Below are 244,117 nucleotides of genomic sequence, written 5' to 3'. Positions count from 1 at the left end.
AGAGCAGTGGTTGCGGGAACTGCTTCATGCAGAGCAAGAGGGAAGGCAAAGCAAATCACCTTCCCCAGCTCCACTCAGTGGCAACGTGCTTTTGTTGAGCAAGACGAGGGAAGGATGATGGTTTCAGCTTCGAAAGGGGTTACTGAAGCGACGACCCAGCATGAAGTGATGAGCACAAATCGATGTGTGCTCCCGCACCTTCGGTTGTTGTGCCTTGCTCGTAGTAAGCTAGGGCTTGGAGAGCTGCTGTGAGCTGAGCCTGCAAGGGAAAAGGTGTCTTTTCCCCCACAAACGCTCACTAGCCATGTTTTATGGTAATGGAGGAGGGCTGCTCACCACCTCCAGGTGGAATAAGGAGCAGGTTAATGTTAATGCAGCCCACCAGACCTCGGTGTTACCAGCTGTGCTTGGAAATGCTCGAGGTGCCCCAGCAGCAGCACATAATTACAGGGTGGGCAGGCAGAGCAGGTCCATGGCCACTTCCCGCCCTCAAAGGTGAAAAAACATAAGGAAACTGGTATGCATTGAAGTCATGCTTTAATAGGTGACATTAACGTAACACTGCCATACAGCTCCGAATGCTGGAGAACACAGCCCGGGAACTCGCTGCAAACACCTACAGCCAAAACTCAACTGGCCACAGCAGGGAACAGCTCGTTTTGAGCACTCCAGCCTAGAGCTCACAGTGAAACCCCATTAAACACAAAAACTGCACATCACCACACCAGATTTATGAGCTATGCCCCGACTGAGCATACGTTCACACTGAAAACTTCATTAAATAACAAAGTTACTATAAATCTGTACAAAAGCCATAATTAACAATTTTTTTTTTACTTATCTTTTATTAAAGAATTCTCACTCAACATCTTCAAGTATTTATACCTGTAGGTAAGTGTATTCTTATTGGCAATTTAACACCATCTTTTCATAAGAAAGTCATTTAAAAAACATTAAAGCCTTTTTCCAGCATGTGTGTGACCATGAGCATTAAATAAAAAGCCTGCAGACTTTTTTTTTTTTTATCCCCACACGCATGGATGTGGCATGCTGCACAAGGGCCTACAGTCTGGGAAGGCCAATCATAGATCAAATTCCTTGAAAGATGAACTTCTGAAGAGCTGTAGCAGAGAGAGGAGACACTGACGTTGCGCAGGCTACTGCATCTGCTCTCTGATGAGGCAAGCAAGCCTTTAGCCATCCCCTACACAAAACAAACAGCACCTGAAAAGCCCAAAACTAAAACAAACAATCTGAGCAAACCGTGAGTCCAGACCTTCTGGCTGTTGAAAATGTTTCCTCTGCTTCATGAAACACGTCCTCTGTTGTAAATCTCCAGGAGCAAAAGTGCTAAATTGTTCAGTGCTCCTTCAGACTCGGTTGGATCCTGCACAGGTCAGGCAGAACAGCTAGCAGAGAGGTCAGTAACATTAAGGCAGGCAAGGAGCTGGCAAGGGCTGAAAGTAAATTCTTAAGGGCTGTAAATGAATAAACCAGACAAGCATACCCCCACCAATTTAAGCTTCAATTAACCGGCCCACAACAAAGCCCCAAGTGGTTAGCAGACATGCTACACTCGAACGTGCCCTCGCCCTCTGACACGCTGATCATTAATGGTAGAATGATCCTGCCACAGCTAGGAAGCGGGTGAGATTTGAGACAGCTAGCTGCATGCAGCAAGCCTGCAGGAAGGATAGCCCCAGAGGTCATCTCAAAGCAACACCAAAATCTGAAGAGATGCAATGACAAAATATTTATTCCGTTTCAGCAATCGAGGAAGAAAGACCTTTGAACTAGCAGCGGGCATAAATAGCTGTGGAAGACTATCAAGCTCCTGAAGGTGGTGGAAAAAGATGGGGAAGAGCAGCTCCAGCCAGCTTTACACAAAGCCTGAAGGTTTCTCTTAGAAACCAGTAGACAATTTGTATTTTTAACAAATCTAACAAGCACTAAAAAGCCAACTCCTGCTGAGGATCAAGGGAAGAGTTACCCAATGTTTCTGCACCTTGGAGGACAGTATCTGGACACAAAAGTTAATACTGGTCAGAGACACATTATGGCCTTACGTTTTATCCCAGTCTAAACTCAAACCTATTTTCTTACACGAGGAAAGGCAACTACACTCCCATGTGATGCAAAATGATAAAGAAGTTCCACGGTAATAGAAAGGTCTGGCAAATCAGGCATGCTATCTTACAGTAAAGTTTGTGTATTTAATAAATACTTTCCTAGTTCAAACAAGGAAACTGATTAATTTCCCTCTTCTTTAAAAAGGGACATACCAGAACCAAAGCAAAGTGCAAAAATCCCTGTTGCTCCATGGTAGTTCTGAACATCAGATATAAAACAGGAACAGGACACAGCCTGTTTAGGATGACAAATCATTTAAAGTTTTCCTGTTTAGGGTAACCGAGAGCTCGTTCTCAATGAAATCACTACAGATGACTTAAAAAAAAAAAAAAAAAGTGTGGAAGGGTGAAAGTGACACAGGGTCTAGCCTGGATCAGTCCAAACAAAGTTTATTTTTCCATGTGTCTGTGGTGTACAAATCAGTAAAGCTGGCTCCCAGCAGTTAGGGCAACATCATCTCTGCTTGCTCAAGTGTTTGCTGTGCCGGTCTCACTCCGCTACCTGTTCTTCATCAGGTTCTGCTGCATGCAGCTCAGAGCTATCGGTTTCCTGTATTGCAAGCTCAGCACTGTCTTGTTCAGGACAAGTAGATGTCATATTCTGTTCAAGACTCCCTGGAACTTGTTTCTTGCTCGTTGCTTTTGCTTCTTCTTCACATGCATTTGCTGCCTTTTTATGCTGTTCTATCCCATCTGCCTCACTTTTCCTTCCCAGGAGCACGCTATCACAGTGGTGCTGGTCACTCTTTGCTGTGACTTGATCTGCACCTAACTCCAAGCCATCACTTGGCGGAGACGTCCAGCTAGTCTTAGGAAGCATGGAAGCAGCTGGGCAGCTCAGAACCCCACCATTAGCGTCACCCCTATCCTTCTTACTAACCTCCTCCTCAGTCATTTTTTTCTCAGCAGCTTTTTCCTCCTCAGCCTCTGCGTTTGAAACAGGTGGATGCAACTGGGCACTGCGGGCTGGCAGCCCCATGCTCAGGTTTATGGCCAAGTTGAATGTTTTGTTTCTTTGCGTTCTTTTATCCACTTTCCTCCGTTTTACCATGGCATCAGCAGTCTCTGGCACTGTTAAGTCTTTGGCGTTTACATTGTCTTCTTTCAGTGTTTCCTGGCCCTCTTCTGTTTGCAGGAGGGAGCTTGAGGGGGAGATTTCTGCATCGAGTGCACACTCACCAAGATTACGGGAAATTTTCTCAATATCAGGAGGGCTTTTCAATGGTCCACTCTTTATATCAACTGCCACATTTGCATCCAGTTTTCTCTTCTTGCTCTCCTTTGCACAATCATTCTCTGCCGTACCCTGTGCTTCAGCCTTACTGCTGAAATCATTCTCTTCCTGCTGGGTAAACAAAGCTTCCTTCTCATCTTCACCATCTCCTCCCTCTGAAACACTCTCACTTAACCTCTCTCTCGTGTCCTCTTCATTCGCTTTAATCAACACTTCCTGGTCTTCCTCTAGAGATGGGTTCTGACTCTTTTCCACAGAATCATCACATTTTCTACCAGGTTCTTCCTCTTTACTTCCAACTGTTTGGTGCACCTGTGACTTGGCAGAGCGGGGTCTGTACTTTGAGAGTTTGTCATGTGGCCCCCATACAAAGCTGTCTTGAGGTTTGTAGTGCTGCCAAGCATAGTGGACTAGTTCCCTTCTCTTCTGCTTGCTTCTGACAGTGAATAGAAAGTAATCCAAGGCACTTCTCTTGACATTTGGTAACGTCTCCTTAACAAGAGTTTCAGTTAGGAAAAACTTTACCAAGTGCACTTGATAGTGTTCATATCCCATCTCCCCCAGGCACTTCAGAATGCGAGTGATCCGCAAATTGTTGTGGCTAAACCTGAGACAAACAGATGAGCAAAGTTAAGTGACAGCCTTACAAGCCTCGAGTCATAACGAACCTCTGGGGTACCTGCAGAATGCTTTGTGTGCTGTTGACAGGGATCTGTAAGAGGGCTACTTCACAGCACAGATGGGAGTACAGGCTGGCTTAATTTTAATGCATCTGTTGCAGCTGTCTACCTTCAACAGTACCTTCTTAGCCCTTCTGGGACTGCTTGGAATAAAAGCCTCAACTGCTTGGAAACGATTTGACATTCTGCATCATCCACCAGTAAATAAATCCCCCATATTGGGTCAGACAGACAAGCCCATGCAGCCCAATATCCTGCCCCTGACGGTGATCTACAGGGTAAGACTGTACAAAAGTTTAAGAACACAGCCATGTAAAGATGCTGCCAGAGATTCACGACTTCAGGACTTAAGCCAGACACAACAGCTTTTTTTTTTTTTTTTTTTAAATACCTGACACACTTAAAATTGATTTTTCTTCTGAGTATACCCAGTCCTTTTAGACTTTAACACCACTAAAGATACTGGAATATTAAAGGTTAACACTACCTCTATGATAAGCCCTGCAATAATATAATGTTACCAAGTGGACAGAATGTTATCAATGATTTGCAGGGCACTTTTCAACCAAGAATTCAAAGCTTTTCACACAGCTTAAGGCAGCTTTATAAACAATCAGGGAAGCACATAGTTACACTCCTATTTTGTAGCTTAAATGCTTAACACAAAGGCATCTTTGCTACCTTTAAAATTCTTCCAGTAGTTTCTGCTTAAAATATAGATTTTATAGTACACAAGTACTTGCAGAGCAAATATCAGCATCTCCAAACCTGTATTTCATCCTTTAGGAAGCCAACAAGAAAAACGCCTGCTGTTAACAGTTGCACTGAATACAGAAGAAAAATCAGTCTCACCTGGTTTACTTATTATAAAATTCTTTACATCTTTATCAAGTGACAGAGTGTGACAACATATAGTCATAGGCTGAGACAAATTAAGTATACATTAACTAGCTAGCCTTCATATCAACAAAAGCCTCTATTTGCCAAAGGTTGAAGATTTTCTTGACTTTGACTTTTTTTCTTCTCATAAAAGTGTATGGCTGTAGTAAATGACCAGTAGTACAAACAGAGACTCACCGGTTCAAGTTTTGAAATCTTTCAGCCCAATTCTCTGCTCTCTCAAGTTCTCCAGTCTCCTGGTTAGTCAGAATTATTCCATAAAATCTCAACATGAGCTGGTAAGCACGTATAAACCTTTCCATGACTTCCGTGGACTTCTTAAAAGCCTGAAAACAAGGGAAACCAATGAGTACAAGCTGCAAGTCTCTAATTACCTGCATCATTAAGTGGCATTTTGAATTTTAAACACAGATTAATTTTATCACTCATCACTTCATTTGCTGCTAGCAACTTGCAGACATACACAAGACAGACAACTGCTTAACAGCACTTGAGCAAGCCTTGTTCACATTAGGTCCCCAAGGAAGCAAAGGAAAAGAAAAAAAGCTAGACTTCAAATATAAGACATTCAGGGAAATTTTTTTAAAAAGCTTTAAATACCTCAATTTCTTGAAGTGTTAGTGGTTTGGCACGCCAGTTCATCCCATGTTCACGTAAAGGGAATAGCCTAAGAGGAAAAAAGTTTTCAGCCCAGGTGATCAAAGATGACACTCAGCCCAGGGAACCCACTTTGTTAAATCTTTCCAATAATTGTGCTATCACAGGTGCCTCTTGAAGAGCTCATATACTTATGGACATGAAAGTACTTCAATTCATGACAAATCCATTCCATAAAATAATTGTACACACAGGTTGTAACAACATACTTATTTGCATCTCTCACTGCCTTAATATTTTGTTCTGCAGTACGTCAAAAGACCATTCACAACTGAGATCTATTGTCACAGCTGCACTGGAAATCTGTCTGATAAGTTTCAGTCAAAAGCTCAAGACTAACTCTTGGTCTATTGGGAAGCCAAATTCAGCAATGCACATACAACTGACTTAAAAGAGGCATTATATTCATGCAGGCACTTTACCACTGTATGTATGAATGGTTTTCTTCCAGAACTTCATAGTTGTCCCACCACAATTCAAGCAGAGTTTCAATATGCAAACCTGAAGAGAAAAAAAAAAGAAAGTGAGGCAAGAAGAAATAACACCAAATGAAAATTAAAAGCTACCCAGTCACCCAAGGTGGCCCATTATCCATCAGCAGGCATTAGTATACAGACATTAGCTTCTCTACTAGACAACTATCCTGAGAAGTCAGGAAAAAAAACATCTAGTATTCTACTAGCAAACAAAAATTAAGGAACATACAGCAGGAACAAAAACATTTTTAGGGGATTATTTTTTTGGGGTGTGTGTGTGCATGTGTTTTTTGTTTTTAAATCGTTGTCCCACATGGATCACACTAATCTTTCACCAAGTTAAACAGCTGCAGTAGAGCAGCACTGAGCAGTCATCAAGCAAAGTACTCACCCTGAGGCAAAAAAACAATTTCATTTTTGTAAAAGCTCAAGTTCCACATCTGTTCTTCCTCCTCATTTTCTGATTCTGTCAAACCCTGGAGATGAGAATAAGAAATCAACAAGCAGCATTGTTTTCAAACGCAGTATTCACTTCAACGCTTCTTACTTTCCTTCCCTCTTGTTCCCAGCACAGGTTAAATCCTTTAAATGTTTTGGGAAATAACAGCTTGTTTCTGATGCACCCACATGCACATTATCCCTTCCCCCTCACAAACTAAACCTTTAAAGGTCTGAGCCTGTCTATGTAAAGATAAGAGGGTGTCCTCAAACCTAGAACATGTTCCTAAACTTAGCGTGCAGTGGGGAAGAGCCACAAGAGAGGTGCATTATCATTAAGTCCATACCGGGTAACGATGCCTGTATCTCTGCAAGTCTCTTGCTGCATTCCAGTTGCGCCTGCCTGAGAACTAGAGAAAAGTGACAGATCAGACATCCAGAATAAAGTCGTCTTCTGAAAAAAAAAAAAAAATAAGGAAAGAAAAAACTGAACTCAGCATCTCTCACACATGCTCCTCCCCTGCACCCTCCACCCTGCTGTCCCAGCACCCCAAGAACTGCCAGTTTCTACCATAGTTGTTCCCCTGTATTCCTGAAGGCTATTTAGGATTACAAGAAGTTAACACCATCTCCTTGAACCAAAATATTTGTTTGTATTTCCAGTCTTATTAATCAGGGTCTTTGTGTTTTATGCTTATCTTTTATCCCAGACAGGTTTTCCTACAGAAATGGTCAGAATTAGCTGGAAAGTCTCTGAATGATAAAATCTCATTTTGTTTGTTAACTTGGGTTTTAGTTCATCTTTTAAAAACCTTTATCTGTTTGTCTCTGAGTCACTATATACCTTAGTCATGACAGAGATCATACTTTAAATTGTTGAATTCAAGACACAGAAAGATCATTCAAGATTCCTTTTGCCTCTAGACACTATTAAAGTGAAACTTTCTTCATCTTTGCTTCCTCATCTAGAACAGCCTTGCTGATGTGGCATCATGATTTAGACACTGAACAATAACAGAGCCACATGGTCACATTGCCTATTTTATTCCCGTAACAATCATCTTCATTACTGCTCATCTCTCCAAGTGACAAAACTTTATGCCAAGCCTACCTGAAAACCCATCTGAGACAACGGTAACAAATTTGAACTTCTTTGCTCCTACAAAGAGAAAGCATTTAGTAGGAAACATATTGAAACCAAATAAATAAATATATACCAGATGAAGATACCCAGAGCAGTAATTCGCATGATTCCTATTAGTTGCCAAGTGACAGATTTACCTAGTTACAGCTGAATTCACATGATTCATAACTGAAATTCCTATAGAAAAAAACTGCAGAGCCACAGTCACCTGACAATTCGGTATCAGGTTCTCCTTACTACACAGATATGGTGGATTCAGTTCAGTTGTAGCATCTACACTGAAATCACAAAGAACAGCTTCCTTTCTTCCTCTGAACTTTGTGAAAGTTGCAAGCATGACATCACTTAAAACACATTTTAACTGAATTATGTGTGTGTTTAGGTATATTTAAGTGGATTACTTCAGATTTTGTTACAATTCATAAGCAATACAGATTTAGTCTTGCTATGTGCTGAACCATCTGGTCTCAAACCATGAAAAACCACTGAAAAGCATTCTGAAATGTCAAGGCAGAGCTATCAAAATGAACGAGGCTGCTTGTGAACAGAAGTATCCTGCCAATGCAAAGCACACCAGAACTAGCGTTCAGCACCAGCCAACACTGGGAGCAGTTGTTGTGAAACAGGGATAAGCTGTGCACCATCTTGCAAAATCAGTGTTTTAAGAAACTTAGAAGAAAGAAGCAGCAAATGATCTCCTGAATTATTTTTAAACTTCATTGGATACTTCTCAGCCTCCTTCGCCTAGAGAAAAGTGAAAAAGAAAATCACTTCCTATTGAACAGCAAACACTGATCTCTGGTTCTGTTAATTAATGTGGGAACGGGATTAGATTTTGTAACACCTTCTTTCAATGAAGTCATCCCTTCAACAGACCTGTTGATTGTTAAAATTTATGAAGCATGCACAGCAGTAGAGAGATCAAAGCTTTATCTATAGAGAGAGGTCATCAATACAGAATTTCTAAAGTTACATTTTACATATATATTTACACGCTATGATTCCCCCATATTTTGGTGACAAGAGTTTAAAAAACTTTTTTATTTTTTATTTTTTAAGATGTATTAACCTGTGATGTCTTAAAATAACGCCTGTCTACACTGCAGTACATTTCCCAAAGGAACACAGCCCACACAAGATTAGCAATCCATGCACTAGTGCCCATCCCTGTGATCTGTTCTGCCAATACAATGGTTAGAAATGCATGTTAAGTATAAAAAGCTTTGCTACACAGTTAATGCTGGAAAAAATAAATAAATATGCAGCTTCAAACCCGAGACTGAGAAATATGCTCAGCCAGAACGTCAGTATTAATCTTTTGTTCAAGATGTAAGCACAAACTAGGATTTAGCACTTCGAAATTCAATGCTTTTAATTGTAGGTTTTGAAATCCACAGATGAAATCCTGATACATGTGAAATTAATGAGAACTTTACTACCAATTACAGGGGAATCAATTTACAGACATTCTTTATGCTTAAGAGTTTAAAATAATGTCCTTTAACACAGTTAGCTGGGAAAGACAATCAACTGCCTCCAATTCTGAGAAAGGAGTAGTTTGCTGAAGAATAAGCAGAGATACAGAAACAGCACCTTACAAAATTGTGTTACTTCTATCTAACTTGGCTTATAAAGAAGATCCAGGAAGAAAGCAGGCTGGAGCACAGCAAAGAACAAGATGTCTGAGTTTTTCCTCTCTTTACTTCCTCATCTGTCCATGGAGGTGTTGCTCCTGGGTCTCTATAAACTTCAATTCAGGCCACACAGAAACATAACCTGCCCTTTCTTTCCAGATTAGGGAGACAAACTTGTATGCATAAATCCAACCTCCTTATTTCTCTCACAACACTGTCAAGCAATTTTAGGTGGGTTTACTTCTCCAGCAATGCCACGCATCAATCAGAACTTGCACTGCTTTGTGGAGAGTGAGAGGAAAGCAGAGAACAAAGCTAGAGAGGGTAAGTGGACAGAACTGGCTGGAAACATGGACAATACATGGACGGTATTTGGCTGGAAACTGGAAACCAACTCCAACTGAAGGGGATGTGCAAAGCATCAACAAGACAAAGAAACAAGAAAGAAGACAGAATCCTTGAGGAGCAATTGAAGCTTTTTGTTGGTGGAGAGTTAGGAGAAGGCAAAACTACAGGGCTTGTTACGTGGCTCTGAGCAATGGAGCATGAACCCTGTGCACTACAGCAGACTAATAAGCAAACTTTTAAAATGAGCACAACCCCCAAGATTTTCTACACTTAATTTTAGAAGAAGCTAAAAGCACCGGAATGCAAAAGAGCTGAAATGATACACTTGCAGGAATTTCAGATTGCAAATCTGGAGCATTTGCAAGAGGCACAAGTGACATGCAAACACAGAAGTAAAATTTGAAGAAGGCTTTGAAAGCGTGTAGTGAAAAAGAATAATAAAAAACTCTAACCTCCTTATTGAGAAAACACTTTAGTAGCTTCTTGAATATAGCAAACCAGCTAGACTGAGGGGAGAAGAATTAGAATTAGTGTAATACAAGCAGAAGTAGGAACTTATGTTGGAAACTGATTCATGCCTTAGGCAGGTTGTAAATGCACAACTGATAGCAGATATTTTTGTACTCGGCCTCACTCCCCTTAAAAAAAAATAAAAAATAAATAAATCAGGCACTGAAAGATAAAGGTGATTACGCATTCACCACCGAAGGAAGAACTCTTTAAAGATGCAGAGCAATACTCCGTAAGTCTCAGGGAGAACATCGTTCTTCGTAACGTAAAGTTTGAAAAGTCCACTCACTGGAGTGAAAAAAATGCTCCTTGCTTTTTACTGTTGTCATAGTCCAGAAGTTGCTCTAGGAAAAAAAAATCTGAAGAACAAAACACATTCAAAAAGGATAATCTAAAAGTTTGAGAGGCGTTTTATTAGGTTTTAGAGCTTGTACACAAAACCAGAGCTTTAACTATGAACAAAAGAAAAATGACAGTGTGCCATCAAACAACGTAAGTCACTTAAAGAAACTAGCAAGGATTTTCTGTGTAGTACCACAGCTATTCCTAATGGAATATCTGTGACCTTTCACAGATCTGCATACATAGCTAAGGCTTAACTACGTTCCCTGCAGTAAATCCCATGAAAATGTACACATACGTCTGCATTAACATTTTGGTTTTGTTTGCAAAGTATAGAGGGCATGTTATGGTATGAAGTCGCCGGTGTTTGGAAAACTATGTTTACCAGATATATTTATATATATGTACATATATATATATATAAAAGAATATATTTATATATATAAATGAGATTATTTTATTCACTTAATGTTTATAAAATAAGATTAAAGTTCAGTATTAAACTCCTTTAAGAATATATTAATTAGACAGCTTTATCTGCCTATTTCTATTCTGAGGACAATTTACTGAAACAAAACTAAAGTAGAAGATAAGTTTCGCTTTCCTTGAAAGGGGAGGAGTTAAATTAATGAACAGTAATGGGTTTCAGCTGAAGGCTGAAAAACTTAGAACAAGTTTTGCAATTGCAAAGCCATGTTGCAGAAGTTGATGACACTCAGAACACTGATGCTAAGTTTAGGAATTTTAGATAAAATTAACAAGTTCTTTTTACATCAAATTAACACCATTTTAAGGCAGTGGGAGAAGCGCTCGCACTTTTCATCACAACTGCACGCGTACCTGCAGTTTTTAGACCACCAGTGAATCTTTTCCACTTTCAGAGCTGCTCTATAACATGCTCCCTAGGAAAAAAAAAAAAGGCTACAAGAAATAAAACCTTACAGTTCATTTTTTGTAAGCGAACAGATGTGATGGTTCTCGATGGCATGAAAGAGTGTAGGCAAGGACACTGTAGAAAGAGTAGGATACTAACACAAAACGATTAAAACCAAAGAGCTGCTGAAAAACACCGATGTCCGAAAGTCAAAGTGCCCGTGTGAAGTGCAGTCAGCCGGCTGGCACCCCCCAGAACACAGAAATTGTATTTACGACATAAAGAATAAACGAGAACCCAGCACATCGCAGCCTGCTGAAACCTGAAGCAGCTGCAGAGCCCCAGCACACCTCTGCCTTCACAACCTTTCCCTGCAGAGCTCGTTTCCAAACGGGCTGGATTTTTTTGGGGGGGGCTGAAGATTTGCTTCCCCAGCACGAAGCTGCAATTAAAAATAATTGCTCAGCGCCAGAACGGCGACCACAACCCAAACCACCTTCGGCTCCCTGCAAGCCGTTTAAGCTGCTCCGGTTGCTGACTGAAAATTTCAGTATTAAGGAGAAAAAGGGCCCAAAATCCCCGGCGGGAGGGCTCGGCAGGTGCAGGGAAGGGCTGTGAGGGGCTGAGGCCTCGGAGCCCCCCCTGTGGCACCCGCCGACCCCCCCCAAACCCACCGGGACCCACCTGGGCCTGCCCGGAGCCCCTCGCCGGCTCCTCCGCATCCTCCAACCGGTCTTCATCGCCAGCCTCCTCCTTCTCTTTTTCCTCTTCTTCCTCCTCCTCCTCCTTCGCCTCCTCGTCGTCGTCGTCGTCCTCCTCCCAAGTGGAGTCGTACTGCCATGAGCGCGCCTCAGCCCCTGCCTCGGCCTCCTCCTGCCTGAGGCCGAGCCAGGCCGCCATGGGGGAGCGGGGCGGGGAAAGGGAAAGCGAAAGGGGCGGCGGGGCCGGCACAAAGCCCAGCACGTGGGGGGTGAGGAAGAGGAGGAGGAGGAAGAAGAAAAAGAGGAGGAGGAAGAGGAGGAGGAATCGCGGTGCTAAAGCCCGCCCCGGCCCTGCCCCTCACAGCCAGCAGCACTGGGGAGGGGGGGCCGGGGACACGTTAGGTGAGGTGGATGCTGGGCGCTGGGCTCCTCGCCGCGCAAGCAATGCGGACAGATTAAGCGAGAATTCCTTTTATTAACTAATAAGTAACGCGGTGGAACAAATTCGGTAGTGTTTCAGCCCGGTCACGTGGCTTTTTGGTGGCCGCGGTCCATCTTTGCACCGCTCAAAAATAGTGGTTGCAATCCTAGTGTTCTAGCATATAAAAAGTGTTACAACATCAGTAAAAAAACAAATTGTAGAACAGGGTTAATGCTTTGCAGTACCAATTCCACTTAACATTTTATAAAACCGCTTTAAAAATAAATAACAAAGTACAAACCCCCCCAGTTTTATACTATTGTAGTACAAACGGATGAAGCAACACCCCCAGGTTTAGGCACAGCTCAGCTGCTCCCTTTCAAAACCATTTGATGTGCTGGATGCTTTATTTAGGACACATTAGTTATTCTCTCTAGGGGCATTATCGTTTTCACTCTACTTACAGTATATAAAATTGTAAAAACGGAAAATATTTACATCACTAAAGGTAAAAGTTGACATTTCTCCAGCAAACAGTGTGAAAGAATACTTCAACACAGTAGTTATCTGTATTTAAAAGTATTTTAGTTTTACTGAACCAACAAATTCAGACATTTGATACAAACGCTACGTTTGCATAAATTAAAATGGCCAAACAACGTAACCCATAGAGGGTCTGTGATATTCACAACAATAAAAAAGGCAAAAAACAAGCAATTCAAAAATTACAGAAATAACCCATACTTCTCATGAATTGAGGCTCTGTGTTATGACCGACACTTGTTTCATGAACTACTTCGAGACAGTGTGTGCTTCTGGTTGGAAATGCAAACACAGCAACTGTTACAAACGCATAAACCACTAAACGCTGCCAGCTTCCTTCCTGAACGCCCTGAGAAGGTAGCCATCGCTCGGCTACTCAGTGCCAACCAGCAAACAAATCAGGAAAGACTGGCAAAGTCTTGTACGCATAAAGCCAATGTGCAGATTCTTCGAGTACCTGGCTCAGGTATCTTCTCCTTTCTGAAAAAGTTGACGTAATGACTATCCTGCTACTTGTTTTTAAATGTTCCATCCTTAATTTTTTCTGCTTTTCACAGCTTTATGTTCTGCGTCGTTTTGCAGCACTTGGACTGGAAGGATTACTGTTTGCATTTAAGACCTTTTCAGTGACTCTGTTGCGTTTCCTTTTATCAGATCCTTCTTTGGACCCAGAATCTGATGAAGTTTTCTCTTTCTCTTTGCTGCTTGGCTTTTCAGTTGTTTTTCCTAAACTTCCAGAGGGTGCAAAAACTGAAATAGAATCAAAGTAATGATTCAAGATCAGACTTATAGGTAAACAAGAACTGATATCAAATTTCTTTATATTACATAAAACTTTTCAAGCCAATCAATTCTTAGCATCTTTAAAGACACTTTAAGTATTATTCTCACTTTTTCAAAAGGCACAGCGTGCTTTTATTATTTACTTTAAAGATAGGCATGTATACTGACAGGCTAAAAGTGAAATAAAACAGTACTTAAAATACTAAATAGGAACACTTACACAACATAGGACCATTCTATGAAATTTATAATCAGAAATGGTAATTACATTTGGTATTATAGATACCAAACACACCTGAACATCCAGAATAAGAAATTTAATATACCTTTAAAATGTGTGTTTACATCTTTTATTACACTCAATCTTAACACACCACTTTTTCCGTGATGTAAAGATTATGAAAATACATAGTTAACGGTTGGCTTGGCCTGTCATGGTAATAGCAGGATCACTACTGTTCATGTTTGACTTCATTCTACGTAAGATCTTAATAAGCTTCATTTAAAAGAAGCAAGACAATGCAAATAAAATGGAAAAAAAAGAAGAAAAAACAACCACTTTTCCTTCCTTCCTAATTAAGCATACCGTCTTGTAACTTTTTTGTTTTGATTTATAGGCAGTAATTTCTCTCATGAGATCCTATCACAGATTACTTTATGTTCGCTAAAACTGGGCTTAACTTTCTTTCAGAGTTTTTTTTGTAGTTGTTTTTTTTCCTCATACTATACAGTAGAGAAATACAAATCTACCTTCTTCTGGACCTGCATGTGTTTCCATTTCTTCTTTGATTTCCTCTTTCACTTCTTCTTCAATCATTACTTTTCCTACAGGAATGATCAGTAAGCAATGGTTAGATCATTTTGAGAACCATATGTAGGTTCTCAGCTTTCTATATGAGTAGCCTCAGCATATGTGCACAGTGTATACAAATATTCAGTTCAACATTCAGCATTAATTTGGAAATGTTCTTCAGTCCTGTGACAGAGAAATGTAGCTAACAGTCCAACCATACTAAGAGCAAGGCGCATGTCACACAACAAAAAAGTTCCACTGAAATTATTAATAGGAACAAAGTAAAATGCTAATTAGGAAAAATGTATTGCAATTCTTAGATATGATTCTCTACTGCATTTTTAGTATAAAGTTTATTACACCTAATAATTGAGAAGCATTTCACTGTAGTTTAAAATATCTTTTGCCTACACCCAGAAAGAGAAGTTGAATCTAAATGGTATAAGCAGAACCTGTTTGTGCCATATTAACATCCCATTTATATTATATTTAAGAATAGGAGAAATATTGTATGGAATCTAACCAAAGGCCTATCTCCTACAGTGGAGAATCAAAGAGGCTTATAGGTGGGAAATATGAACCACACAGGCACCGTGATCCTTTCTCTGATAGTTTTGTTCTGTCATCAGTTCACAAATTCAAGAGATACTGCTGTATCTGTTCAATACCTCTTTTTCATGAATAGACCTAATACACCAGAATGAAAGAATAGCCATGTATTGGCATGTTATGTTCTTTTTTTGTTAGTTCCGTTAAACTACTTGTTCTAAGATGAGATTAGAAGAACAGAAAGCAAGAGACTGCTATCACATCTTACCTTCTCTCACCTCTTGAATCAATTCATCAGGAAGAACAAAATTCTTCTCTATATTAGGGAATGGAAGAATCTCAGATTCATGCTTAGAAAGAAAAGAAAGATTTTTATGAATGATTTTGGTAAAATAAATAATTTGGATGTAGAAATGCAATCCCAAACTATTTTAAGTGCAATTAGTAGCTAAATAATTCTTAACAAGATACTCAGACACTAGAGAATCAGGATGCTCCTGATGTCAAACTGATTACTAAGGTCAAGATAATTGAGATGAGGACACCAGACCATAATCATGAGAGATCATTTCTATAAACTGATCCTGGAAAATTCTTAATAAAAACACGTATACCTCCCTGTTTGGTCCTTAAGTACCTGTGTAAATGTTTGCTGGATCAGCATGTTGGCAATAAAAAAAAAAATCTCCCTAAAGTCAGAACACAGTATAGGGAAAAAAAAAACAAAAACAAAACACTTTACGCTTTACTGCTTTCCACCTAACACACTCTTATACAAGAAAAACTTCATCATCTCACTCTAACATGTAATTCTCAGTAACACGAAGGTTTGCTCAGGTCCAGTGATTAGGGCCTATCAAAACTCCTGAATGACAGGAGGTACGAGTGTGCCTGCGTCCCTCTTTTATACTCACAAGAGCCTGCATGTCATACATGGTGCTCAGATGGTCCCAAATCACTTTGGAAGAAATCTGCCGTCCGATGTTCTGACTGAACTTATCTCGGATACAAATCATGTGGAAATGGCGATTCACACCTGAGTGAGAGTTCAGTGCAGTTAATGCTACTAATAATCTTATTTGTGACACAGAATTAAAAAAAATACACCAAAACTCAACCAACCAACCATATAAAATGTCATTACAGGGAAATCACACAGGAAAGGTGCCGTGGGCAGCCCTGCCCGGCCGTTTTTTCACCCTGCATTAGAGGTGCTATCTGAGGAGGGGCTGAGAACGCCTCACTGGGTACCGCTTTCCCCACGCGGCCAGAACTTTTAGTGAGGCTGTGTGAAAAAAATAACCCCAAAAACCAGGGCACCAAGGCCGGGAAGGCGAGGCTGGCTCCGAGAGGCCGCTAGGGGCAGCACCGCAGCCCGGCCGGGGCCGTGCCACCCCCGGAGGGGAAATCCCTCACACGCCCCCCGCCCATCCCCAGCGCCCTGCTCTCCTCCCCGGCCACCGCCGCTACTCGAGCCCGCGGCTTCACCGCGGCCTAGCTCTCACCTACGGGCTTGTGGCCCAGCATGGCGTGGAAGAGGCAAACCTCCACTTCGGGGCTCCACACCACCACCGCCTCCTCCGCCGCCGCGGCTGCCGGGGGCACGCCGGGCTCCGGGGCTGAGGCAGCCGCGGCGGCGGCGGCCGCGACGGCGGCAGCGGCGGCCGCGACGGCGGCGGCGGCCCCCGGGCCGGCCGAGGGCAGCGGCGGCTTCTCCACAGCGGCGGCCGAGCCGCCCTCCGCCTCCCCCATGGCCGCGCCGCAGCCGCCGGGCCCCCGGCGCCCCCTGCCGTTCCCCCGCCGCCCGCCGCCCGCAGCGGCTCCTGCCGGCCGGAGGGAGGAAGGGAAATGCCCCGCTTTGGGGTTTTTAGTGGACAGAAGGGAGTTTTTTGAGGGGTTTTAGGTTAGTTTTGGAGGCGGAGAGCCGGGGGAGGAGGCAAGGCACGGAGATGTTTCTCTGAGGGGTGAAAACCCTGAGGGGTTTTGTTTTAGGGCGTGAAGTAATCCTAAGGCAGTGGTACCGCTTTTACTTCACGTTTGCATGAGGAAAGCTCAAGAGAAGGCAGAGGTGCACTAAGAGGCTCCAAATAAACCAGCCCAGGGAGCTGGGGATAGCCTAAGGGGGAAGGAGGAGCCCAGAGGTCGGAGAGGGGCCTGGGGCTCGGCCCTGCCGCCAGCAAGGCCTCGGCCACCCCAGCGATCGCCATCCTCAGGAGCAAAGCGGCTGCCAAAATGGGAGATTTCTCTTGGGAAAGGTGCTTCAGCACCCCAAAATGCCCCATTGTTAGAGGAGCATCGTTTGGTGTGAGCCTGGCACTGATGCAGAACGGGTAACTCTGCCTTAGGAGTTGAAAAAACACAGAACCTGCTTTGCCTGTCATTTAAGGCATTAAAAATGTTTAACTTGAGAAGAAAAATAATGTGTCATTCTCTCTGTAGTACATTTTTTGGTTGTTTGATTGATTTTTGGACCTCTTAGGCATTATTGGGCGCACAGGCATGGTTGCTCAGGTGATCAAGTGTGCGATTGCTCACTCCTCACTTGAAATCGTAATCCTTTTGGTGGCATTAAAATGATTTCAATGGCAAATGACAATGACATCAAATGTAAAGAAAAACTGTTTTGTTCAAAGTGAATAATAAAACCGTGGGGGCAGAAACTCGCAGGCAAAAACACATTATCTTCATGCAAATTGTCCAAATAATAAAAAGTGGGAAGGCAAAAATGCAATTTTCTGAAATTGAAATCTTTCTGTACGGTTGATACTCAAATAATTAACTAACACATGTCATTCTTCGGGGCCTGATGTGTTGCTCATACCTCAAACAGATTAAGCAAATGCTTGAAATGACTTAAACCCAAAGCCTCGCGTGTGCTGCCTTGGAAAGTTTGGTGGTAAGGATGCTGGATATGAATGCCTGAATACAAATTCTGGTTTCTACCAGGATTCAGGCTTCTCTCTCAAAATGGAGAAGAATCTCTCACTCCAGTCTGGTTTAAACACTGCTGATATTCTCCAAGAATGACTGTTTCTGTGAGCTCAATTAAGAGTGACAGAGATCTTGCAGGAATGGCTTTTCACATCAAGAGTACAGGATTCTCCACAAATACTTTTTCTGTCTGCTGTTAGCTTTGTACTTGTGTCCTGGTTGTGACAAATCTGCCTTTACACAGCTTAGGCTTCACAGTAGTTTCCTCATTTTGAGCAAAATTTATATATTGACTAGAATTTGCTGATCTCAAATACAAATCTGCATACTTTTCCCATTAAATCCAGCCTTAAATCCAATAAGGCTCTCAGACCTGTTTAATCTTCCAATGTTTATTTGGTCTATGCTGCTACCTAGTCTTAATCTGCTATCAAAAGAGATGGTTATGATTTCCTGTGATGACTGCACAGCAGGAGTAAATGAGTTCCCGAACAACTAAATTCCTGTTTTCATACATGTTACTAGGCTTAGAAAAATGAAGGAAGAAAGAAAAGCAAGTAAATTACAGAGTAGAAAAATTGTTTCCCCATAGAATAGTTTTCAAAGTTTTGCAGGAAGATTTTTTTTCTATATTTTATTTTTAAGTCTGTGTGAAACACAGAGCTTCAGCACTCTCATCTGTCACATCATGCTTCTACTTAAAGACTATCATCAAGAGGGAATAACTGTGTCAGCTCAGATAGCAATTTTTATGTCATTAAGTTCTGATGATTAAAAAAAGTAGCATGTGAAACCGAATGTGAAAAACATATGGCTACCTCTGAAAGTACAATAGCATATGAAAATAATCTAATTCAGTAGAATAATGTTAATTCAACAGGAAGAGTATATGCATAAATTGGTTGGTATTTTCTTTCAATCACAAATAATTATATTTGCCTGCGTCTAAATTTCCTTTTTTCTTACAATGCCTCTAGGAAACATATGGAAGCATATAATTATGCCACAAACAGCCACTACATGGATTAGGACCAAAGTTAAATTTTTCTCTTTTTATATTTTAGATGATTTTTTTCCTCTAATTGAACAGATTTTTCAGATTCTAACAATTTTACCCTCCTCTTGTTCAGGTTTAAATCTTGCTTTTCTTTTTAATTAGGTATCAGCAATATGAGACATGCACAATTTAGTTCTTCTCCTTTCCTTCCCATGGTTTAGGCTGTTCTCAGCCTTAGGGACATGCCTGAGTATTATGTCAACTAAGGGTGCTCAGCCCTTTCTGGATCATGTTGTGGCCCCCCAGGAAGATGATGTGGTGTTTCTTAAGACATTGAAGCCTGAACCAGTGAGAAATATGCCTAGCTTTTGACAGTCTTCCTAGAAGCATCAAATTTCTCAGATAAGCAATATGGTTACAACTATTTCTGTCATTAATTTGGAACACCATGTGTTAGAGCCCGTAACAAAATAAAAACTTCATTCAGAATACTTGGTAATTTTTGGTATGTCGCATGAACATTTATAAAACGAATATCATCTGCACAATTTTTCATTAAAACCAGTTATTTAACCTTTGCTAGCTGTTTTTAGTACATCTTTAGTATAGAATCTAAGGAATTTTTCTCACATAGGTGAATGAAACCTCCAGAGAGCCTTAAAGAGCATTACCAGCTTTATTCTACAGAAATCAAGAAGCAGAAATGTTGCATTTTGCTCCAGACCATGGACAGGACTCACAGCTAAAGCTGAGGTATGTGCTCACAAGTCACTGTTGTCTAATGCTGAGTGTGTCACTAGACATAGCTGTTTTTAATTGTTGGCAGAGTGGGAAGGTATCTATCAATCCATTTGCATTGCACACATGGTTTTTACATGCAGAAATACACTTGGGGCCCAGTCCTGCACCAAATCAGTCTGAGGTCAGTAAACCCTCCTACAAGATAAGTTATCTTGGTACCTTGACATATTTCAGTATCTCCAAATATCATATCCTTACTGACTGATGAGGAACTCTGGAAAAGAATTCTGATCTGATTTGTAACCTTTATCTGTACCTTCAAAATCTGTCATTTCAGCTTGAAATCCGTGGCAAATTTTGTTTTAACAGAGCTGGACAGGGAGTTGGAACTTGATCCTTTTACACAGCTTTTAATAAATCAGTGACGGTAGTTTTTAATAGATCTGTTTTTCTCCCATGAAATCTGTCAAGGAGGAAGAACCAAAAAGATGAGAAGCCTCTGCGTTCTTAGAGTCCTGTCACGCAGCCCTTCGGAGCAACACTGCTTCTTCCAGACAACAGGCAAGGAGACACTCCCCAGCTTTCTTCCAGCTATCCAAGTTCCTAGAAAAAAGGTGTGTTTGATTGTTTCAGACAGGAACCTGGAACAGGGAGTACATTCTCTGACTGGGCCTGCCTGGCTTCTTACAGGGGCAAAAATATAGCATTTGATTCTAAATAAGATGGGGGGGGAGCAGCAAAAAAGAGGGAAGCAGGAGGATACATTCAGTTTGCTCAAACATATGTTCTTCAGCTGAACTTTTCCCTTGTGATCTGATGTGCTCATTCTCCCAGCAGAGAGAGGCTACATATTAGATGGGCATCAGATGGCAAGCCTTAGAAAAATAAATTGAAAACAGTGCAAATAATTGTTTTTAAGCATGCACAAAGGCGTTCATTAGTGCTGCTGTTACGCTTCAAAACATTGCAGTGCAGAGTGGGGAATGGGGAAGGAAAAGTCATCTTACTGATTTTGCAGTTTAATAAATACATCATGTCCCAGGCTTACAAAGGAGCATAAAAGAACCAATGAATTTAATGAGCCAATTCCAGGTGAGCACAAGAATCAGTTCATGAATGCCTGGCTGTCCCAAACCACCATCAGAAGACTTCATGGCACACCTTATTGAGGGTTATTACTACTGATAGTGCCTAAATTGTCCACCAAACCAAACTCACACTGACCCATCTGGTCCATATAAATTTACAAGAGATTTGCTTTCTTGACAGTTGCATTGTTGTGATCAGGATTGTTCAGATCATCATTTTCTTCTCTGAGGCTTTATTTCTTAATCGTCTTTCAAAACAAAATTGCTACTTTTAAAATAAAAAAAGAGCTTGCATAAACATAAAGAAATTCTTCAGAAGGGCTGCAGACAAGCTCTGAACCTGACTAGCTCTCAATGAAATGACAACAGCACTTCCTTCTCAGCTCACTGTGGCGGAGGGTGGCAGCAGATTTTCACAAAGTACATGTACTCCTTTAAGCACATACAAACCTTGATGTAAATATTCAAGACAGGGATTTAGAGGATTATGCTAGGGCCCTTTTTTGCATTTCAACTTTGAATACTTGAGGTTACTCACACGTATTCTGCAGCAGCATCTGTTAGGTTACAACATCTGTGTGATGTTTAAGGTTGCTTCCTGGAATGGATCATATGTATTGGCAAACAATAACATAATAGGAACAAACTAGCTGCAGCAGGCAAGACAATTGTTACAGAAGTCAGTGGAAACTGTGGGTTAGTTTGAAATGTGGTTTGCAATGATAATGTCAGTAGCACCATTAAGGACGAGTCAGTTTGTCAAAGAAAGTCTGAATCTGTCTGATGTGTAGAAATATGTCTCTAGATCCAGTGTCGGAAACAAGAGAGTCCACAAACTGCTGGTAGCAGTATCTTTGTTCCCCATTAGTCGTAGAAAATAAGCCTCTCCTCTCTCCTGTTTTGTTTTACAAACATTTCTGTGTCAATTGCAAAATTTCAAGCCTGTGTTTGATTTACAGAAACAAACCAGAGCTGTATAATTCTTGATTCATTCCCATGCGCAGAGAATACAGCTACTCACAGAAGGGAATGCTTGCTGAATCAACATTTCCAGTGATGGAGCTTACCTGTTCAACCAAATTTGTCACTGGGCATACAGTGAAGTCTATCATATAGAGAAGGAATTAGATTGCTTCTGTTGGTAGGAGATGCTCTTAACATAGGTTAGAACTTGCTTTCAAGCAGACAGACACTACTGTTCAGGATCAGGAGAAGCTTCACTTGGAATTGCCTGAAGTCTGAGTTTAGTTCTTCACCATTTTCAATTATCCACTGGTCTTTTGTGAATCCTAAAACAGACCGGCTGCAAAGGATACACTTAAGTGTTAGTCAAGGGGGGAAAAAAAGTCCATTGATACCAACAAAGGTGGAATTTCTTATAGACTGTATTCTGGTACCTGCTTATTTTGCAGCTAAGGAGATGTCTGTAAGGGGAGACACGAGGCAGTTGGTTACTATATTGCAGGCCTGCAACTCCTACTTTTTTGTTGTTGCAATTTACAGCACATATTTCAAAGTCAGTCTTTCCTTCTAAAACAGCACAGAAATGCCAGAGAAACCATAGCAATACTTTCAAGTACTTGGATTAGATTTGAAGCGTGGAAGTGTTTCCATCTTCACAGCCAATGTAGTGTCAGTTTACACCATGTGCATGCCTGGGGCATCTCAGGAAGGGAAAAAAAAAAACTCAAATAAATAAACAGGTTTAAAGAAAAGCTGCAGACAACATTGTCATGATTGATAATCGTTGTATGAAAATATTACTTAAATACAAGGAGTTCAGTTTTAGATCCTATCTTTCAAAGCCAAGATAGTCTGTCATCGAATTCGTTCTCTGGTTGTCATTGGTAGAAGAAACCTGAAGCTATCACAGGCTCTACGTGCCTGTGATGCAATGGCATCTCCTAAGGCTGGAAGACCTTGGGTGACTAACGATATTAGCATGGTAATAATTCATGCAATTCATTTTGTTATGGGGTGAAACACTTATCGAATTTTTGTTTTCTGATTCATCAGGCAAAATCAGAACTTTATTGCAGTGCATTGCTGCTTGTATACAAAAACTCGGTGATTTCATAAAAAAATTTCCTAGATGATATAAGTTGATGTAAATGTCAACGATGCCAATAAGCTATTGCTTAAGAAGTTTGACAAATTATGCATGTTACCTTCATGAGAGACTTAATTGCACAAGCCTGTTCACTGGATCAGTAGTTTTCTACTTCCCTCCCCAGATTTCAATAACCAGCTTCTGCACTGTTACCTACTACAAGAAGCACTACGTAATTAAACTCTGTCCTTGGTCTTGGAAGGATTTGTAGGGGATTGATAAATGCTGACTTGACCAATGTGCTCAACTGCTTTGCTGTGAGGACTGTCCATCTTCAAATGGGTAGTGGTCCTGTTTTATCAATTATTTATTTTGAGGTAGGGGATACCTAGCTATTTAAAGCCAGCAGCAATGAGCATTAGCTCCAAACTCCAACTCAGGTTCATACCAAATTATTTTTTTTTTTTGCTGGATCAGGTCTGTAAGCCTGATATGACATATATATCATAATTCCCATCTGAACACATACGTTAGAATATTCTGAGGCCAGCTGTGATTTACAGACTTCTTCTTTAGAATAGCCTCAATTTTTGTCAGGAATGGAAGTAACTGAAAACTTGCACATTTAAATCCATTTTATCTTTCTGCATTTTTGGAATAATCTTCCTTCCTTTGCATAATGGATAGCAGTCTTAACACTTCATGTTCCTTCAACTGCATCAGTTGCTTAGAATAAGGATCTCATTTTCACACAAATTCTATGGCAGGGCAACCTGACGGACCTAAATTCAATGAAAATTACATAAAATTGAAAGAGAGCAGATGCCATTGTAAGTGATGGCAGGGTAGCACTATTACTATCATCTACTTTGCATAATCATGTTAGCGACAAAGCCAGTTAGCACATTTGACAGCTTTTCCCAGCAAGCTGCGACAGTAGGCTTTTTGGAAGGAGACAGAGCTTCTTCTCCTATTTAGGATTTCTCAATTGCCTCAGCCATTCACGCTGGTTTTATGCTCCTTGACACAATATCACAGGTAAAGTATCACATTTAAGCAATTTTCTAAATGGTAGGAAGGCCCCACTTTCTTTCATAGTAGATAACTTCATTGTTTAGCTACGTGAGAAATTTATAAAGAAAATACCTCTTTGATTTTACAATGTGTGTGCGTGGGGGCATACTTTTAAAAGCTCACTAACTATTTCTTTATAGATTGGAACAATAATGTGAGGCATGGGAGACTGATACTCACGTGCATACAATGCTTAGGCTGGCTTTGGATCCCACCTCCACATCCTGGTGCTACTGACTCATCCTCCAGTTCAGGTAAGAGTAATCAAATATCTCTTGCTCTTATCCCATTCTTAAAACTGTCTCTAGTGATGATGTGAATTACTCACACTTTTCTTACATTCCCATTAGAAAAGGACCTCCACTGTCCAAAGGAATTGCTGATACAGAATGTACTGATGCCTGTGAGAGTCTTTCTCCTGGCTTCAGAAGACTTTAGATCAGCCCTTAGGAAGCCATTAGGAATGGAGAATAAAGACCTAGTGTTTGCTACATATTGTCCTCTTAAAGTTGGAGAAGAGAAGTAATTTAAGAATTACCTAGGCAACATCGAGCTTTGTGATTCCCCCAACCACTTTGTATTTAGCTGTAAATCTGAGGCCCTGGAGGTCATTTAGCATACAAGAGATGCTGCTGTATGGGCAAAGAATTGGAGAGGACAAAAATCTCCTTTTTCCTAATCTTCCTTCACTGGCTAGTTTTCATATTGGCCAAAGTCCCTCTGTCTGTCTGGGTAGGATAATGACAAAGCCGACCTTTCTTTCACACAAAATCAGTGCATTTGTTAACTACTAATGTCATTCTGGTTGAGGGATGTTTTTTTAAGTCACATGCCTCGAATCAGGTATCTGCACACTTTGTATTTTAGAGACTGCATACCCGTGAAGGAAAATTTGATGTCTTTCATTTATATTTGCCAATCTTACTATACGTTCAGAACTAATTCCAAGTATTTCGAAACACCTCCCCTTTTCCAGCACTCTTTGCTGCTGAGATATATCAAAACCTAAAAAAAAATAGATGTTTTTTGTTTGCAGCAACTTCAGAGATGCTAAATCAGGCCCTAGATTTACTAGCACTCCTGAGATAGGAATTATTCAATCAATTTCTGACTTTCAAAAGTTTTAAGTTTTTTATTCACCATTAGAAGCAGATGAAACTTTTTTTTGGAATCTCTGCACATCCTGCTACATAATAGAGTACAATGTACTTCAAGAAAATAAAAAAAATAAGTCCGCTTGGCTTTAGCAGTAGGGAATTTGGGGCTCAGGTGAACTATAATGGGTCCTATTACCATTGCACAACAGAATTCTGAATTTCTCATGCAATGATGATAAATATTTACAAGATGAAAAGGATGGCTTTCTTCCCAGTGTTTTATCTCCCCTCCCTGGAAGCCATTACCTGAAGTGTTTCCTACTTTTGGTGATGTTAAACATAATCACTACAATTTTTCAATTGAATGACTAAGTCTCCACTAGAAAATATTTACGATTGTGATAAGTTTAGAAAAGGACTTGCATCTGCCAGTGGATTTTTGATGCTTTAAAAGGAAGAGTTGCGTGACCTTAGAAGAACCACCTGACCTTGGTCAGAGTGCAAAATCATCCAGCTCTGCTGAGTGCCAGAGCCTTCAACCAAATCTGCTTATCGACTGAATTTCTCAGAAATGTCCTTTTTTGCTGGCCTTTCTTATGCTATCATTTTTTTCCTGTATCTGGCTCTGCAGCTGTTCGTTTTACTTCTTAGCCTGAAGGCCAAATGTTGAATAGCCAAAAAGGAGAAAGATCTAAAATGAGGGGTGGAAAAAACAATGTTTGTGGCAAATTTAAAATGCTGGGTAATTTACTGCCTTTGTTAAATGATCCCCTTTAAACTGCTCTCATAATTGTTTTTTGTAAGGGAAGAATTTCCATCAGTGATAGAACACAAATGAGTTAGCCCTGGGACTAACATGACTGCTGTCCTGTTACAGCTGTCTGGCTTTCATCCTCAGAGGTGATTTTGATGTTATTCTCACTTCAGGAGCTGTAGGCTTCTGTAGGACAACATTAATCTGTCACTGCCTTTCTGACAGTGTCCAGCTGTGGTGTTCTGCAGTGACTTTCATACATGGGCACAGCAAGAAAAGTGGCAGTTTCTCCTCATTTTGTGTATAGCTGTTTCTAAAATTGTTATAAGGAGGCTTACTGCTACGTTCATTTAACTTCTATTGACAGAGAGTCTCATTAATTCCATCTGAATATTCTCCCTGATAAAGGTGGGCTGAAATGGGCACCTTTCCACCCTGAGAAAATATCTTCAGGTAAAATGTGTGTAGCTGCTTGTGCACTCATATGCGGAAATGTCCTTTATCTTCCACGTAGGCAGGAATTTTAGGGAGTGCTGAGTAATTTGCCCCTACATCTGTAGTCTGCTGTGGAAGAGGAACCCAAGAACAAAATAAGCTGTATTCACCACTTTGATTTTTTAAAAAGTAATTCTTCTTAGGTCAACTTAGCTGAATTGTTAAGAAAAATAATCTGCTTTCATTTTTCATGTTATTTTTTATTGCCTCCATTCAGTTTGGTATAATAACTTACCTCTGTGTCCTGATGGGCTTGTTTCTAAATTGTTCAAATTCAGAATGGTTTCTATTTGCTCTCACTGTGACCAAAGGGAGACACATGCAAAGCTGTGCTCTTCTGATCAGTTTTATTAGACAGGATTGCTGGTCAGGTGGCTTTGTACTTCTCTTCCAGGCCAATTTATAAAACTCATTCTGACAACAGATGTTGGAAACTCTTGATTCTAGCACAAATAATCTTCAGGCTAGTAATAGAAATGTTGTCGACAAACATGGTTCCAGAAAATAAATTAAAAACCCACAAATTTATCGGAACAATGAATATACAATACATACTGCTCCCTTTGCTCTTGCATTACAAACATGGAGTACTTTTAACAGACAATTAAACATGATGATGATATTGTGCATTATGACACTGGACTAAATCTATTAAGTGCAGTCGCTGGATTTACTGTGAATCACACTGGTGCAAACAGAAAAAGGTGCTGCATCTACATGGCAGTGCAGTTCATGCCACAGAAGTACTTGTTTTACAGAATGCTTTTTTCTTTTCAGTTTGGAATAAGAATTGCTGTTTACATTGAAAAAAACCAACAACAACAAAAAACACTGTTCATTTAAGCTAATGTAATTTTAAAACTTCGTGACCTATTATAACTAGAGGGCAGCTGAGGGAAGAAGCTTTTCATTATGACTATTATTGCATTGCGAGTCTGATTTTTTTCCTCAATTTACTCTTGAATTGAGTCTTCTGCCGAGAGATACTATATTATACTTGTTTTTCTCCTTAGACAGTTAATGAAAGGTTATAACTAAAGTAACTGGGATCAAGCTTCAGAGGGCAAACTGGTGGTGTTTGATGGAAGCAGATGTCTTTTTGCTGCTTTGTGAGCTCTGTTAGTGTCAACAACTAGAAACCAGAATATTCCTCGGAATCATCAATAACATTTTTGTGCATTTGCATCCAGCCTCAGAATGAAAACCCTCTAATCCACATGGCTTGACCCTGTGGTTACATGGATTTCAGAGCTCACACGACTTACAAATTCAGGTCCTCTTAGGGAATGAGGGCAACCAAAGCTTAATGCAAACTGATTACTTGTCTTTTTGTGTTGTGACATTTTCTGCCTTCGTTCAAAATTCATTGTAATTTAGCAAGTAATTATACATAGCTATGACTTCATGATGTAGAAGTGGTTTTCTTCTGAGAATGGTCAAGAATTTAAGTGCAGCCCTGGTGATTATAATCTGTGGTTGGATACTTGCATTGCACCGCCTTAAATTCAGTATATTTTAAAGTTCTTGGAGCATTTATTTTCTTTCCTTTCCGTTTCTCTCATGGCTGGGGAATTAGCACTGGTAACAGCGATTGCATGTCTTTGAATTTATCTGTACCTGTTCCCTCTGTTATCACTGTATATGTATGAGCGTAGTATTTTGTAGCCTGAATGTTTTAGTTCTCTACATGTCGTCAGTCTCCATCCAGTGGGGTTTACATACACAAATATGATTGTTCACTGATCTTAAGGAATGAGACTGAAGTGCAAAGGGTAATCGGGGGCTTAAATCCAAATGCCTAGTTTGCTGGAGTTGTACTCGATTCATATTCTTGCTTGGATAGATTTTAGTCATGCACGTTGAATTTGGACTCAACTTTCTTCAGTATCAGGAAAGATTTGATGTTAATCCTCATACTTAAATCTACCTCCAGGAAGAAATACCAGCACAGAGATAACACTTATATTGCTGAAAAAGTTTGGAGTGAAACTTTCTAAGCCTCAAAAAATATGTTAAAAATAGAGAAACTCTTTCAAAAAGGAGCTTGGATTGAGTTTTTAGTCTGTACATATTTTTCTTAAGCTTCTCGAAAAGCCAAGGAGCTTTGGAGCCAAGGACCAAAAAAAGCCAAGGACCTTTGACAGGAAAAAAGCAATATTGTTTGAGTTTTAGAAGTAGCAGCAATAATGGTTCTGGGTTAGTTTAAGATGGCAGGGGTGAATTTGTCCATCAGCTCTGTAATATATGCAGGGTTACATGAGGAAATAGAAGCTGCAAGAGAGGTGCTAGTGTCAACCTTCTTGGCATTGATGAAGAGCAGTAAAAATAATGATTACCTGGTATCCTTCCCTACTGTAATGAAAACAATTTATCTGATTTTCTGTGATTTTCTTCTTGCCATAATACCCCAAGCCTCCTACTCCCGATGTACAACTTTTCGTATATAATTAATCCCACACATTCTTAATTGTAGGTCTGTGACCAAATTTGTCAGGAATCTTGTCTGAATGACTAAGAAAATAATATTGTGTTTCTTTGAGCTGCATGAGGAAGGGCACAGCAAGACGAAGAGAAGTGACAAAGTTGCGCTGGAGGTGGGCTCCTGTCTGGTTTCTTGGGAAGGAGAGCAGGCTATTCAGGGAACCGCACAGCATAAATGATTTCCAGCACTGGACTTCAGGCTTTGCTGGGACTACCCTGCTCACCTTTCGTTTGTGTCAGCAGCACAGTAAGGTACTTCAGGAAATGGCATTACGGGCTATAATCATAACTGGAAAATATTTGGCTTCACAGCATTTAAGTGGAACTGCCTGTGACTGCTGTTTTACATACAAACCACTTATTTTTAGTGTCCTTTATTGCATTAGCAGTCATTTGGAAACAGCCCCCAGAGGTGCAATTGTTTCTATAGCAGCAGGCTTTCCAGTGCTGAGTGCTGCCTGCCTCCAGACAGGCTCCTCACACCTCGCCAGGCTGACAGATGCCGTGGGGGCTCTCTCAAGTTCAGAGGTGACACTTGCACCCTCCTTTTCCTGCATTCTGAGCAGAACTGGGTAATGGACAGCGGGTGCTGTGCTCTCACTGTTGCTCTTGTGGTGCCGTATCAAAAAGGGCATCAGAACTTCTTGTAACGGCTTTATCTGAGACCTGAAACATCCCCAGAGGTGAACAACCTGCTTGGAGATTTGTTTTAGGAACACATCTACTGGAAGGAGCAGGATCTGGGTACTGAGTTGTGTTATTTGGTACAAATTGTGCCAGCACAATGGATCGTGTTTCTGATCCTGCTGGACTGTTACTGGTAGGAAGTCTGTTCTAAAACACCTCCAGTTTTTACTGCATGTTGTAGACAATGAAGTCTCCTTACAGGATTTGAAAATAAATTGCAATAATTAAAAATTCATAACGAAATAATAACAGAGGTGATTCAAATACTTCATGGAAAAGAACATCTCAGTCTTTTATAAATGAGCAATCCGAAGAAAACACATAACAGCCCTTTTTAATACTGCGCTAAGTATTCAAGTGAGGCAGGATTCAGGTATTCCCACAACCCCCGTTTTCATTCTTGCATCTCCTCGCTTCCTTTGCCAAGAACATAGTGTTTCTGTTTCGGTTATAAAGGCCTCATGCACATTGGTTTTGCATATTCTGTTCCGATGGCTAACAAACCATACACCACCGTTCACGTGAATCAGACAGACACAGAGCACGGAGTAACATGTTCAGTATACAGAGGGAAATGACAACATGCTGTTTGGAGATGTGTTGTGAAAATAGCAGGCTTTAATGATAGCAGCTTTTCACTGGAACTGCCTCAGTAGGCAAATCTAAAACCCTGGCATGGCAACAGTGGTTCTGCATTTGCTTTCTTACATCTGAATGGATGGTATTGGGTGCAGTCGGTGACAGCAGCTCTGTGATGCCTGCAGTGCCTATGTGAGTGTGGCAGGGGGATCCCGGCGGGCAGCAGGATGGTGAGTGGGAGAAGTGTTCCCAGTTCAGGTGCCTGGAGATAAACATGAGGAAGAGGCTTTGCTCAGGCCAGGCACCTGGGCTCTGACAACAACAACAGTTGCTGAGCTCACATAACATGCCTGGTTTTGGCAGGCAACCTGTAAAAATCATCAAATCCAAATCTACTTGATTATTCCCTTAATCAGGAAGATAAGTACTGCTCATCAGGCTTAATGGGCAGTTAACATCCCTTGTTTTTATTGTGTTGTCTGAGACTGCTGATTTGGATCTGCCTTTACGCTGCAGTAAGGGCTGCTACAGAAACGCTGCTGATACATCGGGCAGCTGACGGCGGTATCAGCACAGCATGCTAAATTCCAGAAGAAGCAGCCACGTCACATCCTTGGGATCAAAACCGTAGTGAAATTGTTGAAGACTTTCCACAGATGTCTGCGAACTGTTGATCGTGCTGTTTACAAGGAAGGGGGCTGCAGATTAGGTGGTTTTATTTACCAGCCAGATGGCAGCAGGCATTTTTGCGTCTCTCTCTGAAAGCAGGCACAGTAAGATACCTGCTAATTTGGGAACTTCCCTTCAGAAAATCGTGCTAATTTTGGTCCTAATAGTTACTGGGATGGGTCAGTGATGTGGCCCTGAGCGGGAGGAACCCATGCTGATTTGGAGAGGGGAGTTTATTTGGTCATTTCCTTCTTTTTTTGAGTCCTTTAGGTAGAAGAAAGAGCAGTGTCTAAGAGGGCAAGATATTTTGTTAAGCACACAGGTTCCCTGAAACCAGAAGGTTTGAAAATAAACTGAAGGTTGCCTATAATCTGAATGGTACTTAACTGAGCAAGCCAGGGGCCTGCAGACAGCAAACCTTAGATGGAGAGATTTTCTGTTTTTCAGATGAAAATCAAAGCCTGTAAACATGGCAGTAGCCTGCATTATATCTTCTGGGGTTATACTTATTAATTCAATCTTCAAGTCTGGATGTTTTTCAAAGCAAATGCTTATTAGGGTATAAGAGGCATAGATGTATAATTTTTTGGGTAGCAAAACTTGGCAAGAACTCTAATTTTGGAGGAAAAAAAATCCAAGCAAACATTGCCAGTCACTGTTCCTGTTCTGCTTCTACAGTTAGCCTAATCCTATGTTTCATTACATAGCCACATGGGTGCTTGAATCATTGTATGGAGTACAGGCACAAAAAATTAATCACACTGCCAATTAATTTTCAAAGAAACTTATTCAGAAGGTTGCTAAGTGCAAGAAGTTTTGTAAATCTAATATAGCAGCTCACTGGGTGTCCATTATTTAAATCTGAAGGACTGTAATGAAATCTGGTGAGTTGATTCTGCAGTGAAGTTTCCATGCTGAATATCAAGGCCGTCAGCAATCAATAAAGCTGTAATATTTTGTTTCATTAGACCACTGAGGTAGGATATGTTTGGAAAACTGAATTAAACAGACTGAAAACCTCTGCTCAAATGCCCTGGCAGGAACTAGAAAATTGTCTATTATGTAAAATGTACATTCATCCATAGTTCTGCTTTTCCAACAGCAGAGTGACAGCTCACTGCATCTGCCTGTGACACATAGGAGATGGCTTTCTGAGTGTATTTAATGCTGTCTCTGTCAGCTCTCCTAATGCTCTCCTTATTCCTTTTTGTCCTGGGTCTTTCTAAACACACTCAACTCCCCAACAAGCTGGGGTGCTGGGATGCTGCTCTGGATTACCTGCATCCTTTTCCCACCTGCATATCAGAACCCTGGAACCCGTTTCTACTCAATGAATCCCTTTTAATCAAGCAATATTAAATGAAGAAATAGTAATATCTAAAAATAAAATTGAAAACAAATAAATAAAAAGGCACTCTAGTAAGCCTTACCCTAGTGTGCAAGAAATGCAAAGAATTGGCTGAAGTTTGCATTTGCGCTCAGTTTCTATGGGGGAAATGCTCAGATACTTTGCTGATGACGGGTGATATAAAATGGTTGCATTATATCGGAGAATTTAGAAATGAGAAGAGTCCACAAAGCCAGTTCAAAGAAGCATGACCTTTGAGGAAATTTAGTTATAATTTATCTGAATAAGAACACAGAAGGATCTGGTATAAAGTCCTGTGACCAGAGACTGAGAATCTTAGCAAAACTTCTCTTTCTCCTTAGAAAAAAATAAAGGAAAAACCTTTGAGCAGACCATGACCTTAAATACTGTGAGCATCCACACAGTTAATTTTTTCAAGGATGATCACTTAGAGGAAAGGAATTAGAAAAATGCTTCAAGACCATTTGCTATTCAGCTGCAGTGGTTTATCGGGATAGACAGATGTTTCTAGGCAGGCAGTAAGCCTTTGCCTTTGTACTTTCTACAGAGCAGCACTTGCTGGGATAGCTGCTAAATGTGTTTTTCAGTAGGAAAATTGTGTGAGACAAAAACTGAGTATGGTATCTGAGTGAGGAGAAGCCTCATGCAACAGATCTGAAGCTGCCATTCAATGGAAAACTCAGGAAACTTGTGTTTTTGATTATTTTTTTTTCCTTCCCAATTTGTGAATTAACTCCTAGAAAAGCTGTCTTACAGTCTTGGAAAACACACCCATTTCTATTAGGGCAGGAAACCAACTGGAGGAACAGGAACATTCAGACAGTAAGGCAGATGATGCCTTCCCAGATCGGAGGGCCTGGAATACTCCAGGCATTTTTGTCACCTTCTTCCAAAGCATCTGGTGCCGCCACTGTTGGAGAAAGAGTGGAGCAAAATGGGCTTGGGGGGGATCCAAGCTGGCAGTTTCCACGTTTTTGAGAGATACAAATCAGTGCACAGGTGTCAGGGAAAGGGCTGTATTGCTCTATCTACATCTTTAAAACATACACACTTGGAAGGGTTTCCTCCATCCAGGAGGCCAGGCAGGGGTGGGTGCCACCCATGACCAACAAACCAGCAGATGATGTGTGGTGGGGACTCCATGGAAAGCCATCAGCCTTGGAAAATAGACCACAGCTGCATCCTCTATGTCACTGTCATTCCCGGCTTTTGAGGCTTTAGAATACGTCCCTCTACATCCCCCTCCTCTGCATTTATTTCGCACTGTGCCAAGATCCTGAAGTGTCTGGTGTGCTAGAAACACTTAATAGCGCGGAGCAGAGCTGGCTGATTTCCATTCTCTCAACATGCTGCCAGCTCACTTCTGAGTTTGAACAGTGATTTGTCTGCGATTTTTGATTATTATTTTCATTATTCAGTCTTTGAGGGGGATTTGCAGTAAAAAAGTGGTGGAGAGGTAGAGGCTCAGGAAGAAATGGGGATTTTCTGTGGACTTAGCAGAGCATCTGTGCCTTGTGCTCATCTGGCCCTGCTCAGCTGGCTGGTACCAGGGCGCAGGGTGGCAGTAACCTGCTTGCACCCCATGCCAGTGGGTCACTAATTAATTCAGTTAGCAGAGATAACACCAGGCAAACAGCAAATAGCACATACCAGAGAAGAGAGGAGCTGCAGGGAGAGGCTTCCCGATCTCCTCCATCTGAGATGCTGCTTAGCAGCTGGCTGGCAATGTCCCTCTCTCTTGGAAGCAGCATTTCCCCCTTTCTAGCTGAGATTCCTGCAAGGCATTGAAATTTGGATGTCAGAAAGGACATGCTGGTGAATACACTGCTCTTGAAAGTGTCTCACATCCACCGAGCTGCCTGTATGGAGGAATACCATTGGCAGTGGCCAGTTGGCATGAAACAAATAGGAGTTTAAATCTAAGGATTATTAATTATATATTTTTTCAGATTGATAGTTGCCAATTTTGCTGTGGAAATGCGGGTTAGATCACACAGGCCTGCCAACCGTCCTCCCCAGAGCCCCTGCTGTAGAACTGGAGTAACGCAGCCTTTCACAGTTCTCTAGGAAAGACTCTGAGATCGTCGTGGAAAACCTAGGCAGAACCAATAAGTATGAGACTAGGGGAGCAGGGTGATCTAGGGAAGGTCTTCTAGTGCAGTGTTGTGTCCTCCTGAGTCTGAGGAGAGCTGTGGCATGCCCAGAGAAGGTCATGTAGATAAAATTTGCCTTCCTATTCAGACCTAGGGCTCCTATCAACTGCAGAGCATTGGAAGATCAGGACTTCAAGAGCAGACAGGTTGGTGCTGTGCCATCATTTGCAATGTACAGAGGAAGGCTTTTATTCCAGAGCACTTCCCCCAGCAGCCGCTGCAGATGTTTCATTTTTATTTTTATTTTTTCCCAGAAAAAAGATTTTTTTTTGGGTGCTTTCAGCCAGCTTCCCCTCCCGCTCCCACCCTCCTTCCCACACGGTTGTCAGCTGGTTGGTTTGTGCAGGGGGAAGTTTCTGTTCGTGTGGTTCAGTTTGTCATAACAGTCGTGGCAGGAGGAAATTGTTTGTTCTTTTCTTTCTTTTTTTTTTCTTTTTTTTATTTATTTTTTTTAAACCAGGCATATTTCAAGTGTAATTTTGAGGGAGACAGCACAGGGAATGGTACCTGCAAAATGAACTGAGGATGTTCAGCTGACTCGTGGCCCTTCTAAGATGGAAATAACCTCTTTGAGGGAATGTACTGCTCCTAATCAGAGACTAATAGCTAGTGGATCACTGGATACAAAGCTGGGGGCTGCAAAGGATGTTTGTGAACTGGCTCCTGCCCCTGTCTGTCTGCAAATGGGCCCAGCTTTGGCTTTTATTTCATTATTCAATGTGATTTGCAGCCTAGCAATAATCTGCCTCTCTCTTGGCTATGTATCCTGGCAAAAGCAAGGGGTGATCTACATTGGCACCGTAACTCAGGGTAATGCCTGAGCTGCAGGGCTGGAGCGGCAGGTGGGAGTACTTGGGATGGCAGGTAGGATTGTGCCCCGTGCTGTTCAGAGCTCAGGATGAGATAAAATAACCTGATACAGCTCTCCCTGGTACAGGGGCTGAGCTACTCTGGGTCTCTGATGGAACCCTAACCTGTTATTGCAGTAAAATCCAGGTAGAATGGTAGGATTACAAAACCCATGACTAAATGCATGACTTCTAGCTCAAGTTCAAGTCTTGAATTTGTGCACAGCATTGGGACCTGTGCTAGTGGCTGGAGCTGAATCATAGCTGAGCTGAGCAGTCCTGGTTTCCCAGCTCCTTTCTCAGGGACTGGAGCTTCTTTTCTGGGTTTCAAGCTTCTGTAAACTACAGATTCTGTGTTTTTTCTGTTCTTGGGGGGACAAGTTTCTCCTTTAGCTCACTGTCTGATCCCTGGGCTTGTGACCTTTTGTGTTGTATGACAAATTCGATCGATGCGATGTTCTTTCCAGCTACTGCATTTCTGTCTCCTCTGCCTCTGCCATTGATATTTGGGGTAGGTTTTGCAGAGGGCTGAAGATACCCTTTTCTCCATATATTTTTCATCTTCCTGCTTTCGCCAGCTCCACAAAACACCCTGATGATGTTTCTCCCTTCTCCTTTGCCATTAACAGCTATATTTTGTGACAAGAGCTATAGTTGCACTCGGCATGCCGAATTTTGCCGTTATTTTAAATAACCATCTGCTCTCCCCACAGTCTGCTACCTCGCCCTTAATTTCTTTATTTTTTGGATGTTTATTTTGATTAGCCTTGTCACATGGTTTTAAGGAGACCTTGCTTTGCTTCACGCGCTGCTGCCATCTTGATACAGAAAACTGGCTTACAATCAAAACGATGTTATTTTTTCCATCTTTCTCCTCCCCCCCCCCTTTTTTTTTTTCCAGAAAAATAGGCTTTATGTAACAAAGTGTTGTGTAAGGAGGAGAACAGCAGGAAGTGCACAGCACTTATGGATTTTCTTTTCATCTCTGCCACAAATCCACTCCGACACATTGGGCAAGTCCGTACAGTCCAGATCTTATTGGGATCAATGCGATAGCTGCAGAAGTTGCTTAAGTAGATCCGTCGTCACACCTGTGTAATGAAGATTAAACTCTGACCTAGAGCAAAAATAAAATCTTGCAGGAGCCATCTATTATCAGGGAAGAGCTGATGTGCTAAAGTAGGTCACCTTTGTTTGTTTTCATTAAAATTCCTGGGACAGACGGGGCCTGAATTTCAGACCAACGTGCATATTTGCATGGCATGTTTAAGATTTATAATACATATGCTGCTTCCCTGTTAGATGAGTAACTGAACTGTGTGCATACGGCTGTGGTATTTAACAGAAACAATTCCGAGAGGAGAATTTGTGCCTGCGATGGAAACGTGACACGCCATAAGAAGTCTGTCTTGGAGGAGCAAAAAATCACCGAGAAATCGGTACTCATTTTGCAAATACAAATTTAATTAGTCTGGGTTGAATAAAGAAATGTGATTTGGCTTCCTGGGAGAAACATTTTCAAAGGAAATATGGTCCCACTGAGTGCTTCCTCTGCATAAATTCCAATTCCCGTGTGTCCGTGGAGAACACACTAAAGCGTGGTAATATTACAACTACTCCTGTGCTGCATTTCAGGTGTACTGCACTTCTCCTTGGGACTCACCTTGGTGTTGGCTCTGCTGGTATATGACAAACGCAGCTCTGACCTTGGCTCTGCTGGTCTAGACGCAGGGAGGTGAGGCTGGAATCAGGCCCTGCAAAGAACCCACAGTTAACTTAATAAATTGTGACCAGCGTGAGCATACAACCTGGGCAGATTAATTCTTATCTCTTTCATCAGTCTAAATTGCGAGTAATTCTACTAGGAGAAATGAAGGGAAAAGAAGGTCTTTTGGCTCCATCAGGGATTTCAGAAGTTCACTGAAGGTGTAATTTTTATGTTACAAAACACAAGGTATTCATTCAGAAGCTTTAAAAAGGTATCTTAGACTGTTTTAACACCACACACTGCTTTCAGCAGTGTATGTCAAGAGCAACCCTACCGAAATCAAAACAGTTCTTAAGTTTCTTTCTGAATTAATGATATACCGATCTCATTATGGAGTATTTTTGGGGAGATAAATTTGAATACATTATTCTTGCTTTTTTTTCTGGGGCTAGGCTAACTCATACTATTGCACAATTTCTGCAAAGTCAACACCAGCATAGGTAGTTAGCAAATCTGTTCCATGTATGTCTGCGTCCAGAACTGTAATATTACCAAGTCTCATCAGAAAACAGGAGAAGGAATGTCCTTAGAATGTAGTATTCTTTTTCCTTACCTTTACTTATCCTAAACTCCATTCTATACTGGTTTCTGCCAATATTTATTCAGCCTTCCCACTCTGTTAAGTTTTTCTGAAACAAACCAAACCCAAACCAAACCCAAACCCCAAAACTAAACCAAAAAAGCCCAACAACTAAAACCCAGAGGTTCTTTGTGGAGGTGCTAACACTGATGCTGGCTTGCAGAAAAGAGAACCTTCATTACTGTTGAAGGCTAACTAAGCAATGCTTATATTATCTGCACAGTGCAGCCATTGATTCAACACAAGAAACGTCCTTTTCTATACAGTCGTCCTTTGTCTAAGCTGCTATTGACTACCCTTGAGTGCCTATGGGAATTCATTAAGTTTATCTGGTGAATTAACACCGTGAAGGACTGGAAAGTGCATTATTTCTTCGAGCACAAGGATACGCACTGCTGCTGCTCGCACTACTCAATGAAAAGCAGTGATGAATGATCAAAAGAGGCTCATCTGTCCAAGACAAGTGAAAGCCACATAAATCTTGTCAATGCAGAGCCACAGAAGGGGAGGCTGAAAACACTGGTTTGGAAAGGATGGATTGAGAGATGTCCTGGGGAAAGTTTCCTGAGCTCATTTGCAGAATGCTCTATTCTGGTTTTACTCACCTCAGGCAATAGCAGGCACTTCTCAAGCAACCAGAAGAAGAGAAACTTTCCAAAGTCTTCGAGTGATTTTATTTTTTTAAAGGGGTACTGGTGGTGGCAAGGAAGTAGCAAAAAATTAACCCCTCTAGCCCTCTTGGCTTGTACGGGATGCCCGTCCCTGCATCTCCTGCCCCGGGGGGGATCCTTACAGCATCTCCTTGTTTATGGCACCTACCAACCAGCACTTCTGTCCATGACGGGATTATTCTAAGGGCAGCCCCGAGAACCTGTGAATGTATTCAGCTGTAGCAGAACTGGCAAGACTTAAAAAGTAAACTGGATGAACTGGAGAATGAAATTTCAATGAGCTGCAGAGATGAGTGCATAATGGAGAGGAAACAGCAAGTGTGAAGGAGAGATTAAAGGACTGATTGACATCAGCTGCCCTCTTCTTATTCAGAATGGGCTTAACTGATACCTATGTTTAAATCATACTTACCAGCTGACATCTTTTCCTAATTATGCCTAATTAAATTTAGACTATGAAAATTGTCAGGTCATGCAGTTCTAGTCAGATTACTTTGTAACTAGCTAAATCAGGAGTAATTGGAGGCATTGCCCCAATATATAATTTACTTGACAGCTCAAATTCATACTTAATTTCCATGGGGAGTTTTCCCAGCCCCCACTGAACTCTGCAGTGCTCATTGGGCTGGAGGTTTTAAACCAGTCGAGCCTTCCTGCAGCACGCTCACAAATGGTGCCCACCCTCAGCAGGAAGGGCAGCAGCTCCCCTCTGTCTGTCTGTCTGTCCGTCCGTCCGTCCGTCCGTCCGTCCATCTGTCTGTCTGCAGATGGATCTGCCTCTTCTCTGTCTCCAGTGCTTGAAGGCTGTCAGCCAGAGTATTGCTTAGAATCGAGGAATTCAGATTCTGATCAAGACTTTCTGTAGTTGTGATTAATTGGAATACCTGCAGATGACCGAGTGCCGCATGGGGCTGCAGCTCCAGGGAGCTTTCTGGTGGTTGTGCTCAACCTTTTCACTTACAGTTTAAACTCCTACAAAGTTCTCAGCATCCCAAGTCTGGGCAGAGAGTTGGAGGTACCATTTTTTTGTCAGAACAATCTCATGACATTCTTATGAGGGTCTAGTCGGTGATCCCATTTCCTTATTGATGAGGTGGCAATGCAGGCACCGTACAAGAGAATTTGAGAAGATGAGAGGGAAAAAGGTAACTGTCTTCATTGGAAATCTCTCACCCACTAGTAAAGGGTGGCCAAACTGCCTGCTCTAGTGGTTGTACTGCAAAAATTGCAAGGCACTGAGGTTGACAAGACCCTTAGAACACATGTGAGAGAACTGAGGCTCTGAAGTTCCCCTAAATGACAAGGTGGGATGTGGGGTGCTGCTGATGGCCATCCTCCTACAGCCTGCAGATTTGGCTTGCCTGGCAGCCCCCATTAAACAGCCTAACCATGGGACTGTGTGTCACCCACCGTGTCCTATTAACAAGTCACTCTTGGACAGAATGATGGCGAGGTGAGAGAGTTTCTAGCAAAAGCTGTAATCTATGGGCAATAAAATATGCTAAAAGCTCTTTGGGAGATGTGCTGGTTTGTCTGAGTTGCTCCAGCACGGGATCCAGGATGGAGAAGGGCAGGCAGCCTTAGTGCTAGTAGAAAATGTTTCCACAGATTGCTTTGCCTGTGCCTCTGGTTGTTGTGGCACTGGGTGTCCCTGGAAGCTGGGTGTCATGGAGAGTGCCCTGACTTTGGGACAACATTCACACATACAAGATGAGTTGCATTTTCTGCTATTTACTCTGTTCAGAGCAGCGGTTTGCCAAGCTGTACTTGAGGATCTAGCCTATTATTTTTGATTAGCATCTTCAGTTTTTGGTCGTGCTCACCTGTCCCAATCAGAGATCTTTCAGTTCTGCATGGAGAATATTTAAAATAAAGGCACATCTGACTTGGCTGGAACAGCCCTCTTTCCCTAACAGCTTGGTACGTTATCAGCTGCTGTCATTTCTGATTACATAATTTTAGGATTTCATAACCTTAATCCTGAACTGGGGCTGGACTTGATCACAACATAAGAAGTTTAAATGCTCTTGGATTTGAGGCAGACCTCAAATTGGCACTGTTCTCCAGCCCCGCACGTCTCTGAGGTAACAGAATTTATCATTCAGCACAGAGTTTGTTCCCTGGTTTAGAAGACTCTTGATTGCTATTGAAAAGGATCACGGTACAGATCTTTTGTACAAATAAAGAATGAGGTTTTAAGTTCCAACAGAACATAAAAAATCCCAAATTCAACTCTTTTTTGATGCATTTACCCAATGTGGATTTGATACCTTCAGTATTTGTAATTTTCCTCTGCTTCCATTATATAATGAACATAATATAATAAATATAATATAAGAAAAGACTGAATGTAAAGGTAAGATAACCTGTGGTCAGATATTTATACCTGGCCATTTCCTTAAACACTCCAAGACAGACTTCTGCAGGTCCTACCAAACTGAATTAATCCACTTTATTACATATTCTTTAATCTGCACGTGGCCTGTGCTTCTCACTCTCTGTGGGAGTAGTGGACCACATGCCTCATTTCACCTTGTTTTTAGTGCAGGTATAGCAAGGCAGGTATGAAATATTTCAAGTTTCTTCTAGTTCATCTATAATTTGATCTTCTTTTGCTGTAATAGATCCATACATCTCTGTGCTTGGTTATCTCATATACCTAGAAGTTTTGGTGATAAAGGTTGGAATAATATTTTCAAGTAATTAAATACAAGAGTGAAAATGCATCACCAAAGTCTACAGGAACCAGCTCCTGATGCTTCTGATTTTTTTTCCTAATATTTTATCCTGATATCTCCCAGTAATAATTTCTTAATATTCCAAAAACCATCAGTACATTAATAATTGAATAAGGCAATGCCTCTCTAATAGCAACATCGTGTCTCTTCATCTGTGTGTCAGCCCCTGGTACACTGGCTGTTAAAGGAGATCAGAAACGACGGAGATGAGGACAACATGGGCAGGATGACTGCATTTTGCCTTTTCCATGGCGTGGACACTTTGGGATACATTCTCTTTAGGTATCTGTAAACAGTGCTTCAGTTGGAAGCCTAACCATAAATTTCCTAAAAAAGTGGAAAGATTTTTCCCCAGCACAGTTTGGGTTAAACCTAACCAGGAGACTTTCCCTGCAGCTTGTCCTCAGGAGAGATTTAGCTCTTCCCACCGACCGAGAGCCCTGCAGCAGCGAGCTGATTGCTGGAGGTGTTTGGGACAGGCAGTCAGTCTTACCCCATCTGTACATGGTGTCGGTGTGTACTGCACTGCAGTGGTGAAGCCTCTACAGAGTTGTTACAGAATATTGCACTCAAGGAACGTCAATTACAGCACTTTATATTGAGAGCAAGATTTTAAGCTTACTTTCCTGATGGTCTTTAATGACCTATTTAAAAAATGCGGCCCTAAACAGGCTTCCTACACCAGCAATTTGAAGGTTCATGGCAAAATTCAAGGATGCTCAGAGCTCTTGCCCTGCATTACCTACCGGTTAACTATTTTGTTGTTGTTACCTTGTTTGTTTTGTGCTATTTAGTGGGTTGCTGACCAAGCTGCAGAGGGAAATTGTCATTAATTATTGAAGAATTGTGTCTAATCCATCAGGACATCACTACTGCAATAATAGTTCCACCGAGGAGACAAAAAGAGCCTTGAGTAAGGAGTTGGAGGTGTTCCAGTGAGGACGAGCAGCCCCAAAAAGCAGCCTTCTTAAGTTTGTCAAGTGAAATTTCTGTATGCTTCCTTCCTTCTCTGCATTACATGCCAGAAAAGAAGGGCAGTTATATTTTAGAAAATGAAATTTGTTTTCTGGAAGAGTTCCTGAGCAGGAGCTAACAAACCTGATCTTGAGGAGCTGAATTCCTCTGTCAAGACAAATTCCTCATGTGTGGGGTAACCCTTTGGTTACCACCATGGCATTACACTAAAAACTCTGACCCAGGACTGCTTTATAGTCACAGTACCACAGTACAACTCTATCGAATTTAAAGCCACAAGGAACATTAAATCTTCTATTGTTTATTTGCAGGTATATCACAGACATGAATCTTCATCTATTTACCTTGCATTTAACCCGTTTATGTTTGGCTGATACATGTTTAAGGGTACACCCGGTTTTGATATAACAAAATCTTATTTACTAGTATGTAGCAGGTGGCAGAGCTGGCAGAGGGCAACCCACCGTGGTCACCCTCAAACTGGGTTTTGGACAATTCCACTTTTCCTATGCCAGTAATTCCCTATTTTGTAGCAAAAGAAGACAAGTGCACAGGTCCTAAATCTGTGTCTCTCAGGTCTCAGTCCTTACACTCTGGTAGAAATCATCTGTCTGCTGTTTTATGCTACCTACTGGCATTTTACTTGACAGGTGGAACCAGGAAAATCCTATATCATATGTTAGACATGAATCACTTGAATTTAAGAAAGGATTTTCATTTTACCTCCTGTTTCCAACCTCTTTTCTCCTGTCTTCTGCTGAAGTCCTGAATTAGGATTGAAAGGCCCATGAGTTTCTGCCTGGAGTAATAACAATGCCTTCTGTCACCTGCCGAAAAGGCTTGGTTTTTAACCATGAAAGCAATCATGCAAGCCTGTGGCAGGGCTCTTCATGCTTAAATTGGGTAGTTTCCCTCTTTGCCAGTCCTAGGTGGCCGTGATTCATCTCTTAACTCTGGAATAGCTGAGGCATTTTAGGGTGCTCTGCATCTGGGTGACAGATTGAGCTGTAGATGTTGGGTTTTTTTTCCACCTATGGCATCCACTGGCTTCTTTAAACACATCTGGGACATGATTGTGAGCAGAGGCTGGTCAAAGTTTGTTGTTGTTGGGAAATGCAGGTTCTTTGTAAAGAAATCCTTCACAGGAACAGAAAAACAAACAACAACAACAACAAAATCACAAGAGTTTTAATAAAGCTTTTGTCAGAGATTGTTTCTAGGCCCCTGAAAAATTTAATTTCTAGTTAAAATGAAAGAGCACCTGAGTAAACCCCACTGTCCCTTCATGATCTTCAGTGCAGCCTGGAATTACATTAGTCACCCTCGGGGTTTAATATATATCCCAGGCTTTCAGAAAAATATTGCTTCTGTTTATCAGGGCATCAGCATTTGGTGAATAAGTTTGCGAATAATACAGCAATCCTTGTCTACAGTAAAGACTCTGCTCAACTAGGGTGAGAAGCTTAAAATGGCAAATATCATCCTGACACACAGAACCAACTTTAGAAGGAACATAATTTCTGAAGGGGTTTTGACTGTTCTGTGCTGCAGTATCCAGTAAGTTTACCAATAATTAAATACACTGCAATTTAACTAATTGCTTGATGAAGGGCAATTCTCTAGACATTGTAACGTGTCGGTTTTTCAGTGACAGGGCTGACAGATTAGTCTCAATTTTTTCTGATGCCATAAATCACAGAGTATGACTAGCTAACAAATCTGACGTATGGAAATGAGATGCAATGAAAAGCACAACCACACAGAGACTTTGGTGTTTACATTTTATTCAAAGCAATAAAGCCAAAGAAAATAGCTAAGACACAGAGAGCCTTTGTGTGCAAATGGATCTCTTACAGGCAAAAGCAAAGCTGGCTCAATTATGGCACAATTGTGTAGAGGCACAATTGTGGAGAATAAACATAGACATTTACATGGTTTTGTGTGTTCAGTGAAAACAGTTTGCTTCACAAGGGGTTCATAATAAGAAAGTGATGGCAAAGGAAGGGAAGGTAAAAGAGGTTGTATATGAGGGTGAAGGAAATGGATGTGAACAGGACAGCAACAACACACCAGAAGGGATGGATCTGCATTTCACATATTGCTATCATGAGATGTTCTTAAGCATCTCTCATGCAGAGAAGTGGTTCGTACAAACAGAAATGACTATTGCTATTTTATTAAGCCATTCATTATCAAGGCATAATCTGTATTAGTGGTAGCTGATGATCGTTATGTTATTTTGCAAGGTACCATCCAAATTTTCATGAATCTGAGACACAGCATGGGAACTTCTTTTTTTGGAAAATACCAAAAATCATATTAAAAATGTTTAATCTGAACTTTTTCATCAAGGCGATGAACATAACCCCACCATACCCCTGTAAAATCCTAACAGAAGGAGCACCAGGAATGGATGATTCCCTGGCAGAGTTTCAGGTAAAACCCTTCATGCCACATGCATGGCTAAAAGCTGAAGCTCAGCCCTCCTGCCAGAGCTCAGCAGAGCCCTGCGATCCTTTTAATACCTGCGTGGTGCACAAAGCTGTCCTGGTCTAGCTAAACAAGTGGTTTAAGTGTGGCTCAGTAAAACTGGGACGCGTGGATATCCAAAGAAACCTTTACATGAGTGTAGCTTGTGCTTCTGATTTTCCGAGGAGAGCAAAAACGAATACAAACTAAATTAAAGCCAGCATATGGGCATCTGCATTTTGAACTCGTCTAGTGAAACCATTTTCTGAAGTGACCCAGATCATCCCAGCACTGCTTCCATGCATGGAGAGGCCCCGCTGTACATCGGGTCCCCGTACTCCAGGCCATGCCGTCACAGCCTCTGCTCAGATTTCTCGCTTGGCTTCCACCCTCAGATGTTGGCTGCAGAGCATGGTTGGCTTTTTGGAAAAGAAAACAGCACTTGCTCACTGCTCCTTGCTCCCTGCTCAGCAAACCCTAAAGCAACACAGAGCCTTTGGCAAAGGCCAGGAGAAAGATGATGGTGGGAATTCACTGCTTGCCCACGTAAGGGGGATCTGTACCTCTCCTCTCCCTGTCCTGCAGATATAAAGGACATAACGGGCTTTCCTACCAGAGTCAGGGAAGAAGAAGTGTGTTTTTCAGTGCCTTTGTCAGGGGACTGCTCCGTGGTGAGAGGCTGGGTTTCCTGTTTCAGGTAAATGACTGTCTCTGCTTTTGTGAGCACCGCTACATAAGCTGGCTTCAAAAAGTTCAAAGATCTTTGCTAGTAAAACCACTGCTTTCAAGAACGGTTCCCATTTTCTACAGGAAATTTGACGCTGTCTTTGTTTAAAACCCTGGTCTTATTGTGCTTCCATCAGTCAGCCCTCTTTCACCATGCAAGCATGCTGGGTAGCTCCCGATCCGTTTCTTTTCATGGATGTCAGTGCGTTTGCCAGTGCCCTGATGGCTCTCAGTTCCTGGAATTTCACCGTTTCCTTGCCTCTGAAGTTGTTGAGATGCAGATCTGCTCCTTAGAGAGAATTGGAGCATCAGTCAAGTGGATTACAGCGAGGCTGGCAGGTTCCAAAAGCTTTATGAAAAATACACTCCTCTTTGGCAGGCAAATTGTCCCTTGAAAAGGGAGTTCTTTAAGCCGAACTTGCCTGGATCTGAGAGTTTTTGATTGTTTATGGAAAACATACGTACTTCTTTCTGCCCACAACATGGACACCTGTGACAAGAAGAAATTATTTCTTTTTACCATTCTTTTAATGTCCCATAAATTAGGAAAGAGCACTAAATAAAATGAGAGTCCATTATCACTTATTATTCCATAACATTTCCATTCAGACAGAGCCTTTGAAAAACTAATTAAGCAACTAGTGGTGGCTAATGCATGCACTCCAAATAATGCACATTCATACCCGATTTTCAGCAAGAGAAGCCGAGGTTCATTAACATTATACAGTAGCAAATGAATTCAGTTTGGGATAATGCCACCCGATTAAACTTTCCACAGCCCACTTAACTGGAGCTTTGGTGTGTATTTGACAGACACTTTAAACTCTCTAGAGATCCCGTGTTTTCCCATTTTCATTCCATCCCCTTCTAAAGGCCACATTCTGTCTTTGCTCTCTAGCAGATTAGTGATTTGCTCTTTGTGTATAGCTGCCTGGGTTTAAATGAGATGATTTACAGAGCTAAATGTTGTCCGATGTAGGGAAAGGTAACAGAATGTGGTCCAAAACGATGAAGTTAACAAAACAGTAGTGTTTCAATTACCCTTTCACAACCATGGCTCAGAAAATGGGTTTCAAATAAGACCCTTGGCTAATATTTGAGAATATTTTAGGAGTGAGCTTAATTCTTAAATTTGCATGGGATAATAGACCCTGTTTCCCAACCCCAGTTCTCCACTTACAAAATGAAGATAATGAGCATTCCCTCTTCCTATCTACCACCTGCCTTTAGCTTGCAAACTGTTTTCTGGGGGTCCTGCCCCTCAGCAAATGTTTGTGCTGTGCCTATTACTAGGGGACTTAATGGAGAATGCAGTGCAAGCAGCAAGTAATGCAAAGGTCTGTTATTTTGCTATTCCCTGGAGGCATCCGAAACTACACCCAGAGCCCTTCTCAGCTGGACTGGGAGTTGCCAGATCTGCAGCAAGCACCAAAGATCACAGAGAGTAATGCTGGGAGCATCCTGCCCAGAGACAAGTGCTGCCTTGGAGCTCAGGTCCTGGTGAGAAGAAGGTTAGAAGAGTCAAGGCCTGGAAAGATGCAAATTGACCAAGTTGCACAAATCTGTGCTGTCAGAAGCAGAGCGGCTGACCGGGTCTTGTAGCCTCAGACAGATGGTGGTAGCAGGATGGGATTGTCCTCATCTCACCAGGATGACAAGTTAAAATAACCCAATCAAGCAGCCAGCCAAGCGTCCTGCAGATGAAGCTGTTGCAACCACCAGGTGTTTAGAAATGGAACCAGCTGAAATGGTTGCCAGACACCCGTGTAGTGCAGGATGAGTATCACTGCATATTGTGTGGGTTTTATTGAAATGAGATGCAGACAAGGACTTTGTGTGTTGTAGGTGGCAGAGCTATACAAATTTAAAAACTTAGTCTCGATAAATACACGCCTAGAGCTTGCTTTTATCATGCATTTTGATTTTATTGTAGTGTTATGCAGTGGTTCCTCAGAAGAGTGGAGAAACAATGACTGTGATAATAATTAATGGGTTCGCTGATGGAGTCACTGCCCTTTTCACTTGTGCGACTAGCTAATATTCACAGCTTTCTAAAGTTCTTTCCATTAAGATGAGGAGTGTTTGATGCCTGCCTTGTATATTCCCTGACATTAATTTATCAAGAACATGCACAAAGTTCCAGTGAACGCAGCAGAAACACAGCAGACAGTTCCCTTGAGGAGAAACTCCATCTGCCCCTCCTGTGCGAGCTCTCTGCGGTGCGATATACCTCCCTGTGTACTATAGTTAGAAACCACAGAAAACTGAAGAGCCTAAAAGAGCCGTGCTTCATACAGTGACCCAGTACAATGTGAAAACTAGGTGTGAAGTGGCAGTAGCAAGAGGTTTTTTGAGATAATGTTGTTAAACCCAGCACACCGTGCTACTTCTGGCTAGATGTTATTATCACGTTTAAAAGCAGAGAAGCTCCTCAAGCCCCTCAGACCATTTCCAATTTACCCCATACCCTTGGTAGTCCATTCAGTGTCTGTAGCCATATGAGCAACCTGAAAGGTCTTGACTGCACCATTCACCCCATGGCTCAGGAGCACAGAGCCCATTCATAGCCCTCGTGGTCCTGCAAGGAAACCATCAGAAATCATCAGCAACTCCAAATATCGTATGAAAAAGTCCCTTGGGAGTAGTGAAGGGTATTTGAGGATTCCAAATCTGTTGAGTGAATGTTGTCTATTACTCTCTATTTTATTTTATTTTCAAATTGGTGTACTTTACAGTATTTTCTTATAATCCAATCACTTTGATACAGTGCCCTGTTTGCTCCTTAGGTTGATTTGAGTGGATGTGGGCAAACACACACACAAAAGCAACCACCTGCATTTGTATGCATGTGTGTCAGTGTGTAATACATATCCATGTGCCTAAACAAAACTGAATAAAACTCTTTGATTTCAGTGCCAACAGCTGGACAGGAAGGGAACCACATTTTCTCTTTGGAGGTGTGCGGTAGGGTCCCCTGGGTTATGAAACGTCCCCTTTTACCCGTTGGTTAGTATGTGCTCCCCAGCACAGAGATAATGTGCCCAGTGACCTGAGCTGGGCATGTATGTTTGTGGCAGTGAATTAATTTGGACTGAGACAGCTCAGATGGCAAAAATCCTTGACTTATCTGCCAAGAAAACTGAAAATGTGCTTCAGCTGAGATCTGTCAACATGAGAGGAGCAGAGGGTTGCCCAGTCAGCCAGAAGATGAATTTATGCTTGTTCTGTCAACTGCTGGAGATTGGAATGTCAATATAGAGCCTGATAAACTTCTCGTTCCTAAAGAATTAACTGCTCTGAGATCATGTTTAATAACAGTCTGGGCTACCTGAGGTTGTGCAGCCATCTGCAGCATTGTCTCCAGGCTGGTAACGTTGCCAGTACTCTGGCTTATCAGCTCTGTTTAGGTGCACGATCCACCCAAATTAAATTTCAGCCTCTGGTGGCCTCACCTCTCATATGATGTGCAAAGTGAAGGAGATAAAGAAAAACAAAAGCTAGGGACTGAGAGATTAATATATTTCATTAGATGGTTTCAGAGAAATTGAAGCAGAGACTGGGTACTGAGAGCACACAAACATCCTCGTGAGAAGGGTGCAGCACCCCAGGCTTGGTGGGGCCTTAACAAAGTGCTGATAAAACATTTGTAGCTATTCAGACTCTTCCATGACTAGAACCTGACAGCCTGAGATTTATAAAGATAGGTCAATATGCCCTCTGTGGGGCAGAAAACTATTTCCTATGTCAGTCACTTGACACGTGGAGAGCTTGCAAGGCAGTTGGAAGGGTAATGCAGAGTTAAAGGGAGTGAAGACAGATGTCTGGGTGCCAAAATACCTCCCTGTGCTCCCCTCCCCAGAGTTCATTTCTGTGGCATACACAACATTCAAAGAAAATATTGAATGCAGGGATTTCTTCCCTTTGCTTTGGTCTTGGCTGGATTAATTAGAAATGTCATTGATCCTGACAGGTGCCTTGGGGTAGCACGGCTGATGCTGTGCTTGCTACAAATAGCGGCTGATGGGGGCAGACACAATGATCTTTTTGTGCTGTATTATTCCATTTGAGGCTACTTGAGTTCCATTTAAACATTTCTCTCTAAACTATTATGTTCCCCCTCCATTTAGTGACAATGCATGGTAACTTATTCCATTACGCTGGAAATGAAATTGGTTGTTGATGACTGCAGGGTTTTCATTTGAATATTCCTTAGATGCAAAGCAATAATTTAGACAGAGTTAAAGAGAAGAAAGGAGACACTTCCCACCCTGCTACACTGATATCTGATCACTGCTGAATTAGAATAGTGCTCTTCCTGCAGCTATCACAAAGCAGTTTCCTAAATATTTCTCATCAAAGCTGAGATTCAGTTGTCAAACACTGGCAGGTCGGAGCTTGTGAAGATGGGGAAGGATGAAATAAATGGATTTGTGGTCAGAGGCTGGGTGACAGGGGTGAAAACACATGACAGATCCATATCTCCCACAGCCCTGCAATTTATCGTGCGACTGTCACTTCCATTTATAGGGTACAAATTGACTTGGTGCCCCTTGGGTGAGTGATGGGCCAAAGCATGGAACATCTGTCTTGGCTGTAATATGGCTGTAGTCATGGCATTAGTTTGGTGCCTTAGAGGCAGGAATGCATTTATCATTATAGTACCCTTCGGAGATCAGGAAATAATATTAAGATTTTTCTTATTTTATTTATTTTGAAGACAGCAGGAAAACAAATGAGGTTTCAGGGAGCATTCCTTGCAGACAGGGACTAAAGCATATTGTTTTAACTCATACTATAATATCCTTACCACAACACTCCCTTGACAAGTAGCATCCTAAAAAGCTGTTGTATTTTCTCAGCCCCTCCAGAGTCTTCTGAAAATATACATGTTGAACATATATCTGCAGAAAACAGAGTTTAATGGTTTTTCACTGCTTCTCCAAGTGAGATAACTTTAAAATCAGCTGTGCCCTGTTTTCAGTATTGCAAATTATCTCTGAAAAAAATATCAGCTGCACATTGGCTTTTCCTCTGTGTCCATTTATGCTTGATATCTCTCGATATCAGTGATGGCTAAATTACAGATGACTCACAGACAATGATCAAGCACTAAATCAAGTTTTGTTCCTCTGATGAGAAGCATAGGAGACACAGGAGAAATAAGGTGGTTGAAACTTTAGAACTTTACCAAGAAACACCATGTTCTTCCTATTATCCCAATAAAAGCTTGTCTGTTAGCAGGAACAGAGCTTCTCAATGAGGTTATTTCCAAAGAGCATCGCCATGAATAGTTATTTACTCAGTGGCGTGTCATTGCATGGAGAAAGTTAGGGCCCTTCCTAACTTAAAAAGAAGAAAAGTTGTCCACCCAGTCCCATCCCGACTTCTGGTGGAAATAAAGATTTGCCTCAACCTGAATTCCCCTAATTGATCCTTCCGTGCCATGTTCAGGCTGTGCACGCCACTCCCTGAGCCCCAGTAGACCTATAACAAGAACTAGGAAATGTAATTATTCCCACTCTCTCTGTTTTCATTATGTCTCTATTAATAGTCTTCCTCTTTCAAACAACCGTTGCCGACAGCAAACCATTACCATATGATGCACACACACACCAAGTACAAATTCAAGCTAATACACTGTGATGCTGCGTAAGACGCTGTCCTGCAGCTGAGCTTAATCTAATACAACGTGATGTAGGAGGCACCATGACACAGCTCAGTTAGTTCATACCAGGATGCATCATCCTGCAAAACCTTGCAGAGGGCTGGTTTAAAAGCTCTCGTTCTCCACCAAAAGCTCCAAAGGCAATGCACAGAGGCTGTCTGTGGCCTGCAGGACTGATATTGGCACCTGCTGGTATCAGCTGGGTAGCTGCTGGCTTCCGTGCCACCCTCTTTCGCTGCCATCTATGAGGATGGCATCAAGAGAAGAACGGTTTTCAGAAGGGAAGCCCCAAATGTCACCAACCCAGCCCTCTGCCAGCAAGCTCAATAAATTTATTCTCTCTTTACCTCTTTTACATCAAAATGGGCTGCCTGGGTCAGAGGGCATGAAGGATGGCAGCAGAGGAGAGAAAGGAGAGATCTTGTGGCCTTAGGCAGCCACCCAAACAAGATTAAATGAGAGGTGTGAGCACAGCTTCTTTGTGGATCCTGCCAAGAAGTTTAATTAAAGCCACTTGCTGTAGCAGAGTGACCCAGTTTCACTCTCAGCTATCACATCCGATGTGATGTTTTATGAGATGGGCTACAACAGCAGAACAGCATTTCTGTCTTTTTGCTCTTTTTCTCTTCATGCAGAGGAAATAACAAACTTGTATTGCGGGCACCATTACATCCCTCTATGGTGGGGGATTTCCCCCTCATCTGCCTTGGTCTTCTGACAGAGGAGCCAGGAAGAAATGATTCACTGCATCTGGGAAATTGTTCCAAGCACCCTCTTAGAGCTACACAAACAGTCATCTTTCAGCCTGTTCTTCCTCCTAAGAATAAGGACCACAAGCCATAAGAAATAGCAAGGTGGAAATAGTTTGACTGGTTATTTTAGGGTTGCAGTAGAGGATTTGTATCCTCTTACCAAGGCTGTTACAGCTGTTTAATTCATTGGACCTCAGCATGGCTCCATTTGGCATACTGTACACTGGTGTGAGACTCAGATCTACCATCTGCAAATCAGCAGCAAATCTCACTTTTCTTCTCAGAGACAGATTTATGACAGCTGCTGCAATCTCTCCATTTTTATAGCAAACTGTTAATTTAGACTTTTCACTCAATTCAAATCCAGAGAAAATGCCAGTCCACAGCAGCACTGACAATCACTCCTTCTCTAGAAACAATGACACTGCCTAAACAATAGGATATTCACTGTGAAGTCTCAATAAAAGTTATGCTGACACTTCAGATAAAAATTGACTTATCTTCAGATGGTGGCAGAAAAACCACCTGCCTGTCATAGTGATGAAAATAAAATGAAAGTTGGATCTGATGCTCCTGTATCTCTGTATCTCGGGGACAAGGAAATGCAGATGTTCCAAATGTAGGCAAGGGACTGTCCAGCTCAGAGCAATATCAAACCCAGAGGCTCTCAGTTGTCTCTCAGCACTATTGTAATCTAAATAATCCTGGCAAGCAATAACTCCTACCAGCAAGTGGATGTCCATAGCATCAGAATTACTTTAGCTTTTCTTATTAATTAGGTGTGCCAGGAAATCCATCATACTTCCACAGCTTATATGTATTTCAAGTCTCTGCAAAGCCAACAGCAGTGCTTTCATCTCTGAGAGACGCTAGCTTTACACTGAACAGAGCCAAGAAACAATCTACTCCTAGAAAAACATCCTCCCCAGTAGTGGGGAAGAGAACTGGTGCCAGGAGACCCAGCCATTTAGCCAAAAGACTCAAGCAAAGTAGCTGAAAAAAAAGATGCAAGAACCCAGGGAGATTACATTTCCTCCAAAGAACACTTTTGCTTGACCTCTCCTCACATTTACATCATTTTGCACATCTCTGCCCTTACTGCATATCACGCACGCTGTCATTGTTGAAATGCAGAGAAAAACAAAACCACAGAAATAAAAGAATACCCCACTTCACCTTTATCTTCCTTCCAAAAGGGAGCAAGGAGAAGGAGCTGTATTTAAAAAAAAACAACAAACAAAAAAACAAACAAACAAACAAACAAAACAAACAACACCAAAACAAAACAAACCAATCTCCTTCCAGCCACCTCCACACAACTGCTTAAGTTTAAATGGTTTCATCGCAGTAGTGGGTCAATTGCTAATTGCTTCCCTGCTCTCCACTCTCCCCCGGATTTGTCTAATTCAACCAATTCGTGTCAGAAGAAGAAGGTGAATGGCAGAAAGCTCAGGGGTTGAGCAGCTCCTGCTGCAGATGTCAGTACAAATCTGGGAGAGGCAAGAACCCAGGGAGACAGGACTAACAGATGAGAGAAATTGCAAAGGGCAGCCTATTGCCCTGATGCAATCTGCCACTACAGCCAACCTGCCTCTTTATAATTATGTCCGAGGACCTTTGTGAAATGAAGCAAGTCTTCCAGAGTATTCAGCAATCAATTCTTTTGGCTTTGTGCCTGTGCTCTTTAATAAATATAACTGAAGCTGAAGTAGCTGCAGGTGCCATTGATGTAATAGCAGTTGGTAACCACATAGCTAACATCAGTATATACCATTTGCAGCAAGTCTCTATGCATATTAACAGGAACTTGACATTTTGCTCTCATATTTGAAGCCTGCTCTATGGGACCAGATTCAACAAGAGAATTGCTTTCAAAGGCTCTTGAAACAGGCTTGGTAAGTCCGGTAGCATTGTTCCACATGAGAGATTAATAACAGCATGAAAGGTTTTATTACAGTCAGATTACCAACCAGAAATGAGAGAAACTATTGGTGTCGTTGAGAAGGAAGAGGCTGTGAAAACCAAAGATATACATGAAATAGAGGAAGTAGTAGGGACAGCCTTTTCTAACTAGGATCCAGAGGATTTTATACATTACATACCTTGTACCACGTTGTTGACCCGAACTGGATTCTCTAGATGAGTGCCAGGGGTTTTATGCTTACATTTGTTTTTATGCACGATCATCCCAGCATGAAAAATGCAAGTGCAGATCAGTGATGCACAAACTCAGATGTGAGCGTCTTGACAGTACAGGGCTTGATCCCTCCTGTACCAGAGCTGTGCAGTTTAGTTTCCAGCACTCCAATAAAACAGCAGCAGCCGAGGAACTGTTTGAACATCCAACATTTAGAATAAATGCAATAGCCAAGCCCTGAAGCTGGCAGAGCATGGTGGAAGAGCAGTGGAAGGAGGTCAGGATCCTCTCAGCATGCAGGAGTCTCTGATTATCCGGTGAGCCGAGACCATGTATACTGTAGTCCAGCTGGCAACATCTCTTGTATGACCAAGGTGAACATTTTTCTTTGCCAATTAGGTTGTGCAAGTACATGGTCAGTTTTCCAAGGGCCGAGCAGAAACCAGGTTTCAACTGAATAGACAAATCTCTGACAGATCTTTAATATAAATAAAACACTGGCTAATTTCATGCAGGGGTGATTGCTCCCACCTACCTGAGCTTGCTCTGGAACAGATTTTCTCTCTTCCCTTCTCAGAAAATCACTCCAACATTCTTCAAGTTCTGTAATTTTCTATTATTTTCTGCTTCTTTTCCTTTTTCATTATTTTTAAAAAGCGAACTTCTTTTGCCCTTTTCCTTTAAATACATGGCTTTTGAAAAATATAAATCAATACACTTAATGGAAAATGCACTTCTTCAAGGAGTTTAAAGAAGTAGCAACAGCCATCAGGAAACATGCACAGAGCATCTATAATAGAGTTGTGTCTTGTGAATCTATCTGAAAACAATTTATCATCCAGGGACAAAACTATAGCCAGGGAAGAATATTACGTGAGAACTTTCTATAACGTATTGCTGCTAGCATAAGTGGAAACGCACAAACTATGATATCTTTTAGTTTATTTAGGATAGGACACGTGGGAATGGCCCAAAGCTGTGCCAGAGGAAGTTCAGACTAAATATCTGGAAAAATTTCTGTACCATGATGGTGCTCAAACAACAGAACAGGCTTCCTGGAGAGGAGGTTCATGCCCTGTGCCTCTCAGTGGTGATAGGAAATCATCCTTTGAGTTCAGCTGGCTCTGACCCAAAATGACAAGCTGGTCTCTCACAATAATGTTTGTAGCACATAAAGTTTAGACTGTCATTGCTAACACTTACGGGAAGTCGTTAGTAAAGACTCCTTGTGTGTCTGGCCTCGGTTTTCAGTATGAACTTGTAGCAGTAGTGCTATTTTGAGGCTTCACTTTGGAATTAATATGCTTGAAATGGTGCGGGGAAAGGAGCTCATTACATAATTGTGTGTTACAAAATCTTGTTGTCACTATCATTTGTTTCCAGCCCATGATGAGAACTCCAGAAAGGGGATTGTAAGGCTACAGAGAGAGAAAAAACACAACAGAACAATTGGATAGTGTATAGGCAGCAAAACAGGAAGGCTAAGGAAGTACATAATGGAGCTCACTGTGATAAATAGGCAAAAATAAAGATCTGTAGGCAAAAGTAGGCGATCGTTTCCCCAGACTGACTTGCCAGTAGCAGATCCTGTGTTTAAATCCTCCTGTGCTTAAATCCTCACTGTACTACCCCGTGATGTTAGGACTTGCTCTTCTTTCAGCCACAACATCCTCTTATTTAATATGGCTACAATATGGAATTTTTTAACTAGATGGACGTTTTTGTTCAGCTTCATTTAAGCAGGTCTCTGGCATCTCGGCAACCATTGATGCTGCCCTGAAAACTGGTGCTTTGTAAAGAACTGCTGAAATAACAGGGGAAAGCTAATTCGTGTTCTTCTGTGTGTGTCTGGAGTCTGGTGAAGGGAATGAACAGAGCTGATAAAGGATGCTCACAATTAAATCCTGGACACATAATAAAATCAGGTGAAGCACAGACCTTTGCCCTGAAGCTTTAATTCTTATTGGCAAAGAAAAGAGAGCATTAATACAACTTAATGTACTGCTACCTTGACTCACTTCTCTTTTTCACTGACAAGTGCACTTGTGTACCTGTGCACATCAAAGTTAAGATTCTGGGAAAGGTAATTCAAAATCTCTCGTCTCCATTTCTAACTTTGGAAGCTTGGCTTTAGATCCCATCTCACTGAAAATTGCTTCAGCTGGTTGTTATGGCAGTATCTACATCACAAAGAAAGTCTAGCACAACTAAAAGGAGGGAGAAAGAGGCGAGGTCCCATTAAAGTGAATTTTTCAGAGTGGGAACTTGGAGGGGAGCCGAACTCTTTGTCACCGTGGACACAAAACAAAGCTGCACAGGTGCCATGTTCTTGCTCTCGGTTCATTAGGCAGCATATTGCTCTCTGTTTTCAATGTCACCATCATCCAACGGTGATGGCTGCAGGTTGGGCTGCTTCCAGGGACACTGTAATAGATGCTTGGATATGCTTGCTAACCACTGCTAGCCATGATGGTTGAAGTTAATGCATTATTATCCATGGCTGCAGAGCATACATCATCTCATCAGCCACCTAGCGTGCTCATCCAAACCCCTTAATTAGCCAATGCTCATTGGATTATTCCTCCTCTGCTCCTTCTGCTGCCAATAGTTTCTAGAGCAGGTTCTGGATCTGTTACATTTCTCTTAATGCTGTTGCTTCTTTCTGTTTCTGCTAATGCCAGGGTATCTTTCTGTCTGCTTAAGGAGACGACAGAAAGATGAGAAATGAGTATTGACAAGAGTAATCCCTCCAGCACAGGAATAGGAACCTCTACTAAATCAAACGTGGATACAGTGCCCAAACAGTCAGATTAGCACAGCTTCACCCTTTGTGGTGTTTAACTGAAAATTAATCAGACATATTCTTTATCCAAAGGTGTTGACTCTGCTGTACTTACTTTGGTAGAAGACTGCCGGCATCAGCTTCTGGTTTTAAAATACTGCCAAGGAGGTGGGATTTGCATAGACCTAAGGTAGGCAGCAGTCCTCCTTCATACAATGCAGTCTGTAGTTTTAGCTCTTTGGTGTGTACAGGGAGAGGCAGAAAGAGTCTGTGTCTGGTGACTACCAGTAGAAATACATGTTGCAGCACAAAGAGGTTTTGTTTCCTCTGCAAATTGCATCAGTTCCACTTCCCTAAGTAAAAAGCCAGCAACAGAATTAGCTACAATGCTAAACGAGAAATGGAGTTGAAAGAGAATAATGTCAAATAGTTGAACAGAAAGAAAGGAAATACATGTGTAGCAGACCTGAAAAGGAGACAGAGGGCTAATTAAATATAGTGCAATGAATTTCACGCAGTGTCCTTCACATGCAGCATCATAAAATGCCTTGCTGAATGAGCGCGCCTAGAATCAGATGAAATTTCAGAAACTTTTCCCATCTCTTCTGCTCTGGTTTACTCTTACCGGACAGATGCAGAATGCTGTCATGAGAAGAAAACGTCACAGCTCAGCTTTCTGAAATCAAGCTGAAATTCCACCATCTCAAGCAAAGAATGCTAAGTTGGGCAGCACCAAGAGCCCAAAGCTCTGGCATGGGCCACAGGTCAGAAAGGCAATCTGCCCTGTGCATTTGCAAGAACCACGCACATTTATTGAAAAATGTGTGAAACCTGTACCATGATACCACAGAATGCCTGTATGAGTACACACCACGGGGCTTGTTGCAGTATGTGCATGTGTAAAAGTGTCTCATGGTCTCCTTGGAGCTTGCTACCACAGGTTGCAGGAAGGATTTCCGTGTTCCTAATACAATTTTATTTCCTTGTTTGTGGCATTTTGGCTGCGCTATGCCAGGGAACTGCGTCTGAGGACCAGCTGTAGACCCCTTAACCATTTCTTGCTCTCAAACGGCAGCAGCCCGCTCTCTGTGTCAGGTTCCAAGAATGCTATTAGAATGTGCTGCAAATTGAAGGATAATGAAAATAGCATATATTTCATTACTGTTAGAGTAAAAAATGGCTGGAGCAAGCTGAAAGTCACTGGAGAATGATGGGGATGAAGGGAAGAAATGAAGTATGTGAGCGTTCTTTTATGATACCAGCAGCTCAGTAGCAGTGGCTTTGTGCAAAAGGCAGAGCTTGTGAGTGATAATGCTTCCTGCTCTGCCTCTAGTCTCCACTGCCTGACTTTCTTCCTTCTAACAACATTTCCAGCAATTTATGCTGTGCTTGGAGCATGAACTGCAGAAATTCCTGGGAGCTGCGGTGCAGCTAAGTGCCTGATCAACACAGTTGAAGTAATTGGGCACACAACTCACACACACAGGGAACCAGCTCCTCTGTTACCTGCACTGCTGGTAAATGATGCCCATCTTAGAGAGGCAGATGTTGTAGGCGGAATTCTTCTCTTTGGCCTCAGATAACTTTTCAGCAACAGTAACTTGGAGTCTCACAAAGGCAGGCTTTTCCTTGGCTATGGCTGAGATTCCCCTGTTGGCATTATCCATTAGTTAACAGCCCATCTCCAGGAATAAATCAGAATAACAAGTTAGAGCAAGCCACTTTCCTCATTCCCTATCTTAGGAGGACATCTTCAGCGGGGAGAGGCTCTCCAGCGTGTTTTTGCTGCTATCCTAATTTCTCCTTTGTTGCCCATATGGGGAATAATTGAATCATAAGATAATTTGAATGTCAGTGCTAACCTCCTGGGTCATCCACTGTATGTGGGACATAATGAGTGGAAGTAGAGCTATAGCTGCTGACATTACAGCCTGTGACTTAGGAAGGTATCCTTTTGCTCATCAGTGAGCTTGAGGTTGCTGCATTATATAGTTTTCAGGATGGAAAAAATAAGCAATTATTATAAGGCACTGTCATCTCCTGTCACATGCAATAAAATCAGTTTGGCTTTCTGAAAGCCCCGTGAGGAAGGCAACGGGATAAAAATTGGTGAGTGCAGTTGAAGAGACGTTGGTGAATAAGACCTTGTGTCAGTCATTACCCTGCAGATCCTTTTAAAGGGAAGGAATGAGTAAGCTGGGGTTAGGGGACCTTGTGGTGTGATTTGCTGGGCATTTTGAAATGTCAACCCTCCATGTAATGGGCAGTGATGAATGCAGGTTGCATTAATGAGTTTTGTACCGCAGCGAGGCGGGGGCATGATAAGAGTCCAGCTCTGCCCGGGGTGATGGATGTTGGCTGCAGTCACCAGGCCACGGTGGCTCCTTGCAGAGAAGAAGTGGTTCTCATTAAAGTGGAGACCTTCTGAAAGGTGTCACAGCGTGAGATCTCTCATGGACTCACATGTGGGCAAGGATGAGTGAGCAACATCCTCAGAGGCCCAGGTGAGCATCCCTGAACAAACGCTAAGTAAACCCTACGAGCTTGTGACAATGCCACGGGAGGGAAGAAGCCTCCTGTGCTTGAGTCCAGACTGCTTCCCTGAGGTGAGATCTCTCTTGTGGGCCAGCCAGTGGCTTCTTTCTTTGTTGCTGTTGATTGTGGTAAAACTGCTTTTATGAGCTGCTCAGAATCTTTGATGTGGATGCCAGGAATACGTGTGTTTAAATCCAGACTTGACACTGAAAGGGAAAGGACTCATCTTCTGCTCTGATGTCAAGGCTCTCTGGTGACAAACTGTCAGGGCCTGCCTTTCTGACACAGACATTGTCACTTGGATCCTTTTGACCATGGGCTAGAAAATGAAATTCTGAAGTCAAATGACCCGTATTAATGGGCTGGTCCTTGTCTTTGGTGAATTCCTGGCTGGAATAGCTTAGATCCTTTGGAGGTACTTCGTTAGTGTCCCAAGGGAAAAGGGGAACGAGAGGCTGCAAGCAGCCTTTCTGCAGCCCCGTTCCAGCAGCAGTGGGCAGCAGAGTTGCTGATGTGTGCTCCCACCAGGTGTGCAAGCAGAGGGGCTGCGACCACCTTACCCCATTAGCTGACAAGGACCTCGGCAGAGTCCCTGTGTAAGCAAGAGGTGATGCTGGGGAGGCGAGGCTGCTGTGGCTCACTGGCCCTGTGTCAGCACCCAGCGATTTCTCCAAAGGGATGGTGAGAACTGAGGAAGTTCGCAGCACCTACAAGCAGGGCTTTTTTGCTTTTAATTGGTTTCCATCTGTCAGACTTGTCAGTGGTGAAACTGGATGTTTGCAAAGAGAAAAAAAAAATCCTTCCCCTTCATCCGCCCCCACACCTCCTCCCTTCCCGCTGCTCTGTCTCCAAGCTCCAGTGCAATATCTGAGCAAGTTTATTCCAGCACCTGCAGGCAGCAGGAGTGGAGGAGTTTGTGAGAAGAGGCAGCCCACAGCCCTGATTGCTGGCGGATATTTTGCATCCTGTGTTTGGGAATCAGTTCCTTTGGGCCTTTGAGGGTCTGCCATGATCCGTGCCCTGGCCTTCGGGCTCAAGTAGCTTCTGGGACGCGCTGGTGCTTTGGCAGCTTCGTAGGTCTGCGAGGGTGGGGTGATCAGGATGATCTGTCCATCCTGAGGAAGTCCCAGGTGCCACGATAATGGTTTGTGCATGGCAATTATGAGATAGAAAAGAGGACCAGACGTGGTGTTTACTAAAATAATGAATACAAGGGGAAGTGGGAAACCTCATATGATAACTGATGCTGTTCTCAGCATCAGCTGCCACAAAGCTGTCATATTGAATTAGTGGTTCTTAAGGGACAAGAAGTCCCTCAGTAAATCACAACTGTGACATCACCTGCACAAATAATTGTATTAGGTTTGGATCAACAATGAAAATAAAGGATAAACAATTATCTAGTTAAGTTCTTCATCGTTTTTGGTGACATCATTGTGCAGAGTAACTGAATTACCTTCGTCTTCCCGTTTGTCAGAGGGTTTATAAGACACCCTTTCTTCCTTTCCCTCTCCTCTTGTGAGCAATGAAACTGAATGGGGTCTGCCCCAGCCAGCTCCGAGATGAGCTGCAAAACTTAGATGCTCATGATCCCCATGATGGAGCTAGAATATCTGGCTGTAAATCTCTTTCTTCACCTAATCCTGGCTGTGCAATCCCAGTTTTGGATGTCTCAGATTTGCTTTCTGTGTATCTACATAAATTTCATGCATTAACTCCCAGTATAAGGTATTGCTTCCACCCCATTTCACGATTTGTTTGAGATTAAATCCACTTTTCTGCATCACGGTTTTTCTGGGTATATCTGGTTGTGATGAGATCTCAGTGTTTGACTTCTGAAACATTACATTTCCTAGTAGCACGGAACAGTCTAAGGGAAAATAAGGACTTGTAACTATGAATATTTATGGTTAGAATTGAATTGTATTGTAGATTGCAATTCATTATTACTGGTGCAATAGTATGATAGAAGCTAACACTTAATTTAATTGATAAATTTTCTCTTTTGTGCCTTGACTAGTGAACGGATTTATCTGAAACCTGTATGCTGTTAGTCTCAGTATTTAAATCTGTTTAAAGTAACAGCCATACTAAAGAAAACAAAGGTAGGAGTAAATCTGTCCGTAATGCCAATAAGCCAGAAATATTTCTGCTCACAAAGAGTAAAAATGTAAAATTGACTCAATTCATTTTATAGAGCAGATATTTGCTATGAACAGAAACACAAATTATCCTCAATTTAAACATCCTTGGGGTGTAACAACACCTGGTGAAGTGAAAAAAAATGGAACTCCAAAAAGAACAGCAGTTTTGGGAGCAGGCATTTGCTGGGTGATGTAAACAAACGTAACTCTGCTTCTCTGCTTTACTGTGATGCTTCACCGAGCAGGTGAATGGGATTGTACCCATGCCATGCCTTCATCCCCCTGCACTGGGTGCAGAGCATCCCTCTTCCCCCTCCAGGTCATTTTGAGCATTGTCCCAGTCTGGGTTTCTCTGTCTTTGCACAATTAAACAGCTTCCTCAGAAGCTCTAGTTTATCCCTCACAAGAAACAGGCTCAGTTTCAAATAAATGTCCGAGATCCTCAGCTTTATTGTTTGTTACCCCAACAAAACTTCTTTCCCATCCTATTTCGTTTCAGTCCTATAGCTCCTAATTCTCCATTACTCTGATGCCAGCTGCTAAGGAAGTCTTTTGGGCTCATCAAAGTCTTGCTGTGACTCACAGCCCCTTCGTACATCAAACAGCCTTGTCGTGGTGAGCAAGACAACCGAGCTGCAAACCCTATGGTGCCTCCCGGAGAGCTGGTTAGAAAAAATGGGCAGACCCTGAGCCCCGAGGCAATCTGTGAGGAAAATGAATAGCACGGGGGGGTGAATTGTTGTAAACAAGTAGCAGTGAGATTTTGGTTGAAGAGAAAAGCTTTTGACTGATTTGTGAATATGTGAAAATCAGACGGGAGCAGAATGTTGGTGGTTTCTTTTTTCCCCTTTTCCTTTTCCAGTGTTTTTCGCTATATGATGGTGTTGCTAACACAACTGTCTCCTCTCCGGAAAAAGTCTGCAAATCCTTTTGATGACATGATGTATGTGAAGACACAGAAAGCAAATAGAATTCACATTGTATATTCATTTCTCCCACGCCTTCTGATGACAGTTGGAATTCTTTGTCCCTTTTATCCTACACCTTAAGCTGAAATAGCAGCTTAAACCTTCCTTAAAGCTGAGCATTGAAAAATGGGTAGTTTTGGGGCCAGCAGGAGTGTTTCAACTGGGGGCCAAAATGAGATCTCCCTTCAGAAAACTTTTCAGCCTTTGTCTCCCTGTACAGAAGTTCACTGATTTTGTGTTTGCCTTCCAGAACAGTGGGTGGAGCACAGACAGCCCTTCGTGATTTCTGTTTTGGTGTTCACCCATGAGTAGCTTTGACTTTCCTGTTCACCAAGGGTTCAAAATTCCCACTCACAGTTAGCCCTGTTCTTTCTCAAGCTTGGTGCTGAGAGCTCTCCCAGCAGAAACCAGTCCTTCTTCCACAGGAATCAGCTGATAACGAAGGAAATCAGTGGGGGCTGATGTCTGAGAGCTGTCCTGGCACCAGATCTGGAGGTAAAATCGCTGGTGATAGAACGAGTGGGTGGCCCAGGAATTAGAAGAGAGGCCACCAAGGATGAGGTGCAGGACTGCCATTCAGTGCAGCACTGTATATATCCTATAAACATCTGCAAAGTGCATTTCTAATGCACTAAGTGCAAATTTACAGATTTCTGTAAGCCAAGTGAAGGTCAGCAGTCTGATTGAGCTCCCCACTGGGTGCGGGCCCACTGTGGTGCTAGCACCGGCGTGGGTGTCCGTGCACCTTGGCCACTCCTGCACCCCTGAGTCAGGGCAGCTCTTTGGCAAGTTTCCTGTGACTGCCAGCACCGCTCAGCAACTCCCATGAAAAGTTTTGTTCTAGATTGGCAAATTCAGATTTTAAAATATTTTCTCAAATTGTTTTCTTCTGTGACTGAACTCAGAGATCAATACCACCCTAGGGCAAAGGGAGGGGGATTTCTACCAGTTAGTTCTAATATTTTCTCCTTTACCAGGCACTGCAAAGATCCCTATTTCTTGCAAAAAAAAAAAGATGAGTCTGAATCGTTAGTGCTCAAAGTGCACTCTGGTTTTGTAGCAGTGACAGCAGCCACCAGAAGGGGTGGTGCACAATGACCTGTGTTTTTCTTTCACTGAACTGGCTGTGGTTGTTTGGTAAAGGACATCCCTCTTGCTTTGGTGAGGAGCTGGTTTTGACTGCATGTGAAAGGAGTAAGAGTGGCAGCATGGGAACAATGAGTATTTGTCTCCCAAAGTCCATGAAAACTTATTAAGATACAAAGTGAAATCTGTAAGGGTGCTTCGCGAATGCCAGTGAGCTCTATATGATAAACAGTATATTAAAAAGCACTGAAGCATGCCATGATAAACAGTCTCCTTCCTTGCAGTTGTAATATATACAATGAGCAAGAGATATCATCCTGTATTCAATCAAAATCAGGGCTGGAGCCTTTGTTCCTTCCAGACATCAGCTATGAAATGTGATTTCTTTTTTTAATCTGATCAGCGCCTCTGGCATTTAAGATTGGCTGTGGAGCTGCTAACATAATGAACTGCTTTATTTTCCCCCTGCTAAATGATATTTAGAAAAAAAAATAAAAATAAGCCTTAGAAATGAGAATCAAACAAAGCTAGAGTGGGTCACTTAAAAACACAAAGGGTATTTGTAGGTGCAAACTGATTTATACCAGTTGTGCATGTGGGCACAACTACCTGCCTGTAGCATCTTCCCCTGCAGTTTTACAAACCTCCCTTGTAGCTCCAACTCTAGGATTCTGCAGGTTTGTCCCTGGCAGGGAGACTAACCATGGACCTGTGTGACCTAGTGCAGACACTGCTCAATCCTGAGACATCTGTGAGAAAAAAGTTGTATGTGAATGCTTTCCTTGGAGATTACATAGGTGGGGAGCGGTGACGAGTTGCAGAGCAATCAGACCTCCTTATTAATTACAGTGTGTTTGAGTGCCTGAGGCTGAAAGCTGCACTGCAGTTGTGGTAGACACATCTTTCCTAATAAATAGCTTCCAAAGACGGGAGAAGGGACGAGTAAAGAAAGGAACAAAGAACCTCCAGGCTAACTGGTTCAGCCTTTAATGTGACTGAAGCTGATGCCGTGGCAAAGTACGGTGTGTCCATCTTCATGCTGCATTTTTTTGGGATGAAGGAGGGTGAAACAGTGCATCCAAGATGCTGATGTTACTCACAAGTGAGGAGTGTGTACCTTTTCAGATCTTGAAGCAGATCTTCCGGGCCGTACATTCACACTCATTCCTTTTTGTAACATCAGCCTACAATGAAGCTGAGATGTCCACACCGCCCATGTCAGCTGCGCACAGCAGAGCAGCAGCAGTGTGAAAGCAGACGAAGCGGGCTACTCCTGCTTTACAGGATGGTTTTACATTTTGGTGTTAAACGGGTCAAGGATATTGCTTCCCATTTCTTCAGGGTTTCACAGAGAAGCAGCCAAGTGTAATTAAATGTCCTGTCCGTGGTGATACAAGCCAGCTGGGCCAGACAGTGCCTTCAAGTAAGAGGAAGAGCTCTGCACTGGAAGGACTGAAAGCTTGCAGTGAGGTGTGCGTGGGCAAGAGTTGCACTCACACCTGTGATATCTATTTCAAAGGCAACCATAATTTTTCCAGACTCTTCCCATTTATTTTTTGCTGTCAGGAATGAATTAACCGTGCTCTCTGTAGTCACAGTCCCTGAGGGATGCAGGTGAGCTGTCCCAAACTTGCTATCACCATCCTGTCCCTGGGCATTCAGCCTCTGACCAGTGTGTGCACACCCCACAGGGCTGCCTGCCCCCCTGGAAGTAACCCCAGCATTTTGTTTGTTGCTCGGGGCTGTATCAATGCTCCTGCACTGCAGGAAGGGTTTTGCACTTGAGTGCCCACCGTCTCTTCATGCTTTCCTTCAAACTTAACAGCCCACATGAGATTTGTAATAATAACCAGGATGCGCTGCCTTATTGCTTGAATACCCTCGTGGATATACTCAACCTGATCTACAGTTCAAATAAATTCAATAAGGCAGAGGAGGGTTTAAAGACATTTTAAATAAATTAACTTCTGGATGGATGTTTATTAAGTTTTATGAAGCCATTTGCTAAAACGCAATGTTTGGTTCAAAAGGCATCTTAAATATTCCTCCTGTGAACTATGGAAATTACTTTTATAATTGAAATGAGAAATATGGGCCAAATTGAAAGTGTTTCTCCTTGCTTGAGTCTTTGCCTTTCTAAAAGGAAAAGAAACAAAGAAACTCATCGACTCACAGTTTTTTGCTTTCCTTTTCATGGTGGGGCATGATGTGAGGCCTCATTGCATGAGAGGGGTGGGAGGGGTGCATGGGTGGACTGAGGCTCTCGGGTTCCCAGGAGTTTTTGAAGAAATTGGTCCTGAGCTAGAGAATTCACGGGCAGAGGACAACATTTTTCACCCCCTGTATGAACCTGGTCTGGGTTTTTGCATGAGCACTGGCGATTCCACTGGGGGCATCCTGCCCTGAAGAAAAATCCCATGCAGCCAGAAGACGAGGCCATGGCTGCATGGTATGGGTTTTCTCTGCTGAGGGCAGTCACTGTAGGTCTGTGGGCAGCAAAATGAAAATACACCCTCTAACAGAGCAAGGCTAAATACCAAATAAAAGGATCCATCAGATAAATGATTTGATTCTTCAATAATTGGTCGTGTAGGAGCAATAGTGGCTCCTGCTCTTCTCATCTAGAAGCAGCACCAAAATGCTTTTGGAGAGGCAGAAAATCTCAGCTAGGATTTAAAAGACGAATTTTGTGGCCGTGAATGACTCCAAACATTTAAACTATATTTTGTTGTTGCTTTCCAAGCAACCTTTCATGCTGTAAGAAATCAAAACAGTCGGGCTGAATGGCTGAAAACTGTGAAGATTTTGTGGGTTTTCCTGGAGATCGGCTGAGCTATTTCATGACAGAACTTTACCTGGGAGCTGCAGGGGGAATGGAGCTGACTGATTTTTGCTCATTATGTGTAAAGACACTTTAATCTAGTCGGCAATACCTAAGCGTCCTGTTCTTACGAAATTACATCTGTGTTAGAAAAATCAGTGCCGGGAGGAAATGAGCCATGCAAAAGAGAGAGGAAGGTAGGAGGGAAAGGCTCACAGTTAGGGCACAGTAAATAAACCTGCTTTGTCTTTCAGCAGCAAATTCTCTGGGGCCAGGGCTGTCTCCTTTGCTGTGGACCTGCAGCTCCAAGTGCAAAAAAGCCCCAATCTGTCCAGTGTCCTAGGCAGAGCTACTGTAGAAGTAATGGCTGAGACAGAACGGTTTTAGTGCTTGCTCTGCGATGGGGGAGAGCAAGCAGGCAAGGAAAGCAAAGCAGGAGTTTGGAAAGCAGCAAAACTCGTGTATTCCCACCTGGATCTGTGCAGCACAGGTCTTTCTTGATGGCTGGAAGATCTCCACTCCCATACTTCAGCCTTGTGCATGCCACACACTCAGAGCCCAGGAGTTCAACCAGCGGGAGCTGGATGCTCTCTGCTGCTGCTCCTAACACCACAGCAGGCTGGACTCTGAACCAGCACGGACTCTCTGATTTTGCCAGGCTTCGGGAGGAATTTCTCAGGTTGATCTTCACTGATCAGTGTCTCCCTCAGCCCAAGCCAGGCTTCTCACCCCTTTGTTTGCCTACTTGCAGGTGCACACACAAGCTGGCGTTTGGACACAGCATTGGTGCCAAAGAGCCAGAGCTTGCTGTGGCACAGGAGCGCTCAGGACCCTTCTGCAGAGGGGTTGCAGTGGTCGGTTGGAGGTTGATGTGATTTCACAGCTCAGGATGGGCAGTCAGATAGCCTGCTGTGGTAAGCAGGCTGTATGATCCAAGCACAGCTACCAGGTCAAGCATAATCAGCCCAAAGCCTTAAATTCAGATATTTATTTCTTAGGATCAATAAACGACAAAATAAAATAAAACGAAGTAAAATACCATACAGTACAAAGGCTAATATCAGGAAGTAACCATTTCATTACTGTTTGATCAGTAAATACAGTATCAATAATATCATGTTACATTGAAAGAGTGTTTCCCATTGCTATACAAAAGGATTTCACACCCTCTTCCTTCCCTTTGTCACAGAAACTCATACAAAGGAGACTCTGACACACTTTTAACATTCATTTTTTTTCCCATTGCACAACAGGCCACAGAAAATAAAGCACATCAACATTTTGTATTTCAGAAAAAAAAAAAAAAAAAGCAATAAAAAAAGGTGCACTTCAAAAAATGTTTACCATAGATACAGTATGTGCAGGACTATCAGGTGGCACAGCTGGGGAAGGACTCTTGATCACAAAGCCAGGACACAGCACCATGGATTTTAGCAATTTCTGGTTCTCTACTGAATGACTCCAAACTGAAAACAGAAGGTTCATCTGTGATGTCAAGAATCAGACAGAGCTCCAGCAGGTATAGCTTTGTTGAAACAGCCACCAAACGACAGGGTCAGGAAGATACCCGACTAACATTTCCCTAAATGTTTGATGCTAGAAATGCAAAGGTCCCGTGACTCTTGCCTGTGTCCTGCTAACCCTCCTCACCAACCTTTCCATTTAGGTTTCTTCTTTACCGGCGCCGCCGCTGAAGCGAGATCTCGTGCACTTTACCAAAAGACAAACTCAGCAGAGCGTTCGAACTCTGATGCATACTGGGCCTTTGGTGAGAAAGTCCTGTCTGGGGGAAATTTCTGAATAGCATAACGACTTGGGAAATCTGATTTCACACGCTGCCAAATGGATGGCCCTGCCTAGAATGCTGTGAAGATAAATGAAAGCTGAAAATAATATCTGGAGAGGTCACTTGGTAGTCTCTCTTCAGATGGGAATCCCTCTGAATCCATCTGGCAGCACTTCACATCTGTGGGTTCAACAGATTTTTTACTTGAAACAAACAGTTCAAAACACTTAGAGGAAATTTGCATAGATTAGCAGCGTGCTGCATGAATGCTTACCCCTCTGCCCCAGCAGAGAATTCAGACAAGGCAGGAATACGAAGGATGAGAGCATGCATTTTGTCTAATGGCAAAAGCCACTTGTACTCGATCAGGTTTAAAGCCAAACCTTGTTGTGTTAGTTGCTCAACCATCGTTAAAAGGCATGGAAAGAAAGAGAACCATTTTTCTGACAGATATCCTTGGTATATACCAGGCTTTTTGTGCCTTCTTCCCTTGAGTACCGTGCGTTCATCTACAAAACCGCGGGGCCTTGTACTGAGTTATCCTCACTTCTTTGAGCTCAGGGACACTAATATTCTATGCTGGATACAGCAAAACTAGGTGGGGAGGAGGAAGAGGGTGAAACCAGCTGTAACTCCCACTTCTCAGCTCAGGTAGTCAGATTTGCCCTGTGGAAGAGGTAGCTTTGAGCTGCACTCTCAGGTTAAGGCCATAGGCTTAGGTCTGCACCCACTAAAACTGCAGAAGCAGAGCTTTAGAAACCAGTAAACTGCTCGGATAAATCTCCCAACATGAGCAGCTCTGCAGGATTTGTGTAGCCCAACAAACATTGCAGAAGTTTCTGATCAGTTCATTTTCACTCCAGCTCATTCCCATTTTCATGTTAAACCCGAAATAAACCTACCACTCTCTCAGAGCTGTGATCAAAAATTCTGTAAACCGCCGGTGTGTCTCAGCAATGAAAATCAAAGCCAAACAGCTTATGTGAGACAACATTTTTTGTACAATGTTTTCTAAGCTAATCAAGCGCATTTCAGCAGGTTGGTGTTTAACAAGCATAGTAGTAACTTTAAACATTTCAAAGGTGGATATTCAAAAGCAACCGAGACATGCAGGATGTTAAATCCTAACAAAAGTCAAAGCAATGCACAGTTGGAGCTTCCACAGGAGGTTTCCGACACCACCTCCCAGCTGTTGACTCTTTTTAGATGTGAAGTTAAAAAGTGTGGGTCCTCTCCAGAGCCATTTAAACATTGTCTTGCCTTGAAGGCCAGCAGTAAGCGTGTGACATTAAGATTCTTCTTCCTCTGCTCCTTGTACCTGGACTCCTGTAGCACAGGAGCAGTGAAGGCAGTGGAGATGAGTGGCTTTATAGGGTCTGTTACAGATGATGCCCACACCATGTTATTTGCTGTGTGGCCACCTCAACCTCTTTGTCTTATTCAGCTGGAAGCTGCCAAGCTGCCATGAGTGCTGCATCTCCCCCATGCCTGTACAAACCTGCCTCTTTTAGGGCTGCTGCTTGCAGCTGCAGTCCCCCATAAAAGTCAAAATTGACTGAGCTTCACTGGACAGACATAGATGAAGGCAGCAACAGTGAGTAAACCAAGAGTACACAAGTAAGTCTGCCCATGGTTCTGCAGTTCCTACACGTAGTACATAGCCCACAAGGCAGCACGTAAGGTCTATAGCTTCTTCCTCCAGCCTGCCCAAGCCATTTCTAACACACACACACGATATTAAACACCAACATGATAGCATTTGCTGGTTCCTCACAGATTTCCTTCCAAGGAGAGACCAGTCTCCTTTTTGCCTCTCTTATTTATTTGTCCCATTACCAGTTTTTCTTACTGAAGAGGAGTCAACTGCAAACGAGCAACAAAAGTGCTTTGTCAATTGTAAACTCTGCCCTCTGTTTCGTGCAACCAGGGCAAGAAATTAAGAGAAGGCATGGCAGGACAAAGCCTGTAGTTTGGCTGAATCAGAGGGAACTAAGACCCTGCTGATTCCTATTTGGAGCCCTTTCTTTTGGAGTGGTTCTGTACTAGGCGTTAAAATAATTTCCCCATCCCTGCTAGGTGCCGTTGTAAGTCACGGCTGGTTGTAGCCAGATCTACGTGGTAGTAGCCAGCTCTGTGCTTCTGACCAGGAGCGATCTGCAGCCACTGGCTTTCCCACAGCTGCTCTGAGCAGAAGAAATGAACAGCAATGTGTGTCACCGCCAGAGAACAGCCCTTCTTGCAGCTAAAAGCCAGCCTTAGCAGTGCTCTCCGGTCTGCCCTTTGCCCTGACACTGCTCACCTCTTTTTTGGAGTCTGTCTGAATGGCTAGCAATGGTTTGTCACTGTCTCCCTTTGTCAAAGCCAGACCTTTAACAAAATGTGAGGTTTTCCTGATAGGATGTCTTTGGCTCACCGTTGTGTGAGCGTAACTGGAGGCTCACTGGGTGGGTTTCTGACTCTGTCCAGGGTGTGAGATGTAGGAGGAGTGCACCGGCAGGGAGCATGTGGGCAGGGACCGACCCAATGTAGTTTCTGCCTTGGTGTGAAGAGGGACACAAGATTCCTAACAGCAAATCAAGCACAGGCTGCACAGGATGATGGTTTGGTTCCCAGGTTCGTGCAGGTCACAGCGTGGTGCTGTGACCCTTTGGCTTTGTCCCAGAGACCCGTGACTTCTGGTGCTAAAGGCTCGAGAGAATTTGTTGCATCTCCCAGTTGGCTGTTAGAGGTGGGACCGTAAGGGCGAAAACCTCATGCTACCCATCCTGGCCAGCTGAGAAATTTCAAATTCAAAGCAAAAATCAAGGTGAAGAAAGAAGGGGAAGAGAAGATAAGCTTTATATTCTCTTATTTTGATCCCATTTTTTTTTTAAGAGTGTGCTCATAGTCATGGTTCAGCACAACCTCTGGCTGTCCCAAACTTGGATTTGCTGCAAACAGCTCTCGCTGCTGCTCCTCTGACTTGTTAAAGTTGTTTTAGAGCTAAGACTCCCCAGCTTAGACTGTCCTGTGTTCTTCATTTGCACTATCTGAAGATGTGTATGTGCAGATCAGTAAGATAGCAGGTTTGGTAGCAAAAAAAAATAAAAGAAAAGGTAGAAAAAGAGGCCCTGCCGCCTACAACTGATAACCCATGAAATGTCAGCTGTGTGAAAATAGTGCGGAAACAAGTAAAACTGGAATCAGATTGTGAAAAATCTGAGAGTCCCACAGAAATGGGGCAGGTTGCTCTTCTCTCAGCAGACTGGAGCCTAGGAAAAAATAAATAAATAAAAATGCAGGGTTTGGCTGTGTGGCATAAGGAAGATTTTCCATTTCTGTTCATTTGCAGCACTCCAGCTGGGCACAGTTTCTGCATTCCTGGCTTTGCCAGAGACTCTGTTACTGGTGTTGCAGTACCCAAAGCAGGGGGTTCAGGGCTCGCTGTGCCAGGCACTACACATGCCCTAAAGTGAACGATGATCCCAGGCTACTCCCAGCCCAATCTAAGTAAGGCATCATCTGTTGGTATTTAAGTTCAAGGAACCATCGTGGCTCGATTGAGCACCCAGGTCATATAACAATTTAGATCTATTTATAAACCCACCACCTGGCTCCCTGAGGTTTCACTCCTTGCTCATTGAACATCCCATAGATGAGCATGTCCCTTCTCCAAAAACATCCCTCCCTGTTCAAAACTGCTTTCTCCTCGTCAGACTCTGCTCGCTGCTGCCAAGAGATGTGATCTCGAACCCTTGGACATGGAAATGGCATCTCTGCCTTGAGAAAAGGATGAAATGCAGTATGAATTTGCTTACGTTTAACATATATTGGCTTCCCAGTTAGCACTGCACCTGGATTTATGCCAGACCGAAGTTACAAAATGTGTAGACATTACTCACAAAGAGGCAAGGCCAATGCGTTAAAATAACCTCAAAGTTACTGGCAGAACGAAGCCTATTTTTCCCGACAAAAATGACTTTGCTAAACACGCTTGTGTTACGTGAATTTGGAGACCATGCCTGAAAGTCACAGAGGCCTCTCTCGAGTTATGACTCCACGATGAAATGCATTTCCCTTCCTCCTTTGGCTTCAGTACGTTGTTTCCCTTGTGACCTGGCTGGAAAACGTGTGGTTGCTGGAGATGCTGTTGGATTTCCTGGTGAAGGCCAGGCGTTTTTTCTTCTTCCTCCACGGCAGGCACAGGAGCGTGAGCGTGGAGAGGAAGATCTGTCGGAAGTTTGCAGACACCAGGTTGTACAGGATGGGGTTGATGGCCGAGCTGACGTAGAAGAGGACGTTGGTCAGCATGTAGAAGTAGTGGTAGAAGTTGTAAAGGAAACTGGAAGGACAGATGAAAGACAGAAGTCTGAGTGTGGAGAACTGAAAGAATTCAAAGTCACAAGGGTGAAAAAAGAGTAAGTTGTTCTTCCAGCTAAGCTTTCTCTGCTATGTGCCCTGTGTTGTCAGCTGCCACTGGACAAATGTAGGTCAAATAGCTTTACAGAGCTCTTGCCCCCGTTGTTATCAGTTCAAAACTCATTCATGCCCTGGGACTGGATGGGATATTTACCTCACATATTTATTTTGCCTTTGAAAATAGACTCGCTTGAAACTGAGAAACCACTTGGAGATTTGCTTCCGTGTCATGCATATACATGAGCTTGACTTTCTGGCTGCAATTCTGGTAGACAGAGCCTGCGGATGAGCCAAGACCCTGTAAGAGAAGCAGCGATCTCCTCCCCAGGCAGCGAGAGCTGCGCCAGCTTCTTTGGTGGGTCCCCGTGTTGGGATTTGTCTGTGCTCTGGGATGGTTTTCTCTGTTCTGGGGGCAGGCTGATGACAGCGTGCTTTTAAACACATCCTGACCACCACAAGATAATGTTTTCAGCTAGAACTGGTTGAAAACACTTAGTTATTTTTGTTTCTTTCTGAAATAGCTTTCTTTGGGAAAACTGAGATCAACATCTGAGAGATGGTAAAGGGTTTATAAACAACGTGGGTCTCATTTTCAGGAAAACATTCCTCGGGATCATTTATCTCAGTGGAAACCACAGACCTTTCTGTTAGTCTGAGCACTGTCTAACAAAAGATAAATAGCCGTGTGCTGGAGTACATCACCACTCCCCCACGGCCCCCTCAGCCCTGCCAAGTACTGCCTGGCCCATCCAACTCTTAGGAGCAGAGTTTCTCAATGTAGTTGTGAAGAATTAATTTAACGCAGATTTATCTTCTTCTAGGGCAGGCACATGCATTTCATTTATAAATGATTATGTCAAGCTGCTGCGAGCTCTTGATTAGCTACCGTACTGATAGCTCAGCATTCATAACATGCCTGTAAATTCAACGTTTTCCTAAAATCACTCATGGCTTTTAATAGAAGAGAAAAAAGAAAAAAAAAAAAAAGTGAATGCAACCACAATGCATAAATTCACACTAACTGCTGATGGGATTCTCTACCCCTTTTGCTCATAGCAAACGCGGGCACTACAGAATTGATTGCTGCTTTAAGTACTTTACTTATAGGAAAGCAAACAAGACACCACAGTTGGCCCCAGTGTGTGCCTCAAGCTCTATTGTTTTCATGATTAAAGATAGGGTTTGGCTTTTACTACGGATGGATGTACAATCCCATTCAGGAGGCTGCTGTATCATAAATTACTATTATTTGCTTTTGGCGTTTATGAAATTTTAATGTCTCCTTGTTGCTCAGCTTCTTGGTATCAAGGATTTTTTCGTTTCCTGGACATTGCAGGAAGCAGAGCTGGTTCCAGAGGGAAGAGGGATGCAGCGCTGTGGCAGGAGGGAAGCATCTCTCACTGAGCACCTCTCATGCCATCTCTCTGTCAGGCTAAACTAGGTTTATATCCCTGGACATAATGAGCTCTTAATTGCATATTTGAAATGAATAAACAGTTCCGTGGCTGCTTTGCCAAGGGACCTGGCTTGATGTGGCAGAAAGGCTGCCAGCAGCCGTCTGTGAGCATCGCACGTGCGTTCAGCGTAGGTGTGCAATGTGTGTAGGTACCTGTCCCTCAGTGACAACTACTGGTATTTAATTTTGATCCACTCGCTTTAAAACCCAGTAAATACCCTCAGTGAGCAGCCTGGTTATTTTCTCATCTGCGTAATCTCTCCTGTCACTAAGGGAAGGTGGCGCTGGGGAATGAAACTGCGCTGACAGGAGCTGCCTTGTCCTGGGGCCGGTGATCGATATCTCCACCACGGAGACGGCGATCCACTTCTGATGCATAAACGCCTCTGCCAAATATCATCTCATCAAGGGCTGCCAAAGGTGAATATCCATCAGCGTTGCCAGTGGGGGCGATTCTGTGGCCACAGCCACGGCAGGAAGGGCTGCTGATGCATTTCAGGGCAAGCTGATGCTTTCCCCTCCCACACCTGGGGGATTTAGGTGATAAAGCAAGGACTCCTGATTTTGTCTGGCAATCACGGCAAGAAATCCATAATAAAGAACAAACCAATTAAGAGGTTGAGGCTTTGACCCCGTGGTCACACCTCTGCTCCCCAGGCCCCACTAAGCCCCGATCACTCACTCTGTCCAGTGGCTGGAGGGGACGTAGCAAAACATGAGGCGCCGTATGTGGTAGGGGAGCCAGCACACCACAAAGGCGATCACCACAGCACCTGCAAAGAATGAAAAAAGTTAACTTTTCGCGAGCAATTCTTCATCGTGGGTGAGAAAGGGACCTGTGTGAAGAGGTGCTTATCAGCATAAACTGATTTCCTAAAGCCCCACTTTGTTCTTACCTTCCTGCTGTGCCAAGAATTAATAACCCGGAGGGAAAAGCAGCCTGAAAATGTCCGTAAAAACAGGCATAACAGAAATAATAGAAAATATCTATAAGCATGGAAGCAGTGACATTATGAACAAAAGATACAGCGCAGATAAGGGATGGTTGATGCCTAGTTCAGACGCAGGCTAAATGAAACTGCTCTGCATTTGCACCTGTCCTTGTGTTTTATGCCCTTACAGCGCCAGGTATTTTGTCTACAGTGCTCAGAGAAGCAGTTAGTGGATGTTTTTCATGCAGGTAGACAGGGAAGCAGGGACGCTGTAATCCCATTAGTTGGTTATGCGGAGCCACTGGCCACAGTCCCCATGGTGCTTGGGATCATTAAACAGCCTCGGGAGCTGCTTTGTGGTGGCAGAGCTCGGCCTTTTGTTCTATATTTGTGCAGTACCTGAGACAGTGATTACAAGATGCTTGGGTCTGGACATTGCCATCATACAACTCCTTAATTAAAGAGCAAAAAGAGAAGGATGAGAGTTTTTCTTCCTCTCCACATTCTAGCCAGGGATCATCAACCAATGAGAAACAAAATGCAAAAACTCTGAAGGATAAAAGCCCTTCTGGTGCTGAGCGTTCGTCAATATAGATTAAAAAGCAGATATATCAGGCAATCAAGGGAAAGACTTGTTTCCTTTTGTAATATGTATTTCAACCTCTGTATGAAATGACGGGATTCTGGCAGAATCCCAGCAGGAAACAAAGAAATCTCAGTTAAAACATAACACAATAAAACCCAAGAAGAAAATCAAGACTAAACAAAATGATTATGTTAATTTTTTTATCCCAAATTTGCTCTACAGACAATAAGGGCCACATTATTCTTGTCCTTTATGTGACCTGTAAAGGGCTAGGAAGCAGCAGAGCTCTTATCAAGCTACTTGGCACTTGGAGGCCAAAGTTGCATTTCTCTCTGCCTTGGGACTGAAAATATTTATGTGACTACAGAGAAGTGATGCGTATCCCTTGAAAAACAGTCCATGAGGAGCAAGACTGCCTGTGGCTGCATCTTCCCATTGCCATTACACAGTCAAGAAGCACAGGGGAGGCTCCAGTAAATGCAGTGAATTTCCACCCCTCCAGTGGGGCAGGGGTGGGGAGGCAAATGTCTGTGCCCTCTTTCTGGGAGTGTCATCAAGGCTGGAGTCACTGAGCAATTTGTACAGAAATCCAATAATTCTTGGTGTCCAGCTCTGTACTCACAGCTTTATTTCAAGCCCACATTATCGCGTTTATTAAACATGTTACTAACAGTGGAGATGGGGAAATTCTCTTAGCGTCAGCCTGTGTGATGTAGGAAAGCATCTTCCAGGAATGCTGAAAAAGTCATTTAATCAGTAAAGTTTTAGGCATTGGAAAGGACAGGTTTGGGAAAGAAGGCTAGAGAGTTTGTTCTTATTCTCTAGAATAAGAATTCATTATGATATATCATTATCTATTATATAATTATATATTATTATTATATTATTATATATTATTATAGTCCAGTTGAATTCATTGTTTCAATCTGAGTAGTTTTGGTTGCTATATGGCCGTTGTGATTGCAGATGTAATCCATCACTACAGGGCCTGCAGCTCTTCAGCAGTCTAAAAAGACACCACTAAGGGGATGGATTTGGGCCGTTTCTGAGATTTCATGCCTCAGTTTTTTGAACTAAAAAATTCAAGAAGCCTGTGACTTGTTTGCCTCTGTGCAGAGAGCACGGCTGCTCCCCTGCTCTGCTGGAAAGGTAGAGGTGCATGACTTGCATCAGAACCAGGCCCTTCCCTCACTTCTAATTAATTCAATTGCCACGTGGAAATGTGGTTTGCAGAGGAGCAGAGCTGCTCCATTAATTCTTGATATTTCCCACATTTGAGCAAACGAGGTGCCAAACCTGTGAGGCTGGGAGCAGAGGGGAGACCTGGGCAAGCCAACCAGGCTGGGTCTTCATTTCCCTTTGAACTCAGACTCCTAATTTAAAAGCGTATTTAAACCTGAATTATTGCATCCTATAATTCTCTATTTGGTCTTGTTGTGGCTCAGTTCTCTGCCTGTTTGAACCACATCCCAAGGAGGAAGGGCAGGGAGGAAGGAGGCGCGGTGGCGCGGCAAGCCCCTGTTTATCACGCAGGAAACATAAATTTTGAGCGACAGCTTTTACATTGTGCAAGAGAAGATTTAAACCGTGCCAGTCTTGACTTTCAGACTAAACTGAATGTGGAAGCAATCCGGGAAGTTAAATTGCATTAAATTGCAGTGAGTATTTTGTTTTACTGTGTGTATCCTGGGGCTCTGGCTGGGAAGCAGCCCTTGTCCAGGGCCAATGTCTCAGAAAACTGGCACGGTGTTAGCATGAACCTGGAGCAATACCTCACATGTACAAAGCCCTGGCAGTGTCCAGTGGAGGGAGAGAATAGATGCTGCTCTTGCTTTCAGCTGCGTCTGCAGTTGGTAAGACCTCCAGAGAAGCTCCAACCCAGCCTCCCTGATAGCTTTGTTGCGGCAATTTTGGCCAATTTACCACTTTTCCTTTGTGTTTCGAGGGGAGCTGAAATACGTGCAGCATATCAGAACTTGTGGGCAAAGGCAGGAGCTGTTTGGGTAGGTACAGAGCTACTGGAGCAAAATCTCTCAGCCTTTCCTGAGGCTCAGCACATCAGCAATGTCACATCTCCAGCAATGCTCAAGGAATGCATGCTCTGGCTGGTACCGAATAACCTATAAGGCAGTGTAATGGGACTCACGGCAGGGATCTGCATTAATTTTGGTTTCTGGAGAAACAGCCCCTGTGTATTCAAAGCTCCTTGGGTCTGTGCTCTTATTTAGTTGGTGCTGTTACAAGAGGATCTATCCCAAAGGGAACACGTCACCGTGCGGTTTGATGTGAAAGATGGAGAGAGCTGGGCCAAGTGCAGATGTGGCTGGCAGTGCCTCGCTAAAGCTCCAGGCGCTGTTTATGTTAACATGATGCAGTACCTGACAGGTCGTCGGCAATATTTATTCCAGCAGGCCCCAGACTAGGGGTTGTGGTAGTTACAATGTGGGCATGAGCCTAGTAAAATGAAAACTGCTTATGCTGGTATTTGGGTCAGAAGGCTGCAGAAGAAAGGATTTCCATAAAAGTCGATCCCCACCAGTGGAGACTGGAGACCACCACTATGCACCAATAGTGCCTGGGAGAGCAAAAAAGAAGAGAAACTGGGAACAAGAAAGGGTCTGGGGAGCCCTCAGCTCCTTTAGAAACTGGTGAAGATGCAGTGTTTGCGGGATGCAATCCCCCTGTGCTCTTGTACTCATTACTGAGCAGTGTAAATATGAGATTTGACTTGATTTCCATTCCAGTGCAGCCAGAGGTCTGCTTTTATCTTTCCATATTATTTTCAGATATCAGAATAAATAGAAAAACTTTTTAAAAGGTTTCAAAAAACAAAGTTTCATACTCAGGCTCCAGTTCTGATTTTCAGTGGCTTCAGCTGACGGGTTTGAAAATGGATGTGAATTCCTGGCTCTGCTCATGCTGGTGGTTAAAACATCCCCTGGCACCAACAAGACCTGGTTTTATCCAAAAAGAGCAAGGCAAAATAGGAAGGTTAAAAGCTAAGCAAAGAACAGGGCCCAGCGAGCAGCATGCCCATGCCAGCACTGTGCAGACCAGGGCTTCTTCCCAAGTTCCCTTGTAAAGCAATCTTTATGAAAAGAAAGAAGGTGCTGCATTCAATTTGAGCTTTGTTCGTGTCATTTCCTCCAGGGATGTCAGGGTGTTTGGAGGAGAAGGAAGAAGAAAGACAGAGAATTTCCCCTTTGAAGGACAGATGAGGGCTCTCGCCTTCTCCTCACCAGGTTCAAGGCTCTTTCTGTTTGCTAAGATCTGCTATAACCCAAGCTGACATCCTTTACAGCCCCTCTTAATTCCCCACATGTTATCTCATGTGTCTTTTATTCCTCCCTGAGCTGTTTCAGCTTGCAAGGGGGGCTCTGAGGATGTGTTTGCTGCGTCCTTCTGCAGTGACCAAGGCTTCAGAGCTGCAGCTACGAGCACCTGAACTGCAACGCCGGCTCAGCAGGAGCAGGAGCAGGAGCAGGGTAAGAAGGTAAGAAGGGCTCTGCCCATTCTTCTGCGGTGTTCTCCTCAAAGTGAGAGCTCAGACTTGGAACAGCCAAGAAGAGGAATGGATGAATTCTTCAGGACTTTAATTCAGGAGGGGAATTACTCACACACAAAGGAATGAAACATGTAGGCTGCACGCATGCTTCCTTAACACTTGGCATTTGCCTGGTATTACTTGAAGAAGTGAAGAGGCCCCAGAATCACAATTTAGAAATTCTCAGGTTTTCAATAAAAAAACATGGCTTAATTTCCTCTCCTAAGAAGCACCTCACTGAAGCATCACCCAGCCAATGGTGGGAGACTGAAGGATATTGTTTCAATTGCTTAAACCTCTCTAAGTGCTTTCTGACTGCTTTCATTAAGCAGCTCATGTAACGGAGCAAATGCTACCTGGAACTGATCACACTAACAGGCTTAGCCAACGTCCACCCAGGGACGTGCAAAGCCTCCCCTTTACGTCCATCAATTTGCCTCGACGTTGTTCTCCGTGCTCATCTGTGCCATTCAGCAACTCCTTCCAGTCGCTGCGGGAACCAGCCTGGTGTGTGGATGGGGACAATTAGTCTATGTCACAAAACTGTCCCCATTCGAGAAGAGGATGTTGGCCAAATAGCGCTTTCAGCCTGAGCCAAGCTCAAGTATGCCCTGATTTTTCAGTAGCTGTACATGTGAAAATGAGACTGGAAAGGTTTGTATTGCCTCTGGATCTGGTGTGCAATAGTCTGGACAGCATGTACAGGGTTTTAGCTGCTGAAAGATGCTTGTTTTAAAGGGTGTGTGCATGCCTCTATGTGTTTAAGACTTGGTGCTGTAGTTCAGATTAATTTAGCAAGTTTTATGCCTTCTCAAATGGTTGGTGTGTCAGGACAAGCAATCAGATTCACCCTTCCATGCAGTATCACACAGCACCCAAGAGACTCAGCTCCCCAGCACCCTTCCAATACAACCAACAAATAACAACACAACAACAAAAGTCCAAAAAAAAAAAAAACAACACACAAAAAGTGGAGGTGGCTTATTTTTGGAGACCTGGAAGCTGTATTGGCTGGGCAAGGGAGGGTTGAAATCCCTTGGTGGGAGGTATCGTTAGCGGCAGCACTGCATTGCCCAAACATTGCCCAGTTATCCTCAGAAAAGAGCTGGAGAGCTGCCAGGTCCTGGAGCTCTCCGAATTGGGATCCTCACACCTGGAGAATGCTGACAGCAGAGAGGGAATTGCAATCAGGAATCACACGCTTAATGAATTAACGAGCTGGCTTACAGGCAGCTGGGCTGACAGTTCCCTGATCCCGAGCTCCCTAATTATTTTGTGCACGACCAAAGTCAGACAGAGCCAAGAAAACACTATCAAAGAGGAGGAAAATGATGTTGTGGACATTTTGAATGAAGCTGTTAGCCTGACCATTATAATATAAATAAGTACATTCTCTCAGTAGATGTGGAAGAAGGAAGAAAGGCTTTTGCTGCTCCGATCTCATCAAACCATGAACTGCAAAAATTTCTTTTCTGAGCGCTAGTTTGATGTGTTCTGAAACATTTCACCCTTAAGACAAAAACAAGCTTTCTGTACTTCAGGCCAAAGTTTACCTTTGGAAATGGAAAATACTTTGACCCTCACAAAGCCTGATTTTGTGCCAACAGTTTTATTAGTGTGGACAAGTGCCATTTTTCTTTCCCCACTACCTTCCATAAACTTGTCCAGTCTGGGTAGATGGTTTTGGATGCCATGGAGGCCAGGATAAATCATGTGTACCCGCATTTGGTTTTGCTGCTTTTCAGACAGCTCAGATGTTTAAAAAAAAAAAAAAAAGTTGTGAGGAAGAGGTGACAAAAGTAAATGTGAATTAAGCACCTCCAGTAGTCAAGTGCATCTGAAAAATGAAACGAAGCAACACTTGCTGGATAAAAAGAGCCTTTCTGCGTGATGTGGTGAGACACAGGCAAAACTGACAATGGATTTCATATTTGCTGGATCTTTTTCAGTCCAGAAAGAGCACAAGCAGCCACTCTGCCCTCCCTGCAGGGAGGAGACCACGAAGATGCACACAATGTCTGCGCATCGCTGCCCAGCGCCCCGCGGTGCCACCTCTGACCCATTGCCACACCAATTCAGACCTTCAGGACCAAAGCCCTCATGTCTGCAGACTTCTCTAAACTTTGCAATACATAACAAAAGCAAAAATTGGTGTGGAGAAGAAGAAATCAAGCCTATTATTCAGAGCAAGAAGGGCTGGTTTTCAGTGCTGAGGGGGAAATGAGGTGCGGGATGCTCTCCCACCACCACCGAGCAATGCCCGGGGAATGACAGCCGTAGATGTAGGTCTCTCTGTTATTATCCACAACAAGTCTCCCTTCTTGATGTTAGATAAGTGTACAACACTGAAAGGAGAGCGTCAGGTGTGAGCTGTTGGAGCAGAGGTGAGAAAAGGCAGCTGCTCACTTGCCAGCAGGAGGCAGGAGCACAAGAGGAGGGCAGGGAAGTACAGCCCCGTCCTGGGAGCACTGAGGCTCGGTTCTAAAGCAAGATGCAGGAGAGGAAACCCCTCAGCCTAATAGGATCCGATGTTTTCTGGGGTTCTGACTCCTTTTCTCAACAGGCATGGTGTTTGAAGCCATGGCGTACCCGGTGGATTGCCTGTGGCACAGGCACAGTGCACTGCATGGGATGCATCCCCTGGGAAAAAGAGCTGGAAAAATCTGGAGAAAAATCTAATGGGGGTTTTTGGTGGCTTCTCTAGAGCCAGGATTTCTTTCCTTATGGAAACTGGGGCCAAAGCACTGCAGCTACCAAGAGCCTTGCAATGAGAACCACCAGTCGGAAAGCTTTCAGCTAGCAAACACCATTTCATGCTCACGAGGGCTCTCCCAGTGTAAATCCAGAGCTGGCGTATTTTATTAGATATCTTAACGTGCTATTTTTGAACAGCTTTTGCTTTATCATCTGTCAGACGATAAAGCTACCAGATTCTTTGGTCTTTTCCTCAGCTTACTTAATTAAGGCATCCAGTATTTCACAGCACAGCTCAATTCCTGGGTGCAGGATCTTTCATTTAACCTTTGTCTGAACCTGAGCTCTGCAGAAAAAAGAAAGGAATAAAGCCATATATTCAGGTCTTAAGTTGCTGCTGACAGAATCATTGAAATGCTGGGCTAGTTTTGCTTTTGAATTCCTTCAAAAGCTCTTCCTCGGAGAGTCTGTGTGTGCGAGCAGGTCTGCTTTGTAGCGTTACATATCCGCAAACAAATGCAAAAGAAAAAGATTATTTGTGATTACTCTAATTGTGGCTGTCTGGAAGAATAAACAAATATTGAAGCTCGTTCTGTCTTCTTGCGGGGAGATGATGATTGTGCCTCGTCTCTCTGCGAAGTTACGAGTGCTCATCCAAGCAGTTCATAAATGGCCATTTGTGCTCACAGCTATAAATGTTGTTTGAAACACTGCAGTAATTACAAGTGCAAAGGTGAACCCTTTATTGCATGTGAAATATGGAGAAAGGCATTTTCAATAACAGGGCTTAGGAATTCATCCCAAATATACTTAGATACCCAGCCCTCAAAGCTCTGCAAAATTTAATACCATTCATATAAGAGGAAGTTCCTTTTTCCTTCTCTTCTCTTCTCTTCTCTTCTCTTCTCTTCTCTTCTCTTCTCTTCTCTTCTCTTCTCTTCTCTTCTCTTCTCTTCTCTTCTCTTCTCTTCTCTTCTCTTCTCTTCTCTTCTCTTCTCTTCTCTTCTCTTCTCTTCTCTTCTCTTCTCTTCTCTTCTCTTCTCTTCTCTTCTCTTCTCTTCTCTTCTCTTCTCTTCTCTTCTCTTCTCTTCTCTTCTCTTTTCTCTTCCTCTTCTCTTCCCTCTGCTGCATGCAAATTTGGCTTAGGACAGAGAAAACATCTTTATTGTGATACCGTGTATGGCTGGGTCAGAGTTTGCAAAACATTGGTTGCAGAGTTTGGTGAGAGCAGAAAAAACACAGCTCACAAAAAGGTGACGTGCAGCCCCCAGGAAGGCACGGGGCAACGATGATGATGCACGGTGTGCTGCTGTAAGACACTGAGCACCAGCGCAGATTTGCTTGACCCTGGTTACGTGCAGCACAGGGACGGGGGAATTCTCTGCTGCTGCCGACAGAGCCGCTGCCTGTCACTGCCTTGCCTCAGGCAAGGATTGTGTGAAAAATGTTTTGCTATCAAATCAACAGAAATGGTGACATTTTAACATTGTTACACTTTGGAATTGGAAGTCAGTATTCTGAAGAGGAAAAACATTCTGATTTAATCAATTATTATTATTTTTTTTTCTGTCAGGAAGACAAAAATGGAAATCTGAATCAAAGCTGTGATGGTTTGTGAGAAACTCATTTCTGTGTGTGTATCTTCAGGGCAAAACTGATTTTCTGTACCCTCTGGTGAAGCAGAGAACTTCTTCAGAGCAGGAGCTTTTGCCTGGGGAGCAGGGGAAGGAAACCCCACCAGCGTGGGGCCACCGAGCGGGATCTGCAGCCGTAAGTGACCATGGGCAGCACCAGTGGAGCTGCCCATCCTGTGCCTTGTGGTCACTCGGGCTGATCTGTTGAAACCCAACACCACAAAATATCTTTAGTTTTAAATCTTCATCAGTTCCCCCATCACACTCGGAGCCCCAGGCCAGCACCAGCTGAAAGGGAAATGTTCGAGCTGGAGCTGCCCAGTGACAGGAGGAGGAGCAGAAATTGGTAATAGCAAGTTGTTTCTGTCTCACAGAACACAAAGTATATTTTTCCTTAAATTTGCAATTTTCATTTCTCAACTTCTCCTTCATTGAGCACAATGAATTAAACACTACTTAAATCCCTAGCTTGCTTTCTCTATAATGAATTTTTGTATGCTTTAAGGGAAGATTAGGACTCAGAAAACTGTCTCTGGGAGAAAAAGAAAATAAAGGGAAATAGAGGATAAAATTCCCTAGAAGACTCTTGGTGTCTAAGCAAGAAATAAATGAAGAAGAAAGAGACCAAGAGAAGAAACAAATACAATTTCCAGAATGTGAGGCTTTGAGATGAGGACTGGACAATTATGGCAAATGTCAAAGCATTTGTTGGAAGCAATTTGGATTAAAAAAAAAAAAAAGTTACTTCCCATTTAAGATGTTTCGGATGAAAGCGTTTACCAATTTCTACCTATTCACCTTCAGATCAGATTTACACAGACAAGTTCAGTGCCAAAATGTGCTGCTACTTACGCAGGACCCTGACGCCGTGCTTCAGGGCTTGCACGCGGCCGGGCTCCATGGACATGCTGAGCATCGTCTGCTGCCCGCCGATGGTGCACACCTGGTTCTCCTGGGCTGCCTGCTTGAACATGACCAGGAGCTGGTTGGCGATGATGGTGTTGAGCACGGAAATGACGACCATGGGGAACACGAAGGAGATGAAAGTGTTGACCTGCGGGAGAGAGACGTGGCACAGTCAGGCAGGAGGAATGGTCAGTGAAGCAGATTGTGCTTCATTTCTCATGGCAGCAGAGGAGCAGCCTGCAGTGGAAATCTTTTCCTTCCTCTTACTCTGCTGCCTTTGGTTTTAGAGACTTATTGAGCACAGGGAAAGCTCAGTCTCCGCTGACATACGTTCATTCAGGTGGGTCAATGCTCATGAAAGTCAAATTCACTCGCACCCAATTACATTTTCTTCCCCTTTTCAGTGTTGTTCATTGCCACAAATGTCATGACCAAAACATGCTGTTATCTTTCTATCTTGCAAGCAGTAGGATGCTTCTTAGCTTTCATTGTGCGTAGCATGACTTCTAAATAACAGCATGTTATTTTCTTATTTTTTTTCTTTATTATGAGCTCTACTTGGGATGTTTTTAACTTTCAGTTTGTGCTCTGGCCTTCCCTTGTAGATTTAATGACAGCTTTCCCTTATCCAGTAATCAAATTATCCAATAGCCCTTGTGCCTTAACGGATTAAAATTGATCAGAATAAACAAGTGGAAGTTATAATGGTTTTAGTACAAATTATTTGATTACTGCAGTTTTGATAAAATTAAATGGAGGATCAAATTAAACCGTGATTGAATCAAGTGGAAGTCGCTGTTCGTGTCAAATAAAAGCAGGAAGCCTTTGTGAGGGCCTCCTGCACTGCTGAGGAACCTGCTGGAGCCGAGTTTAACAAGCAGAAGCCTGGGGAAAAAGATTTGCTGGGCACCCACAGGGTTCGTCCTTGCTGTTCAGCAGTTCAGGAGGAGGCACTGCACATCCCTGAGATGAGTATATGACAGATCAAAAGCCCCTCAAAGTTTAAAATTTCAAACTATTAACAAGAATTGAACTGCATGCTGCAAATTGCCATGGAAGCAATTTTATTAAAAGCAAGGAAACACCAACAAAAGGACAAAACTACAAAAAGTAATAGGGAACTTTGCCCTGTGGTGGGGTTACAAGGCACGCTAACTTCTTCCACCCAGATAGACCCATCTGCAGCTCAATGCTTTAAAATACAGAAGCAACCTTGCACCCTGAGCCAACCCCATGTCCCTCTGCAGCCCCAAACCCAGGAAAGCCTCATCTGCCAACATCTCAAATGGAGATGTCCCTGCACCACCACCACACACAGCATGATCACTGCGGTGTCCAGGCACGTGCTGTATACCCGATATCTTGTTCAGATATACATTCTCTTTGCCTTGGAGGGATTCAGAAATACTAGAGATGAATGGAAAAATGAAGAACGAACAAAAATCAACCCAAACCAAACTAAAACCCAACAAACAACAACCCAGAATGCAACAGAGGATCCCTAAAACAAAGAAATAAGAAGCACGTAATCATGTGCGTAGCAGGTGCCCTGCAATCAGAAGCACTTCAGTTTCTTTGTCCATAAATTTAAGCACGACACAGCTCCTCTTTTGGTGAAGACAGGCAGGGTTGCTGCTGCCAAAGTTTTCTTTAGTCAGCTAAAGTCTCTGTACAGCCTTGTGCTGCAGAGCTCGATGCATGCAGTAGAAGTACCAGCTGGGTTTTGTCTCTAGCAGCCCACATTGTGAGAACATCGTCTCTTGGTTTATGCTTGTAATAATAACAGAGCTCTTCTGTGGACAATTTCCCAAGGAAATTCCTAGATATACCCCACCGCTGCAAGCTGTTGACGGTCTCTGTTGTTAAATAGATGACACTTCTCTAAGCTTGTGTTGTCTTCTAAAACCTAACATGTCTCACAGCCTCCTGTATACAAAGAAGTTATCTTCTGGAGTTGCTTCAAGACGCTGAGAAAGATCATTAAGCGGCAGGGACCAAGTTCTCAGCTGGCACAAGATGACAGGCTTTCACTCAGAGTAGTGTGCTTGTCAAGGACCAGCTTTATTTATTTAACCTTCACAATTTAGCCTCAGCTGTGCTGAGCTGGTGCACACAGGTGAAGAGACTTTGCTCAGGCTCACCCAAAAAAAAGCTATGAAATTCTATATTATATATAGAATATATATTTTTTCGACTACGATGAAAACCCTGTGGTCCCACTGCTGTTTGTGCTGCTTCAGCTGCTGAGCGTCCTGCAAACGAGCAAAAGGAAATGCTTCACGCTGTCACCTGGGATTCAGAGCTCATTGGATTTCACTCAATAGCATCGTCCAAGTTAAAAATTACTCTTGCCTAATATAATTATGCAGAACCTGAAAAGTCTTTTCTGAGTTTTCTTTAAAGTCTTGATTCATTCCCTAATTGTGTTGGGAAGTCCTTTTAAAACTTGAGGAGCTGTCTCATACATTGCATACATTCTATGAAAGGATTTATTTAAAGATTTCTGTCCTGTCTTGGTTTGTACCAAAACTCTCCTATAGTTAAGAAAGCCCAGCTTGTAACATGGCCACCAAAGGTGCTGAATTTCCAATTTCCACGAGCCTTGCAGGCAGCAGAATTTGGCCCTGGTTAAGGCTGCCCTACACTGACCCCAGCCTCTCTTCTCTGGATGTGCTCTGCAAAAAGGGGACACCGCAGATGCCAGCGGAGGGTGAAACCCCAGCAGAAACCTCTGCCCAGATGCTGGCCTCATAAAAATGTGCCTCTGGCCTCCTGGGGGCTCCAGCAGCAACACACTTTCCATCCTGGCTTTCTCTTAGCCCTCTGTTTTCATAGATTTTAATCCCAGCCAAAGCACGAAGCACTGCAGTTAGGTGCAGACACCGCAGAGAGAGCAGGTCTGGGTTTGGGGCTCCATCAGCTCGTGAGAAGACAAATGGAAATTTAGGGAAATGAAATCACACCTCCGGAGGGGAAAAATGCAGTTAGCAGCCTCTCCTGGTCAGCTCAACACAACCTGATTTGCGCTGATAGCTGAGCAGGAGAGCACAGAACTCGGCAGGATGCGAGCTTGGGGCCTCCCAGATGAGTGCGTGGGAGAGGCACAGGGGAAGGGACCAGTGAAATCGAGTGAAACAAAAGAAGAACCGCTGGCGTTCGTGCCTCTTTCTAAACCTTTTGTCCAGAAAACAGCTCCCTCGGCCCTGCGGAGCTTCGTGCTGACGTGCTCTGCTCCTGCCAAGCCGTCCCTTGTGTTACTCGGCCCCGCCGTTTCCCTGGGTTACTGCTGGAAGCAGCCAGCAGCGTTCGCCACGCTGATGGGGAAGATGGACACGTAACTTGGCCTGGTGGCTCCCCAGAGGGCTGAAACGAGCCCTGTAAACCAGAAATTCTGGGAAGGATCGTTCGCTTGTGCTGCAGGGTGGCTCCTGGAGGAGCACGGTTCCCCAGGCCCCTTCGGAAGGAAGTTTTATCCCAGTCTCCTGACTTTACCCTTCATATATCTGAAGGGGAAACATCACATCTATTACACACATTTAATGCAGATGCAGACTGAAGGTGCAGCTGGTGCTGTGCCTCACCCAAAGCAAAAGGAACCCCAAGTGTGCCTCGCTGGAAGCTGCCCCAAGCAGCATCCCTGAGGGTGCAACGCGGGGACCAGTTCCACCCCTCAGTGTGTCCTTTCCTCTATTATTGTGCCAAAGCAATCTTAATTAATTTAATATTAAGGTTTCTTGCACCTAGGACAGAATCTTTCCCTAAGGGATCACGTCTTCCAATAAACACACTGAGCAATTTGGGGATTTCAATTAAACTCCTATGATTTTTTTTCCCTCTAATAAGCACAGCAACAGAATCTCCTTACTGGCAGCCCCATACTTGAAGCATCCTTTCCCCAGAAGCATCACGAGGGAGCTCAAAGCTGCTATTGCCAGTGAGGAGAAGGCTTTGCAGAGTCGCTTTCTATTTCCTTTATTTCTGTGATATTACTGACATTTACTTTCAAGGTGCATAAAATCAATGGCGAGTTCCCCGAGCAGGATGTACTCATCCCATCCGAGGAAACCCAAAAGGAAGGCTCTGCTCCAGCTCCAGGTCACCTCTGCTGCCAGCAAATCCAGCTGGCTGAGTTACCGGCAGGCCGAATACTGGCTGCTTCCATGGCCTGTCAATGCATGGCTTTGGAGCTGCTAACAGGTATTTGTAGCTGTTTTGCTGGGTCTTGGACCACTTAAGTGGATGGAAATTAAAAATTATGGAGATATGGTAGCAATTGAAACACCTCTTACTGGAATACTGCAAGTATTACAGGAAATTAAAAAAAATAAAAGACAAGAATTAGGATAGTTCATATTTCCATTAAAAAAAAAAACAACTGAAAAAGTTCCTTATACTGAAGCTATAAAAGGTAAATATTTTTTGAAATTGCTTGTCTTTTCCCAAAGTGGGCCTTTTTTCTAAGTGCACGGTCACACTAAGCAAACAAAGCAGGGAAAGCTGGCAGCAGCGGGGTGCCCCACACCAGGATGCCCCATGGAAGAGCAGCCAGGGACCCCACCAGCAGGGAGCAGAGCCAGGAGCAGATGAGGGGGACAGCCAAGTTTTAGGGGAACTTTATCCCCTGGTCATGACAGCTGCTTTGTGGCAGAGAGCAGAGAAATCCCTGCCTGGATTTCTCAGTGCGGAGACTTTCAACCAGCCCCAAGGCCCCTTGAACCCTTAGAACATGCCTGGGAAATGGCCACAAGACCCCAAAGGAGCTGGAAAGCATCTCAGGAGATTTGTCCTTGCTGGTTTCCTGGAAGTGATGACGGAGAGGGCTGAGGACGCAGGGTGTCGTGCTTTTGAGCAAATCAATTAAACCGCATAACTGGGTTTTAACAATCTACCACATTCTGGTTCACCTCATTTCCAATGGAAATGAAAAGTAAATTATCCTCCCCCTGGCTGGGGAGGTAGTACTGTTAGCATATGCCAATCAGAAAAGCACATCCTGCTACATCAACATTTGGCTGCCAAAAAGTCCTATTTGACTACACGTACTTGACAAAATTACCAGTTTTCGCACTCGGTGCCTGGAATTAGCATTTTTCTTAACGACCCAGTGGATAATTCCTGCTGTTAATAAGCACACTGCCACATTCCTGGGCATGCAACCGGTGGCAGACAAAGCAGGGCAGGGAGGCGCACACGCTGCTGGCACGCCACAAGGAACGCTTGGCATTGGCACTCGTGTTTGATGTTCACAGGATGTATCTGATGAAATACCCAAAGTTGTTTTTTTTCCTTTTTATTCTTTTTCCTCAGAAATAAATTACCATCTAATTAAACCCCATCTTTGCATAGCTTTCCAAACGTCCATGCCAAGCACTTAGCAGTTATCAGCTAAATGCCATTCCTTAGATGCAACGGGGCAGGAGAGATCATATTTGTAGGTGAGGAAAGAGAGCAACAACTGCTTTCGTAGCCAGTGCCTGGCACAGGGAGGAATGGGGAAACTGAAAAGCAGCCTAGGAAGGATTTCCTAGGAAGGAAGGCTGCTAGGAAGGATTTCTGCTCTTCTGGAAAACGTTGAGGCATTTTAGTAATTTCAGTTCGGCTTGGTTCAGAGCATATTATCCAGTACAAAGTCTTTCCGATCTTCCCTCTTTTGGATCATTCATTCGATACATATCTAAGTTAAATCTACGGACTAAAGAGGAAGCCGAAAAGAGTACAGAAGTGAGAGAATAAGGAATCGGAAGAGCTTGAGTGGGTACCTAACATCCATGGGGACCTGTACAGTGGTGTGGGGCCCCTCATCCTTATCTCAGATGAGCTCATCCTGGCATGGAAACACAAATAATGGGTAGATAGGAGCAAGGCCAGGTGCCAAAGCATGTGTTTGTAGGTTTGGGGTTCTAAGAAGGAGCTTGAGCAGGAGTTTGATGATGTACATTAATCTCTTAACTCACAGAGGTGCATTTTGTTTCTGGTGCAGCAATAAAGTAGCCGTGATGGCGTGCTGAGTTGGATCTGATTGATGCTGCCAAGCAAGGGACCAGGTCCTGTCCCTATGTTGCGATTGCTCTGCACCCGCTAATATCAATGAGACCGATGGTTAATTAATTGCATGGCAAGCACACGTGAGTCTCTGTTATGGACACATCCATTACTGGCCTTATTCTGTTCACAAGAGGAAACCACTCGAAAGACAGCTCAGACAAAAGCCTTGCGGATGAGCTGAGGCTGCTTGCTTCTATTAAGATGTAGGTTTTATATTGGTAGATATTTAAGATCAGAAGAAAATGCCTGTTACTGCAAGGCCAACTGTGGCAGCATGCACGTTTTTCGGGCTGTACTGAACCTTGATCCACCTGAACTTCATTGTCATTAGCATTTTGGGCTTGCTCTGAGTAGTGATGTTTTCCTGGTAACATGCCTCCTCTCTTTAGACCCAGGGACATCACGAAAGAATGACCAGCCAGCGTGGATTTGGACATTAAGAATAATCAGTGTAACATTTTTAAGCCTGTGTGTGGTCCTGTGCTGATGAACTATAACGGGAATGCAGAGCAGCTAATGATCTTGAGGAGTTAAGTTAATCACGCACTCCGCAGGAGTTAATCAGAGACAGAACAGATGGAAATAAATTGCATACTGGCAAAAAATCCATCGTATCTCTATGGCAAAAACATTCCCCCAGCTTTCCCATTCATAAATCTCTCTCCATGGAGAAATCAGTTGTTCATAAAAAACAGCATCTGATGCAGAACAACTTAAATGTGTCTCCCGCTTATGATGGGATAGCAAAGATGTCAGAGCACTGAATAATGGTGGCATTCCTGAGCTCGACTGGGTACCAGATGAGATCATTTAACCTCATTTCTATGCATACTTAGAAACTTGTGGCCCAAGTTATTTCCAGAGTTATCATAGGTAATAACAAAAAGGTATGATTCATGTTTGATATAAGGCGTATTATTCCTAATTGTACACAAGGGTAATACCTAAGCATCAAACTCCCTGGGGACCTCGGAGCTCCTCATTACTTTGCTAAATGTCAGAATAGTTTCTTCATTATAAATATTCATATAAGAAAACTTCCTCCTCTCCTGATCTTAAGGCCACCGGTCTCAGACTTGAATGGCTCTTCTGATTCTAGCTCCCGAAGGTAGAGAAAAGCTGTGAAATTCAGGAAATCCTGGAAATAGTGTGCTAGAGAACTGGGCAAATGGGAAAGCTTTAAGGTTTGTCATGGCGTGATGCAGAATGCCTTGTGGTGCCTCATGGATACTCAGCTTCATGTCTCCATAAAACTGAAGAATGTTTCTTTAGAAAAATGAGAGAGTAAAACAATTATTAAAAAAAAAAAAAAGGCAAGCAACTAAAAAGCCCACCTCACTGGGATTACACCTGATGAGGATGACGAAAATAGGTTTGGGGCACTTGTACATCTCACCTCATTTAATCTGGAGTCTCCTGTCACTGACCTGGGGGATGTGTGGAAGCTAAAATGTTGGGGTTTTGGTCCAGGATGACTCCTGCCTCCCTGTTCCTGGTGATGCAGGGAGGAAGTGCCAGAGCAGCACTACTGATCCTCCATCACATCATCCTGATCTTCCATCACATCATCCTTAGCCTGAAAGATTCAAATCCTGTCTCCTTCGTGTTGGACTCAATGATCTTAGAGGTCTTTTCCAACCTGAGTGATGCTCTGATTCTATTATTCCTCCTTCAGGAAATCTGCCTTCTTAGTTTCCAGCAATTGGGTACATTGTGCTACAAGGTAAATTAATTAATTTACTCCATTTTGCTTGCAAACAAGAATGAAGTCAATTTGTCTGCTGTCAGAATGTTTACTGGCCTCGGCTTTGCTTCTGAGATCTAGTTATCCATAACACTATTTAGGGCAATATTTTTGGTTGAACAAAAGCTCAGTGAATAATGTTTTCGATTTTCCCTTTGAATGTGCAGGGCTCTGTTACTCCTTCCCCCTCACCCTCCTCACCAGCTATATTCTACTGAAGGGGAAGTAATAGTTTAGCTTCAAATGACAGGTTGGAAATATGCTTTAAATAATTTACTCGTGCAGTTGGGTTTCAGTTCTCAGTGTCTGTCAGTATTTGGGTTCCTCCTTGCTTCCGCCAAAGGGATATTGCCCAACACCTATCACAAAATATTTCCTTTCCTCCAGCTCTGCTGCTTGTCAGCCCTCTAAATATTTTAATGTTCATGCTCCTGACATCTGTGTAATCCTAACCCAGGTTTTGCAGTTATTTTGCTCCATCCTCCTGCCTGTCTGCAGTGCATACCCAGCGGGGGCTCCTTTTGGGGACATTCATCCATGGGAAGTGTCTCCATGGATTGGTGCTTCCCTGGTACGGGCTGCTGCTCCCCGTTGAGGGTAGTTGATGATATCCTTGTCAAAACCAAAAAAAATCATCCTCTTTCCTATGCTTTTAGACACAACTGCAAGCTCTCAATGCATCCGATGCTCCTGCTTCTGCTGCGTGGGGTGTGCTGCCTGGGGTGGGTGCAGAAGAAACCGCTTCAGACTACTCCTGTGCCTCGGTGGTTTATCACCACGTAAATAAAGCACGGCAGCTGTTCTTGCGAGCCGTGCTGCTCTGATATCTGCTTGTTATTCTGCACTTCTTCGGTTCACGCTTGGGATGTTGTTGTAATGAATGAGACTATTATACTTGGATATTCTCTCGCAGAGCATGTCAGAAAGAAGCAAACCGTGGTGACAGTCGATTATCCCCCAACTTTTCTTCTTCTGTCATTTGGTAATATTGAGTCATTTCGGCCGTGATAATCAAAATGGATTGATTTTGTAGGCTTTTGCCTACGTGTGTATTAAATCACTTAAAGGGACCAGGCCAGCTTAGGAATTTCTAGCAAAGAGTTTGGGGTTTCAGGAGTAAGCAAAAGGCACAAGCATGGGAGTGCATGTAGGAGGCAAAGATTTCTAGCTGTGAAGATCGGTAAAGAGTTAAATCGAGTGGTGACTTCTTTCTTTCTTCCCACACTCTCTTGGCAATGCATGGGAGATGGCTCATGGGTCTGCTCTGCTCCCCTTGTGGCTGTCAGAGCTGTGCCAAAGGGGTGCTGGGGTCCCCTCTGCTGCTGGGGGTGAAGCAGAGACCTGGGGGTGCTGGCTGGGTGAAATGAGCCAGGCTGCAGGCAAACAGGCATCCTCAGGGACAGTGAGAGCGAAAGGCAATTAATAAATTAGCTCCGACCCCCAGGACGATGCTGAAGATTTGAGGCAGAGCCCGCACTATAAAACCTTCAGCACACATGAGGCACACGGGCTGCGGGAGGATTCAAAGGAGAGCGAATTTGAAATGAAATGGAAAGAACAAATCATTCTCCTCCTGAAACACATGGGACCTGCTTCGGGTTTCGTACTTTCTGCCAGGTGAGAAGGAGGTAGAGAAGGGCAAGAGATATTATAGGTGCCTGAGAGACAAGTGAGATCATGGCAGAGAATAGTTTATCTGTTGAATTATGATTCGGGATCAAAATTTCTGCAGCTATTTGTAATATTTCACATATGCTGAGAAGTCACATTTAATATAGCCGGTGAAATAACAGCTTGTCTGCTTAAAATAATTAATAGTTGACAAATGGGTTGAATTTTAAATCCACAAGGAGCTTTGGTTAGCACTAATAAATGTTGATTAAGGTAGCAATTAAAATCTAACAACCTCTCTAGGGGTCTGAACTTTAAAGCTGAAGTTTGGAACATTCCTCAGTATACTGAGAAAATGCCGCAGTTCTGCCCAAGTTGTGTTATTAAGCCATGGCAGCCCAGATCTTCTGTCTTTATTTTTTCCATTTTCCACAAATTAATTGTGGTCAGAAGGTGTGCCCCCAGACGGCGGCAGAAACCAACACCCGATCTACATAAAAAGCAGATTTTTGTACCATGATGGCATTGAGCCGTGTGAGTTTTAGCGTTGCTGAAATGGTTAATTCTTTCCTGTGAAGCCTTTCCAGCAGACGGGGGGGTTGCACCGCAGGAATTACTTAATTTCTGAAGGTTTTGGGAGAGGGTGGTTGGGGAAGGAAGCTGGCCAGGCCTCGAGGCACTGAGGTTGAGGAAGGTGCAGGAGGACGAGGTGGGTACCGGGCTAAGCACCACGGGGGCTTTGGCTGTGAAGAGATGCAAGGCCAGGGGACTTTGAGATGGTGCTTGAAGAATGGCTGTGATTTTGCACAGCGCTTCTGCCAGCAGCTTCATGGTTCTGCCTCATCAGAGATGGTTTCCAGACAGAAGCCCAGAAAACACATGAAACTACCACAGATCCCACTGCCCACCAGCAAGCACCTGCAGAGAAACCAATTACTCAGGCTGTGCCTCAAATCATTACACCCAGCACAGCACCGGGCTGTCTCTCAACTACACTAATGCCATAAGACCCTCTTCAAGTCCCTATTTCCATGGCAGTCCTTCCCAGGAGGCAGTACCTGTCCCTCTTCTCATCAGGAGTTGAAGAGGGCTGGAGAGATCTCCATCTCCCCTCCACGGTGCGCTGCTGCCGCGGGGCTGTAGCTGACCTCTCCAAACCAAGCACGGTCGAGTGGCACCGAGTGAGGGCACAGCTCTCCTGAATCTCTCCCTGCTGCTCCCAGGGAGCCAGCTGTGCATCTCTTAATCAGGGGGATTGGATGAGCTACCAAAAAGAGACATCGACCAGGTAGTGTCTTGAGGGAGACCGAAATTATCTCCCTCTGCTGCACTCGAACAGCACGACCAAGGCAAATCAAGAAGCACATTGCTGTTTGCAGGCTTATTTCACTGATTTATGATCATGGGACTGTTCAAGAAGGTCTCAGGGCTTTTAGGATCTTACTGAACCTGAGAAGATTTCAGTCATTTCTCAGCAGTTTCTATTTTTGAAGGAGGGAAGAGCATTTGTATTTCACAGAGCACCTTTTATGCTGGCCAAATACTTTTTTTTTTTTTTTTCCACTCTGGCTGTGGGCAAGGCATAAATATAACACACCGCCAGATTTGTCTTCCTTTGTCACACTCTAGCTGTGTGTCCTCCATTAATTACATTTCCTCCCCCAGATCAGAAGCTGAATGCCAGCAGGGCAGAAATAGGAGTGCAGTGTGAGCTGGGAGCGACTCGGTTCCTGGTTCCTGGCGTGCAGGGGGGGACGCTGGCACGTCTGCCTTTGTCAGGCAGCCTTCATCACCAGACGTCTCGTTATGTTGTTATGTTACAGTCCATTTTTTCAGGTCTCTTCCTGCTGACTTTGGGAGCAGCTGAAATAAGGTGCCTTTCCTCTGGGCTATGTGCAGGGCTTGCTGAACAAGCAGACCAGCACGGGGTTTGTCTGTGCGCATTGCAGTCACCGTGCTCAAATCTAGGAATCCAGGCGCTGTTCTGGGGGGAATCAGGACCAGGAGGAAGCCTCATCCCCTTCGCTGGTGGCCTGGCAGCTCTCTGTCCTCCTCTTGGCCCAGAATAGGAGATTGTAGCTTCATGGGGACCTCCAGCCTCTGTCCTGGACAGCTTCTTGCTCTGGAAAGGCCCTTTAATAATCTGTTGGTGCTTTCTTAGCCCAGCTTGTGCAGTCTGAACGTGGCTGGTGGTTTCTGCACAGCTCTGCGTGCTCCTCAGGGCACTTGTAGGGTCTGTCCATTGCTGAGGATATTTACAGCAAGAGAGAGAGGGAAGAAGATGTGAAGTGCTGGAGGAGGAAGGGGAAGAAATCTGTCCATTGGGTGCGAAAAACCCTATTCACTCTCATTCAATGTGTATGTCACTTTTTTTTTCTTTTTCTTTTTTTTTTTTTTCTCCTTTTTTCTTTTCTGTGTTGAAAGGATGAAACACAAACGGCTCAGATAGAGTCAGGAAGGGACAAAAACTAAAGCAGAAACTGGAGATGCTCAGAGCTACATTTTTTCAAAGGAGGCTGGAGAACTGAGCACCGCCCTGCATTGGCATATCAGCCAGCAGTTTCCATGCCTGAAGTTTTGGACAGGTCGCTCTCCATGCAGGGTGGACACAAGGCTTGGCCCAACTCCTGTGCTGGGCACAAGAGACCATGGGGAGCGATGGCTTAGCTAGCTCCGCACTGCCAGAGCCAGGCTTTCAAGGAAAAGAGCACTTGCAAGAGGTCCCCAACTGGACATGGTCATCTTGGGCGTCTCCACACACACGATCCCTCCTTCCACAAGTAGGTGCATTAAATCTGGCTGAGATGGGTCTACCTGTGCTGCAGGGGGTGCTCAGGGCTGTGGCAATGGTACCTGGGGTCTTGAAGCAGCATTGCATGGAAAAATGTGAGCTCCCAGAGGGAAACTGGGGTGTTTACTCACGTACAGCCTTCCAGACTACTTAAAAGGCCCCACTTGATATTTTTACAGTAACACTATGCACTCTGCTGCCCTTACTGTAGAATTACAGGTGTCACCCTGAGGAGGGGCCCCGTCTTTGGAGAAAAGCCATTTTGCCAGGGCGATGAGACAAGGCGAGGAGCTGCAGGGGGACCTGACGTCTCCCAGGATCTCAGAGGATCTGCTGGTTTCAGAGTGCTGCCCTCCCACCTCAGCAAACCCCGGGGGTAAATAAACCAGCGGGTAAAAATGGGAATAGCAGAGGGAGAATGGAAGTACCCCATGGCTCAATGGGGAGTAAGGAAGGTGGTAGCAGAGAGAGCAATTGCAAACCTAATGTGGCTGGAGAGGAGAGCAGATACGAGCCATCCTTGGCTGGTGCCAGCACCTCTGTTGGCTAATTAAAGCCACCATGGTGAACAGATGAGGTCCCAGTGTAACCCAACAGGATTTTAGAGCTGCAGGTGCCAAACCTAACTGGACAGCCACAAGGCCACAATAACCCCAAATCCACACAGTGCTTTGGGAAATGATCCCGAGGCAGAACATGCCCAGGTCATGGCGCTCTATGTAAACCACAACAAAGACAAGTCCTGTTGTATGTCCATTTCTCAGAATTGATTGTTTTTCTAATTTATTTTATTATTTTTTTTTTAAAGTAAAGTGCAAAATGAACACATGGAACTAAAATGCCAGAGGATAAGACTGCAGATGAGACCAACAGGCCAAATGTCAGATGTGTTTCTGGTGTGGCTGCTGAGGAGTCAGTCCTGAACAGTTCATGCAACCTCTGCTTTGAGGCTTAATTCGGCCCGCAGGTGACTGGCACGAGGCAGATGTTTTGCCTGTGAGCTGCTTTCTTTTCTGTTCTAAATTTCTTCAGACCTTACCCCAAATCAGCTGGCTGTGGCCAGCATTGGAGATGGGCTAAAAGTCCGATGGGTGAGGCAAGTGTTAGGTGCCAGGTGAATGGACGCCTTGGATCCTGTACAGGGCATGGCTGCCTGCAAAGACATATGTTGCTATTCCTTGCATTCAGATTCTGATTACAGGTTAGAAAAATCTCTATTTCCCCATGGCAGTTCAGCCTCCTGCATGCAATTTGCAGCCTGTTCACAGTAGGGTTGTTTTTCAGAATTGCTTCTCTCAAAACCCCAAAGGTCTGCAGAGGAATGGATGAAAATGCTGACATAGGAGCTGCAGCAGAAACTAGTTCTGACACCCTGACTTTAGCAGTGCAAGAAGCAGGAGCAAAATCCCTGCAGACAGGGAAAATCCCTGCAAGCCCTTGGTCCTGTTCAAGGGTCTGAGCTTGGCTGCAAAGGTTGACAGTAGCAGCATCCTCCGCTTGCAGAGATGCTGCTTACACTGACCTTTGCTATGTATTAACTAAAATCATTTCCTTTTTTAAGCACAAGAAAGTAATTGCAAAAATCACTACGTTTATCCCTAAGGCAGGTCTCCCAGATACAAGAAGAGTCAGTCTCAGGTAGAAACTTCTCCTCTCCAAACAGCTGTGGAGGCAGAGTCCTTGCAGAAGAGGAGGCGGTTTAGCACGATGAAATAATCACAGTGTCATGCATGCAACCAGGATTTCCCTGTTAATTACCTAACTGGTTAATTAAGGGGTGATTTTTTTATTAAAATTAATTCTTATCTTTGTAAAGTACATGGCTTATAAAGAGGATAGTACAGAAGTGTTTATCACTGATGCCCTAAGATGCTAATTTCCCTATGTTATGACTTGTAATCAAGATTAATTTTCTCTGACTTATCCTCCGAAGGAAAGACTTTACACCGGTTTTGACATTTAAATTATCTTACATTTGCAAGTCCAATATTGCCATAAATATTCATAGCCAAGAATTGAGTATCTAGTCCTTATTTTTTTTTTAATTCACTTCTCAAAACCGGTTTCAGAAGAAGCCCAGGGAGATGGAGGCCGTTTCATTTGCAGCACCTGGCTTTGCTACCAAGCAGCGGGCTGACAGCCCACGTTCCTGTTCGATGCCATCTAACAGTAAGGAAGGAGCCCCCTAGCTGAAGGCTGGCCATGATATACGTGTATATTATATATATATATTTATATTACATGTATTCATGTATATCCACATATATACATATGTGTATTTACCTATGCCTGGCTGTGCTTGCAGCCCCCAGCTGAAGGCACATATCTGCACACGTCTGCCTCAAGAACGGGCAAATTGGCTTGCTCAGGAAACATTCTCCTCCTTTCCGTGACCGATGACTTTTTGTATCTGCTACCTTGAAATGCAATTAGTTTGTCCAGGCTTTTTTTTTTTTTTTCTCCCTTCAACAGCAAGGCAGGGCTGGAGAAACAGTGGTATCACTATTCACTTTGCAAAAATGTCTCTATTTGCAAAAGGCTAATGAAAAAGGAAAAAAAAAATCTGCCAAGCTTTACATTGACCTCTCCTACCCTTACACCAAGAAATGTATTTAAGCAGCTACATCTGAGAAGAGCTGCTGCCAATGCTTTAACTAACTCAAGACTGACCACGGCAAATACTGTTCTTATGGCATGTGAGGATGTTCTTCAGCTCCCCCACACCCCGAGGCCTTTGGGTGCCTCTCCCGCTGCCAGGGACCCATGGGTGATGGCATCCTTACCTTCCTTAGTGACTTTGCACCACAAGGACCAAGCTGACTCACTCTTGCTGACCAGTTAGCAGGCGAGTCACACTCACATTGATTTTCTGATGTATAACTGAGGTGTCTGCTCCTACGTGCAATAAAAGAAGGACCTGCTAGCCAATATTTTTTGTTTGCTTGCGTGCTTCTCAGTTCATTATTCTAACAACGGGTGTTTTCTCTGCAGGCGAAATCCTGCCTCACAATGGATTACAGAAGCATTTCGAATATTTTCCTCTTCCGGTCGAAAAGAAATTCTGATGCAGCCCAAAGTTACAACAAGGGTGAATTATTCAGCTGGCATAAGACTGCCCTTATAAAATGAACCCCCAAGATTTGAGGATATGAGCAGGGACATAAAAGATCTGGGATGTTAAGTTCAGGCTTGTCTCTGCCAGAAATACTGAAAAATGTAATTATTTAATTATTTGGTGGGGTGGTGTTCCCCTAAATTCAGTGTCAAGACAATACATTTCAATCTTTCTAGGCTCACCCCCCATGGAGGACTGGTCATGAGAAGGATGAGCATCAAATCTGGTGAGGATGAAGCTCTGCAGCTCTGAAGTGTTTCAAGAGACTCTACTTGAGCTAGAGTGGATAAAGAAGATGCCAGAAATCTTGGGCTTTGCTCTCCCAAACAACTCCCTGCAACGTAGGAAGAGAAGCTCCCATGTCAGGCTGGTAGAAAAAAAATATGACAACAGCCTTAAACTTCTTGATTTCTGAATCAGTAAAAAATGAGCGTCTTTTAAGTGACAAGTTCTCATAAATAATTCCATCTAATGGAAGATACTTCGGTAATTGCGATATTTTAATTTCAGCCCTTTAAGTGCAGAGAATTCTCATTAGCTCTCAGCGTTCAGGTACGGCGATGAATTTTCATGGAGAGAGAGCAGCGTACATAGCACTGAAATGGCGGAAGGAAGTCAAATTTATTCAGCGTTTTATGGACAAAGACATTATGTGGTTCATTAAGCAAAACCATCCGTTCCCTTCTGGGTACGAGAAAGTTTTTATTATTCCTTTTTTTCAGGTTAATAAACTGAGGCAGAAAATAACCAGATCTGATCTAAAGCTCTTCTTCGCAAGCATTTTCACAATGCCTTCCTCTGTTTTCTAGCAAGGTTTATTATTAAATAAAGCCTGAAAGTGACCCGGAAAGTCTGACTTTCCATACCTCAATCTAACTCCTGCGTAATATTGCTTTGACTAAAGGCAATAAAAAAATCCACGAGGGAGATGAAATGCCAGGCTGGCAGGCTGAATACATGGATATTATAAATGAATAAAGCAATATGTAGACTTCAGGAAAAAAGGCGTGCCATTGCACCAATACAGAGGGAATTTGGCCTGCTAGCCAAGCCTGTAGTTGTTGAAATGAATTTGCAGTACCTTGGAAAAGCAACTCTTCTAATTCCTATATGGTGCTCACTCTGAAACCAAGCCATGGAAATTAAAACAATGGTATCTTTAAAGAAAAAAAAAAAAAGAGAGAGAGAGAGAAAGAAAAGGAGAAGCAGGGGTGCTGGAGTAGGGGGAGCAAGGATGAAGGCAAATGCTTGCTACATACTGACCCTGGATCCTGTGAAGCTGTGGATCACAGCATCTCAGCCAAGCAGGGCTCAGGAAGGGGCACTGTGGGCAAAGCAACACGAGTGGCAGCACATTTCCCTTCTGATTCTTGCCTTCTATGTGTCTTCAAAACCAGGTGTAAGCAAGGACGTAAACACTGCTTCCTTCATGTCTGATGCACTCCATGGAGCAGGCAAGGGAAAAGCTCTGCAGGTAAAGCCGGTGGCAATGGGAGCCACTGATGTGAGTCATTGTATTGAATTACCAGCTCCGAGAGGCATCGCTTGATTTTAAGGTAGAAATTAAACGTTTGCAAGACCCGACTCCCTGCTGGGCTGCTGTTTACTATCAACATGTGAGTGATCGTCAGCAAAGAGGACAAGCGCTAGAGCAACGCCAGACCTCAGCCAGCCTGGAGGATTTGCTCTGCATCCCTTTACCACTGCTGCAAATGTTTTCCTTTGGGTATTTTTTAGACACGCTGCTGCCTCCGTGCTCACCCAGACAAGGCATCGAAGCTGGGTCACCTGCATCCAGACATCCCCACACCAGGGCGTGCTTCTCCTGCCTTCTCTTATTGTCTTTCTTAATCACCCAAATCTGACAGGGTTTGCTGCTGGTTACCTTCATTTCTCTCTAATCTTGATATTACTCCTACTTGATATTCTCCTTTTTATTTGTTGGTATAGGAACTTTCTATCCCCAAACCCAACCATGCTGTCATCTTCCTTTGATCACACCCAGCTTATTACTGAAAATAGCTCTTTACTTACACATCTTACTCCTTTTACCTTCCTACATGGCTTAATTTGGATAAGCACAGCCCCAAGGACAGCGTTATGCAGCTCTGACCACTTTACCAGGGTCACAGCATCTACAAGTGAGCTGAGAAGGGTAGGTTGCTCCTCACTCAACCTCGACCTGGGTCTCTTTGCAGGTTTAGTTGCCACAAGCAGCTAGCCCTGCAATGGCTCTTTCAGTTTAATTTCAAAACCACCTTCTCTGATCTTTCCTCCTTTTGCATGAAGAAATGGCTTTTTGCTCAAAACGCGTGCATCTAATACCAGGGATGGCTTTAATTCTGAAGGCAGGGCTCAAACCCGATGGAGCGCACCGAAACGTCGCACAGGTGGGGACCTGTCTGGGGCTCATCCAGAAGGCACGCAGAGGTTCTGCTCTGCTGCTCAGCCCTTGGCAAAGCAGGGATCGTGAAGATGAAAAAGGGGATTTGTCTGATGGTTCACGATACGGTCAGAGTTCTTGCACAACCTCTGAGCAAAAATAAAGAGCCTGAACCAAACGTAAAGAGAGAGAGGCACCAGCCAGTTGAGTGCTATTTGGATTATTATATTTAGAGCCTATTAGGGAGCTTATTAAAGACTCTTCATGCAGGATCTCTCTGGTATAAACCTGGCACAGACGAGGGAAAACATTTGATCTTCAGCAGGGGAGGAACATGAGCAGGCTAAAAAAAGGCTACGCTAGAAAACAAATACTTTAAACAACATGAATCAAGAGACAATGCCAAGAAGGCTGCGCCTAACTTTTAGGGGAAAATTTATGTTTTTGTTTACTTATTTATTATGCATTAATTGAAATGCTTAAAAGAAGTGGAACCTGGCTCAGTGTTTGATGAATCTGAGGCAGACATGCTTTGACTCTGCAGTGAGACACTGAAAGCCATATGAAAAATATAACCAGGATGATCTGCTTGTATAATTTAAAAGCTTCGTGCGTTTAAGGCTATATCGTGTGCTGTCACAAGGCAAAGAGAAGCTGAAAAAAGGACTGAGCAAATTGCAGGTATACTCATTACAAAAACACCTAAAAAATGTCATACTCCTATGAGGAGATGCAAATAATGGACTGCCCTTAATTGCCAGGATTAAGTGAAAGGGCAAACCTTGTGCCCCTTGACGCCTGCTGTACCCGTGTTGGCGGCTGTGGGTAGCTGCTCTGTGCACCCTTGCTGCAAAAGCTGTGTCTTTTTGCCCCCTTCCATTGAAAGCATTTGCTGAAATGGGATGCAGCACATGGGGAGCCTCAGCAGGACACGCAGGGCGAAGGCTGATGCCAAGGGACTGGGAGTCCCAAGCCAAAGGGGCACAGCTCTGCCCTTGCTCGAGGATCAGGAGTTACAGGCAGCTCATCTTCTCCGGAGACTGGTGAATTTGATGAACAGCGAATTTTTGGAAGGAGACCAAAAGCTGCTTGAGGATTCAGGTTAAATTCAATGAACAGAATTGACAAGAAAAAAAGGGGGGAAATGTTGAACTCTTGCAGTGTTTTGAGACAAATGTTAACACATCTCATTTCAGCGTATTAAGTGAAAAAACACGCTGAACTTCTGCTTTATTTCAGAACTGTCCTAAGCTAAATAAAAAAGAAGGAAGGGTTAGAAGCCAAATAGGAAGAAAAGTATTTCACCTCAGCTCAAATTAAATGCTTTATTCACAAACAAAGTGCTGTAGGTCAGCCCCAAACTAATTGCTTTGTTTCTCTCATCTCTGCTAAATTTCTGAAGTCTTTCTTCTTGGTTTGATCCAAACACATTATTTTTTTCCTTTTATCATGAATTATTTCACTCCAAAGCCACAAAACCCAAGTGAAGGAGGAACATCTCCAGTGGAGAGAGGAGATGAAGGAGAATGAGTGGCAGGAGTGCTGCTCTTGCCATGGGCTGCTGCATCTCCGCAGTCTTTGAGCCTGGTTTTCCTGTGACAAGCACTGAAAATGGCTAAGGGCAAGGGAGGATCAACTTCTCCTGCCACAGCAGCCCGGAGACACCACACCAGCATCTGGGGAAAGCCAGGGCCGAGCTGTGACACCCCTCAGTGCACCCCAGGGCTGTTTCTGTGTCCTGCAGCAATGCTGCACGGGGCTGGTTCATTAGAATTAGGCAGAGACATCGCCATGAGTACATCTGTGCCAGTGACAGCTGACTCCTCAGTAATGACACCTTTAGAGACAATTATGACAGACAATTGTTTAATGAGAAGTGGCCTTTTTCATAAAAAATAATTCTATCGATGAAGCATGAAGGCATTTTGGCTTCGAATCTCTGTTGTTTCAGCCAAGCCCATCTTGGTGGTTGACAGCCTTAACTGCGTTGCCCTGGCCACCTGGCTCTGGACCGCTCACACAGCAAGCACTGTTTGATGGAACACCAAAATCTAAGCACTGAAATCAAGCTGGCATCCTCCTGAGCACCAGTGCAGGCAGAAAACCCACCGCCAGGCTTCAGGACTTCTTTGGGCATTGCTGGTGGGTGCTGCAGGTCTTCATGGCCCCCTGCCTTCACCTCCCTCCAGCTCTTCATATCTTCTTCCTAGTGTGACACTGAGAGGCATCCTCCTGCTCTTTCTCTGCAGGGAGCACCAAATATCTTCATTTTCCAGGCATCACCTGGGCTGACATTAGTCATTCCTGACACGGGCATTTCCAGCTAACAGATTAAGTTTCTCCTACTGGGTACAAAGTATGGGACGTCATCTTGCAAATTTAATTCATTGCTTGACATTTGCTGTGCTCTCAGGCTCTTTTACTCCTTCAAGAAGGGGCTGTTGGTGCAGCTCAGGAGAGATGGAAAGGAAACTGGGAACTGCTGGGGTTGGCGAGATGCTGCCCTCCTGCCAGCCCACCTCCCAGGGTGGAAGGTGGAGCTAGAGCCAAAGCAGCAGAAAATCGGTGAAAGTGAGCACTGCATTAACAACCCAAGGCTTGCACAGCCTCTGGGAATTGCTGCAGCCAATGGTTTATCCAGCACTCTTCATGCTTTGAAAAATAATTTCCTCTCCCTCCTTTTTGGCCAGAGCAGTGTCTGCTGTTCGCTGGTTCAGACAGTGAAAGCGTGGAATATTTTGGAAAGAATGACAAAAAGTAATAATCCACAAACATTTCCAATTCCATCAGATCTTGCTTAATAAGCCTTTAGATTTTATTAAGAAGGCAAAGTTGTTGACAGTGAAATTATTTGCCTGTGCTGGGAGTGGTAAAGCAGATTGTTAGACGCGGAGAGAAGGGAGCTGGCTGCGCTCATAAATAAGTCAATGTGTTACTCCTGCTAGACTGGAAGCGGGATGACAGCTCCTCCACACGCTGATGCTCTACTTCTCTGCGCCCTTCGCTAAACTGACGTTTGCTAAAAATACCCTGCAAAGGCACACGTGAAGCTTCAGGGCTACGGACACACCTGGAGCAGGGGAGACTTTAGATGGGCAGGTTCCAGCTCGCAGCCTCGAAACCCAGCCACGTTGCCTGTTGCACCTCCACCTCCATTTCATGTGCCCAGCTCTCGGCTGTGGCTTTGCCTCCACGGAGCTGGGGATGAAGGTTCCCCTCTTCCTCAAAATGCTGCTCACTTGCAGCCAGCAACCACCCCAGAGCCAGCCTGGGCATGTCACCATCCCTCCGTGAGACCCAAGGGAAAAAGCAAATTGAGTGTCACTGACACCCAGGCTTTTCCCCCTTTATCTGCAATTTGATGTCAGAGAGCCATAAGAAAAGAGAAAGCAGGAGTGTGACAGCGTGATTCATGCTCATCTGTACCTCTGCAGACAACGAGTTACCAAACAGCCGTTCTCTCCATCCCTATCTCCTTATTCAGCATGCAAACAAGTGAAACAATAACATTTTAATTGGATGGAAATGGAAAAGCTAGAGGACAACAGTGTTGTCGCAGCAGCCTGAAGTTCCTGAGCCACGTGTCCTTGCTTGGGGAGGTAACACACAAAAGCCCAACAGCAGAGCTGCCACGAACAACTCCTTTGGGAAAGGATTTTCCTCACAGCACAGCAAGGACAGCCTTTGGGACAGGGACCCAAGCTCCTGCCCTTCCTGCTCCATACCTGTCCTGCATTAAAAATAATAATAAAATAATCCCACATCTCCAATTAGGAGGTGCTTTAATCAAAGAGAGGTAATGAAAGACGTCCCTGCTCAGCTCCGATGCTGACTTGTACCTGAAATCTCTGCAAGGTGAGCAGTGAGATGTCTCCCATGTGGTGCAGGGAATGGGTCCTTGCAGATGGTTTCCCAAGGCTCACTGCAGCTGCAAGCCCAAATTTTGGAGAGGCGCAGCCTGGACTGCACAGTGCATCGAGGCTTTTGGGATGGGGCCGTGTGCCAGCACAGGATGTGTCACCGTGAATCATCCGGTTTCAATGCGCAGAACCGTTCCCTGAATCGTGGCGAAAAGCACAAATGTTCTGTGCTGAAAAAGGAAATTTGCTGCCTCCTTTTTGAGCCAAAAATAGGGAAAAAGGTTGTGTAATTCATTTGCTTTGAATAATAAGCTTTTCAAAGTTATCTAAACAGTATTAATAACGGGGAAATCTCTATTTATTTTATCAGTGCATTTGATACTGGTGCTCCAGGCAAGCTTGGCTCCTTCACCTTCAAGCCCAGAACTGCACCCAGCAGCTGGCAGAGGCTGGGCAGCAGCCCCGTGCTGCCCCAAAACCAGCCCACTTCTCTTGAACGCTGTCTTGTAAGCAGGAGGAAAAGCTGAAGCATTTTGTGGGTGAGTCCTGGAACAAACTGCTTTTTTTTTAGGGGTGACCAGTGCACATTTCATCCCCGAGTTGCCCCCTTTTCCATCCCGAGCAGCTCTGCAGGAGCTGCGTTCCTGAGGAGCTGCAGCTAGAACGGCAGCCCCAATCGCTAATGACAAAACCACGCTCATTTTCAGCTGAATTTCTTGTCTCCCTGGATAATAACTCTGCTTTCTTCAGCAGTCTTTGCAATTCATTCTTTGTGACAGGACACAAAAGGCCTGTTTGCTGGATCCCTTATCTCCTACAGAACTTTACCGGAATATCAAATGAAGGTGTGAAAGCTCCATCAAAACAACCGCTGTCCCAGGCTGGCAAGTCACAACTCACAGCTCCGTGTTTGCTGATAACAATTTTCAGGCTGTTCTCTCCCAGGAAAGGCAGGAGAAATAGCTGGCCAGAGGCTGTGCATCTCTGCACCCCAAGGAGCTCACAGCAGGGCTTAAACAGCCCCTAGGTGACACCAGAGAGGGAAATTTGTAGGATGGAAATAGAGAGAAATACTTCTTGCCCTAAATGTCAAGGTATTCCTTCGGTGCAAGGCGTGGGGCTGTGGATCAGCCTCCCAGAGGGGAAAGAAAATCCACTGCTGGAAAGGAATTAGTGCCCAGCAAATCTGCAGCTGGGCTTTGGGGTTGTATCGGCGGTACCCGCAGGGCGTGAGTCTAAATAATCCCTACAGCTGGATCGATAGACGTGGCCTTAAAAGCAAGCTGCTGTCTGCTGCCATGAGGACTGCTCAGGATGGTGCCAGCCCCGCGGTGTCATCCTGCAGGGAAAGTCAGGGACTGACCTCTGCCAGGCACTGCCGCCGGCCCCAGAGCCACCAGTCCCTGCCCCGTAAAACTGGGAAATGGGAAAAGCCCCATAAATCACTCCAACCGGCCCCTACTCGTGGGATTAGTGAAAAACCACCCTGTGGTGTGTTTTGGCTGGATTTGAAGGCACGGCTGTGATTTGTGTCACTGGTGAGCATGGTCCCTGCCTGTTTTGGGCCAGCTGATCCTATGCAGGGTGCAGAGCAGGCGAGCGGCTGCTGGGCTGTGCTCCAGCCACAGCTGTGCAGAACGGGGCAGGAGCTGCTCTGAGAGAGATGCAGCCTTGTTTTACAGGCAGAAAGGCCTCTTCTGCACAGTAGGAGGTCTATAAAACTGTCATTTCTTGCCCTGCTCCTGCCCTTGTCTCTTTACTTCTATTTTTTACAGGCAGCCAAAGGATTTCTTATTGCCTTTTTTTTTTTTTTTTAATTGAAACTAAGTTACTTTTTTTCACTTAAGTAGTCAGTGAGTTTAACAATGGTTTCCATTATTGCATGGAGGAGAAACCAGCAACCTTCCCATCAGGAAACAGAGAGGTTATTCGGACTTCTCTGTGCATGAGCAGGAGACATAACCTCACAACAGGAAGGGCAGCCCCAGAGAGCCCTTAAAAGCAATTTTTGCCTGGGCGATATTTAAGGGATGGAATTTGGCACGGCAATACATGATACGATAAAAACCTCTAGCGTATGCTCTGAAATTTTCCCTTTCCCAACCAGACTTGTTTGAAAGGACTGAAGAAGCCAGGCAGCATTTTCCCTGGGTCTCCATACACCAAGCTGTGGCTCTTTAGCTGCTCAGCAGCGTGTTCTTCTCTAAGAGCTGTGCTTGCAGTAGCCAACGGAGCCCGAAGCAGCTTCTCTGCAGAACTGGAACACAAAACTCATCCACGGCCAAAAGCAACCCCAAACTGATTCCTGTCCTGGCAGCTGCTCTTAGGTTTGGCCACATTTCTCCTCCGTGACGCATGAACGTGCTCAGGAGTGATGGGACAAGGAGAGACCTGGGCAGGGTGGTCACATCTCAGGAGGGTGGGAGGGACCCAGAAGGACCCAGGTGCAAGGACAGACACAATCCTATTAATAGAGTCCCTAACGAGGTGCTGAGCCCACAGCATTACACCTGACAAATTCATCACATGAATGTATAAGGGAATAAACCAGCTCCAGATAATTGCAGAGCATGAGACTGTGTTTGATGGCATCCTAAACTTGGCAAGATTAATTTTCCTGACAGCTCGTCTAAAATGGAAATGGGCTACGTAATTAAAAGGAATAAAACCCCCACAGATGGTATGTTGTGGGATCGGTGGAGTTTACCTTTGCAAGTCCCTGTCACTGGCATTGCTGGGGGAGGTGAGGGTGTAGGGCTGGGGGGGCCTGGCCCCTTCCCCTGGCTTAGGGGGCCCTTTGTAAAATTAATATTCACCCTAATTTGTGCAATACCCATCTGCTTTCTTCTTTCTCTCCTGCTTTCCTGGATGTCAGCATGTCCCAGAGGTTTTTATACCTTTCCTTGGGCTGTGGATCCCAGAGCAGGATGTCAAGCACTGATTTTTTTTGCAGAATGGCAGCCTTAGATGTAGGTTACTTGATTCAACTATCCTAGCACGTCTAAAAAGCACCAAGTGCAAATCAGCACCATATAAACCGGAGTAATAGAAAAGCCAGGCTGTTAATCTTCATAATGTGCCTCTCAGTGGGGATTTCGCTTGAATGTTATTTGCATTAACTATGATACCAACTGCTGGATATACAGTTATAAATAAATTAAAGGCCAAGTTAAGTCAAATACCGTCCCAGTGCTGACTGCAGACTCCAGTGTGAGCTCTGTTCACAACGCAGTGGGCAGATGCAGTCTGGTGCCCTGGAAAACTCATTTTAGGGTCAGGCAACCCCTTAACGGGGCTTACGGTGGCAGCCCAGGCTCTGGTGGTGGGCACTGTGCAGCAGGAAAGAGGAGGGGTTTGCTGGAGCTGACGTTCAGCAAAATACCTCAAGCACGTGGTTGTTTTCATTTGATATACGACTATTTTATTTATAGTGACACGGCCAGTCCTGCTCTGCTGGCGAAAAGGAAAACAAAGCTGGTGCTAAACGGCGCAGAGATGAATTCATCGGATATTTTAGGTAAGGAACTGCAGAAACTGCTCTTGGCCTGAGAGTGGAGAAACTAATAGATGGGTTCGGCTGCATAAATGTCCAAGCAGAGCTGAAGCCCTTGGTGATGGCAGTCAAAGCCCCGGTGCAAGGCTGGCTGCTGCTGCAGGAGGTTCAGCCCTGGGAGGTGCTGGTGCTCCCCACAAAGCCTGCTGCACCATCACAGCTGCCAGCACAGGGGTTTTGCAGGGCCAGGCAGTGTGCAGGGCATGAAGCAAAGGGATTTGTTTGTCCCCCTTTTTTCTGGGGCAGGGTGAAGGAGGCTGCTGGATTCGGGTGCTGGGCTGGAGGAGCACAGGCTGTGATCAACCATCTGGAGCCCAGAGCAGGACAGGAGGGGCTGGGGCTCTTCTGGCTTGCTTTAGGCTCTGGGAACAGCCTTGGTGCCCCGTGGTGAGCCTGGCTGGATGGCACCAACACAAAGGCAGGAGAGCACCAGCGTGGGATGAAGGCAACCGGTGGCTGTGCCGTCACACCACATCCCTCTGCCCTCCTGGCTGCTGCTGCTGCCTTGCCCGCTAAGCCCTCTCTAATTCCCTCAGCAGCTTTCGGAGCCTGCCAGCTTATTATTTTTTTTACCAACCTGCTGCAAAAAACACGAAACCCTGGCCCTCTGCTTTCTCCATGCACTCGTTAGGGATTTTCTTCAGGAAAACCACACAGCCACGAGGCAACAAGCCTACCTCCTCTTGTGCTGCTGGGAACAGGAGCAAAGAAAATTCAGTTCGATTTTTGGGGGGAAAAAAAAAAAAGGCATATCTCAAAGGAGCCTGTGAACTTATCAGTTACTTTCTTTGTTGCTGCTTTTTCCCAACATCTCTCCCTGACTCTTCTGCCTCTTGGAGCCTCTGCTGCTAAAGGATTTGTCTCCTGGCACCGCTTTGTCTCCGGGCTGGACCAGGATGAACAGATGGGGCTGTGTGTCCCACTCCTCTCTGCACTGACATGCTTTCTAGCCACATGCCTGCAGAAATTTTTGCCCTTTGAAGGGATTTTTTCATCCCCAGCTCCATTGGGCTGCTCTGGGGCTGTATTTCCCTTCCCTACTCCAGTGCTTTATCACACACTTGGAGTTAAAGGACATGGAAGCATGACAGTCATAAGGCCATAACTGAGAGTAGTAAAAAAAATTAACTGTGGGCTTTGGGGAGGGAAAGCCATTCCTATGAGTTTCTCTTTCGAATGAAAAGAGTAAATTAAATGTATAAATTGTCCCCTTAAGGATAAAATGGAAGGAGCAATCGATAGGATGATGCAAGCAACGAGCTAAACTTTCCCAGTGGCTGCGTGCGTTTCATTCTTATAAGGTGGTTTTGAAAAATTCACAGAATAGCAGCGAAACGCAAGTGAATATTAAATTGGTATTGAACACGCTCAGGTACTTATGGACTCATTAAACAAGTTCTCCGAGGGAGCAGTCCCACCAAGTACTGAGACCACAGTTACTCAGCTCAGCCTGCGAGGGCAGAAGACCCACCAGCCCGGGCTAGGAAGGCAACCACAAATTCATTGCAGGCTTCACCCTTTTGCACAGGTAATCCTCCTGCTTGCTCATCTCCTTCCTTTCAGTGCAGACTTCGATAGAGGAGCTCCCCGAAGGAGGGACACTTCTCCCGAAGCCAGGTGAAGCATTTGCTTCGAGAGCGCACGCTGGCTCTAGCAGCGGCAACCCTAAATTTATTCTTTATTATCTAGAGGGAGTAGTAGTTGGCAGGAAGCACCAGCAGGCATTTGCAAAGAGAAGGGAGCACGGTGCTGAAATCAGATGATATTCCCAGCCCTGTCTGGTCTTCTATATATTTAGAAATGCACTTGGCAGAGGGACAACTGGAAGGTTTTATAAAGGGAGATTTACAGCACTGGGTGCAGCATCTGGGGAGATGTAAATCCGCAGGCTGGGTGCAAACTCTGGGCGAGGAGCCGGCGGGCACGGGGACGAGGGGTGGCTCTGCTGGAGCCAGCACCGCTGCCACCAGCCCCAGCACCGAGCCTGGGGCACGTCTCTAGAGGTGCTTCCAGGTTTTTCATGAGCACTTTTCATAAAAGAGAGGGTTTTTTTCCTTTCAGATATGAAAGGCTTTTTTTTTTTTTTTCCCCCACTAGGAAAATCTCATCTCTGTGACTGCTGTCTTCAGCTGACAGTCAGCTCAGGTCCCTGAGAAATTAAAAGTTTCAGAGAAACCTCACTGAACTTTCTCAATCAAAAGTTCTGTTAAAAAAGATTTTGTTCATTCTATTTTTGTTTTTCCTGGGAGAAAAGGAGCCCCCGTGGGGCCAAGCCCAGCAGCACACTTTTCTGCGCTGAGAAATATTGAAATATGGACAGGTTCCTGGTGGCCCAGGGAGGGAGGAGGATGGACATGCACACACATGTGCCAGGCAGGAGTTTGAGCACAGGGATATGAAAGTGTCTCTCTGTTATTTCCCTTCCATCTGCAGAAGATTTAACAACAAATACTGTGAATGCAGGAAAACACTGGAAAACAGCAGCTCAAAAACTCCTGCTCCCCAGAGATGGTCAGCGCCCCATCACCACCACCTTGCCTGAACCATCTCCAAGCACATTTTTCCTGAATAACTCATCAGCTCGACTGATTTATCATCAGCTTGTTTTATAATCCCACACCTACGATGCTTTGAAATGGGATTGAACAAACGGCACCTACAGGAGGCAAAGAGTGGGGGCAGCTCCGCGTGAGACCCTTGGCTCGGATGTGTCCTTGCAGGGGGCAGCAGCCAAGGCAGGGCTGGCCTCGGGTGGTCACACCAAAAAAGGGTCTGCAGGGTGCTCACCTGGTGTGAAGGCAGGAAAAAGGCTGGGAAAGGTGAGAATTTGTAATCTTCTTTTCTCTGCTATGCCAGCCTGAGCTGTGAGAGGGAAGATGGGCGCTGCAAGCACCTCCAGCTTCACGTGGTGCAGGTGGCTGATACCAGAGAGCAACCAGCCGGGTCAGGGGGTGTAATAACCAAGCTTCAGCTGCTTAGAGCAAAGGTAAGGAGGGACGTCAGCACTGGGGCTGTTGGCATCACCATCTCACCACGCCTGATTTAGGGCTAGACGGCCACCAAACTCTATCTCATCACTGCCACCCCCTCCGCAGAGCAGCACCTGCCATGGCCCTCGGCAGCCTCACAGCTGGGCAAGGTAACGGTGGCAGCCCCGATGCCCACACCCTGCTCTGAACCCACCTGGGGGTCCCATGGCAGGACGATGCCACCACGGGTGCCTTGGGCAGGACGCAGAAGCGTTTCTGAACATCAGGGAGTGAGGGTGCCATCTGCGAGCCTCCAGCAGATGCGGCACAGAGCTGAGTGCGAGCCTTCAAGGGGAAGGAGGGAGGAAGGAGGGAGAAGACAATTAAATAGCTGTTTTAAATGATTTGGAAGAAGATTAAAGGCAGCTGCAGGTTTTGTTTTTTTTTTTTTTCTTTTTTTTCTTTTTTCTTCTCTGGCAAGAGGAACCACCAGATTACCTTCATCTCTGCTGCCTTTACAAACTGCTGTTAAAAGGAAACCTAAAAGCTAAATTGATGGGCCGCATTTCTTCACTTTTTATTCCCTCCAGCTGACATCTCAGGAAGGAGGGGGGGGGGAGGAAAAAAGAAATCAAGTGAATAAAAAAAAAAAAAAAAAGAAATTATGTAAGAACTGGCAAAACCCAGCAGGCCAAGTGGTTATGTAAAGCAATGAACACAGCAGCTTATTTAATTCAGATCTGGCTGTAAGACGGACCATCGTGTAAATGGCTGGGGATTAGTGGGGCTGAATTAAAGCCCCTGGGTCCCTGGGCAGCCTGTGGGAAGAGGCAGCCCCTTAGGGATGCTCAAACCACCAGAGATGGGCATCACCCCGGGGCAGGTGTCTCTCTCCATCACTGCAGGGATGGATCCAGGCACACTCCAGCACCAGCACCTTCATTTTCTCCTCTGTCTGGCAGCACCCACAGGAGCACCGTGCCCTGATGGGACACCTTGCATCGGACACAGCCCTGCCACCAAGGTGCTGACCTGTGCTGCTGCCTCTGCAGGGGCTAATGGCACCCGGGGGGGGGCTTGCCTGGTGGGCAAAGACCCTTTGTGGGGTCTCTGTGGACAAAATAGTTCTGTCAGCTTGGCTCAAATTGGGGGGGGATTATCTCTGAGCGGAGCTGTAGCGAGTGACTGAAAACAGCACTGTTATTAAAAGCCATAGCAGGAATTTGGCTGTGACTGAAGGAAAAGAGGCCGACTTCAGCTCCTGCAGCCCCGCTGGTATAAACGCAGCATTCCTGGGCTGAGGCCATCGCCTAACCCTGGATACGATGTGCTCGGAGAGAGCTCAGCCCTTGGGCTTTACGCACGGCTGTTTTTTGTGTACTACGGGCAGAGCCCTGCCAGACTGACCCGCACGGCCCCGCTGGGTGTCCTGTGGGGACACGGGAGGTGGTGGGCACGGCCCCACTGCCCACACCACCCATGGGGCAGGGGGCTCCCCATGCGTCCCAAGGGTGCTCCTTGTCGGAGGAAGGCATACGGAGGGGTTTGTGACACCATGCACGGGATTAAAAACTTTCTGGGCCTCTCAGATAATGGGATTTGAATAGATGTCCTTGGAAGAGTTCAGCAGAAGTGGGAGCAGGCTCCATCAAACATAACCAACGGGAGCTGCAGGGTGGGCTGATGCAGAGCAGAACTGCAGCAAAAAAACTGCAGCCCACCAAAACCGGTGAGGAGGGCCACAAAAGCTCCAAGAGTGCTTGCCAAGAAGTTCCCCTATGGAACAAGCCACCTGGAGCCAGTGGGGCTGTGATGGTTTGTGGAGGCTGCTGCCACGTGTTTTAATAAATGGGTTCACACCAGCTGGCCGTGCCAACAAAGCACCAGCGTGTGTCAGACACTGCCCAGGCACCGTAAACAGCAGGTCTTCTGAAAGGAAGGAGGAAGCGCTTTCCTGCTGAGACTGAAAGGTTGCAAATGGCCCTGATGTGGTGTAGGGGGTGTTCTGCAGCAATGCCACCCGAGCTGAGGCTGTGCCATGCTGTAGGACAGCACAGCTCTGCTGTGAATTGAGTTAGGGGCTGGCAGGGAGCTGCTCACACCCCATCTCCACTGCCTCTATAACCAGGATTCATTAAAATCCTCAAATTTTAGGTCAAGGAATTGCCTGGCTTTGTGCTGGGTGCTGGGAGCTGCACCAGGATCGCGGGGACTTCTTTAAACTTCCTCTGTTACCCCAGGTTCACTGAGGACCTCTCTGGAAAAGATCTATCAAGGTAAAGTAAGAAGCACTACAGGAAACTGGTATTTGCACTCTGGCCATTCGAATTCAGACCTTTTTAAAAGACAGGATGGAGAGTGCATGTGGGGCAGTTGCTCAGCTGTCCCCTGCTCCGGGGAGCAGCCCCAGAGCCAAGAGCAAAACCACAGCAGCCAAAACCACAGGTACCGACCTGCAAAGGAACAGGGCACCGACCTCCTTCTGTCTTGGAGCTCTTTTATCTGGTGCTGCCACAACGAGTAGCTTTTACAGCCTCCTCCAGTTGAAGTGGCATGAAAACATTAATTTGCTTGTATGGAAATGGCTTTGAGAAGTGCTTAATTTGTGTGGGAAAAAAAAGAAAAACACCATCAAATTGGCTGCAGCGTGCGGGAGAGGACGTCTGCCAGTTAAAGTGTTAACTAGACCTAAATGATGCAGCTATAATGGACTTATTCCTGCCACCGTACCCCAAACCGATGCCAATATTCAAAGCAGAATCCCTAACCAAGAGAAGTAGCAGGCAGGCTTGGTGCTGAGGAGCACAGAGCAAACCAGGTTTGCAGCCTGATTTAGGATGCTGCAAGGATGGTGATAACCAAAGCCAGGGCTTCTTCCAGTTGCCCTGCAGTTTTACTGGTACAAGCTAAGTAATACGAGCAAAAATCTAATATGCCAAGTGCTGTTTGGATAGTTACTCTTCTTTTTCTTACTGTAAAGGAACCTAATTGTCTGCACAGCCTAGCTTTCCTTGGGATTGTCCTTTAAAACCTAAAGATTCAAAGCCAATAGTGAGGAATCTTTTCAAAGAGAGACTTAAATTAATACCCTCAAATATTCATCCCGGGAAGACTGTTCCAGTCCAGGGAGGAGCGTGCTCCTGGGCTTATCCGAGCTCTCAGTGGGCTCCGAGTCTATAAATGGCTACATTCGCTCTGTTTGGGGACTGGCTTGCAGTCAGTCACCAAATAAAACCTCTCGGAGAACTGATGGTTTCCAAAAACATCCCCGTTTGCTTTAGACAGTATGCCAAACAGGAAGAGTGAAATATGTTGAGTGAGTTATTACCAGAGATTTGCCAGCTTGAGCAAGTGTATCACTGCTCTGCCTAAATTAAGGACAGAAAATGAACACAGAGATGTAGAGACCTGCTCGAAAGCAGCTTCAGTCCTCTGCAAAAGTCAAGAGCTCCGACTTTCAAGCTGCAGGACGTTTGCGCATCACTCTCCCACATCACCGCTGCCCCTTCTCACAGGTCTTCCATTATTTGTCTTTTTTTAAACCTTTGCACAGCGTACGAGGTGTGAATGCCCGGCCACACGCTGTGCGATGGTTCCCATTAATGCACTTCAGCCCTGACTTGCAGCTGCTTTGCTTATTCACTCCAGAGCCCTCCCCAGCCCAGGCCCTGCTTCTCACTATGTGTGTGCTCCTTCAGAGTCTGGAGGAATGAGCCCAAACCCTTAAATAAGCTTCCCATCTTAGCAAAGCCCCCTTTCAGATCCCCTGAGAAGGAAAGGCATGGTGTTCACCCCCCAATCCCCGGTAGCTCCCCCCAGTAATCACCTCCTTTTTACTTTCAAATTAAATCACAAGTGAACTTCAAATGAAACACACAAGGAAAAGCCCCCAGGCAAAGTTCGCATTCATGTCTGCCTACTTCTTACTTGGGCAGCAGGACAAGGTAGATCCTGAATAATAGCAAGACTGTAAAATATGTTGAGAATTGTTTAAACTGTAATCTCCGAAGACGTAGCTAGGAAATAATCCGCTCTCTTTAGCCCTATCATGTTAACACAGAGCAGGAGTCTAATCCTAAAAGGAAGATGAGTGGAAATAATGCATTTCAACCACATTGTTCTCAAATCAGACGGCTCACATCTCCTCAGAGAATAGAGAATTTGGGTTAAGCACACTGGGCTGCCACTGGCAAAAGCTGCAGAGCATGTACAGGAGAAATACAGCCTCCAGGATCTCAAGGTGGAAGTTAGGTACCAGGACAACATTCAGAGGGAAGTCAGTGCTTTTGGTTATGGGGGCAGAGGTGGAAAACTTGGAGAGACGTGCTTAAACATCTAACAGCTCCAGGCTTAAACCCACCCGCTTGTACCCTCGCCCCCTTTTAGCAGGAGAAAGGATTCTGGTTTGTTTCCATTTGCGTTCCCTCCCTTTGGCTGCAGGAACATCTCCAAGGCGTCAGTACACTTGCAGTTTTAAACTCTAATTGGCTACTGATTAAACCCACCTAAAATTCATGTTCCAAATAAAAGATTGAGGAGCTATCACATGTAAGCCTGGCAGCGGAGGAGCTGTGGAGATCGGCGTCTTGCTCTTTCCGCCTCTCCTTCCACTCCTCTTACATTTTTCAAGCCTAATGCTCCAGTGAACAAATGCTTCGAGCCCTCAGAGCACCGGAGCGCTGCAAGTGTTGAGGCTGAAATCCTTCCCACGCCTGGGAGTGTTCGATTTAGCAGTGCGTGGAGACCAGCAAAGCCTTCCTGAACTCGGGAAGGGGGCTGCTGGCTAAACCAACTACAGATTGCCCTGAAACAGCCAAAATACCAGCTGCTGCCTTTCAAGGTGCCGTTTCCTTTCCGAAGCCTGTGCTTGCACCCAAAACTTTCTGACATCGGGGTCTGGTGCTACACAGAGGAAAGGAGCCGTGGATCAACCCAAGGAGCTGGGAGGGGGAGGAGAGGTGGTTTTATTTCCCCTGCTCCTGCTGGCCCTTTTCCAGCCGGAGGAGAGGAGCTGCAGGCGATGCTGGCGGGGGAGATCTGTGCATTTTTCTGGCGATGAGCAGCCACGTTTCGGGGGAACCCGAGTGCTCCTGCTCCGCTGCTCTCAGAGCAGTGGCTGCACAGTGGAGCAGGGCTGGGGTACCCTGAGGTGTGTGGCACTGGGACAGCTGCTCTGGGGGGGCTGCACTGTCTCGGGTTGGTTTCAACCCCATGCAAGATTTATCCCAGCATGGGATTAACCCCTGAGCAGGCTCACAGCAAGCAGAGCTTCCCTCTCACCCCCTAGCCCTGCTGCCACCCCAAGCCAGGCTGTCCCATCAGGGCTGCTGGGGTCTCCCCTTCCCAAGCCAGCTCCCCCCATCCCAGATCCCCATTCCCCTCCTGGCTCTGACAAATTTGGGCTCTCAGAGCCCAGGAAAGGAGACAGCTGCCTGACCCCAACCACTCGGGATCCCCGTCCGCCTGGCTCCTCACCTGGATGACCATCTTCAGTGTGGGGGCATCTAGGATGGTGGTGCAGATGAGTGAGTCCGGATCGTGGTCCTTGACGTAGATCTGCCCCATGGTGAAGATCATGGGGATGGCGAGGAGGAAGGAGGCGATCCAGATGCAGCTGATGAACTTCTTGGTGCGGCTGCGGGACATGATGCTCTTGGCTTTGAAGGGGTGGCAGATGGCCATGTAGCGCTCCACGCTCAGGCTGGCGATGTTGAGCGCTGTGGCATAAGTGCAGGCGTCCCGCAGGAAATAGTAACCCTTGCAGACGGCCCCCCCGAAAGCCCAGGGGTGGTGGACCCAGATGAAGTTGTAGAGCTCGATGGGCATGCAGAGGAGGAAGATGAGGAGGTCGGAGAAGGCGAGGCTGGCCAGGTGGTAGTGCACGGTGCTCTGCAGGTTCTGCAGCGACTTTTTGCGCACCAGCGTGTACGCCGTGATGGAGTTGCCCACCGTGCCCACCAAGAAGAGCACCAGGTAGATGACGGTCACCATGACTTTGGAGTAGATGTCGGTGTTGACGTCCAGGTCCTCCTCGTCGGGACCTTTGGGGAGCAGCGGGTCGGAGCGATTGGAGGTGTTGGTAAAGGCGCTGGGCTGAGGTCCGGGGGTGCCTCCGGGGGTTGAACCGTTCGGGTGCATCCCGGGGCAGGATCGCCCCGTCGGGGGCTGCAGCTCGCCGGGAGCCTCCGCTGCGCCCTGCCGGGGGGACTCGGCCGGTTTTAAGGCTGCGGGGAGGAGGCGCCTGCCCCTCCCGGGCTGCCGTGCGTGTGTGCGTGTGCCCGTGTGCCCGTGTGTGTGTGTGTGGCAGCGGGGGACACGCACTCACCCCCTCCCCTTCTTGTGTCCCCCCCTCCCGGTTCCCCCTCCCCTACCACCACAGCATCCTTCCCCTGGCTGCCCGGCTGCGCGCAGCCCCGCAGCTCCGGAGCTCTCCTCCTCCTCCTCCTCCCCGCAGCTCCCCGGCTTCCAGATGTGCCCTGGCAGGGCAGGAGCCTCCCTGCACACATGCACACGCACACATGCACACGCACAGCCTCGCCGGGAGGCTCCGCTCTGCAGCTGCCTTCCCCCCCCCCAAGCCCCCCCGACCCGGGGCCGTCCCCTCCGCTCGGCTCCCTCCTCCCCAGCCCCGCCGCCGCCCCAGGGTTTCGCAGCCCCAACCCCAAACGGAGCCGATGGGGAGGAGCAGAACGCCCCCCCCCCGGCAGCTGGGTTGGGGGAGAGGAGGTGCAGAGCCCTCGCTGCCCAAACCGGACCCCCCCCCCCCCCCCCCTCTATCCCCTGCTCCCTCCTGTATCCCCTCTTCTGCATCCCGTGCAAAGCCAGGCACAGGCGGGGCTGCAAGTTGGGGGCTGGCAGGGGGGTCCAGAGGGGTCTCAGCACTGCTTACACCCCCTCTTCTTGGCCCCTGGGAGGTGAGAGGCACCAGGGATGCTCCATCCCGCCTGGGCATCCCCCCTGTTAGCCCACATTTGGGGGCATCCCCCCCCACCCTGCTGCTTCTAGGAGAAATGCATTTTAAAGAGGGAAAAAAATAAACACCTACAGATATCTCCCTCTGCCCTGGGACCTGTCAGCCCCATAGCACGGTGACAGCACTGAGCTGCTTTGCTTTGGTCCCCCTCCCCATGATTTTTCCCTTCTCCCACATGCTCAGATTCGGGGTGTGTGATCTCTCTGAACTGTCCTGTTGCAGGGGCAGTGATGCTGAGGAGATGCTGAGGGTCAAAGGGGGATCCTCCACACCAAAGAGCCCCCAGGACGGGCATGGCTGAGTGGTCTGCTGGGGGGCTGGTCCCTGTAACACCCCAGCGAGCTGCTCACTCAGCTGTCTCCACGATAAAGCTCTTTGCTACTGCACAGAAGCTATCTAGGAAAATCCCATCCAGGGAATCCTTGATTTGGTCAAAGACGACCATAATTTCTCCCATGTATTCATGGACAGATGCTGGGTTCCCAAACACCAGTGGGCTCCTTGTGCACCTGTGGACTGCTTATCCGTTTGATGCAAGGTCTCTAAAACTGGTCAATCAAATAATCGCTGCATGAACACAGTGCCCTTCACACAACCATCCACCAAGAGCCAATATTCCTCCAAACTTTCCTTCTCTTCAATCAGGCTGACAGGGTCACCATGGAAGGCTGACCAAAACCAGATTTATTTAGTCATGTGTAGTCATACAAATACAGAGAGAGATGTTTTCTAGCCCTCATCCCACACTGGTTTAAAGAATGACTAATAATCTCTTAAAACCAATGTTCCTTTTATTTAAAAGCCTCTGCTATGAAACGTCTGTTAGCAGAGAGCAGTTTGCCAGGGCTGGTGTTCCCAGCTGCTCTCACCCCTTGCTCCTGGTCCTTGGACGGGTTCTGGGGATGGATCAAGAATATCCCGAAGAAAGAAAGTGGGACATGAAACGTGGTGGGTTGTGCTCACCTACTCTTTCCAGGGGAGAGCTGCAGGTGGGGTGTGTGCCCAGCATCCCTATTCCTGGACCCCCCAGCTGGGGGGAGCTTCTGGTCCCATGATCCAAGCCCAAACCCACGCTCCTGCACTAAAGCTCTTCTCCCCCAGAGGCAACGAGAGAGTTCCTTTGGGATCCTTGTCTATAACGAAGAGTTATTGTCTCTTCCTGGCCCTGTAACTTCATTTTGGCCTTGTGGAAAGCAATTGCTATCCCCACAAACAAGCTACCCATCTGCTGGTCTAATTTTACAGTGTGTGTGTGCACGTTTATATCAATTGCTGTCTGTAGAAATGCTCTGTTTTGGATCCTGTTGCCTCATGTTGCTGCACGCAGACAATGCAGGCACGGCTGCTTACGAGGAGGATGTAACATCTCCTTGCTCTGTCCCAGCAGCTGTCCCTGGGTGCTCAGTGAACCACCTCCTCCATGCCAAGTGCTGGCAGGCAATATCAAGAAATAGAATTAAAAGAAAATCTCAATTACGCTCTGAAATATCAGCTACTTGGAATCAATGCAGCTGTTGATTTACAGTCAACGCTCTACCAGGCTGGTACAGTTTGTGTCTGTTGCCAAACCTCTCCTTTCTTAAAAGCTCGTTGGAAGGGTACCTACCACCTAACGAACAGGCTGAGGGCTCCAATCAGTAAAGGCTTCAGCAGGATGTTTCTGGGAGTTAATTAATTTAGTACATCCTATTAATTCCTTGGCAAGTTTGGCTCAGCCACACATGAAGCATTGCCACTAGCATGGGCATGTGCATCTGCTCTGTTCTTTTTTCTTGTGGATCTGGGTTTATCTCATGGTCTGGGATAAAAGACATAAAAGACTCAATCATACAAGATCCCAAGATCAGTCTCATGGCTGCTGAAGGTGTCCTGTGGTTACAGGTGCCTTGTAGTACGCTGGGTGTCTGGGCTTAGGCAGACAGGGCTAGGCTGGCTCTTTTTCGGGTGTCCTTAGCAGATGAGGATACCAAGATGTTGCTCCTCTCTCACCACAACTAGTTAGCCTGCACCTCTGGTAGAGACCATCTGAGGGCATGGGCACACGACTAGATGTGAAATCATGATGTGGTTCTCAAATGTAAACCAGTGTTGGAAAAATTACCACCAGCTTATCCCAGCTGAGATGGAGTTTGCTGGCTTCCCAGAGTCTGACTTCCAAAATGCAACCCTGCCGTTCTCCATGCTAGAAGTGTGGTCCCCTGTAAAGAAGAAAGTAAAAGAAAGTCTTGGTTTTTCTCCAGACAGAAGGGGGTCAGCCTCTCCCCTGTCTTTTCAGAAAGTTTTTGTCCTGCCTTCTGTCCAGGCAGAGGTGATGCTGTGCCAAAGGAAGACACCAGCCCTGTTCCTGCCTCTCCGTGGAAAACATCTTCCCAATGCACCTTCAGTCTCCCCATTGTTCGTGTGTGGTCTGAGGGATATGTGCACTCCCTTCCTTGTGTGGGATATTGAAACGAATGCCAAAACTCTCTTCACAACTTCGCCTTTGCTCCCTGCAAGGATTTCATCGGTATTCTCCTTCAAGCAAAAGCAGAGCCGGAGGTGCATCGCTCTCTTCTTGTGCACCAAAGCCTCCAACCTAAATCCCCGCTGTTTGTTTCTGAACTAGCCGACCTTTTAGCTAAGCTGGGCTCGTTTTAATATATTTTGTATGTGTGTGTCTGTGGCTTAAAAAGGAAAAGTATCGTGGAAACCAACGGGAGCCTGATCTCAAATGTTACAGCAAGGCATTTACTTAAAATCTTGCAGGAAAATGTCACCCAAAGACCTTGTCTATTAAAACTTCCTGGACTTTGAGCTGAGGGTCCCACAGTGCCCAGGATATGAGGCCCACAGGTTGCCTCACTCCCTTTTATGTTGACCCAAGTGTTTTTCTTCTTTGCTTTTCCTGTTGCAACTGGGGACCCCTAGGAATTTTTCACATTAACCCTATTGCAGTCTGATTTCTCCAGGTGGGATTTTTCTGAAGGACACAGAAAGCAGCAGACAGAAAGCTCTGCGAGAAGCAGGTGCTAAAAGACAGCATCAGCCCTTTCCCTTGCTGAGGTGCCAGGTCCCAGTCCTAAATACCTGTTAGAGCAGGTTCCTGAGTCAAACAGTGCAGGGCTGATTCAAGCCTTTCAAAGCAGATCCCAGTGGATTCACTGGGACAGGTAGTCCCTTCTTCAAACATCTCTAGAAGCCATGAGCATGTAAGGTGGGTTAGGAAGGTAAAACACTGGGCATCACAAGGCTGTTTTAAGCATGCTGCTCTTGAAAAAAACAAGAAAGAGAGGGAGAAAGGGGTGATAGCAAAATTGACATATATCAGCTTTGTTGATGACAATATCGAATGCATCATTACTGACAGGCATGGGAGTGCATCCTTTCTTTATATTGCAAAATAAAGCATTGCTAGTTTGGATGAGCAATAAAAGATCCCCAACTGCTGCATATTATTTAGTGTGTTTGGCTGAACTGATTTCAGGAGAGTATTTTAAATCAAAGCAGTTGATACATGGGATATTTATTGCTTCTGATTTTTGTAGCAGAGGAACCTGCTGAGACTTCTCAGTGTGAGCATGGTGGTGTGTGGGTCGGCAAAAGGACAGACCATACTCAGAACAGAGCAATAATCACACATCCCAGCATTGTGTCCCTGGGCAGATTTAAAAGAAAATAGGAAACTGGAAAACAGGACACACTGGGATGTGTATGATGATGTTGGCAAGAGAATTACTTGGAAGAAGGGTCAGTCTCTGGGAATGGACAGCTGGGAAATGAGGTGTCCAGTTACCTTGTATGGGTCTTATCTTCTGCGTGCTGGATGTTCGCATTCATCCCTCTACTTTGGCAAAGCTCCTTTAAAATTAACAGATGTACTGGCTGATAGACCTTGTAATATTTGTCTCAGACAGAGCCAGATATGTCATCTGGACATACACAGGAGATACCAACCGCTTTAGTGCAGAGATAAAAGCATATTTTGAGTCCCCCGAGTTGTTACTGCAACAAGCTCAGACCAGATTCCTTGTGGCAATAAATGCACTTTATCTTCATATACAATTTAAGTGCTCAACATGTGGGCAGACATGCTCACACACTGCCACACTAGCTTTCCCTCCAAAAATCCTGGTTTACCCCAGGAAAAAATATAATTCAAAGAGATAGAGTTTGAGTTTGCTGCAGCCGGGAGCCTCCACCACAGCCCTTGAGGCCTGAGCATGGTGCTGGTATCCACAGGGCAAGTGGATTCCTCTGGTTCCTCTGGTTCTCGCTTATCAGAGATGTCATCCACTATCACAGCCCTGGTTTTCTGGGAGGCAGAGGCTCCATTTCCAAAAGATCTGCTCCACGGGGCACAGTGCTCACCCCGGCCTGCAGCCCCCACTCAGGCCCCGGCCCACACGTCGTGCTGACATTTTTCAGGAAATGTGACCTTGTTTTCTGACACCCCACAATAATTGAAGGCAGATGGCTATTATTAAGGAGTCTAAGGAGGGCTGCAAGGATGGTGAAGGGTCTGGAGGGCGAGGCATATGAGGAGTGGCTGAAGGCCCTGGGTTTGTTCAGCCCAGAGCAGAGCAGGCCGAGGGGAGGCCCCATGGCGGCCTGCAGCTTCCTTCTGAGGGGATCAGAGGGGAAGGCCCTGATCATCCCAGGACTGGCTTCTGGAAAGTTCCCAGTGGAAATTTTCCTGGGACACATTATACTGCTTTCAAGTCACTCTGTGCCACTTCAGCAGGCACAAAAATTTGGCACTTTGTGCCTTCCAAAGCACACTGTGACCTGCTGTAAATGTGTCTTATTTGTGCTGTGCAATCTGGCTCGTTCCTGCTATTCTTCCCTGTAAGAGCCCACATCCTCCCATTTTTTTACAGCACGCTGGCTTTGCCTGAGTCTGGGCTCCTTCCGAGCCAGCCCTGGAGTCCCTCTCGCTGTGAGAGGAGGCAGGAGAGGATGTTGGTGCTGGTCTGCAGCCTCCCTGAGCGATGAGAAGGTCCCTCCCGGTTATTACCAGGAAGAGGAACGAGAGGCTGCAGGGGACATTTATTCCCTTAACTCCATTCCTGCCATTACAGGCGATGGCATCATGCAGCTGCCTGGGCACAGAAAAGTCACGTTTCTGTCCTGCTGCTCTCTCTGGAGTGACACTGCTGCAGGACCTGATGGGGAACACAAGCCTAAGAGGAAGGCTTTATTCACGTAGTGAACTGCAAGGAACATTTCTCTGTGGACCCACCTGGGGATATTTCACCCCTAATGCACTTGCTGAGCTGTCCACAGATCGAAGCAGATCTGCAGGGACACCAGCTCACAGTCTCCCCGAAACACAACCTCACCCCTAAGCACAGCTCGCGCTTTGCTGCTGCTTCTCTTCCTCCTCATGGCCAGACTTACCTGGATGATTTCTCAGTTAGAAGATCTTGGCCTAGAGACAGCACAAATATTTTAACCTGGTTGGGGTGGACAGAGGGTCCCTGCAGAGGGATTTTCTTCTGTTATGGCTTGATGGATGGTGCAGCCACCCCTAGGGAAAGCGTTCCCAGGGTTAGGTAGCAGCTCAGACCATAATGTAGAGTAACCCTGGGACTGCTCTAAGCTAAACTGAATGAGAACAGCCAGAGGAGGCAGGCAGGAAGCTGAAAGAAAACAAAAACTGACAAACAAATGGTCAGGAAGGTTAATCAGTTCAGCCTGAATTAGACAGGGAGCTCATTCAGTGCCTTTCAGTGTGATACTGGGGCTTGACTGTGGCTGCATTCACTGCCTGAGAGTTTTTGAAAGTCTGATCAGAGCTGTTTGGGGAACTACAGGTACAGAAACAGTCTGGAAAACAACTACAATAACAAAACAGTTTATATGAAATAAAACTTTGGTTGATTTGACAGGGTGTTTACTGAGCACAGGAACTCTCTGGACAACAGCAATTTTCTTAACTTTCTCATAAATCACAAACAAACTGTTTTGGCTCCTAGGGCAAATTTTGACAAATCCTAATAGAAAAGCAAACAGGTGATTCTATGATATCTTTGCCAAAATTGATCTAGCACTGCTATAGCTATGAAATAAGGGAATATAGCTGTGAAATAAGGGAAGGTTTCTTTCATGGAAGTCTCCAGGAATACTACAAAGAAAATGCAGTGCAAGATTATTCTTCCTGAATAACTTTTAAAGAAGATAATCCACCTCTTGTGTTGAAATAAGGACCCCTTCACTGGTGCAAAGAACTTTTAAAAGAATGGCTTATTTCTAGCTCAGACTTGACAACATCCAGAAGAGGAGCCTTAACCAGCCCTTGCATGGTCCTGAAAAGCCACAGGGATGGATTCGGTGTAATACAGTATTCAGGTTTACTTTGGGAGGAAGGGAAGGAAAATACATGCACCTATTTTTCATCCTAAAATGTTCTTTGTTAACAACAGTTAATTACTAGCCTTATATTCCTCCAAACACATGGAAATATGGACACCTTGTCATACTGAGTGAGTTTTTAAGGGGAGCATAGCAGGGCAATACGGTTATAACTGGGGAAATTTTGAGAGGTTGTTACAGTGAGACAGCCTATACATGTACAAGCGAGCCATATTCCCAGTTCATATATACAGGAATTCAGGCTGCATTGTTTCACTTTTGCTCACAAAGACCATGTATGGATTTTGAAACCAAAATCAGTTGTCTTTCAGTGCAGTACAAGACTTTCTGTCAGTGCCCAAAACAGAAGAACTGCACACCCAGCTTTGAATCCAGGGCTGAATGCTGGAGGAAAAAGTCTAGAAAATGATTTGGGTGGAAGGGTGCATTCATACAAGAAATTGCTAAATATCAGCAGAGCCAGACTAATGACAGGGGATGAGAAATAGGTTAGAAAAATTAGATGGAGTCCTTCTTGCTCAGTAATGACCATTTCATGAAAGAAAGTTGTATTTCACTACGTGGTGAACACAGAGGTAATAATGAAGATAACTGCCACAAAGTAGACGTGAGATGAACTGGCAGATAGTGGAACAGAGTTCAATTAACAAAAAGATTTCTTGAAATGATTTGATTCTCCAGAATTTGTTCTAATTCTTCAGGCAATCAATCAATCCTTCAGCAAGTTTTGCAGCCACCAGCCAGCTTGGTGTGGATGTGTAGGGTGATGGTGCAGAAACAGTTACAGCCTTTGCCTTTCCTGGAGCTACATGGCCTTAGCCTTGGTGCAAGGATGAATGTTCCTCTGCCAGCAAGGAACTAGGAGGAATGGAATCTGCAAAAATCAAAAATTAAAAACCAAAAACCAAGCTGAACTCACAGTGGCAGAATCTGTCCCCAGTTTTGCTTGTGCATGTTATAATTTTGAAGTACAGAAGAATACAGGCACCGCTTTCTTTCACCTTTACAATTTAATTTGTAAAGCAAAACCAATGTTCTGAAATACTTCCCTAATGTTTGAGACATCAAATAGTATGAGCCATATAATAAAATGTGAGGTTATTGAACATAACTGTCAGGAGTTACTTAGAAAGATTTCTAGGAATTCTTCATCTGCTGTCTCTAAACAGCTTGTCTCCAGGGGTGTCTCATTCAGGTGTCTTGCTAGAGAAACAGAGGCACTGGAGATGTTTCAGTGGTGTATCATGACTGGGAGAGTAAATTAAATTCTGTGGGCCTCTGAAACAAGTGGCAAGTGATCTGAAAAAGCAGCAAGTCATACAAGCTTCTGTGGAGACTTGTATTTTGATGCTTTAGGAAGCTATGTATTTCCCATTTGCTTGTATCTATACTTTGATGGAGATCTTCACTTATCCAGAATCCCCTTCAAGCAGCTTAGAAATATGCCAGTGCCCTCAGGCTGTCCGCTTTCTTTGATAAGAATGCATATGGTTTTTATTATGAACTCAATATACCAGTTAGAATAAGAAACTGATAGACTTGAGAATATGCTTGGAAAAGGGCAGACTCGAGGAATGAAATACAAACCTGTTGCAATATAAGGAGGCCACTTTTTTCCATTCATCTTTTATTGGAATAAAAGGGCATTTGTAGATATTGAGTTAGCTGCATGACATGGCTCAGTTTATACTCCAAGTAGTATAAAAAGAAACATTTTTCACAAATACTTTCTTACTTCAAGTTTTAAAATGGATTATGTTAAGAGACAATTTAGCATATTTAAGCAAAACTAGTTTACAGCAGATTTTTGACAGCAGATAAAGGCAAAAGGTGTGCAAATCCTGCTCTCACTAACCTGTTGTCCATCCATAAAACTAAATTGCAGGGGTCCTGTCATGGCAAGTCCTTTTCCTCCTGCTGCAGATGATGAGAACTAAGCCAAGATACTTAGCACATAACTCTGCTTTAGCCTCAGGAGTGGCAGCTCACAGCTTTATCTTGTCCTTGTCTCACCTCAAAGAATGCTCAAAGAAGAGAACAGAAGATGAGGAGTCCAAGTAGCCCCTTTTTGCTCCAGGGATGAATCCTATTCCTGTCTGTGGCTTCTGAATTTAACCACAGAGTATCTGCAAGAAAGCGATGTTCCTAATATGCAAGAGGTGCAATAGAATCATGCTCATTTACTGAAGGGTTGAGTTTATTATTCTAGTGCTAAGAGTCAACTAGAGATGTTAAAGGAAAATTTCTCTATAGGTTCTTAATTTGCCTAATTGCTGACTTCCTCACAAGTGCTCACAGAGGACTCAAGAGCGAGAAGCTATTTTCACTCTTCATTTAACTCTTCAAAGCCATTAGCAACCGAGAAGTTGTGATTAGTGCTGCAAGTTCTTCTGTAAAATGGTTACCCAATGAATCACACTTCACTGATGAGCTCTGCTCAGCCTCCCACCAGCCTCACCGTGTGATAGCCTACTATTAGTACTCCTCTGGGGACTGCTTATAGAGCAGGGACAACCCTTTTCTCCCTCTCCTATCTGAGACGAATCTGCTCTGCTCTGCTCCATGGCAAACAGTGGCTGCTGATGGAGTTTGAGTTTTCATGGAGGGTGGATGGAAACACAGCCCTAATGGGCAACTTGTCCCCACTGTATCCTGGATTTGTGGTGGGTTGAACCCCATGCTACCTCCCTGGCCATACAGACCCACTCCAGATATCAGGATTTTCTGATTTTTGCCACCTCCCAGATGACTCTGGGAGCTAATCAACAACACCACCAACATGTTTCAACCTTCCCATGCCACCACCTAAATCAAAATGAGCCAAGAAATGTCAGGGCTAAAATCCATACCCTCCCTATAACTCAATGCACATTCATATCTTGGTATCTTGAACTAATTATTAACAGCTTGTGTTTATGTGGTTATTTATTTATTTATTTATTCTTTTTTTGCCAACCTAGAAAATAACAGCAGATCTTCATGCTTGGTTTTGGCTTTGAACTTGGTTTGGCCAGCGAACACCTCAAACACAGTCTCCCTTGAAATGGCCTGGTTTCAGCAGCTCCTGGGTTTGCTGGCAGCGCTGCAGTGATGTTTGGTCCTTTATGGCTTAAATGGTGTTAAGTGATTTTATGATGGTTTTCCTGTGGCTCAGACAGCAGCCTTCATTCTGGAGTGTAATCGCTACCCTGGCACAAATGAGTGAAGGAAATTTTGTGCGATCAAATGCAAAGAAATGCTCTTGCATTGGAATAAAGCACAGAGAGAGCTAACAGCTCAGTTTGCAATAAAACTCCAGGTAACCTGCTATTACTGCTCCGAGCTGCTGTTGTCGGAGCTGGGCTCAGCACCAGCAGTGCAATAAGGCATGTAATTACCTGTCTCTGTGCCCGTTCTTTGGGTACAGCCCCCTATCTGCAGCTGATCCAAACAGCACATCCAGCTTGCATTGCACACATCGCCTCATTATTTCATAGATATAATTGAACCCTTTTGTACATGAGCTTAGGCTTAGTTCAGCAAGTTGAAAACACGATATGCATAATGGATTTAAATAGTGTAGATAATATGGGGTGGACTGGATGTGTGAACTTGGGTTCATGGGAGAAACCATAAGCTTAACTTTCTTTCCCCATTTCTGCCCACTGAAGATTTTCTTCTGCAGAAAGAAGATACATATCCCTATATTTATAATCTATTCTGAGTGTGAGATGGGAGGAAGTTAAATGTTAACAATTTAAATTAACAACTTCTGCTTTTCAGACAAGAACTCTCTCCCCTGAGATGCTCTTTAGTAGGTGTGTTCAGCAGGACCACCATCAGACTCAGCAATGCTGACTGCTAGACACAAACTCGGGGCTGCAGCCCAAAGCAGGGTAGCTCACGGGTTTTGTTTTGGGGTGCCAGCTCTGCCTGTGCTGAGTTGATGTGTATGTGTTCCCAGAAGCAAGTGTTCTCCAAGGCAGCAAGTTTTCTGAAGTACTTTGCTGTAATTACATGCTTCCTTTAAATTAAATGCTTGAATAATTCCAGAAATTGGCCTGAATTATAAAATACTTCACCTAAAACTACAATTTTCTAGGAAACAGGGAAAAAAAAAAGAGCTCAAGGAAGAGCAACTAGTTTGAGCATAGAGAGTGTTGGGAGAAAAGAGTTAATAGTGAATATTTATTACCAATAACTTCAGTTTGTGTCATTCTGACAGAAGGGAGAATTTTGAAAATAAAATCCATGAACCAACTGTGATAAATACTAAGTTTGAATTTATGTTCTCCTTTACCTTATCAATGCAAATATTTAAACTTGCTAAAGAAGATTAAGTGATGCCCCTAAAGTGCCCCAAAGCATCAAAAGGATGGTATGTCTATGTCTTAGGAACACAAGTCCCATTTAATGTCTGTAGCAAATATAGTGCCTCTGGTACAATCAAGAATTAAAGCATAGAAGGAAAAGGAGTTGTTGGGAACAGATCTGATGCCAGAGCCTTTGGCAAGTATAACTCTTTGGTCAATGGTGTATTTCACTGACAGATGGAGCAGAGCCCATCCTGGAGCACACCTTCTCTCTTTGTAAGCGGTAGCTGAAGGCTGACTTAGCCACCACTTCCCTGTTACTCAGAGTTTTAGCATGTGCTGTCAAATTTGATTGAAGTTGGTGAACATACTTGGCTGTTACACATGTATACACAGCTTACTAAGCTTCACATCCAACCTAAAAAGCAAGGCATTTTTAAGCAGCAGACTTGAAATGGGATCCATACAATCTTCTCACATTTGCTCTGGAAGTTGGAACAAAAAAGAGGCTCTGCAGGAACCTCAGGAAGGATTGCACCTGACTGATATATCTGACCAAGGAAGGAGCTGATTGCTGGAACAACTCCTTGGCCACATGTAGAATGTATTGTATTGTATTGTATTGTATTGTATTGTATTGTATTGTATTGTATTATATTGCATTGTACTGTATTGTTTTGGTTTTGTTTTGTTTTGTTTATTTTTGCTTTGGAAATAAAGAAAAAGCCTGGAAATCTTCAGGCATGAGCAAGCAAGACTTGCAATGAGGAGATACAGACCCAGCCATGGATGCATAGATCTGATGTAAATTAAAACAGAGGTGGAAAGCCAAAATGTTTTTCTTTAACATGAGAATGACATATTACATCACCATTTCTGTGTGGTTTGGCCTTTTGTTTTTTAATCATTGCTCTCCGAATAACGTCTGAACCAATGATTCATTGAAATAAACTCTCCCTTAGTGCATCTCAGATGTGCACCCACAAAGTTGGGAAGAAAAATGACACTTCCACATCCACAGGTCACTGAAAATTACTGCTGACGCCCAGGAACATGCAGATAATGCAGCTGGTCCCCCTGTTTAGATGCGTCTGATGATATTGGATCTTTTTTTTAATAAAATCGATGCACAGTAGCATGACAGAATCATGAAATTGTCCATGTTACAAAGGCAGGAACAATTGGTAGGAAGGAAAAAAAGATCTGCACAACAGATGGCGTGTCTCTGCTTCCATTCGTAAATGAGTAAAAATACCCCCAGGCTCACAAAATCTCTTGCTTTGCTGCCGACTGACACTTATTTGAAGCTAACATGAAGATTTGGTAATCGGCCTTGAAGAGGAGAACAGAGGGAATGGCTGAGTGAGCGAAGGGGACAGGCTGCCAGCACCTGCACAGCACCGATTCCTCCTCCGGCCTGGACCTGAGGTGCAGGCAGGGCCGGATCCAGCGCTCAGGAGAATGGCTCAGGGTTGTCTTCTTGCTTCTGCGGCTCTGGTGGCTGCCAGGGATGCTTTAGGCCTGCAGGCAGCCCAGAGGGTGGAAATGGTGGGGTTGGGCTCTGATGGCAGCTGCTGCGGCCTGGTGTTCGGCTGCTCCCCAGCGCTGCTCCAGGGCCGGGCCTGGTGTCCCTGGCTCCGGCACCGTCTCAGCTGCCCCTTTTCTCCAGGAATCGGCTCCTGCACATAGAGAAAGGCAGGAGGAAGGCAAACCAGGTTCTGAAGTGAAGGCTGAATTTGCTGTGTGGGGAAGAATGAGGGTATACATGTAACCTGTGATGAAGCAGTGATGGGAGCACTCAGCCCTTCCCTGCAGATGAACCACACTTTCCTTGCCCCACACACCCAAAGCCCCAGCTCCAACCTGACACATTTCTGTGTTGGTTCATTTGAGGAAATCAAGTGTGACCCAGTGCTGGAGGCACGGCAGCTGCTAAAAGGCTTGTGATGTTGAGACTGCCGAGCTGGAGGGTGTTGAGAGCTGCCTGCGAGGGTGTCCTGAAAGGAGACAAATCTCCTGAGGCAGGAGCCAGCACTGTTCCAGCCTGGGGTGTGCGTGCACAATAACTCCACGAAAGCACAGGTGTGTTTGTGCTGATTTCTGCAGCTCTGTCTCCCCAAAAGCCCCCACCTCTGGCTGTCCCAATGCTGTGGTGACAGCACCATCACCCTGCACAAGGACTCGGTCCAGCTGGACACTTGCCCTGTGCAAAGTAAGTGCTGGTGCAGGGAAACAAGGATCATTTGGAGCCGTGGACTGTTTTACATTCAAAACAAGATTTAGATGAATTTCTCCCTAAATGGGGTCACGCTGTACTGTGTGCTCAGGTGGCTTCAGCACAGCTTGAGCACAGGGTGCACGTCCACCGAGGCTCGGTCTTCAGTCTCTGGAGATGGGAAGATGTGGCAGCATTAGGCTTGACCGGGATGTTGAGATGTTTATCGCTGTTTAATTTTCAGATCTGCAAAAGTGGTACCAAACTTGAAACTTTGTTTGACTCGTGACTAAAAGCAACATATGATTACTATAACATTTGGACCAAAGCATCAGTAAAAAAGAAAAGCAGCATATGAGGCAACATATGGTAAATATGTATTTAGAAGAACAGAAAGTAGACAAACTCATTTGGGTCAAGATTTAATCAGATAATGTTTGGTTTAGATTCAGCGCTAATGCTACTTAGGAAGCACATTACATTGGAATCAGTATTTAAAACTCAGTAAATAGCAAATGAAAATAAAAAGCAAGACCAAAAAAAAAAAAAAAAAAAAAAAAAAAAGGAAAGGTTTATGCCATGGCAAATTTCTATTTCTTTGGCTACCAAAAACTCAAGTCTAATTAATCTGTACGTATCAACTTGTTCCAAATTGCTTGCATATGTAATGTGGTTAATAACTGATTTCCTTTTGTTTTTTTCTTCTCTATTCCTCAGAAGAAGCTCCTGAAATGAAAAAAGGCCATGACAATACTGGAACCTCTTCCATGTGTTAATGAAAGTCCTTGTGGTTCAAAAGGGGTTGGGTAGGTCCTGCAGGTTTTTAAGCACAAATTTTCCCCCAAAACCAAAGAATTACAAGATGCAATTGGTATTGGCTTGGCTTGGAGTAGTGGTTTAAGAACCCTGTGGCCCTGGAGACATGGTATCATCTAATGTTTCTCCAGTGCCTTGCTAATGTCCCAATTCCACCACTGCTTCCCACATGTCCTTTGACAGTCTCCATAAGCACATGTCATTCCAGCATGCAAAATACATTGGCCTCATTCAGATCTCTGTTACTCAAGTGAAGACAATAGAGTGGTACTGCTATCCATAGAGTGTAAACCAAAGCAGGATTCATCCGCAAAGTTTTCTTCAGCCAAATAGCTATAGCTTCTAGCCATGAATAATATAAAATGTGTGGGCTACCAAACATAAGCATGCATGAGACTCGCAATACATGTAAAGTGTCTCTGTGTCCTGATGGATGGGGTGATTCAGCTCTGTTTTCCATCACTCCTTCCCCCCAGGACCACAGATGGCCCATCTTGGTACCAGAGCTGCAGCACTCCTTCACCACAACACAAGTCCAGCCGCCAGCAGAGCCTCGCATGCCTGCTTTCCATCACCTCCTGCTTGATAGAGCACATGCTTCGTGACTTTTCATGGTTCCTCTGTTTGGCCTCAGCCAGGACGTGATGAAATATTCACAAAATCTCTCTCCTGTTTGGTACGGGATACTGAGCCCATCTTGCACTAACAGGAATGATTTCATTCATTTAGTGCAAACCCAAGTGAGAGCTTAAGGGCATGATACAGATCATGGGAAAGGCCATGGACTACACAATGGTTAGGGCACAAGAAAATGGATTTGTGAACAGGAATTTCTTTTTTTTGGGAATCAGGTTTCATTTAAGATAAGGCACCTGATGCCTCCCTTCTTCTGGGGTCAGTGAGCCCAAGCTCACTATGTTTGATACAGGGTTGCTGAATTTCCTGCATATTCATGATTTTACACATGAAAAAGTTAATTTTTATCCCTAGAAATGAAATGAGAACAGTTTTAGATTTACTCTTTTTTTCTTTTTCTTTTTTTTTTTTTTTTTTTTTTAACAAAGGCACCAGGTGGCTGGCAACAAAACTGCAGTGCTTAATTAGCAGAAAGTGGAGCAGAAGGCTGTGTGTGAACGAGCGCTAGCGCAGCAGAGCTCTCGCTGAAGGAAGCCAAGCAGATGAAGCTGCAGGATGGAGCCCTTCCAAGAGCGGATCAGAGAAAGGAAGAGGGGCCAAGCCACTGAGGAAACCCTGGCACCTCTTCCAGGCAGCCACGGAGTCCTTACACACCCCCTTGTTACAACTGCAAACTCATCCCCTGTCAAGACACATGTTTTGCCTCAGCCTCTGTTATCTTTCCTAACAAGGGCTGCTGTCCGTAGGAGAATGATTGCAGTAATCCCCCAGGAACCATAACCCATTAAAACATATGGCACTGCTCCTCTGCATCTGCTCAGCTGCGGTAGCATCAGTTGTCACGTAGGATCCTCCGCAAAGATGGAGATGTGCACTAGCAGCTCTGTGGTACCCAGGGCTTTTGGGGAAAAAAAACCATTCTCCTGGTTTTTGATCCTTCTTTCCTAATTCCATCAGATTATGGAGTTAGGGGATAGGGGAGGCAATAAACTAATGCATTTCCTTTCAGGTTCAGGGTGATTTTCTACCCTTCTTCTCCTTATATCACAGAGATGCATTGCCACTTGGCATGGATATTGAGAACCAGCCCTAAGTTTGTGTGCACGAAGATTTTCCCGAGTCTTGGGAGAAATTAATGGGTCCATCCATTTTAAAAAGACAAATGAAGCAGCTTTCTGGAGGGCTTGGGACTTTTGTTATGATGGTTACCAACAGGTATTAAAAAGTATATGGCTTTGCTGCCTGCACAGGTGGTCAGTCAAATGAGAGGGGAATATTTCCAATTTTAACCAAACAGACAACTCAGGTAAAGGATCACAAAGCTCTCAGACACTGCATATTGCCTCAGAGAGTGCTGTCAATAGCCACAAGCTGGTAAAAGCAATTACTAGAACATTTTCCCTTTTCTTCTTGCTGGTGATTCAGACAAAACCCCACAGCACAAGTGATTGCTTCCATTTACATTAATAGCAATGAAGTTCGAACACAGTTCTTGGGGCTTCTTTTTTTTTTTTTTTCTGAACACACCAGAAAAGACAGGCTTTTCCCCCACAATTGCAATCCCCGTGAGCTCCACAGGACATCCAGAAGCTCAGTTTATCCCATGATTTCTCCTAGTTTTGCTCTGGTTAGGATAGTGGCAATCAAGACCTGGCTGCAGAGCTTTCCCTCCCGGGGCAGTCGCTCTCCCGGCAGGCCCTCAGTGCTCTCTGCTCTCTGCTGCCAGCTTAGTGGTGATCTTCTATTTATCCCGTGCCCGTACATCTGCTGTGATCACCCTTCGGAGCTGGCATCTCAGACGGGGTAATCCTCTTTGGGTGCTTCCAACTTTAATCTAAAGGTCACCTTCAAAAGGCAAGTGAGAGGAGCCGGGTGGTCCCCGCTGCTGTGCTCCCTAAACACAGCAGCCGTGGAGTTTGGGGTGGAAATTCAGCAAAGCTCTCAGCAATGATGGTAATTAATCACCACTTCAGTTTAAAGGGCTCTCTCCATGACAGCAGGAGCAAGAAAAAGGAAAAAGGCTGAGGAACTGTGAAAGATGATCTCAAACACAATGGTGTTATTGACAAGTCAAAGGAGCCTTGAAAGCAGGTTAACAGGCAGCCAAATTCTGCCAGTTTTAACTGACATGATCAAAAGGAGAATACTTTTCTTACCTTTATACCCATGTAGCTCTTTTTGAGCAGATTGCTTTGAGAGCCACACTTTTTATGTGTTCAGGGACCACATGAGCTGGCTTTGTGGGTGAACACAATGCAGTCAGCGCCTCCTTCAGCAAAATATCCTGATTCCTTTTCTCCTCCCTGTGTGCCACCACTCACGACATCTCAAAGGCAATGCCCCTGTCTAAGGCACAGCAATCAGCAAGTGGGGTGCTGGTGGAATAAAGCAGAAATAAAAACTAAGTGCCAACAAATAAGGCAAAATGAGCAGCTAAAGCCACAGGGACAATTTCATAATGCCTCTGGTAATTTGTTGCTGCTCGCTAGAGTTTTCCCTCACTGCTATTTCACAATGCTGGCTGATTAAATTTTGCTGTCTGGTATTGAGTCTAAATAATAATTAATAACTTATGAGGAGGCCTTCTAACGAAGCGCACACTGTGCCTGTGATTCACTCAGTGCAAAGCACTGGGATCTCCACCCACCAGATCCAGGAGCTTTGGATGAATGGGGTGCAGGGCCCCAGCCAGTTTTCTGTAAATTTGGGTCCTGATGAAGTGAGTGGCTGCTGCCAGCACATCCCTCCATGGAGAACACAAAATGAAAACCCACCAGCTGTCCTGGAAGCATTCATCCCATGCCACGAGCTAGTTCCTCTTACCCAGCTTTTGATTGATTTTTTGTTTGATTTTCCTTTTCTGCTTAAGGCAAATCTGCACCAGAATGAAGTGCTACAGTAAGCTTTAGCTCTCTCAGCTCCTGTGCCTGGTGGAGGAAGATTTTGCTCAGAAATGGTGCAAAAAGCTACTCTCTGAACCAGCAGGAGCTCCCATCACAGCAGGGTCAGGAGTGGATCATCAGCACCAACACATCTCCAAACAAACCAGGCAGTGGGTTCCCAAAGGCAGCGCTGCCTTCCCAGCCTGAAATGCACTTCAGCAGCTTTTGCATAACTTTAGGTCTGATGATCCATGATCAGACGGGTAATGCGAAGTGTCTGCTTCTCCTCCAGACTGCGAGGCAGCTCTTTTCTCAATTGAAGTGCCGTGCGTGTGTATGATATGCATGAAGAGCTGTCTAAGTATCAGTTGCCAGAGCCTGCCAAATAAGAAATAGATTTGCTTTCCATACTCAAGTGAATTTTTAGTTTTGTCAATCTTGCCTCGCTTATAACATGTCCCCCTGTGAAATGTGTTGAACAGAGATAACCAAGCATAATATATCCTCGGGGATTTGCAGTGGCAAGAAAACAATCTTGATATTCACAATGAAAAATGTCAAAGAGTTTTCTGCCACTTACAGCATCAAATGATGATGTTTTTAATATTCTGTCTATGGAGGGTATGCTTTGCAAAAAGCTAGACTATTGGAATTTATGTACGTGTGTGTTTATTTACTGTAACCACTGATCAGATAGAGAAAACAATGCGAAATGACAAACAAGCCCCATCATTTTCCCTTCACACCCCAGGACTTCCTTTCTTTCCATGTTTTTTTTCCCCTTCTAATTACAGAGAAGATATTTCCCAAATTAGCAGGTGAGAACACAGCTTGCAGAGCTGCATGCAAACACCCGGGAAAACCTTTGCAGGGCCAGGTGTGATGGCAGCGAGACAAGTGCCACCAAGAACCTGAGAGGTGCTGTCAAAAGGCATGGGATGTGGGAATTCTCCCCTCTTCTCTGCGGTTAAGGGATCCCCTAAATATTTAGTTCTTTCTTTCTTTGTTCTTTCTAGAACATAATCCGAGGTTTATCCAGCAAAGGGCATTAATTAGGAGAAAAGCAGCATGTGATGAACAGGAACTTAAGAGTGTATGGTTTGGTTTGTTTGTTTGTTTTCCTGGTATCTGGCAGCTTCTTCAGCTGGGATAGTGCTTAAAAACCCAAGTCAGTAAAATTAAGCCCATTTTCCAAATGTGTTATTGGCCTAGAGGAATGGCTTGTGTTAACTGTGTCTCTTTCTCATGCTGCCTTTTAAAAAGGCAGTGTTTCAGTTCAGACCTTGTGCTCTTAAAATCAAGCAAAAGCACAAATGTCTGCATAATCTGATCTGAATTCATATCTGAACCTGTCAAGGTTTGACAGTGATTGTGTCTGCTGCAGATTTTTATCTTAATATACTTGGTCTTTATGTTATATTAAGACAAAATTTAGCTATGATCTCACTTTGACCCTTTCCAAAGCTCAGGTGATGGCACCCTGGGCCCGTTCACTGTCAGCACCCAGCTTCTTAACACCCAGTTAGCTGTGGGCAACCACTGGGTGCAGTTCTAGGTTTCCTACTGCCAATGGCTATATTAAATGGGGCTATGGGAAGCTGCATGAAATGCTTTTACCTACAGAGATGTCAGCAAGTGCACTACCCACACTTCAAGCTTTATCTTTGTAAAAAAAAGAAAAAAGAAAAAAAAAAATCCAACCCCTTCAGGCTGTGAGATGGGGAGTTCTGGAGAGCAGAGAAAGGCAAGGAAAGCCGGTAACATTACTGCTGTCAGAGCAGTGCACAGGGAAAAGGTTAGCATGAATGATCTCTCCCTCGTGTCTTATAAATTGCCTGCTTTCAATTCTAGCTTTCGATCAGCTGCAGGTAGGAAAGGATTCGTTTTCACTTCTTCAAACAGCTGCTTAGGAGTTTTAATTACCTCTGACACGTTAAGAGAATCCTGAATCAAATCACTTGGCATGGTGTGTGGGGGCTAAGTTTTGCTTGTTTAAAACTATGTATTGTGTTTAGATTTATCTATATAAACAGGATATTACAGAGGCAAATGTGGTAATGCTCAGTGAGCGCTTCCTGCTTAATCCATTTTAGCATTTGCATGCTCTCAGTTGGTTTCTACAGTAATTACATTTCCATTTACTTCAATTCATGACTTGATCTTCCATTTTCAGATTTTTCTTTGTTCCGTTATATGTGTGTATGCATATTCCTGCTCATGTTTCTTGCAATATACAATAAGAGGCAAAACCCTAATGCCAGAAGGAAAGGAAGGAGGATTTCTGCACGGTGAAATTTCCACAAGAGGCTGGCATTCGGGGAAGGATCCAGGTGCCTGAATGTACAACATGTTGCTTTGGACTCTCCTGCCCCATGGTATCTGAAATGTCCCCAAAAGGGATGGAAGACGTGACAGAAGACCTATGGGACACCCAGGACCTCATGGGACCACGGCCCCAAGGCTTGCTTAATGGAGCACAGCGCTCATCATGCTGTCATGGTAATTATTCCTGATGCTGAACAGAACCAGGGATGATGAACACCTCCTGTCTTTCTTTCAGGGATTTCAAGGAGGTGAGGGTGAGCCCTCGTCACCCCCTTTGCAGTGTGCATGGGGCAGATGCTTGGGGAGGGGCTCGGGGGGGGAACTCCTCACTCCGGGTGCTGTGGGCTGTAAGCTGCTCAGACCCGTTATTAATCCAGCTACAGGGTTTTAATAAGAATTCCATGAAAGCCAGTAACTCAATCTCTCAAGTGGTAGAGGATTTGCTGTGAACCCATGTAGGATAAGCTATGATGGGGTTTGTTTAAAAACCAAAGCTGACATCGATGCAGGCAGGAACCCCCAAATCCACAGTAGTGTGATCAGCTCCGTCACTTTGGAAGCAAGAAACCCCCAAAATAAAAGGGAAACCTCAATGTCCACGCAGCTGGGATGGGGTAGCTTGCAGCAGGGTCTCTCTTTAACCCATTGAGCCCTTGGTTCCTCTGTCCCACAGCAATGAACAGTGCCGGTGATGCCAGCAAGGCGGGTGCCAAAGAGGAAATGTGCAAAATGAGAGCAAAAAAATAAACAAATGTCAAACTAAAATAGCAGCGGTCTAGGAAATGGATCCATTGAGCAGTTTATCTGTGAGTCAGATCAGAATGTACCAAGCCCTGGTGCCTTTCCCACTGCTTCCCCTTAGAGCTGATGAATGCAAAAATAATTCTGTAAATACAATTATTTGCAAATATGTCTTGGAGGAACTCTTTTTCCTCAATGAAACACAAACAAAATTCAACAGCAATTACGCAGGAAGTGAGCACACAACTCAACTGATTGAATTACTCTGCTTTGCAAATCCTTCTCAGCGTACATTCCTGAGGAACAAACCCATTTCTCACATCCTGAAGAGGGCCTGGCTGCAAGAGGAACTTGCAGCACGCAGCCCCTGTGCTGCTTCCTTGTCACTGCCCCGGTGTGACCCAGACTCGTATGTGATTTGCCACCGTTCCCGGTGATGAACCTAAAGATGATGCTCAGACTGTGAAGGCAGTGCCTGTGCTCAGTTATGGGGCTTCTCCCATTGCTGGCTTCTCTATGGGCTTTTATTTGTGCAGTCCTGGAGCCGGGCAATTTCTTATTTGGGGTTCACCAAATAACGTGGCCCCAGGACAGACAGAGGCCAACACAGTGCTGGTAGCGAGGAGCAGTTGGGGACTGGCCAGCTCCCCTCTGCCTGGGAAAATGAGGAGGGAAAAGAAATCACATAAGGAAAGCTGGGTTTATTATCAGGCAGCGATGGCATCAGTCTGATTAATCTGTCTGATAACAGTCTGCCCTAGTAGCAGCTCAGCTGTGAGCAGGGAGCAGGCACGTGCAAGGCAGAGATGGCTCCAAATAATCCATGGGACGGGATGGGATGGGATGGGATCAGTGCTCTGCACTCCAAAGCAGAGCAGGCACTGGACAGCACTGTGAAATGTTGGGGAGCATTTCAAATCAAAATAACACCCCTGTGATGTTATGCAAATCTGCATCTGAATCAGTCATCTTCATACGTAGTAAAACAAATAAATGAATGCGTAAGAGCATTCCTGGGACACTGGTCATGTCAACCTAAGGCAGAAATTCATTCTGATGCCAGCCTTTGCCCGATATGAGTCATGCCTTGGGAATACCCCTGCTTGCCCAGCACAGAGGAGGGCAGGGCGGCTCTGCAGGCACTCGTGTCTTAGACTTCAGCAAACAATAAATCTCACATTCTCACATTTAACATCTTATCAACTGCTAAAATATATATATAAAACTGAAAAAAAAATAATGCAGAAATGTGATTAATTTTGATAAAAATGAGTTGTGTGTTTCCAGGTTTTCAGCTCATTAAATCTTCAAAGATTTTATTTTTTTTCCCCATGCAGAAGGGAAAATTTACAGTTATTATGGGATAGAAAAAAAAAAATCTCACTCTCTTTTACTGCTAATGAGACACAAGAAGTAGCAAACCCACACTTTCCAAGACTCTTTGCTTGTTCCATATGTAGGGCTTTTCTCCTACCTCCTCCTGTTCCCTTCATCACTAAGAGTCAGGTAAAAATGCTAAGTATTTTGTAAAGGCAGAAATGAGACATGCCTGCTGGATAACACAACATATTTGCAACTTCAGGCAAAGCAGCGTTCACAGACAACGAAGCCCTGCTAATGAGAGCAACCTTGTGCTTAGTGGGAATGTTAATCAATTAGACACGCAGAGCATTAATGATGTTTTTTTTGCCTAATTAGGTTAGCAAAACATGAGCACAGACGTTTCTTTTCCCCCTTGAAGCCATCCAGCTTGTGCCTCCCGAGGAGCACCACCCATCTGGCTCTGGGTGCTCCGTGGGGAGGTTTTCCTGGGCACCCAAGCAGCTGGGAGCAGCTGGACAAGGCAGGAGAATGGGGCCAGGAGAGCCAGGTCCTGCTGTGGTCAGGGGATGTGGGAAGGTTTCTGTTTTTTGCAGGGACCCCCAGGGCTGGATCACGTCCTTTAGGTAAGTCTCGGGGAGGCCCAGGTGCTCTCTTGCTTATTGAGTGCAGGATTCCCAGGCAGCACTACTGAGATCTCCAAGGTAATGATAATAACAGGGCTATGAAAAATGAGATGAGGCTTATCTCTAGAAGAAGAGCATCATTTGATTCAGGGCAAGAGGTGAAGCAGATAAGAGGCTGGAAACACTCACAGGTCCAGAACAGTAGTGACCTGCAAAGTGTGGGATTCATGAAAAACACAGATAAACTCTCCGGAATTTTCATCATTTTTCTTCCAGTTATCTGATTCACTCAAATGCAGGTAACACACTGCTTAGTGCCTGGCTCCCCGGAGAAGAGAGGAAACGAAGGAAATGCTGCACTGTTTTAACGAGGGAATATTCTTACAGCAGATCCAAGTGTGGTGTTAAAACAATTGCACCAAACCAAATAACCTCCCCAGCTGCTGCTTGAGAATTGTGGATTATCACACAAAGAAAAGAGGAAATAGTGTTTTAACGTGTTGTCAAAGATTAACCACGCAGCAGCAAGCCCCAGGCTGGGTTTCTTTGGCAATTTTGGCTGCTTCTCAGGAGATGCTGGCTCCTTGCCTGCACCCCATGCAGCCTTGGAGCCGCTCCCTGCCCCATGGGAGCAGCTCTGCATGGGGAGCGGGAGGTGTTTACAGAGAGACTTAGACAGAAACCCCCTAAATGGTCCCAAACAACATAAAAAGATGCAAGCTTAACAGCACCCAACTGTCTTTTGCTAAGGGTCTCAATGTTTCGGTGTCATTCTCTGCATTTCCAGGTAATGGCAGCTATCAGCCTGCGAGGGCAGAAGGGCACGCACTGAACCGCCTTGCCTGGCTGCTGCTTCCAGCGGGTCCTGCGAGCAGTGAGCACCGCAGCCTGTACTTTAGCTGCCACAGACTCATTGCTCAGTGAAGGAAGTTAATTGCCATTAGCTGGGAGATCACAGAAGGTCAGGAGCTTGGTAGAAAAGATGACAGCAAAAGTATGGCCTTTTCGGTGCATCAAGCTAGGCCCTAGTGCTTTTTTTTTTTTTTTTTTTTCCCTTCTTCTTTTTTTTTTTTCCCTTCTTCATTTTTTTTTTTTTTTTCCAGAATAAACACAACAATTAGCCTGTATTTCCCACATCTGTCAGCAAACTCACCACTCCCCCCAGTGCAGGCTGAGCCACGTTGCAGAAGTCTCACCTGCATGCAGAGCTGGCCAGGCTGCCCTCAACTCCTGCTCTACTCTTACCCCTGAGCTTTTAGATGATCAGCCCATGAGGAACACACTCAGCACTCCTCGCCTTGCTGCATCAGATCCAGATGTAGACACTGAAGGACAATTACAGTGACCTACATCAGCTGAGAATCTGCCCTGTACCCACTAGCAGCAAAAAGTCACAGATTTGTCCCCGTCCTTAAGAATGAAGGCAAGCAGTGATCACAGGTAGTTTAGTCTTCCTGCTAAATGTGTTTTTCATTGATGTTGCTTAGGTGACCTGATTTAAGTACTAGGAAGATTTTATCTGTGATGCCATAAGGCCTGAGAGCTCATGATTTTTAATTCTTACCTCTGCTGAGGTGGAAGGCTTCTTCTGTGCTTTCGTGGGCTTCCAAAGCCCCTCTCAGAACCGATTTTGCATTTTTAACCAGGTGCTGGGATAGTAAGAGACCACATTTTTCATATTAGTTCAGAGCAGGGCAGATTAGTATGTCGAACATTCATGTCTAGAGCTACAGTTTCTATAGTTACTAGTGCATTAGTGTTTCACTGCACTACTGCTATATTCATTTTATAGTAGCCTTGCTTCACCCTTACTAGGAGGGTAGGTCTGTTACGAGGGATTTCGGTGGAGCTATCCCATTGCATGCACTTTCAGGAGGACTCAGGACTGTCTATTAACTAGCAGGGTGTTCCTTGGTAATGAAGGAGGTGAGATTTGGCACAACTGATATTCTTAAGTTAACATGAGATTTAGCCTTACACCCATTTCTAGGACACTGGATTGAGGTTCCCCACCTGGAAGATAAACTCAGTGCCCCATTCCCAAAGGAGCAAAATGAACTCATTTTCACCTTTTAAAACTGTTGCTTGCAGAACAAGATTAAAACTTGCAGGAAAGACGAGGTAATTTGGGCATTTATTATTTAGGCTTCGAATGCAAATGAATCCACTTCCATAACAATAATACCGCTGCTCTGTTTGCACCCTCACGTGCTAAATCACTTTCTGCTTACAAATGCTACCTAGCAGATCCATCCCCTGGATATAGCTCTGATTTCTGATGCTGAAGCAAACCCGGCCGTGCTGCTGTCTCCATTGCCATCTAGCGGCACCCCGAGGTTTCTTTCCTCCAGGAAACTCAACAAACTCTTGGCTGGAGAAAAAGGCTCAGTGACTGCCTTGGGTTGTGTCTCCAACAAGCGCCAGGCAGCTCTTCCTGCTTGGGCTCCTTTGTGCGCACTCATTTGTTTTAATTCCCCGTGGCTTTTCCTCAATACCAGCTGCTGTTTGTTTGTGTTCTCGGTCAGCATGAGTCCCTCCTTTAGCAAACCGTACAGGACGCAGGACTTTGACCTCATTTCCATTGCGCAGTTCTGGGAGAACCTGGGTGGCTTTGAGGGGGTCACTCTGGGGACGGATGCGGGCCGCACCTTTCCCTCTTCATTCTTCTTCCTCAGCAACTAAAAAACTCATTTTGCCTTCAAAAGCAATAGTCCCCCTTGAGGAGGAGAGGGTACATTGGTATGAGACACAGAGCCACAGGGTCTCCCTGGCACCTGCTGTCCCACCTGTCGGGCAGTGCTGCTGCAGCTCCTGCAGCTACGAGTGCTCTGTGAGCACTGCTGTCTGAGCACAACCCCAAATCCAAGCTCTCCTCCCTGGCTGGATTGCAGACCATTGGGGACACCGTGATGATGTGCAGCAAAGCCCAGACCCCCAGGATGTGGCCCTGCCCCATATTAGCAGGATGGCTGATGGAAAACACACACAGGCACCCTGTGAAATACTCATTGCGTTTTTGTGCTTTTTATAGCAATATAGTACTTTATTTGAGACTGGGAAACATATTCTCAAATATTCTGTTTTAAATTACCTGTACACATACAGAGCCTGCTTATGGAATGGGAGCACCTTGTTACTACTTAAATCCATCAGTCACCAGTCCTACACCACCAAAATAAGCCCCCCAAAGTTTCTTTTTGCTCTGGAAATAACACATTCAGATAAACCTCATTTTATAAACATAAGAATTACATCACCATACCAATATATATATTTATATATTAAAAAAAAAAAATCTACCTTCCATAAATACATCATACATAAAATATGTTCCCAAAATACATTCATGCATGTTCCCCTTGTAAGATCCCTGCTTGTACCCCAAACATCTGTAAGCTGGGAAGGGCAATCTCTGGGCAAGGACTGGAGACAGGCTCACGTCTGCAGGTGGCACCAAGACCAGACCGGGTTGCGAAGAAGCCTTTGGTGTTTGGGTGGTGTCGGGGTCAATTCCTGCATCCACGAGGTCTAATCCTGCCCCTTCAGGACAGCGGGGCTCTCCTGCATGCGGTGCTTGCCGGGCCCTTGCTCATGAAACTGCACCAGCTGCCAATGCTTAAGCAGCCAAAGGAAACAAATGCCCATTCTGTGTCTGCTTAGGAAAGCATAAATACACAAAATATACAAATAATTCTAAGTAGCACCTGGCACAAGGCGTTTGCCAGCTTTGCAGCTCAGTAACACACACCCTGTTCCTGTGAATGTGTTTGATTCAATGTAGGACCGCCGGGGCTGGCCACAGCCCTGCCCAGCCTTTACCACCCTGGGGCTGTGCCTGGACCTCGTGGCTGTGTGAGTACAGGCAGCTGGGCACTCCTCTCCTCTGGTGGGGCCATGAAGGAAGCAGGGCAACCGCCTGCTGGATGCTGAAATTCCACCCTTAACCCCTGGTCAATACTGCAAGTGCACGCTTACAGGCCATTTGGGGAACGCTGCCCTCTCTACTTGCAAGCACTGGCCTAGAAACAAGTCAGCATCCCCTTTCCACAAAGCAGGCTGACATTATGGCAAGCTCTCCCTTAGGTTCGCAGTCTAGAGAAAAAATAAATTCATCTGACTTCTCACACGTAGCCAAAACCAGCATCTTTACAGAGCAACTGAAGAGAAGCATTGCATAGATCCGTATCTCACGTCCTCCCGCATCCAACAAACAACAGCAAGAAATGAGTTCAAGTTTTGCACAGGACATTATAAAAGGCATCACCATTAAACAACACAACAAAAAAATGAGGTGTCACCATGGTGTAAACTCTGCGAGGAACCAAGGCAGCAAAGTACAGTGCTTGGCAGCTCTCGGGGACTGCTGCCTGTAGTGTACTGATGCATTTAGTAGACAAATCTCACCCCAAACCTATCTCCCATGGCACAGGAATATGAACTTGCATAATTAGATGCTCTGCTCCTGAACAAAAGGGCTGGAGAGCGCCGGCATGAATGACAAGCGATGCTGTGTGTCGTGGGAAGGAAGACAACACTGCCTGGGCTGTCTGCTTTGCATACAGGAGTTCAAGGGCCAGTTGCCCTCTTTGCAATGCAGATTGCAGGACAGCAGGTGTCTTTTCAGGCTTGGAAGGTCTCAACAGAAGTTTTGCTACAGTTGGCTTTATCATTGAGATGTGAGGGAACAGATCCTCCGGTGGTTTAAACCCCATGCACTCCATTGGAGTTATTGGTGCCTATTTCCACTCGCGGAGAACGTGGTCCTTGCGTGTCACAGACATGGAATAAAGCTACGGTAGCCCTTTCTTTAAATAAAATTAAATAACTGCATATGACATCAGCACACAACTTCGAATGTGCTTCTGCTGTTAAGAAAATAGCAAGCACATCAGTGATTGATTAAATTATTTCTCTTAAACTAAAAAAAAAAAAAGGTGAGAATATTACTAATAATTAAATAATAATAAAAAACCTAGGGACTGTATAATGTCTTCTTTTCATATTTTGATGCTGAGAAAGTCACTGGCATGTGTATAGCTTCATATATCCCCTGCTGCAGCAGGAAGCGAAGGTTTGGTTTCCTGGAGGTCACTGTTGCCATTTTCAGATGTGTCCGAGCTGCCCTGAGCTGATTCTGCTGGCGGTGGTTTGTACAGCACACAGGCGACCATAAAGAAAGTTGTCCCAAGCACCTGCAGACACCGAGACACCCCATTACTCCCTGTTCTGCCCCAAAACACGTGTCCAGTTGTCAGCAGGTGTAAACCAGCAAAGCAAGTGGGAACCAGCAGCGCTTTAGAGAGTGTGAAGGATTTTAGAAACCTCTTTTTCATGGTAACTGCTAAACACAGCTCTCTACATCAAGTGCCTGTCTGGGAGCAGTTAAAATGATGGTTTCCAGCTAATAAATAGGAAACGCACAGCTAAGGTCTCGTATTTTCTAGTGGTGATCAGGGAACGGTTATTTACAGCTGGCCCACAATGACATTGCTCACTCTCACTAACACACTGCCGTCTTACATTTTATTCCATTTCAAGCAAAAATCACTTCAGTAACTGTTGGGAGAAGAGGGGATTTTTCTTATGGTGTAACAGAAGCTGTAAGCCTGGAAAATAATGGGATTTTAGGAGAACAACGGTGCCTGGAGCACCATTACCTGGCAAGAAGCAAATGGAGCTTTTGCCCTCACTGAGAACATTTCATGTCTTAAGGTCTAATTTGGGTTTGGAGGAGGCAGATTGGCATAACACGAGTTTGTAAAACTGTCTCCCAGTGCAAACTGCTGCCTCCTAAAGAGCTGCTTGATCGGAGAGCGAAACACCAGCCTCACCTTGTAGACCAGCCCAGTGATCAGGGTGTAGAGGCTCATGGCTGAGTTCTCGTAAACGTAGCAAGAGCCTTGCTCGCCGCACTGGTCCTGCCAGAGCAGGCAGGATTTATCGATCATCGACCCAAAGGCAATGGGGCCGGGGATGCTTCCTGCGGGAAGACAGAGCAGAACCGCAGTTAGGGCAGGACCTATGCACTCGCAAGATGCTTTGGGACTACACTTGCAGGAATGCATCAGGCACTGGGGTTACTGTGATTAAACAAAGCCACCCTGCAAAATCCAGAGCTGTGCCCAGAGCAACAAGGCACCCAAACCATGCTGAATTTAAAAAAAAAAACAAAAACCTGAGAGCCCAGTGAGTTGTCTTTTGACTCTGGCCTGCTTACTGCACAAGCACCAAAAGACATACACAGGGGCTTCAATGCACCTGCCCCTTTTTTCTTATAATTAGGACCTGTTGCCAGGATATTGTTCCTCTTCCCCATCTGCGCCATGTTACACAACCCTTCATTCATTTTTCAAACTCTATGCAAACAGAATTAGATTTTTTCCTTGCAAACAAGGGAAAGCATCCTCCTTTCACCATCCCGCGTCCTGCCCCCTTCTCTTCCAACCCAACTTGTTTTGTTCTTAGGTAAAACACCATGGTGCATGCTCTGTGCAGCCAGCAGAGCATGAGGACACACAAAGTCACTTTGTACTATACCTAGTGTTCGTACGACGATCCACTGGATCCCGAGTGCAAATGACCTTTGCCTGTCAGGGACACACCTGGGGAAGAAGGGGATGTTCAGCAGCGCTGCCAGGCTGCACAGCACCTCTCTGCACGCCAAGCTTTGTCCCAGTGCAACGTCCACCCTTGCTGCTGCAAACTGGGACACACACACACCCGTGCCTGATGTCAGAGGAAAGAGCTGCCACTGATAAGATTTGCTCTCCCAGCTAGACAGTGAAGGGAATTAGTCCCTCTCTTTCCAGGCTGGTGGTTCCTGTTGCACATTCCCTAGGGCTCGAGCCCTGGGATAAAAAGGAGACGGAGATATTTGGGGCTTCTTGCAGAGGACCCTGTGCTTACCGCAGAGTCGCAGTCAGGGCAGGAATGCTGCTCAGGAAGGTGAAAAGGATCACTATGAACATGAAGAAGAGGAGCAGGGTCCTTTTCTCACAAGAGGAGGTGCATTTGCCTGCCTCTGCCTCACCAGGGAAGGTATTTTTCTCAATACAGCTACACTCCTCATAGACCTGGGAAAGAAATGCTGGTGAGTTGTTTGCTAGGAAGAGCAGTGACAGTCGGAGCTGGGCTTTAAAAAGAAATAAATTCAAAGAGGGCAGAAAACAGCTGGTTTTGATCCCCAAGTAGAGTGAAGCAGAAATCCAGCTGCATTCTTGACACACACGTTTCAAAACAGATTATTAAATAAGAGAAACGAACTTTGCCAGGCAGCCCTTGAGCACCGAATGTCATCATTACCCATTTGAGCCTTTGCCTGTGTCTACGAGCAGCATGCTGGAAGGATGAGGAGGCGCATCATATGCACTGAAGACCCAAAAGAAGCCCCATAAGCACTGGCACAAGAATCAGGTGCCCACTGAGTTCCTGATCCTGCCTTGGTGATATCCTATGCATTTCAGTGCAGTTTGACCCAGAATGAGGCAAAATCAAAGTTGGGCACTTTGAGGGGAGCAATTTGAGCGTGGCCTCAGTGTACCTTCCACCCTCCTCCCAGGTGGTGCCTGAGAGCATCCTACGCCTGCTGCAGGCTGTCACCGACTTGCACCAAAGCCCAGACCTGTGGATGCTTTTTCAGAGCCAGCCAAACCACTTGATATAAGATGGCACTGTGTTGTTAATGCATGGTGCTTTGGGACATACCTTCTTGCCATTCCTGAGTTTCTCAGACACTCTTTCGCACCCGGCATGGCAAGGAGAATAATACATGAGGTTATTGCTTCCGCAGACAGGGCTGTAGGTCTCCCGCAGGCAGCCACACGCGGCGTTGCACGGTGCTGTCAAGTTAACTTTGCCACCAGGCAGAACACTAAAGGAAACACGGGAGTAGTCAGTGGGGAGCCCCTGAATGGTTTTCCAAAGGAAATGTGGAAGAGTAAGAGAAGGAGAAGAGGGGATGGTAGGAGATGCACAGGATCCCCAGAGAGTACAATGCCAGGCTTGGGAAAGGTCTCAGCTCAGCTCACCTACTTTTAACCATGAAACAGGAATTGTGCCTTGAGCTACGAAGGATGTTTAAGTGACCAGCTCATGGGGACACTTCTCCATTTGGATAGGAGATCCCCACTTTTAGTCTAAACCAGTAACCTCCAATATTTGTACAGCCACTGAACAGAGGAGGACTCTGTGAAGGCAGCTGAAGAGTGGAGTGACACACACTTGGTGATGATCCCTTCCCTGACTACAGCAGGAGCCTTTTCCATAAACTCTATTAAACAAAAAAAAATGCGGCATCTGCATTCTGGGGACATGGCTCTCACCTTCATCACCTCCCTGTAAGACTGACTGGACATTATCTTCCATCTCCAGCACTAACAGATGTCCAACATCAGCACCATGTATTTGCAGTTACCCTTATTGCAGTACAAGACACGGGATCGTCGTTATTACCTTCCTGTGTATGGATGGGTTACTCCTGCCATCGGCACGTTAGGGCAACGAATGAAAAAAACGAAAATAGCCATCAGACTTGTCAATGTGCAAACCAAACACAATTTGATGATTCCTGAGCAGCGGAGTTTAAATTTATTCACAAGGAATCCTCCCAGGAATGTGCCTCCCCCTCCAGCCGGCACGACCAGATAACCTGAAAAAGGGAGAGAAAAAAAAAAAAAAAAGGGTTAGAAACAACAGCAAGGAGTTTTTGTGTCTGAATACATGAAGTGCAGTGTGTCTGCATGAGAATAACCCTTTGGTTGCTGTGTTGCTTCTTGGTAGGAGTTCACTGGACTCTGCTTCAATAGGTGGTCCTCCACAGCAGCCAGGTAACATGGCATGAACCTGGTTGGGCAACATCTTCTCCCCAGAGATCTCAAAGCAGATTGTTTTAGGAGCATATCATGAGTATTAATGCCTGTTGGACCCCACAGAACTCAGATGAAACTTTTTAAGTCTGGGACATGAGAGTTAAGTGAGGCTCTTCCCTTTGACAAAGGTTAGAGGTTGTTACCATGTTTCCTGGTAATGCCCAAGAAGGAACAGACTACAGTTATTTTGCTTTCCTCTAGAGGGTAACAGATAGCTGCAGGAGCAACACATTTCTTACTGATGTCTGTAGATGGAGTTCTGAAAACACACTCAATACAGATGTGCTGATAGGAAACGATCCTAACTGTCTAATAGCTGAGGATGATAACCTTTCTGTAAATGAACAGCAATGCAGGTTTGTCTCATTCTACATGAGCTACAGTCCTCTTGTATTTGTAGGAGAAAATCAAAAAATGTTGCAAAACCAGGTTTCCTTACCAAAAAGGGTAGCAGCTTCAGAGGCACTTAAACTGAACTGAGACTCCAGGAACTTGGGTCCAAAGGTGGACATCCCAGCAATGAGCGTGGCTTCAGTTGCTCCCGCTAAGCAGAGGAAGATGAAGGTGGGGTTCTTCAGAAGCAGCAGTACTGATCTGGGAAGGATAAATATACTGGGATTGAGTCACTGTGGCACATTTCAGTTTCAGGTGTGTTCAAGTATCTTCCATTCCTAAGTGGAAGGACTCTATTTGTCACCAAATCTCAATCATTCCAAGGTTGTATTTGTTCCTGATGGCACTTAAAATGGGACTCTTGACTCAAACAATCAAGAGCAAGGAACAAAGTTGTGTTATATACATGTACACATGCTGCTCACGTGCACCCATGTTCTCACGAGAATAACTATCACTTATAACCATGGATGTTTTGCAGCTTATGGGAAATACCAAGCAAGTCTTTCTGTCTGGAGGAAGCACCTCCAATATACCTGATATCCCACTGGAAAACAGAAATTAATCTTTTTCCCGCAACCTAAGCATAGTTTTACATGTAGATTAACATGTAAGTTAAGCAAATACATTTTATTTTTGACTCACTGGGATTTAGGAAAGAGCAATAGATATTCCTGAAAAAATGCCATGTGTCATTTATATGCAGAAAGATGATCCAGCAACAATTGCATCTCCGAGACACAGAAATGCCCTCAGGCACAACGGATGGTCCCAATTATCTCCCACTATCTCGGATATTGGACTAAGAGGGCTGACACTGCTTTGCAGGGAGCATTTCGTAACAAGTTTGAAATTCTGCCACGTAGGTTCCCCTAGGTTTAGCCCGGACCTGTAGAAAATCACTATTTTGGGGCCTGGCGTGTCCCGCAGTGACAGCAGCAACTGGGACATAGTGGGATGCTCATTGAATTGAAAAGCACTGACAGTCAACAGCTACAGCTTGGGCAGAAATGTGAAAAAGAAGAAAAATCTACTGAATTACGACAAAATGTGAGAGTGTGAGGCTCAGCATCAGATACACCAGGAATTTAGAGTGATTTTAGCCATGTGAAGCAGACAACTTCATTATAGCAAAAGAACAAAGAGTTTGAAAGACAGAAATACCACAGATTCTTACACTTTGATTTCAGAGGGCTTTATAATAACCATTGTCTAGCTGTTGGGATTAGCTTAATTTACTAACCTATTTTCCAGGAACGGTCTTTTCAACTTGAAAGAATGAAGCCTAATCTCTTAGCTAGGAAACAGTCCTTGTGGGCCTTGTGACTGATGTTGAAATCTTACAATGCCTTCACCTCTCCCAGTTCTAGAGAAAAGAGAAGAGCTGTTCCTGGCACTAGCATTACTTTGTGTTTGTCAGACAAAGGCTGCAGGTAGGAAAATGCAGAGGAACAACTTTCAGCGCTAAGAGTAAGGGCATGTGTCATTCCTTGTTTGCAGACTGAAGATGTAGTTGTGAGGAGCTAATGCGTATAAAACCTCAAGTCAACACAGATCTTTTCATTGCTGCCAGCAGGACTTTAATCACACCCAGAAACCACATAACTCTCCAGAAGTCTTGGCTGTCCTTGGTTCTTGCAGCCAAAGGGATTTCAGGGAGCTCAGCATTGCCAGGAGAAGAATCCTATCATGTTTAAAAGCCTCATCCTACAAGCCTTTATTCACACAGACACACGTGGGCACTTTTTCCTCTTGTCATAGTCCTACTGAGGAAGCTGGGAGCTTGTCTGAGGAACACTTGCATGCCCAGGACAAGAGGCTGCCAGGCTGTAACAGCGCAGTGCCACGTGCTAACGAGTCAATAGTGACAGATGCTACTTGTGCAATCTTGCAGCCCGTGAATGGGGATTTTTTTCAGCATGCAAAAATGACACCTGCTGTAACCACCACCAAGGGAACGGAGGGCAGTATTCCCGTCCTGGAGGAATGCAAAACATCTTCCCCTCACAACACACACAAAGCTGTAGAAAAGCCATGACACACACCACAACCCCACCCTGCCAAGTAATCCAAGAGGGACAAATGAAGTATTGACCATTGCATTTTTTTCCCCGAAGATGTGGGCTTGGCATTTCAAACGTGCAGCTAGTAAGGAGCAAGCCTCCTGTCCTGTTTTTGCACAGCTCTACGTGTCTTTTCTTTGAACCTGCACTGACATCAGAGGATATTTCATGTGAGAAATCATGTGGAAGCAGAGGAAGGAAAATGCTATTTTATCAGGCCTTTTCAACCCAAGAATTAAGACAGAAATCTCTTCAGGGCAGAGGCTTAAGCTGTCTGGGCTGTATTCCTGTACACTCCTGCTTTTAGGGAGCACTGTGAAAATAGTAACTCAGTAAGCTCTCTTAGAAAAGAACTGATAGCATGGGATAGTATTTTATTTATCAGCATTTCTGCTTATCTTTGGGGGACTCTCACTGTCCGTACTGTGAGGAAAAGTGTAGATCCCTCATGGAAAAAAAAGCAACAGTGTTGTCCCTTGGCCTTGCTCTGCAGGTGGGTCCACACATATCTGAGAGCTGCGCACAGATGCGGGCTCCTCTTTAATGCAAGTCTCTGGAACAGCCAGCCTTGAAGGCACTTCCCTTCAATAATCAAAACCAGGGAAGCCAGGAGTCTGCTGGGTTTTTGCTTTCAAAAGAGAACTTTCTGATGTTTTAAAACAATGACAACCACACTAAAATCTGGACTGATCTGAATGGCCTGAGGTGAGCAGAGCTGCCCGCCTTCAATACCCATTCCTCAGGTACAAGAGGCAAAGGAAGATGCTCCCAGAGCAGGACACCTCTACCTATTGCTTTCACTGAGACTGCTTTCACTGAGAAATAGGGGGGAGTTTTGTTCAAGATAAGCAAGAGAAGCATAAAACACTGAACTTCATCCCTCTCTGCTGCATAGTTTGTGTTGGTTTTAGTCATAACCTCATTATCATTTAAATGCAGGTTTGAATTTAATTTCCGTGTGTAGAGTAAGTCGTGACCTCGGCAAATGGCACCCAGTCAAGAATGCCATTTAATAACAGAATTGAAATCTGTTCAATGTAATATTCTTCACAAAGCTGCCTTAACCCCTGGTAAACCACTCATGATGTCCCCTAGGTTTTCTAACTCCTCCTTGCTCCGTTAGCTGACACTCCAGGGACGGACGGCAGCTGAGCACTCCTGCACTGAGCACCGAGGCACGTGCAAGCGTGCTCGTCCACGCAACGGGGCCAAGCAGTGGCCCCGGGATTACGTGCACTGCTGTAGCCCTGCCATGCAGGGGAGGTAAGAGTAGGAACACATAAACAGGGCTGGAAGATGCAAAAACACACACACACACACACACACACAAAAAAAAAAAAAGTAGGGGGGGAATGAAGGATAAAACAGAACAGGAACTGAAAACTACTGTGAAGGATATCGTGTTCCCTGAATTTGGAATGGAGCAATAGGAGTTTTTTGTTTTGTTTTGTTTTTGTTTCCTCTCTTTTCTCATTAAAAAAAAACACAAAAACAAACAAACAAAAAAAAAAAACAGGAGTCTAACATGAGACAAAAACAGAGGAAACGAAGGAAAGCACAGAGCAGACATTGCACAATGCCCAGCTGGGACAGGTGAAGCCAGACACGAGCAGACAGGAAGAAATGAAATATGAAATAACGGAGAATTGAAATGGCAGTGCTGGTACATCTCACATCACCTGAAGACTGGCACTGAGCCACTCTTGGTGAAATTCAGTGCGTTGCACGTGCCCTCATGTGTTTCACACATGGCCATGACCATCTGCAAACTGGAGACAGGACTGGACCCTCATCCCTGGTCTCCCAAATCATCCCCAGCACAGTTACTACTTCACCCATTTGCCCAGTTTGAACCTGAGAGGAGCTAACCGCCTCTATCCAAAGGATCTGTCCCCCTGAACATCCCTCCTGGGGCATTTTTCTCACCGAGGTAGATCTTTAACTGTTTTCCCAAAGTCTGGATCTGATGCTTTTTTGTGGCTCCCATCCTTCAGCTGATGAGCCTCCGACACCCTCATAACGATATAGCGCTGGGATCCTGCAAACAAGAGGGAAATAGAAACAAAGAGCACGTGAGATGCTACCAAAACAGGGAATTTGCAGGAGGCAAAAACAACACAACACTCTCCACCAGCCCCAGCTGCTTGGCTCCAAGAGAAGAGCAGGGAAATAAGCAGCTGGAGAACCAAGGGGTGCAAATAATATTTTAATTACAATTTGAACACTGGAAACTTGTCCCCCACTGCTGCCCTGGTGTCCCCAGCTATAGGAGGATGCAAGCACAGCTCCAGCCTCGTGGTGCCACGTACCTGGGAGGCGCTGGGGGTAGCCGAGGATGGGGATGGAGATGAGGAGCGAGGCTGCTCCGGCCCCCAGGAAGCCGATCCACCATGCCCCCACCCACAGCGTGTTTTCTGGGGTGATGTCAGGTCTGTAAGACACAAACCCAAAACGACACAAGGGAGAGAGGCGGTGGTTTGAAACGGAGGGGGAAAGTCGGGCACTGCTCTCACTAAAGCTGGCAGGGCCTGGAGGACATGGAGGAGAATATCAGTGAAGGAAACCACCTCTCCCACCATCCATCCTGCCACAGCACACACTGCCTCCTTACTTGAGAGCACAGCACTTAATGAGCCCAGGAAATTACATCGTTTAATTCTCTTTTAATCTCTAGCTTGCATGTTCACCTCTTCCCATGGTCACCTCTTCCCATTTCATTTGTGCTTTGGGGGTGGCTGTGATCCTTGCTCCATCCCAGAGCCACCCTTTCTGTGAGAAAGCTGGCGGAAATAACCCATTCCTTCCCAAGAAACCCGCTCCCCCCTTTTATCCCATTCATCTGCCAAAGAGCCTGTAAGGTAACAGGGGATAAAATAAATTAGAAACACTAAAAAGCGAGGAGGGACCAGGCGTTGTGGCTGGATAACTGCGAGGAAAAGCAGCAGTGCTGGCAGCGGTGCCTGATCAGGGAACTCATTCAAAAAATTCACCTGCTGCTCCTGGCCTCATTAGAGCAGGCAGTGCAGCATGAGGAAGGATTTAGGCTGACAGGTTTGTGAGCAATTTTCTTCCAGTGACAACATTAATGCAAGCAATCATTCCAGCCTCGGCCCCCCCGCAGAACCGTTACTGAACATGGCAGGCACGTTTCCACCCAGCCACCAGGTCGTTTTTCTGGATTTTTATTTATTTTTTTAACCCCAAAGGAAACATATAGCATTAAGGAAAAGGAACAAGATTATTTTTTAACAACTTACTCTCTGTGTATTTCAGTATAAATATTTAGAAACATTCCTCCTACCAGATAACCCGCTGCAGGCCCAAGGATTGCAGCAGTGTAGAAAACAGCTGAAAGGGAAAACAAGCTGTGTTAGAGAACCTGCAGCACTTCCATGGATGTGCTGCTGATGGGGAGCTCTAATGCCCATGACTTCAACTCCAGGTACACACAGACCACCATGGAATGACTTTTGGTATCTCCTGAGGTTCAAAAGGACACTGAGGTGGAAAATACCGTGCGTGGCTGGCCCTAGCTGTGAGAGACACAAAGCCAGAGAGCTGCAGCAAGTTTCATCTCCCTCTTGTGCCCCAGGGAAACTTCGGCATCCAACCAGGGAATGTTTGTAGCATGTGGTACACAAAAATGGTTCAGGGGACAAAATCTATCCATGTGGTTCCTGTTTTGTTATTTACCAGGGGTGCATCTGACCCTGCTGCCACATCCTCACTGCTGTTGCAATGAGCAGAGGTGCTGCCTTGGCACTGACAATGCACAACCTCTACATGACGTGTTGCAGCACTGCCATTTATTATTATTATTTATTATTTATTATTATGGTTTACTGCCATGGAAAGTTCACTGGCTTATCAATCCCAGCCCTGTCCCTGCCTCCTCTCCCTGCAGCCTTCTGATATAACCATACAGGCGACCAAAGGCCAGGGCTGCAGGATGGGCCTTCCCCTGGTGGGGAAAGGTCAGTCCTGTCACCAGTTTCACCAAGTAGGCTGGAGCAGAGGGGTGAGCTGAGCCCCAGCCTCTCGGTGAAGCTGTGCCGTACTTTGCACCAGCAGCATCTGAGCAAACATCCCTCCTGTGCTATGGCACTGATGGGGCACCGCCTCGCATCGACAGGGTACGGCCTAGTGGTCTTTGGCCACACTAAGCTTAAAGTTGGTGCCATGCACACACCAGAGGGCTGTCCCCAGCTGACTCCCATGCTGGGGACAGAGACACCTCCCAGCCTGCAGGAGCGAAAATGCCCAGCTGCACTTGCAGGCTCTGCCTGCGAATAACTGCAAGGGGGAAAAAAAAAAAAAATCAAAACCTCCCAAACAGCTGCTGCTGCTTCTCTCCGATTATCATCTTGTCTGTCATCAGGAACAAAAGGCTTGGAGGAACTCTCAGAAAAGCGCTCAGGGCTGCCTCATCGGTGCCAAGGCAGATGGGCTGGGTCCCCCTCCTACCCCCTGAGGCCACTCACCAATGTACACAGGGGAGTAGTTGGTCTTGACGTTCTCGTCTAAATAGGTGACGCCGAGCGTGTAGAGCGGCGTGGCTCCCATCCCATGCAGGAACTGCCCCAGCATGAAGACGAACCTGTAGCTGGAGAGGCTGGAGGTGGCCGGGGCGCACGACTGGCTCTGGTTTGCCGCGCAGACGCCCACATCGGCTGACGAGTGCACCTTGTACATGCCCGTGGTGAAGTGGGGCAGGGCGAAGAGCAGGGAGCCCAGGCCCATCACCATCACGCCCCAGCCCAGCCACCGCGGCTTGTGGCCATTCCCCCCGAAATAGCTGACGAAGGTGAGGCAGAGGCAGGCCGCGATGTCGTAGGAGCTGGCGATCAGCCCGCTCTGGTAGCTGCGGAGGTCGAAGCGGCGCTCGATGGAGGTGATGACCGTGTTGATGAAGCCGTTCACCGTCATGCCTTGCAGGAAGGAGGCCACGCAGAGGAAGAACAAGACGCCCTTGGAGGTGTTGAAAAGCTGCAAGCAGCCAGGCGTGAACCCCCCCCAGCCACACGCCAGCTCCATTCCATCGGTCGAGACGTATTTAATCCCCTCACCAAACCGGGTGCTGTCCCTGGCCTCACAGAGGGGCTGGGCGCAGGACTCGGCGGGGCTGGGGGTGCCGCAGCACCCAGTGCCATTGCTCAGCGGTGTGCTCCCAGGGGTGTCGAAGGCCGCACTGTCCTCGCCCGAGGGAGACGGGCTGGGGAAGACGATCGCCTGAGGGAAGTGGAAGCCATTCTCTCCCGTTAAGCTAGGGGGCTTGGCCATGAACAGCACGGCACAGCCAGGTGCAGTCGTGGCAGGGGTGGCTTTATGGGGTGCCGAGGATGTGCCTACTTAGGGGCTGTGATTTTTGGCGCATACATCAGATGGTGACGGTTTGAGCCAGGACCATTGCAACCTGTGAAAAAAAAGAAGTTTTACATACACTTTTGCATATAACCATAGCAAAACCCATAATTATTTTTCTTTTTGTAGGATACTTATTCTTTCTTAACAGGTACTGGCATTTTGCTGTGCAGGGCAGCTGGACGTGTGCCCTCCACTACAGTGTGCTTGTACGTCAGGTACTGGGACACCACTAATAGTACAGAAAAGAACACTACCTTCAAGAGTATTAAAAAAAAACAACCACACACCACACAAAACAACCACACTAAAGGCAGTCTCCCTGCCTGTTGAAGCACCTTATCCTTTCCTAAGAGAAGAGCTGACCCTTCCCCTGCCAGGCACAGCCTCTTTTATTTCCCTTTCTCCTGCAGAGAACAGTGTGGAAAGCTTCACATTTCCCACTGTTAAAAGTCCTTTGCTCTCTTTCACTCCATGTTTATAACAGTTTATAACTATCCTGAGAAGTTTCCACAGTTAGACTGATTTTATTCCAGGTCCTCAGATCTGTTTACAACTATTAAGTAAAATCCTTTCTATTACTAATTAGACTACATGCCATTGCAGAGCAAGCTGCAGGGCCCAGGCTCTAACCTGATTACTGCTGCAGACTGCCTTCTTTCAAGCAGTTCCTGTGCTGAGCTGTCCTAGCATCTCAGCACCTCATCATGGAAGAAAAAAAAAAATATGTATTTTTTTAAATTGTTTTTATCATTTATAGTTCAGCCAATGCATTTAAGTTCTCCTTTGAATGCTGGTCTCAAATATGCAACAAATGCTAGACAAGAACTACATTATTACAGGTTATTTTCAAAGCATCCCATTTTCCCAATTATTGTTTTTAATACTTGTTCAAGAGGCTCCTGTAAAAATACTCCTTTTCAGCTTGCAACCATAGCCCATCGATAGGGTTATGGGAGAAAATGGGAGGCTGTTTTCCCAATAAAATGAACCATGTTCTGATTGCTGTAACCTGGGAATATTTCAGCCTTTGGCAAATAAAGCAATACTCATCTGTGCATTGCTGCAAATTTTATTGATATTTCCTTTGTAGATTATGGATTGCATGAGTGCTGATGTGCTTCCCTACACTGGTGGTTCCTGAAGGCACTGGAGCATGGGAATTGCAGAATTTGATGCTTAGAAGACCCTAGGGATTCTGCTTCCATCCCAGAAGGGGAGAGGACATACCACATATGTAAGCGTATGACTTGAAAGATGCAGGTCAGTAGTGCTCCAACTGCACTGGTCCTTAAGATAAGTTTAGCAAATGAGAGACAGCCAGCAGCACATGCGACCTTTCATTTGCAAATAATTCTGTAATCTTAATTATCCTGTCTGGGGTCCAGAGTGCACAGAATATGGCGGGTGCCCGATTTTAGCGGGAATTTGCTGATAACACAGAGGCAGTGTGCCAAGAAACACGCTTGCAGCCACACCTGTGCCCAGTGTTCTGTGGGTGCTGTCAGCGCAGAAACCTCCACTGTTAACATGGGGAAATGCAAAAACTATTTTTACTCTATTTAAACCAAGAAGGGATTACTGGAAATTGGATCAGGCTTTAAGGAGCAGAACTGGTTGTCTTACCCCAGTGTGAATCAACAGAGGCTCCTGCAAGGCATCTGACTGACATCGGCTGCATGCTTCCCCACGTCACACACATTGGACTTACAGTTTGAATGCACTCATAAAGAAGGCTACTGAGCTGGGGACTGATTTTGCTAACGCTGATTTCAGTAGATAAAAAAATGCCCATCTCAGTTAGTTAAATTATGCGACTGAGCTGCCAAAGTGGCACACCTTCCCCCAGGGGAACTGCTCGTACTGCCTCTATCAGCACTGGGATGTCTCCATCAGTGGTTTTTTCATGAGTCAGGGAAAAGATTATCACTTTGTGTTACAGTTTTCCCATCCTTGAAGCAGCAGGAGCCTTGCCACTGGATCCAAGCGATTGCAGCATCCTCCCCCTCGACTTTTGTTACTCTTAATCCTACTTAGTTACCAGTCAATGTGGGGTTTTACAAGAAAGCAACAAATCCTTCCCCAAGGCAGCAGCTGTCTCCCCCCACTCCCAAAAGCCCCACACTGCCCCCAGGCCCACGTCCTGGCCCCCTCCTCCTGGAGCAGCACTGCCAGGCTGCACCCAGATGCTCTGGGCAGCAAGCCCGACTGCTACCCGCTGCTCTCCACCAAGCTGCTTGTTATCTCTCCAAGTGTTTCCAAACTGGAACTGACACATTCACTGGGAAGATTAGCTTCCACGTAAGCCATATGCCACTTTAGAGGACAAAATATAATTTTTAGGAAAAAAAACAAAAACAAAAAACAAAAAAACAACACAACAACAAATCAACCAGCTACGTGCACTTCCCAATCATTTTTTATTCATCTGAGCCATCCATCTATTGCTTCTCATTCATCTCTGTTTTTAATGACTCAGATGGTGAGGTCTTGCTTCCTTTGAACCAGACCCAATGCTATTATTTCTACAGATTTATTCATTTTACTGCAAGAGTTTAACTCTTTTTTTTTTTTTTTGAAGATGCACAGCTTGTTCCAGACTGTCAACATTACCGAGTCAACACAGCAGAAGGAGCGAGGCAATGAAAGCATGTGGTTTGTATTTCATGGTGAAAGTTGTAAATATCCCCACGTCACCAATATTTACTATTAAATCAATAGCAAAACTTTCAACCTTTTATCAGGTGATGACTTAGAAAGTCACAGGATGGATAAAAAATATGTTGTGTCTCTGCTGAGGCCTGTGATTAGATTAATGTTACTTATTAACTCCTAACTGATATGCAGAATAATCCAATTTCCCCGTGAATGCCCAAGAGTAGTTAATTTTCCCTTTCACTCTATGATTTTTAGCTTTCACAGCATATTGATGTGGCAAATAACATCTACTCATAATATCTGCTTTCCATAGCCAAGCACAGTTTATGGGCAAACTTGATCATTTCTTCATTCCTATGGCATGTATGGAGATATTTGCTAAGGTAATGGGAATGGGGGAAAAAATGAAATATAACGCGAACTGGAGGGGAGCAGCCCCATACGATGCTCAGAGTTTTTCTCTCTGATATCTGCAAGAGAGCCTGACCTTGCTGTATGGACAGCCTGGTTTGGGAGTGCCCCGATCCCAAAGGATCCCAGGCTCAGCTGTTAGTCCAGCCAGGGACAAAGTCATCTACTCAGTTTCTCTTAGTAACACCTACTGGATTTTTCTCGGGCAGTTTTGCTTGGAGGATTATCAGTATTACTTCTGCTGCAGCTGATGAACACCGCATGGATCAAGCATAATCCACTCACTGGTTTACGAGGGGAAAGCCTCCCAGAAGTGTGACAAATCCACGCTGCGGTCCCGTGAATGGGGCTCGTCCTCCAAGTGCTGCTTGAGCTGGAAGGGAGAGAACAGACAGCGTGAGGTGACTGGGCTGTTCTTTGGGGATACAACACCGTTTTTTTTTCTTAGCAGACAGGCTTTTATGAATCTCCGCAAGGATGTGAAAACTGCCTTTTTTTCACATGCTTTTGCAATGTGTCCCTTTGGTTCAGCAATATGGGGGAGACTGCTATTGCCAGGAGCAGCCCCTTCGTAAGCAATGGCTATAGGAACAGCACCTTCCTGCACACACACAAGTGTTTCAGGAAGGAGAAATGCATCTAAAGAGCACCCAGTACTAAATATCTGAATAAATAAATATCTAAACAAATACCTAAAGCTGTGCTCGCCACCAGTGACAGTGCTGCGGCTGCACAAGAGGTGTGCTCCAGGGTCTGAGGCATGGAACAGAGCTGCAGAAGCTGGCTTTACATTATCACACGAGCAAGGACACATTTATAATTAAATAATGCCTAAATAGCAAAGCTTAGCACTCCCCAAATCCTTTCTTTGCCAAGCACTCTTCCACTCGCTGGCAAATTAGTGCAATAATACGCAAGAAATCAGGAAGGTGGCTTTGATAATTTTCAATTAGCTGCCTGAAAATGCTTTGAAGATAAATCTAGCCAGATTTTCTCAGCTTACTTATTTGTTCCAGCTTATCTGTGCAAGTGCAATTGGCTGCAGCTGCCTTCGACCATCTTTAAAAACTTGCAATACCAATACACAAAGCAGATTTAACCAGGCAACTATATTCTGCTTCAGCCAAGATTAGCCAGACAAAAGGCTGTTTTATGCTGTAAATCCTAACTCCCTCTCTCTCACATCACTCTTGCTTTAATGTCTTTTTTCCTTCCTGTAAGCTTGATCAATGATGAGAAGGTTTCCATGCTAGTACCATACGGTGTTCACCTGCTCATGGAGCCAGGTGTCCCTGCAGCTCTCACAACACAGATACGACACCGAGATTTTCCTTATACATAGCACAGCATTATTTTCCAGAATTTGTCTTCTCACTACCCATTTAAAGAAGTCCGATATTCAGGGTAATGTTTCTGCATGAAGCATTAGTCAGCTTTTCCCAATGGTTATCAGTTAGTCCCTATACACATCCCTCCTCTGCTTCCATGCAAAAGATGCACATTCAGGCAAATCCTGTATGAGGTGAGAGATAACCAAAAAGAGCATAAGCCAAATGATGAACATCAAACATGATTTGCTGCTTCTAAAGATAAGAGAAATAAAAATGAAAAAAAAAAAAAGAAAAAAAAAAAGAAGGGCAAAAAACCCCAAACCACACAAACCAAAAGTACAAGAGGATGTTGCTTTTTTACAATCACTATGCAAAGATGCTGAGCATTGGCTAAATATAACAGCACAATGCCAACATCTACCATGGTTTTCTGGAACTTTTTTTTTTTTCATCTTCCTGGTTAGATCACGATGAAGATAAAAATGAAAAGCAGACACCCCACCAACATTCACCATCCTCACATGGGGATGTGTCTGAGCACATGGGCACGAGTCTGTGAGATGGGCTGAGAGAAGGGTGGAAACTGTGTCAAGTGGGAGCATGAGAGACAGTAAATGCAGGAAGAAGGCATCTGGGAGAAGAGTATTTCCCACACAAGCCCACTTTTTTCCGGATCAGCAAGTAACAGCTTCCCCAAACATTCCCCGGAGCACAAGCTCACTGGTGCACACCGCTTAACCTGGATCTTGTTTAACATCCAGCGATGCTCTCTAATCCTCCTAGGTATTAGTCTTGAGATTCCTGCCAAGCAGAGGAACAGCACAACCACCCAGCACTTAAATGAACTTGCTGTTTGCAATGGGCCATTTCGCACGCTACTCTACAACTCCAGCTGCTCATTTTTTTGGTTATCCTCAGATCAGCACCTAGGAAGCCAGTATGGCAAAATACACAGTTAAATAACCCTGGTTCCTATGTCTCAGATGACTCCCTGGGAAGTCGTTCTGCATAAAGAGTGGGATTTCTCTCTCTTAATTACTTGTTAAAAGTTAGGTATCTAATTGGAGTTAGACATTCCTATTGTCTCTGCTGCCCACTGCACAGAGATCGTCACGTCCAGGTTGTTTACGGCTCTCAGGCCATGTCTCCACCGTCACTATTTTGTGTGTTACTAAATCACCCATTAGAGTAGATACGATCTGGAGCAGGAATGGGCACATAATCATATTTCTGTTGGATTAGCCAAGCACATTATACTGAGTATACTCTGGTCTCATGTCAGCTACAACAACAGAAACAATATTTGATCTAGCACAAAGCCAGATGGTGCAAAATTAACCCTTCAACACAAATCTGACGTGGCACAGGGGAGCTTGGACTAGGGTTGTGTAGCTGTAGGGCTTCTGACTCAGTGTTTGCTGTCTCCAAGTCTCCCGACACCATGCACTCTATCTGCCCTCCAACAATGAACTAAACAAAAACGTCATGTTTCATCCCCTTAAAATAAACACCAAGTCAGAGTGGGTTAATTTCTGTTTGATCATGCAACACCCCAGATCCTGACACATTGTGGTTTGGGGATTTCTTTGAAGAAGGCATATTCCTATTGTGCAATTGAGAGGAAATGATGACCCGTTTGAAGGGAATGATTTCTTTTCCGTCTCTGACTGAAAATCTCAAACCAAAACCCCGACTACGAATACAGCAGTGATGAGATGAAGGATAAGAACCCAGACCCAAAGGGAACAGGTCAGAGCATGAGGGCAGCACGCTGGCAGTGTGATGATGCTGATCACAGCCACCAAGGACAGGCAGAAGCTATGTGGTGAATAGCATGGCCTGGGGATTTTAGGAGGCTCTGAGAGTCTGAAATTATCACTTCCCTAGAAAGCTCCAGCACGTTTCAACAGCGAATCCTCACAAATGTCTCTGCTGCAAGCTCCTATGGTGGCTATAGCAAATGGCTTAATGTGGAAGGCACTGACAGTCTCAGGGATGTGTTATCCTCAGTGGCCTGCTGCTTCCATGTGACTGGTGAATAAATAAAAATCTCTGCCAGTCAGAGGTAAGATTCCATCGAGAGATGCTGATGGAAAAACACTCAGAGCAATGCAATCCTGTATTAAGTTGCCTCTCGAAGAAATCCAGCTCCATATGAAACAGCAATCCCATACCAGCACAGATCAATGCACACGCTGATGTGGACACAGAGGAAGGTGCACAGACAGGTGCACGTGTGCTCTGCCACCACAAACACCGCCGGGTTTGTGAACTGCACCCCTTGCAGGATGGCATTTCTTTCATCTCACAGTGCCCGAGCGGGTCAGTAATTCATTCCTACTGCCAGGGAACAAATTGCTGCCAAATGGTATTTCTTCCTGAGATAAAGGAATAAACAGGCATATAATGTTCCCTTTGTCAACCCAAAACATCTGCTGGAAGTCAGAGGGGTTTGCTGCCCATGCACACTGTGGGCACGGCTTCTGCTTTGCACGCTCCGTTCTCTCGTGTATGAGAACTCGCAGCCTTACACAGCAGCTGCTGGAGGACAGATTTACTTGGAAATCTGAAAACTGCCTTCAAGGATCCCTGCCTCCGTGCAGCAGCACAGTGTGGTTTTCATTCCTGACTTGAAAACTCTTTTGTTTGCCTTGCTAAGGACCTGCCTGCATCCTACAGCCCCTGCAAAGGACCTTTGAGGAATGAACACAAGAGAAATAAATAAACTTGTTTTCTGTTACCAGCTTGAGTGAGGGTAACTGAGAATGAATTTTTGATTGGTATTCCCTAAGAAATATGGGCCTGAAGTTATTTTAACACATTTGGGACAGATAATCAGTGTACCACAGGTTGCTTACCTACTTGTCGCTCTTTTTAATTCAATTTCTTCAGCATCTTAAAATCCTCCTTTCAAGCTTTTCTGCCAAATAAGCGGCAAATACCCAGCACTAAAGGGATCACAGGCTGATCAGGGCTATGGGGCGGCTGCAGAAAAGGCCGATTCTGCCTTAACCAAAACCCACATCTGACTTGAAGGGTCTAAATCCTCCTGAGATTGAACCCACTCCAGCCATACAAAGAAAACCGTAAAGCTGCTTTGAAAGCACCTCGAGGCAATCCCTTTTGGGGGGAATTCTTATGCTAACATAAAGCTCCAGGGCATTTGCCCTGTCCCGGATTATGCAGAAGGGGTGCAGGAGCAGATCGGTCACGCAGGGATGGTGCTGAGCCCTAGCATCCAGCCACAGCGAGGCAGAGCAGGATGGACCAACAGCTTGTCTTACGATTTCTATGGGGCTGGGGAAGTTAAAAAAAAGAAAATTAAAAAGATTGCATTTTCCAATCTATTTTATTTGGACTATGTTAAGCCAAAAAGATCGATGCAGTTTTCCAAGAAGAAGATATGAAGGAACAGAAAATCCAGCAGAGCTAATGCTCTTTTGATGATGTTTTGAGGAAATTTTTATTTTTGTGTCACAGGCTAGGATCATTTACTAGAGATCCATAATTTAGATGTACTTTTGTTTTTAATCTCTCAATGCCATCAAGAAAATTAACTTCTCTCATTGTCATAGTGTATTTAAAGCACTTAAGTTCACAAATAAGAAACTATATAAAAATGCGAAAGAGTACTTGGATTTTTTTTTCAGCCAGAATATTGAAAAATCAAGTATTTCAGATGAAAAAAAAAAAATGTTTGGCCTTGCTTTCTCAACATGAAAATGAGTCCCTAACTCCTTCACACCACTGGACAGTAGTTAAACAGGGCTTGTCAGTGTTTTATTTTCTTTCTTGGAAGATCCAAGCCAAGCTTTGGGAATTCAAATGACTGAATGCTACGGACACCATGCAGCAATATATTTTATGCATTAAAAATCAGAATTAAATTTAGTTTGAGCATAACTACATGTACATCAGTGGCACAGCAGAAGAGGAGAAATTGGCCTAATGTCTCTGTTACACCAGGAATCCAAAAGCTGCCCTAAGGCTCACCACCTTGCTGAACACTGAACAGGGGAACAAGAATAACACAGAGCATTTCCCTCCACTGACAAACTCCCATTGCTCATAAATTCATTTACAGTCTGGAAGTGGAATGACATTATTTTTGATACCAGTAACGCAGCAATTGCCCAGGTCCCGCATTATTTCCGCCTGAAGAGAGCTATAAGGTTAGAATAACATCGTTCTGTTAAAATTAAACACTGCACTCGCTCATTTCATGCTCTCTGCTGTACTAATGAGAGGTCTGACGCAAAAGCTGCCAAAGTTAGTGGTCCTCTCTCAGCTCTCATCTACAATCACTCGTCACTACTACTGAAGTGGGGTGGACAGTTTTATCTGGGATTCATAAACCAGATGAAGTCCTTCACCTCTCTCTGAGCATTTTTCACAGAAAGCATTTGCAGAATCTCTTTGTTCTTAATTGACCTGGTTCAGCATCACTATTCGCACGCTGGGAGGTCACTCGAGGCCAAGACGGTACAAACCTATGTATATCATGGGGAGGTCTAGCAATAAAGCAGATTTGAAAAGGGAAAGGAGAGTAGCAGCTCTCAGGGGCAGCTGAGGGAGCTGCTGAAGCTTCCCTGCTGGGCACGGGGCAGGCAAAGCCTCAGACCCCGCATCCTGGTGCAGCCAGAGCTGTTCCTGCTCCTCTGCACAAAGATCAGCCCCTCGCTGGGCCCAGATAATGTGTTTTTTAAGAGTATTAGAAAAGCAGAACGCATTTCAGAGCAGGCACTGAAAGCCAAATCTGGACACCAAAGCACTTGAGGGCAGCCCACATCCAAACCATGCTGGGGAACAGCTCCTGCACGCTGCTTTAACGCCAGCCACCTCGTGTTATCGAGTGTGAAATCCAAGGGGGGAACCTTGCCCCTGAAACCGTGCTCAGCATCTCCCCAGCCCATCAGGCCAGTGCCTTAGCTCTGCTAAGTGCTTGTGGAAATCTAGCAAAGCATTTCCACTGCTCACCATCACACTAATGGGATTCTGCAAGGCAAGGAAGACCAGAAACCCAAATGGCAAAGCAAAGCATATAACTCCTCACCTAAGGGTTGTGACCAAGCCCTTAGGAAAGGCAGGTTGCTGGGCTAGGTACGCTCAATTAAAATAAACAGAAGCAGAAGTGCTCAGGGTGGAGCGGTCAGTGAGAAGCAGAGCCACGATTCACTTCTGTGCTACTGCAGAGTGAAAAACCCAAAGCAGAAAGTGGGACCCCAGCACGCTCCAGGCTGGGAAGGCACACACAAAAAGATTAGGGCTGCCTTCAGGAGTTTGCATCAGGCACAAAGCAGCTGGATGCTGATCTCCCTAAGCCGGTGGATATTCCTTTTGTTAGCTGCTGATCTCGTCTTCCCTCTTGCCTGTAAATCTCTAAGCTCTGCAAAGATTTCTAGTAAGCCCTTGCGCAGGTAGTTCCTGTTTTCTGCAGCCCAGAAACTGCCAACATTGGCAGCCACGGGGATCCCAGGGGTGGATCCACGCACGGGGCAGCACAGGGCAGGATGCGTGCAGCGGCTGCTCCACGGTGCCGCGGGGCTCCCAGTGAACCTGGCACACCCATGCCTACCCAAGAACACCCTTACACACCCATGCACACCCAAGCACACCCTTACACACCCGTGCACACCCGTGCACACCCGTGCACAACCATTCACACCCACCACTGGTTCCGGTTGAGCTGCGGAGGGCAGGTGGCTGCGGTTGGCCCCTCTGCAGAGGGCTGCTAGCAGCAGCCTCATATTTTCGGTAGCCCGCAGGCTGGACCTCTTTGCATATAAATAGCTTCACTTTTTTTTTTTTTTTTTTTCTTCTCTTTCATTATGTTTTTTTTCCTTTTCATTATTTGACTCACCCTCTCTCTACCCGCCGTTTCATGCTTTCTCACATTTACATCAGCTCAAGGCATGCGTCTCTAAAGATCTCTCCTTTGTGTTTGCTCCCCCTCGGATGCTGGTTTAATGTGTGATTTTACAACCAAGTGATGCTATAAAAAGTAGAAGCCCAGAAAAAGGAAGAAATAAAAAAAAGGGGAGGGAGGAGAGAGGAGGAAAGAAAAAAAAAAAAAAAAAAAAAAAAAGGAGGTGCCAGACTGGGATAACTTCACATTTGTGGTGTGTTGTTTGATACAATCGAGCAGCCTATAAAATGGTAATAAAATGACACACGGCAAGCTCATATGATTAATGTCCACGAGAGCACTTTGAGCTCGCAGAACAGAAAGCATGTTTTTAGGCAACAATGCTTTTGATTCCTATCATCTCAGCAAATAGGTTAGTGAAAATAATATAGGTCAGACAATGAAAACGCTCTGAATTTGGCTCAGCACGCTGCCTGTGCCTTCCTTCTCTAACTTCAGTTACTGTTCTCTTGCAACGAGGCTCTCGGTGTTATTCACATCCCTTTTGCTTGCTGCAGGCATCATTTTGCCGTGCCGCCTCGCTAGCTTTTCTTACTTTCTGCCCCTTTCTTTGCCCCTTTTTAATTTCCCATCGAGATTTGATAAATGGAAAAAAAAAAAAAACCCATGCTTCAGCTGTGACGAATGCAGTTACAGGGCGGTAAAAATACGTTCTGGGAGCATCACCCGAGGTCTAATGGAAAATCTCCACGCGCTTGGCCACTCCGGATTTTTTTTTCCCCCCTTGAAGCAAGACACGCGTGTCCCTACACGGATGAGCACCGAGATTGTGAACCCCCCTTAAAATCCCTGCACTCCCTGGCTGCAGCACAGCCCCCCCCGGCCGCCCCCAGCCCCATTTCGGGGCTGTCCCGGCTCTGCGGCTCCCCCCGCGCCCATCCCCGCAGCTCGTGGGCAGCGGGGGCTCAGCGGGGACCCCGCCGCCCCTTTCCCTGACCCCACCGGAGCCTCTCCGCCGGGTTCCCGGTGCTCGCCCGGCATCACGGAGCTGCCACCGGCTTGCGGTGCCCACCCCGAGCCCCGGCATCCCTCCCGCATCCCTCCCGCATCCCTCCCGCATCCCTCCAGCATCCTCCCGGTCCCCTCCACGTCCCCATCCCGGTCCCCTCCCGGTCCCTGTCCCTATCCCGGTCCCCATCCCGGTCCCATCCCAGTCCCCCCCCGGTCCCTGTCCCCATCCCAGTCCCCTCCCGGTCCCCATCCCGGTCCCCTCCAGGTCCCCCCCCGGTCCCGTACCTGCCGCCGGCCGCCGCCGCCGCCCTCTCGCCGCCGCCCCCCCCGCGCACCCCGGCCCCCGCCTCGGGGGCGGGCACTGAGCCCTGACGGACGGGGCTTTCCTCCAATCGGCAGCGGAACCCGGAGGAGGCCGGGCCAATGGGGAGGGGGGAGGCCAAAGCGAAAGTGGGGGGAGAGGGTCGGGGGGGGAGGGAGATGGAGGGAGGGATGGATGGACGGATGGACGGATGGATGGATGGATGGATGGATGGATGGATGGATGGATGGATGGATGGATGGATGGATGGATGGATGGATGGATGGATGGATGGGAGGGGGAGAAGGGGAGAGGGAGGGGGCCAGGAGGGGAGAGGGGCGAGGGGAGGATGTGGGCAAAGGATGGAGAAGGGGTAGGGAGAGGGCAGGTGCAGGAGCAGGTGCAGGGCAGGATGCCCGTTGCCCTCCCCCTGGCCCTGTGCAGCCCTCCCAGGGGGATCCCAGCCTTCCCATCCCCGGGGAGGCCACGTGGGGTAGGGCTGGGGGAGACCCCGCAGGGGAAAACCCCCTGTGAGCGACCGCAGCTGTGGTGGGGGAGAGAGGCAGGAATATAACCCTGGCCTCCTGCTCTTGCAACCAGCCGAGCCCACGTAAAAGGAGGAAAAAACGTCTGCGAACAGATGCGTGGGTATATTGTACCAGGGGCACAAACACAGCAATCTCGGTGCTATCTTTATCGGGGTGATGCGGTGCCAAATGCTACCAGGGATAGGCCCGGCTGGGTTAATGATTGCAGGGCGAGCTCTGCTCCGGAGCTGAGGCATAGAGGAGAGCTGCAGAAGCCGTGCTGCAACGCTGCGGGCACACAGCCCGAGCCCTGCCGTCTGCACAAACACGGCCGTCTGGGCCTTTTCCTCCTCTGCCCGGTGACTTGCTGCCACCACGGTTGGTGGCACAGGCACAGGGGTGGTGCTTGATTGAGCATGGGTGAGTCCTGGGGCAGCACCCGCACCCTGCAGGATGGAAAGCACCTGGGGAGGAATAATCCCAGCAGAAGTGACATGGGCACAGCAAGAGCATGCAGCTCCTGCATGCCTACCGGTGCAGCTCCTGCAGCGACTCTGCATTAACTGGCAGAGCTCTTCCACATCCCTTGGGAATTTGGCCTGTTTCTGCACGTTAAAAGCTGAATAATTCAGGCGCTGCATGTTTGGCTCTTTAAAGCACAATCAGTTCTCCGTTACCCAGCGTGCGCAGGATTGCCAGGGTAATGGAAAACCCCAGCAAACGCTGCGTGTGGTGGCAAGGAGGGCGAGGGAAAGGCATGGCCAGAGGCTGGTGGGGCTGCCTCCTCCTCATCCTCCGAGGCACTGACACCAGCATGGAGCTGGAGGCTGCTGCCTTTTTGCCCCATCCTTCTTGCTGTGCCCAGTGGAGGGGAATGCGGATGGACTTGCAGTTGTTTTTTTTTGTTTTTACTGTCAATGAACAGGCTAAATTGGGAGCTGCTGAATAAGCTTTTAAAGGGAAATTAAATGTAGGAGATCCTGCTGCTTCTGATGTGCTGTGGTCAGGAAAAAACAGGAGTTGTTTGCTCCATGGACACACACTGATACTGGTTTATTATACAGGAATAGTTTGATGAGCCATGTGCTGAAATTAGGACCTTGTTTTGTCTGCTGCTCTAAATCACTGATGAATAAGACCCTGTTTTAAACCGTTTATGTTTCAAATAAACAGGGAGAAAAGGACAGCAGATGTGCAAAAGTGAAATGGTGCGTCAAAAGCATCCGAGCTGGGGAAACCCCCCCGCATTTCCTGCTCAGCCCCATCGCCCAAACTCTGCTCATCTCTGGCTCCAGCTTCATGGTGGTGCATCCCTGCTCCTCACCCCCCTGGGGCTCTGCTCACATCTCCAGCTGTGTTTGGTCCGTCAGAGGTGCAGAGGAATTCTTTGTCTTAATTTCTGGAGAATTTTTGATACAGCATCTTAAAATGTTTTACCTCTTAAGTGATGGAGATGTAAAGATGTGGAGCTTGTCCTATGGATTTGCCTGAGCTGATAATGGATTTGATAACGTGCCAAAGGGAGAAGATATGGAAAAGAAGGACAGAGGTGGCCTGGAAGAAATCAGTCTGCCATCTCTGCTTCCCTGTCTCAAGGTATCCGTCCCAGGAGCACGTTAGTTGTAGTGTAGCAGTACACTCCCCACCACATCCACAGCCAAGCATCCTCCCAGAAGGACCAGGCTCATCCATGACCCCTGTAGCAGTCTCAGGGGATAGGAGAGGCCTGAAATTCATTCACCAGAGCTACAGAAAGACATGAGGTGTGTGCGAGGCAATGAAGTGTGTGCAGGTAAAGGTGCATTGCAGAAGAGATGCAAAAATCCTCACCAGACCATGGTTCCTGTCCTGGTGCAAGCCACAGATGCCTCCTCAAAAAGAGACCTGCCCTCACACCATGGTGAGGAAGGGTGGCCCGGGGGACGCAGCCCTGTCCCCTGCACCACCAGGGCTCTGTGCAGCTGAGATCATTCTCCTTGGCAGCATCTGGTGTAAATCTCCCTCATCTCTGCTCATCTCTCATCTGGGGCCATCTCTTTTTGCTCCCACCTCTGTTGAGCTTGGCCAGCCTGGATCAGGAGCTCTGCAAGCAGCTGATGCTGCTGGTGGCTTTTCTTGTCAAATCAAAGGGCACCAGGATCATGCTTGGCTGGGGCTCACTGGTGGGCACAAGGTTGTTTCTGAAAGGCTGAGGCCACCTATGCCTCCATCCATCATCAGAGCTGAGAATTACCATGGCAATGACAGTAATAGACAATGACAAGGAGGTTGGTAATCATATTAGTGTTATTATTAACTAACATTATCATCATTATAGCATTCCTGTTATATGGATTACTATTTCCTTGGGTTTGGAGGCTGTGATCACTTTAGTTTGTCTGAAATCCTGATTTTACGGGTCATGTTAACACTCACAGATACACCTGCAACGATTTTGTGTGTGTGCTAGCTGGCCATTTAATATTTCACACCGGGATGGATTTACGATGTGTTGCCTCTCTGTCAGGAGCTGTGGGAGTGTTCAGACACATACTTCTGAGCTGCTCGCTTTTATCAATCTACATAAATCATTAAAACTTGGGGCTTAATGAATGCAAATGCAGTGCCGCAGAAGGGAAGTCAGTTGGCTGGAGGCACTCTGCGAGCTGGAATCGCTCCATCGACCGAGACTGCTGAAAGATGTTTCTTCAAGTTCAGTCCTGTAAGTCACCTGGGACGTGAGATGATCACGATGATCTTTGGGCTAAATCTGTGCAGACACAAACCTCATTAACACCGATCAAACGAAACTGCCCTCGTTTCTCCAAGATCCACGCAGCTGACTGGGAAAGCAGGGGAGTTGTGGTACATCCATCACGGGAAGTCCGGGTCTGGCAACATGTAAATTTTTAATATCGTTAAGTGTGCATGCACTTACGAGATTGGGTTAGCATAGTCATAAACAATTTATTTAAAGACACGCTGTCTGACAGATTTCTGGTGCCTTAATGATCATTTCCTAATATTGCTCTTATAAATACTTCCATGATTCACATCTCCTGTTGCAGAACAAGCAACAAATCTCTAGGAAGGAAGTTCAGAACTGGATTTTTTTTTTCCTAAAAGATGCTCTTTAGAGTTGTATTATAACTCTGATTTGAGCCAGAAACTCATTCACAGGAAACATAACAAACAGCCAATACGGATGTTTTTTCAAGTGCTCATTTGCAGTGGGAAATGCATTTCAGAAAGTCTCCCCAGTGATTTTCACCAGACTTTGTGTTGCTCTACCTCTGTAAGATCCCATTGGTTTTGCAAAGTAGAGCATCAGTATCCGTCCTGCTCAGCTAGAGCATCAGTATCCGTCCTGCTTAGCTTTGCCAGGTGTATTTGTCATTACAAGAGCAAGGGATCCCTTAAATGAAAGGATCAGGTAGGAAGCTGAAAGCAAACTCTTGCCCAGCTCCTGATTAAACAGTGGCAAATCGTTTCCAGAGGACTTTGCAGAGCCTGAAAGTATAACCGTGTTCAAAGAGGGATTAGACAAATTCCTGAATGACATATGCCTCGGCGGCTGTTAAACCCGATAATCTCAATGCAAACCTCTTGTTCGGGATGTCCCTGAGCTGGGGATTTCCAGCAGCCAGGGGAACATTGTGGAGGGAGCGATTGCTGCCCTGTGTGTCCTGCTCGCCTCTCCATAGCGCAGCCACTGTGCCTGTACCGGCACCACAGTGCGTGGCCGTAGCTCTGCACTGACAGGAAATAAAACCAGGAGCTCTGCTGCTGAGGATGTACTAAGTGTGATGTGGTACTATTAAAAGAGCAAAGGAAGAGCTGTACCTTCTCTTTCAGCTGTTTTCTGAAGGATTTCTGGAGGCTCTGAGCTCTTTTTTATCAGACCCTTGCCATTAGGTGATGCACTGCAATTTCTTCCTAAGATGGAGAGAAACAAAGTGATTTCTTGCACTCCACTCAAGTTTTATTTGAAAGAAAAGTGACATTACATGGGAAAAAAAAATCATAGGAAAGCCCACAGACTTCATTATCCAAGGAGATCAGTTGCTGAAGCTCAGTGCAGCAGCCGTAGGCACCTTCTCAGTCTGAACAGCCCCCGGCAGCCGACCGGGCTGAGGGAGCACCAAGGGCACTTCAAGCTGAGCAGGCAGGAGAAGAGTTGTGCCTGTGGTGAAGAAACGCACACTATTTTTCTCTTTCAGCTGCTTTTTGGTAGCCCAGATTGGTAGAGCAACACCAGGGGGTGCACATTGTGGACACAGCTGTCACCAAATTCAGGTAAATGCCTCCTTGGGCAGGCTGTCAGCAGCCCACAGCTCTCCTTTCTGCTGCAGCTCCCCAGCCGGACAGGGAGTCCTGCAGAAATGTGAGCAGTAATTAATAGCAACCATAATTACAATCCAGATCATTGCCTAGCTGCAAAATTTAAGTTCTTTGAGCGTAACTAACCTGCTCAGTTCTTACTTACAAGCAACAGTTCTTCTCTTCTCAATTCTCCTTAGAAGGGACCACAGCCCCTGGCCTGTGAGGCTCAGAGATGAGGTGAGGCTCACAGCACCTTACCTGCACTGGGTGCTGGACCTGGATTTCTGCTCCGGGACAGGCTCCGGCACCGCACAGCATTGCAGTGAGGAGCTAAGGGAATAATCCAGCCTGGGGTAGCATGCTCTCCCCTGGTCCCATTTTTCATCTGCTCCATTCACTGCAGGGAAAAAGCTAATCAGAATAATCAGAAAAAAAAGCTTATGAAATGCTGGCTAATATCTCACAGTAGCACAACAGCTCAGAACTCATCACTGTGGTGCATGGAGCAGCAGCACAAAGAGGAGCATGGGGAAAATCACCTGCACCATGGGCTTTGCTTCTCCACCTGCTGTGCTTTTGGCACCACGTCTGATGGGAATAGTTACACCTCAGTCAGTGACAGCATGAATGCCAATGTGCCGAGGAAGAGCAGGTCAAGCTCACTGAGCTCTCACAGGGTACGAGTGAGGCTGGAGCATCACACACCACATCCCAGCACCGCATCCCAGTACCGCTCATCCAGGGGCCGTGGGGCAGAGCCTCGGCGCAGGGCTTTGGGCTTTGAACGGAAGCGAGTTGCCATGGTCAGCACTGCATGTTTATACAGCAAGGGTAGATCGTATCATCAGAGCAACACCCTTCCTCTGTGCTCGTGTTTTTAAAGGGCGATTGCACCATTGAACCACCCACTTGTGCTTCTCCCTTGCTAGGAGACCAGGGAAAGAGGTTATGTTCAGTCACTGAAGGTTTTCCATTTTTTAAAAAAATAAAGTCTGATGAAAAAGCAATATAACTGAGGCTTGAACTTTTAATGACTTTGTTTCATAATCTTTTCAAAGAAAGATTCCTGTTAAACTGACCAAGCCTTTTAACTCTTTTTGTTGTTGGCTTAAAGCCTTGGCTTTTATGAGTGTTGCCGCAGCCCTCACACACTGTGCTATTCTCTCTGCCCAGATTCCCCTTTGGATTTTAGTGAAAGTTGGCACTGCAGCGTAGCAAAGTACAGACGCTTACTGACAGCGATCTCATCTGCCTGTATGATCTGGGAGATAATCAGGAATATCACGTGTATGTGAAGGATATATTGCAGCATGATATGTAGCGTGCTTAGCTGTATTGGAAAGATTTCCAGATAGTTATTGATTTTCCAGCCCTGTAATTAGTTCAGAGATTACTAGCATAGAAAATATTGCTCTAGAAATTGATTTTTTTAATTGTTCATTGCACCAAAACTACAGTATCACTGCAAAGTATGGCAAATGTTTTCTGCAGAGGAAGACTTTGAACTTTGGAAAAATATTGCCACTGTAAACACAGGGAAGAAATCACATGGCTGATTATTTTGCTATCTTAGATAAGGCCCAGATCTCGCCAGCTCTATCTGATTTCTAAAATCCATCCTTATAGTGCTCCTTGCAGGATCAAGGTCTAAAGGAGAGATTGGACCCGATTGTGAAATCCAAAGCGCCTGCAAGTCTGTGTGCATCAGGATCCGAGCAAATATCGGCTCTACCCCTTGGTGCAGAGCTCCCACCTGGGGGATGTCACAGTGTGCTGGGGCAGGTGCTCACCATGGAGCATTTTTCACCTGATTTGTGCCTGTCCACCAGCACGGGCAGCCTCTGCACTTGGCTGGGAGCTGTGTGTGTCCCTGGGGAAGAAGAAAACTCCTCTGTCTCCTTTCCCACTCGATGGAGCTGCCCTTGATCACCGTCACGAGAATCCACACAGATGCTGCGATGCTGGCAGGCAGCTACCAAAGGGCTCTGGCTGCAGCCTGCAGCAACACACTTTTTTTTTTTTTTGTGTGTGTCTTCTACTCCCATCTTGGTCTCGGTGCTGATGCTTTATAAGTTCAAAGTTTACACCCTTCCTGTCGCTGCCAGGGCTGTTTATGAGTGCAGTAAATGCCAGGAATGCAGGCCAGTCACCCTGGACTCTGCCCCATCCATATGGCCAGGCTTGGGTTTCACAGGTAGCTGAGCACTCCTGAAATAAGCCCCACTAACCACAGTTTGGGCCATGCTCAAATCCTTTTTCCTCTCCTAGCCCTGCAGCAGAGCAAACTGAAGGCTCAGTGCCATTCACCAGAAAGGTTGATGGGATACAGCCAGGAGCAGCTCTATCTTGGCAGCTGCCACGTCTTTCTCATCTGAAGCCGTCCTTGCACGTGCCGCTTCCTTGTTCTAATTAAAACCTTAATCAGCTCAACATCTCATTGCTGAAGAATGACTTGGCATTCGGCACGCTGGCAGCTATCAGACAGTGACAAGCTGTGGCATCTCCAGCACTCAGCAGAGGTCAGAAGTTGGCCCCTTGGGTCCTGGGTGCACATCGCACACCGTTTTTGCAGCTCCTCTCCCCGGTTAGTGCTCTTTTCTTGTCTTCCAGGATGGAAAGGGGAGATGATAGGAAAGGGATGTAAAGATTGGGACCAGAGAAAAGCGGAGCAGTGTTATGGCAGTGGTCCTGACCACAGGAGCTTTTATATGTCCTCCTGCTCACCCAGTGCTTTATGAATGAGGATCACAGGGAGCAATAGGCACTTGGCTAAGGGCGGTGACTTCTCACACAAGAATACATGGCCAGAGGTAGATATATGAATTACTGTCCATTAGAAACACCCCATGGATGCTCCTCATCCCCATCCCAAGTCCCACATGTGCCCAGATCCAGGTGACCCCAGCCACACCTTTAGCCAGGGCTGTTCCTGTACCGCCATGAACCCCGCAGCAAGAAGCTGCATTTGCACAAGCGAGCGTGCCCTGACCCTGCCAGAGCTGGAATTTCAATTGGTTTATTGCTTCCAGGCAACATTTTTTTCATCTGTATTTATCAGCTCCTTTGGGGAATTTGTCCTCCCCATCCCGAGCAGGATGCTTGCTCCGTGCTGGGTGACTCAGCAGCAGCACTGCACGCACGGAGTGGGAGGTGGTTTGTGGAAAACAGGAGTAACTGCATCCAGTAAGAACCCAGCTTCCTCTTCCAACGAACCTGGTATTTCTCTCTAGCATGATAACGGCAGATGTTTCCTATAGGAGCACAACCAGGAAACCCCAAAAGAGGCAACGAGGGCATTGCAGTTTGGGAGGTTTATCAGGATTATTTAATTTTAGGGCACAACTGGCCCAGACATTAAACAAATCAGGTGCGTCACTTCTCTAAAAAGCTTGTGAACTGAGGAGGTTGGGTAGGCAGCAAAACGCCCAAAAGATGATTTTCAAATTACAGGGGTTGCGTATTCTGCACTAGTCATGCAGGCAGTCAGAAAATTTGGCTGTTATAAGATTTCTTCCAGAATCTGTGAAATCCCAGGAAGAAAGAAGACATGGTCATTCTTGCAAACCCCAAACCATATAATAACAAAAAAATAGGCCAATTGGGCAATCTTTGGTTTGGTGGAGAAAGTGCTTCTGCAACTCTGTAATTCCCAAAACACACCCAATCCTGGAAAAAAAAAAAAAAGGAAAGAAAAAAGAAAAAAAAACAAACTTAGGAAATGTCTCAGAGGATGGGAAGTGTTTCAGTAAAAGTAAATTTAGCAGAGCCTGAATGCCCCTGGTACCCTCCCCATGCCTGCCCCTGGAGGCCCCTGAGGCAGGCGGCAGCAGCTGGCGGTGTCAGCCCGGGCCCCAAATTCCCTTCCTTCACCTGCAGTCGTTGCACCAGCACATTTTTAACCTCTGCAGAAAAATGGTATCACTGCGTGCATCATTACACAACAGTCCTGTAGGGAAAGGGTGTAGAAGAAAAGGAGGAGAAAATGCAGCTTTATTTTGTGCCTCCCTACGCAATTTGGGGGGCTCATTTGACTCCCTGGGGCATGGGTACAGGGAGTGAATTACAAGTGCCTTTGTCACCACCCCCTGCTCCAGGACAGGAGCAAAAGTGAAGTATTTTTCCCCAATATTTCACCCCCATCTTGTCTTTGTGTACCTGATTCTTCCTCGCATGAGGGCAGAGGAGCTGCCACAGGGACACGCAAGCATCGGTGCTGCCACAGCCATGCACTTTTGGGGTTCACCCATAACACGGCCCAAAATACATTTTTGGGGTTTACCCACTCCATTCCCGAGGTCAGAAAATGTGCAGGATGTGTCTTCAGTTCTGCCCCTGGCACCAGAGAATTGACTTGAGTGTATTTCTCAATTCCCAACTCCCCTCTGAATTCCTGTTGGGATAAAGACGGGAGCGGCTGCGTTAGACCAGTCTCACTCTCCCATCTAGTGGTAAAACAAGGAAAGTTGGTCAAGATTAAAAAAAAAAAAAAGAAAAAAAAAGAAAAAGCAACTTTATATTTCTGTGGATTTTGGGATGGGGATAATGGTACTATTAGCATTGCGGGTTCAGTTAAATTCCTCCTCCCCAGAAGGACTGTCCCAGACCTGATCCAGAGGAAAACACAGCTCTGATTCCTGCGGGGCCTAGGGGAGGCCTGCTCTAGCAGCAAGCCAAGAAGGAGAGAGACCTGCACGTGGATGACTATGCCCTGTGTGAAGCACCAACAGCTTGGGTCTAAAAGCGTGCACTTGAGCAAACGGAGCTCTCGATGAGTGGGTGGTGGAAAGCAGCGCAGCATGAGCTGCGCTTTCCCACACGTAGTTCCTACCTTCAGCCAACCCTCAGGGCTGCTCAGGCCCCATGTGGTGAGCAGCATGACACGTTCCAGTTCCCTCTCTGGCCCCTTCAAGCCTTCAGCACAACCACGGGTCCCCCGAAATAGCTGGGGAGGTGGAAACCGCGAGGGCTGGCGGCACGGACAGAGAAGGAAGCCGCAGCATCCTGCTCAAGAAATGTGGTGGGGGAAAACTGAGAAAGCAACAGGGCTATTACACTCTGCAAGGCCTCTCACCATGTCCACTCCACCTGCAGAGCCCGAAATTTCAGCTTTGCAATGGCTTTCACGAGCCTTCTGCTCCCCAGAGATGACTGGGGATATGGGGCAGGGCAGTGTGTGTTGTTTCAGTCCAACCTGGGAGGGAAGGGTCCCACTAAACTTTAACAGGATCAAAGTGATTCAGACCCCCAAAACCCATTTTTTTTTTCCATGAATAACTGATGGAAAACCAGCTCAGCCCAAAGGCAACGACCAGTCCCATGGGGCTGCTGCTCTCTGGACAGGAGAGGTGCGTGGCTCGGGTCCCGCTGGCCCTGGTTTGGGATGCCCAGATCCTGCTCAGTTCCAGCTGAGCCCTGAGCTGCTGTGCACTTAGGGAAGATTTATGTTCTTCTGTCAGATCGAAGAATTGTGGTATTTCCTGGAAGGTTAGATGATGTTTCATTTTCAGCAAATAAGGTCAAAAGCACAAAGAAAAAAAAAAAAAATAATCTCTCCTAGATCAGCTGTTTGCAAACCTTGGAGGTTCAAGCGCTTACTTGTGGGTTGCTGCTCATAGAAAAATGCTTTCCTGGAGCAGCACACAAACAAATGTGACTTTGCTTCTTTGTCACCCCACCGTCTCCAGCACATACAGACTCAGCTGGAAATAGCTCACACAGATGAATATGTTGCTCACCCACACACTGTCAGATTTTTATTTTTTTTTTAAAAAAGGTGCTGGGCACACCTGGGAGAGCAGGAATGGGGCAGGTGAGAAGGCAACCCTGTGCAGAAGAGATGCTGTGAGTGGGGTGGTTTCCCAAGCAGCTCCCACACGATGCTGGAGGAGGGATGCAGGCTGGATCCTGGAGCTGGTGGGGGGGTCAGGACACCTTGGGGACACCTCGGGTTGTGTTGGGCTCACCAGACAGGGACATCTCTGGGCCCTGCAGGGTGCGGATGGGAGCAGGGTGGGTGCTGGCCGAGGGTGCTGGGTGCAGCTCAGCTGCTGCCTCGCTCCTCGTGTCGGGAGAGGGCAGCCTTCCCCGCGGATGGATGCTCCAGGGAGGGGAGAAGCATCCTGCAAAGAGCCAGCCCCTGTCCCAGCACACAAAGAACTGCAGCTTTTACAGAAAGCCGAAAGGAGAAAGTTCAAACCCTGCTCACCAGCGGGCACACAGAGCTGCAGAAGGGTCCCTTTGGCTGCAGCTGGATGGGATGCCCTGGCCTTGCATTGCCACCCACAGCCCTGCAAACCCTCCGAGCAGGACAGCCCCTGCTCTTACCCTGGAAATCTGTTTGCACAGCTACAGCCAAAAAAAAAAATAGTCAATGAAAAGACACGTTGGAAACGTGGAAGCAAACTTAATGCTACTGCTGTGATGCTCCATTTGAGCTGCGAGGGGAAGATAAAGTTCTGCCTCCCACTAGAGGTGTCATCAGGGAAAATTATTTCTTCCCTCGCTAAATGGCATCACATTGTTTCTTCTTTTCAGCCTGCTGCCAGCTTGGTGTCACGATCTATTTTTTTCCAGGAAAATACTCGGGTTACCTGACAGTGGTGGTAATCCTCCATCCACCCCCTGGGTGGATATAGTAAAGATATTCAAATATAGATCCACCTAGGAGAGAAGAACAAATAAAGATGGCTCTTAGCATGTGAATAGCTAATGAGGACCCACTTAGCAGTCTTGGCATATTCATCAGCTCCGGCAGATGATCGTTGATTGTGTGTCTGCAGCTACTTTCTTCTCCTTTGCTCATTATACCCGGGTCAAATGAAACACACACAGAACCGTGGCAGAAATGATAAGAGCCGATGGAGATGGCCGCAACGATGACCCATCCCAACTGGAAAATTACCAGTTAGGATTTTTTATAGCCCGTCAAATGGAGCTATTTCATCTTGCAGCAAGAGGTAGGTCACTTCTAATTACCAGGGTGAAATCCAGCCCCGCACACCATCCTGCGTCTCTCACTAGTGGTCCTGGATGGGAGACCCCTTGGAGAAGCAGCTGAGCAGCATTTCAGGGTTGTTTTGGGTTCACCCAGTGACTCGGGGTTGTCGGTGCCAGGAGGTGAGGACAACAGAGCCGCTTGGTGCCCTGCTCACAGCAGCAGCTCTGGAGATGAGCACCACACACCCCAGCACTGCACCCTTGGCCCAGACTTCTCCCTGTGAGCAGGAGATTTTTCAACCAGTGGTTAGAGTCCCATGAAAGTCAGAGTGAATGGCATACAGACATACATATAAACTATAAAAATAAGAAGAATCCTCAAACAGGGGGTTCTTCTAAAAGCACCTTAGGATGCTGGTTTCTCCCCCTCCAGAAACCAAGTTTGGCTGCAAGGTGAATAAAGCCTTTGTCAATGACCTGTGAAAAAAACAAAAATGGACAAAAAAATAAGAAAGGAAGAGAGCAGGTCGGATCCTGCCTCACCATCAGTGCCATCTCCGGATCAGTTTACCACCACTCTTCTTTTCTTTGCAGTGCAGCAGGTGTTGGAGAGGGAGTGCTCAGGGCTTGGTGAAGGAACAGCCAGGCAATGGAAAGAGCTGGGAGAGGGCTGCTGTAACATGGTGCCATCGGCAGAGGACTCGGATGCAATCTGGGTTACACGGGTGTAAATCTGCTCCATTTATCCTTGTCTGATCCAGCCCTGACACCTCACGCACCGTGGTTGCTTCCAGGCCCTTCAGTCTCAGTTCCTTTTTGGCCCTGACCCAGCAAACCAAAGCATCCTTTTCTCTCCAGTTCTGGGTCAGAGGAAAAGGCTGTTATTAGGCTACTTCTGCTTTGTGGTCTTTTAATTATTTCCACCTCTGTGATTACACTAATTAGCTAACTGGTTTGTAATGGCTGTATGGTAGCTCTCATTACACTTTCATTAATCACAGCATCAGCTAGTCTCATTACATGATTTTTTTTATTTTATTTTTTTTGCTTTATGATTTGAAACTATTCAAAGCAAAAGTAATCTGAAGGGGGAAGAGAAGTCAATAGGAACAGACAGAGTATTCGTCAGCAGCTTGGCAGAGAGACTCTCAGGTATATTTAGAAATGTTATGATTTACAGGAGCCCACCAGCCATTTACTTAGCTTCTAGAAAAAAAAAAAAAAAGGTAAGTTTGAAGTTTCTGATCACAACTGTTTAAGGCACCTTCTCACTTTCTTTGATTCAAGACAGCTGAGTGACACATTCAAATGGGATCAAAAATAAAACAACTGACGGTGTGTCTTCTTTATCCTGATGGCTGCAGCTGAGCATTGCCTCAGCCACAGCATCTCTTCATCACATGGCGAGCAGGGGACAAAGCAGAGAAGAAGATCTAAGAGAAGGTTAAGAGTTTGCTGCTGGAAAAAACATTACTTTGACAGCTCTCAAGACTTTCCTATAGATCCTCATCCACCTAGACTATTTCATATGCTAAATGACTTCTTAAAATAATCAAAATTAAGAACAAAGCCCATGTTGGATAGCTTAAATACATGCACAAGGGAGCGTTCATCACTGTGGCTATGACAGAAGATAATAATAATAATAACAGCAAGAATTAACACCTATTTAACAGGAGAAATCCAAAAGCCTTAACAAACACCAGTCAATTAATTCTGCCAGCCAGCTATGTGTTGGGCAGGGAAAGGATGGTGGGTGAGAAGAAAATTGTCCAGAAAGGTGGAAACTGTGAGCAGAAAATGCAAAATTGGTCCTGCTGCTCGCTCCCTGCTCTGCAGCCACCACGGGAGCCCTTGTAAGGCACCGCTGCCTGCACTGCTGCTGCCTGCACCAGCACCACGTGAATCCTCCAAGGAAAGGTGTGCAGGAGGGCACGGCTCTGTCCATCAGAGCACAAATACCTTGAACCCTTTGCAAGGTGTCAGAGACACGAATTAGAAAGAACACAAAGGTGGACTTTATACATCAGACCTGATGTATAAAGCTTCTGAGAGCTGAAGATTGGTCATGCTCTCTATGGATGGAGATGCTATAGATCCCCGGGATTGGTCATTCTTGTGCTTTCACCCATCCCTGGACCAATCCTGCCCATCAGCAGTTTCCCAGGACAGCAATCACCAGCGGCATAGCATCCCCCAGCCTGCTCCTGCAGCTGGTGCTGAGCCACCCAGACCCACTCAGCATCAGGCAGAGGAGGCAGAAAAAGCTCCTTGTGGCTGCTTTGCACAGGCAGGGAGAGCAATGGGCTCCTGTGGCCAAAAGAAAAGCTTTGTGCTTACCAGCAGTGTGTCTCCAGTATGTGGGCAGCAGGCACAGGGACGCAGAGCGAGCACCCACAGCCCCCTGGTGCTGAAACCATTGCTTAGTTTTGCTTGGTGCCAGCAGCAGCGGCGGTGAGCTGGCCTGGAAAAGCAGTTTCCAAATTAAAGGGTGCAGGTGACGAGTCAGGGCAAACGCAGGAGGCATTGCCCTAGCAAAATAACAGCACTTAAATGCTCTTCCCAGGCAGAATTCTCCACTTCACTCAATTTTTGTGGCCTCCATCAGCTGCAGCTTGGGGAGAGCCAGAAAAAATTCAGGGATGTCCAAATGCTTCTCCACTTTCACAGCATCATCTGCACAAGTCTTCTGATAGCTCTGGTGAGCTCCCCATTGCCCCCAGGATCGCCGTCTGTTTCTGGAACAGGACAAATTTTGTCCATCCTGCTTGCTGGGGACGAGGATGGGATAAGAGCAGCGCACAGGGATGAGCTAAACCAGACCTTGAGCAGCAGCTGCAGTGTCTCAGCTGCCCTGGGAGGATAACCATTGCCTCGTGGGGATTTTTTTTTTAACAGCAACCTCTCTATTTAATTGTCTTTTCAGCTTTTCAGTCTCCAGCCTGTTTTCTTTGGCTTCTGCATAGCTACCAGGTGTGGCTGTGGTGCGTGGCCTTCCTTCTGTGCCTGGACATGATAACCTGGGCTGTGCGCGATGAAGAAGGTGACCAAGCACCAGTGAACAAGGTGTTGCAGTGCCATATAAATTTACCAGTCACTAAGAAACACTCGTAACTTTTTTAGCACAAGGGACAAAAGCTAATGGTGTAATTAATTGACCCAAGGCAATTCCCTGACCTTAAGGCACTGTGAGGATGGAAAGGAGCCGTGTCCGTGTGCTCACTGCCAGCAGGGCTCTCCCCTGCCTGGGCTGGCTACAGCAAGGATGAGAGCAGGAGCCTGCATTTCCTGAGAGTAAGAGGCTGAGGAGCCCCCATCACAAGCAAAGCATTAAAAAGAAAAAGTAACAATAATACCAAGCAAAATATTGCTTCAGGGAAAAATTTGTGCTTGGTTTTAGCATGGATGTCGATATTGCACGCTCAGATATAGCTGTGTGGAAACAGTTTTGCAGCGTGTTATGAGGTGGTGCCTGGAAACAATGAGCGGCACTTGCAAGGGAGGAATTAAAGCATTTGAAAATTAAAAGACATTAAAAAAAATCCCTTATGAGGAGATGGAGTTTCCCTGAAACACAGACCCCTAAAGCCAGAGTCTGTGACTGCCTTGAAGCACTTGTCCGACACTTCTCCACTCCTGCAGAAAGGGGCTCCAGCAGGCAGCAGCCAGCTCGCCTGCAAACAACGTGTGTGAGCTCCTCGGCTCTGGGCAAGGCTGTGCTCAAGCACGCCAGATTTCTCAAGGGCAAGCCCTTCACACGCTGAGAACAGGGAAAACAGGCACCCATCCTGCCGGATGCCTGCCAGCGGAGGTGTTCTGCGTGTAACAAACAAAAGCGTCTCCATTCAGTGCCCTCGGTGCTTCCACAGGCAGACCTCACAAAGCACAGGGGGATGCTTTTTCAAATGATAAATTTCCTAATTTCCAGCCCTGGTGCACTCTGGGGGAGGGCCTCGTTGTGTCTTTGGGATGAGGGAGGCGCAGGTTGCTGCTGAGCACAATTTTGGGGGCACCACGCACCCAAAGACAGCGCAGAGCAAGGCTCGGGCACTGCATGGAGGTGATTGCTCTGCACTTTGCATATTCCCTCTGTGCACTGGGCTGGGATTTTTCATTGCATCCATAATTCATATCTTGCTGCAGTGATTCTACGGAGGCAGCACGGGACCTCAGCACGGGCGATTGCCGGGGAGGGATGCTTCCAACGTCAGGCATCAAACCGGAGAGCCTGAGTCCAGCGAGCACCTCCACTTTACACCACCTTACCCACAGGCAAAGGTGCAAAGAGACAGTGAAATAAGAGAGTAGTTTTGTCGAGAGGGAGGACAAGTCACCCATCCTTGCACAGCTTTCTCAGAGCCAGGAGTGACTGTGCAGGGCGGACGGCAGCGCAGCTCTGCCTGTCTGTCCAGCCCAGCTCTGCTCTACACGTGCAGAAGGCATCCCTGAACAAGCTCAGCACCCGATGCCCATGCACCATTAATTTTTGGGGTGAGGTTGCTTTCCTGCTTCCGGCAGCTGAAGAGTGACAGTCTTTGCTGTCGCTGTGGATGTGGAGATCACTGTGCTGCTCCAGCCGTACCATGCTTGCAAAGCTGCCTGCGCTCCCTTCCAGCTTGTGTAGCTTTCTCCTGCAACCCCACTGCCTTTCCTCTCTGTAACACATGCACTGAAAAACCCCGTTTGTCAGAAACTAAAGTGTTTTGTGAGATTAAAATGTAAATGTTGCGCTCGGCTTTTCAGAGGGGGGTTGATATTTCACTTGTGACTGTGCAGGAAATAGATTTTTGATAACTCTGCGGAACTGCTGCTGCCCAGCCACTGCTGCAAACAGCGAAAACCTTAATAAATAAATCCTCCACCAGCCAGCTCAGAAAACCAACTTGCTGGTGGTTCTGAGAAATACTGGGAATTTCCAAGCAGCCTTGCACAAGGGGACCTGTAATTGCAGCAGCCTCTCCTGCATTGCCTGCCCTTCCTTCTGTGGGCTTGAAGGAGCTGCAAAAGAGCCTGGTTGGCACTGCTGCCTATAAATACTGCACGTTCACTTTTTATTGTGTTTATGGACTCGAAAATGTGGGGAAAGGTCTTTGTCAGGTATCATGCATCTCGCTGTTTAAGCATAGCCCATAAACACCAGAATGGGACATTGAAAGGGAGGGTGAGAGCAGTTCACATGGAATTGCTGCTTGGCTGGTCTCTGGTGTGCCGCCTCATCTGCTGTAGGAAACCTGCAAAAAGTCTGCCTGAGCCCCAGACCAGGTCCCTCACCATCAATCTTGCTCCTCATCTCTCCAGGTTTCTTCTCCTCTGCACCCTGTGACGCTGCAGAAGCCTGCACTGCTCTCAGCCTGCACTGCTGTGCATGGCTTTGGCCACGTGCTAACAAATGCACGGCACTGCAGCTTGTGCATAATCCAGGCACCTTGGTGATCTATAGCCTCAGAAACACTGGTGAGCTTAAGGAAAAAAAATATCAGAAGGCTTTTGCTGACCTTCTGCTGCCCACCAAAGCTCTCCACCACCCTCCAGTGTGTTTGGAAGGGAATTGCCTAGATTTTGGCATCCCCAGTTAGCACCCATTTAAATGTCTGAACCTTGGTATAAGAAGCTCTCGGATCACAGCTCTCAATTGAAAACTATGCTCAATGTCAATATTCATAGCTTTAGTACCAAAAAGGATCATGAGGCTAAATTAACCTCACTCACATAGTACGTGTAATACCCTGAATGCAACTGCTGCATAACTCGACCTGCTGCGCTCAGATACAATCAGTGAGACAAAAATCACTTGTAGTGATAATACGGCAAATAACTTCAAACAATCAAGATATATATGAAAAAGAACAGACCGCTGTTAACGGAGCCTGAGCCTGATCTGTAAACTTGGCTACTCACTTTTTATCCCTTAAGTAAACTAGGAAGAGTAGAGTATTTATAGCCTCTTGATGTGAGTATCCTTGGTGAAATATTGGATGTAATAAATATTCTGCCATCGCAGGAAGCCTACAGGACCAAACGCCACCAAGGTATTGCTCAGCCAAACCCTATGCAGCTAACGAGTCTTGGTGAGCTGCCAGCCAGCTGAAAACATCGCAAATGAGGGAAAGCAGGGAAAAGAAAGTCTTACTGTTAATGTGGGTAGGGTTTTATTGACACAATTGCACTGCAAGGTCACTGAATAAGGTCTTCAGTCCTTTCATCTCTCCATGGCACCTTCAAACATCCCTTCCAACCCTGGGGTTCAGCCAGCTTTATCCCAACATTTTGTTGTTTGTCAACCATTTTCTTCATTTTTGTTTTCTGTTTCCTTTATGATGTAAAGATAAGATCCAGGCCCTTCTTTCCTGCCCCATGCTTCCAGCATTACTTTTTATGGAATTACAAGTTACGCAGCGCTTCCGCATTAAAACAAAAGGAGTTCATCACCATTTTTAAATAAGGATGTTGTTTGTAAATGCTTTATTCATAATTAATGGAATTATTGCTGGGTGTAGCCACATTCTTCATCCATGTACTATAAGATCTGTTGTAAAGTGCATTAGTAAAAGGCTTTATAGACGAGGCTATGACAAGCCGAGTGCAAAGCACATTATGCGATCTACTGTAGATATTGTTGTAACAATCTTTATGCAAGATTTTAAGCTATCAGTCAGCCAGGGGCTGATTGATAGTGTAAATGTTAATAATTAATAATAGGATAATGTTGATAACTAATTAATAGTAAATGATGAGTATGGATTTTTTTAGTTAGCCTTATGCTAATATGCATTATTCACTGAATCATAAAATCACGGCAGAGATGAGGAAGTCTCGCTAGCTGTCTCCGGCTGTGTCACTGATGAGTCAATGTTGCTCTTCCAAAGCATTTCCAAAACAGCAATTTTCCTCCAGCTTTCTGGCTCAAATCAATTGGCTAAGAAGCATTTTTTTTCCCCAACAAATTCAGAACTCTGTATACGTGTGCACCAGAGTAAAGTGTAAAGTCATGGCCTTTGGGAGATGTGTGCAACAAACCTGCCTGCCCTAAGAACAGCAACAGGAGCCGCCGGACCTCAGGGGGACTCTGTTGCATTTACAAGGAAATAGCCTAAAATGAAGGAATTGGCACTGCAGATTTCTTTTACTCCTGTGTGGCTTCCTCCAGTGATTTAAAGCCATTAGGCATGCTTCCCTTTTAGCATAAGGGAAGGTAAGGGAAGGTCCTTGGGCTGAGGAGTGAAGGCACCATAGGGGGTGCATAAAGGTGATGATGCAGGGGGAGTTTAGTGGAGAGCTTTAAGGACAGTTCAACACCGTTTTCAATTTTTTTTTCAGCTGACATTATCTTTTTTTATAAGTGCTAGACAGGATCAAAGCCGGCATTACATCATGCCGGCTGAAGTGAATGTCTGCTTGCCGCAGGGCACAGACTGCTCAGAGGACGTGAAATGCCAATAGCAGCCTCAAAATCAGGATTTAGAGACCGATGCAGCACAACGGCCCCTGGGAGGCTCCCAGCAGGGAAATCCCCTGCTCTAGCTCCAGCCACCCATCTCCTGCGGAGGTTTCCAGCATGCTGGCTCATGCCAAACCTCTCTGGACCAGATAGAGAAATTTTCCATCTCCAATTTCCAAGACTGAGATGCAGAATAGCTTCTTCCTAGTACTCAGCAATTTTATAGATAACCTATGCCAAAGGCATAGAATGTCTCACCGGCATTTTCCTGTCCCCGATGAGGAGGGTGCACTCGCTCTGCCACACACCCCCTTCACGAAATGCTCGTTCCTTAAACCCTGCCCATACCCCCCGAGCTTCCAGCGCTCTGGCAATGCATGGGCACAGCTGATTGACTCATGTGACAGCAGCATTTACCAAGAGCTAAAAAGTGATAAAGAATGCTGACGTTCTCTTGTAAAAGGAATTAATATTGGGAGTTTTTCCTAGAAAGATGGGAGTCCTGTGAGCTCATTCACAAATTACCTTTTCCTATCCCTTGCCTGCAATTTCAAAGTTTTCATTTCAGCCAAACCTGCAAGCACATTTTCGGGTGGATGTCACCAGGATCCACTTCCTCCTGGCCCACAGACAGTCTGTCTCTTATCTCACTTGCATTAGTATCAATTATTTACAGCAGGGATGCTAAATCATGAAAATGAAGTTGCAGCAAAGCTCTGCCTTGGCTAAGTACCCCCGATGCTTGCAGCTATTGGAGCCCCCATGCTCTTTGTATTTGGCCTTGCAGAGCTGTGACCCCAAATTTATGCCACCTTTCACTGCTGCAGGTAGGAGCAGTAGCCAGGCACCCACAGCCCATGTCCTTCATAGCCATTTCTCTCCTCTTCCCTCCCGTAGGTGTCCTATCACTCCTCAGAGCCTATCATTTTGGGGGAAGAAACTCCTTCCCTGTTTGCATCCAGCACCACAGTCTTTGAATGGGGCTCTTGCCCTGGCACACAGTCACTTACACATTCCTTCGACAAACAACTGCGTAAGGGATTTTTTTTTTTGATGAATAGTATTTAAACATGAATAATTAAAATCTCAGTTAAATAAGGATGTTATGCAGCTTAGGACAACATAAATACAAATGTCTCAGCTCTGCTTATAGCTTTACTCTTTGGATCCAGAACAGCACAAGTGCTTTACCTTCACTGGTAAGTGCACCACTAAGTGAGGTGATGCTCAGCCCCCTGACCTTGGAAGAGTGCCTACATTTAAATTTACAGTAATTCCCAATATTTTTTAGCTAAATCCCTGCTTGCACCAGAGAATCTGTCCTTCCTTAGCTGTGCTTCTGCTGCTTATCCAGCACATTCCCACCCTGAGAAGGTAAAAAGAATAATTAAAAAAAAAAAAAAAGGTTTGAAACTTGGATGTAGAGACTATGAGGAAAGCAAGAAGACCCCTAAGCACAGCCCTTTGTGTGGTCCCAGAGAGGAGCTGAGGGCTGGGCTTGCCTTGGCCAGACCATTCCCATTACTTGGAGGATGATTCTGGGGAACCCTGGCCCCAAGGATCAGGCTCGAATTTAGTGGGTGCTCTGCTGAGACCCACACTTGGGATTGTGGGGAGATGGAGAGGCCCCTCTCAGAGGGAGGATGGAGAAAAGGAAGGTTGTTTTAATTTTGAGGTCCTCTGAGTCACTTTGTTAGCCCTGACCCTGCTTGACCCTTTTACTGTTATATCAGCCTAACTGTTTATTTTCCTCATAAAACTAAAATGAGATCGATTGCCTTTGTCTCAAAGCCCTTTATGTGTCTTGGCGCCCATCACAGCCCTGCCGTTAGTAGCAGGCCTAATGCAAATTGAATCTTTGGGAAGCAGGGGCAGTTTGGGGCTCCACATCTTCCTCCTTTTCCCTGCTTAAGTTTCATCTATTGCATTTAAAAGAGAAACTTTATCTATTTATTGTAAACATAAATATGCAATTCTCTCGTTCTATATATGTGCAAGACGTGTCTCTGTTGTAGACTCATATATACAATCAATAACCATGTCTTGCCGGGGATTTAAATACCAGTCTTCAAAATCCAGTCTAGAGGACCAGATTTATTTGTATGAAAATATACCATTCCTTGCTTAAGGAGGGATATTAATTATAGATGCAAACCCATAAATCTTCCAGCTTTAGGTGAGATATTTGCTGGATTATAAATATGAATTGGAAATGAGGGTCCTGCTCTTCCTATTATTACTATTATTATTACTTACTGGTTATTATTTTCGGTATGATCAGTATCTTCGGGTGGGTCAAACATTGCTGGGGAATGGGGAGCTAAACCCTCGAAGGGTGCACATGTTGAATTCATTAAAAGGTTTTCTATTCCAGCCTTGCTCTCTAGTGCATTTTGCAGTCTGGAGAGTCATTAAACACCCTGTTCAGTTCTCTCCCCCTTTTCTCCGTCCTTCTTTTGGTACCTGTTTTCATTGTGCTGCTTTTGCCAGATCATATCAAGCTCCCTAATGTTTATTAATAATGTCCAGCATCCTATCAACAATGTGCTATTGTTTCCAGGGTTCTGCTTCAACACCAGGCTTGGAAATCAGCAAAACCAGGAGACACCAGGGACCCCAATATCACCCAGGGCTTTGTCGCAGGTGACAATTTTCTTCTCTGTCATTTATTATTGCAGATCTGGAAACATCAGTGATGAGCCATGAGGGCTTGATCCTCCGAGATAGCCAAGCACACAGGATGCCAAGAGGAAGATTTGCTTTAGGCAGATGGGACAACTTCGATGTGACAATTTTGATGTGACAACCATGGGCAGATGCAGGGGTGCTCAGCACCTCCCAGGGCTTGCTTGGTGGAACTATAAATCACCCCAGGAATGGGACATGGGGCTTTGGGCAACCTGGTCTCGTGGAAGGTGTCTCATCCCATGGCAAGGGGGTTGGAACTAGATGATTTTTAAGGTCCCTTCCAACCCAAACATTTCTGTGATTTCTGTGATAATTGCATGGAGTTAATTCAGTACCAACCGAGACAGGAGTAGGTTGCAGTGACTCTCCCAGACTTCACCAAGTGCTCCAGAGCCTGGAAGCATTTTAAACCCCAATTTAAAGGAGTTAAATGGAAGACTTCACTGAGGACCTCAGGGCTTGCTGCATTTGCTGCCGTTTCCCTGCTGGTCTCTCAGCCATGGCTGTGCCTCTGCAGCTCATCAAGCTCCAAACAAAGCCAGATGCCAAATGCAATGGGCTAGCTGCTCGGGGACATTAATAGGAGCAAAAGGTGTGTAGCTGGGCTGGTGTGCACCAGGAGGGGTTCCTGCAGGTATCTCTGGCAGGCACAGCAATGCAACGGGCTGCTGACCAAAAGAAAGCGCATGACGGGATCTCAAGCTCAATTTATGTAACACCCTATCCTGAAATTAATCGGACCACGTATGCCAGGACTGGAAAGACAGGGCACTGTGTAAGGTCTGCTTTTTTAAATTAGAGTCCTGTGCTTAAATAAATTAAGTGAGCTGTCACTGTATTAAATGATTTAATGCCTTCTATGGTTTTGCAGTGGAATCCTAATGAAAATACTCTTCAATATAAAATGCTGGATAAATTAAATGGTGAAGTGTTTTAATAAATGGGCTGTTGTTATGGTGAACCACATTAAAGTAGCGTTTATCTCTATGGTAATGATGTTGCACTGGCTTTAAAACAGTTTCTGCTGGTTCAGGCTTCTTCAGATAAAATATAAGCCCTGTGCTCAAGAAGTCTAGTTTTAAGCATCTACAAGGCTCCTGGACCAAAACTTGAAGTCAATGGGAACCATGTTGGCTGGCTAATACAGAGCTGGATTAAATGGCACATGGAGCAGAGGGCTTTTGCAGATGAACTTGGAGCTGCTGAAGAAACCCTTTGCTCCAGCAGAAGCTGCAGAAGCCTTCATGGGTTAGCTCCTGCAGCCTCCAGTTTGTACCTAAACCTGGTACAGCTCCAGAGCTGGAGTCCTTGGTGGAGCTCAGCACCAGCAGTGAGCTCTGTGGTGTGGGCAGCAGGGATGAGACAGCCTTCAGGCTTCAGGAATGAGGCCCTAAATGTACAGGTGGATATTAAAGAACCACAGTGAAATCGCAAATAGGCTGTGGAGACGCTTAAACTCTTTCTTTGCCGAGCTCATTAAAAGTTAAGATAACATTGGATCTATTTTATATCCTTTATATAAGGTAAAAGCCTGCTTTTAAAGGTAAAGACCAGAAGATAAAGTCCCTTATATAGAAATCAATTACATATAAAACAACTCTAGTTTTTCTGCTGTTGGATATCAGTTCTTATCTAACCTCCTGTACCCATCACAGTGTTTCTTTGGCAGCAAAACTCTTTCTTGCCACTATTTTCAGAGCCTGAATCCCAGAATTAATGTCCCAGTGCCCAAATCAATAATAAAGAAGAAGAAGAAGAAGAAGAAGAAGATACCTGTTTTGTCGCCAGTGCATCTGGATGCACTATACGGTGTCAACAGGGGCTTACAAACCAGTCCAGGTGAATTCAGTGGGTAGTTCCTGGAGCTGCTCAAGTGAGGGTTGTGTACCAAGGGCTTTTGGGAGGAATTTCCATGAAAAGAGAAATTTCAGCAGGTGCTGAACTCATTCCTCTGGCAAAGATGAGGCTTGAATAATCCTGAAGTGCCTGCATGAGTCTCCAGTGAGGTCAGACCATGATCCAAGGGAATTGGCCCACTCAGTGCTTGCGGATGACAGCATAAATACGTATTATTAAGGACATTGAGAAACCAAAGACTGACCACCTCACCCATGTAGTGTGGGTGTCTGCATGTTGATTCACAGAGCACTCTTTGGTGGATCCAAGATATGGATAAAAACAAAAGATGGTGAAACCACTTGTTGGGAAGTTGTGCTGATGTTAATTCTGGCAGTTTCAGAAGTGCACCCATCCCAGTATGAATTTAGCAATGTCAGCTTCCAGTCGCCAGTTTTTTTTATAGCTGTGTCTATTAGATTAAAGAGCTCTCCTTTTCTGTCTTTCTGTACCCTGTCTGAACACATCCAGGTTGTCATTAAGCCATCCCTTAACCTTCCCTTTGTTAAGCTAAGCGTATTGGGGTCCTTGAATCTGTCACTATAAGGCATGTCTCGCAACGCTTCAGCCATTCTCATGTGCCTTCTCGGAGCCCTCTCCCATTCATCAACTTCTTCCTTGAGTCACAGACACCAGAAATAGCTGCAGTGTCCCACTAGGTGTTACACCCGAGATATTTCACTCCACTATTTGTTCACGATTCCAGTGCTGTGTGATGGATTCCTTCCTCCCCCCACACACCATGAAATCCCAATTCCCCAGCGTGGCTTTGTACGTGCCCACGTCAAACTGGCTGGTTCTTGCTTCTCTCTGCCTCAGGAAGGATCAAGGTCTGAGGAAGCGACCGATCCCCCACCCTACCACTGTCCTAATCTAAATCTCATCAGCGAACTTTGATTGTAATTAGTTTTGATTTTCTACCATTTTGCTAAAAGTGATGAACTGAAACAGCCACTTGTGATGAGTGTCTGCACGCAGTTGTACATTTAAACATATCAGCAGGGTTTTCATCCGTTTAGTGTGTGCCATGTTGATTTTACATTGTTTTAGCTTCCTAATAAATGAGATAGCATTAAGTCAAATGCCTTGCAGAAGTCAAACTTAGCAGTGTTGATGAAATGTTCCAAATCAATCAAATCTATAATCACATTCTTGAAAAATTATATCAATTTCATTTAATAAGATCTATTTTCCATTAACTCATGTTGATTGTAATTAATTATTCTCCTTAAATTGTTATTAATCAAGTCCCTTATCAGCTCTTCCATTATTTCTCACAAAATCAACATCAGACAATCAGATTGATAATTACAAGCCATCCCCCCCAGTGCCCCGGCACGAAGTCAGCACGGTGCTGGGTTTCTGCAGCCCCCCGGCGCTGGCAGTGCGCTCCGTGGCTGCTGAGCATCCCGAGGTGGAACTGAAGGTATTTCACAGCACGGCATTGCATTACTACTCTATTTCACTTTTTCCTCCCCAAATAGAGAAATTAAAAATGTAGTGTCTGCCTTTTACACATTTCTTTCTTAATATCTGCTGTTCTGTCTAGACGACTGCTCACAGTCTTTTATATCTAAAAAACTCATCCCTACTGCCCTCAGCTCCTCTGGCAGAGGTTTCACCTTTCTGCCTTCTGCTTGGTGCTGGTTTACTCCTCATTTCCCATTTTCCCTTTCTGTGAATGTACCTCCCTCCCCTCCGAGCTGCTGTTTTTAACCAGAGCAACCTTCTCCCTCTCAGCTCTGAGATGTCACTAGAAGTCAGAGAGCTTTTAAACAGAGTTGCCAAATATCATTCGCATTTTCTGTTCAAAATCTTCCAAGTGACCTGGCTTAGAGTGCTGAAAAGAAAAGGTGCCTGCTATATTGGCTCGGGCTTTATTCTGTCTGTGCCCCGTGTGTAGGATCGAAACGGGGTCACCTCGATGTTGGCTGTGACTGGTTTTTAGGCCTGTGAGTGATTCTTCAGCTGTCGAGATGATCCTGCAAAGGATCCTCCTGGTTTTGGTTAACAAAGTCCGTGACATTTAGATATTCCAAAAACCAGCAGAGTGAGCCCTCCAGCTCACATCCTCGAAGTCCAGGTTCTCCAGAGCAATGTAGGGGAGTTCTCCTTAAATATTGCAGATGTGTGACAAAGGAGCCTGTTTTCCAGTGAGATTTGAGATGTATCATCTGCTGGCTTTTATTTGTATTTGAGGTCACTTTCTCTTGAGTTTCTAGTGGCTTGGACCACAGCAATGTCACTTCTGATATCGATTGCCTGTCCTACACCTTCTTTGCCCACTCAAACCTTTCTAAATAGGTTACAGCTATTGATTTTAATATTCCAGGCACATGGATTTTCTCCCCAAGTTTAAGCCATGCTCTCCAGATAGAATTTGTACTCATAAATTAGTCATTCCCGTTCTTTTTTATTGCTCAGACTCCCCGCACTGCTGTACAGGCAATTAAAGCTCTTCCCTTCACATCCCTTGGTGTGTTCATTAGCTCGCTCCCGAACATCTTCATTTTCTTCCTTGGGCGAGGGGTGGGGATGGATGCTGAATGGTTTCATCCAGCCCAAGAGTCCCTCCAACCAGAGGAACTACCAGCCCAAAAAGCAAGCAGGGGGGGGAGGGAGGGGGGGGGGGGGACACAAAACATCCCATTTGATGATCCTTAAGGGTCCCTTCCAACTCAGGATATTCTATGATTCTATGATTCTATGATTTGGGGGTATTTCTCTTGCTTTTATGTCCATAGGAGATTCCTAGGGGGTTTGCAAACCACAGGGACTGGGAGCTAAGCAAACAGAGAGAGGAAGACCTATGCTTAGAGCACCTGCATGCGCTCCTGCAAAACCCCCCTGGCCAACCCGCACGCTTACAGCTTCACTTGGGGCTTGAGATTTGCAGGTTTCCTTTCACCTGCTCCTCTCCTGCCTTTGGCATGTGCTTCAAGGTTATGTTGGCTTGAGTCCAGCCTGGCCAAGCTGTGCTGACCTTGGAACATGCTTGTGTTCGTTTTGACTGGCTCTGTTGGAAAGAAAAAAGAAAAAAAAAAAAAAAAAGGGAAAGAAAAAGGAAAGAAAAAAAAATATATCCATCCCTGCACTTGCAGGTCCTAAACTGTATGCAGCCAAGGGCCGGAACAGAGACTTCTGGAGATTGTGAAAGGTCTTCTGTCTGTAAGGATTTATTTACAGCTGATGCATGTTAATGCTTTATGGGCAGAGAACTGCTGTTTCAGAGCAGTTAAAGCCCAGCAGTTCTCCTGATCCAGCCCTTGCTCAGTGACTGGGATGTGCCTGTCCCCCCTGCTCAGGGTAACCCCCTCCATCTCCTTTAATCCAGCAAAGTGTTTAGGGGAAAATCTGCAAGTAGAGCACTACAAGAGAAGGAAGCATAACGCCTGTAAAATAAACAAGCTACAAAGTGCCTCCAGGTTGCTCTAAATTATACATCCGTCCTGTTGGGAAATGTTCAAGGTTGTCTTCTGTGAGCGGCTCTCCTCCTGGGTGCTTGTCTCCATTTTCTGGGATGTCTCTGCTCTGCTTTTGCGGTTACTCCTCCTTCCCTTTCACTGCCTTTTCAACAATTTCTTTGCTATGTTTTAAAATTCAGAACATGACGAGTGAAGTTTCCCCTTGGCTGAGCGGTCACATGATGGGAAGGGGATAAATGGTCTCTGGTACCAGCTCGGTACTGGCGGCACCGTGAGCATCAATCACCACCAGCCCCTCACAGAGGTTCCCCCCGTTGAAGCACAGGACAGACGGTGTGGTGTCTGCAGGTCCTGATGTCCACAGCCCTGGTCCCTGGCTCGTGCAGAGCTGGGAGCATCGATGGGGCAAGCCAGGGCTCGTTGCCTCTTGCCAAAAGCACGGGGACTCTTCTGGGAAAACGCCTGAGCTGCTCGTCTCCCTAATGCAATTGGCTCGGTTATGAGCTTCGTTTCCAAACGGGAGCTTCTACTCTTTTTATTAAAACCTCTAAATTTCATTAGTTTGCACTTACCAAAATAAAGCTGGCATCGCTAGTGAGCTCTCCCACGCGGGTGTCATCGATCTGGAGCCGCCCCATGTCACGCCTGGCAGGGTGACAGCCACCTCCTCAGCTCTGCCATGGACTGCAGCTCCTGCAAGCCGAGGAGCACGTCCATGGGCTTCTGCCACGAGGAACTTCAGTTCCAAGGTTTTCTTTCTTTTTTTTTTTTTTTTTTTTTTTTTTTTTTTTTTTTTTGAGGGGGGAGGTAAGGAAGCCGATTGTAAATTTAATTCCTGCATCTTAGTCATTTCTGGACCATGGGTCATTAAGCACACATTAGTGCTCCTAGGCGGTGTGCACAGGGGTTGTGCTGGCAGCACAGAGTCCGGCTGCTTGCTCCAGCACAGCCCAGGCATTTTGCAGACCCACGGGCTGCTCACACCAGGCACAGTCCAGAGATGCTGCAGTCCTGAGCACAAGCATGACAGATAACATATAAGCATCCTAGGAGCGCTGACTTCTGCCATATTTTACATGAAAACACCTCGTTGTCTTATAAAGCATCCCGGCTCACTTTCTTATCCTCTCCCCACACTCCTGTTCATTTTTAACCCCTGCAGCCAAGCGAAGGTTGAACTCCTTCAAGCTCCAGAAGTGTGCTCAAGGACTGCTTAAAAGAACAAGCGCTGGTTGTTGCCAGCACAAAACGAGGTTTCTTTTAAGGGAAAAGTGCCGTGTGTCTCGGGGCATGAAGGATGTGCGTGTGAAAGGCTCAGCCCAGCCGTGTGGGGAAGTTCCCCCCAAACACTCACGGTGTCAGTCTGTCCGTGGGCTTGACAAACAGCCCGAGGAGGCAGGCTCCTTTAACGGGCTTCAGGCTTTTATTTATAGCCCCTTCGAATAAGTGCAGCTGATACTTAAGATCGGCAGATTTAATGACAGCAAGCTGGCAAAAGGCCAGCTCTGCAAATAGTGCTGCTAAAAGTCTTCTCCGCCATAAAATTTGTTTAATGCAAGAAATCATACTGTGCAGGTTTTTGCCTGGCATTTTTATAATTAGCGGGAGAAATCTCCATTCCGTTCCTAAGAGCAGCCAGCGCTTTATGGGATAGGGCTGTCTCTCAGTGCTGGTTTGGGGATTTATCTTTGCATTTGCAGGGACTCTGGTGCTCAGCAGCCAGGCGAAGGGGAGCTTTCCCACTCCTCATCACCTTGCACGTCCCCAGGGGCCCCCTGTACATGCCCACCCCCAGAACTCTTCCTTTTTCCAGGACCCTCCAGGCTGTGCAGTGACCAAAACCCCATCGAACTAAATGGCAAGGCAGCTCCTGGGCTGAGCAGAGGAGATCTGAGACCTTTGTGATTTATATATATACAAAATGCACTGAAACCAGCACACTTTGCTGACGTTTGATAACTTTGCAGCACTTTTCACTGAAGGGCCTGCAGGTGAGCATCTGCCATGGGGTGGCAGAAGAAGGGAGACATCTCCACATCTCCTTTTTCAGCCTAGCCCACAGCCCATTCTGGCTCACAAAAGGCTTTTTTTTTTTTTTTTTTTGGTGTCATACACTTTTGCCTTTTCTAAGGGAGCCGTGCCTTAAAATATTACATATTATTTGGGATAATAAAAGGGAAACAAAATGCTAGGAATGATCAAAGGTTCGGAAAGCCCACTGGGTTGTGCATTTAGATGTGCAGCTGCATTCAGGATGTGATACAGACACAGCACAAAGCCAGCAGGTCGCCCACTTCTCTGCGCTGTGGTCAGCCATCCAGCCTCCTCTGTGAGCAGGAGAGCTGGGAATTAGGTCGCTGGTTGCTTCATTCCCTGAAGGGCCCCCTCGGGACCTGTCCCCTGCCTGCACAGCTCCTGCTCTGCCATCAGCAGAACATCTGCTTCTCTGGGGAATCTGGAGGAGGTGGGATTAGCCTGGACATCTTGGTGGGAATGCTTTTTCCTGTTGTTTGCACTGTGCTCTGATGTCCTCTAGACCTCCTGCCGTCTCTGCTGTGCATAGATTGTGGTCCAGCTCCCTCCCGTTACAGAGTTTAGCCATGGGCAAGCCCTGGCCAGCTCTGTGATGTAGGTTGTCCATTGCTCTCCTGGCTGTGAGCTGGGCTGATATTTAGGATCCTGCTCTGGATCCTAAATAAATTACTGCATCTTCCACTGAAGGTGCGGGAGGTGATGAATGTCCTTTCTGTGGGATGGGGTTTAAAATTGTGGCACTTCTGGCATGTTTTCAGTATTCAAAGCCTCAGCACTTTGCTGAAACGGGACCTAATTCCACCGGGGGTATTAAAATGAAAATTTTAGAATTAAAAAATGCAAAGGAAAGAAAATAATCGGGTGGATCGTGCCCTTACAAGACACCACATCCTATTTCCAGGTAATAGCCACGTGTAAAGGAAGCACCGTGTTGGCTGAGCATGTGTCCAGACCATGTGAGATTTCGGAAGGGACTGCCAGCCCCCGGCAGAGCTGGCCCCCAAGGCACCGAGGGTTTGCACCAGAGCAGCCCTCAGCTCAGCTCACTGCCTCGTTCTCCTGCTCTTATTAAATGCCACAAATGCAGAGGCTTTTCCCAGAAGTGTATGCACGGAAAGGAACTATGTACATGGAGGGCATGGAATAGCCTGAGCTTTTCTGGCCCAAATTACTAATTGCAAATTATTCACCCAGTTCTGGTAAAATGTCCTGTTTCTGCTGAACTAAACCCAACTATTTAATACCCTCTTAACCTGCTGGGCTCATCTGCAGAGCTCAAAGCTGTTCAGTTTCCTTGCCTCTCTTCTCCCTCTCATTTATTCTTCTCTTCGATATATACTAAAAGAAAAAAAATAATTAAAAAAAAAAAAAGGATATTTAAACCAGAATAGGACAGAAGTTTTCCTTTGCAGTGCATGGTTTGCTGGGGAATAGGGGAAAAGCTGGAGAACCTGAACTATTGTCAGGAATGCCACTCAAATTACAATAGAATTGTCTGAAAAAAATCTGGCAGCTAATTCTGATTGCAGTGCACATTTCTGTGCCTGTGACAAACGATTTCTAAAGTTAGACTCAAGGACACCAAGCTTCCAAGAGGTCACTCATCCACAGTGTTTGTTTTACTTGCCATACCAAAAGAAAATTTTAAAAAGTTAAATTGTTGGAGGGGGGTGGGCTGGGAAGGAGGGAGCATGGATGATCTGAAAAAGATTGAAGTGTTTGGTTTTAAAAGGACTGATGCTCTGAGCCATAAAGTATGAAATACAAGAGGGAAAGCAGATTTGGGGCTAACCTACAATATCACATTAGGCTTTAAAGCCGTTCCAACAGACTAAGCATTTGAGAAGGAATCGGAGCTGTTTGTGATAAGTTGCTCCTCTTATCGGCAAACTGTCATCTGTCTTGAGCGAGAACATTTTGTCCACCCTACCAAAACAAGTCAGAAAAATTGGATAAAAACAAAAATATAAATCAGAATGGGAGCTGGGAGCCGAGCTGAAATGATGGCAATTTCCTGGCAAGGCTCGCTGTACGGCTAAATGTCAGCCGTGACAGCAAGAATTATCCCCGCGACGCGGGGTCAGGAATTATGTGCGAGCATGTGGTGGCCACAGCCCGGCCACCGCGGGACTGCACGGCCACATCGGGCACAAAGTCACCGCCAGCTCTGTCCCACCGCTGCCTTGCCAAAGCCTTTGCTCTTCCAGACCACCGACGGCACGCAGGCTGCTTGCATCCTGCCAGTAGCCCAGCTCGGTGGCCACGGTGGCACGACCCTGCCATTGATTTCCGAATCGGAGCTTTCTGCTCGCAGCCTGCGGCAGAAGCCAGCAGTGCCTGCAGCTTCCAGGTTTCCAGGTAATCTTTGCTGGGAGGGCAGATCGAGCTAAGTGCTGCCGGAGCCGCCCTGCCCCACGCCTGGCTCCCTGCAGACACTTTTCCGTGGGATAAGTGGCTGGTAGATAATCAAGAATTAAGTGCCTGCTGGCCTGTTTCGAAATCTAATCATTTCGGTGCGTTCCCAAAGCACCCCCGGAGCCACTGCTGCAGATGGAGGATGGAGGGATGGGTGAGCTGGGAAAGATGCAGTGGGCAGCTGCAGCCCAGCTGCAGGGTTGCTCTCATTGGGGTTTCCATGAGCATCACCCCCAGGGGATGGGAAGGCAGCGGGGTACAGCTGCTGCTCCCTGGGGCTGCCTGTGCAGAGCCCCGCTGCCCACCCTCCCCATCTGGGGGCAAGGCACCTTGCTGCACCTGCGATTATTTGTTCTTCACGGCCTCAGGGTGTGCAAAGCATTTAGAAATGCAGCAGAAGGAGGTGCAGGGACCTTGCTGTGGGTGCAGCCAGGGAACCAAGCCTGTCAGCCCTGCCCCACGCTGCACCTGATGTTCCCAAGTGCTCTTCTCCTTCACAGCAGCATGCTGAGCACCGTGTTCCCGTCCAGCAGCCAGTCTGGCATCACCGGAGACAGGACCTGAATCAGACGCTGAGAAATCAGCTTTCAGGTGCGCCAGAGCTGCTGTGCTCCCGTCGGCACTTAGAGCCCGAGACATCCAACTGCAGTTTGGAGACAGAAGTACAGCGAGGGGAGGTGTGGGGACATTGTTCTGCACGGTCACCTAATGGGAAAGGACAGATCCTGAGCAGAAGTGAGTGGTAAAGACGTGACAAAAGTCCAAGGCTCTCACAGCCCAGTGCTGCAGCAGCACCTACAAAAGGATGCCAAGGAAGAGATGCTGCCCCTAGTAAAGGAGCAGCTGAAGAACTGCTCTCCTGTACTTTGGATCTGAAAACTTTTTTTGTTAGTTATTCATTTTGCATCGGTTTGGTGTGCATGGCACCAGACAGAAGAGATGCATCCTCATTTTGCAGGAGGTTTATGACCTTATGAGCGCAAGTGCTTGTGCAAATCCAAGTGAACAAGCAATATGCAAGCCTTCGCTTCAACCCAGCTGGGACAGAACTGTCCTAGCACACGAGGGCTGGCTTGCCAGGTGCTGGGAACCCTGGTACATGCGTGCAGCAAGTGCCCTTCTCAGAAAGACCAAGCAGTGTGTAAGAGGGAGACTTGGAGAAGGGACAACAATTTGTTCCCTTTTGCAAATACCTCAAGAGCAAGGATATCAAAGCTGCCCTTCATGCAGAAGCTGCCAAGAAGCTGCTGCAGACTCTTCTCTTAACAGTGTCATTTTATGCACATTTTGTTGCAACAGCCGGTGTGACCCAAGTGAGGATTAATCCAGCCTGTGCTGTGCACCTAGTGCGCACAAACCATATTTGCAGCAGTGTGGGTGCATATATATAAACATCTATCAAATACGCAGGTACTTATTTATCTGCGGCATGTGGGCTGGGGAGCAGACAGGCTCTCCTCTCACCACGGTGGGGTGTGGGATGCCACACAAATTCTCTCCATTTTTTTCTCAGGAAATCTTGGCAAGCCAGGGGAGCCTGCAGTCCGTCAGTGCCAAGTCACTCCACGGGACGTCCCTGCAGCATCTTGGGGAGCCCTGTGGCACCAGGGGATGGAGCAATGACACCTTTCAGCCCCATTTAGAAGCATTTTATTGACCTTTTTTCTTTTTTTTTTTTTTTCAATGTTGCAATGCCCTAACGTCATCACTGGTAGGAAAGAGCTGGAACACCAGGCAGGCCCTGGCCAGCCCCTCTCTGCCATTGGATGCACAGCACAACTGGACTTCTGCTTTAGTTGCATTTGGCTGTACTGTTTGTTTGTTTGCGAGGATTATCGTATTCTCTGCCTGTATTGTGCCACTGACAATAAATCCAGAGCAACCAGGACCCGAATTTTTAAAGAGGTTTCCCGAAGGGAATGTCAATTACCTTCCCCTTCCAGCACCACGGACCTCCTCTGGCACTTACAAATCCCGGTTTTATTTTGAGAAATGCAGCCACTTGCTCCAATTATTCAGCCTTCACTCTGAGGTGAGCAAAAAAAGAATATTTTAGAGGTAAACCTCAAAAGGTTGGGTTTAAATCAGAATGGCTGGGACTCCAGCCCCAAAGCACAGCCCCTCACAGACAATGTGTACACACAGCAGTTTGATGGAGGGGACAGACAATGGTGTAGACCAACCCTGGAGGTCTCAGTGAGGGTGAAATCCCCACCTGAGGCAGCTGGGATTGCTTTGGTTGCTGAGGATTTACGTGGAGAAAATAAATAGCGCATGGATCAAAGCAGAGCACCTGGATGAATTACTGCATTCAAGGCCATTGAGAGCCACGCCAGGGCTGGTGGATGTGACATCTTCAGCTTTGGAAGGGGAAACTCAGGAGCCTTTGGGTACAGGGGAGGGCAGAGGAGAGAAGAGTTTCTTCCCCTGCTCTGCCTTCACTGCAGGGCCCAGGGGTCCTTCCAGTGCTGGAACAGAAATGCAGAAAATTGCCCAGGGAAAGAATTGCCTGTGGGTGATGTGTTCCCATCTCAGCACCTGTCCTCCATGTGCTTCGTCTCGCCGCATCCCCACACTTCCCCAGCTCTCTTCATGGCTGCCACGTTCCTTCCACATTTAGATGCTGGTCCGTCCTTGCTCATTTCTATTCCCCACCCATCCTCTTAGCTCAGCCTGGTCTCAAGCGCGGATGTCTTGTCAAGGTGCCAGGACGCCCCAGCAGAAGTGCAGGTTGGTAAAGCGGTGCCAGGAGTGCCTGCTGTGAGCATCTCTGCACGTCTTGTGTCTGGGGAGCAGCCCCAGGGCTCTGATCTGACAAGAACACTCCCTGGGCTCATCAGGGCTCTTTGGGAACCAGCAGCTTTATATCTGTTTTAAATCCCAGTCCTCTTTCCTATGATTCCCTCTTTGTGCCTCCACCCAGACCCCTCTGTGCCTGCAGGTAGAGGGGAGCTTAAACCCCTGCCTGCAATTTCTCACATCACTGCCACATTCCCAGACAGCCTGAACATGAGCCACATAGGATTTCCATCTGAATCACCCCCAAAAAGAGGCCAAAGTCCAAAGTTCATCACTTGAATCACCCCCAGAACACCAGCCGTGGTACCAGCTGAAGAAGATGTAAAAGCTTCTGTAGAAATACCTCTGCGAAGAGCAAGCCCTGCTGCTGACAGAGAGTTCGAGGCTTTCCTGGTCCCAGGGTGGGAGAACAAAGAGCTTCTGTCCTGTGACAGAAAATCTGGATTTTGTGATTTGTGTTTTTTGTAAGGAAAATGTCCCTGCTTGTCTCAGACTGGCTCATTCTGAACCCTCAGAAGTTCGGTGTCATTGCTCTGCAGTGCACAGGCGTATCTAGCCAGCAGCCCAGCTAGCTGCAGAGACACGAGGAGGATAATTTGATTCCATCTTTGGAAATGTCAGACTTTATGGGTGAATAAAATACATTCCATTTTCTTCTGTTTATCAATATTGGGTGAAAACAGACTAGAAATTGCTCATAAATGGGTAGCGTCGGGAGAGAGGAAATCTATTTGTTATCCCTTGCATATTCCCAGCACTGATCCTACTGTGGCAGCCACAGCCCACCTCTGTGTAGTATTCAAGAAGTGGGCAAAGTAGAAAAGAAAGTCACAAACAGCAGAAAGAGCGACCTCTGGTACTCCTCCATTCAGCTGATTGTCCTGGCCACCCAAAATGTTCAGCACCTGGTGTTGCTGAATATTGACCTGTCCATAAGATGGTCCCAAAAGCCATATTTGGGGTATTGATGGGAAATATGTGGTGCCTTGTGAGGATGGGCTCCCCCGAGTTCCCAGCCAAAGGGAAATCAGAGCCCTGGGACTGAATACACCGAATCCCCTGGGGCAGGTCCAGCCAAATGCTAGGAATCCCTCTGCTTGAACTGGTCTGGCTCTGGGTGTGCTGGAAGGATGCAGTGCCCGACAGCACGATAACAATCAAGGGAGAGATTTCAGGAGGGAGAACGGAACAGCAGTGAATGAACTTTCCAGATAAATTATAGCTAAAGAGGAATGAAACATTATAGTTTCAATTACTGCTGTGCCCAGCCACGCAGGTAGTAATTCAAACAAGAAACAATTGGTGGATTGTCACCCTCAAATCAGACACATACCATTTAATTCCATTTACTGAGGGTTCACTGACTGTATTTTGAATCAAATACAGCCATTAATGTGCAAAGATCTGAAAAATGCATCTGTCCCTTTTACAAATGTGACAGCGAGACACTAATTCCTGCAAAACCCTTTTTCTTCAGGTTGGGCTGCTCCTATTGCCTTTAGTTATGCAGATATTAGTTATTAAGAGTTTTAGTATGTCAAGTGACTTTTTTGAAATAGCTTGGGCTTTTTTGTTAGGGGCACACGGAAAGCACAGCTAAATCCATTCTTATATTCCCTCATCCAAACTTAGTAAATTGATTCAAATGCAGAAAAAGCTACTTTCATTAAAACAATTAAATCCTTCCTATTATTGCTATATCTGACTATTATGGCACAAATATAAATCATCAGTTACTGGAGCTAAAAGCTTTTGGATAGAATTGCTTGAATGTCTGCCCCGTGCAATGGGCAGGGAGGAAGGATGACGTGCACCTGGCTTCTTCACAGGCGATGCTGCTGCCTAAATAAAAAAAAAATCAGGGCCATAAAGTGAATGCTATTGTGCTGATCTCTTTTGATCCAGCAGCATGGCCAGAGCAAAGGGGAGGAATGGTAGGTGCTGTAAGCAGTGCTGGCACCTTCTCCAGTCAATGCCTCCTCCCCTGCATGGTGCTGGTGGTCCTGGTTGGGCTTTGCATCATTTGAACCAAGCGATGACACTGCACAAAGCTCACTGTTTCCCTTCCTCCTCCATGCCATGGGTGCAAATGTCTTGTTCAATACAAGCTGGGGGGATGCTTTGGAAATGGCACAAAGGTTTTGGGGAAGCTGAGTGCTTTTGTGTTCCACTTTACACTAAACCCCGTGTCTGCACCGTGGGATCCCAAAGTGTGCTGCAGCATAAAAATGGAATTTTCCATGAAACTGCACTTGCCCTTCTGATCTGGTTGGGATTGTATCAAAGGTTGTTTAAATATAATTTCCCTGGTTAGTGAGTTGGTCAGCCGAATGGGATATGAAATGCAGAGGCTTTTCTCCTGCTCTTGGTAGCATTCCAGGTCACACCTTGCTACAGATGCTCCCTGTAGGCCCCAGGACACTTCCAGGCAGCAGAATATCAAAGGGATGGACAGGCCAGTTCATCCTCCACATTTTAAATTGCTTTGAAAGAGCCAGAAACCCTTTTGTAAAGAGAATCTGAGGCAGGGACAGAAATCAGTGCTCAGCATGTGGCTTAGGCAAACAGAGTGGTCATTAGCGACTATTGTCATTGTCACACCGGCACAGACTGTTAATTCAGCCCAGGAGTCATTAAAAACAAACCTCAGCGGAGAGAGGGTTTTGTGTAAATGCTAGATGACTTGGCAGAAAATGAAGAAGACCCCTGATATCCTACACTGCTCTGGTTGTAAATTCAGAATGAAAACTCCTGGGAATTTGCTGGGGAAAGGATTAGGCACTCATTATTTTCTTCTGTGGAGAACTGTTTAAACCCAGCCCTGCTCTTCCTCACCCCCATAACCAAGCTGAGCTCAGCACCCTTTCGAGAAGCCGCTCTCTCCCAGGATGATGTTGCCTCTTTCAGGAAGCTTTCACCCTGTTTTTTTTTCTCCTGGGTCCAGTTGTGACAGTGCTGTTGCTGTCCCCAGGTGTTTTTGCCAAATCTGCCCTTAGCTCAGAGGCCACCAGACCCAAGCAGCCCCCACTGGAGGGGTGAGAGGGGGAAAAGCACCCAGTCCCCTCCATCCTGACCCCTGGCAGCTTTGCAATCCCTCAATTCCAAAGCAGCCTTTGTGTGGCATGGGTGTCCCTCCACTGGAGTTCCTCCTACCATGTGCCTTTAATTTATTTGTATTTCCAGCAGCGATAATTGAGTTATCAATTTTGTGCTCTTTTGGGCCAGAAGCAAAGAGATCAGAGAGCTGTTTTATACACCTAATTATAGATTATTTCCCATAGCTATAAAGCCACGGAGAGACAGATCCAAAGAGGATGTCACGAGGAGCTCTGCATCCTCTTCATCTCTACTGACTTCTCCCCATTGCTCCCTTCGACTCCTCTTGGAATGGCCTCCAGACAAAACACTTGTCAGAAGCAAGGGATGCTTATCTCCTCGTAGGACAAAGTCTCTCTCCACCCCAGCAGAGAGCACAGCTGATTAAAAATAATTCAACTTAAATGGTATGGTTAAGCATCAAATTCAACTTATGCTTAAACGATCTGCTTAAGCCTTTAGCACCTCAGTGAGTCATGCTGAGATTTATTCAATTTCTGTGCAGTTTGGCCATAATCTGGCTCATAAGAGTGGCTGGGGGGCATGCTGAGGATGGGAAAGTTTGCTTTTCTTTGCCGTTTGTGGGTTTTGTGGGCTTGCATATGGCACAGCCTCTCATGTCCTCGCTTTCTCCCCATGCCTGGGCTGCCTCCTCTCCCTGCTCCAGGCAGACCCGAGCATCCTGCAGCACCCGCAGATCCCGCAGAGCTGCCTGGAGCACGCTGCAGTGCCAAGCAGGGGCTGAGGGCCAGCAGAGCCTATTTTTGTATTTACGGAAAGAGACGGGAATTGTCCGTGTGTCGGTATTAGGTTTCTGGTGGTGACATGAAGAGGCCATCCAAGATGTATGACCTAGCAAATGTACTGTAATGCACACATCACATTTGTTCTCTGAGTAAATAGATATTGTCTAGGGTACATTACATCTGTGCTTTCATGTTTAATTTAATGTAAGTGAACTGCCTTAATTTCTCTAAATTGTAGTAATAAACATAATGCTAACAGTGATATTGCTAATAATTTATTTTGCAAGTGATTAATCAACAATGAACTATTTTAATTACCTGTTCTGAAATGCCAAACTCTAAATTAATTATGTGTCATTATATGAATTCATGTACATATATATATGCATACATATGAATTCCAAGGGTAATTAAAATGAATAAACCATTGGATTTGGTGAATTCTTACAGCTGAGGGGAGTCTGCTCTCCTCTGTTCTTCTGTCTCTTTGCATTTCATCCTCAGCACAAAGGGAAATAGGATCCAGGGCTTTAAGTAAGACAATTGTGCTTCCCAAAAATATTACCTAGAGATAGTGGCAAGCCCCCCAGGTCCTGTGTTGCAGGGAAAAATGCTGCTTCATGGTGCAAGGAAGGGAGGGAAAAAAGATCTGGGTTGCTCTGCAAGAGGAGGGTTCAGGGCATGCGGCTCACCCAGACACCCTCTGTGCTGGATTCTGGAGGTGAAGCCAAGCAGGGGGGAAGCGGATGGTGCAGAGATGTTGGGTATGAATTTAACAGATTTGGGGCACAACCGAATAGTTTTTCATTTTGCCTCCTTGGAGCATCTCTAAACACAGGCACGAATCAGGGCCCTTTGCAGCGGGAGCATCCCCAGGTGCTCCCAGGTCAGGGAGATGGTTTTTGGCACTGGGACTCCAGCCAAAAGGCCCCCAGAAATGTGGGGCTGGACCCCAGGAGCTCCCCAAGGTGGGTGGAGGGATGGAAACCACCAGCCTGGAGGGGCAGGGGACACAACCTCTAATTGAGGGGTGTGCACCGAGGCAGTCCCAACGGCTTGTAGCACGGGCTTGAAGAACAGGATGATTAATGAGAGCAACGGCACGAAGGAACCAGCAACTAAATAATGAGAGGTTTATTTGATACATAATACCAGCGGGAGCTTCTATAAAGAGAATATCAGGAGTAGGGCTAAGTTTTGCAGGTTTGGGAGTGCATCAGGAAGGGGGAAAGTTTTGCTGAGTTGGCAGCCAGACGCCTGGGCCGTCACGCAGGGCTGCAGTGCTGTTCAAAGTGAGCCTGGGACGTGTTAATTTGGCCATATATTTTCAGGTGGTGGAAAGATGCCCTGACTTTTGATTTACCATGCTGAGTGGGCCAGTGTGATGCTGTGGGTTTAATAATAGGTGTCCAGAGCCTGATTCAGTCACCTGATCATCAAATTCCAGCTGGGAGATGAAGAAGCCATTATACACATAACAAGAACTTCCAGCCAAAAATTACTTATGGTTTCAATTGAAGGAGAAGTTGCTGATAGTTTAGGTACGGGTGTCAGAAACACAGCACTTAACAGCAGAGATGAATGAGAGATTGTGAGGCGATAACTTAGATAAATTGGTGTCTCATCCATATTAAGGAGACAGCTCATCCTCCGGTGCTGCCGGATGACATGAAGAGTGGAGTGTATATGGATACTAAAATACATTGGTCTTAAAGTTAAATCCCCAAGAACCATCAGAAATAAGTCTCAGCAGCCAAAGTGAGATCTGATGCGTGCTGCAAAAATATGCAGTCTGTCAGAGAACACTGCTCCCTCCATATAACTTCTACCGTTTGTGGGACAATTACAGAGAAAACGATACTGTGATCTGTAAAGCAGTTCCTGGAGTGGTTTTATTCACTAACTTGATGCTACGCATAATCATTGCCAGCAACATCTCCAGAGGTGTGTGCATAATGGAGAGACATCAAGTCAATGAGTCAAAACATCAGAAAATAAAATTCAGATGAACACCACATTCAGAAATTATATCATCTGTCATTTAACGCTGTCTGAAGACCTCCTTATTGAAATAATACATCTAAACCCAAAGTTACCCCAGGCAGTCATACCGCATTGCACTGTGTTTGGGATCTGTGAGGAACTGGGGGTTTCTGCAAGTTGAGCTGGCTGCCAGAAGGGCTTTAAGTCCTATCCTATCATGATATTCAAATCAAAGCTCTCAAAACCACTTTTTGAGGGGAAGGGCAGGGTGCCGAGGGTCTGATCCTCTCGTATGCCCCCTTCGAAGCCCACCAAGGTCGGTGTTGCCCCACCAGCAGCTGCTGCCGTGAGCAGGGCTGTTCCAGGATCACTCCTAAGGCTATTTGCAGCTCTTGCAGATGCCCTTTCAATACCTGATCCTGAAGCTTTTCATGCGGGGAAGCTTACAGGATGACAGATTGCACCTTAAAAACACGTAGTAATAGCTCTTAGGACCAGATCTGTTCTCAGGAGTAGATGCACTGCAGAAGAAGTGTTTCTGCACAACTGCATAATGCCTCAAAGTGGCATTTTACAATCTTTAAATTCCAACAGAGATCAAGCCTTCCACTTTAACCTACTGCACCAGCCTAGCCCCCTTTATTTACAAGTAATAGGCTTTTCATTTAAATTCAACTACAGAGCTGGGTAGTTTGCATGTACCAGGGCTCAGAGACACACCAGTGTAACATAAGATGATAATGTTATTTCCACAGTCACTCAAGATTCCCAATAAAATTGTTTGCTGGATTTTAATATACATATAATGTGTGTTTTATATATATATACATATATATATGTATTTCCTTTAAATAAAATAAAATAAAATTAAAAAAAAAACAAACACGTCTTTTGTTCAAGGCTTGATTTTCCCTTAGGACATATGAAGTAAAGCCCATCCTGTCATTCTAAAAGATGACCCCAAATTGCCAATTTGCTGGTAATTTCCCACAAGTTCCTAGCTGCAGGTACAGAAAAAGCGATGCTTTTGCTTCTTGCTAGCTGTCCCATGCACTTTGGGATGCCTGCAGCAGCAGCTGCAGTGGTTTTGGTCTTGCTCCACATGCCAGGAGGTGCAGGTGGGAGCAGTGAACAGTGCTTACCGAGCCCAAGCTGCTTCGGTGAGCAAAGAGCATCTCTGCTGGAGGCAGAATCAGGAGCTTGGGTGAGCTTTGCCACTTAACAAATCGCTGGGGGTGCCTGGAGGTTCATTTTTCACTGGGAACCTGCAGTGAAACAAGTGCTCGGCTGCTTATCTCCTTTTTGCTCATCAGTGCTTCCCAGCACCTCTCTGCCCTTTGTTTCTTGGGAAAGGCACGGTGCTTAAGTGGGTTGAAGGGTGGATTTTTGTGAAAGAACTAAGCCACGTCTTTAATCCCAAAGGCTTCATAAAGGCTTCATTTTTCTCTCTGGGAAAATCTCCGTCCTCCCTGCTCACTCACAGCCCTCTCTCTCCCCTCTGTCTAAGTTGCCTCCTCTGTATCTGAAGGAACGCTTGCCATCCTTTGAAGAGGTAGTCTCCTCTAAAAAATCAATAGTCAACATTGTCTTTAAATAGTCTGACATTTACCTTTGCTGCAGTTTTCATTTCTTTCCCGGACTGCTCAGTCTTTTGTATTACCCACGTACGCTCCCAAATTCGCTGCCCACAGCTGCCAGCCCACGGCTTTTTGGGGCTGTCAGTCCTGGTGCCAACAGTAAGGAGGCTTTAGCAAGATAATTAAAAGGACAGGAACTCCCTAATAGAAGCATCTTTAACTAATTTATGGACGACATCAAGTGAGAATAATTAGAAGCAAAAGGGTATTGCAAATCCCTGAAGAAAATACACTTTGAGTGCAGTTTTCCCAATAAGCAAATCTGAATGCTGGCCCAAAGGTCAAAAATAAAAAGGCCGTGAGCTTCAGCTTCCCCAACCAGCCACCTTTCCTATCCCCTCTTGTCAAGAAATCGTCTAGGGGTTCATTTAGAAAGCTGCTTGTTCAGGGCCAGGCAGTTTGCAATCTGGGCAAGTTAAGCAAATTAGCAGAATTATTAGGTACGAGGCAATTCTCCACAGCCTGCGAAGCAACCGCGTGGTAAATGAGCTCACACCAGAGAGTTGCGCCGATCGAACGACGGCTGCGGTGTTTGCAGAGACAAGGCTGTGCAGGCATTTCCTTTGAAATAACACGGCCGTACTCCAAGAGAAGAGTAAGAAGGGGAGTTTGTGCAGATTGCCTGGCAGGCTGAACGGGAAGGTGCCTTTGTCTTTTATGCACATTCCCGCTACCCAGCTCCTTCTGCGATAATAAATATAATCATTGTAATAAATGAATAAAGGGGAAAAAAAAACAACACCTTTTACCATAGTTACTTCTAAAAGCAGGAGTGCTGGTGCCATGAGGACCCAGGCGCAGGTGGCTTTGCACCCGCTGTCCCCTGGGACTTGTAAGGACAGCTGCAGCACTGCAGCCTCAGGACGATTTTGGGAGCAGGCTTCAGGCAGCAGGAACACAAACCTGAGTCCTACAAGAAGCCAACCAAAAGGTGGCCCATGCAGGGTTTCTGATCACTCGTTTGTATATACTCCTTGACTATTGATTTGATATTTTTATACCTTATGTTGTGCACTTAGGACAGAGGGGGAAAAAATGGATTAACCAAGTAAATGTGCTTTATTAGCAGATCTCTGATGGAAAATTACGTCGGTTTTCCATTTAAAAGATGCATCAGATTTATCCACTCATGAATCAATTCGTTCATGCTTGAAAACCTACTAACACAGCACATAAAAGTTTCCAATGTCAAAGAGCTTGCTGGATTTAACAAAGGTTTAAAATGAAGAAAATGTGTTACTGGGAAGCCTTCGGCACTCCCAAATCAGGTGAGAGGGAAAGGCACATCCCCAGCATGACGCCAGGTCGTCACAGCAGGCTCAGCTCCAGGAGACCAAGTTGTCCTAGGGAAAGGATGGGATCGCATCCATCAGCATCCATGCCAGCAGCAGCCCCTTGGGCATTTTCAGCCTCCCCCTGCCTATTCAGAAGAGCAAAAAAAAGCAACCACAGCTGCAAGCTGGAAAGCTCTGGTGACCAATTCTGCCTAAACCAGGGGCCAGACACCTGCCAACTCCCTCCTAAGGGTGCTGGAGCCCTGGACGAGCCCAGGGCAGCCTTGAGCAATGCTGCAGTGATGCTGCTGGCAGATCGATGGTGAGGCTTCAGCCGTGAGCACCGGCATTTCTGCAGCCCTGCTCCCGCCAGCATCAAGGGGGCAGTTACCCACAGGGAATCTGCAAAGTCAGGCTGAGTGAATTTACTAGACAAATCCTCTATGATTGCCAGCCATGGACCTGAGCCACAATGCAGAAACTCTGGATCCGGATTTAATTTTTTCTCCCAGGTTTAGGAAGTTTAAGTCTCTGCCTGGCTGTTAGTTAACAGCTATTTTCTGGCTATCCCTTGCTTTCTTAAAATCCCTTTTATTTATTTATTTATTTATTTATTTATTTATCTATTTATCTATTTATTATTTTTTTTTCTCTTCTATTGACAGCTTTACACTTCATCCTATGCTTTAAAGTGAAGATGGATACAAATCATAGACTTCTACAATGATAGTTTGGAGGTCAGGATCCTTAGACTTGGAAAGTGCTGGCTATGCCACAAATGACACGGTTATATTTTGTTTTGTTTTGTATATTATTTTCCTGCCTTTTCTTTTTTTTTTTTTTTTTGGAACTGACGGATCTCCCCAGGGCTGTCCGTGTTTTTGTCTTTCCTGCAGGTTAGGGGCTCACTGGGCCATGCTCCTCACCATGGGAAGATGGTTGCACAGAGCTCAGACCACGCAAGCAGTTGTACAGCTCAGTGGGGCTGGGCAGCAGAGGAGCAGCTCATGTGTGAGAGCATCCTTCTGCTGCTCCTGCTGGACTGTACAGAAGATGCCATCACCCAGCCCCTTACGCTTTTGAAAACCATGAGCAGCACAGCTCACTGCTTACATTTAATCCAAACTGATGTCCTACGGCTATCATATGCATGATTATGGCAGTCGGTTTTAATTAGTGATTGCGTCAATAGTATTGACATTTTCATCACTTCTGGGGGAAGTAAAGAATATTTTCCAGCAGGTGAAGTCCCCTCTTTGCAGTTCTTTTTCCCTCCAGCTGCACCCACTGTATAAACTGTGAATCTTATTTAAAAAGTGCAAGAATATTAAGTCCATTCTCTGTGCGAGTGCATTACAGAAACTTAGGCAGCACCAAACTCAAGAAATGCAGAAAAGCAAATTCCCTCCATCCTGTGTCAACAGTTGCAGTCTTGTTCTCAGTGCAATATTTATTATACAGCTTAACAGGAGCCCTGGCAGGACCTGGGAAATGCTGGCGGCCCTGCGACGAAGAGGAGCCGTTCAATAGCTTGCTGGGAAGTGGAGTCAGACACGAATGGATCAAGCCAGCCATTACGCTCGGTGATAAACACTCTGTAGGAGCTATGATTCACCCGGAAAGAAAGAGGAAGGCAGATCATTACATATATTGGCCATTGTTTTTAAAGAGCCAATAAAGACCCACTAGAAAAGGCATGGTTAGGAGTAGGAATGTATATATATATATAAATTTCGTCCATCTTGAAAATACCTTTAGCTCACTTTGCTTTCTGCACAATATGTCAGGATGAATCTTCCTCCTGGATGATGGTCCTGGTGTAGATGGTGCTCACATTGTACAGTTTTTAATGTCTTTAACCATCTTTAGCTTTGTATCCTGATAGCCCCTCCAGGCTATATGTCAATGCCATCTGGGAGTAAAGAAAGAGACTTCTGCTCAAGTGCTGCAGTAACATAGATCTCGACTAAAAATGCGCTTCCTTCGTTTGACAAACTGTCAGCACAGAACAATTATCTACCTGTTGGTTTGCTTGTCCTTTCTTTTTCCTTTTCTCCGAAAAAAAAAAAAAAAAAGAAAAAAAGAAAAAAATGAAAAAAAAATGGAATGAAAAGGAAGTGCACAGTAAAATTCCATGGACAGAATCCAGCTAATCTGGTTGCTGGACCCAGAGATGCATTTGCAGATCATCAAGGGCAAAAGTGGGTCTAAGCCTAAAATAGAGGGACAGTCTCTAACTTCTTTGAGGGAGTTTCCAGAGAGGACATCGCTAAATGGGATATCAGAGAGGAAGAGTAGGAGGGGTTGGACCTCTTGCTGAAAGAGTCCAAAGCTCATGGCTGCTCAGCAAACTGAAGAGACCTTTCCATTTTTCTCTTGGAATGAAAAACATGGGGATGACAGATTTAGGGAAGAGCAAATATGATTTTTGTTAGCCATCTTGGTGTTAATTGGACTATACGGTTTTTTTGGAGAACACACACAATGCATGTGTAGAGCCCTAGGGAGAGTAATCCAAATTAGTAGATAAATTTGGTTACATACTTTGGTTTTTACTATCTTAGTTTTCTCCTTCCCTTCTTTACCGCCTCTTTTGCCACCTTCTCTTCCTACATTTGACTGTTGAATGCTCTCCGATCTGTGGGATATATAAGGTGTCTGGTTTTATCTCACTTAAAAGTCCTGTACAAACACTACGGATATTAAAGTACAGGTGTATTTAGCCCGATGTGTTTAGCAGGTCTGGATTATGAATTGCTGCTCAAAATAACATTTGCATCTGCTGACAAAGGTCTTTATTACGGGAGAGGTCAAGAAGAAAGGATTATTCCTGCTAATTATTCACTGCTATTTCATATTTGCACAAAATGTTTGAAGGACAGAGTCCTCAGCATTGCCTTGTTTGAGGAGCTAATAGGGTTTCTTTTTTTTCAGGAAACCAGCAGGGTCTGGTGGGCCATCAGAGCAGCCTCTAAGTGGCTATGGCTTATGGTGACTAAGCCAGGGCCTGATCCTGGGGTTTTTCAAAGACAGTGGTAAAACTTTGGCTCAGAGCTGTGCTTTATGGGAAACCAACTTGAAGAGGATCCAATTCTCAGTCTGTGGGCAGATCCACGGCCTGGGCAGCTCCTGGCTGAAAGGGAGCTGGCTCCATTTGCTCTGAAACAGAGCATGAGAAGGGATTGGGGAGTGAGCTGAGCTGAAAGACAGACTGTTGGGAGGGATACCTGCAATTTTTTTGGCCCAGATCTTAGATTTGTCCCTATATGTTAGCAGTCCCAGGAGAGTTCCCCCAGAGCCTACCAGCTGCCTTCTGCTTTGGCCTCGCACTGCCTCGATTAGACCATAATAGTCTGTATTGTTATAGAAATTCCTTGTTAAGTGAATTGAATTCCCTGTCCCATAAAGATAGAATTAAACAATAAAATTACTGGCGGAAATTTTCAAGCATGGGTGCCTGAAGGTGGGACCCACATTAAAGCCTTGGAATACATGGCGTGACTTTTGTAATCCCCCAATAGTCATCTCTCCTCTGGCTTCAGGAGAGCTGGATGATTCCCACTATTCAGGGCTCAGATGGCTCTGGGGATACCTAAATCTGGCCCAAGGTGAAGTTTTGGCACCCAGATTTGTAGAGTGGCCTGTGTGTCTAGACACAGGAGTGTGACAACATTGTAGGAAAACCACACTGGATAATAAAATATTGTGTAGTCCTGTATAAAGTGACCCTGTGAGAGCTGCTGTGCCCACACATATCCAGAACTCTTCCAGTGGGAACGGATTTGGGGGGCAACAAATGCTTTCAGGGTTGCCGGTAGAGGAACACATGTGTCTGGGATCTGTGTAGGTGCCGACAGCCAGAGCCTGGCAGCCCCGTTAGGAAGACAAATCACCCCGAGCCACTGCAGCAGGTGGGCCCTTATCCACCCACGCTTCTTGCAGGAGAAAACATTTTCATTTACATTCCGAGGTTTTGTTCCAATTGCAGTGCCTCCAGCTTCCCCATTTGACAACTTTTAGTAACTTAATTATCATTACCGAGGAGGAATTTTAATAACAGTGTTGTTTACAATGGATGCAGCCCTGGGGAACGAGGGAGAATAACCCAGGCTGCAGGAGCAGGAGGGAGGAGCGTGGTATTGTGGAAACCCAGGCCCCAGCCTGCTGGAAGCATCTGTTTCTACCCAACCTCTTCCTCTGGAGTCCTGATATCACTCACAACCCAGACTGACAGCAACAAGGGACTTGTGCTGAGGGTTCCTTTTCCCTCGTGCTTTCATCCCCATCCTTTCTTGGGTATGGATCTTGGGTTTGACAGCATTAGGGTGACATTTGCTCAGCTGCTGCTGCTCACATGCTCCTTGCTGCTTCCCGTGATGCTTTTACTTGATGCTTCTGAGATGTCTCTGCCTTTAACACCCAGTGACATAAATATTAGATGTACATTAAGCCAATAGCTCCTTATTTTAAAACACTTGAATACTCTTGGTCCTAATAAGAACATATAAACAGTACCTAAAGGACCAGGGACCTGGAGTGAAGTGACCCAAATTTCCCAGGTGTGCAGGGAGACAAATCTCTGCTTTCCTTAACGCCCGGGGTTACCTTAGGCCAGGTGTAAAGACATGAACCAACTCTCATCAGACTTTTGCATCCAAATGGCTCATTACACCAGCAATATTCATAGCTCGTGATAGTCCTATAGATTTACAATACTTAGGAAAAGATGATGCCCAGCTTACTTTCCCACCAATCATTATTACACGGGAAAGCGAGTGATTTTCTTTAAGTCCATTAGCATGACATTAGTGTTTATAAGGAGCAGAACGCAGACCCTCAGAGTTCTTTAGGAGCATAAAGCCAACAAAATCATACTGGGGACCCTTTCTGGAATAAAGTGGTTATCTCCTGAACCTCTAAGCAGAGCACAGGCTGTGGATAGTTGTGGTCTGGGGCAACTGGGAAGCAGCTGGTGTTCCCAACCCATCCCCTGCTGGGGCAGCCACATTACTCCCATTTCTTCTCTTGAGCCTACGAAATGAGCAGGACAGCGCATGGAACAAAACACAAGGAGGGAACTTCAGACCAAAATGTTTATTCTTCATTGCAGTAGATGAAACATCGAGGCACGGTGCTCCCAGGAGGGCGTGAGCGAATACACGTGAAAACGCACAGCGTTTGCAGTTGAAATACACAGACCTGAATCACAGCGGGGATCAATAGAGGAGGACGATAGAGATTATCAATCTTGAGAGGTCTCCGTTACGCAGGATTGACTGGCAACCACATAATGACTCAGGCTCATCCCACCAGTTTAGAGCCCGGGTGATAGATCTGCAGATACCAGTCATCATCATCATCTCCTTATCGGCAGCACTCGTGTGCCCATCTGTCTTCTGCTACCTGAGTTGTCTCGGTCCGGTCCAACCTCCGAGGTGAGTCTGAGAGATCAATGCACAGCTACAGCTGGTTGAAGGGGACCAAATCCATTGAACAGTTGATTTGGTTCCATTTTACCAGCTTTAGCAAAGCATTTGGCCTCGCGGTCTGCAAAGCAAAGAGGGGAACTCCTTGGGGTCTTTTCCTTCACAGCCGCCGGGACCTCTTCTGAACTCGCTGCCTGATGCTGCACTGGTTCAAATGGCTTCACTTTCAGGCAATCAGGATTTATGTAAGCTTCTTAGCAGCTATGGATGAAGAGCCGGTTTGAATTAAAGAGGCAGTTTTAATAGTGCTCGAATAGCCTGCAGCAGTGACCACCAGCCTGTAGCATTTTTAACGCCAGTATTTGGCTCTGTTTTGAAGCCGCATTGCTACCACATCGCGATGTAAGTAAAGTCTACTGTTTTAATCCAGGTACTTTAATTGTCACTTCCCGTTTCTCTGCTTTCAGAGCTTTAGCATCTGCTGTCCTCCTCTGTGCCCTGTGTTTGAGTGACTCAAGAGGCACATGCCAGCAGCAGCAGGTCCAGCACAGAGCATCCCCTGCTATGGCAGAGCCACCGCAGCGGAGAGGCTCAGGTTAGTCTCCTTGCCCTGCAGCCCCTAGTATTTTCTCATGTGCCCTTAAAAATCAATGTTTTCTGTGGCTTTAAGATCTGCTTGAGACAAGCAAAGGCTGTGCCACCAGCAGCAACCAACAGGAAGGGATGGGATGGAGGAGGAAATGGGGTGACCCTGCTGCATCTCAGCCTGCGGTACTCAAGCAATGGCTCTGGTTGTGAACCCAGCCGCATGAGCACCCCACTGCTCCAAACAACTTGGGAAATCACATTTTAAAATCGCAGCAGCTCTGATCGTTTCTGCAGCAGGAGCCAATAAATTCAGGCCTTTCCTTCTTCACCCAGCGCCACGCACAGCTATTGCATGTTGCCATGTGCATAACCTATTTAAAGAATTTATATGCGTCACGAGGCAAAGGTGACTTTTCCCCCCTCTTTCTCACAGCCCACCACACTGCAAGATGACACTGGGAAAAGGCACCTGCACTGCAAACCACTGCAAGCAGAAATATTGCAAGTGGGCCAGCATTATTACTCCCCAAGAAACGTGGGCTTTGCATTGTAGCAGTAAGTACTGCGGATCACTTAACTGCCCAGCCCCGTTACTCTAAGCTGCCTATAAATAAATGGAGAGAGAGACAGAGAGAAAGAGAGAGAGAACAGCTTTTTTAAAAGAGCTCTACAATTAATTTAGTCGAGTTATCTCTAGGTACCTTTTCAGGAGACAATCAAGCCAAGGAACTAAATGGAAACTTAGACAGTGAAGACCTGGAAGTATTAAATTCGTCCTTTGGTGAGTTATAGGAGGCAGAGGAAAGTAATTATTTGCCGGTGATTGGGGGAAGGTGGAAGTGCCATTGATAACCAATGCTGCATTGAGCCTGCAAGCTAAACCCTGACCAGCACATAGATTTTGGGTTAGTGGGCTGCCCAAGCATCAGCATTGCACACCTGAAGCATGCTCGGCTCTCCAAATGTCCTTGCTTTGTCCCTGTCCCATCATTTTTTTTGGGCAGTGAGGGGGTTAGAGTGAGTATCTTCTGCCAGAGATGGGTGCTGCCCCACTCCCCTGGCTTTGCTTCAGGGAGTGAGTGCCCCATAACACATCTATAATCACTGTGAGCACACGTGGGCATTCTGTAATGTTTTGTTTGAATTCTCTGCAGTGAGTTATGGGTGAGGTTTTCCTTTTTAGAAAATTAGTTTTTCTCTTCTGTACGCCATTAATCACAACTAATGATGTCTCTGGTGGTGAGGCATTCCCAGCAACTGAGGAAGAGCATCCTACACCATCAGCTGCTGAGGGCTGCAGCCTCCGTGCGGACCAGCCTGGGCATGGCCAGCATGAATTGCAGGGGCTTTGCTGGGCGTGTTCAAAGATCTGAGCTGTGCTAAAGCTTCTCATCTCTCCCACAAAGCTGTGTTCACCCCTGACACAGCCAGGCAGGGTTTTGGAGTCAGTCTCCCTTTCCACTGAGGCCATGTCCCAAGTTCAAGCACCGCCAAATTTAGGTTTGCTGTCTGAAGGTCATCCGCATCCAGCCTGGCAATGCTTGGATTTAGGTATCACACTGAAAAGGTCTTTTCTGGCTGCTCTGTCCCCAGGACCAGGACCAGATGCTGATGCCACCCTCATCAGGACCCTTCTCTGAGCCCTGCCTGCAGGACCAGCACAGCCCCAGCTGGGAACATCCCCAACTTAGTGCAGGACGGCAGTGGGGAGACATGGGAACGTGCCTCAGAGGCAAATCCAAGCCAAAATAACAAAATGAACCTGATTGTCTCTCTTCTGTCTCTGTCAGCCCCTGCATAGTGCCCCTGTTTTGCTTTGGCCAAGGTGCCAGCTTTGCTGACAGTGATTACAGTCCTGAGAAAGGACAAAACCCCTGCATTAGCAAACCACTGCCCCGGCAAGTGGGATCAGGAGTAGGCAACATAAAAGGGCCTGATATATTGAAGACCTTTCCACTTTAGCCTCAATATTCTAATAAAGACATTTTATATAGACAGCACAGAAAAGCCAAAGAATTTATCAGCATTTGTCGATATTCTTAATGAAGCAGAAGATTCGACATGCAATAGAATTAGCCTACAAGGAACCCTTGCATAGGGCCCATCCTTCTGAGTCCAGAAATCTCCTGCCTATTCCAGTCCGATACCCTTTTGAGAAATGAACATCTCTTGAAGCCATTATCATTACAAGCTAAAAGGCCAAATGAGACAAAGTACTGTTGCTCTTCATCTGAATAAACAAATCATTTTTAGATCAAATGCATTAACAATTTATCATGCTAAAATCCAATCAAAAGGAAAAAACAACAATACAGAACATTGATTTCCTACAGCTTTATCTTAATGAAGTGCACATTCCCTTTGTAATTAGCTTTGGAAGGTTTTTTTTTTCCCCTTTCCTGAAGTTAATGTGTTATTTGATTTCCATCCAAATGTTACTAAATCTGAGGAAATTTCCCCAAATGAAGTGGCTTTTGATAATACAGGAAAATGTCTACTCTCTCATTTGGCTATTTTTCCCCCAAACAGCCGTACCTGTACTGCAGATGATTCAACTTTATTGCATGGTGTCTTTGCAAGGATGTTTAAATCAATGCCATAGTTGCTGTATTCTGCACACTGTGCCATTTGTAAGCCAGAAAATACAACCTCATTGCTTTTATCCTTCTTCTTACAGACATCAAATATTAATTTAATTTATATTATTACAGGGAAAAAGTGGACTGTGTTTTATTAACATTTCTAAAATTATAGGTATTCAACCCAAAAAGTATGCTCCAGACAAGGCTGGGGAGTCTTCCGCTTGGATTTTATTTGACTTAATTAAAAAGCACTCAGTTCCTTTGGGCACTAAAGTAGTTGCTGACAGTGCAGTAGCCACTCAGTCTTTCAAAACTATTACCTGAACTTAATAAAGTGTCTATTTAGTTTATACACCTCTGTGAACTCACCTGTCTCCCACAGACACGATGCGGTTCCTGCTAATGGCTGGCGAAGGCAGCAGGCTGACGGCAGCCCCCAGACACCCCGGGCAAATCAGCTGCCCCGAAACACAAATCCCATCACCTTTTACCTTCCCTATCTACCTTTAATACCAATATCCAAAGTGTTCAAGTCTCCTCCGTGCTTGTAACGATCAAATATGCACTGCTGGAAAAGCTTTTTCCAGGCCGCCTCTCCATTCCTCCACTGAATATCTCGTTTAAATCTTTTCTTCTTTAAATGATGCTGAACAGAGGACTATTGCTTTCATCCTGCTTCACTGAGTATTTGCTGAAATGCAATGGCTAATTTGATAGTCCGGTTTTATTTGGATGTATTGCCAAGGCAGACAGCAATATCTCTGGCAGAGAATAAAGCCCCAAACCCTACCAATTACCAGCTCAGTCCTCAGTCGTACAGGAGACCAAAAGTGACCTTATCAAATCCTTGGCTCTCAATGCGAACAACTCTGTCTTAATACAGATTTTTGGCCTTGTAGATAAAGGTCCTTATTTTTACACAGACCAAGAAATGCAGAGCACCCATGCCTGGAGAGAGCTGCAAAGCCCAAGCCAGGGCTGAGGAGCCCTCGGAGGCTGCGTGGCTCCGAGCAGGGCTCTGAGCATCCTGCTGGGAGCTGCCCCTCCTGAAACCATGGCCAGAAATAGTTTTCACTTTGGATTTCCAAACTCACACGCTCAAAGAGAACAAAGCCGTTCCCTAATACAGTTTGTGCATTTTATGGACCGAACAATTAAATAGGTTTTAAAACATCTGCTGACTGCATAATTCCATACAGGGGAGTGCACTCAGCATTTTTAAACAGCAACGGCTACGAGATACCACTTAATAGTACAAAACACCAGCAGTCCCGTTAAAATCAATAGAAAATTAGATGCTATGAAAATGCAATATGTGTCCAATTAGTTATAATTGGAGCAAATGGTGATGCAGATAAACTCCTGGAGTAAGATGTATTTGTCCAGACCGCTCCCTGCTTGCTTACGGCACGGCGCGGTCTCGGCAGTGGCGGGCCCCGCTGTATCCTATAGCATGAATGATGATCCCTCTAATACACGTATGTTAACTGTTATCTAATTATGGAGCTGCTCAGAGCCTGCAGGACTGCTTCGGTGCCCCAGCGTGCGTGGTGAAAAATGATCCTCTGTCACACAGAAACCTCCCTGTTGTACTTGACAAATTATGCCAGCAAACCTGTTTAAGAACTAAAAAATCCTTGGACACGGTGACAGGCCAAGAAATATGTTGTTTGGGGACAGATATTTATTTATTTATCCGACGGAGGTTAAGAACTGTAGCTCAGTTCACTTTTCTCCTGCCTGTCTGCTGCTCTGGCAGCTCAAAACCCTTCTCACCAATTATTTTGCAGGCTTCTTTCAACTCGTAAAAACTCAGTCGCGAGGCAAAACAGGAACTAGGTTATGCGATGCTAATGCTTTATTTTTAACATCTTTCCTGCAACACGGTGGCCTTCTCCTGGTTTAATCTTATGACTAAAGAAAAAGAGCGACAATCCCGCTCCCCATGCAAAGGCACATCCCCAGCCGAGCATCGCCGTGGGCCAGCGCTCCAAATCCCTCATGCCCTTGTGGAGTATGGAAGCGTAAAGCCACTCACATCGCTCCTGGTACAACAAATGTTATTAATTTCCAGGGCTATTTTTTCCTATAAACATCTGCAAAGTATCAGTTATTTTACACAAACTGTTGGCTCTGAGCTAAGAAGCAATAACCATCCCCCGGGCTCTTATTTTATTCTGGTTTTAGGTTAATAATTCAGATCAGCAACAAGGACTGATGGGAGCAAAGAAAAAAAAGCTCGTTTACCCAGGTCTGAAACCTTCCTGCATTATTGCTACCGTTACTTACACCGGTAAGAGAACCGTCTCTCAAGAAAGAGTAAAAAAAAAAAGAGGTGGCAGCTTTTATTTGTTACGCTGACTCAGCCGGCCGGTGGAACAAGAAATGTTCAGACCCAATCCATAACTTTTGTGGCCGCTCAAAGGACATATTCTTCCTCGACACTGATAAAAGTTTAATATGTAGTTGCCCGGGTTTTTAATAAACTTGTCAACAAAAGAGCAAAGCAAATTGATGGGGACCTTCCCAGGAATAAATTCAGCTTCAAATAGGCCAAATGAGTGTGGAGGACAGAGAGGGGAAGGCACACGGGCAACTTTTGCTGTTCCTTGCAAAAATGGCACAATGGATTTTAGCGGGTGCGTATGTGTGTATGCCTTATTATCTCTGAGACAAGGCTTTAGGACAAAGCTAGCTTAATTTAAAGAACGCAAGCTGGTGCAGCGCACAGTGCATCACGGCCCTGACACAGCGAGGAAGGGGGGGACAAAGCCCCTGTATTAAATTAATGGTGAAGCCTTTCACCGATAAAGAAATGCCATTTCTTTATCCACATCTGCCAGACCTCTCCCAAAGGCTCGAGACATCCCCTGCCCATACCACAGTCACTTTGGGACAGACCCTGAGGTACGCTGCCACAGACTTTGCTCATGTGCCAAGTGCCGGCGATGGAAGCAGACAGCACCATGCTCAGCACCGTGCTCCCCCCTCTCACCCTGCCTGCTCCATGGGCTGCCCGTGCCTCCATCCCCCTGCCCATCCGGGACCCCACTTTGCAGAGTCACCCCCAGCTTTAGAACCCAAATCCCCCACTACACATATTTCACAACATCCCCTCCGGCTGCCACCTGCACAGGAATATCCCCCACTACAAATCCATCCCCATTCCCTGCTTCAGCTTTTCACTTCAAATAAGCCAGGCAATGAGCTTCCTTTGAGCACAAGGCCATCCTTTCTGGCTGCCTCCTGCAGCCTCTGGCTACACGTGTGGCCGACCTCGCACCCAGGCACGGCTCTGCTGCAGCCAGGTGAGCAGGATGTGCACCAGCTGCATGCTCCCTGCAAGCCTGGGAGGGAAACCACTGCAGGAGATTCATTATTTCCTATTAGCTCCCATCAAGCCGGTGCCTTAAATTATTAAGACTTGTTTTTCTTTTTTTTTTTTTTTTTTTTTTTAATTTGTTGACCCGAAGTAAACACAAGTATTAAATCAGATTCCAATAATCTCTCTGACAGCAAATTAACCCGCTGCGTCCGAGAGAGGAACTGGAAGCTCTGCTCAACATCTCGCCTCCAGCTCCGCCGTCCCCGCAGGCTTCGCGTGCGTGCAACAGGTTAAAAAGCAGAAGGCCAGATCCTGCCTCCAACCTCGGGTCGCTTCCCAGATTGGAAGCTCTGCCCCGGCTGCTGCGGTGAACTTTATTCTCGACCGCTCTTAGGTCACCAGATTCCTGCTGCGGGAGCTTTATCCGACTCCCCAAATGCCAGGGGCGACGTGCCTATGTAAGGGCTTTGCAGGAGCGGTTCCTGCCCTTACAGCTGCTTGGGGACTTCTGCGGTCGGCGGTCACGAGCCCTGCGCCTCCTGGCTGCCCAGATGCCACCTAATCCGGCCGGCAGGAGGGCAGCTGAGAATGAGCACTATTTATTTATACCAGCTGCTCCCCGTCCCCGGGCTGGTCGCTCTGCCCGTGGCTTTTTTAGCTAGAGGTGCCCGTCCCCGAGCAGGCCATATCTGGGCATGGCGAGGCATTTACAGGCAGGGCGCTGTGCTTCATGAAAAGAAGAAAGGGGAAAAAAAAAAAAAAGGAAAAAAAAAAAAAGAGGAAAAAGCCTGCATCTGTTCAAGTTGTCACTCACCCTGCTTCCCCCGAACCCAGCACCCAGCTGGCCTCCTGAGCACCACCAGCAACTGCTCCAACTGCTAAACCTTCAGCTATTAAGTTCCCCCTTGTTCAGAATGTGTCTGCCCTCCGCCAGCCTTCCACCTGTGCGCACAGCTACCCGCACTTGGCCTCTGTTCCTCAGCACGGACCTTTGTACAAGAAATACAAGCTAGGAGCAGGGACGCATGCTGACGCTGGTTAAACAGCACGGGAAAAAAAATGCTTTGGGAGCATCACAGGGCGGCAGGCAGAGGAGGGTGACTTGGAGGCTGGACAGGACTTTGCATTTTGGCCATTACACACCCAGAATAAGCTCGTCCTTGGGCAGCTGCATCAGCCTGCCTCGGCCTTCTCCAGCCTTACCCCCGTGGTGCGAGCAACGGCTTCAACACCTCTCCAGCGAGCAGCCACGCTTCTCCTGGGGGAAAGGGAGGCAGGGGAGCTGCAGGGCTGCAGGCAAGCCCCACGAGCATGAGGCTGCTCCTGCTGTGACCCCTGCATCCCGACGGGGAAGCACCTTGCGGCAGCGCTGCACAGGCACCTTAGGTCAAGAGCAACTTCAGCAGCAAGCACTAAACCCAGCGTCTTCGCTGGGAGGGAATCGCGAGTGCTGTGCTGAAATCAGCCCCGGGCTTTCAGGGGAGGGATGCCAGCTCCGGAGCGAGGATATTTCTCCTGCGAGGAACACACCACCCCCTCGCCCACAGCCACTGCTAAGTGCAAGATGTGGTGAAACTCTTTAAAAATAGATATATTCCCAAGCAATGCATGCCGCTTGCATCTGGCAGGGCAAACCCAGCATGGAAGATCTCGCTTACTGACTAAAAAGCCTCGTAGCAGCTCAAGGCTCGTGCAACCTTGACTCTCTCCTCCTCTCTTCAGGGCCCGCTCTTCTTCTTGGCCTAACCCAGTCCTGGGAAGCACAAGGGAAGCCCTGCCCAGCTAGGCTGGTGTCAAAGGCAGGGAAAGATACTGCAGTGCAGTGCTGATCTCTTCTGCAATCGGACGTGCAGACTAGCCCGAGTGCTGAGTCAGCACAATTTCTTTTTTGATTGGTTGATCCGAGTAACATACTTTCAATGTATGCTAAAGGGGCAGCAATTAATACGGTTCTCCCCTTTCCCCACCTTTCCGAACCGCTTCGAATCAAACACACAAATCTCACCCCCAAAGTCACTCTCTGGTCCTAAATATTCCGAGGTTCTTTCATTTTTAATTTAGGGCATTAAATTTTTTTTTTTTTTTTGCAATCTAAGCGATGCTCACTTTGATCGACTTGTGCTGCAGCAGCTAAAATATCTGTCCTGCAGGTCAATCTAATCATGCTTAATAGCAGTTTATTCTTCAACGCAACATTTTTCACGTTGGGTCGACAGTTTTAAATGAGATTGCTGATGCACCCCTTTACTAATGCTTTTACCAGGGCCAGCACATCCCTTGAAATACTCGTGCAATAAAATGCTTTATTGCTCTTGATGAATGCACTATTAAACTTGAATTGCAAACATACCCCCCCTTTTTTTTTATTTCAAAAGAGGGTGCTGGAATTTATTGGACCACCTGTCTTCCAATACTAAGTAATAGTAACAAGAGTAATAATAGATCATCAACATAAAGAAACGCAAAAAAATAAAAAATAAAAAATAAAAAAAATGCTGGGGAAAACCGCACGGCGCGAATTCATCCCCGCACTCCCTTGTGCGTGTGCAAAATGCCCATTTTCTACCTGCCGCTAGTTCCGCTTACATGAGGAAAATCCATCTCGGGAACGGCTGGGTTTTGTGAGGCATAGAATAGAAAAATTTAACTAATTTGGTCCACTGGATTTATGGCTTTTACAATCCTCAGCGCTCCTGCTCCCACGGGCGGCACTGCTCAGCGCGCGCTGTGCAGGGCGGTTGGGCACAGCTGAGCATCCCGCCTCACCTCGCCACCGCAGCCCCCTTGTATGAAGCACGGAGGAGAAGAGGCTTAATCATAGCTGAGAAACAGAGAGAACCTAGTGCAGAGGAGCAGTCCCATTTTTAATCCAAAGAGGGAAAAAAAGAGAGAAGGAGCTGCCACTAAACGCAGAAACAGCGCAAAGTGTTTGCTGAAGGGCCAAAGCCCTCATTTTCTTCCACCGATCCTATTGGCAAATGGGCTGCCGTGGCATTCCCATTTAATTTTACATTCCCATTTACTTTTTGACATCACCCGGGAGAGGACAAGGCCTCAGGATGCACCCTGCACCCCCAAACCTCCATCACGTGCTCCCGCGCTGTGAGACAGCACTCGGAATTACGGCTTGGAAAATATTTACATAAAAAATAAATCTGAGCACTTAGCGACTTCCTAAAGTTAGCAATTCCGTGTGATTAACAAGCATATTAATTCAGAGGTGGGAAGGAGATAAAAATTGCATTAGGAATGCAGGTATCTGCTGTAAATCAGACCGTGAGCACCTTCGCTAGAGAAATGCACAGTGGTGGAGAAGGCTTAGTGACACCTGCACCGGGGGAGAAAGGGAAGAAAAGCAAGAATAGAGAACAAGGGGATGGGAGAAAGAACAAGGAAAGAAGGAAATAAAAGAAAAAAGAACAAGGCAGAAAGCAAGCAAGAAAGCAATACAGAGAAAATGGAAAACAAGTAAGCAAAAGACAGGGAAAAAAGGACGGAAATGAAAAAAGGAAGGAAAAGAAAGAAGGGAGAAAAAGGAAAGGGGGAAGAGGTGGGGTAGAGGGTCATCAGAGAAAGGAGGGAATTTTGTATCATGGCCAGACTGGTGAGGACCATCCTAATTTCCCACCCAGTGACTCAAGCTACCAGTGATGTTTTACAAGGGAGCGAAACTGCAGCGAGGCTTGGGCATCAGCGCTCTGTGCCCGGCCTCTGCTCATTTCCCAGCATCCACACCCTTCTTACTGAAATCTGGCCTCAAAATAGGGCAGGATGCCCTCAGTGGCCAGGACCCATCCTCAGGTGACCCAGGGACATAAGGGACTGTCCCCAGGGCCCAGAGGATGATGTCCAAACTGTCCCTTCCCAAAGCCCACTGGCAAAGCAAAGAACGGTTCCTCCGCTCCCGGGAAGGGGCTGAGCACTCCGCACGCATCCATCAACTGTGGTATTTGTATTAAAAAAAAAAAAAAAAACGAAAAAACAAACAAAAAAAACAAAACAAAACAAAAAAACAACAGAAAACCACTATTATTAAATCCCACTGAATAATGTACAGAGGAAATCTCCATGAGAGCCCAGCCTGCCTTTTCTAACCTGCTATTCATGAGCGCCTGCTTCCAGTGAAATCCCCTTTGGCACACGTGTAACAAGTGACAGCGGCGCTCGCCATGAATAGCGGCGGATCAAGGCTTGGTAAGGGCCCGAGGAGCACTTTTGCCAAGAGAGATGTGCTGAAACTGCAGGGAATTCACTCAAAAGCAGAACATTACAGTGCCCTTGTCTGCACAGTGGGGTTGTGGAGATAAGTTTGGGTAGCTCAGGAGCAGGTGGGACTTGGAAGTTTGGTGCCAAAGTGACAAGAATTTGTCTGAAAGGGGAAGATTGGGGCTCAAAGCTTTACTTGCCTCTTACCCAGACAGAAATTTAAACTTGTTCACCCAGAGTATCAAACCCGTTTTTACCACCTTGCCTCATTCTTGTGGGATCCTGGAAATGTAACCAGATATTTCATGGTGCAAAAGGTTAAAAAGCAAAACCAAAATGCGGTAAAAGCTTCCCAAATCCGAGGAGCTAATTTTATTATTTTCCTCTAGGAAAATAACAGGCATCTGTTCAAAGCGCTCCCGTGCCTCTAGTTGTGACCTAGTCACTCAAGGGCTGTTTCCAAGCAGTGTGTTGCTGGCACACAGACACAGATTTCCTTCTCTCCAGTTTTAAGCACAAAAAGTTTTAACACAGGAAAGATTCAAACACGTGAAGCCAAAATACTGCACATCTAAGTCACAACTCTTGTATCCTTTTTCTCTTTCTTCTTCTTCCCCTCTCCACCTCCTTTTATTTTCCCTAGATTTAATGATCAGGCAGCTCGGGTTGTTACCTAGCCTTAGCTGGGGGGGAAAAAGGGCTGGGGGGGAGCAGCAAAAAGGAGGGACCTGCCTGCATCCCTGTTGAAAACCAGGAGTGGACGGCCAGCCTTCCTCTGGCATTGCCTTTCAAAGCCCATGCCGCAGTCAGCATATTGAATATTTAATGTCCTGATGAGCATTTCCACCTGCTGACACAGGCAAAGTGACAGAACAATACACGCACTGGAACAAGATCATCAATTGACTCCCCAGCCAGTCTGCCATGTCAGGCATTTAAAAAAATAAATAAATTAAAAAAAAATCTGTCTGTCTTTCTCCCCCCCCTTCACACGGGGTCACACACCGCTCCTCCGAGAAGGGTCCCCACCTGAAATACATACTTCTTTACATTCCATAGATTGCCAGGTTCATATGGGCATATAAAGAAGTATGTCTCTCAAGCAGGTAGTTTCAATATGCGCATTTATATGTTCACGGGAGAAAATAGCGCTGATGGACAATTTACATCCCGGGAGTGAGTTATGGCACAGTTTGAACACACACACACACATGCACACACACACCCCCTTGCTCCCTTGCTCATGCTATTTGCTGGTGATCTCAGCTTTGCCCTCGCAGGTTTCTGGTTTTTGGGGCTGGGGGCTGTGCACCGGGCAGAAAGTGCTGGCAGCGTGGCCAGCTGCCCTGCTCTTTGGGGCTCTTTGTCACGGAAATGGCACAGAGGGGGGACCCAGCTCCCAGCCCACCTTCAGAGAGGGTGTTCCAGCTGGAACCGCAAACTTTCAGCAATTAAAAAAAAGCAAAAATGTGCTTCAGCAGAAGGAATTTCCTTTGTGTGTATACATATGTATACATGTGTATCATTTTAGACAAAGACATGCTGGGGGAAGTTAAATAAATATTATTTCCCCATTGCCTCCACCCTGCAATTTAGAAACAAAAAGCCAATTTGCTTTGAGAAAGCCCGAATCCAATGTCTGGCTGCTGATGTACAAAGCACCACCAGGAAGGACCTGCTCTATCTGCCAGAGCAAGAAAACTCATCTGCTACAGACAAGCAATTGCTTCCATCAGTAAGTAGAGATTAAAGCATAGGAAGAAGAAAGCGTCTTACCTAGTGAATCCAATGATTTTTCCTCTGCTGGTCACCACGAGCGAGACACTACCTTGCAGATAAGCCACCCCCAAAATGCCTTTGGGAGAGTTGAGGGTATTTAAAAAGCAAAAATTAAAAAAAAAATAAAAAAAAAATCGCTTTTCACAAGTCATCCAGCCAGCTGAGGATTCGGGGGGGGGTGGGAAGACACCTGCAGAGATGCAAACTAAAAAGCAGCTGAAGCCAGGTGCCGGCAGTTTAGGCCGAGGACTTTCCGAGTTGTCCCCGCGGGATGGACGTCCGCATGTGCCCGTGTCCCTCGGGGGGCTCGTCCCCGCGCGCGGCCCCGCTGAGGCTCCCGCTCGCTCTGCCCTCGGCCAGCCGCCACGCTGAGCTTTAAAGCTCTCGAACAATGTGGCTGCGACCGTGGGCCGAGCTGAATAGGCGGCCGCTGCGGGCAGGATTTCGGCGGCGGAGGTCACGGCGGGCGCTGGCTGCTCGCTCAGCACCGCACGGCACCGCACGGCACGGTTGGTGGGCGCTCACCTGCGCCCCTCGCCCCGCCGCTGCCGCTCGATAGCAATTTGCAGGCAAATGCACAACGCCCGCCTCGGCGCTAATGAATTTGGCCGTTCATCCCAGGCTCCTAATGAAGCCTTTAAAGAGGGTTTAAGTAAACTTAGCGAGCGGCAAAGTAAGCACTTTGGAATACCTAATTGCATCGATGCTGTGCCACTTCTCTGTAAAATATCGCTGTGAGACGGGGAGTAAATATTTCCCTGCTCCCATCCACTTCCATGGCCCCGCAGTGCTGGGGTGTGAGCCCCCCAGTGCTGTGCACCACGCACCAGCTCGGGCAAGTGCCTGATCCTGGCTCTGGGCAGTGCCCTTTCTCAGTCCTGCCAGTGCTGCTGGCCCTTTGGAGCATCGGTATTTGTCTAATTCTGAGGCAAATTTCCACCTTTAGTTTGGAGCAAGGGAAAGAGAGATGGAGCTGTGGCACCATGGTAATGCATGACTGCAGAGAAATTAAAGTGAAGGGAGAACTGAGGAGTGTGAGGGAAACTCTGGGCACTTAAGAATCAAAAAAAAAAAAAAATAGGAAAAAAAGAAAAAAAAAAAAAAGAGCACAAAAACCCAAGTGCAGGTGGGTTTTGCATGGCCAAGACACTCTGAGGGTTGAGTTGCCCTCAGACAGACAAGAGCAGGCCAGGTGCATGGAGTGGGGCAGCCGCTTGACACGTTGGGCCATTAAAAATTTACAACTCATCCCCAATCTGCCTTCCTCAAATCCGCCCAAACACACGCAGTCCTGAGGAGCCCCAAACTTCCACAGATGTGTGGGACAGCAGCTGCCCTGCTCCCTTCTCACTTGGGGTGAGAGCTGCGTCGTGGCCTGTTGGATCCCCACTAAGGCTGGAGGCCATGGCACAACCACGACTGCAACGCTCATCTTCCTGCTTGCTCAGGAGCAGATTTGGGTTTAAATTTGGTCATGATTTGCCCAAGGGTTGTCCCTTTGGGTGGAGGAGCACACAAGCAGTGTGACGATGCTTTTAATAGTGAGGCCGGGGGCACTTTGTGGTCCACGTCCTGCACTAACAGCAGGAGGAAGCGGTGGTGGGCGAGCAGCACCCAACGTCCTCAGCCCACCTCGGTGTGCTGAGCTCTGGTGCTTGCTCGGAGCAGAAAAAAAGAAGCACAATGAAATTGTGGTTGTGGTGGAAAAAAAAAAAAAAAGAAAAAAAAAGAAAAAAAAAAAAGCAAGGAAATGTGGACAGTGCAGAGGCCAAGGAGTGAATAAAAGTGAAGGGAAGGGAAGAGCCTGAGGTGCTGGGTGGAGGGGAAGCAGGGTGGTGGGAGGGATGGAAAGCAGGGGCCACACACCAGCTCCTTCCTCTGCCCCAGCCTCGGGGTGCCCCTCAGGTCCCAGTGGCACAGTCGGGCTGCGGCTGTGCAGCACAAAACTTCAGGACTTGAAGGCAGCCTGGATTTGGGGCTGGGCACAGGGCAGGGAGAGGCCAGCGGGGCCAAGGCAGAGACACAGGGCAGGGGCTGGGCTGGCCTCAGCCCTTCGGGGAGGCAGGCACAACCTCCTGCTCCAGAGAAATGGGCAGTTAAATCCACAGCCAGCCCAGCTCGCAGGTTTCTGCCTACACCATTGCACACGACAGCTGAGTGTACACTCCCCGGCACAGACATATGCACATAGCACTACTCTAACCACAGACAGGAGGTGCATTGCATTGGGATCGAATGCTACACCTGCTTAGAGACAGCATTTAGGTATCTCTGGATAAAGCTCTGTAAAATACACATACGCATGCTTTAAAGCATATCTGAATTTGTGTGCACGCGGGTATAGAGCACAGCATCCCTCACCCAACACTGATGCACATATATTTATGCGACTAGGTATCACCGCTCTCATATAAAATATAATGACCACAGCCAACTCTTAGCTGCAGGAGCAATAACAGCCGATTGCTGGATGAAGTGTAACCTGAATTTCAAACCCCTGGCAGGAAAACCTAACTTCTCCTTACATTTCCTTTCCGACCATCCCCAAGCCATGCGCCTGCAATTAATGCTCTTTCCTCGGCATTTGAACAGTTAATCACCGCGGCATTGAGATCATCGCAAGTTAGGCTAAGTTTAACCACATTTCACCCTTTTGCTCTGGCTGGTATTAGCTCATAGCCGCTAGTTTGGTGCAAATAAATAAATAAAGCCCCAATCCCCCTAGGTGTCATTAGCCAGCCTGGATCTGAATTAGGCATTTAAAGGCCGGTTTAACCTTGCAGAACGGTTGCATGCCAAAGTTCTAACATTTCAGTTCAGATTATTCTAGTGCACTGCTTGCTCTGCAGTTTGTTGCTTTTTTTTTTTTTTTTTTTTTTTAAATGCGGAGTATGCCACAGCAGAACAACACGAAAAAAAAAGAAGGGGGGGGAGAAGGTCTGCTAACCCATCCACCGATTAAACACAGCCGGCACATCCCCGCACAGACACACACACGCGGCACACACACACACATCTGCCGGATGCAAAAGCAGACATTTAAGTCCCTGGGTAAGTTGGATGGGCACTCGGTCCTGCATCGGCCAGAAAAGTGTTTAAAAAAGAGCTGAGCTGGTGTGGTTAAAGGGAAAGACAGGGAGCAGAAGAGGGGAAGGAAAAAAAAAAAAAAAAAAGACATACCAGTTAGGAGCTTCTGTTGCAGCAGAGGACTCACCAGAGCACTAGCTGAAAGCTGAATCAGCTTTTGAGAGTTAGGGATGCATAGAGGAGGGTCATGGAATCACAAGGTAATAATGCGCTTCATGCTGCAGCCGTCAGCCTTCTCCTTATAGCCAATCTCTAATGCAGGAAGGGAAAAAAGAGAGCAGGCCCAGTGATGGTATTAGTCCTCACTTGGAGGCAAAAAAAAAAAAAAAAAAAAAAAAAAAAAAAAGAAGAAATTTAAAAAAAAAATCACCAGGCAAAACCTTCCCTCCTCCCCCCCCCCCCCCAACATCCACCCTTACCTCACCCCCTTCGCTCAGCACCACTACACCAACTCCGTCCCCGCTGCTGCAGCGCGGCTCGGCGGGTGGGGGAGGACGGCGGGAGGCAGCGGAGGCTGAGCGGCGGAGGCTGAGCGGTGGAGGCTGAGCAGGGGAGGCTGAGCAGGGGAGGCTGAGCAGGGGAGGCTGAGCAGAGGAGGCTGAGCGAAGGGAGGGGAGCGAGGCTCCGGGGAGTGCTGGCGGCAGCGGCGGCGGGCGAGGAGGGAGTTAAGGAGAAGCCACCTTGCCCGCCCGGATTGCAGCACACCTGGATGCGAAAGAAAAAGGGGCTGCGCCTGCACAAGTCGTCGTGTGTCTCTCCCTGCCCTCCATGTCCCCTCCTGGCCCCCCCAAAGGGGTCAGCCACGGACTCGGGGGTCAGGCTGTCGGGAGGGGTGCGCACACACGCACCCGGGGGGCTGTGGAGGGGGGCAGAGCTGGTGAGGAAGCGAGTCCACCTTTGCAGTGCTTATATACCCAGCGAAGCATCCGAAACACGCACGGCCGGGCGAGCGGCCCCTTCTCGTGCTCTTCCCTCCCTGCCCATATTTAGTCACCCACGGCAAAAAATAGCCTCCCAGCTGGAGGCCGCCGAGCGGGATTTGGAGTTCAGGCGCGCCCCTCAGCCCATTGACTACTGGGCCTGCGGGGTCCTGACTCTGCCTTTTTTTACCCTCTGCTATTTTTAGGCCGGCCAAATCAAGAGGGAAGGGAGCTCGTCTTACTGCTCCGTGCCGGGCCGAGGTTTCGCGGGGCCCTGGCTATTTTTGGTAAGTGGCGGCGCTGGGAGGCTCGGAGCAGAGACCTTGTCTGTGCAGGAAGACCTTTGTCTCCCACCCGTATTTACTCTTTGCTTCTCCTTTGGCTTCTTTCATTTGTATTTTTTCTTCCTTGGTGGAAAGGTAGCCAGAAGAGAAGGTGGGAAAGAAGGTCAAGGGATCCTGATTTGCAGTGGAACGAGGGAAGCACCCAGATTTGGCCGAGTCCTTCACCCTATTGCCCAGCCATATCTCCCAATGTATCCAAAGGTCCAGGGAGGTGCCAACCTCCTGCCCTCGATGGGAGGCACTGGGGAGCCCCACCACAGGTCAGGAAAACCCCTCCTGCCACAGCAGGTTAATAGGAATCACTGACATGGAGACGTCTCCTGGGCTTTGAGGCCACGGGAGCCTTCCAGCCTCCAAAGCTGCCCCAATGATGCCCCAACAAGGGGCAATTCGGGCAATCTAGGTGCTGTCCCTGGCTCACACTCGTAGAAACAGGTGAAGAACTTGTATTAGATAAGCTTGGAAATGCAGATGTCCAGGAGAGCAGTGCCCTGGGGAGGTCACCTTGGGGAACAGATAAGTGCTAACACACGTGGTGGTGGCCACGCTCAGCCAACCTGTCCTGCTTGCTTGCAGCAGGGTCCCCCCCAGAGCAGGAACCACCCCATAATGCCAAGAGCTGTGAAAGGCTTTTAGGATGTCCCAGGACATCCTAACATCCCAGGACATGCCCCTTATGCGGGGCACTTTTTCATGATGCTATGTCAGAGCTCCCCAGCTCTGAGGATGATGCCAGCTGGTTGATACCCCTGCTCTCCATCCCGGGTGGTTTTGCCTCTTTGTCTCAGCCGACAGCTCTTCTGAACCCAAACTTTGAACCAGGAGCCTAGGATTTCCCCCATCCCCAGCAGTTCTGAGCAGAGGCAGCTCCATGCCATCATCACATGGACACCCAGGATGGGTGTATGGCAGCAAAACCACAGATCACAGGAACTCTGGTGTCCCTGAGATGCCAGAGCCACCTCTGCGATGGCCACACCATGCAGCATGTTTGGCCCATTTCCCTGCAAAACAGCCAGGAATTTCCTGCAGCAGCACAAACTGCCTCCATTGTTTTTTCCTCCATTTTTCTCCTCTTTTCCGGCATCACATGGATGTCCAAAAAGCCAGGACTTTCTGTGTTTTCCCAACCCATGCCCCTCCAAAAACTGAAGCCGTGAAAGCCTTTCTCCACCCTGAATTCATCCAGAAAAAAACTTTACCCAAGAAACTGGGGATGCTCGTCACCTGCTGCTCCCTTTGGAGCATCCTGGGCTTTTGAGTGTCAAAAGTGAGAGGTTCTCAGGCTATTTTCAGCCCCATCCAGAAGCAGCAAATCCCCAAGGGGGGCTGCTGGTGCCCTCCTGTGCCGGCCGGGACCCCGCGCCCGCAGCAGGGGAGCTGTTAAGCACCGCTCGCTATCGCAGGCACAATCGTGCCCTGCTTTGGGTTGAGTGAGTTGTTATCACGTCCCTGACAGGTTCCCCAGGGTTGAGAATCTATCCCGACACCGAGATATGTTGGGAACGAGAGCAAACTATAAATGGCGATGAACCGAAAACCCATCTCCTAGATGTGAATTAAGGGATGGTTGAAAACCCCAAGCTCATGCCCACTCTGCTTTTTGCACACAGATTTCTTCCCTGCACTAATTGATTTACACCACACTCACCCCAAGCTTGCAGAGACAAAAATATCCGTGTTTCTCTCCAAAATGCATGGCATCTTTTTATTAGGACTTGGGCTGTGGATTGCTCCATGCACCAGTACAGATGGGAGTTTGGCATGCAGAGGGTGCCAGGAGAGATGGGTCCTGAGTGCACAACCACCACAACACACCATGCTGGACTTTTAATGTATACATATATTTGCATGCAGACATCCATACATGCACATATGTGTGTGTGTGCAGTAATGAATGCATGAATGTTTGCAGTAATTCTGCATTAAAGCTTCTTTAACCAAGGAAAGCAGAGGAAGATGCATGGAGGAATGTAAAACTGAAGCACTTCAAAATGTTATGTGATTGCAACACTCCAAACAAAATGCAAGATGTTACTTTAAAAGAAGCAGGCTTGGGCTTTTGAATTTATGTAACCTAAACTGATTTTGTCTCTTTGAAATTGTTGTTGCGTGTGGGGAATCTCAAAGAGGCAAGGAGCAAAGCTGCAGACGTTTCCTTTGGAGTCCAAGATTACAAGCCCCTTTACTTCTCCTTGCAGCTCCAAAGCTGTTAATGGTTTGCTTCATTTTATTAACAGCAGACAAGAAAAAAAAAAATCCTCCTCGGAGCATGTGTGAGGTGACAAGTTGGATAATAACAGCTCCTTTGGAAGCTTTTATAGTACATTAGGCAAACATAGTGAATGTTTATAGACTTTTTAAAATGCTGATTATATAAAAATGCATTTATAGCCTTCTAAAATACCAAGCTACTGTAATATAAATATTTCTAATAATAAAAAAGTAAAAATGCAGATTATTGACCCAATTGGGTCATTTTTTTGGTATTGATTTCTGTTTTTCTGTGGGACAAAATTTTATCTCGACCCAAAGGACTGGGCAGAGCACTGTGATAAAAGTCGGGTTACTGAGGTGTCCACAACCTGAATTTTGCAGGGACAAAGCCCTGCTGTCCGAGCCATGTCTGCATCCCCAGCACCCAGCACACACAGCTCGGGAAGGGGCTGCAGGAAAAGACCAGGGGCTGGTCTTCTTCAGGTCACCATGAAAAATTAAATTTTATTGGCACAAAAGCTTGAATGTGGCTCTGTCCTGTTCCCAGCTGGTGAGGCTGCTGGGGATGTGCCTTCTCTCTTTGTCTCTTTTTCTTATTTTGACCCAAAATTCCATCAGCGGATGCAATGTGCAGCCTGATGTGCAATTCCATTAGCCTTTGCCAATGGAAGTTGTCTCAGCACAGTTAAATTTGTACTAAATATTAAGATTTTGACAAACTGACACATCCCTATCAGAGAACAAAAAACCCAATGGTATTTGTACAAACACTGGGATGGTGGGTCACATAACAATGCCACAAATTGATGTTTGCATACTTTCAAATGACAGTGAAGGGATGAGTTATCCTTTTTTTTTTTTTTTTTTAATAAAAGCAAATCTTTTCTTGGCTTTGTCCTTTGTTAATGACTGGGAGAGACCTAAGTGGGTCATTTGGGCTGTCTGCAAAGTCTCCCCAAACTGTGTCCAGCTCAGTGTGCAAAGCAAACCCCTGCACGCTCTGCATGCATGTCCCCATCAGAGCACGCCGTGTGCCGGTGGTCTGCACGTGTGGCTCGTCCCTGCTGGAGCAGTGAGCATGGGATGTGCAGCACTCCACCCGCTTCGTGCCGCTCCTCCCAGACACCGAGCCTGGCCAGGCTTTGCCAGGACTGCCATGTCAGCGTGTGCTCCAGCTCCTAAATCACACGGCTGCAACACCTGCTCTATAGGTTGACACAAAGGAAGAGTGTTTATTTCAGTTTTGGCTTCCTTAAGAGCTAATTTTGTACCTTTTGGTTAGTTAAGCCCTTTTTCTTTTTAATAAAAAACACTTTTCTTCTTTTTTTTTTTTTTTTTTAATATAATTTTATTTATTTATTTATTCAGGATCCTATCTATCCATTTATTAAGCCCTGTTTCATATCACCTTAGAAAATTCCAGCCCCACTGAGTTACCAGTGAGGACTGACAGAGCAGAGCAGCTCCCTGCCCTGCTGCCACCAGATGAAAGCAGCAATGCCATCACCATTTTGCAACATAATGCTGCTTAAAAACCACATTTCTCCCAACTTCTCCAGTCTTTTCCAGTACATGGATACAGCATGGCTGTGTGACATGCAATTTTTATAAATATGGTGCAAGCGTGGTTTTCTCCCAACCTTTTTCTTTCATTTCATGTTTCTGGTGAGGGAAAGAAAATAAAATTATTTTCAAAACTAATGACAAACAGAAGCAGTGTCCATTGACAGTAACACCCTTTCCTCTCAACATCCTGATGTGGGAGACAGGAGGTTGTTGCTGTCCTCATTTTCCACTGGGAAACTGAGGCAGGAGAAGGGGCTGCTCCAATGCATCCTCCTGGGGAGCTCAGAAACCTCCAGGGCTTATCAGCACCTCGCTGTCGGCGGACAAAACAGTGACAGCAGAGATAACTTAGCCAATTACCGACCCACTACCTTGGGTTCATTCACATGGTGCAGGCTTTTTGTTCAGCAAGATGTAAGGGCTGCTTTGGGTTTTTCCTCTACTTTTCCAAAGTTGTGAATTACAGCTGTCCGGCGCTATCATTAGCGATGAAATACGGGTGTTTTGCTGGCTGGCTGGCAGGTTTTTCCTACCTCTGTATGCACACATATGCAAAACCAGCATGTTGTTTCTGCAGTTTGCGTGCATAATAGAATGCTCTTTGCCTTGGAAGATATTTCTCTGAAGACACTAACCGCCTCACCTCCCAACACAAATGTTTTCCAATTATTAGAGGTTTTTCCCTGCATTGTTGGAGCAGTATTAACAATGGACCAAAATGCAGCAGAACAAAAGATTTTCATAGCGGTCTATCTGTTTAAGTATTTATAAAGCACCAATCTCTCAGGTGCCTAGCTCTTACTGTGGTTTTAAAAGATTATTATGCTATCATACTATAAAGGAAAGAACAAAGGGCCACTCATAAATTTAAGTGAAAAATGTATTTTCCAATCTGTGTGATCTTTCTGAAACCTGGGATCTTCTTTTGTGTCAGGGACATTTATGTCTTCTCCGATGTCCTTCCAACAATAAGCGTTCCAGCAATAGAGATCACATTATATACTGTGGTTTTGTTTGTGGCAGAACAAAATTAAATGAGTACATAAATTACTCTGCTCCTGGAATAAAGAAACGAGCAAAAGAATGTTTTTTAAAGTAGCTTTTTTTTTTTTTTTCTGATAGGATGAGTTAGATTTCCTGAGACCATGTGCAAATTAAAAAGTTCACAGTTCAGACTTATTGTGAAAACTAAATCTCAGGCTCATTTGGCGAGGCGGTGTGTTTAGGAAGACACATTTGGATTTGTATAAGAACTTGTAATTGGTTTCCCACATCTTCCTTGAGCAAGCACGCCTCCCGCTCCCTCCCAGCTTAACACTGCTGGTGCTTAACAGCAAAAAGGACGCTCGTGGCTTGGTGCATGCTGCAGAAATATCTCCCGGAGTTAATGGAGCACTGCAGCATTCCTCTGCAAAGACCCGCTGCCTCCAATAAATTCATCCCTGAAGTGCAGCGGTGCCCTTTGCACCCCCGAAGGCAGCCTGCTGCAGGGTGCCACCACCACCGGCACTGCAAGGAGCAAGAAGAGCATCTCTGGGGGGTCAGGGCTGCAGCAGGGACACCAGCGGGGATGATTTGAGTCCCCTTGAGCCCCTCCACGCTCCCCATGGAGCACTGACTTGCCCTCAGGGTTCTTGTGAGGCTCTTCGAGGAGTGCCTGGGTGACTGCTGATGTCTGGCCAGAGCAAGAGCTGCTCCTGACCCGAGCAGAGGAAATGGGGTGGAGTGGGGGAGAAATCAGATGAGGAGCTGACACCGGGGAGGTGCAGGCTGGAGGGAAAAGCAAGGGCAGGAAGGCCCCGTGCTGCTTTGAACACTTGTGTGAGTCCGGGGTAAGGCAACGAGAAATGTGATTTATTTAGCACAGAGAGCAGCTGTTTGGAGGAAGTGTGGGAGGCTTTGGGCAATCACGTTTAATTCCTCAGGACTCTCATTTACCAACACTCACCGCTTCATTTTACCCCTCCCTTTCCCTCCCTCCCCTGTGGTTATCTCCCCATCGGGCCATGCTGGGTGGATGCTTTAGCTTCTAAGTCTTTACTTCAGTTGCCTGAAGCCGTCAGGACTGTCTGGACTCGAGGGTCGCCTCCGCCTTTATCTAATCCGTGAGACTGTTTCTGAGTTTCTGACAGTGTTGGAGCCAAGGAAATCCTGCAGCGTTGTGTCAAGGGTATTAAAAACCAGCAACCCACTGCAGCCAGTGACCTTTGAGTGAGCTGTACCTGCACCCACAAGCTCGAAGCCCTGCTGAGTCAAGCCAGTGCTCAGACCAGCCACCCTACACAAGCACACCTTTCCCTTGGGGGCTGTTTCCCTCCCTCAAAATGCACTGCACAGGGTTTGTGCTGCTGGAAGAGGTCTAGCCTCAGCCAGACATTCATACCAGAGCTCTCATCCTCTATTGCCCAGGATGGGAACAGAACAGCATCGCTTCTGGTTTTGGTGTCAGCGGTGCAGAGATCGCCGGCTCGGCCGTGCACGTCCCCTCAGCCCTTCTGCAGAATTTCTGAGCAGTCTGGAATTAACTGTTCTCCTGCAAGTAACTCACTAATAGACATGATTAGCAATTAAGAAAAATGTTATTATCTGTCACATGGGACTGAGGAACTATTCGTGGCGAGTCTGTGCGTGACAGTAGTAGGAAAGGGTCCAGGACAGCTACAAAGAAATCAGTACAACAATGTCAAGGAGGTTGTCATGGGCAGAGACATAATGATGGGAGAGGAAGCCAAGAAGATGATCCATGAAAAATGATAATGAACAGCCAGCAGAGTATGCATCATGTTGCACTTGCAGGAGAAGGTAATTTATCATCAGATATGGGTAAAAGTTCTTCCAAAAGATCCAGGAATCATTTGCTAAGTCAGGGGGAAAAAAAAAAAAAAAAAAAAAAGAAAAAGAAAAAGAAAAAAGAGCAGTGAGCAATAATTTAGCAAAACAACACTCTCCATACTCATCCTGATGGTCAGTTCAAAAAACTGCTGTTCCTCTTCATCTTCACCTTGTGCAAAGCCTTCCACACTGGTTAAAATATCTGAGATCCTTTAATGCAGCTCCTGTCTCCAGGCAATGAGGACTTTTATTTCTGCAGACGCTGAGGGGGTTTCCTGCAGTGAGATTCTCATTGCGCTGTTGCTATTCTCATGCAACGAGAGAGCTGTGTTTCAAGCAGAAGATGCTACGTGCATGGAAATCCCTGGCGGGCTGTTCTCACAGCATGCTGCACACAGGAGCTCCCTGATTTCTTACCCCAAAAAGGGGCCCAGGGCAAGTCTTGGTGTCTGTAGCCACATGTCTGCTGCTGCTGCAGCACCCCTCTGGGCTGCCCCTGCCAGCCCTTCAATGGCAATTAGGCACCAACCCATGCAGACAGAGAGATGCTTGGCAGCATTTCCAGGAGCATAAGCAGTGAATTAGCCTCTTACTTACAGCAAAGTACTTCTGAAATTCCACCAAACTTCCTTCCACATCTGAAGGGACCCGAGTGCCTTTGCAGCTCCCAGGCACACCACTGTGCCTGAAGAGCTGTCTCAGAGATGCTGCAGCAAGGGCAGCTCTTTGGGAAGGACACAAGTTGGTTGGGCTCTTCAGGAAAGGCTTTGCTCTAATGCAAAGCTTGTTAAGCCAACAGGCACCAGAGCCAAGCATCATCAGGCTGCTCTTTGTCAGAGCAAACCCCTCGTGAGCTATGAGCTTGTGGTGGTACTGCCAGACTCACCCATTCCTTTCGGTCATGCTTCTCTATTTAACATTAGCCAATTTATTCAAGTGTAAGTTAAGAACCAGTGGATTATAATAAATATTTATTGAAGTTTAACAAATCTGTAGGACCTGTATGTATATTAATCCTCATTATAAGTGCTGTCAGTTACCACTTAACCTACAGTAGCTGTCTTCCAAATTTATTATATTAAATACATATTTGATATGACTAATTTACAGCATTAGCAGAATACATTTATGTCACATCCCATATTCCCTGCCTTTTCAGGCTCCTTATGGAGAATCTCTCAGAAACCAGCCAACATACCCCAAACCTGGCAGTGCGATGAACCTTGTGTAAAGTCTGTCGACCACCTTGTAAACCAGGACAGCAGTGAACCCAAAACAAAGTGGAGAATAGACACTGCAGCCCTCCCCTCCCTGGGGTCAGTGGAAGTCTGTGTCTTTGCCTTGGCCATACGTTTTGCTGCAGCCTGCTAAATGTCACCAGTCTGTTGTCTGGTATACTCCTCCCATGAACATAGCTGAATTTGGCCTTCAGGTTCAAAATTACTCAAAAGTCAACAGATCATGAATTCCTAATCTTCTTTTCTTTAGTAATCAATTTAAGAAGTCAGAGGGTCCTGATCCCAAACCCACCATACTCAATAAAAAAAGTCCTTTTGATGCCAGTAACACAGAGACAGATTTTCTAAGTCCAGCCACTAATAACACCTGTTTCGTTTTGCTTTGGTTTAGCTGTTTTTTTTTTTACACACATCTGATTTGGGGCTGCATTATCCCAAGCCTGCTCAGAATCATGCCTTGATTTTTGTGCTTGAAGCGAGTGTACACTAAAGTGGGTGTGCAATGAGGTGTGTGCCCATTCAAAGGCAGAGGTGAGGTGTGTTGTGCTGATGTAACGGCACAGTAACTCCATTAGAAATAATGGTAATTATATTGTGACTCACCTTAACGCTACCACATTATATCCTAATGACTGTTCAGTTAATTCATTTTTATTGGCTGTGTCTTGGAATGGAGATTTGGAGTGTGCTGTTAATGTGTTGGAAATTAAGAGTGCACACCCGCCCATGGGGTGTTTGTATCCAGCTGTGCGTTGGTGCTCCTGCCTATACTAAAGAGATTGTGAAATCTAAAGGGTCTTAGTTTTTTCTTTAAAGGGACTTCATGGAAGGAAAGGGAAATGCAGCCCTACCATGGGCCCATGGAGGAATGTTCCCACTGCAAGAAGCTCCTTGGAAAAGTCAAGTGTCCTCAGACAGAGGAAAATTAGAGCATCATTGCCTGTTTTTTAGAGGATGGTGACTTGGTCTGCCCAAGCCACAGCCTCCCTGTACCCTCTAGGACCTCCTGGGTCAGCCTTTGCCTCAGTGAGAGATAGACGACCAGGATCTGGCTGGAGCTGGAGCCTTCCCTCCTGCTCCTTTGTTTACAAGCAAAGGGCTCTTTTTGTATGCTGTCTTTGTGGCTCATTATGACCGTAATATATTTGGGGACAGTGTTTTGCAAGGTGCAAATTACCTCCCTCCAGGGAGGACGTGGCTTCGGAGCAGAGGCTGTGCCATTCTCCGTTTGTAGCTCTCCAGCCACCCAGACTGATCACTGCAGGTATTTTTAGAAGGTCGTTCTGAAGCAGTAATTTCATCTAGTGATTTTATCTTCTGCCTTTTAGCAAATATTGTTATTTTTCCCCTGCTGTTTCAGATGGTGACAGGTTTTAATG

At 45.8% G+C, this 244,117-nt stretch overlaps 4 protein-coding genes and 6 long non-coding RNA genes across 19 annotated transcripts; 2 read left to right on the top strand and 8 right to left on the bottom strand.

The window, feature by feature from the left end:
- Positions 1–2,503: 2,503 nt before the first annotated feature.
- OGFR (opioid growth factor receptor) lies at positions 2,504–12,446 on the bottom strand. 3 transcript variants are annotated; one of them, XM_027473078.3, is made up of 9 exons: positions 12,051–12,446; positions 10,093–10,146; positions 7,626–7,673; positions 6,862–6,924; positions 6,468–6,552; positions 6,023–6,101; positions 5,544–5,610; positions 5,121–5,269; positions 2,504–3,970 (listed from the first exon to the last, which is right to left on the bottom strand). In XM_027473078.3, exons 1-9 carry the CDS (start codon positions 12,264–12,266, stop codon positions 2,620–2,622), a joined length of 2,112 nt encoding a protein of 703 aa, XP_027328879.3. In that variant the 5' UTR covers positions 12,267–12,446; the 3' UTR covers positions 2,504–2,619. The 3 variants fall into 3 exon arrangements, with proteins under 3 accessions (XP_027328879.3, XP_027328880.3, XP_027328881.3); XM_027473079.3 differs by lacking the exon at positions 10,093–10,146; XM_027473080.3 differs by lacking the exons at positions 7,626–7,673; positions 10,093–10,146.
- A 605-nt stretch (positions 12,447–13,051) lies between these two features.
- On the bottom strand, positions 13,052–16,942 carry MRGBP (MRG domain binding protein). Of its 2 annotated transcripts, XM_072026392.1 has the most exons (6): positions 16,805–16,937; positions 16,662–16,747; positions 16,071–16,192; positions 15,425–15,506; positions 14,565–14,639; positions 13,052–13,781 (listed from the first exon to the last, which is right to left on the bottom strand). In XM_072026392.1, the coding sequence occupies exons 1-6, from the start codon at positions 16,906–16,908 to the stop codon at positions 13,591–13,593; spliced, it is 660 nt and encodes a 219-aa protein (XP_071882493.1). In that variant the 5' UTR covers positions 16,909–16,937; the 3' UTR covers positions 13,052–13,590. The 2 variants fall into 2 exon arrangements, with proteins under 2 accessions (XP_071882493.1, XP_027328887.1); XM_027473086.3 differs by having other exon boundaries at positions 16,662–16,942.
- A 141-nt stretch (positions 16,943–17,083) lies between these two features.
- On the top strand, positions 17,084–24,291 carry LOC139999201 (uncharacterized). Its single transcript, XR_011804425.1, has 4 exons — positions 17,084–17,486; positions 19,719–19,837; positions 20,297–20,439; positions 24,178–24,291. It is a non-coding gene; the product is annotated as an uncharacterized lncRNA (long non-coding RNA).
- Positions 24,292–34,784: 10,493 nt separating this feature from the next.
- On the bottom strand, positions 34,785–38,321 carry LOC106019922 (uncharacterized). Its single transcript, XR_002406203.4, has 4 exons — positions 38,123–38,321; positions 36,833–36,923; positions 35,290–36,260; positions 34,785–35,234 (listed from the first exon to the last, which is right to left on the bottom strand). It is a non-coding gene; the product is annotated as an uncharacterized lncRNA (long non-coding RNA).
- A 5,355-nt stretch (positions 38,322–43,676) lies between these two features.
- On the bottom strand, positions 43,677–56,907 carry LOC139999222 (uncharacterized). 2 transcript variants are annotated; one of them, XR_011804496.1, is made up of 5 exons: positions 56,548–56,907; positions 53,616–55,068; positions 49,904–49,997; positions 47,564–47,674; positions 43,677–45,586 (listed from the first exon to the last, which is right to left on the bottom strand). It is a non-coding gene; the product is annotated as an uncharacterized lncRNA (long non-coding RNA). The 2 variants fall into 2 exon arrangements; XR_011804497.1 differs by lacking the exon at positions 49,904–49,997.
- A 10,045-nt stretch (positions 56,908–66,952) lies between these two features.
- NTSR1 (neurotensin receptor 1) lies at positions 66,953–119,197 on the bottom strand. The gene is made up of 4 exons (XM_005029019.5): positions 117,469–119,197; positions 83,869–84,070; positions 74,309–74,399; positions 66,953–72,093 (listed from the first exon to the last, which is right to left on the bottom strand). The coding sequence occupies exons 1-4, from the start codon at positions 118,129–118,131 to the stop codon at positions 71,844–71,846; spliced, it is 1,206 nt and encodes a 401-aa protein (XP_005029076.4). The 5' UTR covers positions 118,132–119,197; the 3' UTR covers positions 66,953–71,843.
- Positions 105,855–132,272, top strand: LOC113845759 (uncharacterized). The gene is made up of 5 exons (XR_011804428.1): positions 105,855–106,010; positions 108,903–108,988; positions 111,881–112,010; positions 114,148–114,269; positions 121,269–132,272. It is a non-coding gene; the product is annotated as an uncharacterized lncRNA (long non-coding RNA).
- Positions 132,273–143,285: 11,013 nt separating this feature from the next.
- On the bottom strand, positions 143,286–169,492 carry SLCO4A1 (solute carrier organic anion transporter family member 4A1). 4 transcript variants are annotated; one of them, XM_072026462.1, is made up of 13 exons: positions 169,417–169,492; positions 161,115–161,296; positions 156,975–157,906; positions 155,751–155,841; positions 154,803–154,924; positions 154,420–154,531; positions 150,477–150,631; positions 149,622–149,817; positions 148,875–149,040; positions 148,077–148,243; positions 147,708–147,772; positions 147,002–147,150; positions 143,286–146,362 (listed from the first exon to the last, which is right to left on the bottom strand). In XM_072026462.1, exons 3-13 carry the CDS (start codon positions 157,771–157,773, stop codon positions 146,210–146,212), a joined length of 2,175 nt encoding a protein of 724 aa, XP_071882563.1. In that variant the 5' UTR covers positions 157,774–157,906; positions 161,115–161,296; positions 169,417–169,492; the 3' UTR covers positions 143,286–146,209. The 4 variants fall into 4 exon arrangements, with proteins under 4 accessions (XP_071882563.1, XP_071882562.1, XP_027329005.3 ...); XM_072026461.1 differs by having other exon boundaries at positions 161,209–161,296; positions 169,417–169,482; XM_027473204.3 differs by lacking the exon at positions 169,417–169,492 and adding an exon at positions 168,115–168,136.
- Positions 169,493–172,312: 2,820 nt separating this feature from the next.
- Positions 172,313–193,078, bottom strand: LOC139999185 (uncharacterized). Of its 3 annotated transcripts, none has more exons than XR_011804343.1 (3): positions 174,967–193,078; positions 173,782–174,849; positions 172,313–172,829 (listed from the first exon to the last, which is right to left on the bottom strand). It is a non-coding gene; the product is annotated as an uncharacterized lncRNA (long non-coding RNA). The 3 variants fall into 3 exon arrangements; XR_011804345.1 differs by having other exon boundaries at positions 172,401–172,829; positions 173,782–180,921; positions 181,237–193,078; XR_011804344.1 differs by having other exon boundaries at positions 172,401–172,829; positions 173,782–181,475; positions 181,603–193,078.
- A 1,290-nt stretch (positions 193,079–194,368) lies between these two features.
- On the bottom strand, positions 194,369–234,552 carry LOC110354362 (uncharacterized). Its single transcript, XR_005260468.2, has 4 exons — positions 234,041–234,552; positions 233,715–233,873; positions 197,217–218,315; positions 194,369–196,235 (listed from the first exon to the last, which is right to left on the bottom strand). It is a non-coding gene; the product is annotated as an uncharacterized lncRNA (long non-coding RNA).
- Between the last annotated feature and the right edge of the window lie 9,565 nt (positions 234,553–244,117).

Source organism: Anas platyrhynchos, chromosome 21 (assembly GCF_047663525.1).
Source record: "Anas platyrhynchos isolate ZD024472 breed Pekin duck chromosome 21, IASCAAS_PekinDuck_T2T, whole genome shotgun sequence".
Classification (NCBI taxonomy): Eukaryota; Metazoa; Chordata; class Aves; order Anseriformes; family Anatidae; genus Anas; species Anas platyrhynchos.
The sequence above is the reverse complement of the archived record's forward strand: the minus strand, read 5'-3'. Positions and strand labels throughout refer to the sequence as shown.

Coding starts and splice junctions, on each gene's coding strand:
- NTSR1 (XM_005029019.5), bottom strand. CDS start 118,131: ATGCACCCGAACGGTTCAACCCCCGGAGGCACCCCCGGACCTCAGCCC. Junction 84,071..117,468: donor CACTGAAGATGGTCATCCAG/GTGAGGAGCCAG, acceptor TCTCTCCCGCAG/GTCAACACTTTCATCTCCTT. Junction 72,094..74,308: donor CCCTCCAGCCACTGGACAGA/GTGAGTGATCGG, acceptor CTGTCCTTCCAG/TTTCCTTTACAACTTCTACC.
- SLCO4A1 (XM_072026462.1), bottom strand. CDS start 157,773: ATGGCCAAGCCCCCTAGCTTAACGGGAGAGAATGGCTTCCACTTCCCT. Junction 150,632..154,419: donor ACAGTTAAAGATCTACCTCG/GTGAGAAAAATG, acceptor TATCCTTCCCAG/ATCAGTACTGCTGCTTCTGA. Junction 149,041..149,621: donor ACCCATCCATACACAGGAAG/GTAATAACGACG, acceptor TGTTTCCTTTAG/TGTTCTGCCTGGTGGCAAAG.
- OGFR (XM_027473078.3), bottom strand. CDS start 12,266: ATGGCGGCCTGGCTCGGCCTCAGGCAGGAGGAGGCCGAGGCAGGGGCT. Junction 6,553..6,861: donor GATACAGGCATCGTTACCCG/GTATGGACTTAA, acceptor TCTCATCTCCAG/GGTTTGACAGAATCAGAAAA. Junction 3,971..5,120: donor AGATTTCAAAACTTGAACCG/GTGAGTCTCTGT, acceptor TGTTTGTCTCAG/GTTTAGCCACAACAATTTGC.
- MRGBP (XM_027473086.3), bottom strand. CDS start 16,908: ATGGGGGAGGCGGAGGGCGGCTCGGCCGCCGCTGTGGAGAAGCCGCCG. Junction 15,507..16,070: donor TGTATGACATGCAGGCTCTT/GTGAGTATAAAA, acceptor TTTCTTTCTAAG/CATGAATCTGAGATTCTTCC. Junction 14,640..15,424: donor GATTCAAGAGGTGAGAGAAG/GTAAGATGTGAT, acceptor TCATTCCTGTAG/GAAAAGTAATGATTGAAGAA.